We start from the raw sequence: 288,358 nt of genomic DNA, 5'->3' as shown, positions 1-288,358 counted from the left end.
CACTGCCTGGTCATTGCCTCCTGGCACTGCCTGGTCATTGCTTCCTGGCACTGCCTGGTCATTCCCTCCTGGCACTGCCTGGTCATTGCTTCCTGGCACTGCCTGGTCATTCCCTCCTGGCACTGCCTGGTCATTGCCTCCTGGCACTGCCTGGTCATTCCCTCCTGGCACTGCCTGGTCATTGCCTCCTGGCACTGCCTGCATGGTCATTCCCTCCTGGCACTGCCTGGTCATTGCCTCCTGGCACTGCCTGGTCATTGCCTCCTGGCACTGCCTGGTCATTGCCTCCTGGCACTGCCTGGTCATTGCCTCCTGGCACTGCCTGCATGGTCATTCCCTCCTGGCACTGCCTGCATGGTCATTCCCTCCTGGCACTGCCTGGTCATTGCTTCCTGGCACTGCCTGGTCATTCCCTCCTGGCACTGCCTGGTCATTGCCTCCTGGCACTGCCAACTTTTTGGAGTGGCATAAATAAAAGCATGATGTGTTTTTGCCACAGATGTGAAGCAGCAGGTCATCTAAATTCAAATGCGTGTGTGACTGGCACAGTTAACTCCAGTTCTTCTGGAGGGCACCTTGGCATTATTTTTTGACACAGTCGAGAGATTTGTGACTAAAAAGGAATTCTGAACATTTGAAATCCTGATCCAATGCAGCAGTGTGAGCGGGGGGCATGTCACAATACAGCCCAGTGAAAAGGTCAAAGCAGAACGGGCCAAAGTCAGAAAAGTCCAAATATCATCACAACATGGGTGTTGATAATGTCACACTACTGGGTCACAAAGAGGGGCTTACAGTAACCGATTTTCTGTTCACAAATATGAGATTATATTATAGAGAGTATATGACTTATGGAACACTTTAGTGCCAGGATAATAAATGACTAAAAGAATAAAATAAATAAATAAACGTGGAAATAAAAAATTAAACACAATTGAGAAATAGAAAAAGATTGATCAATCCGCTTCAATTGCTTTATTTTATCCACATTTCTTTATTCGGTTTTAATATTGAAATACCGTTTTAAACCACTACCTTGTATTTAATCATCAAATTCAATAAGCAACAGAGCAAATAGGACATGGGCCATGGTGGAGCATGGATGGCGAACAGCGGGAACTCTGCTGTACACGCCAGAGAAAGTCTGCAGAAGATTATGCAGGCTAACAGGCTAACGTGTTTGGCAAGTTAGGGTATTGAATACAGACAATGCACAATGTTTCGTCAAACATTTGCTTTATGTGATTTCAGGTTTCAGGTTTTCATTTATCCCTGTTAAGGTGTTGTGGATGGCTAGAAGTGAGCGATGTATCTCTGCCATTAACCGACACATCTATTTGTTTTTCCAGCACCTCTTCTGTCAGAATGTGGGGTTGTGGTGGGCCGTCATGAGGCACGGAGAACAAGCACTCTCCCTCACAGCTCACAGTTGTCTGGCTCTGTGGGGCTGGCTCCAGGCCCCTTTGTCCAGCTGATTGATCTGGAACAAGGGCACAATCAATTATTTGTTGAATACAGGAATTGTTGTTCAGCCGTGTAATTATTGGAATGTAGCTGGTATCAGATTTTTACCATCATCCGGCTTAGATACAGGTTCTGTGCAGGCTGTGTCACAGCAGGCCATGTCTGAAACAGACCGGATAATGGCGGTCACTCCCTCTCCAGGCTGCGTCAGTTTGAGGCGGGGGTCCAGCCGGCCCCCTCCAGTCTGTGTGCTGCTGCACTTACGGGCCTTTTGGTGATGCATTTCTGCTCAGAACTGATCCAATACCTAATTTTATATTTTACATATTTGTGTAATAAATAATATCAACATTACATCTCACTACTATAATAAGATGAGGGATTCTGCTCTCGGCGGGCCGCACAGCTGAGCAAAGTGAGCTGCGCGAGCGAGGCAACAACCAAATCTAAAGGGAATGTCACTGTTTTACATATTATGTATAATAAATACATTATGTAAGTTATGATTAATTGGTCTATCTTGACTGCTGACCAAGATGTTTTCGTTCTGCAGGCTAAACATCGGGAAGAATGACCTGCTGACCTTCTACGACGGAGACGACCTGACAGCCAAGGTGCTGGGTCAGTATGGAGGCACGCGGCCTCGCTTCAAGCTCTACACCTCCACGGCCGACGTCACCATCCAGTTCCAGTCCGACCCCGCCACCAACATCTACGGCTACGGCAACGGCTTCGTGGTCCACTTCTTCGGTACGGCGGGGGAACCCAGTCACTCATATAGACGGTTTTAACTTGACAACAAAAACATTCTAAATTGAACCCCCGCTCACTTCCTGTTGCAGTGTTTGCTATGGACATAAAAGTAAAAAAAACATTCAAGTGCAGGACTGACCATTCCGTGAAAACCGTCTATACAGCTGAGCAGCGAAAACAAAAGTAACGATGTCGAGTGAATATTTCTGCAGTTTGCCGAATGCTGAGAAAAAGGAAGTGCTGTGGGGTTGCGCTCTGGTGAAAACCGTCTATACTCAAACCTGAATAATAGAGTCACTCAGTGGAGAGGACGTGTATAACGGGATATACAGATATGCGAAACGTGATGATATTCTACGCATCTGTGGATTTGCAGAAACATAGAATGCTGACATTTTATTGTGACGACCAGGCTGGGAGGAGGGATGCCGGAGACAAATGTGCTAAGATAGAACAAGAGAGGGAGAGTTTGGAACCTAAAAGAAAAAGGGACCCTCCCCAGTGTTGTTTTTTTTTTTTAACAGGACCTGTCCATCAGCGCTGCACCACAGCAGCCAGCTAGCGCCCTCTATCTGATAAGACCTAATGAATTCAGAGGGAAGCAAAGGCTACAGACTGCAGATGCATGAGAAAGAGGGGAGACAGAGAGAGGAGAGGAGAGGAGAGAAGCAGGCTTTTTCAGTCCGGTCTTTCCATGAATCTCATTGCAGAAAAACAAACAGCAGGCAGTGGAATGGGCAGGTGTTGGGGAATTTGCTCGTCTACGTGCGCCGGCCTGCAATTACTTTGCTGTGTTTGTCCAAATTAGCCCTGTAAGCAGAGGGCCTTGAACCTGCTGCGACACGCCTGGCAATGAGTACGGGGGCCAAGCCAAGAGGCCTGGCAGGTTGAAGCCTCCCCGCTGGATACTTGGTTTGAATTGCCGGTGCTAAAACAAGTCATGCTCCATGAAGGAGTCCCTGTGTTACAAGCTGTGTTAGCAACACCTATATGCAGGCACATGCTATACAGGCACATCGCATGTGCAAAAGCTGCTGAAAGAATATTACATATCTTATTATAATGATCATAATGTATCTCATTACACCAGGGTGAGGCTGGTGTGTGTGTGTGTGTGTGTGTGTGTGTGTGTGTGTGTGTGTGTGTGTGTGTGTGTGTGTGTGTATATAGTTTATCTTTTTGTTCTAAATGAATAATGATGTGTGAAAAATAATAAAAATGTCATTACAAAAAAAAAATATATATATATATATATATATATATATATATATATATATATATATATATATATATATATATATATATATATATATAGCATGCACCGATGTGAAAATTTTGGCCGATACCGATAACCGATATTGACATTGCTGTTATGGTCGATAACCGATATTTACCGATGTCGATATGATCTGTATAAAAACAGATTTCTATGATAATAACATTTTGTGCATACTGAAAAACACAAGTAAACACTGTGAATTTGAAAAAGTTATGCATTTCTTTATTTCCAAAACATTTGGAAAAGCCCATAATAGATAAATAGATTTATCACAATGTTTCCTCTCAATGGGAACATTTTGGCTGATACCAATAACCGATATTAACATTGCAACATCGGACCGATGCCGATATATATATATATGTGTGTGTGTGTGTGTGTGTGTGTGTTTTTATATATATATATATACGGTATATATATTTCTCTCACATTTTTCTTATGGATATCGTCTTCTAAATCCCCAAGTCCTGTCTTTCTTCTTTGCCACGTCTCCCCCGCCCATCTCCCCCATGTCCCCTCTCCCTCCACTCGTACAGAGGTGGCTCGGAACGATACCTGCCCAGAGCTGCCGGAGATCACCAACGGCTGGAAGAGCACATCCCACCCGGAGCTGGTCCACGGCACGGTGGTGACTTACCAGTGTTACCCCGGGTACCAGGTGGTGGGTGCTGAGCTGCTCATGTGCCAGTGGGACCTCACCTGGAGCGGAGACCTGCCCAGCTGTGAGAGGGGTGAGTGGAAGCATGCCGTCACACGCTGCCATGCTGCATGGTTTACTGCAGGTGGGAACGATGTTAGGAGAGCAAGCTTCCTTAGTATAGGTATTCACAGTATTTTCCAACTCTTCTGGCCGATTGCCGATGACGATATATGCGCGCATTCTTTTCCCAACCAAATTTCAGACAAAATCAAGTCTCTCCTGTAGTGGAGTTAACACAGATGCAGACACAAATACAATGCTTTTCAAAATGTGCACATTCAGTGGGCAAAATAAGAAAACTACTTCAACTTAGGTTATGTAAAACATGCCATATTTTACTTATGTTACATTTTCTTTCACACAAAACCAGTCTGCCCCTGGCTGCTTCTCACCATCAAAGTAATTCTGATTGTTATTCCCATATGATGTCAACCCAGTAACGGCAGTCTAGAGATACAAAGAAACAGGGTTTTTGCAAACTCAGGATAGCGAAATGTCACGCTACAAGGCTAGCAAGACAATGGCACACACACACACACACACACACACACACACACACACACGCAGCATGCCATGCCTCAGTGCCTGCCAGCGACCTTGGCTCCAACATGGCTGACTTCCACGCTGTCTTCCCGGCCTCGCTGGCCCTTCTCCTGCTGGGCCCAGGATTGGGTTTGGGACTGTCTGCTGGGAGAGACACATCGCCGCCCTCTGCAGGCTCATGTCACCTGGCTCAGGCACACAAGGCCGCACCATCTGATGTTTCCTTTACAAACAGAGTCCCCCTGAGACTGCTGACACTTTGTATTGACTTCAAAAGCGAGGCAGTAGGCAGAACTAAAGGCAATCTGCTCATTTTCCACAAACGTTATCTATATTTGATAGAGTGAACACATCTAGATACATCTAGTATATGGCCTTCTATAACCTGCTAATACCATGCACAGCATGCATTTAAGATAGAAATTCACCTATTTGTTTCTTCATATATTGCTACATATACATATACTGTATATATAGCTATTTGTTTATCATTCTCACTTATTTCATAGTGTATTGTACATTGTTTTTTCTCTTTATCTTAGCATTCTAACTCCTGTTATTTTGCACACCATTCAAATGATGGACTGCATTAAGGGACAGTACAAGATCAATAAGAAGTTTCTCAAACTGTGAATCATGCAAAGCTACTCAGTGGAGTCCCAGAATAAAGTCATAATAAAAGATAGACTTGGAAATTGGCTTAATAGGTCCCATTTAATGCTGGGTGAACTGGAAAGTGAGAGTCGGAGTATGAATAGCTCTGGTTGTCTCTCTGTGCAGTAAATAGCTCTGGTTGTCTCTCTGCAGTAAATAGCTCTGGTTGTCTCTCTGTGCAGTAAATAGCTCTGGTTGTCTCTCTGTCTGTGCAGTAAATAGCTCTGGTTGTCTCTCTGTCTGTGCAGTAAATAGCTCTGGTTGTCTCTGTCTGTGCAGTAAATAGCTCTGGTTGTCTCTCTGTGCAGTAAATAGCTCTGGTTGTCTCTCTGTCTGTGCAGTAAATAGCTCTGGTTGTCTCTCTGTGCAGTAAATAGCTCTGGTTGTCTCTCTGTCTGTGCAGTAAATAGCTCTGGTTGTCTCTCTGTCTGTGCAGTAAATAGCTCTGGTTGTCTCTCTGTCCGTGCAGTAAATAGCTCTGGTTGTCTCTCTGTGCAGTAAATAGCTCTGGTTGTCTCTCTGTCTGTGCAGTAAATAGCTCTGGTTGTCTCTCTGTCTGTGCAGTAAATAGCTCTGGTTGTCTCTGTCTGTGCAGTAAATAGCTCTGGTTGTCTCTCTGTCCGTGCAGTAAATAGCTCTGGTTGTCTCTGTCTGTGCAGTAAATAGCTCTGGTTGTCTCTCTGGTTGTCTCTCTGTCCATGCAGTAAATAGCTCTGGTTGTCTCTCTGTCCGTGCAGTAAATAGCTCTGGTTGTCTCTCTGTCCGTGCAGTAAATAGCTCTGGTTGTCTCTCTGTCCGTGCAGTAAATAGCTCTGGTTGTCTCTCTGTCCGTGCAGTAAATAGCTCTGGTTGTCTCTCTGTCCGTGCAGTAAATAGCTCTGGTTGTCTCTCTGTCCGTTCAGTAAATAGCTCTGGTTGTCTCTGTCCGTGCAGTAAATAGCTCTGGTTGTCTCTCTGTCCGTGCAGTAAATGGCTCTGGTTGTCTCTCTGTCCGTGCAGTAAATAGCTCTGGTTGTCTCTCTGTCCGTTCAGTAAATAGCTCTGGTTGTCTCTCTGTCCGTGCAGTAAATAGCTCTGGTTGTCTCTCTGTCCGTGCAGTAAATAGCTCTGGTTGTCTCTCTGTCCGTGCAGTAAATAGCTCTGGTTGTCTCTCTGTCCGTGCAGTGGTGTCCTGTGCCGACCCGGGGAAGGTGGAGCACAGCCGACGGGTGCTAACAGGCCCGCGTCTCACCGTGGGCTCCACCATCCAGTACGTCTGCAACAAGGGCTTCACTCTGTCCGGAAACAGCCTGCTCACCTGCTACAACCACGGCTCCAACGGGCCCAAGTGGAACCAGAAGCTGCCCAGATGCCTGCGTAGGTACCAGGGCTTGGAGGCCCATACTGAGAGACATGTTGTTGGAATAGAGTACCACAGGGATGAGTCCAGCACTTCACACTTTTCTGGGGGATTATCTCGCTGAACACAAATTTAGCTGTTTAATAAACTTTTGTTCATCCACAGACAGACCTTATTTCATGCATTTAACTGAAATTCCCATACAAAAATCCCATTGCCTTTTACACCTACGAACCAGGAAGTGCAGGGAGGCTTCTGGGTAAGCCTACAAAAATGCGTAATCTCTGTGAAGATACAGTATGCTGATAGCTGATGTTCAGTGTCTTTAACTTTGTCTATTCTTATGCTTATGTCTCCACAATAATTTTCTTATCATCAGGGTGAACCTGTATATCTGATACAGCATTTTGAAACAAATATGGCGATAACAAGATTGCTAATTATAAATTATAGCCATGCATTTGTGTGGAATCATCACGCTGAACTACGGTAGCCTGCACGAATCCTTTGGGCCATGTCCAGAAAGTGAAGAGTCTTTGGAAAGCCACTTTTCTCTTTCTGACAGAGTAATTTAAAGGCTCTTCTATTCACGGCCGTCACCTCATGCATAACAACGAGCCAAGCTGTCTTCTCCAAAGTCATTCTCTTTGTCCAGCGAAATTAATTGTTAGTGGACGTCAACGTCCGACCACACGGAGGCAGCGCGTGGGACATTCATGCAAAATAAAGAGTGCCTTCAAGGTTGTTGTAAGAGGAAATTGTATTGGACCCAGTCTGAGATACTTTTAGAGGTTCGACTATAATGGGTTCTTGAAGGCTAATAGCAATATTGATGCTTTTTGAATGAAGTATTTTAGGCAGATATTCAATATTCTTTTTTAATTCGAACATTTTCATGCCAAAAGAAATGACAGGTGTTCACTGTTTCCGCCAGAATTGTATTCTTGTCAGGGTGGAAAAGACCATCATGGGGCTAATTAAATGACTGTAATAAACATTACGCCTGTGACAAATCAATTTGCAAAAAGAACACAACATTACACAGTTTAATGAATAGCCTAAATCAATGGGCTACATGCACAAGTCCACTACTTCCTGAAATTAGTACAGCTTCTTTATTTCCTGTCACCACTATTGGATGAACTGATTAATGTCAGGTGTGCTGCAGTCACAACAATGATCAGGCACACCTGATTAATCAGTTCATCCAATAGTGTAGGACAGGAAATAAAGAAGCAGTACTAATTTCAGGAAGTAAAAAAGTTGTGCATGTAGCCTATTGTGGAAAGAAAATAAATATTTAAGAAAATAACAATGTAGCAAAGTAGCAACTTTAAAAACCCATATCAGCTGAAGCCTAATCTGTAATGCATGACACTTTCTAACTCTGTGTACCCCCCCGCCTGCCCACAGCCGAGGCCCTGGCACCCTGCAATCACCCAGGAACCCCCACCTATGGGATCCCCAGCTCAGACAAGCTCCTCTTCCAAGCTGGGGAGACCCTCCACTACTCCTGCCTGGCTGGCCATAAGCTGCTGGGTGAGCCTGTTCTCCACTGTGTCCCTGGACACCCGTCCCAGTGGAGTGGCCTGCCACCTGTCTGCAGAGGTGAGGAACTGCAGGCTGACACATAATACAGAGTACATGATTATTAACTTTATCAACACAGTGTACCCATGGGTGCTTAAAAACTCTGAAAAGGGCAGTTAAAATAATGTAAATCCAAGGCCTTAAAAGTAGGAGAATGTCTTAAATCCTGGACGCAATACACACACCACACCTATAATATTCCTACAGTATCCCTATAATATTCCTTTATTATTCCTGTAGTATTCCTATACATTTTTGATATGGGCTGTGAACTGTGTCTGTGGTGCACATTAGTGAGGAGTGTTGCCTTTGTGCCGCTAGGGGGCAGAATTGACACTGAACGGGACTGACACAAGGGTGGAACTGGAGGGGGACAACATGTTTACTATTGCTCCACAGTTTTCCATCAGCTGTGTTCAGTCAGAAATAGAAAAACATAACGAGATGAGATGCAAGCTAAAGGAAAAAGACCAAGCCCATTTGAGAAAAGCCGGTAGAATGTGCGTTAGGCAGCACTCCTCTCCTCTCCTCTCCTCTCCTCTCCTCTCCTCTCCTCTCCTCTCCTCTCCTCTCCTCTCCTCTCCTCTCCTCTGCTCTCCTCTCCTCTCCTCTCATCTCCTCTCATCTCCTCTCCTCTCCTCTCTCCTCTCCCCTCCTCTCCTCTCCTCTCCTCTCCTCTCCCCTCCTCTCCTCTCCCCTCCTCTCCTCTCCTCTCCCCTCCTCTCCTCTCCTCTCTTCTCCTCTCCCCTCCCCTCCTCTCCTCTCCTCTCCCCTCTCTCCTCTCTCCTCTCCTCTCCCCTCCTCTCCTCTCCTCTCCTCTCCCATCTCCTCTCTCCTCTCCTCTCCTCTCCATATTCTTCTGACCCACAGTCACACTCACTCATTTCTCTGAAACACTTCCTTGACCTGCATTGTATCAACAGATGTTTCTGACCAGTAGCTAGCTGTTGTTACAGTATTCATGTTTGGATATTTTATTTAGCGAATGCAAGGTCCTTGAGCCAAGCAGTTGCCTCCTGATCTGCTGTATGGAGAGTGACTAGTCCTGGTCACTAATGTTTGGATATTCAATTGAAATACAGAAGCATAGGGCTGCACAATTCATCTTTCTAAAAGTCATTGAAGGATGAGACGAGACCTATTAGTATTTCCAGTGTTTCGGAATTCAGTCATTTTAAACCTCAACGCCAGCCCCATGGCCTTTCTACTGTTTAAATGCATTAAATAGTGGTATTAAAATGGATTTTACATGACACAACGCCTCGAGCCTGAGCAACGAATTGCAGTGTGTTTAAGGTGAGTCCAGCTGTTCGCTACAGCAGTGGAGAAAATAGATAGATACATATAGATATAGATCTAGATACATATGTTGTGTGTGAGAAGCGCCACCATGCTCTCTGTTGGCCAGGCAACAGGGTGGGGATTTGGTCATTTCATCGCAATTTCTTTTAGGGCACAAAGGCCATTGACATCGTGAAGAGCGATTTTTCTGAAATCCGTGTTAAAATGAGCCAATTACACCTCCTTTGCATCATAAAGGCTACATTAAACTGAGACCACTGACTCTTTTACAGCAACTGACAGCAGCAGGCTGGTAGGGGCACAGCTGCCAAGGTGGCCCTAGGGATCTCAGAGCATCACGGCCAGTGGGAGGGGGGCCTCCATAGCCATCTGTGAAATTCCCACCCTGGCAGGCTTAATTTAATTGTGTGCCTATTCCTATTGTAGTATATCTCTAACCTTCCTACGTCACTCTGAGTGATCGGAGCATTCCTGTGCGTAAAGGCGCACGGCCTGACCAAAAAAGCCACACATTTATTTCAGCAAAAGATTTCAGCCTTGGGACGACGTTTGAAAATGTGACATCATAGAAAGCAAAGGATTTCATTGGTCAAGTGTATATATCTTCGCAGACGGAATGCAGCAAAAGTGGTCAAAGTGGTTGCAATTTTGTTTTTCTTGCCGCACAAAGGTTCCGCCTTGGTGTGCAAGCTTCCATTATAAACCAAGTGCGTATAGCTGCAGCCGTGCGAATAACCCGGATTTGGCAGCTGGTGTGACACGGTTTGAAGGAGTCCCGCGGGTGCTGTAAGGACACAGAAGCACACTGAGGGTGCAACACCATGCGATGGATGCTGTAAACACACAGCAGGGTTTGAAAGTGGATGGTGCAGCTGAGAGGGAAGCCAGTGAGGAAGATGCTGCTGTGTTTAATGTGCTGTGATTGCCGTGTGTGCAGTGATTCTCTCTGAGGTTTCACAGCCCAAATGCTCTGCATCCCTAAAGTAATGAACTGATATTTCACTCCATTTGCTGGAGAGAGCCTGAAGTCATCAGGACTAGAACAGCACTCAGTTACACTGTTGCTTTCTAGGGATGGCAAGATTCACAGATTTGCCTCGGTGCACCGACATAAACGCTCAAGACGCCATTGCGGCAGTTAAAAAAGTGCAACTGGATACAATTTGGGATGAACTCGTCGTCGTGCGTCGTTTCTAACATCTTCGCATCACAAAAAAAGGATTTATATTAGCAGCAGAGGCCTTTAAAGGAACGCCATAAATGAGATGCTTACTGAATTGCAGTAGGCTACCAGAGAAACAAATGTAAAGTAAAAATGGCACTTTTGTTTAGTTAATTTATTATTTGCTTTTTAAGAAATAAAATCAAACTGTCTCTACCATATTGAATTGTATAGCATCATTCTTTTGCATGGCGTTGAATGGTATCACAAATAGGGGTGAATCATATTGTATGGCATGGGTAGTTGCTACATGATGTATCTTGGATGTTTGGTTGGCGATGCATTGAGATCACATCGGCCTCAGTGAGGAGCACATCCCTATAGAGAACCAAATTGAACGTCACTTCCTGCTTCAGTATACATACCAAAGATTTTCATCTGCCATTTATTTTCCCATAGACATTTTGTAAAATGCTTATAAAAATAGTTTTACTTGTTCAAATGGTTCAGCTACAGTATATTTAGAAACAGGAGGAGAGACAACAGAACATTTCACTCGGACCAAAACGTTAAAGAAATTGCGGATTTAAAGAAAATATTTTTTCATGGTCTCTCCGGATTCTAAATATAGCTGAATCACTTGGTTTGACCAAGTAAAACTATTTTTATAAGCATTTTACGAAATGTCTATGGAAAATAAAATGGCAGGTGAAATCCCTTGGTACGCATGCTGAAGCAGTTCACTTTGGCTCGCTATTGCTTTCACATTTTGGTTGAGAAAGTGTCATTCAGCTAGTGAAGGGAATGCAGTTTCTTGTAATTTCATCAGGTGAAAAAAGTCAGACGGACAGAATTGATGGCGATTGAAGTTGGTGCTATGGTTTTTTTTTCACTGAGCTGTAGTGTGCATTATGTCTAACATGTTAACTCTACTGTATCCTTCCCAGCCCACACAATGGACTATGATGAGCGCAGATTAGATGGTAAGTGTCTTTTTCTACTCCCTCGGCCTGCATAATGATAGAAGATTTTAAAGGGGTGATTACTGCTAACAGCCATAAAAGCTTGTGGAGTGCACTTAGCTGAATTCAGCTTCTTTTTAAATGACACTAGGCTACTGTGATATTCCCTCGGCTGCTGTTGGAAGAAAAACCCCAAATGTATCAAGTTTCCAGTGTTTCAGAAGAACAGCCTTGTTTTAGCTGGGGAACCATGCACTTTTTTAAATTAACCAAAGGGGTTTGGAATGAGTTTAATGCAGTCAAGGGTTATAAGACACGCTCAGCACAGAGGAACGGAAAGTAAAGGAGAAATCCCCAAGGTTGGCAAGATGTTCTACCTCGTTTCACCTGTGAATACCTCTGAACATCTACCTCGTTTCACCTGTGAAGATCTCTGAATGTCCCCTTTACTTCCTTTCTCCATCAGTGGCCAGTGCAGACTCCAGGATGGAGGGGGCCCATGTAGCGTTTGCTGTCTTCATCCCTGTCACCCTCCTCCTCATCCTCATCTTTGGGATCTTCCTCTACTTCTCAAAGTAGGTTCATATGTGACCAGAGGAGGAAGAAGGGCACACAAACTGACAACATTTTCATATAAATGAATGTCTTGTCACTGACTGTCACTGACTAAAACCATGCTTCATAGCATTGCTATGTCACTGACTTAAACCATGCTTCATAGCATTGCTATGTCACTGACTAAAACCATGCCTCATAGCATTGCTATGTCACTGACTTAAACCATGCTGCATAGCATTGTTATGTCACTGACTAAAACCATGCTTCATAACATTGCTATGTCACTGACTTAAACCATGCTTCATAGCATTGCTATGTCACTGACTTAAACCATGCTTCTTAGCATTGCTATGTCACTGACTTAAACCATGCTTCATAGCATTGCTATGTCACTGACTTAAACCACGCCTCATAGCATTTCTATGTCACTGACCTAAACCATGCTTCATAGCATTGCTATGTCACTGACTTAAACCATGCTTCATAGCATTGCTATGTCACTGACTTAAACCATGCTTCATAGCATTGCTATACTACAATTTCCTTGAGTTTTTCATGAAAGTCTGTTTGTGTGTTTGGGTCAGGGTCCAGAGAAAGCCTCTACGGCTCCCCCTGTCCTCCACTCTACCGTATGACCACATCGCTGCAGAGTCCACCTTCAACAACTCTGCTTATGACACAACGGTAACTAAGTCAGCATGTGCAAGACTGTGTGTGTGTGTGTGTGTGTGTGTGTGTGTGTGTGTGTGTGTGTGTGTGTGTGTGCGTGCGTGCGTGCGTGCGTGCGTGCGTGCGTGCGTGCGTGCGTGCGTGCACGCACACACACACAGAGAGAGAGGGACAATTCTCCAAATAGCATAGAGACAGTCGGCGTGTGTGGGAACGCCCACAAAATGTTATACGGCTGGCGCGCGAGTGGGGTAAAACCGTCTATATATCTCAATGGGCTGACTCACCAAAGGAAGGTGCTGTGGCTCTAACTACAGTTTTGGGGCAGAACACAAGACGTCTGCTCAGATGTGCGTTTACTTGCGGTCGTTGAATCCCTGATCGTGTCTGCCTGGGCTGGGCTATCAGTCTGACTTCACACATTCTTACAATTTTAACAGTTATTACACCAAATTAAATAGTTCCAGCATAGACAAAGTTACAACTTAAAGGAGAACTTTAAAGAGAAAAACCACGCTGATTTCTTTTGCACATGATCTCACATATCCGAGAGAACAGTTTTGCAGGCATTCATTCGGTTTGACAGTTATTGAGAGTTGATTTGAGTTAGGTTGTAGACCAGTGATGTCATTTTTGCATGAATGGCCCAATAAATGTTTTTTTTCTCTCTCAAGATAAAACTGCACATTTTAGAGTGGCCTTTAATTGTGAGCAGCCCAATGCACACCTGTGCAATAATCATGCTGTTTAATCAGGTGGATGGATTATGTTGGCAAAGAAGACGTGCTCACTAACACGGATTTAAACAAATGTGTGAACGGAATTTGAGAGAAATAAGCCTTTTGTGCGGATAAAAAAAAGTCTTAGATTGTTTATTTCAACTCGTGAAAAAATGGGAGCAGAAAGAAAAGTGTGCGTTTATATTTTTGTTCAGTATAAAAAGGTGGGTCATGTGAGTTTAGGTGTCCTCCACTACCTCCCCTTTTGTGAGTCTGCTTGCTCTATAGCTATCTGAATGTGTTGCCACATCATTTTCAGTTGATTTTTTCTGTCTTTCTTTGTTTCCTTCTTGTTCTTCTCCTCTCTCCATGCTGCCACTCCTGAAGAACAATGAGGTGAGATAGCTTCAGTCCGACACCGAGTCTTTCTGCATGCATTAGAGTCACAGCTCATGATGGCATGACATTGTCCACATATACCAAGCCCTGCTGCTAGTGCATGTCAGTGCAGCTTGCAGTACTGACAGCCACCACCAACAGGCAGTGATGGATGATGTTTCTAATCTTGCCTAGGAGCTCAAAGTGGGGTGTGGGGGCTCCCAGGAGACTGTGAAGAAGAGCATAACTGAGCTGTCATTTATTACACTAGAGAAGTAGAGAAAGTATAAGGATGATTATTGCTAGTAATCCTAGGTTTCACTCTCACTGCTGTGACAGTTCAAAATACCCAATCAACAGCAATTCATCCAGGGCCCTATGGTTTCCACATTGCAGAAAATGCAGATGAATCACATGATTTTGCAAAAGGAAGAAGAAAAAATAATCAACTGTAAAACATGGAATATTGCAGAATTTTCCATAATTTGGCTGAACTTGATTAAAAAAAAGCAAAAGTATGCCTGATTATTGTAGGAACCTAAATTATATCATAATTGTAAAATAGGCCTAGCCTAGATAAATAATTCTGTTTTCGATTGAGGTGTTTTGAGAGGGGTGGGGGGGGGGGCAGTATTGTTGCGTGGGACCCTTACGTCACCTTACAACTGGGTTGTCACTTTGTGAAACATGTCGAAGAGGCTGTGTGAGATGGCCAAGTCATAAAAGAAAATCGACCTTGACCCCTAAATTAAAATTTAAATTGAAAAAATTGAATTTGGGGAAAAATAAAACATAATTTGGAAAAAAAATGTAATGGATTTCATAGGGCTCTATTAATGTCTTCCCATGTGGGTTCCTTGGACAAAGTCAAACCTAATGTGGGTCTATATTTTATGATCCGGTGACCTTGATTCAGAAGTGTTTTCTAATATTCTCCTCTTTGCAGGAGACAAGAGAATACGAGGTTTCAATTTGAAGGCACGGCTGTGTGTGTTTCAGCATGGACAGATAGGAAGCCTGTTGGCCTTTTGAGCGTCCGTCGCACTCCTGACATCTGCACCCTGTTCCCTGTACACCCAACACGAGCCTCCCTCCATCCCCCAGAGAGGACGACACCCTGTTCTCTGTACACCGACACGAGCCTCCCTCCATTCCCCAGAGAGGACGACAGGGAACAGGGTGTCGCCCTGTTCCCTGTACACCCAACACGAGCATCCCTCCATTCCCCAGAGAGGACGACACCCTGTTCTCTGTACACCCGACACGAGCCTCCCTCCATTCCCCAGAGAGGACGACACCCTGTTCTCTGTACACCCAACACGAGCCTCCCTCCATCCCCCAGAGAGGACGACACCCTGTTCTCTGTACACCCAACACGAGCCTCCCTCCATTCCCCAGAGAGGACGACACCCTGTTCTCTGTACACCCAACACGAGCCACCCTCCATCCCCCAGAGAGGACGACACCCTGTTCTCTGTACACCCAACACGAGCCTCCCTTCATCCCCCAGAGAGGACGACACCCTGTTCCCTGTACACCCAACACGAGCCTCCCTCCATCCCCCAGAGAGGACGACACCCTGTTCTCTGTACACCCAACACGAGCCTCCCTTCATCCCCCAGAGAGGACGACACCCTGTTCCCTGTACACCCAACACGAGCCTCCCTCCGTTCCCCAGAGAGGACGACACCCTGTTCCCTGTACACCCGACACGAGCCTCCCTCCATTACCCAGAGAGGACGACACCCTGGGCCCCTGGATTATTTTTATAGCCCTTCAGCAGTGGTCCGGCAGCGGTTTGTACAGTTTTTAAATCCTGCGCTCGCATCCTGCAGACTTTCAGTGCAACATCTCGGAAAGCAGGAGGAAATCAATGCGGAGCTTGTGCCAATAAGTGCATATAACCCAGATGTTACGTTGTGTTATGTACGTTATGCATTATATGTCTCCTGCCACCACTTAAAGAACAATGTTTATGTATTTATGGATTTATGGGATGTATATTAAGAGTAGGGTCTTAGAATTAAACCACACAAAAACATAAAACTCCAGCATTTGCTTTTCAGATCTCTCAAATTGAATGGGAGTGCACCCAAAAATATTTATTTCTTCAACCCAGTCTCACAAAAGAAATGGTGACATAGTAACGTTCGTCCAAAGACATGAATTGTAGTTTCACAAAAAATGTTCAAATTGTGAGAAGGTAACGCTTGCTTGGTCTCTAGAGGCGACCGCTAGAGGTTGACCTCCTGTGGTTGTTTAGCGTAACAACAGTCTGACTGAAGTAGGTCGCTGACGCTTAAGGGCGAAGGGGTGGGGTTGGTGCTTGGCGGGTGTGTAGCATCCTCGTCCTTCGACCTTCTCGTCGGGAGAGAGCTGGTTCGTGACCTGACGTGTCGCGGCTCTGTAACCAGAAAGTAGTGGTGGACTCCTTTTGTGAAACTAGAACATTTTGCGCTTTGGTGGATCATATTTCGCACTATTTGTGAGATTGTGTTGAATTGTTTTGTTGTTTGAATTGATGTAACCCCCCCTAATCAGAATGTGCCTTAACTAGAAGGCCCTTAAGAAGCAACGTTTATATACAAAGTATATCAATTTACATACCAGTATATATATCAACTTCCCCTATTTCCCCAACACAGTGGCCAACTACCCCACGGGGATCATTCAAGTTTCATCTTATCTTATATTTAAGAAACAGGAATTTCACATGTAACGTGCAGAATGATATGCAAGACAAACGCATTTTCATTGCTGCTCAAAGTTTCTTTAACGTCCGTTATATCTGTTCCATCACAAATACAGTTCAGACACTTCAGAGTGACAGAGTCTGTATCCTTTCTTTGAAAGAAAAGGACAATACAAACCAAGACGAGCTGTACGTTGTTCACATCGCCATTGCCTGTTTGGAGATTGCGTCTGAATTTAGACCGCTGTGTCGTTTCACATTCATCGTCATCTGAACTGAGAATATGTATTCGTGCAAGCTGGTGTGATGACAATGAGGAGTAACCTATTTTTGATTCATTGTACATAGTGTACTGAATAAGCTACTTCACACACATCTTCAATAAAAGTTATTGTTCAGAAAAAGAAACAATACTTAGACCTCTTCTGTCATCATTTGCCTAAGTACTTGAGTAATCAGAGTATTCATTTTGTGGATGCTTGATGAATGAATGAGTAGCTCCTGAAACACCATCCACACAATCTTGAAACCCTGACGCAAAATTCCCCGATTTGAGGTCTCAAGGCAGGGTAACCCAGCCCACCTAGTCAGTGTAGAGAAAACCACATGTTTGTAGTTCACATTTGTAGTTCTTGCCGTTATTTCCCCTTTAGCTCCATAACTGAAGAAAGCATCTGTTACTCAGTGAAGTGATGACAGGTGTGGCGTGGGGACAAAATGATGACAGATGTGACAGCTGTGGCGTCGGGAAAACATCAGTTGCGGTTGGGCAACGCAACCAGACAACCCAGCAATGCAACCACCAGACAACCCAGCAAATATGGTGCAAACAAGGCTCAGAGGACAGCTCATCAGACCAATGTGGAGGTGGGAAGTGGAGGGTATCCTACAAGTTTCAATTTCAAACTTCCTTTTTCCTAGACTTGATTTCCTGATTTGAAGTCTTTGGTGTTGAGCTTGATTTACACAAATTGTCACCTTATCCTATCCTATCCTTGTAACCACAAGTTCCATTTGAAGGCAGCATAACACATTAAGATTCAACTTTTTTAAGATTAAAACGGACGGACAAACCCCCGTCTTTATTTGTCACAAACACCGTTGACGTCGTGCATGCCACCCAGTACACACACGCACATGCTTTAGAGGCACCGTGAAATGTCTCCTCCGTGTTTGACCCATCCTGGCTCGTCCTCCTCCATGGTTCAGGCCAGGAGCGGGGGGGGCAGCTGCAGCGAAGCGCCCGGGGACCAACTTCTTCCAATTATTTTATTGTGAGCAGCCCAAGGCACACCTGTGCAATAATGATGCTGTTTAATCAGCATCTGGATATGACACACCTGTCAGGTGTCTTGGCAAAGGAGAAGTGCTCCCTAACACGGATTTCAACACATTTGTGCACAACATCGGAGAGAAATAAGCCTTTTGTGTGCATAGAAAAAGTCTTAGATCTTTGATTTGTACTCGTGAAAAATGGGAGCAAAAACAAAAGTGTTGCGTTGATATTTTTGTTCAGTCAGTATATATTGGGACAGTACAACAATTTTCCATGATTTCCCAAACTTCCAAAAACCTAGAAATTACCACATTATTTCCTTTCCTGAGATCATTTTTTTTTATTGATTTAAAGAACACGAAACAAAACAACCACAAACATCTACAACCAATACATCCACACACACACACACACACACACACACACACACACACACACACACACACACACACAGACAGATTAACTCAGAAAATAACCCCCCTCCATGCAGGATCCCCCCACCCGCAAAAACAAACAAAGATATATTATTAGAACATTTTACAGCCTCCACCACTCAGCAAAGAAAAGACAGACGCAACCTAGCTATCATGGAGATGTGAGATGTCCATGCCTCCCCACGCATGGATATCATGGAGACGTCCATGCCCCCCACGCACGGCTTCAACAAATGCATTCCATGAAGGTTATATTTTCTGCTTTAGCGCCATGCATTCGGGCCACCGACATGTCCACGACAGCCAGGTCCACAGCTGAAGATGACAGCCAGGTCCACAGCTGAAGAAGCCCATTGTTCAAAAGGAAGAGTATGAGGAGCCATCCATCTTTAGGCTACTTTTTTTTTTACGGCAGTAAGGCTCAGCAACAGCCAGCACCTCTGCCTCAAGGATAAATTCAGCCCAGTAAAATCATTTGACAACAAAACAACAGGAGGCCAAGGAACAGTGACTCCCAATACTGTGGAAATTACCACATTCTATGTCAAGGATGGAAACCATGAGGGCCTTCACCTGGGGCCTTGTGTACAACTTGAAGGTTGCATACGCTACGTCCTGTCCCGCACTCAGCTTCGATCAAAATGGCAACAACAAGTGCCTGTAAATATGAATTGGCTTTTTTAGAAAACAAACAAAAATAGAGTTCTTTAAAGCACTCATATTTCTGAAAACTCATGGAAGGAGGATGAAATATCATTTTCGTTGTTGGAGTAACTTGAAATTTAAAATGTTAACGCCACATGGGCTTTGGCGTTTCTGCGGAAATAATTCTGGTTTTTCATACTTCAGAGCACAGTCAGTGAATTGAGTGACAATCGTGGTTTGGAAACATTTGGAGAGTTTTTACTACTGTGCCATGGTACCGCCATTTGGTGTTGCCAAGTGGAAGGAAACCAGAAGAAAACGTGTACAGTGTACGCACAGTCTAAAGCAGAGGGTTTCAAAGTGGCAGGCGGGCCTCCCCAGGGGGGCTCCAAGTAGTTTCAGGGGAGGCTCAGTGAATGGAAAAATATGGAAATGGAAAATATGACATTAGTTTTTCAAATGAGATCTCATAGAATAGCCTAAATGTGTGTGATTTGGTTAAAGAGATACAGTAGTTTGGGAGAATTTGACAGTTTTTCCCACTTTCCCAGACTCAGAAACGTATAAAGCCTTCAGACAAACCCTTTTATCTATATTTGGTGCAGTCTGAAGTATGTCAAACAGCAATATCAGGCTATCTTGGCTCAGTTGTTGAGTGACTATGGGATCAAATAACATCACCATGATCCCATAGGCATCCAGGAATTGAGTGAGAGGGGCTCCTTTTTCCAAGCTTTGTCTGCGGGGAGGCCCACAGTCTCAGACTTTGAAAAACCCTGGTCTAAAGTTTGCAGGACAGCACACACACATTCTCACATCAACTTTATTTTTACATGTCCCGGGCGCCATACACAGTGTTTATACATGAGGCCCGAGGGGATTCCTCTGATAGTTCCTCTCTGGTTAAAGGTATGCAAATCTGGGGGAAACTCCTCATGTGGTCTAGTTGGAAGGACAATCTGCAGACTCTCAGCCCTCCATGGCACATGGTGTCCCATCTATTATCCAGACCTATATAGGCCCTTTTCACAGCAACCGTTTTCAGCTGGTGAAACAGGTGTAACCAATAACATTAACGAGGGCCCTGGAAACTGGAGCACCTAAATGAAATGGGCCCATCGGTAATGGACCATCAGTAATATATAGGCCCCAAAGGGCCTATTATATAGAAGTGAGATGACGTTGGAGGTGGACGTAGGGACCCAGCAGCTAGACAGTCAACTCCTTTGTCTGCAGAAACCGAGATGCTATGAGGATATATAGACCATGGGGAAAGGCCCTTTTCACAGCAGCCACGTTGGCGTGTCAAAGCAGGGTAAAACAGGTGTAATTGGGGACAAGCTTGAGCCACACAATGACCTGAAGACTGCCTCCGTGCTGCTAACGAGTTGGAATTGACATCTGGTGATGAGCTCCAGCTGGAGGCAACTAGCTTCCTGATGTCCTCTTCTCCCTGGTGAATATAGACGGCACAGCTGTGCTGAATATAGACATGGTGGCACAGCTGTGCTGAATATAGACATGGTGGCACAGCTGTGCTGAATATAGGCATGGTGGCACAGCTGTGCCAGAGGGCCCTGGTTTGCAGCTGGTTTGCACCTGTCAATCTCCCACCACCACCATCAGCAGCAGTGGTACACAACCAGCCTCAGGGTACAGAAGGGCCCAGCAGAGGGGAGGAGGAGGGACTGAGACAACCAGGGATCAGGCCAGCACCATCACCTCGACCACCTTCCCAGATCAATATCACATCAGGAATGTCCCACGCTCTTCCTTCTACAGGCCCTGACTCGCTTTAAACACTGATTGATGGGACGCCGATAGAAACAGGAAGAAAATCTAATCATAGTAGCCTATGACTGTCTGTCACCTTTTAACTTCTTGTTTTTTTCCTGGGTTTCCTTGTAATACACTAAACTACCCTGTAATGGCAATTTGAATGTGAAACTGGCTGTGGTCAGGTTCTCAGTGATGGTGGTCAGTGGTCACACCACTTCATGATGTATAGCTAGTGTGATTTCACCTCAAAGATGTTTATCAGCCTAAAAATCTATACTGCAAAAAAAAAAAAAAAAAAGTTATACAAATAAAATTGTGTTGTTTTTTACAGTACAATTTTTGGCCTGTGGTAAAACAATGTGTTCATTTAGGCCAACTTCCCCAAGGCAATCATGTAAAAGCTTAAATTGAGTGGGAAAAACCAATTTGGCAAAACCACCAAACAATAACAGTGCACTGCTTCCCTCTGCTGGCAAGGGCTAAAACTTCAATCACCCATTATCAGGCATTGATATCAGGGACACAGCAGCAAACCTGGCATAAACAAACATGTGACTTTTAGTCAAGTTCTCTGGCTTTGCCTTCCTCATAATGTGTAGCCCATGCACTCACACTCATAGAAAATGGATTTTGTATTCTGATCAACATGAAGACTCAAGCTAGCAACTAGAAATGGATGATCTCCTGGAGATGGAACTGTGGGGGCTGTAAGCAACTGGAGAAAATATCTCGTCTGCAGGGAATACATTCTACTCATTGGAATTACTGTAGAAATAATAATATAAACTAATATAGAAGCAGCAGTAGCCTAGTACTAGTAGTGGCAGTCATGGGTCTACTAAAGCCTATTTTCTCACTTTCCCAGTAAATTACTGGATAACCTTTCAGGCACCGTTGGGCAGGGGTGGAAAGAGTACACAAAAAAATCTACTCAAGTAAAAGTACTGACGCTCTACTTGCTTGTCAGACCAAAGCATGTAAGGTCAGATCTGATGATCATCAGACCAAAGCATGTACGGTCAGATCTGATGATCATCAGACCAAAGTATGTAAGGTCAGATCTGATGATCAGAGCAGTGCCTCCCACCCACCCACAGCCTAGCCCCCCTCTCTCCATTGCGAGCGGGACTTAGCATAATGATGTCATCTGGCTATACTTCCTAGTCATGGTGCATTGGTGCCATTTCAATGCTGGAATAGATGGGGCAAAGGACAAAAAGCATTAGTCACCATACACAAATATCACCTTCATAATGATTGAAGATTTTATTTTTCACCATATGCAACAAGTAGCCTACAATGCCAATGCTTACTCTCTGCTCACTCCCACAGCAGAAAAGAATACAAGAAAGTTCAGACCAAGCAGTAACATTGCAGGGAAGGTCACATAATCCTCCCACAAACTACTTGGCAGATTTGGGCATCTCTCTCAGATCTGTCTCTTTCTGTGTGTGTGTGTGTGTGTGTGTGTGTGTGTGTGTGTGTCTCTCTCTCTCTCTCTCTCTCTATATATATATATATATATATATATATATATATATGTAAGTAGTTTGTGGGATTCTTAATAGAGAATGTGCTCTTCCCTGCAATGTTCCTGCTTGGCCTGAAAGGTCTTGAGGTGGTAAATTGGTAGTACAGATTGTCCTGGATATGGGTCCCTGCTGCTCCCAGTCACACATGACGCCATGCATGCAGGGCTCAAGCACTGATCTATGGGCTCCAGCAGTACTAGTACATGCTGCTTGCTACTAAGTATTAAGCTAATGTTACTAGCAGTTGGAGTAGTAGTAGTAGGCCGACTAGCTGCATTAGATTAGGAGCAGGTCTGCCAACTAGTAGGCCTAACGATTAACGTTAGTAGTAATACAAACAAAATCAGTCGCAGTGGTAGGCTACAAGTAAATAATAGCGGTGGTAGCATCAGCAGTAACAATAGTTGTTGTAGTAGTTAGCCCGCTATCGTGCAGCTTTATAATCATCATTAGGAAAATTCCCCCTGTAATGTTGGTAGCCGCACCAATGCGCATGCGCGTCCGGCGGTTCGCGGTTGCGCCAATTGGTAGAGGATGTTGCTAGCAGCCAGTGTTGATGCCCAGCATTTTTCACAACAATAACACCAACCAATTTTACATCTTCTTCATCAACGACCTGCGGACTATACCTTCCGGACGCTCTCTCGGCAGCCGTTGCATTGGACCGCGACACATCGAGTTGGCTTCCACAGTGTCGGGCTACATGTTGTGTTGACAATGGGAGTGAACGGGTTTGCAGATAGACAGGGCTGCTTTTTGCAGGAGCAGAAGCAGGAATCATGGCTGGCCAGCTAGGCCGCGGAGGGCTTTTGTAGCTAGCCGCAACAGTCCTTTGACGTAGAATATTGTAGGTTAGACTCGGCGCTAGTACGTGGCGAGTGGTGCTAAGAGGACGTTGTTTTAATCATAACGAGTATCGCTGTTTTGGGAGTATTTCGGGGGCAAAAACAGGGCAGGCTAACGTTAGTGAGCTCGCTAGCTTCGCAACCTTGACTGGTTGACGTCTCGTCTTCTTCTTCGTCGATAGCCAGGCTAGCGTTGGCTTAGCTAGCATCGGTTTTTCAGACATCTGCGGGCCAAACATAGTTGTAAATAGAAAGTGATCACTGGATCTACTTTCAGCACAGTCCTTTGTGTCGCCAATTCATTTGCAACGTCTAACGCTACTCCTGGATGAATGTGGGACAAAATGGAGACCCCGACGATTGTGTACGATCTGGATACCTCTGGGGGCTTAATGGAGGTGAGGCTGTGGAGCTGGAGGCCTTGACGTTAACGTTATAGGAGTGAAATAACTGATTACTACTAACCTTTTATTCTTTGACACCATATTCAGCTCTGCTATCTGCACTTCACTACAGCCTGTTGTCAGGCGCTATTCAGCTAGCGTTAGCTAACTGGTAGTTTGGGCTCCCAATGGAGGCCACAAGTTTACTCCCTAAACTCTGCATGAAATTGCACAGCGGACACAATAGCTCTGGGTTTTCCAACACCACGGTTAACCGATCAGAGACGGCAGTTGTGAGCAAATTTTGAATTGTTGAACAACTTTTTACAGCAAATACAAACATTGTTGGCGCCCCCTAAATCTGATGATGTGGAGAAGAAGACTCGGAAGATGGTTCGGGACGTGCGGAGGAGCGGCAGGGCCACCAACCACGACACCTGCGACAGCTGCCGGGAGGGGGGCGACCTGCTCTGCTGTGACCACTGTCCAGCTGCCTTCCACCTCCAGTGCTGGTGAGTTTTTCCCCATCTACTGCACTCAACACCGGGCAGAGAGGCTGATCAACAAGCCATGCATGCATTGCTGGAGATACACGGTTTCTTTTGGCAACAGTACAGAGAATGTTAATGCTAACTAAACTTACTTACGCTTTGTTTTCGTTCGGTCTTAATTTGCGCATACACCAGATACACCAAGCAGCAGTAGTTTCAATGAAATTGCAACTTTAATCACTGGCTCTTCAACACGCTTTAGAATGCGCAGTGGAGGGCGGTAGCGAGCAACGTGTAACAATTATTTTAAAAAGTTGTAATTTTATTGGAGGAAACTGCCACTCTGTGGATCATTTATATGCCGAATGTAGCACTAGACAACGAGGAGTTGAAATATATCTTCAGTCATGTTGTACGAGGTTTGATCGCTTTATGGAGAAACAATGTAGCATAAAATGTATTGGCTTTGAATGGAGTTTGGTTGCACGGGCTTTCGATGCAATAGAACGGAACGGGCTCGGCTTATGTAAAAACCGTTTCATGGCGGCTTCGAGCAACTTGATCAAAATTACTGTTATGTTACCTCGCTATTGATACAGTGAAATTTGACTGAAGTCGGGTGTGCGGATAGTTTTTTTTTGGCGTTTCATTTCTCTTTGATGTAACGTACATTGCAATCAGGCTACACAATTCAAGACCATCATTTGATCCATTAAAATCCATGTTGACGAAAGACAATCGGCTATAAGAATCGTGCATGTAGTAGTTGTTGCGGGCTGTTTCTAGTCTGTGAGAAAGAAACTGGCTAAAATGTGCTTGCAGTCGGTCCTCCCCTCCTGTCGCTGGTGCAGGCTGTGGAGCTGCCGCTGCTAAAAATGGAGTCGGGGCTGCCAGTGTTTACAATATGGCTACCTCCCTGTATTTTTTTTGTTCTATTCCAGCGCCATCTTACCAACCTTTAAAAACAACTCTTGTGGTAAAAAGGTGCATAAATGCAACAGACCAAACGTCGTATGCGTTTTTTAGTGGGAGATGCTGCACAGTGTATTGTTGTAGGTCTCGCAGGTTGCCACATTGTATCATTTGTACCGTGCGGCTCTTTGCAGCTCGCATCGTCCCAACACAACGCATCTGTCTGCACGATTCTTTTAACCCTTGACATTTTGGAAGAGTTGAGTTCAGACTGTGCCGTTTGGAACGGGTGCTTCTCCACTGTACCAAATAGAGGAATGTGTATCTCCATAAATGAGCATGTCTGGGATTCGCTTCATCTTCACCACAATTTGTTCATGATCACCGTCAGCGTTCTGAGATGAAACATACTGCATGGATCTATTATCCTCAGCTTATGACATGGCAACTTCTGCTTAATATTTGCATGTGATTGTGAGGCTGCTGGCTCTAAAATGTTGACACTTACAGTTGATACTTTACAAATCAACGATTAGATGGTTTTACTTGATTTGTATGTGGTTCTAGTACCAACTCGTTGTCTCATGCTTGCTTCACCAAGTGTGGATTTTTATCCCATTTCTCAGCTGAATTGCACCACCTCTTGATCTAAAACGTGTTTAACTTTGAATTACTGTGAAGTTCCCTACGTTCATTTGACTGTAAAATAGATCATTATTTTGGTCATTGAGGGATGTGACACAGATGACATGGATATTCAGATAGTTGATCAGGATGTATGTTGGAATCTCTTTACACACAGATGATATTGCGTGTGTCAAACATTGTAGCACATAATAGAAACAAATTGGAAATTTAATTAGACTTAATTCATTGTGTTTTGCATGCTTGCACTGTGCTGTGCTTCAGGCATTTTCCTTAATATAATGCAGTGATATAATTAGTCCACTAGATGGAGGCAGAATGACTTTAGTCTCACTAGCAAAATTGCAACATGTTGAAAGTTGTCCTGTGCTGAAATTTCTCTTCTAATTAGGAAATGATTTACCACTATTTTACCAGACAGAGCTTTTAACCCTGCATGGGATGCTTTCTAATTCACAATCTGGACACTGATGGCGGTCTTTCTCTTCTTCACACAGCAACCCGCCTCTAAGTGAAGAAATGCTGCCCCCGGGGGAGTGGATGTGCCATCGCTGTAATGTTCGAAAAAAGGTGAGCAATAGGTTTTCACTTCATCCCTCGTAGAAGTGTTAATGATAACGCATTTGCTAAACAAGTGGATACAAACTGATTGTGTGCTATACTTTATTGTGGATTCATAATGCCTGGCATACCTGCATTATCAGTCAATCAAATACATTGTAAAGTAACATCTTTTTACTTTATCTTTAAACATAGTCCAGGGGTGGCCAAACTATGGCCCGCGGGGCAACTGCGGCCCCTTGTCCGTTTTTAGGTGGCCTGCCGTGAATTTTAAAATATAAAATGTAATATGGTCTATAGAGAACCGCAGGAAGGAGTCTGGAAGTATACTTCGGGGTTCCTGAGGCAAAAAGTGTTAGAATGGGGATTTCACTTAAATGCATAAAATAAGGTCTGTGTGGTTAACCAAAGTTTATGGGAATAAGAATTTGTTCTTAATGACTTGCCTGGTTAAACAAAGGTTAAAAAAAAAAAAAAAAAAATCAGCATGATAATCTTCACTAACATGAATAACTTTTATGACTTTTGGAACGTCAATGCGTTTTCTTTAACGTGATTTTTAGAAAACGCTTCAAAAGGCATAAAACTTTGCGTTCCCATAAACCTTTGTTACCCACAGACTTTATTTTATGCATTTAAGTGAAATTCCCATTCTAAAACCCCATAGACTTTCCCACTGACGAACCAAAATGGCGGCGATTTCTGGATAAGCCTACACAAATATGTCATCCCTGCGGTACTCTATTAGAACATATAGTAGCATCCCGTTGTTAATAGAACCACCGAGGAGCATAAAACAAGCGCACCTCACCGTGACGTCATGTCAAACGCACGCGAGAGAGAGCTCCTGTTTCGGTCTTCGTTGAAACAAAAGATGTCTTGCAAAACCTGTCCTCCTTACAGCCGGAGAACTATGTAAGAGTTACGTTCTATATGAATATCTGTCTGGTTGGTTTTCATTCCGACACTGTCACCCTGACTGTTGGTGTGCGCTAAAAATGAAATGTCATGGTCAAAGTTTGTTGAATTTTTTCAAACAGCCCGGCAAGAAGGCGAGACACGATGACGGCGAAGCTGAAGCACAGGAACAGGTAGATTTAACGTTCAATAGCTTGTTGGATGTCAAAGCTTAAGACCAGCCGTCCACGTCTGTTGGCAACGGCTGCGTGCGCAGTAGTGTGTTAGTGGAGTCAACAGCCCCACGCTCTCCCCTCCCATTCTTTACATGCCTGGCTTCTTCATCCAAAGCCCGTTGAGTGTCTTCATAACATGTGTTGCTCTCCTGAATGTAGAACGAAGTGACAGAGCAGACTCAGGGAGGACAGAAAGAGACCAGAGAGTTACAGGTAATGGAAATATGAGTCAGTTCAAAAGTGTCAGACACACACTTTGGATCATATTCTTTCTCTCTGCAATTTTGTCTTGACAAACTATGAAATATTTGCATTATGTACACTGAGACATTTTACGTGTCAATCACCTCACCACTGACATTTCATAACATGCCGCGCTTAATATTGTTTAGCCCGTGTGATATTTCTCTGTATGTGGCCCACAACTAAAAAGTTTGGTCGCCCCTGCTGTAAATGAACATCTTTATCTACCATAGTCCTTAAAAAAAAATTCAATGGACACAATACCGAGCGGACTCTAATTCTCTGTCTGTCCCCCGTCCCTCAGAAGCGAGAGCAGAAGTCGGAGCAGACCAACGGCCTACCGGACAACAGGCCCACCTTGTCGAAGCGCGCGGCGTCCCCGTCCCCGGGCGGCGAGCTGGAGCTCAGCGGGGCCGGCCCCCTGCGCCTGGACGGCCTGCCGGCAGGCGCCGGGGCAGCCGGGCCCGGGCTGCGGGTGGCCCAGGTCCGCCTCCTGGAGCGCCGGAGCAGCAGCAGACCCAGCAGCCGGCCCGGGACGCCCACCTCCAACACCTCCTCCACGCCCACCCCCTCGGAGGAGCAGAACGACGGGGAGGACGAGGGCCCCGAGCCCGACGAGGACGTCCAGGGCTCCGAGCACGAGGGGCCCGCACCGTCCGGCCCCACGCCACGCCTTCTCAAGAGGCCCTTCCAGCTGCTAATAGCTGCTGCTATGGAGAGGAACCCCACACAGTTCCAGCTGCCCAATGAGCTGACGTGCACCACTGCACTGCCAGGTCAGTGCTATCGACCGCTAGTATTGACGACTATGGGTATTTCCGGCATCGCTACGATGCAGTTGGATAGCAGAAACCGTTTCGTCTCTTAAACCTCAATGGGTTTGGTGTCAGTCCCTTAGAATCGAAGAGCAAGGCCTTCTCTCTAGATTCAACATTTTGCAGAAGGAGAAATCCACCATAGAAGATCAGAGAGCATCTAACAATATAAGATATGCACCATAGAAGATTAGCGCTGTGAATCTTCAGTGGCCTCACGATTCGATTCGATTCCACGATGCATCTCGATACAGCGCAAAGTATCGCAGCTCCAATTATCAAATCCTCAATTTTCTGTATTATTACTGCACATGGCTACTTTTTCATCAATTAATAGAAGCAGTCAGATAAATATCAAGTCCATTTTTGACTTAGAAAGTGCTTTAAAATCCGAATGTCAACAGAAATCTAAACATAAGCGATTCACCGATTAATCTGTCAACGATTCGATTCACACGTCCGCATCGCGATGCATCGATTAAACGATTAATTTTGACACCCCTATAGAAAATCAGAGACCATCATCTCACAATATCAGATTATCCGGGGGTTGGATTTTTACTTAAACTTTTGTTCCGATCCTTCTTGCCTCTCCAGGCAGCAGCAAACGGAGGAGGAAAGAGGAGTTGCTGGGGAGGCCATACAGGAGGCCTCAGCACGAATTAGACCCCAATGGCCTGGTCCCTCTACCAGTCAAAGTGTGCTTCTCCTGCAACAGGTTGGTGTTGGTACTGCAGCGTTACACGCTCAGATGTGCACATGCATGGGAGACGCGGTGGATGGTTAGCTCGTGCTGCTTTGACATCTCTCCCTCAGATAACCGCCTGCTCTCCTTGTGTTTCCTCTGGTAGGAGCTGCAGGACGGCACCGCTGATCCAGTGTGACTATTGTCCCCTTCTGTTCCACATGGACTGTCTGGACCCTCCACTCACCGCCTTACCTGCTGGAAAATGGATGTGCCCAAACCATGTTGAACACTTAGCGGTAAGAGACATTAGCTCTGTTCGCAACCGTTCCATATTACAGCAATAGTACACTATATAATATAATGTATCCACCCACCATGTTCTACTTGTGTCCGAACTTTCAACAGTTAATTTGGTGCACTATAAAATACCCACAATGCACTACAAATTGTAGTGAACAGTGTACCCTACAATTCCTCCTGTATACCACAGTGCAATGTGACCATGTCTTAGAAGAAACCTAGCTTACCTAGCAGCCTTGGCAAAGCAACAAAAGACGTGTTAGACACCTCATTCGAGTTGCCTCCGTTTTGAGCCAAGAGCAGCAAAACTGCAGGAATCACGTTACATGTCAGCTGACTACTTCATCCACCAATACAGGAGGGGATGTGAAAGCTCGTGCTAGTCATTAGCTTAGCTCACAAGCTTGTTTAGCAAAGCAGAACTGCACCTTGCTGCCAGTAGCACACAGCACCAAAGTTGACAAAACCACACTTGCACATGATTCCAATTTCAACGATTTCTTTGTAATTTAATTTTCAAATGAACATGTGAAACTCAACACGACCCGAGCCCGTTTGACCCTGCTGTCATGATGCTCGGTCTGTTTACGTGATACTGGTGTGTCACGCGGTCCAATATCCATTTAGTTGAGGCAATGATATTTACGTAAGTAGTGTCCAAACTTTTGTTCGGGTGTTGCCCATATAGCGAACCATTCCGAATGCAGCAATTGTCTTGGCTGTCTGGGTCAGAAGTCAGAACTAAACCAACTTCTCTATAACCTCTATAGCCTGAATGCCTACTCTCCCCCAAAAAACAAAAGCAGCCCTAAGGGACTCTCCCTGTATAAATAAAGGTAAAATAAAAAAAATAAAAATAAAAAGATGAGATGCTAACCTACTGCGTCCTGTTGTCCAGCTGAACCAAAGGAGCCTGAGCCTGTCGGGTCGCTGTCAGCTCTTCGATCAGTTCCAGGACAGGATGTCCCAGCACGCCGTCAAGGTGGACTTCCTGCGCCGCGTCCATCGGCAACATACACCCAATCGCCGCACAACTCACCAGCACAACAAGAAGACTATCAAGGTAGAGGCCCAGAGTAAACGTGCAGAGGTTTCTCTAGGCAGTCATTTCTATCATCTCTTCAGTGTTTCCCACAGGTGGATGGTGAGAGTCAGATGCTCTGTGTGTTAAATGTTTCTTTATTCTTCAATTCAGTCTCAAGGTGAACTTTTTGGTGTGTGTGTGTGTGTCGTAAGTATGTTGTATTTTGGTTGTCTTTTTTACTGAGCGGTCTAAATGAGCAATAGCTAACTTAATAATGTTAGCTCTGCCATCTGCTGCATCATGTGTGCAATCACTTAATGCTGTAGGTCACTAAGATGCTTTCAGTGCTTGACCGCATCAAATCATTGTTTTCATAAATGCATGATTGCCTGGTCTTTCAGGAACATTGCAATATGTTAGACTCGTGCAAGTGTTTGAGGAAGCAGAGATGATATTTCTGCAAAACGTTGTTTGGACTCAGGTGCCAGATGCCATCAAGTCCCAGTACCAGAATCCTCCCCCCATGCTGGTTCCAGCAGGCGTTCGCCAGTCGGAGCTGGCCTGTAGCGGCATTCCCGACCACCAGCCGTCCAAGCACTTCACCACCGACGCCGAGCAGCAAGAGGTATGCGTACAAATACCCGTGTCATCGGAGCCAACAACACTGTCACCGTTTGTGTCACAATGTGTTCCCAAATCACTGTAATCAGCACCAACGTTCAGTAAAAATCACTGTAATCAGCACCAACGTTCAGTAAAAATCACTGTGATCAGCACCAACGTTCAGTAAAAATCACTGATCAGCACCAACGTTCAGTAAAAATCACTAATCAGTACCAATGTTCAGTAACAATCACTGTAATCAGCACCAACATTCAGTGAAAATCACTAATCAGCACCAACGTTCAGTAAAAATCACTGTAATCAGCACCAACGTTCAGTAAAAATTGTTGGTAAATTTGTGAGACAATAGTATTTTAAAGCATTGGTTAAACTCAGTTGTGCTACACTTCATGATCAGTTACAAACTTGATTCATTGTATAAGCGAACGACCAAGTTTGAAATAAACACACGGTTTCTAATTCTAAACAGCTGCAATAGCACTGAAAAAGGGCAGGGTGACATATTTCTGTGAAAAATGTATATTAATTATGTTTGCCTGTAAAAAAAAAACTATTGATTTGACAATCATATTGACAATTGATGTCCGTTTGGTGTTCCGTTGTGAAAACCTGTTGTTTTGCTGTGTTGAACAGTGGCTTCAAGATGTCCTCGCCCTTCAGTGCAGCATCATGCGCCACCTGTCCATCAAGAAGAAGGCCGCGTCGTCAACCTCACCATCGTTACCATCGTCAGTACAGAGGGACTCTGAGCAGAAAGCCCACATTACACCCTGCAGCGTAACATCGGAGGACATGAGATCTCGGGCCTCTTCAGTAAGGACTTCCTCGCCCGGCGCCTGTTCTAAACCCTGCAGTACGCCCGGCGAGGCCCGCGGGGCTGCCGCGGCAGAACCGGGGAGTTGTAGATGCGTCACGACGCCCTGTCAGAATTGTAGGAAACCCAACGGGCCTGTAGCAGCGGAGCGCCAGCCTCCCAAAGCCAACGGCCCCGTAGACTGTAACCGTGCCCCAGACGCTTGCAGGCAGGCGGAGCTGCAGCACAGACTGAAGCCCGGCACCGGCCCCGCGGACTCGGCCTCTGCCGCCGGGCTGGCCAACCACATAGGAGGAGGAGGAGGAGGAGGAGCGGTTAAAAGGGAGAGCGAGACCGCTATGGAGGTCTGCGTCCGGAAAGACTGTCCCCCCGCCCCCACGATATGCCTCCGCACGGGGCAGCAGAACCACAGGAGCCAGCCGGAGCTCCAGACAGTGTGTACGAGCAGTGATGAAAAACGCCCCTTCTCCATCGCCAGCGGTGCCCACTCAGCTGCCACACCTAAAGGCATGCAGGACCACTCAGCTGCCACAGCTAAAGGCCTGCAGGACCACTCAGCTGCCACAGCTAAAGGCCTGCAGGACCACGGCACCACCAAGCTGGGAGCAGCATCGCCAACTCCAGCAGGTAAGGACTCCTCTTAACCAATAAAGAAGCCAAAAAACATCAACAACAACGGTATAACCATGGGGCTTAGGGGGAAAAACATTCTGCTTCTTGTAGGTCAACGTTAACATAATTTTTAATATTTTTTTATAATTATTAATTTTTTAATGTTGATTATTTTTGTGCTGATATTCATATTATTATTGTATTGTTCAAGAGCTAGATAGATAGATAGATAGATACTTTATTGATCCTTTGCAGGAAATTCATGTGTCACGTAATGCAGCTACATTCAACATGTCAGGACAAAAACAGGTAAAACATGAGGACATCGAAACATGCAGCAAGGCACACAAAAGTACTATCAAGCACTAAGAAAAAGGTGCAGCAATAATAATGTCAATAACACTAAAGTGCAAATTCTTGCATAAAGTGACTTACAGTATCTAGATAAAGAACAGGCACCACTGGCCAACAAGATAAAAAATATAATATAAACAGCAACATCCACACACAAACACTCACAAGCACACGCACGCGCGCGCACACACACACACACACACACACACACACACACACACACACACACACACACACACACACACACACACACACACGCAAAAAACCTACAGTAAAAAAAAAAAATTATATATATATATATATATATATATATATATATATATATATATATATATATATATATATATATATATATATATATATATATACACCCCGGTACATTGCACAGTTATCTAAAGTGCAGGGAAGTGCATATATGCACAGCATATAAAGACATTATTTGATGTTATTATAGCGATGGCGATGTGATGGCTCCAGTCCAGTCACAGCCCAGTTATAACCTTTGACCCTATTGTTGCCCTTACCATGACACAGGGTTCTGGTACTTAAGGCCCATTGAGTAGGAACAGTGTAGGAAAATGAAAAAAATATTTCGGAGGCAACTTTTGCTCCCACTGTCTAAAAACTGGGGGCATTTACAAAATGTTGGGGGCGCTTTAAAAAATAGTAATTAGTACATAAAGTTGCTAAAGCGTATAGTGTAGACAACAGCGCTGTTTGTGTGAGTGTGTTCTTCACCGTCGTCTTCTGGCAACCAGCTTGCAGGTGCTGTGTGTTTACAAATGGAAATTGAATGAAAATCAAATTATCAAAATATTGGGCGCCATCTTTGCCCATGGATCATGGTTTTTAGGGGCATTCTGAGTTTTCTTGGTGTCATTTTTGCCCTTGCCCTTGGCTAAATTCCTACACTGAGTAAGAATGCACACACTACATTATTTTACAAATCCACATTCTGTTTGTTTGGACACAAATGTGTAATAGCAAATTTTGTCTAACCAAAAATGGCGAAGTGTTTTCTCACTAGCTATAATCCAAACGCATACAAAGAGACTCTGGCCTGTGTAGGCCTTGCTGTTTATTTAAATCAGTGATACTCAACTTGCGGCCCGCGACAGGGTGCAGAGTGGCCCCCCCCGGACCATTTTCTAATAATTTCACCTTAGTTTTCATTGTGAATTAGAATCTAATTCACAATGAAAACTAACGTGAAATAAAGTTTGACTGAGCTCCAGCTAAATTGTAAAATACCGCCGTCTGCTCGCTACCCAGGCACTTATGTATGTACTTAACCTAACTAACTTAACCTATCTAACTATCCGGTGTGCACAACATTGTCAGACTAAACTCCGGCTGACACCCCAAAAACCTACAATCCGCTACAGAAAAAATTATATTGTTTGTTTATTAACTGGCCCCTGACCTCCTATCATTTCACAAAAGTGGCCCCTGGGCAAAGCAAGTTGAGTATCCCCGGTTTAAATGCTAGTTTTGTCTTGGAAGATCTTGCTGCAGTCAGTCAGCACCGTGCTCTGACTCCGTCAAGTAAAGGCTCATGCAGCACAACCATGTTGCAACCATGACTTTACTCAAGCCTTGTGTCAACAGCAAAATGGCAAGATGGAAATTACTTAAATCCTGAAATAGAAAAGGAAGTGTGTGTGTGTGTGTGTGTGTGTAATAAGCAATAAACATAACAATATATCAATCTGTATGCTCATGATCCAACTGAAATGAAACGGGCTTTCAGGTGCACCCATCACAGGAAGTCAAGGTTATGTAAATTATTCTCAGAAATCAGCACATTGATCTGCAACTATTGTAACATTCAAGACAAGCATTGGTTTGTTTGATACTTATGAGACTTTTACTGGTGTTCTGATCAGCAATCCACATCCAAAATGTTAAGAGACATATATCTTTACAAAGTGAAGTCCTCCACACACAGCCGAGTGCTTCATTGCATGTTCAAAGACTTTGCAGTAATCCATAGCCTACAGCACCTCCTTTTGATCACTGGAAATATAACCAGCTGGCTGCAGAACAGATGTAAAGTTCAGGTTCCACAGCAATAATAGATATGGATGATGATGAATAGACTAGGGATGGGCATTTCTAGCAAAAACACTATTCGAAATTCGCTGGCCAAATTCGAATTTAATTCGAAATTCGAAAATTAAAAAAAAAATGTAAAAAAAAAAAAAAAAAAAAAATTTTTTTTTGTGAGTGAAATGTTGCATTGTCTCCCCTGATTCTAAGTCTACGACTTTATTAATTACGTAATATAAAAAGCTTCTGCTGTGGATTTTTAGCTCAAACAAGCATTGCACCACTGAAGTAAAGAACATGTTACATGACATTGACATTTTCGAAAATAAAAAACAGTTTTGACAATCATGAGTGGTTCATTAAATATTTAGTAGGCTCAGGTCTGAGTGCCAAAGGGGTGTCAAAGTCACCCCCTCTCCCTCTTCATGGGATTTCATCCGCCATTCATTTTTCCATAAACCTTGCTTAAAATGCTTATAAAAATTGTTTTACTTGCTCAAACCAAGTGATTTGACTATACTTAGAATCAGGGGAGACAATGCAACATTTCACTCAAAAACAATTTTTTTTTTTTTTTTTTTTTTTTTTTTCGAATTTCGAATTTCGAATTTCAATAATAAAAGTCGACCTTGATAATAACAGCGATTATTCGAAAATTCGAAATTCGATGCCCATCCCTAGAATAGACAGAATGGGGCTGGATACATTAGAGCTGAAATGGAATGTTTGGGAGCATTTCTATTGCACACACACACACACACACACACACACACACAGCCAATAGCTATAAGATAACAGTTCATCGTCAGAAGAAGTCTGCTGTCCTTCAGATCAATGCCACTCCCACTCACACCATGTTGTCCCTGCAGGCTTCTCCTCTCCAGACGTCAAGTCCAGTCCTGGAGCGACGCCCAGTGCTCTGTCCTCCATCGCTGACCTGTCCAGCCGCATGAAAGCTACCATGCAAGACGATGGGGGTAAGGCCGTTGACTGAGCAAAATCACAAAACGACTTCAACCTGGGTTATGTAAATTAACGTTGAGCATTGAGTGGGCATAATTAAGGTGTAATTTTATCATCATGTCATATTAGCAAAAATGTCCATTTCGGACCGATGTTTCATTTTCAATGTTTCATCGTGCGTCCATAATGAAATTTGTTTTCAAGTAGTTAAGGCAACTTAGCATTGTACCGTCTTATTGTGGCTGTGAGCATGATTTCATTTTCAAGTCAGGAGGACGCATTCTTTAACAGCCTTATTGAACCAAATTGGACGTGTCGTTCCCCTCTGACGGGTGTGTGTGTGTAGGAATCGATCTGGACAAGCTGGACGGAGAGATGATCAAGCTTCTGGCCTGGCAGAGGATCCAGCAGCTCTTCCCTACCAAAGCGCCCAGCATTCCTCCTCTGGCCTCCACCACCCTCAAACCTCCGTCGCTATCGCTACGCCCCGACAGTAAGAAACCAACTCTTGTTGGTTTAAACTTGCGTTTAAACTCTTTTTAAACGCCCTTGTCTCCGTCTACAGTTTGTTTCTACAGTAAATCAAATCATACTGTATGATGCTCCACACGTGCTTGGTGTGAACTGTGAACGCTGCCGACGCGTAGGCTAACCCGACTTTCTCCTGGCAGGTCAGAAGAAGGTGCAGGCCAGAGCCATCTTCTACCCTCTGACGGGAAAGGGCGAAGCCGTCAGCATGTGCTATAGGACGTTGTACATAGGATCTGGTAAGAAGTGCTTGCTATATATTATAACATCCAATCCAATACATTCACCCAAATTCATTTCGTGTACATTTGCATTTTAGCAATAGCCACATCTGATCCTGTGTGTTGGTGAAGACGTTCTTTAAACAGTAGGGTTCGATGTGGGTTTTTGAAGGCCAGCGCTGTTGTTTTTGGGTTGATGCTGCTGATAGCTTGTACAAATCTGACCACTATCATGTCAACTACTGTCACGTTTTCCCCCATAAAAATGTATTTTTGTCACATTGGAAAAGGCTGTGAAACAGTATTTAGTCCATGGTACACTATAACTGTCGCTGAAAACCAGAGTAATAATACCAGCATGTCCGTGCCTACAGAATATCACATTGGAATCGATTCAAGTTACGGGTGGCTTCCCATAGACGACCAGTTTAGCACAGATCATCTCTACAATGCATTATGTAACAAAGTGTCATGTCCACTGGATCAGTGTCTTGAAACCTCTCTGTGTCCAGGTGCTGACATGGACGTGTGCCTTACAAACTACGGTCATTGCAACTACGTATCGGGGAAGCATGCCTGTATTTTCTATGATGAGGTAGGTGTTTTTACACTGCTGTGTCATCGCTTCTTGTATGTTGTACTTTACTGTAGCCCCCATTCCCCCCTCCCCCCCACCGATAGTCGACCAACCGTTAGTTAACGAGCACAGTCTTCATTAGGGATGGGCGTCGAGACCCTGTATCTATCGATAACTTCTCAAAACCCGAAAATCAATCAAGTCTGAGTTTATCGATACTGCTATCGAGAGAGCGGCTCCTATAACACAACGTTATGTCTCGAAACAATCATGTCGTTGACCTCAAATCACTGGTGCACAAACGTATGGTATCTGGTAAAGTTTTTCAATTCAATTAAATTGCTGGCCAGCCGCCAACAAAGAAGAATTGAATTGGCTCACCAAGCAAATTTCATCCTGTTCATAAATCAAACAGTCAGAGGGGGGCGGGTGTTGAGGAAAAGTCAGTCAGCCTGGGAACGCAGAGGGGAGAGTGGAGTCCTTATTTTCTGTAACGTACACTTGACACTTTGTTTCTGCATAACCGGCATCGTTTCAAATATGCATCCTGCGTTGTTTGATGCTATGGACTTAAACGACAATTAAGCGACAATTAGTCGACAAATGGCTGGAGCTAACGACCACTACTGACTAGTGGTCGACGAAGGGATTTTCCTGGTCGACTAGTGACTAGTCGACCAGGAAAATCTTTGATCGGGGCTGGGGCAGCCCTACTCTACTGCATGTGATTATTTCGCCTCTGCCAAATTCACCTTTAGTGGATGCACTCATGGACATGGTGTAAATGAGTTTAGTGGATGGACATTAGATTAGATTAGCCTTTAAGTTAAGTTAAATTATCCTTTATTTATCCCCATGGGGAATGCATCCTCTGCATTTGACCCATCCTCTACTAGGAACCTTCCTAGAACTAGGAGCAGTGCTAGTATTGTCTCCCTTAGGAGAAATGTGTCTTGGGCATTTCAGAGAACAAACAGTAGGTGGCATCATAACAACATCGACTCATACACCCACAGTACAATCAGACTACATTTAACATTCAATACCACTATCCCTATACATCAAAAAACATAGACCAAGATTATGTGATATTGCACCAGCCCTTTACAAAAGAAACATTACCCATCCCCCCAAATAGGTTGAAATGAAAAGTTAACATTGCACGGCTGCCCCCTAGAGCAGTGGTTCTCAAATAGGGGTCCGTGGCACTTTGCCAGGGGGTCCGCGAAAAGTTTGCAAGTAAAAAAAAAATGCTACATGTTACTTATTCCTTCTCAAACTACTTCCTACATGGTGCTAGTCTATCAAAATATCTTGGCTGTCATTGATTGTGTTGCATAGTGGTTTTCTGTACTGTTGACAAATTGTGATATTGTAAGTCGCTTTGGACAAAACAAAAGTGTCTGCTAAATGACGTAATGTAAATGTAATGTAATAAAAAAAAGATATATATATATATATATATTTTGCAAAATCTTCATAGTTCAACGAAAATAGTTTATGCTTTAAATCTAAAATGGTTCATGGATTACATTCTAATAACAAACCTATCAAATTAAAAGTCAAGCACGTTACCGTGGAAACAATTAAGCTTAGCCCAAAATCACAAATCAGAATGAGGGGGTCCCCGGTATATTTTCTATCTTGTAAGGGGTCCTTGGCTGAAAAACATTTGAGAACCTCTGCCCTAGAGGATCTGGCCTGATAGACTGGAGTGTTGTGCACCATACAGATGCTCTGCAATGCATCATCTCTTACTGTTGAGTAGTTTGATTGACAGTGGGACAAAAGAAAATGTATAACTGTTCAGTTTACAGTTTGGTAACCTGTACCTTGTAAATGAGTTGTTTTAGTGGATGGACATGGTGTAAATGTGTTGTATGTTCCTGCTAGAATACCAAGCATTACGAGCTGCTCAACTACAGCGAGCACGGCACCACGGTGGACAACGTGCTCTACTCCTGTGACTTCTCTGAGAAGGCCTCACCGGCTCCACCCAGTGGCCTGGTGTCCAAAGTCCAAGGCATTATCCGTGAGTCCATTTGTCTTTTTCTGCCAAATTGTCTTCTCATTTTTCAGTGTCATCTCATCTGATCGTTCCAAATACACACATATTTTCACCACGGCTTGCCTTTAAAAAAAAGTCCCTTGAGCTTATTTTCCCACCTCTGCCTCTTCTTTAGGCAAGGGCTGACAACGCCCATTTGCAACTGTTAATCAGACATATTTCAAAATGGAACCTGGCCTCACCAGGCTGTCTCTCAAAGGAGAAGAGCCTGGTATCTTAGGTCACTTTCACATATAAGCTGTTTAGTCCGCTTTAACCTCGCCAGAGTTCGTTTCCTCGGATAGTGCGGTTCGTTTGGGGTGGTGTGAAAGCACAAATGAACTCTGTGGCGGAACAAACAAACCAACTCTGGTCCGCTTGAAAATGTGGGTCTCGGTTCGCTTCCAAGTGCACCCTGGCGTGGTTAATTTGTTGTGTGAAAGCAAAACGGACTAAACACAAGAGCGCCAGTGCATCTCATGCACTCATGCAGTGCATCATGAGTAGAAGACGGTAGAAGGGAGCAAAACAAACACTGCGGCGTGCACACGTGTACAGTACCTGCGCGCCGTGCCTAAAACCAGAAATCCCAATATCGCAGGTGGTGTTGCTCCATGGTTTGTGTTTTGCGGATTCACTTGTGTTGTTCAGTCAGCCCTCAGCCAGGCAAGAAGCCTGCTGGAGAGGAGAGATTTCCCTTCTCTATTCTGTCCAACAGATGAGTGACTGTTTGGACCACGTGACATTGTTCAGAAAGTTTGGTGCTTGTGACAAATTGCTGTGTGAAAGAGAACCGAACCAAATGAAAATCGCAACAATGTTGCAACTTCACCCCCGATTCGCACCGAGTCCACCAGCTTATATGTGAAAGTGACCTTAGTCTTCTGGTCTGAGATCCAGCAGATCCAGCACCAGCTGTGTTATCATTTGTTTTGGTTCATTTTATTTGTGTGGATTAGCTACATAGCAAGATAACTAGCATCACATTTATTTACTATGTCTGTCTCTGTTTTCAGAGGATTTTTGTTTTTGTTTTTTGGGACAAAGATCGCTTTTTTACCAATGACCGCTTTTTACCAATGACCAGATACCAAGCTTTTGGCCGCAGACTATTCTCAATTAGAAGTAGCTATATTATAAAACGGTCTGTGAGCGAGAGTGAAGTGAAAATGGTCGACAAACGCTGCTTTCTTTCATGTATGCTTCATAACGATGCTTTGTTCTATCTGCAGTCCGAGGTCTGCTCACGCAAGGGCAGCACATACTCCATCTTTGATATAGGCTTGGTGTGTCTGTGTCTTAACCCATTGATACCTGATGCAGCATTTGCGTGTATATCCCTCATTTGTGTGACGCGGTTCGCGGTCTTAAAGGGATACGCACACAAATGCTGCATCAGGTATCAACGGGGCGTAGTGATGGCTTCCATGTTTCTCTAACGCTGTCCTCACGTCGCCCTGGCAGGCCGCAGTAAGAAGCGGGTGCAGGAGCCAGACGCCCCCGGCCCCCTGGTGGTCGGGGTGATGAGCTGCCGACCTCAGGGCTCAGGCTCCGGGCTCTCCTGCAACTGCAAGGCCAGCAGCTCCAGCCTGATCGGGGGCAGCGGCGCGGGCTGGGAGGGCACGGCGCTGCTGCACCACGGCAGCTACATCAAACTGGGCTGCCTCCAGTTTGTCTTCAGCATCGCCGAGTTCGCCAGCAAGCAGCCCAAAGAGGAGGACGCCCCCCCCATCACCGCCACCGCCAGCTGCACCAGCACCACTACCGGTGCAGCGGCGGCGGCGGCGGCTACCCCCATCGTCATCACCACCACCACCACTACCACCGCAGCGTCGCCCAACACTGCCACAGTCAGCAGCCCTTCCAGCCAGGAGGAGGCCGAGAAAGAGACTCCCCCTACCCACCAAGTGCCCGTACTGCGCTCCAACTCGGTCCCATAGCCCCGCAGAGGAAGGCCCCTCCTTTTTTCTTTTGCACCTTCTTTCAAGTCACAATGAAGGGAAAGCTGCACAGCTGGTTGGTCAACAGGGAAAATAATGTTTATTTTTTCATTTGAATGGTTTGTACCTTTTTGCATGAACTTGAAGTATTATTGACAATCTTCTGTTTTTTGAACGACTGACTGTAACCTTTTGTTCACTTAAGACCATTGGGACTTTGAGCGAATATTATTTACCTGCGCTCAGTTTTCTTTTTTGCCAGTATAGTTATGTATGGTGTAACATTACTTTGTCAGTCAGCCCATTTAGCACAAACCTTTCATTTTGTAGTATTGAAGTCCATACAATATACTTTCTTTTGCTGCTTTTGCACCACAGGTAGCTATATATGTATGAAAACATACATGCTTATACACTATTATATGTATATATTATGTAAATATATACAATTCAGTGCCTCTCAAATTGGAGAAACATTGGATTTCATGTAGAATTACCATTTTTTGGTTTTTAACTGTACAGTTCATGGAATTTGTGATACCGAGTAGAGTAACAGAAGTTTTGTGATAAAGCTTGTTCTTAGTCTGTACTTTCCGCTGTAGTCCATCTGTAAATAGCGTATTGTTTTAGCACTCATTTTAACATCTTGTGCTGCTCTCTGTATATAAGCACTCTTTGTCTGTACCTGCTTGTCTGTTAAAACGTGTAAATACAGAAAGATTTTCTAAGAACAAAGTCAATACATTTGCGTCCTCTTGTTATTTTTGTGGTTTTGTGGGTCCTTTTCATCAAGTTGTCAGTCACATTATCTTACGTAATGTAATGGGCTCTAACTTCTATGCACTGATTTAGTCAAATCCTACACATCGATTAGCTAGATGTTGAAGTAGGGCTGCTCAGTAATTCAATATCATTATCAACAGAATCGGACCCTGCCGGTATGACAGTTATTGTGATGCACAATTCTGTTGTCTTTTTTTCTGGTTCCCCCCCCATTTTCTCCCTAATTGTACTTGGCCAATTCCCCATGCTGCCCCGGTCGCCACCCCAACTGCCAATCTGGGGAGAGCCGTAGACACACGCTTCCTCTGATACATGTGCAGGTGCCAGCCGCTTCTTTTCACATGATGGCGTAAGCTTCACCGCAGGACGTAGCACGTGGGAGGATCACGCTATTCCCACCAGTTCCCTTCCGCCCTGACCGACCAGGGCCATTTCTCAATAAGGGTTCTTGTGTTCTTGTGTCCCTGTGAAACGTCATCAGTCGCAGCCCCAAGTACTGTTTCAATGCAAATTCACATTTCGCCAAGAATGCTTAAAATTCCCGGATGTGTTCTTGACATGCCCACTTTACAGAGGATGCTGCTCTGGTTGGTGACTTGGGTCAACAGATGTGGAGGCGGATTTGGCCTCAAATCCAAGATGGCTGCCATTCCCCCTGGTCTAATGTAGGCCTAGAAATGTGCTTATAACACTTGTGCACTGCTTCAAAAAAGTCAGATGTGGCCTCAAATCCAAGCCGCCATTCCCCACTAGTCTAATGTTCAAGTGTGCTGATACCATGATAAAAGTAAAAAAAAAAATCTTAAAGTATTTCTTGGTGAGAGTGTAGGGTCCCCTTGGTGATCTAGAACAGATTTGAAAGGTATAAGAGTAATGGTCTTTGAACTAGACCTGGTTTTATGCGGTCAAATTGGTCAAATCTGACTTCCCTCCCAATCTTAAAATAAATCTCATGGTATTCCCTATGTGTGAAATTACACGTTTCTGTCAAAAAGTGCATGATTATTGTGCTTATCCGCTCTACTAACTATGGTGTGTGGGTGGTCAGTGTGGTCTGTCACGTGGTCCGTTGTAACAGTCACTTTGGTTGCAATTACATGTTGGTCCACTGTGTGGCGCTCCTTGTTATTGTATTGGCTTTACGGCAACAACTTACTTTACGTCTCACTTCTTCTCCAGTCTGCCTCCATGCAAGATGCAAGTCAGATTCTTCTCTCTCTGTGACAACTTGGTGTGTGTGCCTACACAGCAGTCAAGCGCCGGGATTGGCCAGGCGCTCTTGCTCATGTTGAGCTCTCTGTTACAGGGACACTATTCCTGTGGCTGTGAGAAGCAACAACACCAAGCGAGGCTGCAATGAGGATATTGAAAGACAAAATCCTACATCGCACCAAAGCATACAATGTATTTTAATGTTATTTGAATTTCTGACCACCCGCCTCAGTGCTTATTATGAGGCCAGAATAACAGATGCTGCCCTTGGCCATTGGGAGGGGCCGGGCTAACCCTTTACTTTTGGTTTTATTTATTGTGTATGATTCAACTTTTGATCTATGATTTTATATTGCATGTTTTTGTAGATTGTTGGGACTTCACTGGCCTCGAACAAACGGCTGGACGGGTGGGGGGGAGGGGGGGGGGGGCTAGGCTTATGCGCTGTGGCGTAGCCTATTGTATTTTAAATTTTATATTTTTTATATTTTTCATTTGCAGGCAAGTATGTAATATATCAGTGTTGTGTTGTGTATGCGAGGCTGTGTACCCTCGAGTTGCCGTGTAGAACAGGATATGTGGGGAGAATTACGTGAAGCTTGTTATAACATTACCCCCTGGGGTAATGCTTTAGAATACAGCCCGCAAATAAGCATGTAGTTATAGTATAACTACGGGGTACAAGGAGTGTAGTTATAGTAGGCTATATCTACGGGGTACAAGGAGTATAGTTATAGTATAACTACGGGGTACAAGGAGTGTAGTTATAGTATAACTGCACAGGAATTTCCACAAACTAACGCATGAGCGATTAATAATTGGATTGGATTAATAAACGTTTTGATATTTTGGAAATGCTGTCCAGTTGAGAAATAACTGAAGTTATTGCTGCATCTACGATAGCCTCCTATAAACTCCTTGTACCCCGTAGATATACTATAACTACACTCCTTGTACCCCGTAGTTACCCTGTAAGTACAGTGTGGTACCCCGTAGTTGTACTATAAGTACAGATCTTGTTACCCTCTAGTTAAAGTCTAAATTCACTCCTTGTACCCCGTAGTTATACTATAACTACACTCCTTGTACCCCGTAGTTATACTATAACTACACTCCTTGTACCCTGTAGTTATACTATAACTACACTCCTTGTACCCCATAGTTATACTATAACTACACTCCTTGTACCCCGTATGCTATAAGTACAGATCTTGTTACCCTCTAGTTAAAGTAGCTATAAATTCACTTGTACCCTGTAGTTATAGTATAACTACACTCCTTGTACCCCGTAGTTATACTATAAGTACAGATCTTGTTACCCTCTAGTTAAAGTCTAAATTCACTCCTTGTACCCCGTAGTTATAGGTACTATAAGTAGCTACAGCAGGGCCGCTGCTGGCCATTTGGGTGCCCTAAGCGTAATTGTTTTGTGGTGCCCCCCCCCCCCCCCCCCCCCCGCAAAACTTTCAATAACTGTCAAACGAAAGACTGCAAAATCATTAATTATGAACGATACTAGTGTATCTCACATTACATTACATGTGGCAAACAAACAATTGTTAGAATTACTGTACATGTCAGCAAACAAGCGATTGTTAAACTGTACGTGCAAGCAGGGGCGGACTGGGATCATAATTCAGGCCGGGCATTAGATACCAAGCAGGCCAGGCCGATATGGGCCGACGTGGGTGCCGGCGTCTGAAGGGCGGCGGCGAAAAATTTGGGCTGTTTGAAGCCGATTTGGGCCGTTTGAAGCCAGATTTGGGCTGTTTGAAGCCAGATTTGGGCCGTTTGAAGCCCGATTTGGGTCGTTTGAAGCCAGATTTGGGCCAGTTGAAGCCAGATTTGGGCCAGTTGAAGACAGATTTGGGCCGTTTGAAGCCCAATTTGGGTCGTTTGAAGAGTCCAATTTTACAATGAGATGCACCCACTTTAACCCTGAATAAAGTAATAAAACCACTAGTAAACCAGTAGGCGGCGCCTGGCCTGCTGTTCAGTGAGTGGCCTGACTGAGGGCACCAAATTTTTTTTTTTTTTTTTTTTTTGTGCCCTCAGTCACATGATGCCCTACTACGCAGTCTGCGTACTCTGCGTAATGGGGTGCGGCGGGCCTGCGCTACAGTGTGGAACCCCGTAGTTATACTATAAGTACAGTGTGGAACCCCGTAGTTATACTATAAGTAGGCCTACAGATCTTGTTACCCTCTAGTTAAAGGCTGACAGTAGGCTATCACTCCTTGTCTTTTTAAGAAATATCAGTGTCAAAATACCCTACCTGTTTATATACTCAACTAAGATTAAGCTCAGATACACATGAATATAAGACGAGACATGCCACCAGGGGGTTGCTATCAACTGCCTTTTAAGCTAGTGGCAGTGCTCCGTCAAGCGCATGACGTATGTGTCAAGCGTGCGTGATTTCTAACCCCACATAGGATAAGCAATAACCACGCCCTGTGGCGCCGGTGTTGATTGGCCAGGAGCAACACTGGAGGGCACGCAGCCCAGCGATTTCATGAACCAACTGAATAGCTCTTGAGAACGGACAGCGATTTCAAGAGCCACAACGACTGCTCACAGTACAGGTAGGCCTACAGGCAGCTTCCTGGTTATTGTTGGAAAGTAGGTCATGTTGGTACAATTGAAGTGAAGGAGACTTCATCCACATGCCATACTCTCTCGCTCTCGTCTGCTTTCTGTAGTGATGGGTTCACGTACGTCAGCTAGGAACCATCGTATACGTGTTGTTGCACGGGGGACCAATAAACAAGTTACACAGTAAACTGAATGGACGTCCTGTGTCGTGTCTCCAGTTAGCCTCCTAGGTTTATTATTGTACCAGTAAACAATACCACATGGTGTCAGAAGTTTAATAACTCGCGAAGTGGGTTCGGCGCCGCTTTTTGGAGAAGAAGAAAAGTGTCGGCTTGGTGGAAGTTGCGCGAGCCAGTAGCGGCGACAGTCAAAGTTAGCAGAGCTAGCTAGCCACGCTAGCTGATAGCCGCGGCAACATGAACCAGTTTCAAGTCACCCCACCGGAGAAATTCACGTTTAAAGCTGAAGATTGGACAAAGTGGATTAAACGTTTTGACAGATTTCGCATCGCGTCTGGTTTGGAAATACAGGCGGACGAAAATCAGGTCAATGCACTAATCTACACAATGGGAGAGGAAGCCGAGGACATTTTGGTTTCTTTACACCTCAGCGCTGAAGAAGCGAGTGAGTACGAGACTGTCAAAGGAAAGTTAAATACTCATTTCATAGCTCGCAGGAACGTGATATTTGAAAGAGCCAAGTTTAACCAGCGACAGCAGGAGACAGGCGAGACGGCCGACTGCTTCATCACTGCGCTGCATTGCCTAGCAGAGCATTGCGGCTACGGGGCTCTGCATGACGAAATGGTAAGGGACAGGCTTGTGGTGGGTCTGAGAGATAAACGTTTGTCAGAACAACTGCAAATGGACCCCGAACTGACACTTGAAAAAGCGGTCACCAGAGCTAAACAAAGCGAGCAGGTGAAAAAGCAACAAGAAATGCTAAAGTCTAACTTTAAAGGAGACATTTTAAACACGCAGCTTGACAGCGTGCGCTCACAGCAGCATGGCGGCGCAAGATCAAAGCAAGCTAAACCACAGCCATTCAGACACAGTAGTCAGACGTTCAAGAAAACACATGACAGACAGTGCATTAGATGTGGGGACACAAGAGGGCACAGCCTGGAACAATGTCCAGCGAGGGATGTGATGTGCAACCTGTGCAGAAAAAAAGGACATTATGCTAGAGTGTGTAAGACTAAAAAAATGCATGAAGTGAATGTTGCCACAGTCTCCGAGGACACTGAAGAATCCTATGAGGTTGCGTTCCTGGGCTCATTGACAACTGATGCGGGGGACAGTCCCTGGATGACAGAAATAAAAATGGACAACTACAAAACAGTGTTCAAAATTGACACAGGAGCAGATGTGTCAGCAGTCCCGGAAGCGCTGTACGCACAGGGCCAGTTCAGCAGACTGGAGAAGGCAACAAAGATCCTGAAGGGGCCTGGAAGAGGTCCTCTCAGTGTCAAAGGCAAGTTTACTGCCACTCTGAGCAAGAGAGACAAATCTACGAGAGAGGACATCTATGTCGTAGAGGGGCTGAGCACACCGCTGCTAAGCAGGCCAGCTGCCACAGCATTGCAGCTGATCGCCAGGCTAGATGATGTCAGCCTGGACTGCAAAGAAGCGATAAAACAGGAGTTTCCAAAGCTGTTCTCTGGACTAGGAAAAATGGAGGGTGAGTACACCATTGTACTGCAGCCGGAAGCTACCCCATTTTCCATAACAACGCCCAGGCGTATCTCCCTCCCGCTCCTACCAAGGATTAAAGAGGAGCTGAACCGCATGGAGCAGCAAGGTGTTATTTCAAAGGTGGAGGAGCTAGCCCACAGAGTGGTGTGCGCCCATGGTGGTGGTGCCCAAGCGCACAGGCAGGGGGGTGAGAATATGCACCGATCTCACCAAGCTGAATAAATCAGTAAAGAGAGAAACACATCCACTCCCCACAGTGGAAAACACACTAGGACAGCTCGCTGGAGCCAAAGTGTTTTCAAAGCTAGACGCCAATGCTGGATTCTGGCAGATACCACTCGCCAAGGAGTCTTCTCTGCTAACAACATTCATCACTCCGTTTGGGCGGTATTGCTACAACCGTCTGTGCTTCGGCATCTCATCCGCGCCAGAACATTTTCAGAAACGCATGCAGCAGACGCTGGAGGGCTTAGAAGGTGTTCTGTGTCAGATGGACGACGTGCTCATCTGGGGAGCCACTCAGATGGAGCATGACGAGAGGCTGCGGAGAGCACTGACACGCCTGCAGGAGGCAGGAGTGACCCTCAATGACAAGTGTGAGTTCTCAAAGAGCAGGATGAAATTCCTGGGGCAGATCATTGAGGCGTCGGGGGTCAGCCCAGACCCTGACAAGGTAATCGCTGTGAGAGCCATGAAAGAGCCTGATAACGTCAGTGAAGTGAGAAGCTTTCTGGGGATGACAAATCACCTCGGGAAATTCCTTCCTCACCTAGCCACAAAGACACGCCCACTCAGAGATCTACTGAAAAAGTCAAACGGGTGGACCTGGGCATCGGAACAACAGCGAGCCTTCGACAAAATTAAACGAGAACTGACTACACATCCAGGGTTGGCTCTATACGATCCAAATGTAGAGACGCTAGTGTCTGCCGATGCGTCCTCATATGGGTTGGGTGCTGTTCTCCTCCAGCGGCAAGAAAATGCAGAGTGGAGACCGGTGGCGTATGCGTCGAGGGCGCTCACCAACACCGAACAGTGATACGCCCAGATTGAGAAGGAGGCACTGGCCTCCACATGGGCCTGTGAGAGGTTCGCAGAGTTCCTCATCGGGAAAAGCTTCCGTATTGAGACAGACCACAAACCTCTAGTTCCACTGCTGGGCTCGAGGCACCTCGATGAACTCCCACCGCGCATCCAACGCCTACGCATGCGCCTAATGAGATTCAGCTATACAATATCTCATGTGCCCGGCAAGGACATTGCGACAGCGGATGTGCTGTCCAGAGCACCTGTGAACAGCACAGCAGAGGGGTTGTCAGAGGAGGAGATCAACCTGTATGCTGACTCTGTCATGGCAAGTCTGCCAGCGACCGAGAAGAGGCTCAGGGAAATACAAACACATCAGGACAATGACGACATACTGCGCCAGCTGAAGCAGTACTGTGCAGAAGGATGGCCAGACAAGTTTTCAATTGGAAGAGCGTTCCAGCCCTATCTGCCATTCTCAATGGATCTCACAGTTCATGATGGTTTGCTGCTCTTCGGCTGCAGACTCGTCATTCCAGCATCACTCAGAGCCGACATACTGAACAAGCTGCACGAGGGTCATCTCGGCATAACCAAGTGCAGGGAGAGAGCAAAACAATCAGTGTGGTGGCCTGGCCTCAACAAAGAGCTGACAAAAATGATAGAGAACTGTGACACATGTGCAAGAGAGAGAACAAACTTCAGAGAAACGATGCTACCCACTGAGTTTCCATCAAGGGCGTGGTCTACAGTAGGAGCAGATCTGTTTCAGATAGACAACAAACAGTATTTAGTCATCGTGGACTATTACTCCAGATACTTCGAAGTCGCCAAACTGACCTCGACATCATCAGAAGCTGTGATTGAGCACTTCAAGTCTATCTTTGCTCGTCACGGGATACCAGAAGTGGTCAGATCCGACAACGGGCCACAGTTTGCGTCTGAATCCTTCACAAAGTTTGCGCGTGATTGGGACTTTAGCCATGTGACTTCAAGTCCACACTTTCCGCAGAGCAACGGGGAGGCAGAGCGGGCTGTAAGGACAATCAAGAGTCTCCTCAAGACGTCCAGTGATCCTTATCTAGCCCTCATGGCCTACCGCTCTGCTCCTCTGGCTAATGGACACAGTCCCACTGAGCTACTCATGGGGAGAAAGATCCGCACCAGGGTTCCTGTCATCCCCTCCCAGCTCAAACCAGCATGCACAGACACAGAGAACCTGGAAAGGTCAGAGCAAAAGTACAGACAAAAACAACAGCGGAACTACAACCGTCGACACAGAGCACATGACCTGCCACGCCTGCAACCTGGCGATCATGTGTGGGTCAAAGACATGCATCAGAGAGGCACAGTCGTGTCTACCGCAGGGACACCAAGGTCCTATGTCGTCGAGACGCCCAGAGGCACCCTGCGGCGGAACCGTTTCCACCTTTCACCGACCTCTGTGGCGCCTGAGACATCCACTGGGACACCCACCAACGTCCCAGACCCTGAGACATCACGGGAGAACACCGTTCCTGCTGCAGTGAGTACACCTGTCACACCTGAAGTCCAGCACGACTCCAGCCAACAGACTCCAGTGTGTGAGAGACGCTATCCTGCACGAACCAGGGGTACACCAGGGTACCTTAAGGACTTTGTGAGATGAACACACACACTGAGTGATTGACATCGGGGCAGAATACTCCCCTCACTCAGATGAAGGGTTTGGGTAGTCCACCCCATCCCTTATCCACCTATAACACACTCTAAAAAAAAAAAAAAAAAAAAAAAGAGAGACTATGGTGGTGTTATATAAAATAAGAAAAAGAAATAAAAACAGAAAAAAGAGAAATGTTGTAAAAAAAAAAAAAAAGAAAAAAAAAAGAAAGATTGTGTTGATGTTCACTATGATGCAGTGTTTACAGAAGCTAAGTTGTGAAAATGTTTCATGCAATTGGTTTTACGGGTAAGCTAATAAGCAAGTGGAAGCCATACACTAAGCATTATTATGTTGTTGATAGCAATGTCATGGTTGGTTGATAACTAAAATAATATTTGAATGCCTGAACTGTTTAAGGTACAGCCATGCTAAAAAAAGAGTTCTCCTATAGTTGTTGATATGATAACTCATTGTTTACAAGAAGCAACATTATTTAGAAAGGGGGATGTAGTGATGGGTTCACGTACGTCAGCTAGGAACCATCGTATACGTGTTGTTGCACGGGGGACCAATAAACAAGTTACACAGTAAACTGAATGGACGTCCTGTGTCGTGTCTCCAGTTAGCCTCCTAGGTTTATTATTGTACCAGTAAACAATACCACACTTTCCAGGCGAGGCGGCAGTCAACTCAGAACCGGTTGTGCCTGTTCGCGTGATTTCTAACCTGTCCTTGGCTCCAGCTTTGTCAGTGAACCACATAGGCATCTCATAGGGCGAGATGTAGTCAGATGATGACTGTGTGGGCACACAGAGGACAGGAACATGACATTCTAGCATGATCATGTTCCAGGAATACAATTAGTGCTGTTATGGTTTTATGGGAGAACTGGGGACATTATTGATATATCAGTTTTAGCAGCCACTCTGGCTAAGTGCAATTTGCTTCAGCAACTTATTTGTTTACCTCCTGTGTCTTTGTGGTCTTCTCTGTGCCCTTTGTTGGGTTGAATAAGGCATCTGTGAAATCTGAGGTAGAATCAAATGCGTCACTGCATAATGCAGCAGTAATTCATAATTCAACATTGAATCAAATTGTGTGTGTGTGTGTGTGTGTGTGTGTGTGTGTGTGTGTGTGTGTGTGTGTGTGTGTGTGTGTGTGTGTGTGTGTGCAATACATTTGTGTCAAAATGAGCAGCGATAAACAATATTCTACCAAGCTCCACTGGTCTAAATTTAATTTGAGCCTGTCCGTGACTGTCACTCAAAACAAATTCAAGTGCAGCTTTTTTGTGTGAATACAAAGTGGAAAGCGGAGCACGAAGGCAGCAGGGATGTAGTCCTGGACTTCGATGTACACAAAGAGAGCAGGCAGCGTGAGTGGCATGTTGCTCTCACTGCGCAAGCAGATGTGCTGAAAGCTTGCAGGGCATGAAACCTTGTGAATGACAGTAAAGACACAGCAGCAGCAGCAGCTCCTCTGACTTAGAAACGTGACCTTTTTTCACACGGCCACTTTGAAAAAACTACCTGGAAGTTTGGCATATCAATAGTAAAAGTATCAGTGAGGATGTTGGACAGACCGTTATCAAAGTAGCTTACAATCTGGGGAACAGCAGGGACGTTTGTTTGCTAGCTTCCTAATTAAGACGAGACATGCCACCAGGGGGTTGCTATTGTAGCGTCCGAGGTGTCGGGCTGTATAGTTGTACTTCTGCGTATAGACAATATCATTAAAACCATAGACTGTACATAATATCTGGACCACCTTAGCTATATGATTTTGACACGGCAAAATGAAGCTCACTTCCTGATATTGTTTGATTTCGTTTGATTGGATGAATGGATTTTCCTGTTGCATTGTGGGAAATCTGTTCAAACCTGGAGCCGGGAAAACAGGAAAGGGCGTGAGCGTGGACGGGACTCGGGGGAGGGTTTCCTCCGCCACGGCATCCATCTTGTTCATGTTATTTTCCCTGCTAGCCGTTAGCTTGGCTAACAAATGTTGCTAACGTTAGTTGCTATTGCTAGCCTTGCTCCATTGCTCTCACATTGAATACAATAGCCCGAAGAAAAACCAGAGTATTATTTCCTCCAGACCTCGCGCGGCGTCACCAGCCTGCCGCTTGCATCTTCCACAAAATCGAGGTAATCTTATTTTCTAACGTAACGCTAATTGCATAGCATGACATTAACGCTAGCTACATGTCCATTTGTCATTACAGGAGGACGTTAGACTAGAGTAGCATAAGTTAACGTTATACAACGTTAAACAGTATTGCATGCTGCACAGATTCGGACGTAGACAGAAAACAAACGCAGTTCTGTTTACCTAGGTTACCTCTTTGAGATGAGGCAGATTCAAAGCATACTCATATGATCTACCAGCTATAGCGTTATATATCTAGCTAACGTTAGATAACTATCAATCAATGAGGGGGAACAAGGGGGTTCAACTCCTCTGGATAGTTTATCCACCTCTGCATTTACAGTAGCCTCCTTACATTGCATCAGCTGATGCAATGTAATGCAGTGTAATGTAATCAGCGTCTTGGTACAAGGCTACATTTACAGTATTTACCAATCGCACGTAGTGTTGGGTAAGCAAACGTTAACGTTATACAGTGATTAACAGTGTCTAATTCGTTTCTTCCAGGGGTAGCGCCGTCCAGTACCAGATGGGACACACAGATCGAAGCAATAATATTCTGTTCTCCTGAGATTAACGCTAAACTACACAACAGAGGATCATGATTTGTGAAGATCAAAACTATAATATTCTGTTCAAGTTGTAGCTAGTGCCAGTGACCGGAGAATATTGTTATATTTGCTTGTTTTAATGCTTTTGTCAATAAACATTGTCAACAAAGATAGCCTTGTTGTATATTATCATGTATAAGATTGTTGATGTCGAGTGATACGAACCGAAGATTGGACCAGAGGACATGACGACGGAGAAACCAGCAGTCTGCTTCAATCAATGAATGCTTAATATTTATTGAAATGAAATATGGTGATATCTGGTGGGCTGAAATTGCTCTCTCTAGCTAGGGTAACTGGCTTATATTGTCATATTATTGTAATGTCTGCTACACCATACAAATATATTTCGATATAATTCAAACAATTAGCTCACCATGGCCTGGACTGTATTACTGTGAAAAATTTACATTTGATTGTTTTAAGTGTTACACGTTATATTTTTAACTGAGCTTTGCGGAATTACCTCAACACAATTGTGTATCAGCTTTAAATGTCCAATATATACAGCGTTAAACAAACGACCAGCAGCATTCAAATGTGCAAAAACGTTATATTTATTGAAATGTGGTGATCATGTCACAAGTCACATTACATAACGATATAGCGTTAGGTGTTCTTTTGATCAACAGACCTAGCTAGCTAGCCGCAGATCAGCTCTGAAGCCCCAACTTCAGAGCTGCCCGTCCACTAAAACCCGATTTCGATATAGCGTTTTAGGTGTTCTTTTGATCAACATACCTCATAACGGGGATCTATACTATTACGTGTGTCTACTAACATCATTAAAATATCATAAGTGTAACGCTGTTTCTGTTATTTTACTTTTAATCTCTGGCTACGTTGCTAGCTAGCTAGCTAGCCTGCCTTGGCAACTGGTTGGGCTGGCTGGTGTCAATCAAAGAAAATCCCGCCCCCAAAGTTATAATTTTTATCGGCTCTTTTGAGTCTTTTACTCGAAATGGGACCATAATTTAGAAAACGGAGCCCAGGGGAGCATGAAAAAGACTTGAAATTGTTTATTCAGACCATAAGCTCATTCGGAAAATGTTTATTTAAGACACAGAACGAGAGAGGTCGGCGCATTTTTACATTGGAGCCAATGTACGTGTCGTCACTTCCGGACCTGACGTGCGCCCCCCTGCGGACTTTTCGAATTAATGGAATTTCACGACTGGCTTCATACATTCCCTAATTCTGTTGCCCACTGATTAAAACTCAATACTCAGGTTGGAGCGTCATGAACCGCCTCCGTTTATTTCAACGTGCTGCTTCAGACTGCCTGTGAGCGTCGCTCTGACGTCATACGTCTGCGCTCCTTCACTTCTAGACATCACAACAGATGGCAGATAAATCGAGAGCCTACACTATCAACTGCCTTTTAAAGGAACACTCCGCCCATTTTCAACCAGCTTTGTATCATTAGAACATCAGTAGTATATCAGAAAACTGTAAACGGTTTTGAAGTCTGTCATTTAATTTGACAGTTATTGAGTGTTAAAGTGTGGACAGGTGATGTCACTGGTCCACACTTTACTCAAATGAATAACTCATTAACTCAAATCAACTCTCAATAACTGTCAAACTATTCATCATTCATCTAGTTTGACAGTTATTGAGAGTTGATTTGAGTTAATGAGTTATTAATTTGAGTTAGTGTGGACCAGTGATGTCACTGGTCCACACTTTAACACTCAATAACTGTCAAATTAAATGACAGACTTCAAAACAGTTTACAGTTTTCTGATATACTACTGATGTTCTAATGATACAAAGCTGGTTGAAAATGGGCAGAGTGTTCCTTTAAGCTAGTGCTCCGTCAAGCGCATGACGTATGCGTCAAGTGTCAAGAAAAGTGACACTGGGAAGTACGACTGCTCCCCCAGCCGCGGCTCGAGCCCAGCCCCGCTTCGCACCCCAGCCCGACCGACCCAGCCCTTTCCACCAGCGGTGGAAATGCCCTTCGTCTAACGCCTACATTCCACTAGGTCCGTGTTCGGTCCGTCTGCGCTGCGGTACGGCATCGGAGCCGATACGTTTCCACTCTAATCATTGTGTCAACTCCCACCTACTCCGCTGCATTGCGTGTCTACTCCGTCCCAGCTCCGACGATCCGGAGCTCTCCGAAAAAGATACGCAAGGGTTCTATTTAGGCTCGTTTGAGATGAGCAAATTCTGCGCAGATTCGACCAGCGCCTTGCTTGCCCCGTTGCATGATGGTTAGAAAGTTGTCCGACTTGCTCCGTCCTGCCCGACTGCGTGAGTCACGTGACTCTCGCGAGAGCGAGGCGGGCGCAGATTTGGAGCGAGGCGCCGCAGTTGCTCCCCACCAACTGCGCCGACTGTGGATGACAGAGGATGACGAGAAACGCATCAAGCTGAGCGCCCATTGGTTCAACACAGGTGCATCACAAACCCACAGTGAAGTGTAGAAACTTCAATTTTATATCTATTCCAAGCTGTCACTCCATATTTTACATAAATACCACCTGGAATGCCTACATTAAAATATAAATAAGGAATCTGAAGGGCTGTGTTATTTGAGCAGTGAGTGTGGGTGGCGCTAATGCATGTTTTAATTTGTTTACAAACCGCTGTTAAACCAAACTGTGGAAGAAGAAAAGCAGCAGCGAGTGTGCCGTCGGGGGTGTTCGACTTGTTGACGCCTCGCCTGACTGTGCTCGCCTGCTCTCGTCTGCTTTCCAGGCGAGGCGGCAGTCATCTCAAACGAGCCTTTTTTCACGGATGTGACGGAGCAGAGCTGCAGCAGTGACGGAGCAGAGCCGTGACGCGCTCTGCACGCAGCCGGTTATGCCGGCTGTAGCTACTGCAGTCAAGCCACTTTTCTTGACAGCTTGACAGCTGTAAACAAGAGTGTAGACATTAACGCCTGGTGAAGTGAGGGGCAGCCGTAGGCTATTGCTGGGATGGAATGTCCTGGCAAGGGGGTTTGAAAGGCGTGGTATCACTTCCATGGACTATAAAGATCACTTCACAAACAGATGAGATGCTTTCACGACCTGGATCGCACCCGCGCCTGGAGACGGAGCAGCCAGACGAGGCAGATCTCCTCAGCGCAAACAGAGATGCCTGCTACATGGACTAACGTTCCTGGTAAGTGGTTATAATATTAAAGTATTTCTGATTCTGATTCTGATATATAAACCAGAACAGAGCACTGACAACGTTGGATGCGAAACAAAACACAGCCAGTGTTGCCAACTTAGTTCTTTTGGGGCTATATTTAGCTCCTTTTCAGAAGCGCCTTTATTTCCGAAATCGTCCTAGCCCCACATCTGGCTCCTTTTCCTGGCCATGGGGTGAACATTTTACATTGTTTGTGTTGATGTGAAAGCACGTTTTACCCCGATCCGCAGATCATCATGCATGCTGATGATGCCACCCTGCAGGTCCTCTCCCTTTGAGCCTGGGCTGGCTTACGGCCAATCACAGACGATGCTCTTTTTCAGTCTGTGTAGTGTGTTGTAGAAAAACGCTGAGAGAATGTCGTTTTAATTAAATATAGCCTATTATATTATTTAATATGGTAACGCTTTAGAATACAGCCCGCAAATAAGCATGTAGTTAGAGTATAAAAACGGGGTTTAGGGCTGTAGTTATAGTCTAACTACGGGGTTTAAGGAGTGAATTATAAGATCTGTACTTATAGTCTAACTACGGGGTTTAAGGAGTGTAGTTATAGTATAACAACTGGGTTTAAGGAGTGTAGTTATGGTATAACAACGGGGTTTAAGGAGTCTAGTTAGAGTATAACAACGGGGTTTAAGGAGTGAAAAAATACTTTAACTAGAGGGTAACAAGATCTGTACTTATAGTCTAACTACGGGGTCGCGGGCTGTATTATGAAGCAGGGGACAAATGTTTGTACTTATAGGCTAATTACGGGGTACCACACTATACTTACAGGGTAACTACGGGGTTTAAGGAGTGTAGTTAGAGTATAACAACAGGGTTTAAGGAGTCTAGTTAGAGTAGCCTATAACAACGGGGTTTAAGGAGTGTAGTTATAGTCTAACAACGGGGTTTAAGGAGTGTAGTTAGAGTATAACAACAGGGTTTAAGGAGTGTAGTTAGAGTATAACAACGGGGTTTAAGGAGTGTAGTTAGAGTATAACAACGGGGTTTAAGGAGTGTAGTTAGAGTATAACAACGGGGTTTAAGGAGTGTAGTTAGAGTATAACAACGGGGTTTAAGGAGTCTAGTTAGAGTATAACAACGGGGTTTAAGGAGTCTAGTTAGAGTATAACAATGGGGTTTAAGGAGTGTAGTTAGAGTATAACAACGGGGTTTAAGGAGTGAATTATAAGATCTGTACTTATAGTCTAACTACGGGGTTTAAGGAGTGTAGTTATAGTATAACAACTGGGTTTAAGGAGTGTAGTTATGGTATAACAACGGGGTTTAAGGAGTCTAGTTAGAGTATAACAACGGGGTTTAAGGAGTGAAAAAATACTTTAACTAGAGGGTAACAAGATCTGTACTTATAGTCTAACTACGGGGTCGCGGGCTGTATTATGAAGCAGGGGACAAATGTTTGTACTTATAGGCTAATTACGGGGTACCACACTATACTTACAGGGTAACTACGGGGTTTAAGGAGTGTAGTCAGAGTATAACAACGGGGTTTAAGGAGTCTAGTTAGAGTATAACAACGGGGTTTAAGGAGTGTAGTTATAGTCTAACAACGGGGTTTAAGGAGTCTAGTTAGAGTATAACAACGGGGTTTAAGGAGTCTAGTTAGAGTATAACAACGGGGTTTAAGGAGTCTAGTTAGAGTATAACAATGGGGTTTAAGGAGTCTAGTTAGAGTATAACAACGGGGTTTAAGGAGTGTAGTTAGAGTATAACAACGGGGTTTAAGGAGTGTAGTTAGAGTATAACAACGGGGTTTAAGGAGTGTAGTTAGAGTATAACAACGGGGTTTAAGGAGTGTAGTTAGAGTATAACAACGGGGTTTAAGGAGTGTAGTTAGAGTAAAACAACGGGGTTTAAGGAGTGTAGTTAGAGTATAACAACGGGGTTTAAGGAGTCTAGTTAGAGTATAACAACGGGGTTTAAGGAGTGTAGTTAGAGTATAACAACGGGGTTTAAGGAGTGTAGTTAGAGTATAACAACGGGGTTTAAGGAGTCTAGTTAGAGTATAACAACGGGGTTTAAGGAGTCTAGTTAGAGTATAACAACGGGGTTTAAGGAGTCTAGTTAGAGTATAACAACAGGGTTTAAGGAGTCTAGTTAGAGTATAACAACGGGGTTTAAGGAGTCTAGTTAGAGTATAACAATGGGGTTTAAGGAGTCTAGTTAGAGTATAACAACGGGGTTTAAGGAGTCTAGTTAGAGTATAACAACGGGGTTTAAGGAGTCTAGTTAGAGTATAACAACGGGGTTTAAGGAGTGTAGTTATAGTCTAACAACGGGGTTTAAGGAGTGTAGTTAGAGTATAACAACGGGGTTTAAGGAGTGTAGTTAGAGTATAACAACGGGGTTTAAGGAGTCTAGTTAGAGTATAACAACGGGGTTTAAGGAGTCTAGTTATAGTATAACAACGGGGTTTAAGGAGTCTAGTTAGAGTATAACAACAGGGTTTAAGGAGTCTAGTTAGAGTATAACAACGGGGTTTAAGGAGTCTAGTTAGAGTATAACAACGGGGTTTAAGGAGTCTAGTTAGAGTATAGACTCACACGTCTTCTCCCACTATCTTAGTGGGAGAAGACGTGTGAGTGAGACAGACAGTGATTTTCAAAGTGATATCAAAATATAAGCGGATATAGCCTAATCATTAAAAAAACAAGTGAATAATCACTACTACAACTTGTAAGTGTGAATGTTACCAGCATCAGCTAATGTTTTACAAAATGTTATTTTACAAATTATATTGTAGCGATCCGGGGTTTACGTGTAATGTCGTGTTTCCGTGTTAGCTAGGAACTGATGTGTGGGGGTTGTTCCTGGGGGGAACGGTGTGTAGGTAGCCATCCTGTCGCGAGACAGGAAGTCAGTCAAGCTAGGTGAAGAGCTAGAGTGGTCGTCTGTGGAGCTAGCAGCAAGGCTACTGCTGGAAGCTATGAGAATGAGCCTGTGAATAAAAGCCCTGTACCAACTACTGTCTCCTGGTTCCTGTGGACGAATACTCGATTCGTTACAATATTTTTATTCCTTGCTTATAGGTAGGACGGCCTGCATATATCGTTTGTTCTGACACTTTCGACACAGGGGTGTACAGTGTCCACAGTGTTTTACTTTGAAGGCAACCGGAAGTCTGGGCACAACCACACCCTGTGCCCGCCTACGCAGCACTCAAGCGGCGGGATTGGCCAGAACCAACTGAATTGCTCCTGATAGCAGACATTGAAATTAATTATGGTCACATACCTTCCTTAGTGTAATATATTAACGCTAATGAAAACGTAACACACAAGCTTTTAACACACAATCGATTTTTAAACATATTTATTTTAAAACATCATTGTAAAATTCAGGGCTTTAGCCAAAGCTTCAATAATAGAGCTCCACTGACAGTTTAACTTGCAAATGAAAAATATTAAATTAAAAATACAATAGGCTACAGCACATGCCTAGCTTGTTCTTTTTTTGGCACAGCTATTCATTCCCCCCAGTCCAGCCATTTGTTCCAGTCCAGTGAAGTCCCAACAAAATGCTATCTACAAAAAACATGCAATAATATAAAATCATAGATAAAAAGTTGAATCATACACAATCAATAAAACCAAAAGTAAAATATATAATTATAAATACTAAAAAAATGACAAGAAGAAAGTACACCAATCAAAATCACAATCACACATCACAACAAATAAAACCAAAACTGAAATATAATTAATACTCATATGAAAATGGCAAATTTATTGTAACAATGAAATAGTTAATAGAAATAGTTTGAGTGAGGTAGTGATGAATGCATTTAGGCTACTTGCATCTTGTGTAGGCCTACATAATATCAATATCAAAATAATAGACTACTATGGTATTTATTATATAGGCTACTATTCAAAGCAGACCTTCAAAACAGAACTACCTAAAATGATATAAACCATCTTAGGAGAAAAAATGACGTGTACTTTGATTGTTTAGTTTGGCTCATGTCCTATCCACTAACATGCCGGAGGCAGGACTTGTGACCTATACTAGGACTGGCCACCAGGGCGGCGATCTAGATATTCTGGCTTCACTTTTAGAGAGCTCTTATCCTGTCCATTTTTATACAGTCAGTGATGGGAATTACGGCTCTTTGAAGGGAGCCGGATCTTATGGCTCCGTTCCTTTCTGAGAGCCGTTCAAAATAGCGGCTCCTCATTCCTTTTTTTTTTAATGGGGCGCGCACTACTGTTTCTCTGAGAAATCACTAATAAAATGATATGGAATGATTTGGATCAGATTTGATTAGACCCACCACTATTTCATTTTGCATCAGTGGACTGCAGCAGCATTAAATTACTCATACTGTATTTCCAGACCTAATGTCAATAAACTGCATTGTAAACATTACACAAGGTGACACCATATCATCTGCTTATTTAGTCAGTGAATTTACTGACTAAGCTGAAAGTTGGCTGTCCTTGATGCAATTCATGCAACACTTCGCTACCCAGAAAGTCGGCAGATGCACTCCGGTTTTGATATTAAGCTGAGTCCGCCCACCCACGCCAGCTACAGCATGCGCCTAACGAGTGCACCCGACCTATCCTCCCTGCTCCATGCTCCCTGCTCAGCGGACTAGCAGAGGGAGGGAGGGAGGGAGGTCTAACCTGTGTGTGTGCTGGGGAGCGGCAGGCAGTGAAATTTGGGCACAACATTAAAACGAACTTATTACTTATTATTACCTCATTTACTTATTACACTCGATGTGAATCTAAAGTGAACTAAACAAGTCAGATCCACTATAAATGTTTTTCAGTAGATGCTGTGATGTAGCCACAAGAAAGGTGCAATATTAAAGTTTTTCAGGAGATGGCGATGTTGCTAGCTATAGGTTCTAAACAAGAAATATGGTTCAAATTATTACATTTTCCCTGGCCCGTCGATTCAGCCAATCACAGACCGATGTTCTCGTTTAATTAGCGCGCGCATGCTGTAACCTTGATTAGATGGTGTTCTTTTGTCAAGTTTGTTCTGTCCTGTGACGGACTGTTTGACCTCTTCAGGGTGTGTCCAGGCAGACTGTTTGACCTCTTCAGGGTGTGTCCAGGCAGACTGTTTGACCTCTTCAGGGTGTGTCCAGGCAGACTGTTTGACCTCTTCAGGGTGTGTCCAGGCAGACTGTTTGACCTCTTCAGGGTGTGTCCAGGCAGACTGTTTGACCTCTTCAGGGTGTGTCCAGGCAGACTGTTTGACCTCTTCAGGGTGTGTCCAGGCAGACTGTTTGACCTCTTCAGGGTGTGTCCAGACAGACTGTTTGACCTCTTCAGGGTGTGTCCAGGCAGACTGTTTGACCTCTTCAGGGTGTGTCCAGGCAGACTGTTGACCTCTTCAGGGTGTGTCCAGGCAGACACATTGTGCCCCCCCCCTACATGCCGACCTAGGGTCTACACCCCACCCCCTCCCCACCCCCGGGTCTACTCCCCCCTCCAACCCCCTCCCCGTTCCCCCAATCCGGCCGCTCTGCAGCAAGAGAACAGCTACTGAAGCTGAAGTTCAGAGGCTGGAGCAAACGGATGAGGCAACCTAAGTCTGTTACATCCATCTCATTACTTCTTAGATTCATTCTTCAAGGAAACAACTCCTTCCTTGGGGCAGGTTTTAGAAGGAAAAAAAAAGCTCTATTTCCAGTCCAGAGCTATAATTTCAGTGGCTGACTGTAATCACATGGCCACGACGATCCTGCCAAAGAAATGTTATAGTGGGAGTCAGAGTTTCTTGGAAGCGGCTATCGTGATTCTACTTTATATCCTGAAGCTGAGGTCTTGCATCATCTTGCGTGATGATGATGATGATACAAGTTTATTCCTGCATGACACTGGCAGGGCCGGTTTCAAACACATTCCACAACAACAAGCACAACAACAGTGCAGTTTGCTCTGAAGAGACATTTTGACCTTAAAGCCTAATTACATAATGACTGAGATGTAGTTTTCATAGCCTAATGTTGAAAACATGCTACAACAGGGGTGGCCACGGGCAAAACAACATTTAGCGTGGCGGTTTTCAACCTGTTTACACTGAAAGCGGGGGGGGGGGAAATTAGACCAGAAAACCCGTGTGCCATCAACAATTTAATTTCTACCTAAATAAATATATGACATAGTTTTATATTGATGTGCTCACCTATTACAATGGGTATTTCTGTATGTTTTCCAATTTTCTTTTCCTGTGCCAACAGGTTAAGACAGAGATAATTTCACCAACATTCAGTATTACAAATGTTAAAAACACACACACACACACACACACACACACACACACACACACACACACACACACACACAAAAATAAATATTTTTTTTTACTTGTTCACGTCAGCTGCGCAGAGTCACATTTTCGGGGAGATGCACGCCAGCTGCGCCGGCAGGCTCGCTAGCCGTGGCGCGGCCTTCGGCAGGTATGGCACGAGCTTTGACGCTGTAGCACGTTTTCCGTTTTAAGTAGCCATACAAGGCTGGATCCTTTTTCAAAAGAATGTTACACATGGCCATTTTGAAAGAGAATACAAACCATTGTGTAAAAAAACAAAGATTCAGAAACATTCCCTTTGTGGATGTAATTTAAGTAACAGACCTTTCATTCATTAACCGTCACTCAGAGTAATGAATCAGTTTGACGGCAACATTCCTAAATCACATTTTAGGGAAGAAACAAAGAGACAACAACAAGATGTGAACTCTGTCTTTACTACACTTAGTTGATCTAGGCTTTGTGGTTAGCTAGCTGTCAGCTGTCCGTGACGTCTGTCCCTGACAATGTGTCCGCCGCAAAACGTACAATACTGCCACCATTGCATCATCATGGCTGATGCTAAGCACGCTAATTTCACTGTTGACTTTGAGACTTTAAAGCTTTGAATAATTCTGTGTTTCAGCTGGATGTCATATCTACAATATGCTGCTGCTAACAAGGTCCGGTTCAAATGGATTATAGCTAGTGATGGTGTATGCAATAAAACCTAATCCCCTCTGTTAGTTGTCAACACCGTAAATCCCTCCTGAGCCAGTTATGTCAGTTGCATGTTGCGTGTGTGTGCGTGTGCGTGTGTGTGTGTGTGTGTGTGTGTGTATTTATGTACGCTCCTATCACCAGTAATGGGTGTGTGTGTGTGTGTGTGTGTGTGTATTTATGTACGCTCCTATCACCAGTAATGGGTGTGTGTGTGTGTGCTGTGTGGGTGTCTCCCTTCACAAGCCCAGCTTTTCTTTGAAACTTTATTGACGCACACACACGGAGAATGATGACAAACTTGACTTACAGTACTTCAAATGTTTACAGTAGTTTTCCTTTCTTGCTGCACTACAATGTTACAATGCTGTGAGACGGAGCTAAACACAAAAGATGCAATATTAATAGTTTTTCATGAGATACTCAGTATTTAATACTAATACTAATACTAATAATAGAAAAGGAGAAGAAATGTTAATTTAAAATTAAATATTCTTCTAAATATGGATAAAAGTCCAAAAAACATAAAATTTTCTTCGACGCTGCCGAGATTCCATTCCTTATAGCACCCCCTATTTAATAATAGTTCCAGCGCGGCTGCGAAAATGTGGTGGCGCATTGTGTCAAGTGTACTGGCTCGGGGAACGGTCCAGCCTCCGGTCCCTTAGGTTTCTGACAATGTGGGCCCCTGAACAATTTAGTTGAATAGCCCTGCTGTAAAACCCAGTGGCACTCATATTCTGGTTTGTTTCAAGAAAAACATTTTGGCTAGTTGAAATTAATTGGCTCGTAACTTTAAAATCTAGCAGCCATATTGGCTGGGGAGGACACGCCCCACCCCCCCACCCCGGCACGCCCCCCGGCCCCCCCAAGTTCAGATGCTTTCCGCTACCTGTGTGTGTGTGTGTGTGTGTGTGTATTTTGAAGGGTTTGGGGCTCTTATTTTAAAGGTTCTGGGCTCTTATTTGGAAGGTTTTGGGGTTTTATTTTGACGGTTCTGGGCATTCTCAGTCTGAACAGAATCTTAAAAATTGAGCACCTCTAGGACCGAAAACTCTGAGTTGAGAGATGTTTGTTAAATTTGGGTGTGTGTCGGTATCTTTGTCAGATTAAATGTCTTCTAATATATATGGTAAATATTAGGTTTCATCACATGTCCATGACTCCTCCCCCTCTGTCCTCTGCTCTCACAGGGAGATGATGGAGATGATCTGGATCGTGCTGCTGATGCTCTTCCTCACACCCTGTGGTCAGCTTCCACCTTCAATTCATTATCCACAAATATAAAGAGATTTACCACCATGTTCTCATTTCATTACCCTCACAGCCTTTTTGTCTTTCTTTCTGCCTGTAGAAATATAGCCTGAATTGTCTTTAGCAAGTACCTTCTTATTCACATCATGAGGACACTCTGGCTCATAAAACCCAGCAATACAGTGTTTTGCGGCACAAAATCTGTGGGTGTGGTGGTTTGAGGTGTATCATAAAGTTCCCGTGGTGGTGGATACACTTCAGAATAGCGCTGCAACTAACGATTACTGTATTTTCATTGTCATCTGTCGATTATTTTCTCGACTAATTAATTGGTCGTTTGTCACAAAATGCTGAAAACTATCGATCACCTTTTCCCCAAAGCCCAAGATGACATCCTCATCTTGGGCATCTTTTGTCCTGAGTCTGACCAACAGTCCACAACCCATAGATATTCAGTTTACTGTCATAGAAGACTAAAGAAACCAGAGAATATTCATATTTAAGAAGCTGGAACGAGATAATTTTAGTATTTGTTTCTTAAAAATGAGTCTAAATGAGTAATCGATTATAAAAATAGCTGCCGATTAATTTTCTGTCCATCAACTAATCGATTACTTGAATAATCATTGTAGTTCTAATCCAGAGGTTGATCTTTTATCTATATCTCTTTCAGTGGATATTTGTAGATTATTTTTCTGTGTAACTTTTCCTTGTGCTAAAAAACTTGATTACTGAGACTCAATTACATCAAGCCCCTATAAGTTATAAAGCCTATAGGCCACACATGGGCAAAATACGGCCGGCGGGTGCCCCCTGGGTGGCCTGCGATTGTTTGTATGTATGTATGTATTTTTTTGCAATTCCATCGCGGGCCACCCAGGGGGCGCCCGCGGGCCGTATTTTGCCCATGTGTGGCCTATAGGCTTTATAACCTATAGCCTTTAGCCTATAGGCTTGATAAAGCCTATATATATATATATATATATATATATATATATATATATATATATAACACTAAACCTATATATATGTATGTGTATATATACAGTGCACCTGAACGCAACATGCAAGATACCCACTGAATAAGTGTTTTTTTAACACCTCTTTTATTATACCTAGCGGGATACCCGCCCCGTGCAGTGTATGGAGTGTCTAGTTGCGTTCTCTGCATGTTCAACCCCTATGGACTGTGTCTGCAGCCAGGCTGGTCAGTGCGGTCAGACAGTTCCCCAGCTCCATAAATCTTGTAAAATTTCTCTGAAATAGCTCCCCAACAGATACGAAAATATGAGCATATATGTGTTTGATGTACATACAAAGAACTGCCGCAATCGGATTTGTGAAACATGAATTTTTTTTAAATTGCAATTTCCTTTTTCCTGGTTTCTCCTCTGGCAGCCAGACTGCGGGTGCTCTGGATATGTCCCATGGAGGCTGTGCATTTTCCTCTCTCTGATTTTTGCACGTCACGTCGCGCCTCCCCTGAAGTTGGCTCGCGTTCCCCAGGGGAGGCACGCCTCACACTGAAAACCGCTAAAGGCGGATGTCTGACTCTAGAGTCTGGATGTTATTTTGGATTTAAACCTGCAAGTATAAAAAAGAACTGGACAAAAGCCAATGCATTGTACTGAGACCACAGTATACGTGGTACCAACCCACCCCACATTTGAGTCAAGTCCCAAAGCTATATGCAGATGTTAACATGTGCAAAACTTTTAGACTACGGACGGCACCACTCACCCCCCAACACCACCAATCCTACCTAGTACCCACCCCTCGAAGATAGGTGCCTCCTTTTGGTGTCGTGCCCGAGCCACTGAGTGAAATATCCGCCCTCCGGTGCTCCAAAACTGGCGCTGCATGTATCTTCACTAACATATATTTTGGAGCTCACTGCTTGAAATCCTCTTTAGATTAAAAAGAAATCTAATTTAAATCAGCGTTTTTTTTATTTATTTAGTTCAGGCACCATTTAGGGCACTGGTACTGTTTTAGCACCACTATTGGAAAAATATGAAACGATACCCATCGCTTTTCATATGTGACTATCACTCCATGTCTGTGGAGTGGTGGGTGAATTCACATCATAGGCTTAGCTACGTCATAAAAAGTAAGGCCATCACCTTCACCACCACATCTCTATTATTTGTTGCTGTAACGACCTAATTTCCACTTCAGGATCAATTAAATTAAATTAATCTAATCTAATCAGTGCTACATCACTGCTATATAGTGCTGTGCAATGAAGACCCAACAGTCTGCAGGTCATTACAGGCAGATCCTACAGCCAGAGATTTCACTGTTTTTCTCATCTCGTCTTTAGGTGTTAAAAGTCTGTGATCAGGTGCTGTCGTGTTTGGCTGGAATGAAAACCTGTACCCGGACACATAATTGCCTGTCAGCTTCAGACAGATATGTAGATGCATGGAGACTATATGAAGACCACAAGCTAGGCAGAGTTTTGTCTTTAATTATGTTTGGAGGTAATTATCTGTGCACACTCTGTTCCTCACTTTGTTTCTCTCTCCTCTCTTCCACAGAATCATTATCATTAGAATCATTCATTGTGACTGTGAACCAGCCCTCCTATCAGGCAGAGGAGAATGGTAACGTGACGATGGAATGGATCTTCACTGCCAAACCGGACATCTCTCTCTCCTCACTTAGTGTCTTTTGTGCACTACGGTTAGACCATCCTAAGACTTTATATCGTTGGTGGTGGCACCGCAGTTTTGAGCACCAATACCATCTAGATGAGCAGTTTGCAGGACGAGTGCGATGTGACAAAGACTCTATCAGAGAAGGACACATCAGGATTCATCTGTCCAGACTCAGGACTAACGACTCAGGCACTTACTTTTGCAAAGTGTTCCTTGATGGTGATGATGGCAATAAGGAATGTTTGCTCAATGTCACTGGTAAGTTAACTCAGTACAACTCAGAAGTTTCCTCAGAAGGTTTTCCTTGGGGTAATCTTGGCAGCTACTTTAATTAAGAAAAGGCCATCCTCTACTGTCAAGTTTATTTGTATTTTTTATTTGTATTTAGCCTTTATTTAAACCGGTAAAATCACATTGAGACCGAGGTCTCATTCACAAGTGCGACCTGTTCAGACAGCAGCATACAACAGTTTACAAAACTACAATCAGCAGTCAATACAATCAATAGAATACAGTAACAAAAACATGAACATAAAACATAAAAGTGCCCAAGGTGGAGAGATTCAACCTTGTGAGGAAGAGCAAACCAACCAGTTTACTCAACAATCATTTAAAACTCACAAGAGGGATCAGGCTGGACAGCTTCAGACTCTGCTGTAGCACGTTCCACTAATTCACGAGCATGTCTCAGACTGAGAATGTGTCTAGCTAGATCTAACTAAACACAGTCAATAATAAACAGAATGGAACAACTTATATAAAACACGCATGGCAAGAAGAACAAGAAAACAGGAAAAACACAAGGTCGGCAAGAGCCAATTTCAACAAGGCAAAACCTATTCTCCAGCCTAACCTACATGTAACCTACCCTCACCCTTGCCCCTGACAATTTATTTAAAATAAAACAAGCTAGGGATGGTATCGTTAGGATTTTATCTATACTGATACTGCCTATCGCTGCTACTCTCCATAATTTGGTCCAAAAAATAAAGACATGGCATGAAAAGATGTGAAAAGATTCAACAGTTATTTTGTTATGACTTTTTTGCAGGGAGTAAGTAATTGGATTAGAAACAAGGAATTTGACTTAGTGCAAGTATGCAGCACAGTGGTGACATAAATAGTAGAAGTCAAAGCAATACAGAAAAACACTCAAATTGAGAGTAAAAAGTCCTTTAAAGTGACATGATGGGGGGTAAGATAATGTCCGTAGGATCATGTCCATGGCCCGTTACGCACATGGGAGAAGTTAGCCTTGAAGGCTTTCTGCCAGAAAGGGGTGACGTGGTTGTCGTGGAACAGAAGAATGGGCTACATGCACAACTCCACTACTTCCTGAAATTAGTACAGCTTCTTTATTTCCTGTCATCACTATTGGATGAACTGATTAATGTCAGGTGTGCTGCAGTCACAACAATGATCAGGCACACCTGATTAATCAGTTCATCCAATAGTGTAGGACAGGAAATAAAGAAGCTGTACTACTAATTTCAGGAAGTAAAAAAAGTTGTGCATGTAGCCTATTGCCATACAACTAGTCAAACATGTTTCATTGCATTTTTTTTTGTTTTAAGCATGCGTTTTGTTTTAAGGAACCTCCATGAATTTAGCATTTATTTTTTATTTATTTCGTTTTTCCATTTTAAAGTTTGAAACGGAAAAACTTGTTTTCCCCATTTAGTTTTTTCCATGTAAAACCATTGAAAATGGGTTACTTGAGTACCCTGACCTGGTCTATTAATTTCTTATTTTATTTTTACATTTTTAATAGTGAATGTTGGTGAAATTATCTCTGTCTTAACCTGTTGGCACAGAAAAAGATTTGAAAACATACTAGCATACATACATTCCTCCACCACCCCCCCCCCCCACACTTTCAGTCTAAACAGGTTGAAAACTGCCTACTACTACTTGTTTGGCTCCTTATATTTTTCTGTATGCGGCCCACAACCAAAAAAGTTTGGCCACCCCTGCCATAGACACTCAACAATTGAGCCATGATAACCAGATGTTGCTGTTTGACATACTTCAGACTACTACGAAAGGTCTGTCTGAAGGTATTTTTTTTTTTTTGACTCTGGCAAAGTGGCAAAACGGTAAAATTCCCCAACACTGCTGTCTCTCTGAACTATCTCTTTAACCAAATCACACACATTTAGGCTTATTCTATGAGATCTCATTTTGATAACTAATATACCGTAATTCTGCCAATAAGAGCCCGGGCGCTTATTATGCTAAAGCAATTTGGACCAGGCGGTAAAAGGAAGACCAGGCGGCAATTAGAGTCAGGCGGTTATTTCCATTTGGGCATAATTGAGCCAGGCGGTTATTATTTTTTTAACATAAATGCCTACCCTAACCCAAAAACGTAAAGTATCAAATTGCTTATTTAAACCAGTGAGATAGTACTTAGTACACACAAGAGGCTAGTTACAGGCAGTTTAAACCAGTGAGATAGTACTTAGTACACACAAGAGGCTAGGTACAGGCAGTTTAAACCAGTGAGATAGTACTTAGTACACACAAGAGGGTAGGTACAGGCAGTTTTGACAAAAACAACAATAACAACGGTAACCAAAAAAATATTCCATTTCCGGCCCGGGCGGCAATTAGAGTCAGGCGCTTATTATGCTAAATCAATTTGGACCAGGCGGTAAATGGAAGACCCGGCGGCAATTAGAGTGGAGGCGCTTATTGGAAGAAGTACGGTATATATATATATTTTTTTACTTCCATTCACTGAGCCTCCCCTGAAACTGCTTGAGCCGCCCTGGGGAGGCCCACCTCCAACTTTGAAAACCAGAGTTGTGTTGGCTCTGTAGGTTTATAATTACCCATCTTCTCTAGAATTGTAGTAAATTCTCTTGAAGTGGTGGTTCAGCATTGCTGAGTGGATATTATAACAAACTCTTGTATCTCCATGCAGCTGTAGAACATGCAGCAGAGGATCTACCAGAAGATCCAAATGATCTACCAGAAGATCCAGACCAGAGAGAACATGGACATGGACACTTTGGTTTAATCGGAGTTGGGGCAGTAGTAGTAGCACTGGTAGCTCTAGTAGCATTCCTTCGTCAAAGGCTGAAGGCCAATACGGTAGATTTGCGATTGAATGAAGGCAATCAACCTATCCAAATATGGCTGCCAGAACACAGCTACAACTCAACCTTGAAGAAATGACTTGGAACATAGAGTTGAGATGTTCATGAGGACCGAAAATTAGGTCAGGCAATCAGTGAAACTTGTTAGATGATGCACTTCATGAGATGGCCTGTAGAGGGCATCTTTGACTAGGAGTTGGTATCTTGCCTCTGGACTAAATGCCATTCAGTCTCTGATAAATGCCACAGGGCCCCAGATTTAACTACGTCACACTAGCTGACCAGTGCTTTATAGTTTCATTATATTGTAAATTGCCATTCTTGCATGTTACAGTGCTGCTGTGACACCAGTCCAATGAAACATAGAGGAATTATATATCTTGTTGCTGATTGGCCAATGGACTGCCTGCATCATTCACAAAGATGTAAATTGAATATATTTATCTAGAGCACTTAAGCACTTTACAATGCCACACCGATGGTGGCAGCCATGCAAGGCACCAACTGCTCGTCGGAATCGGGAGCAGTTAGGGGTTCAGTGTCTTGCTCTGGTGGGCATAGCTACCCATTGATTCGGCCCGCCCAAGGTAAAAATAATAATAATCATGTTTTCTTGCATTCCTCGTCTTCTGTGGGGCAGCGTTAGTTGGTCAAACTGTTCTGTCTTCCAACATGGTGTACTGTATGTTTACTGTATTCTATCATGTTCTGTGATTGTTGACTAGTGAGATCTAGCCTTGTTCTCTGCTCAAGAAGAACAAGCGTTTTCAGCCACTAGTAGCACTGGTGAGCAAAGTGATTTCTTGTATATAACAAAAACACTATTTGTATGTTTTCAAGCCTGTGCATGAGGACAAACAAGCACAGTATACGAGTACAGAGTCTAACACAGTATGCTTAGGATCAGTGCAGAAAAGTTCTGCGAACATTTCATTCCTATATTGAGAAAATCTATTACACAATGTGTGCCAAGTAGGCTACTGTATTACCTCCAAATGCAAAGAATGCAAGTTAAGAGTTCCCAAACCTTGGATGATTTATGGATCCAGAAATCATGATTGATTAAATCAATTTTTACATGTTCAGAAATCGTGATTGTAGGCTAGCCAAATCCATTTTTACATTTTCTGAAGCATGCCGTGATGAACGACTTGACTGTATTGATTTTATGTTTTACACGTTCATGTTTTCATTCCTTTTTGTAACATTTGATACACTAGAAAATAATTACATAAATAAAAAATACTGTCCTGTAGAAATGTATCTTAATTTTTGGAGAATGAGTTTGGTGGCTGTCCAGTTGGCATTGCAGTCTGGCTTCGTTCTGTTTATGCATGGTATAGGCTAAACCTTGCACTTTGGCATGTGTGTTGTTGTGATACAGTAGATTTAATTTATTCTTTGTCTCAACTAGGCCTATATAACTGTCTTTAGCCTAATAACTCTGCAATCTCTTCTGCAATCTCCTATTTACCCATTAGCGTCTTGTGCCTAACATTATTCTTGATAAACGTGAGATTAATTTTGATTTTGTCTGTTTAATTCTGTCAGTTTATATCTTCAGTGTTCTGCCCCTCAACTATTTTTTCTTTTTACCTTTCATTTTAGTTAAAATAAAGCTGTCAGACCTTCAAATGCAATTTTAATAAACTGTGTATACACTAAAATCAATGCAGCTAATGAAAAACAGTGCAACCCACTCTCCCACATGGCACGCTAATGGGAACTCTGCTAGTATAGGCTATTCACTTATAGAAAACTGTGGGCCAGGGATGAAAAAACTAAAGTTGAAACTAGGTCTCAATGCAAGGTTGAAATTACTCCAAGGTGTAAAAGCTAAAAGTCTGCTTTAAAAAAAAAGCTTATTTTCAACTTCCACAGATTTGATCATTTAGTATATAAGCATCGTCATCCGTTTGTTATTAGAATGTAAACAGTTTCCCATTTCAATGTTCACACCTCTGTATTGGCAGCAGTTCCAGCATGATGTCAAGGCAGTGAATGTGTTTTGTGTAGAATCATGGGACAAGCTGCCATGCTTTGTAAGGAACACACTAACAATATTACAAATGTGCTGAAGGGTAGGAAAGACTTTAGATTTTGTGCCCCTCATATGTGGGATGAACTGCAAAGCACTTTAAAGATCGATGATCACCGGAGCATTTTATGAATCTAACTGAAAAGCTCATTCATTTTAAAAGTAGGCTAAATGTTTTGACTGGTATTTTCACTGTTTTTATTTATTGTCCCAATTTGTTTTGATTTTTGCATTCTATCCATTTGTAGCGTATCGCTCATACGCCAAGGAACGGAGAGTTGTAGTTGGTACAGGGTCTTTATTCACAGGCTCCTTTAGCTCCTAGCAGCTAGCTTCACACCGCTAGCTCTACACATAACAACCGGTCTCGCTCACTCTATAGCTTGACTCCCCCCCGGCACAGCGGCCGCTGGTCCTATATACCCCGTTTCCCCTAGGAACACACCCACATACATTAGTTCCTAGCTACCGTTGAGACACTTATGTTGCACATCACATTACAGGTAATACCTGGATTACCCGAACACGTTACATACTCCTCACCCAACATTAGCTCGACGCCCACGTCGACACCCACAACCCACACATATCCCCCTGTACCAAAACACACCACCCCACAACATTTTGTATTCCCCCAATTTGTCTCTTATCTTTTTAGCACACTTCTTAATTTTCGTTCCACCACCACCATTTGCATTTCTTTTCATTTCTTCCCTCTTTTCCCATTCCTTTAAATTCAACCCACATTTCAATTCACATTCCCATCATCATTTAGTTACTTCCCATTAGCACCCTTTTCCCCAACATTTAAATTCCCTCTTTTCTCTTTGCACTCATCTTCAATTTAACTCAAACCCATCACATTGACATCATTCTTTTTCCCATTACCTTCATTTAAACCTTTTCTTCTTATTCACATTATCCCACTTCAACCACTATTTCCATCCCCCCTTTTAAAGCTTCTGTCCCATCTGAAGCACATTACAGTCGACACAACTAAGGCAGTAGTCCTCTACGTCTCCCTTCATCTGTACCCAGTAGAAAACCCGACAAAGGCGGCTGAGTGTTTCTTCAGCCCCTCGATGCCCCTGACCCCTGCGGCCCCTGTGCGCCCCCCGTAGCGCCAGTCCCCGCAGGCAGCTGGGCACCACCACGACGCTGCCACTCTTCCCGCGCCCATCTAACCCCAGAATCCCCGACTCTCTCACCCTCAAGTCCGGAAACAACTCCCACAGTTCCTTCGTGGTACTTGAATACATGCATATCTCCTCCAGGCGAGGCCGGTATCCGGCCGCCACCCACCTGCGCACCGGTCCAACGCTAGCGTCCTCCGCCTGTCTGCGTATCCACTCCTCCAGATCGACATCCTCCATCGTCACATTCTCATCCTCCCGGTCTTGCACTCGCTCGTCCTCCCATCCCGCTCCCCCAGGGGGCGGCGTGTTGAGGACAGCAGGGCGGACACCATCGGCGTCGATCTCCACCTCGACTTTCTGCAGTGCAGCCGTGGGGGTTGTGTAGCGGCATGGTTGGGCCGGCTCCTCCAGCGTTGACCCCTCTCGCTCCCCCGGGGACACGAGCGCCGCTCCCCCGACTGTAACAGCATTGCAGGTGATGTCGCTCACTTCCCTCTGGCTGTTCAAAACGATCCCCGCTCCAGAGCAGCTAGCCTGGGCCGGCTCAACAGTCACTCTCCTGCCCAGAACAATCGGCTCTGTACTGCCCCGTTGCTCCGCTGCTTGTTGCTCAGGCCGCTCCACTGCTTGTTGCTCGGGCTGCTCCCCCGGCTGTGTGTCTCTTCCAGCGTTCACACTCTTAGTGCAGTCTCTAGCTAAATGTTCAGGCGACTGGCAAGCCCAACAAAGCCTCACCTGTCTCTCCTCTCCCGCTGTCCTCCAATCCCCGACAGCCTCTTGACATTCTCTGGCTAAATGTCCGATCGCGCCGCATGCCCAGCAGGCTCCCTGCTGTCCAGGTCGTTGTCCCGCATACCCGGTCCGTCTCCCGGGCTCGCCTCGGCACCACCTCGCCACGTGGCCCGGTTCTCCACAGCTCCAACACAGTCTATTTTGTGGCTCCTCCGTCCGCTTCTCTCCGTGCTGCGCGACCTCTCGTAGCAGCTCCATAAGCCCCTCTGCCCAGGCTGGTATCGTCTCCAACAGCCGTCTGACTTCTTTCAACACACTGGCTTCCATGCCCGCCAGCATCGAGCCGATCTCTGTCGTCAGCCCCTCTTCTCTCCCGTTCGCCGACAGGCTTTCTTCTAGACGCGCCATCACACGTGGCGCTCGTAGCAGCTAGCTCTCCCAGCTAGCTCGCTACAGCTAGGTCGCTCGAGCCTTTGATCTCCAACTTTTCTCCGCCGTTCCTCCTCACTCTCTCCCCTCTCGACCGAAACAGAGGCGCTACCGCTTCACTTGCTGACACCAATGTAGCGTATCGCTCATACGCCAAGGAACGGAGAGTTGTAGTTGGTACAGGGTCTTTATTCACAGGCTCCTTTAGCTCCTAGCAGCTAGCTTCACACCGCTAGCTCTACACATAACAACCGGTCTCGCTCACTCTATAGCTTGACTCCCCCCCGGCACAGCGGCCGCTGGTCCTATATACCCCGTTTCCCCTAGGAACACACCCACATACATTAGTTCCTAGCTACCGTTGAGACACTTATGTTGCACATCACATTACAGGTAATACCTGGATTACCCGAACACGTTACACATTGTTACCTTGGCAACATTGCAAATTAGGGTCTTTCTCTCAATGTGTCATTTCTCAATGTGGCAGAACCATCATTAACTGGCTGATCCACTTAAACCCCCCATCATGGATCCAGACCATGACCTAGGAAGAAAAAAAGACCTTGACTTTTTCCAATGAAGCATATTATTTACGGGACAAATGTACTATTATTCTGAAGGACAGGGACCTCACGTCATAAAAATCTCAAACAAATGAGAAAACTGACAGACTGATTCAACCAGTTGCAGCCAGAGAGTGCTGCTGCCCCAACATGTAGCCACGCCCCCCGTGACGTAAACCAAGCGTTACTATTTCTATTCCATTTGGCCAAAATGCGTCGTCCTCACTGACACGGCATCAAAAAATGACTAGGCATCACTCTCTTTCATCAATTCGGTTCTGGTAGTGCGCGAATTATGCTAGACCTACTACAATGACTGTGTGTTTATAAGAACAGTTCCTTCTGTTTAGGGTCGCGCTGGTTTAGCTCAGTGGTTACTTCGATTGTTTGCTGTCTCTCTTCCTACCGGCCGTGGGATGGAGATCAACCACGGGCGCTGTCCAAAGTTTTGTCTCCCTCTGATCTGACCTGCCAACCTCCAAACTGCTCTCAGATCAGCAAAGCCACTTGAAAGTTGTAAAACAGGGATGAACGTCTGCAGTAACCTATAGGCCTATATTGGTGAAGTCGGTTTGCTTTTGAGCTCACTGCTACGTCCACACATATTTCACATTTCCAGGCTCATTAGATGTTGGAAGTAGGGGTGCGACATTACCCCCTATTGACAGCTTCCCGTTACTGCACCTAAGTAATAATACACTTTCATTTTCTTTCTCCAATATTTATATTCATTTCCGCTTAATTACACCAACTGACAACTCCCCAGAATTCCGTATACATGACTGAAGAACCAGAGAGCCAACATTCACACGCACACACGAGTAGCTACTTCAAGTGTAGCTGTGTCATATTAGAACCTTGTTTTGTGTCTTACCTTAGCAGGTAAAAATATTGAGACATGTAGGCTAACGTCAAGTCATATAAGTTGTGTTGTTATTGATACATGTAGGCTAACGTCAAGTCATATAAGTTGTGTTGACCATGAAAAGATTTACTTTCAATGAAGGTTGATCTATCAGTCACAGATACCCCCGATTTAGAACCACTGATAATCAGTGGTTCTAAAAAAAAAAAAGTGGGGTAGGGGGCTAACTGGATTCAGTTTGAGGGGGGAGGGGTCCTTTTCAACAATATCAAATCACTGTCAACACATGATTGTTGTTCATACTGTTTTGCATGTAAGGATTTGTACAATCAATAATACTATGTATCAATCATTGACCATCTAAAAATAAGGACAAAGTCAGTGTCACTTGTCAGGCCCGCCCCACTCTGCCTCTGATGCCTAAACCCAACCAATCATCACTTCTCATGCCTAAACCCAACCCAATCAGAGGCAGAGTAGGGCGGTTCTTAACCAGACAGCAAAGTAATTTACATTGATAAGAAAAACCAACATTATTCCATTGCATTGCAACATCAGCAGTCAGCACATAGCAAATTCGTCATTTTGGCCCAAAGTAGACACCTCTGATTGTTGCCCCATTGGCCAAGGAGGCGGTTTTTCAGGCCAAAATGGCAGCAGCGCTGTTGTAATTTTCTTTTTTATTATTTTCGACTCTTGCCTTCAATACTTAAATACACGTGTCCTGTCGACACAGCCCCCAGGGCGTGTCTTTCTCGATGATGTCACGATTTTAAAAGTCAAAAGCCCGCTAAACCAGGCTGTTTCTCGCCGGGTGCGGTGGCGCGTGCCTATAATCCAAGCTACCGGGAGGCTGAGGCTGGCGGATCGCTTGAGCTCAGGAGTTCTGACCTACAGTGCCATACTAGCTTGATCGGAGCCTGTTTATCTGTATTTTCTATCGCTTTTCCTCCATGTGAAACATTCCTAACAGTCTTTCTCTTGCTTGTTGGGGACCCACTGGAACCCAGTTACTCAAGATAATGCACAGACTTTGTTGTGAGCAGTCTCATGTAGGAACTATTTTCTTTTGCAGTCTCATGTAGGAATTAGCTAGCAGCTAGCGGGTGTAGTTCGGTCAAAAGAAAATAGTTCCGACATGAAACTGCTCATAACAAGGTCTGTGGATTATCTTGAGTAACCGGGTCATGATTTCTGGAAAGAGACATTGCTGTTGGGTTGATTCAATGTATTTCTTTGGCACTTTGAGCACCACAAGCCGAGTGCCATCCAGTTCCATTGTATTGGAGAGAAGGCAGAAACTCTGCGGCCGATATCTTCAAAACTCAGGCAAATAACACAAAACGATATAGATGGATAAATAGCACTGCAGGTGAGAGGGAATATATGTATTTTGGATTTTAGCGTGAGCTGTCCCTTTAAGGCTTTTTTAAACTTCAACAATGAGGTACACAATTTCAAATAAAGGAAACACTGAGTAATTTAAAACCACTTGCTGCTGAAGTAGCTTGACATTGATTCTACAAACATCTGGATTATTAATTCTACCAAAATAATTAAACCGGTTGTTCTTTGGATGATGGTGGTGGAAAACAATGAATCAGGTGTATCACAAGGGTTTAATCCAGGGGTGGGCAATTTTTTTTCCCTGAGGGCCATACTGATTTACATCAAGTAAGCGAAGGGCCACACATTGGAGATTATACCTGCCAACACTCCTGATTTTTGCGGGAGTCTCCCTAATTTTAACCCTCTCTCCCGTTTTCTTAATCTCCTGATATAATAGTCATACAAATCCAATGGCTGTAGCAGATGAGATTTATTAACATAATTCTGCCTTTTATTGAGTTGTTGGGGGTCGTTTTGTTTTTCTTTGAGGACCTTGGGGGCCGGATTGAGATGGTCCAGGGGCCAGATTTTGCCCATGTGTGCTCTAGACTCTAGTGTTTGCTCTAGTCTAGAGTCTAGACTTGTGTAAAAAGGTTCTTTTATTTTGAAAAACGGCCCCCGGACATGCTTAGTGTTGCTATGAAAACAGGTTGTGTGCCGTTCGGGAGGAAAAGATATTCAGAAAAGAGTCATTCACCCAGCTACTATTCTCATTCACGCCGGTGCAACTACACTGGCGCTTTGTTATGTCTTAAAATGTTATTATTTAGTAAAACACGGGCTGTACCTCTGCAGAATGTAGAGGCAAACAAAAAAAATCCATCCACCATGTCTGTTCAGTCACCATGACCCATGGTGCACTGCGCGTGATAGTTTAATACTGTAACGTGTTTGGGTAATCCAGGTATTACCTGTAATGTGATGTGCAATAGAAGTGTCTAGATCGCAGCTAGGAACTGATGTGTGTGGGTGTGTTCCTAGGGGGAAGGGGATATATGTGACCAGCGGCCGGGGCGGAAGCCAGTGAGTGCCATGTGGCGAGCAGACCGGTTGTTATGTGTAGAGCTAGCTGTGTGAAGCTAGCTGCTAGGAGATAACGAAGCCTGTGAATAAAGACCCTGTACCAACTATAACTCTCCGTTCCTTGGCGTACCACAGATACGCTACATTGGTGTCAGGCAGTAAAGCGGTAACGCCTCTGATTCGGCCGGGAGAGGAGAGAGTGAGGAGGAACGACGGAGAAAGTTGCCAAAGATGAAGAGGGAGAGGGAAGAGGCTGTAGCCTCGGAGTTCGCGAGGACGAATGCTGCGGTGGAGGGCTCGCTAGAGGACTACATGTGGATGGAGGAGGGCCGTGGGCAGAGGAAGAGCGAAGCCGAGCCGGGCCCCGCTGGCAGACAGGCGGGGAGTGACAAGGCTGAAGCACGGCCCGCGACAGCGAGGGATGGCGCCCGCAGAACCAGGAAGGACGTGCTCGTCCCGAAATACAACGGTAAAGGCGAGTGGGAGGCATACTGCAAGCAGTTTGAGGAGGCTGCAGAATGGAATGGCTGGACGAGAAGGGAGAGAGCCAGCCATCTCGTGATGTCCCTCGAGGGCGAGGCTACGGCGTGCGTGTCGGCAATAGCGGATACAAAGGACTTGGATGTGGTGATGGGGGCCCTGCGGAGACGCTTCGGACGATGTGAAGAGCAGGCCATCGTAGCCGCGGAACTGTGTAACAGACGCAGACGGCAGGGTGAGTCGCTGCGTGCACTGGCAACAGACATTGAGACTCTCAGCCGGCGCGCATACCGCCAGCTACCGACGGAGGCGCTGGATGGGTTAGCCCTAAGCTACTTTGTCCAGGCCATCGAGCCACGGGGTCTAAGCCAGAAGGTAACGCTGGGACATCCAACAACACTGGGAGCAGCGCTGGAGTTGGCGCTGGAGATAGAGACAGTAGAAGGCTGGGATAAGAGCAGCGGCATAATGGAGGCCGCCCCAGTGGTGAGAATGGCAGCGGAGAGCCAGCTACAAGAAGAGCCAGCGTGGAAGACGGCCTTGGCAGAGCAAGGCAACATGGTGAAAGAGCAAGGCAACATGGTGAAAGAGCTATCTGAGTCGGTGCGCCAGTTAACAGAACAACTGCTCCGAAGCGCGACCCTGCAGCCCACCCCACGAGACAATACCGGGGCCAGGGGGCCCGGGGCCATGCGCTGCTGGACCTGTGGACGGCCCGGGCATCGGGCCAGAGAGTGCCGCGGAGGAGCGTGGAACCAGGGAAACGGCGCGGGGCCCGTCTAAGAGGGGCGAGACGGGCCCCCTACGTCATATTCCCTATGGCCACGTCACCGTTGGAGGGGGCCCAGCGGTACAGACGGGGAGGTGGGGCGGCGCCTTCCCCCGAAGCAGACGACATCGCCGGCGCTGTCAACATGCAGAACGGGCCGCACACGATGAACGGCTGCCATGTTCAGGTCCGCCTGCAAGGGAAGCCCTGTGTCGCCCTGGTGGACACGGGGTGTACGGCAACGCTGGTGAACTACAACATGATGCCAGAGGGAGCGCTTCTGGAGCAGCCAGCGGACCAGCTGCTGAGGACAGTATCCGGTGAGTTGATGCCGATGAGGGGAAGGGGGTCCGTGATGATAACTGTGGGGGGACAGACAGTGAACTTTCCGGTATGGGTAGTAGAGATGGCGGGGCCCTGTATCTTGGGGGAGGACTACTTGACGCTAAACCAATGCACAGTAGACCTAGGGAAGAGCACACTGACGTTTGCAGGGGGGCCGGTAGTCCAGATGGGTCACCCTCCCACCGCTCCAGGGGAGCAACCAAACGTCAATAACATCACTGTATACCGCGTCACAGTTGAGCACGGGCCCCACGCGGAGCCGCAAAAGAGACTGTGTTGGACATGTGGAGAGCCGGGCCACGTGGCGAGGTGGTGCAGAAGCGGTCCCGGGAGACGGACCGGGTATGCGGGACAACGACATGGTCAGCAGGGAGCCTGCTGGGCATGCGGCGAGATTGGACACCTGGCTAGAGAGTGTCAAAAGGCTGTCGGGGACCGGAGGGCAGCGGGAGAAGAGAGACGTGCAGGCGGCGGACAGGTGAGACTCTGCTGGACTTGCCGTTCGCCTGGGCACTTAGCCAGAAACTGCACTGCGCCCCCCACGGTTGCTGTGCGGAAAGCCGAGGTGGAGAGCGAGGCCGGTTGTGTTCCCCCTGCTGTCCTGAACACACCGTCCCCTGGGGAAGGGGGGCGGGAGGACGACCGAGTGCAGGAGGTGGAGGAAGACGAGGAGGACTGTCCAGACGTGGATCTGGAGGACGACAGAGCGACCATCAAGGATGTCGACGTGAGTGAGTGGAAACGCAGGCAGGCGGAGGACGCGGAGATCGGTCCGGTGCTTGCGTGGGTGGCGGCCGGACGCCGGCCCCCTGTGAAGGAGACTCACATGTTTTCCGGTGCCACGAAAGGACTGTGGAACATGTTTTCCGACCTGCGGCTGGATGAAGACGGGCTGTTGGAGAGAACAGAGCACGGGGTAAAAGGGAGGCAGGCGGTTGTACCCGGTTACCTGCGAGAGTTGGCGCTTAAGGGGGCACACAAGGGCCCTGGTTCCAGTCATTTTGGGCCCGAAGAGACACTCACCCGCATCCGTGGACATTTCTACTGGGGCAAACAAAAGGAGGATGTGCGAAGATACTGCGATGCGTGTGAGGACTGTGGGGCACAGAGGGGGGACCGTGCTGACTTACACTGCAGAGGATTAACCCCACTGGGGGTTGAGCCGGACTAGCGTGCTTCAGGGGGGACAGAAGCTGTAAAAGGGGGGATGGAAATGGGGTTTAAATGAAAAATTAAGAAAAGTTAAGGAAAATGTGGGGGTTATTGTTGAATGGGCTATTGTGTTGAATTTAAATGAATGTGTGAAAAAGAAGGAAATAATGAAAACTAGACATTATGGGGGTACCTAATGGAAAACTAGACATTACGGAGTATAATGAAAAACTGGACATTATGACGGGGGTGCTGAAAAGAAAAGACTGGTTGTTGGGGAATTATAATTTGATGTGGTGATGGAAAAAATGTTGTGTTGGGTGTGTTTTGGTACAGGGGGATGTGTGTGGGTTGTGCATGTCGCGTGGAAGCGACATTAAAGTTGGGTGGGGGAAATGTAACGTGTTTGGGTAATCCAGGTATTACCTGTAATGTGATGTGCAATAGAAGTGTCTAGATCGCAGCTAGGAACTGATGTGTGTGGGTGTGTTCCTAGGGGGAAGGGGATATATGTGACCAGCGGCCGGGGCGGAAGCCAGTGAGTGCCATGTGGCGAGCAGACCGGTTGTTATGTGTAGAGCTAGCTGTGTGAAGCTAGCTGCTAGGAGATAACGAAGCCTGTGAATAAAGACCCTGTACCAACTATAACTCTCCGTTCCTTGGCGTACCACAGATACGCTACAATACTATGCCTATTTGAAAACAAATCTATATCATGATCATCTATCTATAGGTCCTAAAATGGTATATGCGTGTTTACCGAAGTTAAACGAACTAATAAAGACATAACAAAGCATCAGTTTAGTCGCACCGTCCATGACATAGTAGCTGGGTGAAATGACTCCTCCCGTCCGTCCCCTCAGCAAAGCATTAGTTACATTACAATTTATCAATTCATCAATTTTTGGATAGCCCAGCCCGCCGTGGTAGGGCTATTTTCGCTGTTGAAAAAGGCTTTATTAACCGGATCGTAATCTTATTGCTTAACAGCCGCTCACAATCTAGCTCTACAATAAACATTACTTTTGCATATTTATGTGTGGAATAGTAGGCGGCTACATCACTTGTGTTTGAACGAAATCAGAATCAGAAAAAACTTTGTCTTGATCCCCTAAGGTAATGCTACACTTTCTCACACTCAGGTATGGGAAAATATAAACATAGAGACATAAGACAATACAACTATCAAATAGAAGTTAGGTAGGCTAAATACAATAAAGTGTCAAAAATATGTGCTTTCCCCTACTCTCTTTATTAATCTATTAATCTATTAAATTATTTGATTATTCCTTCACCTAATGCGTGAATGCACTGTAATTGAGTCTGAGCTGGTTTGTCCTGGTCCTCAGTAAATCACTCAAGTTAATGATCGACTCAGAATCACCTGACCATCGGACCAGCGCACAGACACTGTGTGTGTGTCCCTATAATATTTATGTAATGTTCCTAAAAGAATATTATAGGGATGTTAGCCTACTTTATGTTACAGTATTTCTGAACTCCCATGATAACAAATGTTTTCATATTTTTTTGTACTATTCCTATAGGGACTTAGTGTGTTTGTGGTGCTCAGTAGCAAATTTAGGGACTTTATAATACTACTTGCTATTAACACAGACATGGTAGCTATGGTATCCCTATGTTCCTATGATATTCCTATGAATTTAGAAAGAAGTTGGAAACAGAGGTGAGGTGGAGGGCTATCGGGGTTATGTATCCCTAGAAATACTTTGTGGTAGAGTGTCACCCCCTTGTGGATGGAGATAAAGTAACAACTCTCTTCTCACTCCTTACCTGCCTCTCCCACAAAGTTTTGTATAATGTGATGCTGCTTGAAGGGATTCATTGAGGCCATTGCAAAAAAATAATACTATAGTCTAAGCTATGACAGGGTCACTATAAATTCACTACACATACTATGATTCTTTTTGTACAGCCCGTGCTTCCAAATCAGGGTTACAATGTTACACTTTCACTTAGCAGACGCTTTTATCCAAAATTACGTAGCCTACATCTGAGCTTTATACAACACAAGCAATGATCTTCCATCGACATAAAACATGTATATATCTCAATGGTTTAATCAGGTCCTGTTTTCCCCCCATGATCACAATATCACTTTACCTCAACAGTTGTCAGTGCAGTTAATGCTATGTATGCAGGCTTTATTTTATTTTGTCAGATGCCAGTATAGTTTCTGCCAATGGGTGTATAGGCTAAACCTTGAGACGTTGGCATGTGTGTTGTTGTGATAGCCTACAGTAGATTTAGTTTCTTCTTTGTCTCAACTAGGCCTATATAACTGTCTTTAGCCTAATAATGCCACAATCTCTTCTGCAATCTCCTATTTACATATTAGCGTCTTGTGCCTAACATTATTCTTGATAAACATGAGATTAATGTTGATTTTGTCTGATTAATTCTGTCAGTTTGTATCTTCAGTGTTCTGCCCCTCGACTATTTTTTCCTTTTAGTTCAAATAAAACTGTCAGACCTACAACAAATGCAATTTTACTCAACTGTGTATATACACTCAAATCAATGCAGCTAATGAAAAACAATGCATTCCATACTCTCCCACATGGCACGCTTGTAATGGGCACTCTGCTAGTATAATGTAGGCTATTCACTTATAGAAAACTGTGGGCCAGGGATGAAAAAACTCAAGTTCACATGCTTATTGAAACTAGGAAACTAGGTCTCAATGCAAGGTTGAAATTACTCCAAGGTGTAAAAGCTAAAAGTCTGCTTTAAAAAAAAGCTTATTTTCAACTTCCACACATTTGATCATTTAGTATATAAGCATCGTCATCCGTTTGTTATTAGAATGTAAACAGTTTCCCATTTCAATGTTCACACCTCTGTATTGGCAGCAGTTCCAGCATGATGTCAAGGCAGTGAATGTGTTTTGTGTAGAATCATGGGACAAGCTGCCATGCTTTGTAAGGAACACACCAATAATATTACAAATGTGCTGAAGGGTAGGAAAGACTGTTTAGATTTTGTGCCCCTCATATGTGGGATGAACTGCAAAGCACTTTAAAGATCGATGATCACCGGAGCATTTTAAGAATCTAACTGAAAAGCTCATTAATTTTAAAAGTATAGGCTAAATGTTTTGACTGGTATTTTCACTGTTTTTATTTATTGTCCCAATTTGTTTCGATTTTTGCATTCTATCCATTGTTACCTTGGCAACATTGCAAATTAGGGTCTTTCTCTCAATGTGTCATTTCTCAATGTGGCAGAACCATCATTAACTGGCTGATCCACTTAAACCCCCCATCATGGATCTAGACAATGACCTAGGAAGAAAAAAAGACCTTGACTTTTTCCAATGAAGCATATTATTTACGGGACAAATTTACTATTATTCTGAAGGACAGGGACCTCACGTCATAAAAATCTCAAACAAATGAGAAAACTGACAGACTGATTCAACCAGTTGCAGCCAGAGAGTGCTGCTGCCCCAACATGTAGCCACGCCCCCCGTGACGTAACACAAGCTTTTTACTACTTCTATTCCATTTGGCCAAAATACGTCGTCCTCACTGACACGGCATAAAAAATGACTAGGCATCACTCTCTTTCATCAATTCGGTTCTGGAGGACAGTTCCCTCTGTTTAGCATCGCGCTGGTTTAGCTCAGTGGTTACTTCGACACATTGTTTACCGTCTCTCTCCCTACCCGGGATCAAACCACGGGCGCTGTCCAACGTTTTGTCTCCCTCTGATCTGACCTGCCAACCTCCAAACTGCTCTCAGATCAGCAAAGCCACTTGAAAGTTGTAAAACAGGGATGAACGTCTGCAGTAACCTATAGGCCTATATTGGTGAAGTCGGTTTGCTTTTGAGCTCACTGCTACGTCCACACATTATTTCACATTCCCAGTAAGGGTGCGACATTGCCCCCTATTGACAGCTTCCCGTTACTGCACCTAAGTAATAATACACTTTCATTTTCTTTCTCCAATATTTATATTCATTTCCGCTTAATTACACCAACTCTGACAACTCCCCAGAATCCCGTTTACATGACTGAAGAACTTTGATTATCCAGAGAGCCAACATTCACTCACACACACACACACACACACACACACACACACACACACACACACACACACACACACACACACACACACACACACACACACACACACACACACACACACACACACACACACACACACACACAAGCTCTTCAAGTGTAGCTGTGTCATATTACAACCTTGTTTTGTGTCTTACCTTAGCAGGTAAACATATTGATACATGTAGGCTAACGTCAAGTCATATAGCCTAAGTTGTGTTGGCCATGAAAATATTTACTTTTGACAGACACACACTCCACTTCCTCATATTGCTCTCTCTCTCTCTCTCTCTCTCTCTCTCTCTCTCTCTCTCTCTCTCTCTCTCTCTCTCTCTCTCTCTCTCTCTCTCTCTCTCGGGTTCTCTCCTTCTATCTCTCTCTCGGGTTCTCTCCTTCTATCTCTCTCTACCTTTTTGTCTGCATTTGTGCAGACAGACATCTCACTCTGGCTCTCTATTCGTTTTACTCTACCTTTCTATGTATTTTTCTCTCTCCCTGTCTCTCTCTCTCTCTCTCTCTCTCTCTTTCTATTTCACTCTGCAGCTCATTCCCTTTCCTTCGTTCTTTTTCATCTCGCCTGGCTTTCACAACAACTGCCATGCTCAATGATTTCTCTACCTCTCTCTGTCTCTCTCTCTCTGTCATGTTCTCTCTCTCTCTGTCTCTCTCTCTCTGTCATGTTCTCTCTCTGTCTCTCTGTCATGTTCTCTCTCTGTCTCTCTCTCTCTCTCTGTGTCATGTTCTCTCTCTGTCTCAATTCAATTCAAAGGGGCTTTATTGGCATGAGAAACATACAGTAGCCTACGTATACATTGCCAAAGCAAGTGTAAAGCACATAAGTAATCAACAGCCTGAAAGGAACCACAATAGGCCGCCCTACAGCCTACAAACCAACGTTTCTACCACCCATCCTGTCCCTCATATCAACTGATAAACAAACCCAAGCCTGTGCATACACAGGCCAATAGGCCATAGGCTACATAGGCTATGTTTAGCAAGACAAAATGACAAGAGTCAATAGGACAATGCCAGAGTTCAGGTTTAGATAGGCTACCCAATTTGAAAACACTTTACAAAATGGGTAGGCTACATTAATTAAGGGTTCATTAATGCTTAGTTAATAAGCAATACTTAACTAATTAACAGGGTTAGTAAACATGAATTAATCCTTAATTAACTTAATTGAATGTGTCTAATGTGTACCACTTTTTAATAAGGGTGTAACTTTGCTAACCCTGTTAATTAATGCTTATTAATGACTAACTAAGCATTAATGAACCCTTAATTAATGTACCCGTATTGTAAAGTTTTACCCTTAATTTATTTCATCCACTTTGTTCACAATCTTTGTTCTCATGGCCAAAGTGATTCCTGAAGAAGCCTTGATGTGAAACATGTATTAAACCAAAAAGTCAATAGGTATGCGCTGGATTACTTAGATTCATTGAATGCAGTTGTTCCTATTCTAGCTGCACCCTGGATGAATAGTGGACAGGGTACCCATAGATTCTCACATAAATAAACCAACTTGAACTTGAGAATGATGTTTGGCCAGTGCCGAAGTTTTTAGGTGCTCCACAGCGCCGGATGTATCGGTTCGGTGCTCAGTGGTTGGGAGGGTGTACTGCAGTTTACAATTTTTAGCATCGGCTCGGCCATGTGAAAAAGGGCTCGGTCTTGGAACGTACGCACTATTTGGGAGTGCCAGGGCACCCGCACCATGGATAACAACATTGTGTTGGAGGTGGGTACAGTTTTATTGTGATTGATAACATGTATATCGCGTGGTGCCATTTAGCCAACGTTGCAGTGGATATAGCAAGACGCATCCGAGACTCAGAAGCGCATCCGAGACTCAGAAGGAAGAATGACTGATGAGTCTCGCGTTGAGGTTAGTCTAAACCAGGGATACTCAACTTGATTTGCCCGGGGGCCACTTTCGTGAAATGATAGGAGGCCAGGGGCCACTTAATAAACAAACAATATGCATTTTTCTGTAGCGGATTGTAGGTTTTTGGGGTGTCAGCTAGAGTTTACTCTGACAATGTTGTGCACACCGGATAGTTAGTTAGGTTAAGTTAGTTAGGTTAAGTACATAGTACACAAGGGCCTAGGTAGTGAGCAGACGGCGGTGTTTGACAATTCAGCTGGAGCTCAGTCAAACTTTATTTCACGTTAGTTTTCATTGTGAATTAGATTCTAATTTACAATGAAAACAAACGTGAAATTATTAGAAAATGGTCCGGGGGGCCACTCTGCACCCTGTCGCGGGCCGCATCTGGCCCCCGGGCCGCAAGTATCACTGGTCTAAACCCAACCCAATCAGAAGCAGAGTCAGGTGGGTCATGCCTGCGCTATAGTAGGAGTCAACGTTACACAATCACATTCCATCCATTCATTCCGACAGTGTGTATACAACCAGTGACTGTGTGTATATAAGGGCGGTTTCCTCCCTCCACCGTTGCACTGGTTTAGCTCAGTGGTTACTTCCTCATACAAAACGACTTTGAATGCTTCTCTCCCTATCTGGGATCAAACCACGGGCGCTGTCCAGTGTTTTGTCTCCCTCTGATCTGAAACTGCCAACCTCCAAACTGCTCTCAGATCAGCAAAGCCACGTAAAACTGACACATGATTTGAGTTTTGAATGGAGTTTGGAGCGACGTTGACTCTATACAACAGAAAACAGCTGAGTGGTGGCTGAAGTTAGATTGTTCTTCTCCATGCATCATATATCATGCATGCAGGATGCATTACGGAACAGGAAAGACTCTGCAGTAACCTATATATTATTATTATATTATATATTATATATTTGTAAAGTCAGTTTCCTTTTTTAGCTCACTGCTACACAAAATGTTCACATTTCCAGCCCCCATAGATGTAGGAAGTAGGAGTGTGGCAGTACCCCCTATTGACAGCTTCCCCTTACTGCACCTATAGGTCAAAACAAAAAGGGGAATGTAAGCGTTCATTTCTTTATTTAAATATTCATATTTATTTCCGTTTACATCATTGCAGACAAATACTTTCGTTTTCTTCTCACTCTTTATCAGGGTCGGTTGCGCTACATTGAATAATCTGCCTGATTCTGTGTGCGTCCGCCTGTAGGCCTTCATTCTGAGGATCGACCATCAGAGCAGCTTGGTAATCTTGAAGACCTGGGGAAAAGGTGCAATTTTATCTTCATGTTATGCTGTTAAAAACAAAATTCAAATGTGAATAAAGAGAATAGATGTAGAATAGAGTAGAGAGAGTAGTAGTAGATGCTCTGTGGTGAATTCCAAACCTTCTGTGTAGAGCTGCAGCTCACAGAGAGCTGAGCCTCTGCGGACATGGGCTCTCGCTCTGGAAGATGCGTTGGCAGCAACTGGTGGGGTCAGCAAATGGAGCGCCTGCAGAGAAACGTGGGTAGTTGTTAGTTATAGAGAGCCAAAGTGAACGTCACTTCCTGCTTCAGCACTGTGCCACAGATTTTCATCGGCCATTTATTTTCCCATAGACATTTCGTAAAATGCTGATAGAAAATCAAAGCTGACATCCTTTACGTTGCATTACCACCTCCCATACCCCCGCCGGCTTCCCACCCGCAGACACGGCCAATTGTGCCTGTAGGAACGTCTGGCGAAGCCGAAAGTACCGCTGCCAGGAATTGAACCCCGGGGCGCCCCGCGGTGGTAGGTGAGTGCTTTTACCTCTACATTTTTATTATTATTATTTTATTTCCTTGTTTGATTGCTTGATTGCTTTTATCATGCATCTGTAAAGCACCTTGTGAAGTCCTTGGATTTTAAAGTGTGCTATATAAATTTAATTTATTATTATTATTATTATTATTACACTATCCTTGATTTTCAAGTGTGTGTGTGTGTGTGTGTGTGTGTGTGTGTGTGTGTGTGTGTGTGTGTGTGTGTGTGTGTGTGTGTGTGTGTGCTGTTTTATGAATGCTCTAGGTCTCTATTGTGATGTAAAGTTTAATAAGGCTGTGATTATCCTAGAGATCACAATAGGTCATTTTATACAGTGAGGTCAAGTTTTGGAAAAAATGGTCTCACTATGGAATGGCTACTGTGGGGACTAACATCATCACACATGAATACAAGTGGGTTCGTTGAATCCACAAGAGTCTCAGCTTTCCAGTCATACCCGATTCATGCAATTCCAAGACTGTTTAGGGACCCCAGCAGGCATTTAGGCAATATGACACGAGAGGGAGTGCTGTATGTTGTACTGTAATATTATTGTCACGGCTGTGATAAAGATAATCACAGCCATAACGTACAAAACTTATTTTTGGTTCAGAAATGTCACGTGATATTCTACGCATGTGTGGGTTGCAGAGACGTACAATGCAGACATTTTATTTTGGCGAGCAGCTGAGAATGACACAATGTTCTCCAACATGCCAAGAAGTACTGGCCGACTCAGATCCACGATCCATGCAGACAAGACCGACCTGAGAGGAATCCTCGATGGCTTTGTGGAGGTTCCTTAGTTTCAGATGACAGGCGGCCCTGTTGGAGTAGAGGGCTGGGATCTTTCTGTTGAGCTTGATGGCCAGGTCGTAGGCGTTCACTGCAGCCAGGTAGTTGCCGGTGGCAAAACATTTGCTGGAGGAGATGGAGCACAGTCAGTGATCAATACAACAGCAATCAATGGAGATCGTCCACATTTTGAGGAGACGTCACGTCATCACTTACTCCCCCTTCTCCTTCAACCAGTCTGGGTTCCTCTCCTCCTCCTTCAGGTCCTTCAGTTCTTCAAGGTCTGCATTCGCTGCACGCCTCGCTTCTGCTTGCTTTTTGAGCCACTGTGTTTGGACAAAGAGATAAACTTGGTGCTGCTGTCACTGTAGAAGCATGGGAATTCCACCTTTTAATGATACTGTTTTTAATAACAGACATATGTTGTTCTCTGGGAGTCTTCTAATCTAGACCCATTGGAAATTCCATCATCCAAATCACCTTCAGATGTGGTCAGAGACATTAAGACCACATCATCAACAACAGTGTCAATGCAAAATACATCCAATTCATTTTGGATGTGCGCAGCGTCTCAGGCAGCCTAACTAAATAATGAAGCCACAATAATGAAAATGTCACGTTTCCGTTAATAATGATAAATATTGTCTCTTTGCCTTGTGTAAGGCTTGTGAATCAACTCCATTGGTGTCTTGGGTAGGGATGGGACGATACGATTCGATAAGTAATATGAGGTTCACAATTTGATACAACCACGATACGATGCAATAAATAAAAGTTCAATGACAAGAGATTCTGACTGCAGAATCCTATAATAAGAATGTGAAGTGTGTGTGTGTGTGTGTGTGTGTGTGTGTGTGTGTGTGTGTGTGTGTGTGTCTGTGTGTGTGTGTGTGTGTGTGTGTGTGTGTGTGTGTGTGTGTGTGTGTGTGTGTGTGTGTGTGTGTGTGTGAGCAGAATTGTGTTTAGCCACAGCTATGTCATCTTACGTGTGATTGGCCTGAATCTTTCAGGAAGTGTAAAGAGCACCCCTGCGCAGTGTAGGACATTTGAAAAATATTTGGGGGGCAACTTTTGCCGCACTGTCTATAAAGAAATGGGGGAATTTACCAATTTTTGAGGGCACGTAACAAAGTAATTAGTGTATAAAGTTGCTGAAGTGTAATGTGAATAACAGCACTGTTTGTCTGTGTTGTTCTTCTATATTCTCTATATATATTTCCTCCTAGAGATGTTGAATCTACCATGAGATAGAGAGCAGAAACCCCCTCACCTCTTCCTCCTCTGGCACTCGTGACTCCCTAAGCGCCGTGGGAAACACTCGCGGGGTAAAAGTGATCTGAATGTTCCCAGCGGACCTGGGAGCAGGCAGATCCACCTGCTTCTTCTCGCGACTTGCTCCATCGCTGCCTCTTGGATCGACACATCCATCGACATGCATCTTTTTCACGCCCTTCGGTCTCTCTTGGTCGGTTCTCTGACGTTGGAGCTTCAGCTGGGCTTCTTCCTCTGCTTGTTGTGTCTGCTTTAGTTTCCACGCTTCCAGTTCGGCTGTCGATTTTTCACGTTCCTCATCCTTGATTTTCTGGATAGCGTCTCTTTGCTCCTGCTCAAGCTGGTGACAAAAATGACAGGACAATAAAGAACGCTTGCCAGATTTGAGAACAGGTTGCCAATAGACCAAATCAGCGGGATGTTTACATTTACTTCCGGGTACCCCTGAGGTCCACACATTATAATGGCGGTGGACGGCACAAACTGACGTGTTGAAGACAAAAACAGACAAAGAAGACAAAAATGGTTCGTCCGTGTTGTGTTGTTGTTTAATATTATTCATAACAACACTTTCACTAACGTTAGTGGAGACCAGACTAGCTAATTTACCTGTTGGACCAGACCAGAGTAGACTTGAAGCTAAATTAAATTAACGTGGCGTCAGTAGCTCTTTCTCGCCGAGAAGAGCCTGGTGACGCGAGGTTAGTAGCTCTGTCTGTAACGTTAACAAGTCTGCAAAAAAACAGCGAGTTTGACAGACAAACAAACGTTATTAGCTAGCTAACACTACATAAAACAAACACAGAAGAAAGGCTAGATACGTCGGACAAGCATGTTTACCAACCGTTTAACCATTTAAATTGAAAGTAGTCGGCCGAAAACAGCGAGAGGGTTTGACAGCATTTATTTGACAACACGCACATTTAAACCTGCCGCCTTCCCCAAGTGGTACCCGGAAGTAAATTTGTTTACATGGTGACGTCACGGTGATTTGGTCTATAGTGGGCTAGCTGCTATAGCTCCATTTGTGAAGCCAATGCGGAAGTAACTGCGGCTACACGGAAGTGAATGGGAAAATGGCTGTACTTCTCACTTGATTTATGACCTCAGTAAACACTTTCCTAATGAGTTTATGGTCTCAATCTCTAGTTTCAAGTCTTCTTCAAAACAACATGATGTTCATTTTCTAAATTATGGTCCCATTTTGAGTAGAATAGACGATAAAGCAGACTATGTTTTGGGCCATGATTGACAGGTCGTCTGTCCAGTGATCACGCAGCTCGGCAATCACGGACCAATAGCAGGCCGCGCTGCAGCTCTTCTCGTCCAAATTCACGTCACTTCTGGCAACAAATAACCAAGCGACAATGAAAATGCCAACCTTGAGGATTCAAAATGCGAGTCCAAAAACCAATGTGTGGCGTCATGGTAGCTACGTCCATATATCTATACGGTCTATGGTTGCAAATGATATCTTTGGGCGCTGGACTGAAGCGCTGTATGGTCAGTGAAGAGCCCACCTTCATCATCTTCTCCAGTGCATATTTTTTCTCTTCTTGCCTTTTGGCTGCCCTGGCTTTGGACTCCACAGCAGTCTGTTCCTGGTACTTCAAGAGGGCCCTCTCTCTGATCTCCTTCTGTTTTGCTTTATCATCTGAAACACATCCACACAAGGCAGAGGTGAGGCAGTGGCCATACCTCATCATCCTCCACATTGAGCCTGTAGGTTTTATTATTATGGAGCATAAAGATCAAGCAAAAGATACAAGAAAACGGGGAGCATTCTGGACCAAAGTTCCCTCTAAGATGAGTGTGTGGATATAAGTAGGTCTTATACATTTTGGTGGCAAATGAGATGCAAGGCCTTATTGTTGAGTGAAATTATGCTTCTTATAGCCTAAAGTACTAAAAAGTCCCTCAAAAAATATCAATGTGCACTTGTTTACTATACTGTTAATTATCATGAGATGCTGCCACAGTCTGTTGGTCCTCTTCGGCAGAGTGATGAGTGCAACTCCGTTTCCAATCTTGGCGGAGCTTTTGTCATCATCTATGGGTTCAGAGAGGAATGCTTCAAACAGAAACGGTGGGAAATGGACCTGTGCAGAGACCAAAATAGCTAGCGTTAACAGACAAGCATCCCTCATACACCTGCAGTTATTTCATATGGAGAGGGGCTGAACCGTCAGTCAGATCAGAGCCCTGACCCACCTAGCCACCTACACCTAGCCACTCCCCCTACCCATCCCTCGAATCCCGACTCTTTACGACCTTCCTATCCGTATCCACCTTATTTCGAGATGCCATGATGCCTTATGGGTGCTTCTTCCGGTGTAATCCTCCCCTTTATTGATATAAGTTCTAAATGTAAATAAATAAACACATACATGAATGAATAAATAAATCAATAAATAAACTACTAACCTAGTGTAACGGCGTTGTGTTGGTGGTAATTGCAGCAACCTATGTTAAGGAATTGCCCATGGATGGATTCGAACTGCCGACCTTCAGCTTGAGGGGCGGACACGCTAACCACTTCACCAAGAGAGCTAGCTCCCTTGGCGGAGATGAATAACGTGTCTTTTTATACTGGGGGAGTGAGTTTAACCAACCTACTAGTACTCGCTACCACTCGGGACTCACGAGGACTCGCATTCATTCGGTTACACTAGCATATAGTGTATCAGGGGAGCACAGTGCATGCTCACCAGTGTTGGGAGTAACTCATTACAAAAGTAACATATTACATGTAATATATTACTTTTAGCAGTAATATAACTTATTACTTATGGGATTTCAGTAATATTATACCAGTTACTTTGTCAAGTAACTCAAGTTACAAATTGAGTTGCATTTGATTAAATCAAAGCACATATTTAAAAAAGATACAATCATTTCCTAATCAAACTGTGTTTTTATGCAAACAACCACTATAGATGACAATAACAAAGGAAAATAATAACATTTAGAATTTTGGATTGTTTACACTGACTTCAAGGCGGTTGAAATTATTTTTCAGGATGGTTCCAGGGTGGCGATGTCATTCTGCTGCTGCTGTTGTTTTGGTAAAAGTAATGCAAAAGTAGTGTAATAAGTAACGAGTTACTCTACACAGAAAGTAATATTGTAAAGTAACTTATTACTTTCAAATGAAAGTAACTAGTAATATGTAGTATATTACATTTTGAAAGTAACTTGCCCAACACTGATGCTCACCCACGTTTAAGTCACTTAGTAAGTGTTTACATTCTTTAGTGTGCAAGGAGTTTTAGGCTATGCCCTCAAACGGTTAACTTTACCTTTAGATAGTCATCTGTAGAGAGTATATCCACTGTCGCAGCCTTCGCTCCTTTCAAAGGCACATTTATATAAATGGTGGTTTCTGTCTGTGTCCATGTGTAGTCTGTCACCATCAAAGGCATTTCACACTGCTCACTCTAGCCTGGTTAGAACTAACGCTATAGTAGTTAGTGCTAACAGTTAGCAGCAGCGCCTTTCCCAAACAAGGGACAAAAACACAGATGATGTTTAAAGAGTATTGTCTCAGAAAGCCAGACTTTGGCAGCAAAAAGGCGACTCCTGAAACTCCGGGAAGGGTTTGTGTTTTGTTGCCAGTGGCGTCTCGTTGCCATGGACACCAGACACCAGAGACCTCGTGTTGCCTTCAAGTGCTTTCAGTAGGCTAATATGTTCAGCTCAGCTCATAATGCCGCTTTCAAGTGCTGTTGTGAAATTCACAACATTATTATATATATATATATATATATATATATATATATATATATATATATATATATATATATATATATATATATATATATATATATATATATATATATATATATATATATATATTATTAATAATTATATATTATTATATATAACTATATAAAATCTATAATTCTGCTTTGCAATGTGATCTGTACTTCCACCTTTGTCAAGTCCACCTTGTCAGTCATAGCTGTCAAATACCAGGACCACACATTTAATTTCTTGTTTTCTCTTTAGAAGAGACACGATCCTCTTCAGAATGCATTCTGCTAGGTCACTGAAATGTGAAAGGCTCAAAGCTTTGGAAGGTGCTGAGTACAATATCCCTTTCAATGTCTGCCATATTTGGTTGTTTCTTTTGCATAACACAAGATTCACTGTTTCCCCCACAAGAAATTGATTCACTACAATTAGAACGGGCCCCAAAGTCTGGCCCCAATGCAAAATTCGGACGCGGTGACGTGAGTGATGTCTTATCCTTCTCTTTGAGGGTCCTTGGTTCCCTCACCTCAAAGTTAATGGGGTAATTGTGTTTGGGGATTTTGGTTAGATGCCTGAAATAAGTTGAAAATTAGCCACCTGCCTAACACTGGCACATTTACAGCAATTTGCATTGTCCCTCAAAAAGATAGAATATCATCTTAGATTTTGGATATCATAATATGGTGAAGTGTTGTGTTTTCCTGCTTTTAAAGGCTGCATTACAGTAAAGTTATGTCATGTTCTGAACTTACCAGACTGTTCTAGCCCTTTAGTCACTTAGTCATTACTGATGATTATGTCACACATGCGTGTTAAACGGTGCAGACAATCTGTCGAAAATGTCTCTCACCTCACAGGGGAAGTTAGACCACTGTTGACTAACTTTAGGTGACAGCTCAAACTGCCACGCTGTTGTTGTTTGACATTAAAATGTTGAAGACCGTTCAAATGTTTTTTTTTCATCTGAGCCTTTTTGTCCCACTGTTCAGCACAAAGTGACGCCCTTGCCTGTAATAAAAAGACAAAATATGTCTCGGTCCAACTAAACGTTTTGTGAGCTTGTTCAACAAAGAGGAAGGAAGCAGCGATGGTTAAGACTCATAGAAGGAGAAGTTGCACAAAACTCACAATGTCAAGAAATGAAGAGTCATTTATTTTTCACCACAGCTCTCTGTCTCTGTCTCTCTCTTCCTGTATACAGACGTTTTCAGCTCTCTCTGTAGGAAGTGGAACAGTTAGTCAGAAGCAGAGAGACGGAGTGGCTGCCTGAGCTGGATGTGAGGATGGGGCGCACCTCGTTCTCTGTGCTCGGGTTATTCTGTGAGTACAACACTGACTTTCTGTGTTTTAATGCTACAGAATAATGACAATGTACTTAAATGAACAGAGCACCAGTGGTTTGTCTAATGTCTTTGTCACAGAGAGTTTGAATAGAGCAGAGTCTTGTGGGTGTAATATAAATAATTTCAACATATTGATGAATCTTAAGCTGTTTTGCATTTGTTGATTGTCATGTTGACAGTTTGATAGTGTCTGATGAGGTATCACTCTTTATTTTAGTGCTGAGTACACTCCTCTACCAGGGACACGCTCAAGGTGATGACAGACCTTTCTCTATTCTCTTAATCTCTTCACTATTGACTCAAGATGAATCTCCACCTATTATTCTTTATTGCTTCCTCTTCCTATCTTAAATGTTCCATACATGTTATTTCACTGTATGTTTCTGCACAACTTATGCCTATGTTTTGTCACATTGTATATTGTCCAAAACTATTTCCAGTATTTCGTTTTTCTTCTAATTGTGCTATATGTTTGTTTAGGGAGAAAAGGGACTGTGCTGACCATGGAGCCCAAACAGTCCCATGTATCTCCTGGAGAGTCTGTTACATTCATATGTGACATAACGGGCGGACAGGGGGGGGCTGACTGGTGGTACATTATCTACAAGGATGGCAAATATGAGACATTTGACAAATCTAACCGCTTCACATTCTCATCTGTACAAACAAGCGACAGTGGTGAATACAAGTGTTCGGGTTATGCTGGCACAGACAGGACAGAAGACAGTAATACTCTCACTCTGACTGTATCAGGTAAGACAACAAACTTATTATCACTACCATCTTGTTTACATCACCTATATAGCACTTATTTATCATTCATTAATGATGTTCTTCAACCCATGGAGTTATGGGTTGGGTATTAGTTTTCTCTATTCTCTTTATTCATTCACAAGATGAATCTCCACCTTTCACACTTCATCAGCTACTCTTTCTATACATTTTTTTCCATACATATATATCTGTACAATTTGACTGTCAAAATGTATATTTCTTTTAGTTTTTCTTCTAATTGTGCTGTATGTGTTTGTGTGTGGAGAACAGATGCTGTGCTGACCCTTGAGCCCAACCGGTCCCATGTATTTACTGGAGAGTCTGTTACCTTCATATGTGACATAAAGGACGGGACTGACTGGTTGTACAATATCCTCAAGGATGGTGAAGAAATTGAGGGATTTAGAAAGTCTAACCGCTTCCCATTCTCATCTCTAGAAACAAGCCACAGTGGTGAATACCAGTGTAGTGGTTATGATAATCATAACCACTACGCTACAAAATACAGTAATACAGTCACTCTGACTGTATCAGGTAAGTCAACAAACTTATTATCACTACCATCTATATCATCTATATAGGTGTTTACATCACCTATATAGACGGTTTTCACAGAATTGTCAGTCCTGCTCTGCTTCCCTTTTTCCCCCTTTTCCTGTCCATAGCAAACACTGCAACAGGAAGTGAGCTGGGGTTCAATTTAGAATGTTTTTGTTGTCAAGATAAAACCATCTATAGCACTTATTTAGCATTCATTAATGATGTTGTTCAACCCATGGAGTTATATGATAATAATAATAAGTTAATAACCCTGTTTGATACTGTGCTTGTATGATGTATAAATGTAATTATGATTTTAATATTTACAGTGCTCTGTGAAACTATAGGCCTGGGATGGCTTGTGTCCATGAAATGAGAAAATGTAAACTTGTAGAGCTCTAGTAAACCAAATGCATTGTTGTAAAGGGACCCCCCTCTGGCTGTCCAACTCTCCCTCTGGTGCCAGCTTGGCTCTCTGTTGTAAAGGGACCCCCCTCTGGCTGTCCAACTCTCCCTCTGGTGCCAGCTTGGCTCTCTGTCGCAGAAATTAGGGGGGCAATTCTGGCATTTAGCTACTCAGAGTAGCCCGAGATACAGAGTTTTAGTAGCTCTTTAAAAATTAAAACACCATTAAATCTACCCGAATAAAGTCACTAGGGTAATTCAAATCACTTAATATTCCTGCTTTCAAAGTTAGTCAAACGTGTCGTATCCTGCACTGTTGTGGAATAAACGAACGTCCAGTGAGTTGCTGGACCTAAGAGAAGCTGCCTCTTCTCTTATTCCTGCATGCCTGATATGATAAAGAGCTTTTAAGAGTTTCATCAAAACTCTCGTTTGTTTTTCTTTCTTTTTTGGTGTGTGATTTCACTGTGAAATAAATCAGTGTTCATGGTGACATCACAGGTGTACTGTCTTAATAATATACCTCTCTCTGGTTAGTGGATACAGTGTCCAGGCCTGCAAGCTTGTCATTTCCTGTGTGGTTGACCATTGGACTGGTTACTGTCATGTTACTGGTCATACTCCTGCTGCTGCTGTGGCTCTGCAGGAAGTCCAGGGGTGAGACAGAGTTCTTAATTTACACTCTGATTATTTAATATCACTGAGCAACTCTCCCTTATGTCAGGACATAGCAGACAAACTATTTGTGAAGCAAGATTATATAACAACAAATGTGTTTATTTCTACAGATCCATGTTGTGGCAGGTAAGTACAGCACCATTTGTATCATCACAATAGTGTTAACATCAATGTTATTAACTACATTTACTACATTTATTAGGCCCATCCAGTCTCAGAGCACCAACCAGGGCTCCACTCCAGACCAGAAAGATGATCAAGAGAATGCATACGCCGCTCTTCAACATGGTCAGCCTTCAAACCAATCATGACTGCTCTTCACAACTAAAACTACACTAACATTTCTATCAATCACTTTCTTTCTTTTTTGGACTTCTTTTTCTTCCCTTTTCTCAAGTGCATTCATAATAGTACATTCACATGTTCAGAGATACATCACAGATATAAGTGTCATAAGGGGAAGTCCGTGGATTTTTGTGTCCTCCCATTCGCAGATGACAGGGACAAATAGTGACATTCCAGAAAAACAAATAGTATGCATTATAACGGACAGGGGGGAAAAATAAAAAATAATAACAGGAGATCTTCACTATATTCTTAGATCACATCAGTTGAAAAAATATAACAGAATTGTGGACAGTTTATTCAAGAATACATCTGCCTTTAATTGTAACCTTGTGGTTATGTCTTCCTTAACCTTCTCCTTCCATTGTGTTGTCGTGGGGGGCTGCAGCCTCAGCCAGGGAGATCGTGATCATTTTCTCAGCAGTTAGCAGAAGGACTCTCAGATCAGTCAATCAATCAGCCAAACGGTCAAAGAGTTTGATTTAGAATCAATCAGCTGTTTTATTTCATCTAATGTGGTGAACCTGTAACCATTTCACTATCTATCTACCCTCGTGTCAGCAGCAACATTTCAAATCAATCTCACCCCAGCTGTATACTCACTACACTCAGCCTCTTTTTATCCTCCTGGTAGGTAAAGCATAATTGAGATAATTGGGGGGGTAATCATAAATGATAAACTTTCATGGTTGAGTGGAGTAGCCATATTGTTGGTCTTCCTTCTAAACTAAAAAGAGAGCGAGTGTGTGGATGTGCATAAAAAGGTTCCATGTTGACGTTTATTCATAACACTGTTTACATAGGTCAGTTTAGAGTAAAGAGATGGGGAAAGGCTATAAATATTATGATATGAAGAAAAGGTAGAGCATGCACATCTACAATAAGGCAGGTGCTGGACAAATAAAGCAAATAACTAGAAAAATAAGTAGAGTCCGCACACTGAAATTTTCAGGCTCCTGGTCAGTTTATTCAAATAAATATTAAATTAATAAACTGACCAGGAGCCTGAAAATTTCAGTGTGCGGACTTTACTTATTTTTCTATAAATATTATCATCCCTCGGTTCCATATTCATAACCAGTTCTCCCAGATCCTACCAACTGTAACCAACATACACACTTATGCCCAAGGGCAAACCTTTGCTAGTTTCTAGAACTCAAAATCTATCTTTTTTAATTTTAATTACCACTGGGTCAGTACATCAAAGGACGTGTTTCAGCTACCCAGTGGTAATTAAAAGACAAAAAGAAAGATTTTGAGTGCTAGAAACCTGCAAAGGTTTGCCCTTGCACTAAGACTTGGGCGTATGGCCCCGTTCTTTATGCAAATTTCACACTGCTGAACCAAACCAAACCAAACCAAACCAAACCAAGCCAGGACTTCCCACTGTTGTTCTAGTATGAAAAGACTATTAAATACTATTTCTTACACCTGGGTCTTGACTAATCAAGATGTGATACTAACATCTACAACAACCCAAGGCTCTAGTAATATGAAGCAAAATGGTAGCTATAGCTTTGCTTATCTATCTCAAAATGATATCCCACTGAACATACTCTGTTTGAAGAAGACTGATAATGAAATCAGGTTTAAGTTGGTATCATGGAATAAAAGTGATTAATTTGACATTGCCTTTATTGGGTTATTTATTTTTACTGACCTTTAGGTGATAATGATGTCTATGAAAGTATCCACGGCTCTGAAGGCTCTCAGAATGGTACAGTATTTACTTCATGATTAACATTGAGCAGGTGCAAATGTTACAATCACAGACATTAACACGAGTAACGGATTGATTGTATTTGTATTGTTATTTTATTTTTTATATACATTAATGTGATCCTCCCCAACAGGCCAGTATGATGATCCAGTGTATGATGACTGTAAGCCAGCAGAGAGCTCGGACTATGCAAATGTCAACCTCAGGTAAAACAGTTATATAAGATCCTCCCTAAGTTTAAACCTGTTTCGCTCCTTTACACAAACTTTTTCCACAAACGGCATCACAGCATCATTGCTAATTACACCAGATGTAATCCTGGTTCAGGATGCCGTTCAAATCACCTCCGTCACTTTGTCTGTTTGCTTTGGGTCGTTAATGCCCAGATCATTCTAATAACGAGACAATTAAAACAATCACTTAACAGTTTTTGTTTGGCTGTTATGTATCCAAATTGTGTCATGCCCATTCAAAAAAAAGGAACATGCCCTCTCCAATATCTGTGAAATAAAAAAAATTCTTTGTTGCTTTTCTTTTCTACTGTCCAGCCACGGTGTTTCAGGTTGTGTGGAGATAATACTTTGGCAATTAAAGCCTCACTTCCTCAGTTTCTCAAACAAATGAGATGACGCCACCAGAGATAGCTGTGTGAAAACCTTAATCTATTGGCAATATCTGTGTAAATGGTTATGTTCTCTATATATATTTATATATTTTTATATATATTTAATTTTTAATTTTCTGAACAATGCACAGACGAACACGCTCAGACACACGAAAAGAAAAGAGTCTACTGGGCGAGGGTGTATGATGTTGGATAGACCCGAAACACCTTACGACCCCAGTTAACATCACTGATGACGCGTCCCAGCGCATGCTGTAGCATTGTATTTTGAATCATTCATTATCAACATTTACAACGTGATTACCAGCCGCATAAGGTGCTTAAGTGCTTATGAGAGACATTGTGCCCGGAATCCCACACAAGGGATCCATAAGAAAACCAGCCAGGGAAGTCACCCGTCACCCCTAACCTCGTCGAGGTAGGCTAGAAACGGGTCCCAAATGGTTAAAAACACTCCAAGTGAATTGGTCCTCAGGAACCGAAGTCGCTCCATCCATATAGTAACAGAGGTCATGTCCGTCAACCACAGTTGGAAAGAAGGTGAAGAGGGGGACTTCCATTCCTTCTCTATTGATCTTCTTTGTGGACTTGTTTCTGAAACTGCCTCTTCCAAAAATCTGGGTGCAACATATATATAACACCTGATAGTTGCTGTGCTTACTGTAGCTCTGGTGTCAATGTGGTTACAACACTGTCTAAATTCTGTTGTCACAGCAACAGCTCTCATGTACGTATAAAGACAAACTGGGAAATGTAGTGGTTTTTACTCATGCTGACAAGCAGTGACTGAGCTTGTTTCTTCTCTGTCTCTAGTTACCAGACAATTATTAAGTTATGTAAATATCAGCTTCAACTCTTAAACCACAGTTTACCACGTTTGCTCAACAGATGAGTGCTCCTGTAGTAGAAGATCTTGTGACCTGTGCCCAGGTTTACACTCACCTGTGGTTGTAACAATATTGCTCTGAGACACAGTTTAACTTGACTTCAATGTCCTCCACAAATATGTTCTCTTCTCTCCTGGTTACCAGGGAGCTAGTTGTGATCATTCATGTTTTCTCCCAAGTTATGATCATTCATGTTTTCTCCCATATTTTATGGTTATGTGTAAAATTTTTGAGGAAGAAAAAGATATTCAGACAGTATTAATGTATGTGTGTGTGTGTGTGTGTGTGTGTGTGTGTGTGTGTGTGTGTGTGTGTGTGTGTGTGTGTGAACATTTTGTCTTGTTTTTTTGGAGTGCTGCATTCTACAGATAATTAAATGAGTTACAGCCAAATGTAAATTTATGTCAGACGGCAGCCGTACATTTACAATGATTTTGTTCCAGGTCCACGAAAGAGAAGTGCATCAGCCAGGCAGCCAAACAAGAGAGCCATGGATTACAAGAAAACATAACAAGTTGAACACATTCTTACTTACCTGACACACTGTATCATACAGATGTGTGACTGCATACCTGTACACATCTCTGCTATTCAAACATGGCACAGGCATTCTCTATAAAGCTGCTTGACCCTGTCATAGCTTAGACTATAGTATTATTTTTTTGCAATGGCCTCAATGAATCCCTTCAAGCAGCATCACATTATACAAAACTTTGTGGGAGAGGCAGGTAAGGAGTGAGAAGAGAGTTGTTACTTCATCTCCATCCACAAGGGGGTGACACTCTACCACAAAGTATTTCTAGGGATACATAACCCCGATAGCCCTCCACCTCACCTCTGTTTCCAACTTCCGACATAAAACATGTATATATCTCAATGGTTTAAACAGGTCCTGTTTTTCCCCCATGATCACAATATCACTTTACCTCAACAGTTGTCAGTGCAGTTAATGCTTTGTATGCAGGCTTTATTTTATTTTGTCAGATGCCAGTATAGTTTCTGCCAATGGGAGTATAGGCTAAACCTTGAGACGTTGGCATGTGTGTTGTTGTGATAGCCTACAGTAGATTTAGTTTCTTCTTTGTCTCAACTAGGCCTATATAACTGTCTTTAGCCTAATAATGCCACAATCTCTTCTGCAATCTCCTATTTACCCATTAGCGTCTTGTGCCTAACATTATTCTTGATAAACGTGAGATTAATTTTGATTTTGTCTGTTTAATTCTGTCAGTTTGTATCTTCAGTGTTCTGCCCCTTGACTATTTTTTCCTTTTAGTTAAAATAAAGCTGTCAGACCTTCAGACAACAAATGCAATTTTACTCAACTGTGTATATACACTCAAATCAATGGAGCTAATGAAAAACAATGCATTCCATACTCTCCCACATGGCACGCTTGTAATGGGCACTCTGCTAGTATAATGTAGGCTATTCACTTATAGAAAACTGTGGGCCAGGGATGAAGAAACTAAAGTTCACATGCTTATTGAAACTATGAAACTAGGTCTCAATGCAAGGTTGAAATTACTCCAAGGTGTAAAAGCTAAAAGTCTGCTTTAAAAAAAGCTTATTTTCAACTTCCACATATTTGATCATTTAGTAGCCTATATAAGCATCATCATTCGTTTGTTATTATTAGAATGTAAACAGTTTCCCATTTCAATGTTCACACCTCTGTATTGGCAGCAGTTCCAGCATGATGTCAAGGCAGTGAATGTGTTTTGTGTAGAATCATGGGACAATCTGCCATGCTTTGTAAGGAACACACCAAGAATAATACAAATGTGCTGAAGGTTAGGAAAGACTGTTTAGATTTTGTGCCCCTCATATGTGGGATGAACGGCAAAGCACTTTAAAGATCGATGATCACCGGAGCATTTTAAGAATCTAACTGAAAAGCTCATTAATTTTAAAAGTAGGCTAAATATTTTGACTGGTATTTTCACTGTTTTTATTTATTGTACCAATTTGTTTTGATTTTTGCATTCTATCCATTGTTACCTTGGCAACATTGCAAATTAGGGTCTTTCTCTCAATGTGTCATTTCTCAATGTGGCAGAACCATCATTAACTGGCTGATCCACTTAAACCCCCCATCATGGATCCAGACCATGACCTAGGAAGAAAAAAAGACCTTGACTTTTTCCAATGAAGCATATTATTTACTGGACAAATGTACTATTATTCTGAAAGACAAGGACCTCACGTCATAAGAGTCTCAAACACATGAGAAAACTGACAGACTGATTCTTCAAGTGTAGCTGTGTCATATTACAACCTTGTTTTGTGTCTTACCTTAGCAGGTAAAAATATTGAGACATGTAGGCTAACGTCAAGTCATATAAGTTGTGTTGGCCATGAAAATATTTACTTTTGACAGACACACACTCCACTTCCTCATATTGCTCTCTCTCTCTCTCTCTCTCTCTCTCTCTCTCTCTCTCTCTCTCTCTCTCAGGTTCTCTCCTTCTATCTCTCTCTACCTTTTTGTCTGCATTTGTGCAGACAGACATCTCACTCTGGCTCTCTATTCGTTTTACTCTACCTTTCTATGTATTTTTCTCTCGCCCTGTCACTCTCTCTCTCTCTCTCTTTCTATTTCACTCTGCAGCTCATTCCCTTTCCTTCGTTCTTTTTCATCTCGCCTGGCTTTCACAACAACTGCCATGCTCAATGATTTCTCTACCTCTCTCTGTCTCTCTCTCTCTCTCTGTCATGTTCTCTCTCTGTCTCAATTCAATTCAAAGGGGCTTTATTGGCATGAGAGGGGGCACCTCGGCATTTCCGAAATGTCGGCACTCCGAAATACCGGCATTCCGACAAAATTGTCGGAATGGAGATCTGTCTCACCATTGCGAAAGAACCCTAACCCGGGGGACCGGCTGGAGCTAACCTCTCCCAGCCCCCACGTCTAAACCTAACCTCTCCCACCCCCCATGCCTAAACCTAACCTCCTGCAGACCCTAACCCTAAACCTAACCTCTCCCACCCCCACATCTAACCTCCTGCAGACCCTAACCCTAAACCTAACCTCCCCCAGAACCTAACCTCTCCCACCCCTGTAGGCTAAATAACTCAAGATGCTATGTCGGAAAGGCGGACCTAATATCTTTCGCAATGGCGAAACCTTTTTTGGAGATAAAAAGGGCCGCCTCTCCGAAAGCATAGAAGTCAATGATCGGAATGCCGACACTTCGGAATGGCGAGATGACCCCGGCATGAGAAACATACAGTAGCCTACGTATACATTGCCAAAGCAAGTGTAAAGCACAGATGTAATCAACAGCCTGAAAGGAACCACAATAGGCCTACAGCCTACAAAACAACGTTTCTACCACCCATCCTGTCCCTCATATCAACTGATAAACAAACCCAAGCCTGTGCATACACAGGCCAATAGGCCATAGGCTATGTTTAGGAAGACAAAATGACAAGAGTCAATAGGACAACGCCAGAGTTCAGGTTTAGATAGGCTACCCAATTTGAAAACACTTTACAAAAAGGGTAGGCTACATTAATTAAGGGTTCATTAATGCTTAGTTAATAAGCAATACTTAACTAATTAACAGGGTTAGTAAACATGAATTAATCCTTAATTAACTTAATTGAATGTGTCTAATGTGTACCACTTTTTAATAAGGGTGTACTAAGCTTTGCTAACCCTGTTAATTAATGCTTATTAATGACTAACTAAGCATTAATGAACCCTTAATTAATGTACCCGTATTGTAAAGTTTTACCCTTAATTTATTTCATCCACTTTGTTCACAATCTTTGTTCTCATGGCCAAAGTGATTCCTGAAGAAGCCATGATGTGAAACATGTATTAAACCAAAAAGTCGATCTCCTGGTGTGCGCTGGATTACTTTGATTCATTGAATGCAGTTGCTCCTATTCTAGCTGCACCCTGGATGAATAGTGGACAGGGTACCCATAGATTCTCACATAAATAAACCAACTTGAACTTGAGAATGATGTTTGGCCAGAATAGTGTTCGGCCAGTGCCGAAGTTTTTAGGTGCTCCACAGCGCCGGATGTATCGGTTCGGTGCTCAGTGGTTGGGAGGGTGTACTGCAGTTTACAATTTTTAGCATTGGCTCGGCCATGTGAAAAAGGGCTCGGTCTTGGAACGTACGCACTATTTGGGAGTGCCAGGGCACCCGCACTATGGATAACAACATTGTCTCGGAGGTGGGTACAGTTTTATTGTGATTGATAACATGTATATCTCGTGGAGCCATTTAGCCGACGTTGCAGTGGATATAGGGGCCGCGCATCCGAGACTCGGAAGGAAGAATGACTGATGAGTCTCGCGTTGAGGTTAGTCTAAACCAGGGATACTCACCTTGATTTGCCCGGGGGCCACTTTCGTGAAATGATAGGAGGCCAGGGGCCAGTTAATAAACAAACAATATACATTCTTCTGTAGTGGATTGTAGGTTTTTGGGGTGTCAGCTAGAGTTTACTCTGACAATGTTGTGCACACCGGATACTTAGGTTAAGTTAGTTAGGTTAAGTACATAGTACACAAGGGCCTGGGTAGTGAGCAGACGGCGGTGTTTGACAATTCAGCTGGAGCTCAGTCAAACTTTATTTCACGTTAGTTTTCATTGTGAATTAGATTCTAATTTACAATGAAAACGAACGTGAAATTATTAGAAAATGGTCCGGGGGGCCACTCTGCACCCTGTCGCGGGCCGCATCTGGCCCCTGGGCCGCAAGCTGAGTATCACTGGTCTAAACCCAACCCAATCAGAAGCAGAGTCAGGTGGGTCATGCCTGCGCTATAGTAGGAGTCAACGTTACACAATCACATTCCATCCATTCATTCCGACAGTGTGTATACAACCAGTGACTGTGTGTATATAAGGGCGGTTTCCTCCCTCCACCATTGCACTGGTTTAGCTCAGTGGTTACTTCCTCATACAAAACGACTTTGAATGCTTCTCTCCCTACCTGGGATCAAACCACGGGCGCTGTCCAGTGTTTTGTCTCCCTCTGATCTGAAACTGCCAACCTCCAAACTGCTCTCAGATCAGTAAAGCCACGTAAAACTGACACATGATTTCAGTTTTGAATGGAGTTTGGAGCGACGTTGACTCTATACAACAGAAAACAGCTGAGTGGTGGCTGAAGTTAGATTGTTCTTCTCCATGCATCATATATCATGCATGCAGGATGCATTATGGAACAGGAAAGACTCTGCATTAACCTATATATTATTATTATATTATATATTATATATTTGTAAAGTCAGTTTCCTTTTTTAGCTCACTGCTACACAAAATGTTCACATTTCCAGCCCCCATAGATGTTGGAAGTAGGAGTGCGGCAGTACCCCCTATTGACAGCTTCCCCTTACTGCACCTATAGGTCAAAACAAAAAGGGGAATGTAAGCGTTCATTTCTTTATTTCAATATTTATATTTATTTCCGTTTACATCATTGCAGACAAATACTTTCGTTTTTTTCTCACTCTTTATCAGGGTCGGTTGCGCTACATTGAATAATCTGCCTGATTCTATGTGCGTCCGCCTGTAGGCCTTCATTCTGAGGATCGACCATCAGAGCAGCTTGGTAATCTTGAAGACCTGGGGAAAAGGTGCAATTTTATCTTCATGTTATGCTGTTAAAAACAAAATTCAAATGAGAATAAAGAGAATAGACGTAGAATAGAGTAGAGAGAGTAGTAGTAGATGCTCTGTGGTGAATAACAAACCTTCTGTGTAGAGCTGCAGCTCACAGAGAGCAGAGCCTCTGCGGACATGGGCTCTCGCTCTGGAAGATGCGTTGGCAGCAACTGGTGGGGTCAACAAATGGAGCGCCTGCAGAGAAACGTGGGTAGTTGTTAGTTATAAGCTGTGTTTCCATTACAGTTTTTCGCAAAATAATTGCGATATTTCTACAACTTCGACAATGTACAATTGCGACTTGACGGCGTTTCCATTGAAGTTGACACACCTGACACACCTGAACGCAATTCCCCGTTAATACCAGCAGCTGCCCCAGTGATTACGCATGGGGATCTACCCCATATCCCGTCCCCTGCATGCTCAAATCCAACCCAATGGTCAATGCAAATCACCACATGAAGTTACAACGCATATAAACAAGCCTGATGATCAATTGAAAAGAAAATGAGTGGCATGTTGCTGGCTGCGGTGAATGCAGTGAGCGCGACAGGCAGAGGAAAAAAGGTAGCGTAATAAAACTGGTCCGATTTAGAGATGGAGGACGGGGGAAAATGCTGATATGGTGCAATAATCAGAATGTCGTGTATTATAATTATAACATCGCACCTGAAACGTGTGTAATGTATTACTCAGTCTATTTTGCGATATTTGGGAGGTTTTTCGAAATTCACGTGTTTCCATTACCCAATTTCTATTGCGATATTTAGATTTTGCGCATTTCTGAGGGTAATGGAAACACGACTATAGAGAGCCAACGTGAACGTCACTTCCTGCTTCAGCACTGTGCCAGAGATTTTCATCCGCCATTTATTTTCCCATAGACATTTTGTAAAATGCTGATAGAAAATCAAAGTTGACATCCTTTACGTTGCATTACCACCTCCCACACCCCCGCCGGCTTCCCACCCGCAGACACGGCCAATTGTGCCTGTAGGAACGTCTGGCGAAGCCGAAAGTACCGCTGCCAGGAATTGAAGCCCGGGGCGCCCCGCGGTGGTAGGTGAGTGCTTTTACCTCTACATTTTTATTATTATTATTTTATTTCCTTGTTTGATTGCTTGATTGCTTTTATCATGCATCTGTAAAGCACCTTGTGAAGTCCTTGGATTTTAAAGTGTGCTATATAAATTGAATTTATTATTATTATTATTATTACACTATCCTTGATTTTCAAGTGTGTGTGTGTGTGTGTGTGTGTGTGTGTGTGTGTGTGTGTGTGTGTGTGTGTGTGTGTGTGTGTGTGTGTGTGTGTGTGTGCGTGTGCGTGTTTGACAGCAGTATTATCCACTTACTCTGTGTAAGGAACGGGAGTTCCTTGCTACAATTTTATGGCCTGTGCTACATAACTATCAACCTCAGTAGCAGCAGTGCTATGTGCAAAAAAAGTTAACTACTAAGTTAATTACACTTTATATGCTTTTATAGGTTAAACTGGTGATGCTGTTTTATGAATGCTCTAGGTCTCTATTGTGATGTAAAGTTTCATAAGGCTGTGATTATCCTAGAGATCACAATAGGTCATTTTATACAGTGAGGTCAAGTTTAGGAAAAAATGGTCTCACTATGGAATGGCTACTATGGGGACTAACATCATCACACATGAATACAAGTGGGTTCGTTGGATCCACAAGAGTTTCAGCTTCCAGTCATACCCGATTCATGCAATTCCAAGACTGTTTAGGGACCCCAGCAGGCATTTAGGCAATATGACATGAGAGGGAGTGCTGTATGTCAGGGGCACTCAATTAAAATTCAAAGAGGTCCAGTTAGAGAAAATTTCCTCAAGCAAAGGTCCGGAACATTGTAACGTAGCTTACGCTATGATTGAGTGCCATTGAACTCAATGATTGAAGTAGCCTAATGGTACAATGTCTGTATGTAGTCAACAACTGACTGTTAAATCAAAATAAACATCAACAATGCTTATTTACAGTTTTCATATTTAACTGGATTAATTATACATAACTAGCCTACTATAATAAATACATTCTCTTTTCTCATTTCAAGTAAAATAATGCATTTAAAAATGACATACAACAGAGTGCTTTGGAAAAATGTGCATCTTAAAATGAAGTGCTTAAATTTAAGAGAAATAAGTTTCCCTTTTTCTTCACTCCATTTCACATTTAACACTCTCAGCCAACAAACAACCTTTTCTCTTGAGAGAAGTGAGCTCCCTATATATCTATCTATCTATCTATCTATCTATCTATCTATCTATCTATCTATCTATCTATCTATCTATCTATCTATCTATCTATCTATCTATCTATCTGTCTGTCTGTCTGTCTGTCTGTCTGTCGATCAACCTCTGTCGATCAACCTCGCATGCTGTTGCGTTGGGCAGTGAGTGTGCCCTGGTGTGTGTATGTGTGTTTGCTCATGTGTGGCGCTTCCATAGACCGGTCAGGATCGCACCGCACTTCACACGAGACATACTGGTTTTAACCTGCCCGTAAGAACAATGAATGGACATGTGAGTGGTTTCTTTTGAGCACACCATGTGAAATTACTATCTCAGTATCTCTCGCCTTGCGTCGCCTCCCCTCCGTCCGTGTGTCTCGCAGCACCACTCGAAGCAACAGAGAGAAACGATTCGCTTATTTGATTGGCCGAGTGGCATCACGTGTGATGATTTACAGCGCGTGCATTGGTCTGTGAGCTTCCTGGCAGATAAACCAGTAGTACCGTAAATACTATAAAAGCATGTGCCGGTTAAAATAGAAACGCTCCGTGAAAATGTAAGTTATCAATGATTTGTAGGTTATAGGGCTCGGTCCGGATAGGACGGTGTCTCGGTCCGGATGCGGACCGGAGTCCGGACTTTGAGGATCGCCGCTGTATGTTGTACTGTAATATTATTGTCACGGCTGTGATAAAGATAATCACAGCCATAACGTACAAAACTTATTTTTGGTTCAGAAATGTCACGTGATATTCTACACATATGTGGGTTGCAGAGACGTACAATGCAGACATTTTATTTTGGCGAGCAGCTGAGAATGACACAATGTTCTGCACCATGCCAAGAAGTACTGCCCGACTCAGATCCATGATCCATGCAGACAAGACCGACCTGAGAGGAATCCTCGATGGCTTTGTGGAGGTTCCTTAGTTTCAGATGACAGGCGGCCCTGTTGGAGTAGAGGGCTGGGATCTTTCTGTTGAGCTTGATGGCCAGGTCGTAGGCGTTCACTGCAGCCAGGTAGTTGCCGGTGGCAAAACATTTGCTGGAGGAGATGGAGCACAGTCAGTGATCAATACAACAGCAATCAATGGAGATCGTCCACATTTTGAGGAGACGTCACATCATCACTTACTCCCCCTTCTCCTTCAACCAGTCTGGGTTCCTCTCCTCCTCCTTCAGGTCCTTCAGTTCTTCAAGGTCTGCATTCGCTGCACGCCTCGCTTCTGCTTGCTTTTTGAGCCACTGTGTTTGGACAAAGAGATAAACTTGGTGCTGCTGTAGAAGCATGGAAATTCCACCTTTTAATGATACTGTTTTTAATAACAGACATACTGTATGTTGTTCTCTGGGAGTGTTCTAGACCCATTGGAAATCCCATCATCCGAATCACCTTCAGATGTGATCAGAGACATTAAGACCACATCATCAACAACAGTGTCAATGCAAATACATCCAATTAATTTGGGATGTGCGCCACAATAATGAAAATGTCACGTTTCCATAACATTAATAATGATAAATATTGTCTCTTTGCCTTGTGTAAGGCTTGTGAATCAACTCCATTTGTGTCTTGGGTAGGGATGGGACGATACGATTCGATAAGTAATATGAGGTTCACAATTTGATACAACCACGATACGATGCAATAAATAAAAGTTCAATGACAACAGATTCTGACTGCAGAATCCTATAATAAGAATGTGAAGTGTGTGTGTGTGTGTGTGTGTGTGTGTCTGTGTGTGTGTGTGTGTGTGTGTGTGTGTGTGTGTGTGTGTGTGTGTGTGTCTGTGTGTGTGAGCAGAATCGTGTTCAGCCACAGCTATGTCATCTTACGTGTGATTGGCCTGAATCTTTCAGGAAGTGTAAAGAGCACCCTGCGCAGTGTAGGACATTTGAAAAATATTTTGGGGGCAACTTTTGCCGCACTGTCTATAAAGAAATGGGGGAATTTACAAATCTTTGAGGGCACGTAACAAAGTAATTGTGTATAAAGTTGCTGAAGTGTAATGTGAACAACAGCACTGTTTGTGTGAGTGTTGTTCTTCTATATTCTCAATATATATTTCCTCCTAGAGATGTTGAATCTACCATGAGATAGAGAGCAGAAAAAAACCCTCACCTCTTCCTCCTCTGGCACTCGTGACTCCCTAAGCGCCGTGGGAAACACTCGCGGGGTAAAAGTGATCTGAATGTTCCCAGCGGACCTGGGAGCAGGCAGATCCACCTGCTTCTTCTCGCGACTTGCTCCATCGCTGCCTCTTGGATCGACACATATCTTTTTCACGCCCTTCGGTCTCTCTTGGTCCGTTCTCTGACGTTGGAGCTTCAGCTGGGCTTCTTCCTCTGCTTGTTGTGTCTGCTTTAGTTTCCACGCTTCCAGTTCGGCTGTCGATTTTTCACGTTCCTCGTCCTTGATTTTCTGGATAGCGTCTCTTTGCTCCTGCTCAAGCTGGTGACAAAAATGACAGGACAATAAAGAACACTTGCCAGATTTGAGAACAAGTTGCCAATAGTGGGCTAGCTGCTATAGCTCCATTTGTGAAGCCAATGCGGAAGTAACTGCGGCTACACGGAAGTGAATGGGAAAATGGCCGTACTTCTCACTTGATTTATGACCTCAGTAAACACTTTCCTAACCAATCAATCAATCAAAGTTTATTTAAAGTGTAAAATCACACCGAGGTGTCTCAGAACACTTTACAATGAAAGAATAATAAAAACAGCAGAGTTAATGCATCGGAATAAAACCTAAATTAAAACTTAAAAAGGGAAGTGGAAACAAACAACAAGAACAAGCAGTAAACAAAGCAAAACATGTAAGGAATAAATAGCAAATAGCAAATAGAGAAAAACGATAACAGCACAAATAGCAATATAAATATAAGTAACACATAACTAACAACAGCACAAATAGCAGATAAAACACAGAATCAAGGACAATCAAAACAAAGTGAAAAAAGATGAGTTTTCAAGCGGGATTTAAAGACTTCGATGGAACCGGCTTCCTTGACCAAAAAAGGAAGTCGGTTCCATAAAAAAGGGGCACGGGCAGAGAAGGCCCTGCCACCTGCTGATTTTTTGGCAACTCTGGGGACAATAAGGTTACCACTGTCACGCGAGCGGAGGGTTCGCGTGGGAACATAAGGGGCGAGCAGCTCCGCCAAATACAGGGGTGCGAGCCCGTGTAAGGACTTGTAGGTTAGCAGAAGAACTTTGAAATCAGCTCTTACATGGATAGGAAGCCAATGGAGGGAGAGTAAGACAGGAGTAATATGATCAAATTTTCTAGATCTAGACAGAATCCTGGCGGCAGCATTTTGTACAAGCTGTAGTTTCTTAGTGCCACAAAGTGGTAGGCCAGAGAACAAGACATTACAGTAATCAAGTCTAGCTGAAACGAAAGCATGTATCAAGGTTTCAGCGTCAGTTGTACTAAGCATGGAACGGACCTTTGAAATATTGCGTAAATGAAAAAAAGCTATCTTAACAATTTCTTTAATGTGAACATCAAACGAGAGAGTAGGATCGAAAGTCACACCAAGGTTTTTTACGGTCAGGTTTGGGGTGATTACACAGCCATCAATGTTAAGGCTAAGATCCGTGAGGAGAGGTAGATGGGTTTTAGGCCCAATGACTATAAATTCAGTTTTATTGGCATTAAGTTGCAGAAAGTTTTGAGACATCCATTCAGTAACAGCAGTGAGGCATGACTCAAGATTTGAAATGTGGGAGTGATCATCTGGTTTAATTGGGATATAAATTTGCGTATCATCGGCGTAGCAATGGTAGCTGATGCCAAACCTACGGAAGATATCGCCAAGAGGCAGTAGGTAGACAGCGAAGAGCAAAGGACCGAGTACTGATCCCTGCGGAACTCCATATTTCACTAGGGAAAATATGGACATAATGTTTTTATAGGAGACACACTGGGTTCTGTTGGATAGATAAGATTGTAACCAGCTGAGCGCAGTACCTCGGATACCAACGTGGTTTTCTAAGCGGTGCAGAAGAATGCCATGATCAACTGTGTCGAAGGCTGCGCTTAGATCCAATAAGACTAGGAGAGAGGAGGAGTTAGAGTCTAGGGCAAGAAGGAGATCGTTAGTAACCCTTGCGAGTGCAGTTTCGGTGCTGTGGTGTGATCTAAAGCCGGATTGAAAGGGATCGAGAAGACAGTTATGGGAGAAATAGTCGGTTAATTGACTAGAGACGGGTCGCTCAAGAACCTTGGAAAGAAAGGGGAGGTTGGAAATCGGTCTAAAGTTGTTGAGAACCTCGGGGTCAAGAGTTGGTTTTTTGAGTAGTGGTTTAATTACTGCGGTTTTAAAGGAGGCAGGCACAACACCGGTGGATAATGAAGAGTTGATAGTAAGAACGGGGGGGCCTAGTATTGAAAAAAGTTCCTTAATGAGCTTAGCCGGGAGAGGGTCGAATAGACAGGAAGTAGGTTTGGAAGAAAGTACTAATTTGGAGAGTGCATCTAATGAAATAGTTTCGAAGTGCGAGAGTACGGGGGTGACAGCTAGGGCAGCAGAGACAGGGGGTAGAGGGTTCGGGCCCATAGCAAATAAATGGTTACTGATATTGTCTCTAATACGGTTGATTTTGGAATGAAAGAAGTCAAGAAAAACGTTGGCGGTAAATGGGGAGTCAGTAGTAGCGGTAGGATTACGAGTCAGACTTGCTAAGGTGTCAAATAAAATTTTTGGGTTGTCTTTATTGGAGCTAATGAGGTTAGAAAAGTAGGAGGCTCTAGCAGCCGATAGCATGCGTTTATACTTTATTAGGCTATCGCTCCAGGCAAGACGATAGACTTCAAGCTTTGTTGAGCGCCATTTACGTTCAAGCTTTCTGGAAGCTTGCTTTTGGGCTCTAGTGTCGTCAGTAAACCAAGGCGTGGGTTTTTTAGGGCGACGGGTCTTAGTGCAAAGAGGTGCAACAGAATCAATTGAGGCGAGTAGGATTGAGTTGAAGTTGTTTGTGAAATTATTAAGAGAGTCAGTTTGCGCTGAGAGAGAGGCAAGCGTTATCGGTAGTAAATCAGCAAGTTTCGTGGTCGTGGAACCATCGATACGGCGAGCGGTATAGATATCTGGTGGGTTTGACTGCCGACGAGGCTGATCAATTTTGAATTTAATTAGATAGTGGTCAGACAGTGCAGGGGGGTAGGGTAAAACTGAAAGATCAGACACGATAAAACCACGAGCGAGGACGAGATCAAGCGTGTTGCCATTAGAGTGCGTTTGATCATTGACCAGCTGAGCGAAACCTAGGGTGTCAACAAGGGACAGAAAGGCTTTGCTGAGCGGGTCAGTTTTGCAATTGATGCGAATGTTGAAGTCACCGAAAATTATGATATTGTCGGCGCGGGTAATTAGATCAGAAAGAAAGTTGGAAAATTCATCAAGAAAGGATGAATAGGGCCCAGGCGGGCAATAGAGCATAATTAAATAAGAGGGCCCGGGGCCACCCAGATCAGGAGGCCGCAAAACAAGTATCTCGCAAGATGAGAGCTGAAGTTTATAATCCGGAGAGAGACCCAGAATCGAATTTGATATAAGGCCAACCCCCCCGCCTTTCTTTGACGTTCTAGCGATGTGAAAGTTGGTAAAGTTGGGAGGAAGCCTCAACAAGAGGGGAGACATCACTCGGCTTAAGCCAGGTTTCGCAGAGACCAAGTGCGTCGATATTGTGTTCTAAGATAATGTCATTAACAAGCAGGGCTTTACTGGCAATCGATCTAATATTGATGAACCCAAAATGAATATGCTTACGGTTGGTAGCTATATTACTGCCAGGAGAGGCAGGAGGCAGTGGACACAAAAGAGAGGTGTTTACAGCACGAAAATACCTAATTCGTGATGGCCACTGTGAGCAGCGGCTCAACACAACAGGGATGGGAGAAGGGGAAATCCTAGCGGGAGAACTCCCAGCACATGAGCTAATGTGGGAGAGGGAGCTCCCTGCACCAAAACCAGTGTGTACAGAAAATAAATGGGGTGAAAAAAAAGACTGTGGTGGTCAGGAAGAACTAAAAGCAAAATGCTGGATGTAATTTTTGGTCAGTAGCATAGCTCCTTTCTTGTTTAAATGCAATCCATCATTATTAAACAGAGTGTGGTTAGACCAAAAATAATCAAAATTAGAAATAAAATCAAAAAAACCAGTGGCGTTACAGAAGTTCTTTAGCCAAGTGTGGAGAGAGAGAAGACGACTGAAGCGTTCAGAGCTTTTAGAGAGAGTGGGCAATGGGCCGGACAAAATACACCGCTTCCCCAGGCTCTCAATGGAGCTGCAGAGGAGCTCAAACTGCGCATGTAACTGAGTTTATGGTCTCAATCTCTAGTTTCAAGTCTTCTTCAAAACAACATGATGTTCATTTTCTAAATTATGGTCCCATTTTGAGTAGAATAGACGATAAAGCAGACTATGTTTTGGGCCGTGATTGACAGGTCGTCTGTCCAGTGATCGTGCAGCTCGGCAATCACGGACCAATAGCAGGCCGCGTTGCAGCTCTTCTCGTCCAAATTCACGTCACTTCTGGCAACAAATAACCAAGCAACAATGAAAATGCCAACCTTGAGGATTCAAAATGCGAGTCCAAAAACCAAACCATGGTAGCTACGTCCATATATCTATACGGTCTATGGTTGTAAATTATATCTTTGGGCGCTGGACTGAAGCGCTGTATGGTCAGTGAAGAGCCCACCTTCATCATCTTCTCCAGTGCATATTTTTTCTCTTCTTGCCTTTTGGCTGCCCTGGCTTTGGACTCCACAGCAGTCTGTTCCTGGTACTTCAAGAGGGCCCTCTCTCTGATCTCCTTTTGTTTTGCTTTATCATCTGAAACACATTCACACAAGGCAGAGGTGAGGCAGTGGCCATACCTCATCATCCTCCACATTGAACCTGTAGGTTTTATTATTATGGAGCATCAAGATCAAGCAGAAGATACAAGAAAACAGGGAGCATTCTGGACCAAAGTTCCCTCTAAGATGAGTGTGTGGATATATAAGTAGGTCTTATACGTTTTGGTGACAAATTAGATGCAAGGCCTTATTGTTGAGTGAAATTATGCTTCTTATAGCCTAAAGTACTAAAAAGTCCCTCAAAAAATATCAATGTGCACTTGTTTACTTGCTTACTGTTAATTATCATGAGATGCTGCCACAGTCTGTTGGTCCTCTTCGGCAGAGTGATAAGTGCAACTCCATTTCCAATCTTGGCGGAGCTTTTGTCATCATCTATGGGTTCAGAGAGGAATGCTTCAAACAGAAACGGTGGGAAATGGACCTGTGCAGAGACCAAAATAGCTAGCGTTAACAGACAAGCATCCCTCATACACCTGCAGTTATTTCATATGGAGAGGGGCTGAACCGTCAGTCAGATCAGAGCCCTGACCCACCTAGCCACCTACACCTAGCCACTCCCCCTACCCATCCCTCGAATCCCGACCCTTTACGACCTTCCTATCCGTATCCACCTTATTTCGAGATGCCATGATGCCTTATGGGTGCTTCTTCCGGTGTAATCCTCCCCTTTATTGATATAAGTTCTAAATGTAAATAAATAAACACATACATGAATGAATAAATAAATCAATAAATAAACTACTAGCCTAGTGTAACGGCGTTGTGTTGGTGGTAATTGCAGCAACCTATGTTAAGGAATTGCCCATGGATGGATTCGAACTGCCGACCTTCAGCTTGAGGGGCGGACACGCTAACCACTTCACCAAGAGAGCTAGCTCCCTTGGCGGAGATGAATAACGTGTCTTTTTATACTGGGGGAGTGAGTTTAACCAACCTACTAGTACTCGCTACCACTCGGGACTCACGAGGACTCGCATTCATTCGGTTACACTAGCATATAGTGTATCAGGGGAGCACAGTGCATGCTCACCAGTGTTGGGGGTAACTCATTACAAAAGTAACATATTACATGTAATATATTACTTTTAGCAGTAACTCAGTAAACTTATTACTTATGGGATTTCAGTAATATTATACCAGTTACTTTGTCAAGTAACTCAAGTTACAAATTGAGTTGCATTTGATTAAATCAAAGCACATATTTAAAAAAGATACAATCATTTCCTAATCAAACTGTGTTTTTATGCAAACAACCACTATAGATGACAATAACAAAGGGCTTCAGGGCTTGAACCCCTAATAATAACATTTAGAATTTTGGATTGTTTACACTGACTTCAAGGCGGTTGAAATTATTTTTCAGGATGGTTCCAGGGCGGCGATGTCATTCTGCTGCTGCTGTTGTTTTGGTAAAAGTAATGCAAAAGTAGTGTAATAAGTAACGAGTTACTCTACACAGAAAGTAATATTGTAAAGTAACTTATTACTTTCAAATGAAAGTAACTAGTAATATGTAGTATATTACATTTTGAAAGTAACTTGCCCAACACTGATGCTCACCCACCCACGTTTAAGTCACTTAGTAGGTGTTTACATTATTTAGTGTGCAAGGAGTTTTAGGCTATGCCCTCAAACGGTTAACTTTACCTTTAGATAGTCATCTGTAGAGAGTATATCCACTGTCGCAGCCTTCGCTCCTTTCAAAGGCACATTTATATAAATGGTGGTTTCTGTCTGTGTCCATGTGTAGTCTGTCACCATCAAAGGCATTTCACACTGCTCACTCTAGCCTGGTTAGAACTAACGCTAGTAGTTAGTGCTAACAGTTAGCAGCAGCGCCTTTCCCAAACAAGGAACAAAAACACAGATGATGTTTAAAGAGTATTGTCTCAGAAAGCCAGACTTTTGCAGCAAAAAGGCGACTCCTGAAACTCCGGGAAGGGTTTGTGTTTTTGTTGCCAGTGGCGTCTCGTTGCCATGGACACCAGACACCAGAGACCTCGTGCTGCCTTCAAGTGCTTTCAGAAATATGTTCAGCTCAGCTCATAATGCCACTTTCAAGTGCTGTTGTGAAATTCACAACAGCTCTTCAGTTTTGGTGGCTACATCACCACCACACCATGTGAGTAACCCAACAAAGTAGTTTGTCTAAAATTAAAAGCCTCTAAAACATAGAGATACTGGTGTAAATAGAATTATACGTTTTATATAGTTCATTATATATATATATATATATATATATATATATATATATATATATATATATATATATATATATATATATATAAAACTATATAAAATGTATAATTCTGCTTTGCAATGTGATCTGTACTTCCACCTTTGTCAAGTCCACCTTGTCAGTCATAGCTGTCAAATACCAGGACCACACATTTCATTTCTTGTTTTCTCTTTAGAAGAGACAAGATCCTCTTCAGAATGCGTTCTGCTAGGTCACTGAAATGTGAAAGGCTCAAAGCTTTGGAAGGCAGTGAGTACAATATCCCTTTCAATGTCTGCCATATTTGGTTGTTGTTTGTTTCTTCACTGTTTCTCCTTTTTTTCTTTGCTCACTACAATTAGAACGGGCCCCAAAGTCTGGCCCCAATGCAAAATTCGGACGTGGTGATGTGAGTGATGTCTTATCCTTCTCTTTTAAGGTCCTTGGTTCCCTCACCTCATAGTTAATGGGGTAATTGTGTTTGGGGATTTTTGTTAGATGCCTGAAATAAGTTGAAAATTAGCCACCTGCCTAACACTGGCACATTTACAGCAATTTGCATTGTCCCTCAAAAAGATACAATATCATCTTAGATTTTGGATATCATAATATGGTGAAGTGTTGTGTTTTCCTGCTTTTAAAGGCTGCATTACAGTAAGTTATGTCATGTTCTGAACTTACCAGACTGTTCTAGCCCTTTAGTCACTTAGTCATTACTGATGATTATGTCACACATGTGCACACGTGTTAAACGGGGCAGACAATCTGTCGAAAATGTCTCTCACCTCACAGGGGAAGTTAGACCACTGTTGACTAACTTTAGGTGACAGCTCAAACTGCCATGCTGTTGTTGTTTGACATTAAAATGTTGAAGACCGTTCAAATGTTTTTTTTCATCTGAGCATTTTTGTCCCACTGTTCAGCACAAAGTGACGCCTGCAATAAAAAGACAAAATGTGTCTCGGTCCAACTAAACGTTTTGTGAGCTTGTTCAACAAAGAGGAAGGAAGCAGCGATGGTTAAGACTCATAGGAGAAGTTAGGCAAACTCACACCGCCAAGAAATGAAGTGTCATTTATTTTTCACCACAGCTCTCTGTCTATCTCTGTCTTCCTGTAAACATACGTTTTCACCTCTCTCTGTAGGAAGTGGAACAGTTAGTGAGAAGCAGAGAGACGGAGTGGCTGCCTGAGCTGGATGTGAGGATGGGGCGAACCTCGTTCTCTGTGCTCAGGTTATTCTGTGAGTACAACACTGACTTTCTGTGTTTTAATGCTACAGAATAATGACCCATGTGCTTAAAAGAACAGAGCACCAGTGGTTTGTCTTTTAGAATTTCTTTGTCACTGAGAGTTTGAATAGACCCTTCTCACGGGGGCCATTTTGGGTCGAAAAGCCAGGGTAAACACAGGTGCAAGCAAAACACTAATGAGGCTTTCCCACTTCCATGATTGGAATTTGGAAAGCCTCATTAGTGTTTTGCTTGCACCTGTGTTTACCCTGGCTTTTCGACCCAAAATGGCCCCCGTGAGAAGGGTCTATAGAGCAGAGTATTGTGGGTGTATTACACCCACAATACTCTGCTCTATAGATTTATTTTTTATTTTTTATTATTATTTATATTACACCCGGTGTAATATAAATAATTTCAACATATTGATGAAACTTAAGCTGTTTTGCATTTGTTGATTGTCATGTTGACAGTTTGATAGTGTCTGATGAGGTATCACTCTTTATTTTAGTGCTGAGTACACTCCTCTACCAGGGACACGCTCAAGGTGATGACAGACTTTTCTCTATTCTCTCATACATGTATTCATTCACTCAAAGATGAACCTCCACCTTTCACTTTTCATCATTTACTTTCTATAAATTTTTCCATACATATCATTTCACTGTCTCTGCACAATTTGCTGTCAACATGTATATTTCTCAAAACAAAGCTATTTCCAGCATTTAGTTTTTCTTCTAATTGTGCTGTATGTGTTTGTTTAGGGAGAACAGATGCTGTGCTGACCCTTGAGCCCAACCGGTCCCATGTATTTACTGGAGAGTCTGTTACCTTCATATGTGACATAAAGGAGGGACAGTGGACTGATTGGTTTATCGTAAAGGATGGTAACGAAGTTGGCCACAAGTCTAACCGCTTCACATTCTTATCTCTAGAAACAAGCCACAGTGGTGAATACCAGTGTTATGGTTACGATGCTCATCGCACATACTATACACAACACAGTAATAAAGTCACTCTGACTGTATCAGGTAAGTCAACAAACTTATTATCTGGTTTACCATCACCTATAGCACTTATTTATCTTTCCTTAATGATGTTGTTCAACCCATGGGGTTATTTGATAATAAGTTAATAACCATATTTGCCACTGTCTGTGCTGGTATGATGTAGAAATGTAATTATCATTTTAATCTTGACAATGGAAGCTTTTTTTTTAAAGTTCAGAGCTCTTAAATGTTGACCAGAGTTGCTAGCTGTATTAATTATACCACTCTTCAACTGGACGCTGCTATATCGCTGAAACCACAGTAGTTCTCCCGGTTTTCAATATATATATATCTTATATCAGGCATGTCCAAAGTCAGGCCCAGGGGCCAGATGCGGCCCCCTTAAGTGGCCCTCGGCCTCTCTCTCAAAATATACTATTATGTGGCCCTCCACACAGTGTTGGTTAATCAAGCAAGTTCAAGTTCACATTTTTTCTGTTCACCTAACGATGACAGCACTATCATACAGTGTGTAGACAAGCACCAAGTACGAACAACAGAGGCAGAACTAGTGTTTTCAGATGGTAAATAAAATCCTTAGAGTACAATTGTATTGTACATGTATGTGATTTTCCTTTTTATTTTTATAACCCATATGATGTGAGAAGCAGCTGGCCGGCCCCCCTGGTAATTTTACATGATCTAATCTGGCCCCCATTCAAAAAAGTTTGGACACCCCTGTCTTATTATGTAGTATTTCTCAACACAAAAACACTTTTCAAAAGGAGCTAATGCACATATACCTTCAGTTTCTTGTGGAGGTGCGTCAGAGCAGAAGTCCATATAGACCAGAAAAAAAGAGCATTCTGTCACACTGTCCTTTACTTGCAATCAACTTTATTATTTAACAGCTTTTCGGTCCGTAGACCTTCATCAGGTTGACCTGATTTTACTTCATCAAGTTACAAGTCGGGAACGCTACGGGACCGCCAATCCCACCGTACTCGGCTTTGACCTATAAACCTCAGACTGTCATTATGTCATAGAGGCTGGAGGTCACCGCATATAACATTAATTATTCACGTAAAAAAAAGATGCTATGTATTTTTGTTCAGAAATGTACAGTTACATTTCTGTGGATTCTAAAAACGTACAATTATTTTAAAGCTGCATTCAGCGATGTTTTTGTGTTAAAATAAGTGTTAAATGGCTCTATATTCTGACAGCAATCACTGAAATAGAGTGTTTGGTCAGTAACTTGAAACCCCCAACCCCCCGCTGTCCTCTATCTCTCTCCTGTAGTCAGGGGCGCCGTATAGGGGGGGAAAGGTAGGACGATTCTAAGGGCCCTTGAAGCTGACAGGGGCCCTGTCAGCTTCAAGGGCCCTAAAAGCTTGGACACTAGGCAATTTTTTGCAGTATTAAATTATACTATTACTATACAACCCCGTTGTTATACTCTAACTAGACTCCTTAAACCCCGTTGTTATACTCTAACTACACTCCTTAAACCCCGTTGTTATACTCTAACTAGACTCCTTAAACCCTGTTGTTATACTCTAACTACACTCCTTAAACCCTGTTGTTATACTCTAACTACACTCCTTAAACCCTGTTGTTATACTCTAACTACACTCCTTAAACCCCGTTGTTATACTCTAACTACACTCCTTAAACCCTGTTGTTATACTCTAACTACACTCCTTAAACCCCGTTGTTATACTCTAACTACACTCCTTAAACCCCGTTGTTATACTCTAACTAGACTCCTTAAACCCCGTTGTTATACTCTAACTACACTCCTTAAACCCCGTTGTTATACTCTAACTACACTCCTTAAACCCCGTTGTTATACTCTAACTACACTCCTTAAACCCCGTTGTTATACTCTAACTAGACTCCTTAAACCCCGTTGTTATATATAACAACGGGGTTTAAGGAGTCTAGTTAGAGTATACTCTAACTAGACTCCTTAAACCCCGTTGTTATACTCTAACTACACTCCTTAAACCCGTAGTTACCCTGTAAATACAGTGTGGTACCCCGTAATTAGCCTATAAGTACAAACATTTGTCCCCTGCTTCATAATACAGCCCGCGACCCCGTAGTTAGACTATAAGTACAGATCTTGTTACCCTCTAGTTAAAGTATTTTTTCACTCCTTAAACCCCGTTGTTATACTCTAACTACACTCCTTAAACCCCGTTGTTATACTATAACTACACTCCTTAAACCCCGTAGTTAGACTATAAGTACAGATCTTATAATTCACTCCTTAAACCCCGTAGTTAGACTATAACTACAGCCCTAAACCCCGTTGTTATACTCTAACTACATGCTTATTTGCGGGCTGTATTCTAAAGCGTTACCCAACAGTGCCTCACGCAGTTTTATAGGAAGGCAGGTGAGTAGTCTGGGCACCTTCCACCCCACTTTTTGTCATGGGGGCGTAAACCCCGGACCCAGAATTAACACCGGATGGCAATGCGCCTAACAACGTCTTTGTTGCCGTTAGCTTGACGCGGTGATGTTACCTAAACTAGAGTCTGATCAAAACAAAGCTAGCGTTACATAAAACAAAACGTTTATGCAATATGGCATCTCCGCCACCACCGCCTGACACACCGGTCAAAACGGTGAAAGAGGATTCTGATACTTGGGTCAAATTGTCAAGTTAACGTGAAAGTTGACGAGCTAGAAACGCTGCCATCCGGTCTAGGGCGGGCTCTAGGCGGGAACCAGTAGGGTGACAAGGCTCGTTTGAGATGAGCAAATTCTGCGCAGATTCGACCAGCGCCTTGCTTGCCCCATTGCATGATGGTTAGAAAGTTGTCCGACTTGCTCCGTCCTGCCCGACTGCGTGAGTCACGTGACTCTTGCGAGAGCGAGGCGGGCACAGATTTGGAGCGAGGCACCGCAGTTGCTCCCCACCAACTGCGCCCGACTGCGGATGACAGAGGATGACGAGAAACGCATCAAGCTGAGCGCCCATTGGTTCAACACAGGTGCATCACAAACCCACAGTGAAGTGTAGAAACTTCACTTTTATATCTATTCCAAGCTGTCACTCCATATTTTACATAAATACCACCTGGAATGCCTACATTATAATTAAAATAAGGAATCTGAAGATCTGTGTTATTTGAGCAGTGAGTGTGGGTGGCGCTAATGCATGTTTTAATTTGTTTACAAACCGCTGTTAAACCAAACTGTAGAAGAAGAAAAGCAGCAGCGAGTGTGCCGTCGGGGGTGTTCGACTTGTTGACGCCTCGCCTGACTGTGCTCGCCTGCTCTCGCCTGCTTTCCAGGCGAGGCGGCAGTCATCTCAAACGAGCCTAAAATCAATTGTGGGCGGGAGCCAGGCTCTTTCTCGCCGAGAAGAGCCTGGTGACGCGAGGTTACAGGTGAGTGAGCTGGACTGGTGCAGCTGTCTGCCTGTCTCTGTGTGAGGCGAGGCAGATAGCCTACGCTACGTGAATCACTCTGTTAACCTAGAGAACTGTCTAGTCTGTCTGGCGCCATCTGAACATTTATTCAACTTTTATAACTACTGGAAATTACCCTGTTAGACCTTAGTGAAATATGCTTACTTCACAGAGTGTTTACATTTCCCTCCTGTCCTGTCTAGCGAACATTTAATCAATGCAAACAATTGTTTGCAAGCCGTTCATATAAATCAGTTGTCCCTCCCTGCCTGGCTCTTGCCTAACACAACAGATGCAGAATCAGACACAGCCCCTCCCCCACCGGCACCTTCCAATGAACCAGTCCTCCTAACTGATGAAGGAGGTGAGACACACACAGCAGCATTGTTGAATGACATGGTAGTTGGCACAATTGCAGTGGGTCTGTGGGGATTTATTTGTAATACTAATAATAATAATAATAGTAATAAAAAAATAAGAAGGATCAACACAATTTATTTGTCCACATAATGACCATTATATGGAAGGAAAAGCAGCCCACAAATGACAGCCAATGAGAAAAGGAGAACATAATGATATTAAGACTGAATAATGATATCACAACAGTCTCATGCTAAACACTCCTGTTGGACTCCACATGTGTATCAATATTATTTCTAGTCATTAGTTGATAGTATTTCTTTGTTCCCTCTGGTGTATTCAGAGCAGAGAGAGAGTATGATGATTCAACAGGGATGGTGGTGAGATGAAGGTGGGTGAGAAAAGGAGCAAATATTGATGGTTAAGACTGAATAATGACAACACTACAGTGTTATCCTAATATAATTTAAAATGCGATATTATCCTCTAAATCAGCTTCAAACACCCCAAATTTTTCGCCGGCGCCCTTCGGACGCTGGCATCAGTGGGGCCCATGCTATGTCCTGTCATGGGGCCCAAAATCCCTGGCGGCGCCCCTGCCTGTAGTCCTGAATGCAGGGCGGATGTATCTCCAATACCAATTAAACACCAATTAAAAAAAAAAAATGACTTTGGCATACACATTATTTGTACGCCATTGGGGTGAGACTGGGTTGCTTATACCATAGACTCCTACTGTATGTTCAAAACTAAAATAGGAGCCAATATAGCATTTAGCTGCTCAGAGTAGCCTAAAGTACAGATTTTTGGTAGCTGGTAAAAAAAAACGAGAGAGAGAAAAGAAACACCATTAAATCTACACAAATAAAGTCACTTTCCATGTCAGTCAAATGTGGACATGACAAAGAGCTTTTCAGAATTGAATCAAAACCATGTTTTTTGTTATTTCACTTTGAAATACATCAGCGATCATACTGGTGACATCACAGTTCATTCTACCTCTCTAGATGCAGTGCCTAGGCCTACTGGCTTGTCACTATATGTGTGGCTGATCACTGGACTGGTTACTGTCATGCTACTGGTCATACTCCTGCTGCTGATGCTGTGGCGCCGCAGGAAGTCCAGGGGTGAGACTTTTTCCTGCATATATTAGAGGGATTACACAGTGACTATTCAAACTCGCTCTGCCTTATGTCAGGACACTGAATAGCAGAGGAAAAATTGGTAAAATGAGACTATATAACAACACATGTGTTTTCACAGATCCATGTGGTGGCAGGTAAGTACAGCATCATTTCTCTCAACTTAACCATCACAGTGTTAAATTCCATGTTATTTACTGCATTTATTACATTTATTATTAGGCCCATCCAGTCTCAGAGCACCAACCAGGGCTCCTCTACAGACCAAGATCAAGGGAACGGACAGACTCCTCTCCATGGTCAGCCTTCAAACCAACCATGATTGCTTTTCAAAACTAATCATAACATCTAAGACTAAATTACTTTCTAGTCAATTCAGAGCTGTTTCAAAGAACAATCTTTGTTCTATTGTGAAATCAAACAGTCAACCAGTTTGGTTGATGGTCAGAGAATTTAATTATAACCTGCTGTTCTATGGCACAAGATTGTATGCAGATTATACCTACACATAATCAAACACTGTTTCACACAAGCCAGTGCTTTCAAATGTTGGCTCAGCAGAACAATAATAATGCCATTTCTTACACCTGGGTCCTGACTATAACCAAAACCTGATAGTATCTACAGTACAAAACAATCTAGGTTTGCACACATCTGTCTCTAAAATGACATCCCACTGAACAAATCCCATTTGACCAAGACATAATGTTAAAACTAACAAGGTTACAACTTGGTATCATGGAATGAAAATTATTAATTTGACCATGTCTTTGATTTTTTACTGACCTGTAGGTGAGGCTAATGACTATGAATCTGTCAAAGGCTCTGAAGACCCTGAGAATGGTTTACTTATGATTAACATGGAGCAGGTGGAAATGCTAAAATCACTGACATAACTGAAGTACTTAATTCCAGCAGAAACATCTATATTGCAGGCAGAGCTGCAGGTGAATCCAATGACGTCACCTATTCTTCGATTGAATTCAAAAATGTTCAAAAGCATGGTGAGTACATAAATTATAAACATGGAATGAATATAGAATAGCCAGCAATGGTGAAATATAAAAAGAACGTAGTGTTTTTAAAAATGCATTTATCTGATCATCGTCAACAGTGAGGCATGCTGATTCAGCGGAGAGCTCTATCTATTCTGATGTGAAGATACGATCAACCGCAGGTAAAATCAGAACTCATAATCCTCCCTAACTTTCAGCCTGCTAGAGTTTTACACAAACTCTTCATTGAAACTGTATATCCGAGCTGGGCATTATGCGGCCCGGAGGCCAGAACTGGCCCTCGTGATGGTTCTGCCTGGCCCGGAAGGTCTAAGACAGGGGTGTCAAACTCAAATTCATCCCGGGCCACATCAGCATTATGGTTGTCCTCAAAGGGCCGGTTGTAAATCTAACGCAATATAAATGTATCTAACCTACCTATGTTATCATATTTCATATTGCCTCTGATTCGATTATTATTGTTCTTTAGTAATAACTTAATTAATAACTTAAATTAATAACTTCACTAGCTTTGAAAGTAGAATTATAGGGAAAACAATGGCAAACACAACTAGTAGCCTAAAATTGTATTTAATTTAACAATAGCTATTTTTAGCCGTATTGCGGAGAATTGTATTGTGCAAATTGTATTCTTTGCTAGCTCTCGCGGGGCACATAAAATGAGGTGCCGGGCCAGATTTGGCCCCCGGGCCTTGAGTTTGACACATGTGGTCTAAGACAAACCAGACCATTTTACTTAATGAAGCTATAAAAATCTATTCAGATGACCTAAACTGGCTGTTTTGAGTGAATTTCAATATAATAAATGCTGAAGAATAAGTGCACAGTATGTTTTCTATAATTTAATCTAGTGATCAAATTTGAGGTTACGGCATGACAATAGTTTTTTGTTGCCTCCGGCAACAATCTGGGTTTCTCATGTTGCCCTCCTGGAAAAATAAATGGACAGCCCTGCTTTATATCATTACTAATTACACCAGATGTAATCCTGGGTCAGGATGCTGTTCAAATCACCTCAGCCACTTTGGCTGTTTGCTTTGGGTTGTCAATGCCCAGATCATTCTAATAACGAGACAATTCAAATACTTACAAGGTGTCAGATACAGTTCAGCCAATCGCTAGGCTAGAGTATAAAGAGTTTTTGTTTGTTATATGTTTGTATCCATATTATATCCATGACTGTCATGTCCATTCCAATCAAGGGATTATGTGCCCTCTCCAGTATTTTCATACCCTGCCATCTGCCATGCAATAAAATTATGTTTTTGTTGCTTTTCTTGTATTATAGCCATAGTGTTTCAGATCTTTCTCAGTTTCTAACACAAACAAGCTTAGAGATAGCTGTGTTTCAAAATGCAATCTATCACCAACAATAGGTGTGTAAATGCTTATGTTCTCGACTGCACTGTGAACTTCTGTAACTGCCCTCTCAAAGATTATGATTATATGGGTGCACTAACCAGGAGGCATATGACACCTCCTGGTTACTGCGTGTAAACACATGAGCAAATTCTGCTCACAAGCAACTGATCTCATGTATGTGACTTGTTTTCACTTGGCTATGATACATTTTACTGTCAGAAGCCTTTCTATCACCTGAGAGTAAAATGAATGGGAACCTAAATTTCAAATACATCTATCCATCCATTTCCTAACATGTTTCCAGCTATGCTTCCAAAAGGCCACATGAAGTCCTAAAACCAGTTGAACTTTAAGATCAAATCCAGTTGATCATGTCTGTTTTACAAATTATCCCTGAAATGTGTATTCTGTTCTAGAAGACCCAAATGCGACCTATATGCCCAGGTGAATAAAGGTAAAGCCAAGGATAACAAAGGTAAGTCAAGCCTATATAAACCAGTAGTGTTTGCATGCAACATGTTGCTCTTGAACACAGTTTCACATGCTTCTGTATGTCCTCCCTCTCCACACATAATTATGACTCTGCCATGTTTGTGAAATGGTAGTTGTGTTTGATCCATTTCAATGCCAACTCTTGTGGTAACCATGGGGAGCTAATTCGTGATGCATGTTGTCGTCTGTGTTTTATTATAGATTATTTTTGGAGAAAACTATGCAGACATTATGAATTGTTATATCTATGCACATGCATTTAAAATTTAGATTGAACTGTTTTGTGGTCCACAGGAAATTGAAGATGCTGTTTATTCTGAAGTCACGCGGGAGCAACACATGGTAATATGTTTATCATACTTATAGAGCTAATACTGCCATGCATTTTTTCAGTTTTCTTTCTTTTTGCTGCATTCTACAGCTTGTTAGATGGGTTGAATGTAAAATGTCAGACAGCACTCATACAGTACATCTTCAATAACAGGAGGCTGTTGCTCTGTGGCTGAGTTTTAAAGTTGTTTGCTGTGTTTTTGTTCCAGATCTGTAAAGAGAAATGTGTCATGCAACCAAAGAGAGAGAGAGAGCGAGAGACACATAAGACAAGAAAAAAGGAAGAGGAAAATACATTATTACCTGACACACTGTATCATTTTTACAACCACACAGGTTTTAACTGCAAATTAATGCAAAATCAAGCACATGCCTTTTAAACTGTATCACCTTTCTGAACATCTGCTCCACCCTTTTATAGTCTGTATGGGCCATACAGACGATAGCGGGCTCTATTCTCCCACAGGCCATCGGCGCTATTACGGGCCTTAACCGCAAAAAAACGTGCCTTGCGCCTGTTTCGGCAAGATAGCAATAGGCTTTAGGCTGCCAAATGCGCTTTAGGCCGAATGGGCGTGGCGCAGTCCCAAAGTGGGCGTGTCGGCGCTAAATACCAGCCTAGTCATATCTTGGGAGCTGGCCTACATTTAGCGCTTTGCGCTTTTCAAAAGCAGGCCTATTCTTTGCCTTCACTGCTTCTTCTCTGTCACCCTTCTCTCTCTCTCTCTCTGAGTTCCCAGCATGCATTGTGTTTCTTCATTTCGCTACTAAATAGCCACCAAATGAGCCAAAATAGATATAAAAGGTAGTTCTAAATTAATGTGTAATGGTAACACAGCCTGCCATTGTCAACATTTCAATATTGGACCAAATAAAACCTCGAAATGAAAACACCACCCTATGTGAAACATATATGTCCTCCTGGGCATATATATACCCCTTGTCGAGTTAACGTGATTTAGAGAAGTAACAGCGGAACGCGCTTCTAATGGCATCTGCTATACTGTGATGTCCGTCCAATAACTTGGCCCTATTTCACATTTAGTTTTACAATAAAAACACATTTATGCAATGACTTGACATAATGTAGGGTATATTTATGTGCATCATCCTTCCTGCAGCAGGCGAGAGAAAATGATATCTTTCTGGACAAACTTTCACCAATCTAATAGGCTATATTTTTCTAGCTGATGCATAGAACATTATTTTCACTTTGATCTTGCTATAGTGTAGCGTATTTACATGCTTGCAGTATTGAAACTGCAGTTAGATTGGTTTGAGAAGCATAATAATATGGAATAATAGCCTATAATGCAGACAGACAGGCTGGATGAAGGGAGGGGGGGGGGGGGGCAGAGCGTTTGGCTTTCGTCTGGTTTTGCGGGATCACTGGAATTGGAGCTAAAAAGGCAAGCGTGCGATTCGTTTATTGCACTTATCCAATGAGCATGACGGTGCATAATTTTACGCCTAAAAGGCGTGGTTGTAATGCTTTGGGCTGCATCTAGCGCCAGCACGACGATATCAAGTGCGCCTTTCCACGCCCACTGCTTTGATCTGCGCCTGCCGCTCGGCCTAGAAACTGCACCGATGCAACGATAGGGGCCAGCCGTGTCCAGGTCATTTTGACTGGGGTGGCCCAGGTGGGGCACAGACTCAAGCAAGGGTGGCACTGAGTGCGGCATTTAGGGAGGATGTAGACAGGTTTTCCCTCGTCAAAATTGTGCCTAAATTTGGAGCATTACTTAGCCCCTTGCCAACCAGCTAGCATGACATGGTTGGTAGCAATGGATGCCTTAGGTCCTCTAGTTTCATATATCAGATATCAGGATACTTCACTGTATCTTTAAAAATGAGCCCTCTGCAGCCTCTGAAAGACAGTAATGTCCGCCACAGATGCCAGCACCCTCAGAATTTTGGGGTGGCCAATTAGATTTCAAGGGTGGCCAGTGCCGCCCTTGGCTACTCCCTAGAAACGCCCCTGTGTATGGGGCACGCTATGTACGCACCTGCTATTCAAATATGACACATTCCATCTATGTTGTACAGACTATTTTGATAGCAGATCATTAATATCTGACAATATAGACAAGTGATGTTGTTGACTTAAGTTTGTTGTTCCCACCACAAACTGCAGGGCCACTGAGATGTTTGTCCTAATAATAATAATAATAATAATAATAATAATAATAATAATAATAATAATAATGTTTATTTTTATTGCACTTTTCAAAACAAATGTTACAAAGTGCTTCACACAGGTAAATCAAAAGGGTATACCGTAAAACATAATGAAGGTAAAACAAAACAAAAACCATTCCATCAAATACATTCAGATAAACTGTCAAGTAAAGCAATTTGCATAAGATGAAGTACAAAAAAATAAAAATAAAAATAATAATAGTAATAATATTAAACAAGTAAAATAGAATAAAACTCAACCAGCATAGTAGAGAGTTTAAAGGCCGTTTGATAAAGATGTGTTTAGGAGTGTTTGAAGGATGATGCAAAGACCCAGGTCAGCTTAGAGCAGAGCCTGACTGAAGAACAGCCAAAAGGCCCCTGCTCGAGGATAGAGAGGAGGTCCAAAATGTAGCTTGAGGCCTAATGGATTAGCAGACTTGCTTACTGTGGTGTAGTAGCCATTTATGTCGCTGTGGTACCCACACCACAGGTTGAGAACCACTGCTTAAGCGATTTTGTGATACTAAGCATCTCGCGCGCTTGATTGTTAGACTCACCCGCTGCGCGGCCTCGCCCACTCTGCAGCTATACAATTTTAGCACAAACGATGAAGCAGCTTTGAGTGAGTATTTAAAATGTTGGCTTTGATGTAATTCATCTGTATCTTTTTTATTTAAAATAACCCAGCTGCATCAAATATGCTGAAAGTAGAAAATTGCATAGTCACAATTTCAGTGCAAATTTCCTGATATTCATATAATTGACATGGTTAACAATAGCTATTCAGTATTTAGTATTAGTGCATAATGCAAAGAAAGACTAGACTGAAGCATGATGTGTGTGTGTGTGTGGGGGGGCTAAAATGTCAATTGGAACAGACTGCACCTTTAATAGAAAAGTATTTCAATGAATGAAAGTATCAATAATATAAAACTATTGTGGGGAGAAAAATAACCAGGCAAATTGCATTACATTGTTGTTGTTTTTATATCCCTGGTTGTATTGCTAAAGATCATGAACATTTTATATTTCGTAATGGTTGTCAGGCAGACTAGAGAGAGGGTGTGATCAATGAAAAAGATACAAGAAGTGATTGGATGTTTTCTTAATAGCATGATTTGGCTTCATTCATCATGATGTTGATGAGCTTCTCCCTCCCCTACCCTCTGCAACACCCCCCCCCCCCCCGCAACCCCCCCCCCTACTTTACTTGTTTTTTATGTCTGTTAAATCCTTACACAGAACAACAAATGTTCATGTATTGTAAAATATCCAAGTGTGCCTTTATTACTCTTCAAAATTGTAATAATGTTATAATCCTTAATTTGAGTATAAATGGTGATACCCATATGTTTCATGTTTGTTCAATTCAAGATTCAAGATTCAAGATTTTTATTGTCACTCCATGGTACAAGTATCACGTGTGAAATTCTTGTGCTGTGGACTCCGTTTACAACATAGTACAAATATAACAGGGCATATGAGTGCAAAAACAACAAGAGACACAACAAGCAATAAGGCAGTATAGTGATAAGACAAGTCAGAGACAGTGGCCTATTCACTGCACATAGGTGCACATGTCATGTGCATACTTTAGACGTGCTTAAACATTTTAAATTCGGCGTATTTGACATACAGGTGCAAATAGCATATTCCTTATTAAACATACAATTAAACTCAGCGTTTTAAATTCGGCGTATTTGACATACAGGTGCAAATAGCATATTCCTTATTAAACATACAATTAAACATTAGACATACGTAATGGTAGCAGCTACAGTACGGTACAGTACGGCTACTACACTATTTGTGTATGGTAAGGAGTCTCGTGGCCTGCGGGAAGAAACTGTTCCTCAAGCGATTTGTGCGTGTTTCGGAACCCTGTATCTTCTCCCTGAGGGTAACAGGGAGAACAGGCTGTTGTGGGGATGGTTTGTGTCTTTGATTTGTCCCTTTTATGTTAGATGTTCATGAGGACCGCAATGGAAATAAGCCTGAGGCTTTATTGTGTTTTTATCCTCGGTGACCGTCTGTCCCTGTATCTGTACCCTGTGTATGTTGACATTCACCAAATAAAGTCAATCAATCAATCAGCACTGGGACCACCATGCACACTCATGAGAATCAGACCTTTTTTTCAGTCTTCACCAGTGTTGGGCAAGTTACTTTCAAAATGTAATATACTAGATATATTACTATTTACTTTCATTTGAAAGTAATAAGTTACTTTACAATATTACTTTCTGTGTAGAGTAACTCATTACTTATTACACTACTTTTGCATTACTTTTACCAAAACAACAGCAGCAGCAGAATGACATCGCCGAAAAATAATTCCAACCGCCTTGAAGTCAGTGTAAACAATCAAATTCTAAATGTTATTGTTTTCCTTTGTTATTGTCATCTGTAGTGGTTATTTGCATAAAAACACAGTTTGATTAGGAAATGATTGTATCTTTTTTAAATATGTGCTTTGATTTAATCAAATGTGAGTTACTGTTAAAAGTAATATATTACATGTAATATGTTACTTTTGTAATGAGTTACTCCCAACACTGGTCTTGCCTGGTCATGCCAACACTGGTCATGCCTGTGTTATCCAGTCTCTCTGAATCGGACCGCCATGGCGTAGGGTTTGGGGGTCTGGGTCACCCCATAGATCGGTGTGTAGTCAGGTTGTCCTGCATCCTCTGGCCAGGTGAACTGGAACCTCCTCAGCAGAGACACCAGGATCAGGAAGAGCTCCATACGAGCGAGGCCTTCTCCAAGACACATACGGGGACCAGCAGAGAAAGGCATGAAGGCCTCTGGCTTGACAAATGCTCCCAGGTCATCGAGGAAGTTTTCAGGGTTGAATTCGTGTGGGAATTTCCACTGTCCCTCCTCATGCAGCACTGAGGACAGGTTTGGAATGACAATGGTTCCCCTGGGTATGGAGTATCCCATGAGCTCTGTGTCCTTAGTGGTGCAGTGGAAGATACTGAGAGGAACGGTGTCAGCTACCCTCTGGACCTCATGGATCACAGCCTGCATGTAGGGCAACTGGTGTCTGTCTTCAAAAGTGGCTTGAGCCTTGCCATCTAAAACTGTGTCTATTTCCTGCTGGCAATGCTCCTGTATCTGTGGATGGGTCGACAGGTAGAGGAAGGCAGTGAGCAGGGTGTTGGAGGTGGTGTCAGTCCCAGCAAAGTGAAGATCCAGAAGATATGAATAAAGTTGATCTTCTGAAAATGATGAGCCGTCATCTTCTCTCTTTTCCAGTTCATCCAGGTAGCAGTCTATGAAATGTCGTGGTTTACCAGGAACCCTGGTCTTTTTGTTCTCAGCCACCAGCTCCATGTTTTTTTCCTGGGCAATCTTAAAAAGCTTGAAGGCTTTCTGGAAGGGTAATGGCAGCTTGCGCACCATTGGAATAGAGTTATAAATCATCCCCCAGTACGAGCACAATATCTTGGAGGTGTCTTTGAAAATGCCAATAAACAGCTTGAGGAACTCATGTTCATAGTCATGCTGGGTATCAAACAGGACTTGGCAGATGATGTTAGAAGCTACCTTATGGAACAATATTTGAGGAGTCATGGTTTTACCAACACTCTCCTCCAGGACCTTAATCAGGCGTTGTATCTCTCTCAGAATCCTCTCCTCCATGGACTTCTTCCCCAGACCAAAGTTTCTCAGGGTCATCAGACCAAAGCGTCGTTGCTCCCTCCAACAAGGCCCATAATCTGCTGGAATGATTCCTGGAGCATGAGCTTTCCGTTGTAGTGAATGATTGACCATGAGGTCTTGTGCTCTTCCAGAGAAGTCTGCGGCCTTGGTGACCAGAGCTTCTTTTATGGCTTGCAGCCCATTGAGGATGACCACTGGTCTGGGGCCGAAGAACAGACTGTAGACGTTACCATATTGTTTGGCCAGCCTCTCCAGATCGGCAATGGGACTCTCCAGACTGAGCTGCAGCAAGTTTCCTAGGACGGGGATGGGTCGCGGTCCTGGAGGGAAGTTTTTAGTCCTGCGGTTCTGAAAGAGGAACAGGAGAAGAAATACAGCCACCCAGACTACAACCAGAGATCCAAACATGATTGAATGGTGACTGATTTAGTTGTGTGTTGCTCCCACACTCCCATGCATATATATACTCTGCCTCTCTGACACATTAATCACACATAACCTTTGGATTGTCCTGGTCATCCATTCTTGGATGGAAAGTATGGAAACCTCTCAGTACAAACAGAAGAACAAACTGACGCAGGAGGCTGTCAATCATCAACAAGCTTGATCCTAGAGGCCGAGCCAACACCTACAAAACCCAGGTCATGAGCATCATGGAGTACTCCTGCCTTGCCTGGATGAATGCCTCACAAACAACTCTCAGGCAGCTGGATAATATCCAGAAAAAGGCAATTAAAATCATAGGTGTGGATGAGCACTCTGCCCATAAGGATTTTGCCATCACCAAGTTGAGCCATCGCAGAACAGTTGCTGCAACAACTGTTATTTTCAAAATGCACACTACCAAGTGCCCAGCAGACCTGAAAGCGCTGCTACCCCCTGCTCATGTCCCAGGTCGAACCACCCGGAGGCTCCCACCCAACCATGCCCTGTCACTGCCCAGGGCAAACACCAAATGCCTGGACAGGAGCTTTCTCCACTCTGCCATAGCAACATGGAACAGCCTTCCCCCCACGGTTGTTGGAGACATTACATCAAGCAGTGTTGATGCCTTCAAGAAGAGACTGAACAAGCACCTCCTCAGCACGAGACCCTAAAACTCAAGGACTTCTATTTATCATACTTAATCAGTCTGACATATATGTATGAGTAGCTGCAGATCAATGCTAGGCTCTCTGAATGTTGTTCATGAAGCCTGTATCTGTAATAGCATAATAAAAAAAAAAAAAAAAAAAAAATATATATATATATATATATATATTGACCATGTGATCACTTTTATTATACCAAAGGGATCAGAAAGGCAAAAGATGTATACCGCTGGTGAGTCCAACTTTCTCTGGACAGAACCCTGCTCACTGCTGACCAGCAGACAGTTTGTATTGAACTCTTTAGTTTTGATTCATCACTTCCTGTGCCACCAGAATATCATTTTGTAAATAGAGAGAATCTGCTGCATCTGCATTAGATGGGATGGCTCACTCTTTGCTCTCGCAGCCTCTTGCAGGGTGGATTTTACATACAAGTCTTTCCCAGTGCAGCTTTAAGTCACTATACTTACCTGTGTGAAAGCCCAGGGATGTCCACAATTGCTTTTTCATATGTAATGAACTGATGTTAACTAGAACAGGGCTTTTCAAAGTCTGAGACTGTGGGCCTCCCCTCAGACAAAGCTGTCTGCGGGGAGTGTCTGTCTGACAACATTTATTAGTTTCCGACTCTGGGAAGGTGGAAAAACAGTAAAATTCCCCCAAACTACTGCTCTGAACTATCTTTAACCAAATCACACACATTCAGACTATTCTATGTGATCTCGTTTGGATAACAAATGTAATAACTAATGTAATATTTTTTCACTTCCATTCACTGAGCCTCCCCTGAAACTGTTTGGAGCCCCCCTGGGGAGGTCTGCCTCCCACTTTGAAAACCTCTGAACCAGAACAGAACAGGGAGTTTTCCTCTGTCCTTTTAAAACTGTATAAAGTATTTTATTTATGCTGGAGTTCATATTGTATCTTTTAAAGCTTTGTCTTTTACGTTTATGCAACAATAAACATTGAATTTCTTCAGCAAGCTGTCAGCAGTGTTTTGATATCGATATGGTCATTTTCTCCTTCCAGCCATGTTGTTCTACAATCCTCCTGTATTGATCAGTCAGGTATAATGGTCACCTTGAGGGACAGCAGTCATGTATTCTAGAGGTTGGAGAATTGGGCTTGTGACCACAACACAACCATATGGGAGCCAGAGAAAGGCCCAAAAAAAAAACCCAGTGTAGCCGTCCCCACACAACCTAAGAAGTGCATCATCAGAGGAAACAGATGATGGAGACGTGTTAGGTAAATATGTACAGCGTCACCAAGAGTCCTGGTGGAGGCACAGCGCCCCCTGCTGGCTGACACAGTGTGCAGTGTGCTGCAGCTGCAGGAGCCAAGACATATCTGCCCAGGTCAAAGCACCATCAACAGGCCCAACAGGACTGTGGAGGCAGAAGAGTTAGAAAAGGCAGATATACCATTACTGTAAGCCTATTTTGTAATTCACTTGTTCTCAAACTGGAGATTTCACAGGTACACATAAGCGTATCAGGTATCAATATTCTGTGTATGGTAAATGTTGAAAAGTGGGAAATTATTTGCCGGGAAATGTCAACTTGATCTCACCGAATCTGACACAAATACCACGGTATTACACTTTCCAGGTCATCTACAGGAAGGGCATGAGCCGGCTTTACTTCCTGAGAAGGCTCAGGTCCTTCAACGTCTGCAACAAAATGCTCCACATGTTTTATCAGTCTGTTGTTGCGAGGGTCATACTCTTTGCTGTGGTGTGTTGCTGGGGCAGTGACATGCAAAGCAAAGGCGGCTTTAGCTCGGGAGGTAGAGCAGGTCGGCCAATGACTCAAGGGTTGGCGGTTCAAATCCCGCTCCCTCCCAGCTGTTGTCGTTGTGTCCTTGGGCAAGACACTTAACCCTCATTGCCTCGTATGAATGGGTATGAATGTCTATGAATGTTGGTGGTGGTCGGAGGGGCCGTAGGCGCGAAATGGCTGCCACGCTTCCGTCAGTCTTCCCCAGGGCAGCTGTGGCTACATCACCCGTAGCTTACCACCACTGGTACAAATGGTGTGAATGAATAATGATTTCTGTGAAGCGCTTTGGGTGTCTAGAAAAGCGCTATATAAATCCAATCATTATTTATTATTTAGGAGGAGGTGGAGGAAAGTCACAGACTCAAGGCCACACTGGAGGAGGAGGTGGAGGAAAGTCACGGACTCAAGGCTGGTCACACTGGAGGAGGAGGTGGAGGAAAGTCACAGACTCAAGGCTGGTCACACTGGAGGAGGAGGTGGAGGAAAGTCAGACTCAAGGCTGGTCACACTGGAGGAGGAGGTGTTATGACCCAGTCTAGGGATTCTAGGTCACAGCATAAACTAGACACAGACAACCATCAAAAGTAAGTGTGATTTATTGGTCACACAATAACCAACAAGGGTAATGGACTCACTACACTCAAATAACATTGTCATGCTAAGCTAAAGACTAGGCCGAAGCCATAGTAGTAATGAGTAGCAGCCAAAGCTAAGGCTGGAAGAAAGCAGCAACAGATCATTGAGCCCAGCAGCAAAATACACACCTTAACATAACACATGATTTAACAGAACTAAGAACCCAAATAACTAAACAGAGTTTGCTAAAAACAAACAAGAGGGGAATGGTAGCACAGCTCAGCTACTGCCTGCCTCTGATTTGCCATCTTCAGACTGGAGCATATGAAGGAGCCTGTGGCAAGCAACAGCCACAGCAGTTCTCAATCTCCAATCTTCTCCCCAAGCCAACCAATCCAGACAGGAGATGACTCTGTAGGAGTCACACAAAAAACTACAAAGACCAAGACAAGAGTTCACAAACTGAACAAAATGGCGATGATTGATTTAGATTTAGTAACACTACTACAACACAATAAAAAGAAACGGCGCCAACCGTAACAGAGGTGGAGGAGAGATTGCTGGAAAAACTGTTGTCAAAATGGACAACACATCCCGCCCCCCTCCATGGCATGATAGCTCAGCTTCAGCAACAGACTGACCCAACCTCGGTGTCTCAGGGAGAGGCATAGCCTCCTGGGGTAATTTTTTTTAAATCTGTTGGTGTTGTAACGCTCATCTGTGTCTCGACTGCTATGACATTTTAATTTCCCTCCGGGGATCAATCAATTTTTCTATTGTATTCTATTACTACTGTATTCAAAAGGTGCATGTGCATTTAGGCTGCAAAAGTCCAATTTAACGTGCATTTTAATAATTAATAATCATTTTATTTTATATAGCATATGACTTCAGGGCCGCGGGAAGTACGGGTGCTGCAGGTGCTGCAGCACCCCCTAGTGGCGAGATTTTTTTTCTCCAGTGCACTATGTTCCTTTCTTGTTTGGGAATGTTTCGGGAAATTATTGCATTATTGATATACTGAAAATGTAGCCTATTTAAATTGAATTATCAACAATAACAATCAAGGAAGTTCCATGCTTGTAGGCTAGAGAAGAAGGAGAAGCGCGCATGTGCGCACATGTTGTGTTGAACCAACCAACAACCAATACGAATTGTTTAATCTGGCAATAAAGAAACGTGAACTTGACATGCTATTTTAATAGCCTACTCAAAAATGCACATCCCACTATACAGCAAAGAGAGGAGTCAATGTTTCTGATATAATCATTGCCATTCAGATCAGAATAATTAGTCCAGTCATTATGTTTGCTGATAATATTTCTATCATGTTAACTGGTGTATTCAGAGCAAATAGGGAGATAGAGAGCATTATCATCATGCTATATATCTCCCTCTTTGCTCTGAATGAGTGAGAAAAGGAGAAAATACTGAATAATTACATCACAACAGTATAATCCTAATGTTAATTTAAAATTAGAGATTCCTCTAAATATGGCAAAAAAAAAAAAAAAAAAAAAAAAAGTCAATTGTTTTTCGGCGGGGCCATTGCGGGCCCCACCGAGAGTCCCTTCCTCCCAGCACCCCCTCCTTAAAGTGAATTCCAGCAGCCCTATATGGCTTCCCTGGACGCTTTCCCATGAGCTCGTTCAAAAGAGGAAGGAAGCAGGTGGTCAAAACTCATACTGGCATGAAGTGTCATTTCTTTTTCACCACAGCTCTCTGTCTGTCTCTCACTTTCTGCACACTGATGTTTTCAGTTGACTCTGTATGAAGTTAGTCAGAAGCAGAGAGACAGAGTGGAGCGGAGCCAGATGTGAGGATGGGGCGCACCTCGTTCTCTGTGCTCAGGTTATTCTGTGAGTACAACACTGACTTGTTGTGTTTTAATGCTACAGAATAATGACAATGTGCTTAAATGAACAGAGCACCAGTGGTTTGTCTAATGTCTTTGTCACAGAGAGTTTGAATAGAGTGGGTGTAATGAATATAAATCATGTCAATATATTGATGAAAGTCAAGCTGTTTTGCCTTTATTTTTGTGATCTAATGTTTTTTTCTTTTTAGAAATTATACAGCATTTAAAATAAAATACACAAGACAAAGACAGAAACCTTGACAAATGAGATTACAATACAAAACAATACAATACCTACAATGCCTTTGTTGATTGTCATGTTGACAGTTTGATAGTGTCTGATGAGGTATCACTCTTTATTTTAGTGCTGAGTACACTCCTCTACCAGGGACACGCTCAAGGTGATGACAGACCTTTCTCTATTCTCTTCATCTCTTCACTATTGACTCAAGATGAATCTCCACCTATTATTCTTTATTGCTTCCTCTTCCTATCTTAAATGTTCCATACATGTTATTTCACTGTATGTTTCTGCACAACTTATGCCTACGTTTTGTCACATTGTATATTGTCCAAAACTATTTCCAGTATTTAGTTTTTCTTCTAATTGTGCTATATGCGTTTGTTTAGGGAAAAAAGGGACTGTGCTGACCATGGAGCCCAAACAGTCCCATGTATCTCCTGGAGAGTCTGTCACATTCATATGTGACATAACGGGCGGACAGGGGGGGGCTGACTGGTGGTACATTATCTACAAGGATGGCAAATATGAGACATTTGAAAAATCTAACCGCTTCACATTCTCATCTGTAAAAACAAGCGACAGTGGTGAATACAAGTGTTCGGCTTATGCTGGCACAGACAGGACAGAAGACAGTAATACACTCACTCTGACTGTATCAGGTAAGACAACAAACTTATTATCACTACCATCTTGTTTACATCACCTATATAGCACTTATTTATCATTCATTAATGATGTTCTTCAACCCATGGAGTTATATGATAATAATAAGTTAATAACCCTGTTTGCCACTGTGCTGGTATGATGTATAAATGTAATTATCATTTTAATCTTTACAGTGTAAGCTTTTCTTTTTGCTACAGAGCTCTTAAATGTTGACCAGAGTTACTAGCTGTATTAATTATACCACTTTTCAACTGACAAGCTGGACGCTGCTATATCACTGAAACCACAGTATTTCTTCCGTTTCTCAAAAGATAAATCCTCTTTAACATTTCTCAACACAAAACCATTTCAACAATACGATTGATGATTCATTAACAGTTAATGCTATGGCCATCAGTTTGAATTATGGTAGCTATTTAACATTCAATTCTGAGAAATAAAGTTTTTTCATCAGTCTTCGGGTGAAGGCTACATTAGCACTCGTAAAAAAAAAAGGGGGAAATAGTCACCAAAATGAGTCTCTCTCACACACAAACTCATAGGTGCAACATGACACGTCAATGGTTAACACACTGTCTAAATCACGTCACTGGTTTAACACCACTGTCTAAATCTGCTCACAGCAACTGGTCTCATGTACGTGTAAAGACAAACTGAGAATAGTTGTTTTCACTCATGCTGACAAGCAGTGACTGAGCTTGTTTCTTCTCTGTCTCTAGTTACCAGTCTGGTAATAATAATAAATTATGTAAATATCAGTTTGAACTATTACAGTTTATCACGTCTGCTAAGGTGTCAGATGAGTGTTGGCACTTCCCTCCTGTACTAGAAGATCATGTGAGTCACATTTCAATCAGGAGAGACTAGAGACCAAAGGATGAATAAAGTGATATTTATTACAATAAAGTGAATAATTTACGACAGAAAGATGAGAATAAAGTATTATTAGTCTTTGGCGGTTAGACACCGCAGGGAGATCTTGAGAGAGCTGCACCAGCCCAGATCAGCATCCAGATATATCCCCAAAAGAGCTCAGATCAGCATCCAGATATATCCCCAAAAGATAGGCGCAAGCCCAGAAAACACAGCACTATGAATTTCCCAAATGAAAATTAACTTACCAGTAAGAGACGAACAGGCAGTAATATCTTACCAGGAAGGCATGATCACTGAGGGATTAAACATAATTAAGCATGGCAGAACATATATCATTGATTAGAGGCAGCAGAATTTCATGAATGAAAACAAGAGCACCCTGAAATTAGCATTTAGGAGCATAACCAGCAATGCTAGTCTGTTAGAACTTGGAGCATGATTGTTAGGAGCATGATTAAAATCAGCCATGACCCAAGACAGTAACGACTTGCTTGATGCTCATAGCCAGTAGTGCTTAAGTCAGCAAAGCCCTGCACTAGTATGGCCAGCACGGGCTTAAAGGGCTGCATAGGATAAAGTCAGCAATGACTTACATAATTGAGGTCAGCAATGACCAAGGTCAGCTATGACCAACATGCATGAACATGTCAGCCTTGACATGGGGTCAGCACTGACCAGCATGATAGAGTTTAAGGTCAGCTATGACCAACATGCATGAACATGTCAGCCTTGACATGGGGTCAGCACTGACCAGCATGATAGAGTTTAAGGTCAGCTATGACCAACATGCATTAACATGTCAGCCTTGACATGGGGTCCGCACTGACCAGCATGATAGAGTTTAAAGGAGGACTTACCTCCAAAACACTTTTTTTCAGCTTTAATATACTGTATATGACTTTGGGGGTGATGTGTGAAGAATTCTGGTCAAAATTTCCACATTTGACACCAAACTGTTACCATTTGACCATTTGTATCATTTTTCAGCAGCATATCTGGCATAAGCGCCCTCTAAGGGTAGAACACTGCTTTTTTTTTCTCAAATGAATGGGAAATTAGGAACACACTGACGTCACAGTGTTCCCAAAGACTATGGGATTTCAAGATAGTTACTCCCCTACCCCCCCTGTACCCTTTCGGCTCCTCACAACTCCAAGCCTATTCCTATTGAAGTTTGCTCTTAAAATACTGAACCAAACGTTGTCAAAGTTGGCACATGTCTTAATTATAGTTAGTTTCCCGCTGAATGTGTCACTACTTTATTAATATATTACCTGGATAAGCTCGAATGATGATGTTTATATTATCAGTCCGAGTTGGAAGCACTGGCCCCTATCGTTGCATCGGCGCTGTTTCTAGGCCGAGCGCCTGGCGCAGCGCAAATCAGTGGGCGTGGACCAGCGCACTTGATATCTTGGTCTTGGCGCTAGACGCAGCCTCAACCATTACAACCACGCCTTTTAAGCGTAAAATTATGCACCGTCAGTTCATTGGATAAGTGCAATAAACAAATCGCATGCTTGCCTTTTAAGCTCCATTCCAGTGGTCCAACAAAACCAGACGAAAGCCAAGCGCTCTGCCCCCCCCCCCTCCCTTCATCCAGTCTGTCTGTCTCCATATTATAGGATATTATTCCATATTATTATGCTTCTCAAACCAATCTACCTGCAGTTTAAATACTGCAAGCATGTAAATACGCTACACTATAGCAAGATCAAAGTGAAAAGAATGTTCTAAATGCATCAGCTAGAAAAATATAGCCTATCCCTATATGATGAGATTCATTTTATATTGGTGAAAGTTTGTCCAGAAAGATATCGTTTTCTCTCCCCTGCTGCAGGTAGAATGATGCACATAAATATACCCTACATTATGTAAAGTCATTGCATAAATGTGTTTTTATTGTAAAACTAAATGTGAAGTAGGGCCAAGTTATTGGAGCGGACATCACAGTATAGCACATGACAGAAGCGCGTTCCGCTGTCACTTATCTAAATCATGTTAAATCCACAAAGGGTATATATAGGCTCAAGAGGACATATATGTTTCACATAGGGTGGTGTTTCATTTCGATGTTTTATTTGGTCCAATATTGAAATGTTCTACAATTGCAGGTTGTCTTACCATTACACATTATTTTAGATCTACCTTTTATATCTATTTCGGCTCATTTGGTTGCTATTTAGTAGCGAAATGGAGGACCCAATTGCATGCTGGGACATTCACAGGCAGTAAACTTACAACTGCTATTTCCTATGGGAAGCTGGGTGCTGCTATGTGTTGTGTCTGTCTGAGCGAGGGAGTCAGAGAGAGAGAGAGAAGGGTAACAGAGAAGAGGCAGAAGAGCACTGGCGCACTGAATAGGCCTGGTTTCAGAGAGAGACAGAGAAGGGTGACAGGGGAGAGGCAGAAGAGCACTCCTTGACACTGGCGCACTGAATAGGCCTGCTTTTCAAAGGCGCAAAGCGCTAAATGTACGCCAGGTCGGAAGATATCAGTAGGCCGGTATTTAGCGCCGACACGCCCACTTTGGCCCATTCTGGGACTGCGCCACGCCCATTCGGCCTAAAGCGCATTTGGCAGCGTAAAGCCATATTGATATCGTCCCAAAACAGGCGCAAGGCACGTTTTTTTGCGTTTAAGGCCCGTTTTAGTGCCGAAGGCCTGTGGGAGAATAGAGGCCACTGTCTCCAGCCCAGGCAGGTGGGAGAGAGTAGTACTGTAAACCTCATGCACTAGCCCCAAGCTCCGGGGGCGCGCGCAGCAGCAGCTGGGCTCTCTCGGCCAGAGGAGCAGAGAGAGCACAGTCTGACATTTCCGCAAACAAATCTCATGGCAGTTTAGCGCATATGTAAAATATAACGCTATACTACGACGTGACAACGTGACAAAGCTTCTCTAAACATATCGGCTAATATAATATCGTCACTGTGTACAAGCAACGCCAACTTTTCAGGAAATGAAGTCAGCAGAGCAGAGCGACTGGCTCTGTCTGTGTGTGTGTGCTCCTCGGGGGGATTTGCATGGGAACAGTCTGTGAGGAGGAGAAGAGCTCTGCCCTGCCTGCGCCCTGAGAGGAAAAATCAGAGGTGTTGTAACTTTTAACAAGAATCACGAAAAGCCCCAAAACGCAAATTAAAAAACGGATTTCATTGCGCGGTTTATCTCTAGTTAGACGAGGGAATTACGTGGAGAAATCTCGCATTGTGTTACCCCAGAGCGAGAGGTTTGTCCTATTGTGCGGTGTGCTGCGATAACGAGCCCACGGCACTGCTCTCGTAACGTAGTTAGACACGCTGCCATAGAGATACATGCAGAAAAATAATTAAATTTCTATTTCGCCACTGAATTACCAAATTGATATAACTTTCAACCATTTTGAGCAAAGCTGTTTCCAAACAGGCCACCAGCGTTGGCTAGTTGTTGATATTTATAAAGATATTGCCCCTCTCAAATAAATTATTTTTGAGGCGGTAGGCAAACTGTAATGGCGTCGATTTCCGAAAAAAAATCTTGACTTGAACACAGCCAAAGAGTTTAGTATAGACAAGAGTATATGTAATTTCTTGGTTTTTTCCATAGGTATTTTCAAATCACTGTTCTGATACATATCTAGGGGGTAAGTCCTCCTTTAAGGTCAGCTATGACCAACATGCATGAACATGTCAGCCTTGACATGGGGTCAGCACTGACCAGCATGATAGAGTTTAAGGTCAGCTATGACCAACATGCATGAACATGTCAGCCTTGACATGGGGTCAGCACTGACCAGCATGATAGAGTTTAAGGTCAGCTATGACCAACATGCATGAACATGTCAGCCTTGACATGGGGTCAGCACTGACCAGCATGATAGAGTTTAAGGTCAGCTATGACCAACATGCATGAACATGTCAGCCTTGACATGGGGTCCGCACTGACCAGCATGATAGAGTTTAAGGTCAGCTATGACCAACATGCATGAACATGTCAGCCTTGACATGGGGTCAGCACTGACCAGCATGATAGAGTTTAAGGTCAGCTATGACCAACATGCATGAACATGTCAGCCTTGACATGGGGTCAGCACTGACCAGCATGATAGAGTTTAAGGTCAGCTATGACCAACATGCATGAACATGTCAGCCTTGACATGGGGTCAGCACTGACCAGCATGATAGAGTTTAAGGTCAGCAAGACCTGCAGAGTTAGCACAACAATTATCACAGCCCAATAAATATCCCCAAAATATGTTAAATTGTTGTGTGTGTGTTTTTTTTGTTTTTTTTCCCCTTCCATTATCAGAATCTATATTTATTATTAATAAATAATGACATAGCGGAAGAAGCTGAACACTTGACTAATTATAATAGACCACCACCACCAGTCATATGCAATGCTTACCTAAGCTTTTAAGGCTTTAGAGATCTTTGAGCATTGATGATAGCCAGGGCGCACGTAGGAGGCATATGCAGAAGATGACCAACGGCCCATCTGTTGAAGGGATGCTGTTGAAATGCCCTGTAAGGCCGCAGACGTTGCTGCACCAATCCAAAACGAATGCCCTGAGTATTGCTTTGGGGGTATGTTACATTCTCTTAAAAGTGACACCATGACATGACAATTGTATGATAGAACTGAAAGCAAATGAAATTAATAGACCTGCAACCAAGCTGTTGAATCTGAAGACAAAATGAGTACAATGTTATATCCGCGAAAGCACTGCTGATGAATCTGAGAACAAACGGGATGAGTACCAAGTTGAAGTGCCAAATCATAACATGAAGTTGTACATAAACAAAACCCAACATGAATGTGCCAAATCCCAACTGCTTAGCTGTGGATAAACAAGATGAGTTAAATGCTGAGTGAGCTGAAACATGCTGATGAAGCTGCTGATAAACATAACCGATACCAGCCACAAATTTAGTCAGCAGTTACGTGGCGTTATGAGTTTAACCAAAGATGGAAAAATTAGGCTGAAGCTGTAATAGACAAAACAATGCTCAACAACCAAGCTGAAGACTGCCGGAATGAATGTGCTGCTTCACAACTTTAACGCGGCTGCTGAAAGCTTAGGACAAACGTAATTATTAGAATGCTGGATGAAAATGCAAAATTGTGAGTGCCGTGACTGACTAGCTTAACATAGCATATCTTATATTGTACAATGCTGAAATGAACAAGAGCACAATGATCAAGAGCAAAGCAATAAGTTGCATGTAAAATTCACTTGACATGATGCAAGGGGGATTTGAGAATCACTCATGTATGTTGACAACTATAGAATTATTATAGCCTGCTTAGAAGTTGCAGCATCAACACGAATTAGCCAGCAATGACTAATAGCCTGCAATGATCTGAGAAATTATTATGATTGCAGCCAGCAATGGCCAACTGGTCAGCAATGACCTAAACAGATATTCATTTAGCCTGCAATAGTCAATCAGAAATGACGGGGCAGCAAAGTTCCTTTTATAAAATGTGATTGAATTTCATTGAATTCCAGAAAACTATCTTCATAATGCAAATAGCTTTAGGCCAGTGAACTTGCAAAAAATCCAAGACTACGAAAAACTTGCAGCTGAAAATGATGCAACTGCTGCTTATTCATTTGCTTTTAACACATTCACTGCCAGCCGTTTTTTTTTTACTGTAGGTAGCTTCTGCCAGAGGTTTTTTTTGAGGATTCTGGCTCATCTTTCAAGAGCCGAGGATTCTTTTCTGCTAAGATTTTGTGAACACAAAATATCTCAAAAGAACTAATAGAATGTGTGCTTTCTCTGTCTAAAAGAGTTAGTTTGTAGAGTTAGTAGTTATGTAGATATTAGCCGTTGAGTACAGCATGGTTTCAGCGTCTGAGACTGAAAGCTGAGATAATCGCAGTTTTGTGAAATTCAATCAAACAGGCAGAACAGTCACTTTAACCATTTATTTTTGGCATCAGTGAGACATCAGACATCTAAACAATATAGTTCTGAACCCCCTCTCCTTCAAACTCCTCCCTCCGTGGGCGTGTCTCTGGTGGCTTTCAGCAGCGTTTGTCACAAGCGAGTTTTCTGCTGCTGCTGCTGCTGCTGCTGCGAGTTTGAGCAGCCTCCCTCCCTGGCGGCCCCCTCGTCGGCGAGTCTGGATGGGGCTGCTCATTTCTTGGGTTTTCGGTTGAGAGCTTTGATGAAGCTTTGTGCGATTCTAGGCTTTATGCTGCGTGTTTCAAAGTGTGTTTTGCACCCAGTCTATTTTTGGAACCCCCCACCGTTGTGCGCCCGTGTGCACCAGCGCAAAAGCGTTTTCGCCTACAGTATGAGAATGAGGCTCGTTCGTTTTCGGTTGTGAGCTCAGCTGGAATGAAGCTGCTTGCGATTCCTTTCTGCTGGTGTTTCAAAGGTGTTTCAAAGTGTGTTGCACCCATAATCTATTATGCAAATTTGCAATCCCCCACCGCCAGCTCCCAAGCGCGAAAGCGAAAGCGTTTTCGCCAATCCATTTTCATGAGAATGGCTTCCTCACACTGCTTTTTGCTTGGCTTCCTCTAGTCTGGAGAGCACTGTCGCCACTTAGTGGGTCGGTGGAATGGGTTGTACACGTTAGTGGATCCAATATTTATATAAGAGATGTAAAAGGGTTAGATCAACGTCCCACCGTCAAATTTTTTTTTTTTTTTTTTTGACGTATCAACACGTCATTGGCAGTCAACCGTTGGATTTTTTTTGACGTATCAACACGTCATTGGCAGTGAACGTGTTAAATACCGTATATACTGAAAGCCAGGCAAGTGTGTTTTTGGATTGCAGGTTGAAGAGAGCGTTCACCCAGATTACTGATTCGGCCTGCTTGCTGAAAAGGAAAGAACACAATTTAAGTAAAGAATAAACCATACAAAAAATTTGATGTGGCATATGAGGATTACATGCATGAATGCCAGCTGCTGAAGCTGGTTTATGAATGAATTGAGTGAAAAGAGCCTCTACAATGATGCACATCATCATGAAGCCATTAGCATGTGAGCTTCCCAATGTGAATTAACACCAGCTGCTGAAGCTGGCTGCAGACAAGAATATGAAGGCAAGAGACGACACTCTTTATGCTTTAAACAACTGCCCTGGTGCCATTTTGGCTTGAACCAATGGGGCAACACTAGGATGATCATAGCGACATGGCATCCACTCAGAGGTGGTCTTCTATGAACCAAAATGGCAGATTGCTGATCTTGCAATTGAATGACACTTCTTACAGATTTCTGGCAAGACGGCATTCTGCCTCGCTTGAAACAAGGAAAGAGGCAGAGCAGCTTCTCCTCTTTGACTGTTCAGACCCGAATCCGTCCGGAGCATGTTATAAATATAGTCACGTTATAGACAACTAACCAACGCTGGTGGCCCTTATGGAAACAATGATGCTCGAAAGCTCGAAATGGTTAAAAGTTATACAATTTGGTCATTCAGTGGCATTTTACCGCCATGAAAAGTAATGTTAGCTGCTAGCATTAGCCACAATAGCCGACTACCCATACTGCATTACATTATCCAAACACCCGAACGGCTCACGTTGCTTTTAATGCATAAAACAAAGCCGATATACAATGATTCACATTGAAGAACACCACATGTAAAACCACCGTAACGTAACGATGTACCAAAAATCCATTCAATTGAGGCCCCACAAAAAGCAGGTTTGAACCCATAGAGGGCACCTTGTGAAAATGATAAAGATTGTAGAATATCTAGCAGTTTGGTGTCAGATGTGAAATTCTGGCCAGAATTCTAAACAAAACCACCCCAAAACCATATATATATAAAGTTTTGGGGTTAGTTAGAAACATTAATGACATGATAAACTGCTGAGGCAAGATAACGCACAAATTTAGAATGCAAATTTAGAATGCAAAATGAAAATTGCAAATGTGACTCACGGAGAATGTAGCCTATGAGCTGCTTGCTGCAAGGAAATACATTTAAGTTAGAATTTGACCATACAAACTATTACATTTATGATGCTATGAGAATTACAGGACTCATGTCTTGCGTAGGTTTAATAATGTGATTGAATGAGATACTGAATAAACCCAATCAACGTGTGAGCTTCCATGCTGCATGTGACTTCCATGCTGCATGAATGAAGCCTGCTGCTGAGGCATGTGCCTTGTGAATACTGAATACTACCAGACCAGAAAAAACGCTTGAAACGGAGCATGAACTACATCTCCCAGCATGTTTGGTGCTGGTATGGAACACTCCGGGTGATAACATCACGTTGCGCCTTCAACGTTACCGGGAAATGCCAGCTGCACTGTTATGATATGTAGCATGAACAGCATTGTTCAGAATTAACCACCTAGTCATCACATTAATGACAGATAAACAGCAAAATCTGAAACGTAATGCCCGTGTTACGGTGCAATGCAAAGGAACAATGATCCACATCATACTGCATTTAACATGTGCCTTGTGAATGCTGAAGTAAAGCAATGAACTACATTTCCCAGCATGCTTGGTGCTGCTCAGTCTCTGGGTAATCACGTCACCCGGAAATGCAAGCTGCGGTGTTTTGATAAGAAATTCGTGTTAAAAGTTGGAATACCTTGCTTCTGCGTGAGGGAACTTTGCATCTGGCAATCCTGGATTAGACAAAGCAAGGAGTTTGAAGGACTGCTACTGCCGACTGGATTTTCAGTGACCAGGAGGAATCTCCCTGCTTTAGTGCTGAGTGAAATGCAGCAACCACGTCGGGGACAAGAGAGGCATATCATTGAATCATGCATTGCCCAAGAATTAAAGTGGCTACAAACAGGGCCGTAACCAGGGTTCCGAAATAGGGGAGGTCCAGCAAGGGGAGGCGGATTTTTCCCCCCCCTTTTTTAGCCATATTTAGAGTAATATATCATTTTAAATCAACATTAGGATTATACTGTTGTCATGTCATTATTCAGTATATTCTCTTTCATGTCACCACCTGCTCAGCTCTCCTGTCAACATAATTGTAACTAACAAACACAAACTGTTTTAGCCAAATTCATATCAAAATGACACCTACAAACACAGGTACACAACCCAAGCCGTACACAACACACAAAGTCATCATCGATAATAAAAAAAACATACAGAGGGACATTTATTTATTCCTGATAGGAACGATTGAAAAATAAAATAAAATATATTATGTTGTTTTTAACTTTACACCACCTCTTTTTGTTACTTATTGGGTCATGAAACTGAAACCATGCATATAGCCACCTGCATACCTGACTTCGGGAGCTTGGCAATTGGCATCATGCATGATTAGCCAGTAGCATCCCACACAGGTAACATTACTTAAGAGACAGACTAGACACTTACTTTCTTGGTTGTTGCTAAAAAATCTGTCAGTGTCACTCACTGTCTGTCGTTCACTCGCTCACTGTCTCGCAGCTCGCTCAGCTTCAATTATCTCGCCAGGCAGACAGACAGTCATCACTCACCACCATGCTGCTGCGCTCTCGGAATCAAGTTACCGCGGACGCGGCGTCAGATGACTTCCTGCCCGACCTGCCTTTCGTTTCAAAATAAAAGCGATCCCGTGTTTTTCATGCTTTTCCATGCAGATTGTTTTATAAAAAAAAAAAAAAAAAAAAAAAAATCTCTGAAATATTAGGGGAGGTCCGGACCTCCCCGTGCTCATAGCTAGTTACGGCCATGGCTACAAACATTAAAGCAGCTACGAGCAACTTTTTCGATTGTTATCAAACAGTATAAATTTAATATCAATGCATCACATCTTACCTCTAATAGTCGACGAGACCAAAGCCGTGTGTATCTGAGATTGCTCCCTTAGGTGATTATTAAGTCTATAGTCTGTCTAAACTCGCGCCAACAGGGGGCTCTCTAGAGCGACCGGACCGGGTAACCCGGAAGTGAAACGCGGAAGTGAAACCAGGAAGTGAAACGCAGCTGCCTTTTTACGCCGTTTGCGATGCCTAGCAACATAACATAAACAATGTGAACGCCACGCATACTCGCGGGAACATCTCTCGTTATATTCTAACAGGTTTTTTGAAAGTTATTTTGTGGTTATGACCGAAGTGGCTGCTGCAAACCGTTTCATTTCAATTCCTGATCTGCCCTGGCTACAGACACACTAACACTGGCCGATTCACTCGGGGTTCAAGCGAGACTACTCTGCGTTGGTATCGTCGACTATTAGAGGTAAGATGTGATGCATTGATATTAAATTTATACTGTTTAATAACAATCGAAAAAGTTGCTCGTAGCTGCTTTAACAACAGCGCGACCAGCAACGCTTGATTACGTCATTTGCAGACTGCAACGATTTAGCAGGTAAGCCTGCCTTGCAGCATGATAACATTTAGCAAAGCTGAACGGAACGGAGCAGCACACATTGCCTTGATATGAAGCAGCGGTGTGAAGCAACATATAGTAGTAGTATTCACTACAGGATCGAACAGATCCTCAGAATCGCTCATGGTGAGTTGAACCAATGCAAAATACACCGACAGCAAAATATATGTAGCGAGCAATTGCCATACAACCTGATGCGAGCCTGACAGCAGCGGTGATTGAGAGGCTGAATGAGACAGAAACAAGCATATTTAAGGAACCCGTCTCCAAGCAATTGGCTTACGACTGGGTTGAGGAGCAATGTGATAGGCTTACACTGGAGGTGTGTGGGGTGAGAGGTGATGAGAGCAGTGATGTGACACTGCAATTGGTTAACAGAGACTGGGCGGCAACCAGCTGATTGATCATTGAAACCCGGAAATTGACAGCTTATTATGATCTTGTGAGTAGATTGAAGAGTGGAGATATAAAGTGAATTAAGGAAGTGTAAAAGATTGTGTAGCGATGTGGGGTTGTCAGTAAACATGTGATTGTCTGAGTGTTGGGTTGGTTCGCTGGGGGTGTTGTAGAGGGTGTCCCACCACACTTGAACGCGGCTGGGAATAGTGTAACGCACCTGAAGGAGACATGGAGTCAGGTGGGGTGGGTAGCTCGCTGGGGATTGGTTGAGCGGGACGCGGCCATTTTGTCGGCGGGGGAAATGTGTGTGTGGTGAGTCTAGTTATGCGAGGGAACTAGAGCGGGTGTCTGGATAGAGCTAGCTGAGAAGCTAACTGCTAGGAGCTGCCTGAGCCTGTTAATAAAGAAGCCTGTACCAACTCTTCGCCTGGTTCCTGACATTATTACATTGGTGTCAGCAAGTGAAGCGGTAGCGCCTCTGATTCGGTCGAGAGGGGAGAGAGTGAGGAGGAACGCCGGAGGAAAAGTTGGAATCGACGGCTGACGGCTCGAGCGACCTAGCGGTAGCAGGTTAGCTGTGTCTGCTAACTGTTACAAAGACCACGTGCGATGGTGCGCGACGGAGAATGGCCGTTGCTGAACGGGGAGAAGGAGCTTGTGCTGGCTCCCCTTATACTGACGTTCGGCTCGATGCTGGCGGGCATGGAAGCCCGGGTGTTGAAGGAGATCAGACGGCTGTTGGAGGCGACGCCGGCCTGGGCAGAGGGGCTTATGGAGCTGCTACGGGAGGTCGCGCAGCACGGAGAGAAGCGGACGGAGGAGCCGCAAAGAGAGTGTTGGACCTGTGGAGAACCGGGCCACGTGGCGAGGTGGTGCCGAGGCGGTCCCGGAAGACGGACCGGGTATGCGGGACAACGACATGGACAGCAGGGAGCCTGCTGGGCATGCGGCGCGATCGGACATTTAGCCAGAGAATATCAAGAAGCTGTCGGGGACTGGAGAACAGCGGGAGAGGAGAGACGTGCAGGCGGCGGACAGGTGAGACTTTGTTGGACGTGCCGGTCGCCTGAACATTTAGCCAGAGACTGCACTAAGAGTGTGAACGCTGGAAGAGACACACAGCCGGGGGAGCAGCCGGAGCAACAGGCAGAGGAGCAGCGGAGTAGCGGAGCAGTGGAGCAGCCTGAGCAACAAGCGGCGGAGCAGCGGAGCAGTGCAGAGCCGGGCATTCAGGTCAGGAGAGTGTGGACTGCTCGTCCAGATGGACGGGTGTTGCTAACGCCGGAGGAGCCTAGTCGCTCTGCACCCCCCACGGTGGAGAGAGACATCTGCAGCGCTGTTACAGTCGGGAGAGTAACGCTCGTGTCTCCGGGTGAGCGAGAGGGGTTACCGCCGGAGGAGCCGGCCCAGCCTAGCTGCTACACACCCCCCACGGTTGCTGAGCAGAAAGCGGAGGTGGAGATCGCTGCCGGTGGGGTTCTTCCTGCTGCCCTGAACACGCCGCCCCCTGGGGAAGGAGGACGGGAGGACGAGCGCGTGCAAGAGGCGGAGGAAGGGGAGTACTGTTCAGATGTGGACCTGGAGGATGTCGACATGGACATCACGGATGTCGACGTGGATGAGTGGAGACGCAGGCAGGTGGAGGACGCGGACATCAGTCAGATGCTCGCGTGTGTGGCGATCGGACACCGGCCCCCTGTGGAGGAGACGCACATGTTTTCCGGTACAACGAAAGGACTGTGGAACATGTTCACCGACCTGCGTCTGGGTAAAGAGGGGCTGTTGGAGAGGACAGGGCACGGGATAACGGGGGTCCAGAAGGTTGTACCCAGCCACCTGCGGGTATTAGTGTTACGGTGGGCTCACAGGGGACTGAGAGCGGGTCATCAGGGGGTTCAGGAGACGCTCCGCAGAGTTCGGAAACATTTCTATTGGAACCAACACAAGGAGGATGTGCGGGGCTATTGCCGTGCATGTGGTGTCTGTAGAGCACAAGGGAGGGACTAGAGTGCTTCAGATGGGACAGAAGCTTTGAAAGGGGGGATAGAAATGTGTGTAGAATTTAAAGGAATGGGAATGTTAAATTGAAAATGTCAATGATGTAGATGATGGTGTGTGGAAAAGAAAAGAAAAGACTGTTGTGGGGAATTAGAATTTAATGTGGGGATGGGAAAAAAAAGATATTGGGGGAAAAATGTTGATGTTGTGTTGCATGTTTACTGTGCCACTTGGGACAAGTGTTTGTGTAAAAGGGGGGGCTGTGTAGCGATGTGGGGTTGTCAGTAAACATGTGATTGTCTGAGTGTTGGGTTGGTTCGCTGGGGGTGTTGTAGAGGGTGTCCCACCGCACTTGAACGCGGCTGGGAATAGTGTAACGCACCTGAAGGAGACATGGAGTCAGGTGGGGTGGCTAGCTCGCTGGGGATTGGTTGAGCGGGACGCGGCCATTTTGTCGGTGGGGGAAATGTGTGTGTGGTGAGTCTAGTTATGCGAGGGAACTAGAGCGGGTGTCTGGATAGAGCTAGCTGAGAAGCTAACTGCTAGGAGCTGCCTGAGCCTGTTAATAAAGAAGCCTGTACCAACTCTTCGCCTGGTTCCTGACATTATTACAATATTATAGTCTTCCTGGCTTGAATTTACGTTGAGAACTACATGAACCTGGTTTACCAGGTTTACACTCACCTGTGGTTGTAGTAATATTGCTCTCAGACACAGTTTAACTTGACTTCAATGTCCTCCACAAATATGTTCTCTTCTCTCCTGGTAACCAGGGAGCTAGTTGTGATCATTCATGTTTTCTCCTGTGTTTTATTGTTATATACAATAAACAAATAAATCAGACAGTATACGTATGTATACAACTGTAGGTATGTTTGGACAAAGTATATAGACATATCCTATACTCCTACTGTATGCCTAACAATAAGGTAGGAGCTAATTCTTAGCATTTAGCTACTCAGAGTAGCCTAACATACAGAGTTTTAGTAGCTAGTAAAAAAGATAGAAAATAAACATAGTTAAATCTACACAAATAAAGTCACTTTCAATGTTAGTCAAAATGTGGACATGACAAAGCTTTTAAGAGTTTAATCAAAATGATTGTTGTTGTGATTTCACTGTCAAATAAGTCTGTGTTCATATAGTGAATCACATGTGTACTGTTTTAATAATACCTCTCTATTTGCAGTGTCCAGGCCTGCTGGCTCTTTATTTCCTGTGTGGTTGATCATTGTCCTGGTTCTTGACTAACTAACATGCGATACTAACATCTACAAAACAACCCAAGGCTCTAATATGAAGCAAAATGGTAGCTATAGCTTTGCTAATCTACCTCAAAATGATATCCCACTGAACATACTCTGTTTGAAGAAGACTGATAATGAAATCCGGTTTAAGTTGGTATCATGGAATAAAAGTGATTAATTTGACCTTGCCTTTATTGGGTTATTTATTTTTACTGACCTTTAGGTGATAATGATGATGTCAATGCTTCAATTGAACTCAGAAATATTTTGTTGTGATTTCACTGTCAAATAAGTCTGTGTTCATATAGTGAATCACATGTGTACTGTTTTAATAATACCTCTCTATTTGCAGAGTCCAAGCCTGCTGGCTCTTTATTTCCTGTGTGGTTGACCATTGGCCTGGTTGCTGGCCTGTTACTGATCATACTCCTCCTGGTGAAGCTGAAGCCTTGGCGGCGCTGCATGAAGCCGAGTGGTGAGACTTTTTCCTGCACAGATAGAGTGATTACACTCTGATTATTTAACATCACTGAGCAACTCTCTATTATGTCAGGACACTGAATAGCAGAACAATTTGTAAAGCAAGACTCTATAACAACAAATGGTTTTTTTCTACAGGACCATCTTGTGGCAGGTAAGTACAGCGCCATTTCTCTCATCACAACAGTGGTAACTTCCATGTTATTAAGTACATTTACTATACCTGTTAAGGCCAGGGGTGGGCAATTATTTTTCATGGGGGGCCACATGAGAAACCCAGATTGTTGCTGGGGGCCGAACAAATAATTGTCATGCCGTAACACAGGTACTTTGATGAATGATGATAGAGAGGACCAAAATGTTTTTTCTTGAAATAAACCAGAATATGAGTGGGTTAATTTAAGCATAAGTATCAGTAAGTGGCCCGAGATTCTCAAAGCCTGTGTTGAGGGTCACATGAACAAAAATGCACTCTTGAAGCTAAATAAATCCAAAACCAACAAGTTAATTATTTACATGTTTACTTCAATGTAGAACAGTCATTTCTTACACATGAGATTACTTTTAGCCTTTTAGTCATAAAGATTATTGAAAGATATTCCATATTCCAGACTGAAATGTTATAACAGAAGTGGAGTATTGGCCAGAATTACATGAACATTTAGACACTTATTCAGCGGGTATCTTGCATGTTGCGTTCAGGTGCGCTGTACTTTTGTTGTTGTTGTTTTTTTTTTGCAATTCCAGCGCGGGCGACACAGACCCCGGAGCTCAGACCTCAGACCTCAAAGCTCAGACCTGGGCACCTGGGCATGTAGTTGTGACCCACGGGCCACATGCGGCCCGCGGGTCGCCGGTTGCCCAGGTCTGTGTTAGGCCCATCCAGTCTCAGAGCACCAACCAGGCCTCCACTCCAGACCAGAGAGACGCTCTTCAACATGGTCAGCCTTCAAACCAATCATGACTGCTCTTCACAACTAAAACTACACTAACATTTCTATAAATCACTTTCTTTCTTTTTTGAACTTCTTTTTATTCCCTTTTCTCAAGTGCAATCATATAGTACATTCACATGTTCAGAGATAGATCACAGATATGTGTCATAAGGAGAAGTCCGTGGATTTCTGTGTCCTCCCATTCTTAGATGACAGGGACAAATAGTGCCATTCCTCTATGAACACAGAAAAACAAAATATGCATTATAACAGACAGGAATAAATATATAAATGAAAATAATCATCCACAGGAGTTGTTCACTATTCTTAGATTTTGAGTGCTAGAAACTAGAAAAGTTGTGCCCTTGCACTAAGACTTGGGCGTAAGATATATGGCCCCGTTCTTTATGCACGTTTTCACACTGCTGAATCAAACCAAGCCAGGACTTTCCACTGTTGTTCTAGTATGAAAAGACTATTAGATGCCATTTCTTACACCTGGGTCTTGACTAACTAACATGTGATACTAACATCTACAAAACAACCCAAGGCTCTAATATGAAGCAAAATGGTAGCTATAGCTTTGCTTATCTATCTCAAAATGATATCCCACTGAACATAGTCCGTTTGAAGAAGACTGATGATGAAATCAGGTTTAAAGTCCCGGGTAACCAGAAATATCTTTTTATTATTTCACATTTTGAGTTCATCACATCACAGGAACCTATGTTAATAAGCCACCAGCCAAATTTGAACGATGATGAACATCGCAAAGTATAGAAATTTAGGTTTGACAGTCATGACAAAAGTCATTAGAATCAATTAGATTTTAGACTCTTAGGGCCCTATCGTTGCAATCGGCGTAGAAACTGCGTTTAAGGCCTAGCGCTAGGCCGCCTAGCACAGTTAGTGGGTGTGGACCAGCGCACTCGCTATCTTGGTATCAGCGCTACATGCAGCCTCAACCATTATAACCACGCCTTTTAAGCGTAAAATTATGCATAGTCCGCTCATTGGAGAATTGCAGTTAAGAGTCACACGCTTGCCTTTTAAGCTCCAATTCCTGGACAAATCCGGTAAAACCAGACAAAGCCAAGCGCTCTGCCCCCCCGCCCTCCCTTCATCCAATCTGTCTGTCTCCATATATAGGCTATTATTCCATATTATTATGCTTCTCAAACCAATCTAACTGCAGTTTAAATACTGCAAGCATGTAAATACCCTACACTATAGCAAGATCAAAGTGAAAAGAATGTTCTAAATGCATCAGCTAGAAAAATATAGCCTATTAGATTGGTGAAAGTTTGTCCAGAAAGATATCATTTTCTCTCGCCTGCTGCAGGAAGGATGATGCACATAAATATACCCTACATTATGTAAAGTCATTGCATAAATGTGTTTTTATTGTAAAACTAAATGTGAAGTAGGGCCAAGTTATTGGAGCGGACATCACAGTATAGCAGATGACAGTAGAAGCGCGTTCCGCTGTCACTTATCTAAATCACGTTAAATCGACAAGAGATATATATAGGCCCAGGAGGACATATATGTTTCACATAGGGTGGTGTTTTCATTTCGATGTTTTATTTGGTCCAATATTGAAATGTTCCACAATTGCAGGTTGTGTTACCATTACACATTATTTAGATCCTCCCTTAATATAGGTTTTCGGCTCATTTGGTTGCTATTTAGTAGCGAAATGGAGTACCACAATGCATGCTGGGATGCCAGGCAGTGAACTTACAACTTATTTTTCCTATGAGAAGTGTGTTGTGTCTGTCTGAGTGAGGGAGTCAGAGAGAGAGAGTCGTATTGTGCCTGTCAGACTGAGGAGAGCGGGAGAGAGTGACACAGAGAAGGGTGACAGAGGGGAGCCAGAGGGGAGCGCTCCACGCAACCAGCGCACTGAATAGGCCTGGTTTTCAAAAGCGCAAAGCGCTAAATTTACGCCAGGTGGGAAGATATCATTACGCCGATATTTAATGCCGAAACGCCCATTCGCGCCCATTCAGGGAGTGCGCCACGCCCATTCGGCCTAAAGCGCATTTACCAGCCTAAAGCCATGTTGATATCTTCCCGAGGCAGGCGCAAGGCACGTTTTTTAGCGCCGAAGTCCCGTTTTAGCGCCGAAGGCCTGTGGGAGAATAGCGGCCTTAGTCTTTTCTCCCGCTGACTGTGTGGGCGTGTCCCCTGTGTGTGCGTGCAGGACTGCAGGTCTCCTCCGAGAGAGAGAGAGAGAGAGAGAGAGAGAGAGAGAGGGGGAGGGAAACGGAGAGAGAGAGAGAAGGAGAGAGAGAGAAGGAAAGAGAGATGGAGTGTGTGTGTGTGTGTGTGTGTGTGTGTGTGTGTGTGTGTGTGTGTGTGTGTGTGTGTGTGTGTGTGTGTGTGTGAGGCAGATGCATTCGGTGAGTTTGAACCCAGCAGAGGAAATGATAAATAAAAGCGCTTTGAATCATTATGCTATTTATCAATTAGCGATAATGAGCTGTCATTAACTGAAACGAGAATGGATTTCAGTTTAAAAAGTTGAAGTTCAGTTCAAGCTAGAAACGGCCCAGTTCATAATGCTACCCCGTTCAAGACAACCCCGACCACCGGAGAAAATGGGTTCCGACCTGTAAAAAGTGAATTGAATGGTTGTCTAGGCCGGAATTACAGCACCGAAATTCCGAAATTCAGGTGCGAAATGGGTTCCGACCTGTAAAAAGTTAATTGAACGGTTGCCCAGGCCGGAATTACAGCTCAGAAATTCGATTACACTCTGATTATTTAACATCACTGAGCAATTCTCCATTATGTCAGGACACTGAATAGCAGAACAATTTGTAAAGCAAGACTCTCTAACAACAAATGTTTTTTTTCTACAGAACCATCTTGTGGCAGGTAAGTACAGCACCATTTCTCTCATCACGACAGTGGTAACTTCCATGTTATTAAGTACATTTACTATACCTGTTAAGGCCAGGGGTGGGCAATTATTTTTCATGGGGGGCCACATGAGAAACCCAGATTGTTGCTGGGGGCCGAACAAATAATTGTCATGCCGTAACCCAGGAACTTTGATGAATGATGATAGAGAGGACCAAAATGTTTTTTCTTGAAATAAACCAGAATATGAGTGGGTCAATTTAAGCATAAGTATCAGTAAGTGGCCCGGGATTCTCAAAGCCTGTGTTGAGGGTCACATGAACAAAAATGCACTCTTGAAGCTAAATAAATCCAAAACCAACAAGTTAATTATTTACATGTTTACTTCAATGTAGAACAGTCATTTCTTACACATGAGATTACTTTTAGCCTTTTAGTCATAAAGATTATTGAAAGATCTTCCATATTCCAGACTGAAATGTTATAACAGAAGTGGAGTATTGGCCAGAATTACATGAACATTTAGACACTTATTCAGCGGGTATCTTGCATGTTGTGTTCAGGTGCACTGTACTTTTGTTGTTTTTTTGTTGTTTTTTGCAATTCCAGCGCGGGCGACACAGACCCCATAGCTCAGACCTGGGCACCTGGGCATGTAGTTGTGACCCACGGGCCACATGTGGCCCGCAGGTCGCCGGTTGCCCAGGTCTGTGTTAGGCCCATCCAGTCTCAGAGCACCAACCAGGCCTCCACTCCAGTCCAGAGAGACGCTCTTCAACATGGTCAGCCTTCAAACCAATCATGACTGCTCTTCACAACTAAAACTACACTAACATTTCTATAAATCACTTTCTTTCTTTTTTGAACTTCTTTTTATTCCCTTTTCTCAAGTGCAATCATATAGTACATGTTCAAAAATACATCACAGATATGTGTCATAGGGGAAGTCCGTGGATTTTTGTGTCCTCCCATTCTTAGATGACAGGGACAAATAGTGCCATTCCTCTATGAGCACAGAAAAACAAAATATGCATTATAACAGACAGGAATAAATATATAAATGAAAATAATCATCCACAGGAGTTGTTCACTATTCTTAGATTTTGAGTGCTAGAAACTAGAAAAGTTGTGCCCTTGCACTAAGACTTGCACTAAGATATATGGCCCGTTCTTTATGCACGTTTTCACACTGCTGAATCAAACCAAGCCAGGACTTTCCACTGTTGTTCTAGTATGAAAAGATTATTAGATGCCATTTCTTACACCTGGGTCTTGACTAACTAACATGTGATACTAACATCTACAAAACAACCCAAGGCTCTAATATGAAGCAAAATGGTAGCTATAGCTTTGCTTATCTATCTCAAAATTATATCCCACTGAACATAGTCCGTTTGAAGAAGACTGATGATGAAATCAGGTTTAAAGTCCCGGGAAACCAGAAATATTTTTTTATTATTTCACATTTTGAGTTCATCACATCACAGGAACCTATGTTAATAAGCCACCAGCCAAATTTGAATGATGATGAACATCGCAAAGTATAGAAATTTAGGTTTGACAGTCATGACAAAAGTCATGAGAATCAATTAGATTTTAGACTCTTAGGGCCCTATCGTTGCAATCGGCGTAGAAACTGCGTTTAAGACCTAGCGCTAGGCCGCCTAGCGCAGTTAGTGGGTGTGGACCAGCGCACTCGCTATCTTGGTATCAGCGCTACACGCAGCCTCAACCATTATAACCACGCCTTTTAAGCGTAAAATTATGCATAGTCCGCTCATTGGAGAATTGCAGTTAAGAGTCACACGCTTGCCTTTTAAGCTCCAATTCCTGGACAAATCCGGTAAAACCAGACAAAGCCAAGCGCTCTGCCCCCCCGCCCTTCCTTCATCCAGTCTGTCTGTCTCCATATATAGGCTATTATTCCATATCATTATGCTTCTCAAACCAATCTAACTGCAGTTTAAATACTGCAAGCATGTAAATACCCTACACTATAGCAAGATCAAAGTGAAAATAATGTTCTAAATGCATCAGCTAGAAAAATATAGCCTATTAGATTGGTGAAAGTTTGTCCAGAAAGATATCATTTTCTCTCGCCTGCTGCAGGAAAGATGATGCACATAAATATACCCTACATTATGTAAAGTCATTGCATAAATGTGTTTTTATTGTAAAACTAAATGTGAAGTAGGGCCAAGTTATTGGAGCGGACATCACAGTATAGCAGATGACAGTAGAAGCGCGTTCCGCTGTCACTTATCTAAATCACGTTAAATCGACAAGAGATATATATATAGGCCCAGGAGGACATATATGTTTCACATAGGGTGGTGTTTTCATTTCGATGTTTTATTTGGTCCAATATTGAAATGTTCTACAATTGCAGGTTGTGTTACCATTACACATTATTTAGATCCTCCCTTAATATAGGTTTTCGGCTCATTTGGTTGCTATTTAGTAGCGAAATGGAGTACCACAATGCATGCTGGGATGCCAGGCAGTGAACTTACAACTTATTTTTCCTATGAGAAGTGTGTTGTGTCTGTCTGAGTGAGGGAGTCAGAGAGAGAGAGTCGTATTGTGCCTGTCAGACTGAGGAGAGCGGGAGAGAGTGACACAGAGAAGGGTGACAGAGGGGAGCCAGAGGGGAGCGCTCCACGCAACCAGCGCACTGAATAGGCCTGGTTTTCAAAAGCGCAAAGCGCTAAATTTACGCCAGGTGGGAAGATATCATTACGCCGATATTTAACGCCGAAACGCCCATTCTCGCCCATTCAGGGAGTGCGCCACGCCCATTCGGCCTAAAGCGCATTTACCAGCCTAAAGCCATGTTGATATCTTCCCGAGGCAGGCGCAAGGCACGTTTTTTAGCGCCAAAGGCCCGTTTTAGCGCCGAAGGCCTGTGGGAGAATAGGGGCCTTAGTCTTTTCTCCCGCTGACTGTGTGGGCGTGTCCCCTGTGTGTGCGTGCAGGACTGCAGGTCTCCTCCTCCGAGAGAGAGAGAGAGAGAGAGAGAGAGAGAGGGAGGGAAACGGAGAGAGAGAGAGAAGGAGAGAGAGAGAAGGAAAGAGAGATGGAGTGTGTGTGTGTGTGTGTGTGTGTGTGTGTGTGTGTGTGTGTGTGTGTGTGTGTGTGTGTGTGTGTGTGTGTGAGGCAGATGCATTCGGTGAGTTTGAACCCAGCAGAGGAAATGATAAATAAAAGCGCTTTGAATCATTATGCTATTTATCAATTAGCGATAATGAGCTGTCATTAACTGAAACGAGAATGGATTTCAGTTTAAAAAGTTGAAGTTCAGTTCAAGCTAGAAACGGCCCAGTTCATAATGCTACCCCGTTCAAGACAACCCCGACCACCGGAGAAAATGGGTTCCGACCTGTAAAAAGTGAATTGAATGGTTGTCTAGGCCGGAATTACAGCACCGAAATTCCGAAATTCAGGTGCGAAATGGGTTCCGACCTGTAAAAAGTTAATTGAACGGTTGCCCAGGCCGGAATTACAGCTCAGAAATTCGATTACACTCTGATTATTTAACATCACTGAGCAATTCTCCATTATGTCAGGACACTGAATAGCAGAACAAGTTGTAAAGCAAGACTCTCTAACAACAAATGTTTTTTTTCTACAGAACCATCTTGTGGCAGGTAAGTACAGCACCATTTCTCTCATCACGACAGTGGTAACTTCCATGTTATTAAGTACATTTACTATACCTGTTAAGGCCAGGGGTGGGCAATTATTTTTCATGGGGGGCCACATGAGAAACCCAGATTGTTGCTGGGGGCCGAACAAATAATTGTCATGCCGTAACCCAGGAACTTTGATGAATGATGATAGAGAGGACCAAAATGTTTTTTCTTGAAATAAACCAGAATATGAGTGGGTCAATTTAAGCATAAGTATCAGTAAGTGGCCCGGGATTCTCAAAGCCTGTGTTGAGGGTCACATGAACAAAAATGCACTCTTGAAGCTAAATAAATCCAAAACCAACAAGTTAATTATTTACATGTTTACTTCAATGTAGAACAGTCATTTCTTACACATGAGATTACTTTTAGCCTTTTAGTCATAAAGATTATTGAAAGATCTTCCATATTCCAGACTGAAATGTTATAACAGAAGTGGAGTATTGGCCAGAATTACATGAACATTTAGACACTTATTCAGCGGGTATCTTGCATGTTGTGTTCAGGTGCACTGTACTTTTGTTGTTTTTTTGTTGTTTTTTGCAATTCCAGCGCGGGCGACACAGACCCCATAGCTCAGACCTGGGCACCTGGGCATGTAGTTGTGACCCACGGGCCACATGTGGCCCGCAGGTCGCCGGTTGCCCAGGTCTGTGTTAGGCCCATCCAGTCTCAGAGCACCAACCAGGCCTCCACTCCAGTCCAGAGAGACGCTCTTCAACATGGTCAGCCTTCAAACCAATCATGACTGCTCTTCACAACTAAAACTACACTAACATTTCTATAAATCACTTTCTTTCTTTTTTGAACTTCTTTTTATTCCCTTTTCTCAAGTGCAATCATATAGTACATGTTCAAAAATACATCACAGATATGTGTCATAGGGGAAGTCCGTGGATTTTTGTGTCCTCCCATTCTTAGATGACAGGGACAAATAGTGCCATTCCTCTATGAGCACAGAAAAACAAAATATGCATTATAACAGACAGGAATAAATATATAAATGAAAATAATCATCCACAGGAGTTGTTCACTATTCTTAGATTTTGAGTGCTAGAAACTAGAAAAGTTGTGCCCTTGCACTAAGACTTGCACTAAGATATATGGCCCCGTTCTTTATGCACGTTTTCACACTGCTGAATCAAACCAAGCCAGGACTTTCCACTGTTGTTCTAGTATGAAAAGATTATTAGATGCCATTTCTTACACCTGGGTCTTGACTAACTAACATGTGATACTAACATCTACAAAACAACCCAAGGCTCTAATATGAAGCAAAATGGTAGCTATAGCTTTGCTTATCTATCTCAAAATGATATCCCACTGAACATAGTCCGTTTGAAGAAGACTGATGATGAAATCAGGTTTAAAGTCCCGGGAAACCAGAAATATTTTTTTATTATTTCACATTTTGAGTTCATCACATCACAGGAACCTATGTTAATAAGCCACCAGCCAAATTTGAACGATGATGAACATCGCAAAGTATATAAATTTAGGTTCGACAGTCATGACAAAAGTCATGAGAATCAATTAGATTTTAGACTCTTAGGGCCCTATCGTTGCAATCGGCGTAGAAACTGCGTTTAAGACCTAGCGCTAGGCCGCCTAGCGCAGTTAGTGGGTGTGGACCAGCGCACTCGCTATCTTGGTATCAGCGCTACACGCAGCCTCAACCATTATAACATTAGGGTTGTCCTACAACCCAGGTTTTACGAGTGAGAACGAGAGCTCTCACTAGTGCCTTAAACGCTGCAACGCAGCCCTATGGAAGACTGTTATTTTGCTCCAAAATTACTTTTCATTAAAACCTGACCACCCACCCGTAGGTGGCGTGGTACCCCCTGGGACTGACACGGATCCACGTGACTACGTCACGTCCTGCCAGCCCAGGGATAATCACTTTAATTTCTTCCAGCCCGCTGAGATCCGACGCACCCCGTGACGCATCGACACAGCAAGGCTGGGTAGTGAGAGCTCTCGTTCTCACTCGTAAAACCTGGGTTGTAGGACAACCCTAATGTTTTACTTCGTTTCGAACTCAAGCTCTCACTAGTGCCTCCATTCAACCGACCTTGCTGCCGGGAGCACCCCACAGGGCGACCCGAAAGGCACCGGTGAACCACGGCCATATGGCAACGTTTATGCCTAACCGTCTGACATATTAGAGTGGCAACAATACTACTTTCTTGCCACCGACAGCACCGCGTGCGCGAACTGCGAACCGGACACGTCGAGACTGTAGTACCTGACAAAAATGTGATGAGGACCATGAGGCCGCAGCACACATGTCCTCCACCGACACACCACGCAACAACGCAGAGGATGTCGCAACACCTCGCGTAGAATGCGCCCTGATACCCTCTGGGGGAACCTTGCCCACGGCAGAGTATGCCAACGCGATCGCCTCCACTATCCAGTGTGATAAGCGATCCTTGGAAAGGGGTCCGCCCTGGGCCCTTTGCCCAAAGCAAACCAACAGCTGATCTGTAATGCGTAAAGAACGCGTCCTGGCCACATAGACCGAGAGCGCCCTTACGGGGCACAGCATGAGCAAACGTCTCTCCTCACCCGTCTCTAACTGAACGGCGGGGGACAGAATGCTGATAAGTCTATGACCATAGACCTAAAGCTGACATTAATAATCTTAGGTTGGTAAGCCGGGTTAGGTCGCAACGTAACCCTGCGCCCATCATTCCCAAAACCACACAGGCCTGCTGCACCGAAAGGGCAATCAGGTCACCAACTCTCTTTCCTGACGACAAGGCCAGCAGCAGCGCGGTCTTTAAAGACAGAATCCTTAAATCGGCGGAGTCCGAGGGCTCAAACGGATGACCCGTTAGCCCGTCCAGCACCGTAACCAGGTCCGATTTGGGGAAAAAACGCACCGCAACGGCGGGTGCAGTTTATGCGCCCCCTTCATGAAGCGCAAGACCAAAGGGTACGCCCCCACGGGGCTCCCTTCAATTCCCTTATGGCAAGCAGAATCGCGGCTACGTACACCTTAAACGACTGCGGGGGTTTTGTTCAGCTGGGCGATCGCTGCCCTATTGTCCGAGCGAATCAGCACATGGTGCCCATGTGTGAGCCGCTGGAAGTGTTACCTCCGCAGGCCGGGGGGACTGCGGAGGCAACGTTCTCTTTCGAGTCTGGCCGCACGCGGACTTGTCCGGCGGTGCGGTCCCCAAGAGAGCTCCCAACCAACAATGGGCCCACGGCGCCATTGATGGTGGGCTTGTCCTGAGGCAGAGCCCGGCGAATCGCCTTCAGCTCTAGCACGTTTATGTGGCGAAGCTCCTGAGCCTCCCACCGGCCGTTCGCCGAAAAATGCCCGCAAATCGCACCCCCTCCCCAGAGGGAGGCGTCTGTGTGAATCACCATCCTGAGCGGGACAGGGCCCCACCGAGTACCTCTCGAGAGGTAACGGGGGTCCGCCCATATAGCCAGCGCCCGCCAGGCCTGACCTGTCAGAGGAACCCTGCGATGACGGTCCCCGGCCGAGTCCAGGCGAAGCCTGAGAACCATATTTGGACCACGAGAGCATGTGTAGCCTCCCTAGCGGGAGCACATGCAGTGCTGGGGCCATCAGGCCCAACATCACTGTGCGCTGATGCACTGACACCGAGGGCACAGACCTAACGTCCTTGGCTTGCTGTCCGAACCGTGCGAGCCTGTCGCTCTGGCGAAAGGCTCGCAGGAAGTATAGCTCGAGCCCCAGGAAGGTCGCCGCCTGCGCTGGGACGAGGCAACTCTTCTGCCAGTTCACCAAAAACCCTAAGGTTTGCCGGTGATCGGTCACCACCTTGGTATGTTCCGCGGCACGGACCATCGAGTCGGCCGCTAAGAGAACGTCGTCGAGATATAGGAAGACGCGAATCCCCCTCGCGCGGAGGGGAGCCACGGCTGCCTCCACGCACACCACTTGAGACGCCGAAGGTCCAATTTTTGGACGCATGGAGCCGTCCATGGCGTCCTCCTCCACGGCCAGATTGGGGGTCCCGTCGAACGTGGGTGGGCAAACTGCAGCGCGTATCCCCTCTGGAGGGTGCGCCGTAATGGGGACGGGGAACATAGATGCTCCCAGGCATCGAGCCTGTTGGACAAGATGGTCTCTTGTGGCCACAGGAGCGGAACCCGTTTTTTTCTACCACTTCGGATCATACTCTCTTCCTCAATGTCCCCATAGGAGACAGTGAACGGTCATCAAAAGCAGAGAGCATATGAACTGAATCAAGTCTCTCTGCCCGCTTCGCGCTCAGAAAAGAGTATCACCATCTCGACATCGTGGATAGCGAGACTGAACATTTTAGAAACATATTTCTCAAGTTAGAAACTATAGAAATGATCCCTGAAAGTATAGTCATGAGCATATTGCTGGGCACCGGGACCTTTCGATCCGGTGCCCTGATGGGGGGGCGGGACGTGAGAGGCTACGCCCCCCCGCCGCATGGACAGTTCCGTAGAAGCTGTGCATGCTGGGGGAGAACTTCTTACGCAAGCTCCGCCTACTGACGCGCTGTTGTATCGAAGTAACCCCCCCCCCCCCTGCCGTGCGCCTTTCGCAGGCTGGGGGGACTGCGGAGGTAACGTTCTTCCTCGAGAGGCACGTGGACTTGTCCGACGGTGCGGCCCCCAGGCGAGCTCCCGACCAGCAATGAGCCGTTGGTGCCATTGATGGTGGGCTGTCCTAGGAGCCTCTAGCCGAGGCCAGGCCGTAGCCATGGACCAAGGCGAGCCTTGATGCTGGGTATGAGACCCTGGGCGAGCTCCCGACCGAACTCGGGCCTTGGGCACCGAGGACGGTGGGTCTAAAGCTACAAGCCGCAGGCTGGAACTAAGCCCAGCCTTGGTGAGCCAACCGGTGGGCTTGACCTGGGCGCTGCCAACCGAGGCCAGGCCGTGGCCATGGACCAAGGTGCGCTGTGCCCCCAGCCAGGCTCCCTGCACTTGCAGGGGGCGCCCCAACACGGGAGTGCGACCCATGGAGAGCTCCCAACCACCCCGGGCCTTGGGCACCAAGGGCGGTGGGCTTGTCCTTAGAGCTACAAGCCAAAGGCTGGCACTGAGCCCAGACCTTGGCGAGCTGTAAGCCCTGCTGGACGCGTAGCACCAGCAAGGAGCAGTATGTCTATTGTAGCGGAGGTAGCTCGCGCCCAATGTACTTAGCACACAGATACTAACTGCACGGGTGCACGCCAGCTATCTGCAAAATACTATCGTTCTGTGCTAAACAGTACTAAATATTGCTATCTGTCACCTATGCAATGCAAGCTAGCTTTCACACTTCTTTGAGAGCGGACCTTGGTCAGCTCTCAAGAGCTTAGCTGCGGACAAGACCGAGGGTTCAAAGTGCCTGTGCAGCGTGCTCGTGCCCAAGGCAGAACACGCACTTAACGTGCCAATTCATACTCGGCCAAAGTAGTTTTACACACGGCCCATCCCCTCCCTGACCTTCCCTGCTCAGTAGCAAAAGGAAGCAGGAAGCTAACCACTAATAGCCACTAATATGCTCCCGCAGGGCGCACCCTATCAGCGGGAGTACTGCTTAAGCCAGCTAGCAGGCTAGCGAGAAGCACAGGCTAGACAGTAAGCAACCCGGAGGCTAGCGAACGTGCGCGTGCAATGGTAACGTAAGCGGCAATAGCCCATCCCGAAGGGGGGGGCACCAATACCCACAACCTGTTAACCCGAGAGAACAGACGTGGAAGCCACTAGCTAAGCTAGCATAAGCACTGAGAGACAAGCGTGCGCTAACACAAGCCTGCGTACAGGCCGGTGCAGCGCGTCTCTACCCTGAGTAACACGGGGAAGCAAGCGTGACCGCAAGCAAAGGCCAGCGGCCCGCGAAGCTACTCAATCTCAGAAGAAACTCCTCAAGGGAGTTGCAATCTAGTAGATGCTAATTGCACGAAGCAAGCAACACTTAGCAGACAAGCAAGCTGGCTAAAGGCCCAATTATACTCAACGTTAAAGACGGAGACGGACAGAGCCCTCTGTCCGTACTCTGCGTTCATTTCGTCCGTTTTCTGTCCGTCATCTGAAAGCTTACAGATACGCATGAAACGGAGGAAAATCACACACACACTCATGCATTTGACTCTCTACTGTGATGTATTACTTAACATGATACCAACGTGAAAGACGCATGGAAGCATGTGGACAGTGACGATTACACCGTTTGAAACGGACGCCCTTATTTACGGATGAAAATGGAGTATAATTGGGCCTTAAGATGGCGTAAGTACTGAGAGAAGCGGCCCACACAAGGTGCGGGGCGAGCTCACCTAGCTAGCGAATCGCCCAGCTAAAATCCCAGACGCCAGTAAGCTACACTACATTTATGTAGGTCACAGCAACGCCTGTGCGGCGTGCTCCTGCCTTGCATGCACACATCAAATTAATTGTGCTGGTCGTAACCGGCCAGCGTAGCCTCACAGCTAATACAGCACCTAGCTGTTCCCCCCTCTCTCTGCTAACAGGAATAATGGGGTTAATGCTTAAGGCGCGCCCTACACAGAGGTAGCTGGTGCGAAGTACTTAGCACACAGACACTAACTGCACGTGTGCACGTTAGCTATCTGCCACAAAACCGGGTGCGTTACCCTGTCTGGGGACGCAGCCAGATAGCTAGAGTGTTACAAGGTAGTCCAAGCTAGCTGCACTGAGCAAACTAGCTAACTATCTAACGCGCGTGCTCTAAAGCCGGCGCCTAAAGTACCTAGCACACGAAAGCTACCCGCACGGGTGCCAAGGTAGCTATCTGCAACAACTGGGCTACTTAGCCTCTTTGTTCCTGTGCTACGTGGTACAAGCTATTTGCACGTATGCAAAGCTTAACAGTTTGAGCGCGGACCTAAATCGGCCCTCAAACGAAAACGCTGCCCCAGCCAGGGGAGCGAAGCAAAGCTACACAGCGGCAGCAATAACCACTATACGGCGATAGCAGTAGAGCTACACGGCGGTAGCAATAAACAGTTAACTAAGGAAGATACTCTTAGCTTTGATGACTTGTTCCGACGCCGCAGGGTGAAGGGTACAGGGTCGGGTCTCCGAAGCCTGCTTTATCCCGTCCACGCGACCCTCTTGAGGTGGGCAAATGAGCCTCCTAGATAACCGTGGAGCTTTCAGAAAACACGTCTTATCAGCGGCTGGAAGAAAGCGTGAGTGATTATCCCTGGGCTGGCAGGACGTGACGTAGTCACATGGATCCGTGTCAGTCCCAGGGGGTACCACGCCACCTACGGGTGGGTGGTCAGGTTTTAATTAAAAGTAATTTTGGAGCAAAATAACAGTCTTCCATAGGGCTGCGTTGCAGCGTTTAAGGCACTAGTGAGAGCTTGAGTTCGAAACGAAGTAAAACCACGCCTTTTAAGCGTAAAATTATGCATAGTCCGCTCATTGGAGAATTGCAGTTAAGAGTCACACGCTTGCCTTTTAAGCTCCAATTCCTGGACAAATCCGGTAAAACCAGACAAAGCCAAGCGCTCTGCCCCCCCGCCCTTCCTTCATCCAGTCTGTCTGTCTCCATATATAGGCTATTATTCCATATCATTATGCTTCTCAAACCCATCTAACTGCAGTTTAAATACTGCAAGCATGTAAATACCCTACACTATAGCAAGATCAAAGTGAAAAGAATGTTCTAAATGCATCAGCTAGAAAAATATAGCCTATTAGATTGGTGAAAGTTTGTCCAGAAAGATATCATTTTCTCTCGCCTGCTGCAGGAAAGATGATGCACATAAATATACCCTACATTATGTAAAGTCATTGCATAAATGTGTTTTTATTGTAAAACTAAATGTGAAGTAGGGCCAAGTTATTGGAGCGGACATCACAGTATAGCAGATGACAGTAGAAGCGCGTTCCGCTGTCACTTATCTAAATCACGTTAAATCGACAAGAGATATATATATAGGCCCAGGAGGACATATATGTTTCACATAGGGTGGTGTTTTCATTTCGATGTTTTATTTGGTCCAATATTGAAATGTTCTACAATTGCAGGTTGTGTTACCATTACACATTATTTAGATCCTCCCTTAATAGGTTTTCGGCTCATTTGGTTGCTATTTAGTAGCGAAATGGAGTACCACAATGCATGCTGGGACGCCAGGCAGTGAACTTACAACTTATTTTTTCTATGAGAAGTGTGTTGTGTCTGTCTGAGCGAGGGAGTCAGAGAGAGAGAGTCGTATTGTGCCTGTCAGACTGAGGAGAGAGGGAGAGAGTGACACAGAGAAGGGTGACAGAGGGGAGCCAGAGGGGAGCGCTCCACGCAACCAGCACACTGAATAGGCCTGGTTTTCAAAAGCGCAAAGCGCTAAATTTACGCCAGGTGGGAAGATATCATTACGCCGATATTTAACGCCGAAACGCCCATTCTCGCCCATTCAGGGAGTGCGCCACGCCCATTCGGCCTAAAGCGCATTTACCAGCCTAAAGCCATGTTGATATCTTCCCGAGGCAGGCGCAAGGCACGTTTTTTAGCGCCAAAGGCCCGTTTTAGCGCCGAAGGCCTGTGGGAGAATAGGGGCCTTAGTCTTTTCTCCCGCTGACTGTGTGGGCGTGTCCCCTGTGTGTGCGTGCAGGACTGCAGGTCTCCTCCGAGAGAGAGAGAGAGAGAGAGAGAGAGCGAGAGAGAGAGAGGGAGGGAAACGGAGAGAAAGAGAAGGAGAGAGAGAGAAGGAAAGAGAGATGGAGTGTGTGTGTGTGTGTGTGTGTGAGGCAGATGCATTTGGTGAGTTTGAACCCAGCAGAGGAAATGATAAATAAAAGCGCTTTGAATCATTATGCTATTTATCAATTAGCGATAATGAGCTGTCATTAACTGAAACGAGAATGGATTTCAGTTTAAAAAGTTGAAGTTCAGTTCAAGCTAGAAACGGCCCAGTTCATAATGCTACCCCGTTCAAGACAACCCCGACCACCGGAAAAAATGGGTTCCGACCTGTAAAAAGTGAATTGAATGGTTGTCTAGGCCGGAATTACAGCACCGAAATTCCGAAATTCAGGTGGGAAATGGGTTCCGACCTGTAAAAAGTTAATTGAACGGTTGCCCAGGCCGGAATTACAGCTCAGAAATTCGATTACACTCTGATTATTTAACATCACTGAGCAATTCTCCATTATGTCAGGACACTGAATAGCAGAACAATTTGTAAAGCAAGACTCTATAACAACACATGTTTTTTTTCTACAGAACCATCTTGTGGCAGGTAAGTACAGCACCATTTCTCTCATCACGACAGTGGTAACTTCCATGTTATTAAGTACATTTACCGTAAATTTCGGACTATAAGCCGCGGCTTTTCCCACGTTTTTTGGCCCTGCGGCTTATATAACGGTGCGGCTTATCTATGGATTTTTTCGGGAAAAAAAAAAAAAAAAAAACGGAATTCTCTCTTCTTTAGCACTCTTTCTAACTATAAATCCACTTCTGTTTTAATTTCCTCTCTTGCCCTCTTTTCACCACACCGCGGACACTGTGTGCACTGTAAAAAAAAACACAGGTGGTGTTGTGTTATGTTGTTTTGTTGAAATGTTAATAAATGGGAGCTTCCTCAAACAGCCATCTCTTTCCCGACAATCCCCTCTGTGCATGAACCCTTACATATGGTAATTAAACATTAAAACACAATAAAAAAAAAAAACATTAAAACACCTGCGGCTTATAGTCCGGTGCGGCTTATATATGTAACAAACAGGCAATTTTGCTGCTGCGGCTTATACTCCGGTGCGGCTTATAGTGCGGAAATTACGGTACTATACCTGTTAAGGCCAGGGGTGGGCAATTATTTTTCATGGGGGGCCACATGAGAAACCCAGATTGTTGCTGGGGGCCGAACAAATAATTGTCATGCCGTAACCCAGGAACTTTGATGAATGATGATAGAGAGGACCAAAATGTTTTTTCTTGAAATAAACCAGAATATGAGTGGGTCAATTTAAGCATAAGTATCAGTAAGTGGCCCGGGATTCTCAAAGCCTGTGTTGAGGGTCACATGAACAAAAATGCACTCTTGAAGCTAAATAAACCCAAAACCAACAAGTTAATTATTTACATGTTTACTTCAATGTAGAACAGTCATTTCTTACACATGAGATTACTTTTAGCCTTTTAGTCATAAAGATTATTGAAAGATATTCCATATTCCAGACTGAAATGTTATAACAGAAGTGGAGTATTGGCCAGAATTACATGAACATTTAGACACTTATTCAGCGGGTATCTTGCATGTTGTGTTCAGGTGCACTGTACTTTTGTTTTTTTTTTGTTTTTTTTTTGCAATTCCAGCGCGGGCGACACAGACCCCATAGCTCAGACCTGGGCACCTGGGCATGTAGTTGTGACCCACGGGCCACATGTGGCCCACGGGTCGCCGGTTGCCCAGGTCTGTGTTAGGCCCATCCAGTCTCAGAGCACCAACCAGGCCTCCACTCCAGTCCAGAGAGACGCTCTTCAACATGGTCAGCCTTCAAACCAATCATGACTGCTCTTCACAACTAAAACTACACTAACATTTCTATAAATCACTTTCTTTCTTTTTTGAACTTCTTTTTATTCCCTTTTCTCAAGTGCAATCATATAGTACATGTTCAAAAATACATCACAGATGTGTGTCATAGGGGAAGTCCGTGGATTTTTGTGTCCTCCCATTCTTAGATGACAGGGACAAATAGTGCCATTCCTCTATGAGCACAGAAAAACAAAATATGCATTATAACAGACAGGAATAAATATATAAATGAAAATAATCATCCACAGGAGTTGTTCACTATTCTTAGATTTTGAGTGCTAGAAACTAGAAAAGTTGTGCCCTTGCACTAAGACTTGCACTAAGATATATGGCCCGTTCTTTATGCACGTTTTCACACTGCTGAATCAAACCAAGCCAGGACTTTCCACTGTTGTTCTAGTATGAAAAGACTATTGAACACCATTTCTTACACCTGGGTCTTGACTAACTAACATGTGATACTAACATCTACAAAACAACCCAAGGCTCTAATATGAAGCAAAATGGTAGCTATAGCTTTGCTGATCTATTTCAAAATGATATCCCACTGAACATAGTCCGTTTGAAGAAGACTGATGATGAAATCAGGTTTAAAGTCCCTGGAAACCAGAAATATTTTTTTATTATTTCACATTTTGAGTTCATCACATCACAGCAACCTATGTTAATATGCCACCAGCCAAATTTGAACGATGATGAACATCGCAAAGTATATAAATTTAGGTTTGACAGTCATGACAAAAGTCATGAGAATCAATTAGATTTTAGACTGTCTTTTCTCCCGCTGACTGTGTGGGCATGTCCCCTGTGTGTGCGTGCAGGTCTCCTCCTCCGAGAGAGAGAGAGCGAGAGAGAGAGGGAGGGAAACGGAGAGAGAGAGAGAAGGAGAGAGATAGAGAAGGAAAGAGAGATGGAGTGTGTGTGTGTGTGTGTGTGTGTGTGTGTGTGTGTGTGTGTGTGTGTGTGTTTGTGTGTGTGTCTGTGTGTGTGTGTGTGTGTGTGTGTGTGTGTGTGTGTGTGCGTGAGGCAGATGCATTCGGTGAGTTTGAACCCAGCAGAGGAAATGATAAATAAAAGCGCTTTGAATCATTATGCTATTTATCAATTAGCGATAATGAGCTGTCATTAACTTAAACGAGAATGGATTTCAGTTTAAAAAGTTGAAGTTCAGTTCAAGCTAGAAACGGCCCAGTTCATAACGCTACCCCGTTCAAGACAACCCCGACCACCGGAAAAAATGGGTTCCGACCTGTAAAAAGTGAATTGAACGGTTGTCCAGGCCGGAATTACAGCTCGGAAATTCGGGTATCTCATCCATCCAAAATGTTGCATTACCGCCTCCACTTCCAATAATTCTATAAAAACATTTTTTTTCTTCTTACATTCATGAATGAATACGGTTGTTGATTGAGTAACTGTGTTATAATGTTGATAATTATCTATGTAAATTTAGTCTAGTTATGAAGAACTCTGGAACAGAGTATATTGAGAATAGGGGTAGGACTAGACAAGCATCTGCTTCCTCCTACTCCTTTTCGGACATGACCATTTGATTAGTTATTTGTTTTTTTTTGTATGTTTTTAATTCTTATTTTATTATATGTGTACATGTAGCCTATATTTCCTTTTTTAAGGTTCGAAATACATTTTCATTCATTCATTCATTCAACAACCCTCCTTGGTCTTTCCCAGTGTTTGACTAACTAATAGACAGATAATAATTAAGTAATAATTCAGTACTCATAAACTACTGACTATGATGCACCACTTTACAATAGGGTTCACAAAAAGATTAACTAATGTACAGGTAATAATTAAGTAATGAGTAACTAACAATTAACTATATACTCACAAACTGACCATTGACTAACCATTAACTAATGAGTAATTACTCTACTAAGGAACTAACAACTAATCATGAACTAATGATTAACTACTATACTCACAATGTGACCTTAACTAATGATTAACTAATATATTCACGCACTGACATTTATTAATCATTAATGAACGATTAACTACTCTACTCATGGAACTGACGACTAATCAGTAACTAATGATTAACTACTATATTCACGAGCTGACATTTAGTAATCATTAAGTATTGATTAACTACTCTACTCAGGAACTTAGATAGGCTACTAATCATTAACTAATGACTACCTACCGATGGTAACACTCAGCGCCGCGGGAAGTAGGGGTGCTGCAGGTGCTGCAGCACCCCCTAGATTTTTTCCAACATTTTTTTTTTTTTTTTTACAAATGTAATTAAAAATATTTTGGAGTGCACTATGTTCCTTTCTTGTTTAAGAATGTTTCGGGAAATGAAAATGTAGCCTATTTAAATAGAATTATCAACAATAACAATCAAGGAAGTTACATGCTTGTAGGCTAGAGAAGAAGAAGCGCGCATGCACGCACATGTTGTGTTGAACCAACCAACAACCAATACGAATTGTTTAATCTGGCAATAAAGAAATGTGAACTTGACATGCTATTTTAATAGCCTACTCAAAAATGCACCTCCCACTATACAGCAAAGAGAGGAGTCAATGTTTATTGATATATGCCATTCAGATCAGAATAATTAGTCTAGTCATTAAGTTTGCTGATAATATTTCTATCATGTTAAGTCTGTGTCATGTTAACTGGTGTATTCAGAGCAAATAGGGAGATATAGAGCATTATCATCATGCTATATATCTCCCTCTTTGCTCTAAATGAGTGAGAAAAGGAGAAAATACTGAATAATTACATCACAACAGTATCCTAATGTTAATTTAAAATGAGATATTCCTCTAAATATGGCAAAAAAATAAAAAAAATAAAACGTCCAATTTTTTCCGAGTCCCTTCCTCCCAGCACCCCCTGCTTAAAATGACTTCCAGCGGCCCTGGTAACACTTTACAATAACGTACACAAATACTGTAGTAGTTACTAGTAAACTAATCATTAACTAATAGTTAGTTAATAAGTAGCTAAGGAATAATTTGTCATTAGTCAATCACTATTTAATCATAGTTAATGAGTAGGTAGTCATTAGTTAATGATTAATATCTAAGTTCCTGAGTAGAGTAGCTAATCATTACTTAATGATTACTAAATGTCAGCTTGTGAATATAGTAGTTAATCATTAGTTACTGATTAGTCGGTCAGTCCCATGAGTAGAGTAGTTAATCGTTCGTTAATGTTTAATAAATGTCAGTTCGTGAATATATTAGTTAATCATTAGTTAATCATTAGTTAAGGTCACATTGTGAGTATAGTAGTTAATCATTAGTTCATGATTAGTTGTTAGTTCCTTAGTAGAGTAATTACTCATTAGTTAATGGTTAGTCAATGGTCAGTTTGTGAGTATATAGTTAATTGTTAGTTACTCATTACTTAATTATTACCTGTCCATTAGTTACTTTTTCTTTTACCTTTATTTATACAGGGGGAGTCTCACTGAGAGCAATGCTCTCTTTTTCAGGAGTGCCCTGTTCACATTCACACACACATTCACACCTGGAAGCTGACCAGTACAACCACAGTCTGATCTGCTTAGGTCTGATCTGATACTTAGGTATGTTTCAGCCAAATACTACTTATGTCTAAGTAGTTGTGTTCTAAAGCACAGAATATACCTTCAAAACTATAAGTACTTCGACAGGAATAAAACTATAATACTTGGTTTGACGGAAGTAGAGGAGAGGGCAAAGCCTGTAGGCATTAGTTTCTAATGACATTGCAGAGTAGGGAGATCATTCCTGTGTCTCTTGCAGAGTGAGGCCTACTTAGAAATAATACTCTCCCTCCCCATCTCTCATCAACTTAGGCTGTTGAAAGTTGACAGGTGGGATAAGGATGCCTAGAGAGCGGGGTCATAAAGCCAATGTAAGGCTTAATATTGCTCGGGGCTGGACCGAGCATGCATGGCCAGCCAGGACCCGCTCCTGCATGAATTTAACCTGCCAATTGGAGTGAGGGAGTATAGGGCTTTAGCATATCTCATTAACATTCTGCCACTTTCATTGGGCGACCTCAGCAGGTAGTCAAAAGAGAAGTGGCTTGGAATGACCAAGTGGAGGCGCAGTCTCATCATCCCGTTCCTGGGCAAACTCGCTAAGCTGACTGAGTGTTGCTCTTGGAATGGCCTCCGTGTAGGGGAGGCATTGGGGAAGAGAAAAAACAGGGCGCCTCAGTGCTGACACACACCACAGATGTGTCTCAGTGCCACCGTGCATCCGGCCTGCCACCGGATTTGCCTTAGCACCTGTACACGCCACTGAAGTGTGTTCAGAGTCTGGCGTACTTGCAGCTACGAGCTTACATGTGGACTGCCGGTGCATAGAGGAAAATAAGGAAAAATGTGTGTGTGCAGGCAGAGCAGAGTAGAGGAGGAGCAGGAGGACTGTGCCCCTGCCTCTTCTGAATATGCGCCCAGTGCTCCATGCCATTGAGGTTATAGTCAGTGCATGTGAGAATTGTTGCTGGGACTAATATAGAGAGTGTGTCTTGACCAGCTACTTTAAAGCGCCTTTAGATAACTTTGTTATGATTTGGCGCTATATAAATGTGACATGAGTAATGGATTGATTGCTTATTGCATGCCATGCTACCTTAAGGATGATGGGAATTATTTCCCTGACTCCTGGGTGATAAGCCACCCTCTGGCTTGCTTGTCCCAGTAGAAGGCCCTAGTGTGGGGACCAGGGTTCAGCTAGTACCACTTGTCACCACTCCGGATAGTGAGATGGGTTTGGCGACGCTGTCGACACAGTTCATCAGCGGCTCGGCACCTATGACGCACCACTCTAGTCAGTGTGTGTGTAAAGAGGCTAAACATGCATTCCCAGAGATGATGACGCTCTCATAACACAGCCCCCCTGCTGCCTCCCATGACAATGCGCTCCTGGGAGAAGGGGTAAATGTAGAGCAAGGGATTGGCTGCAGAGATTGCACTCTCCTGGCGAAGAAGGCCATCAGGGAGGTGCAACAGAGCGATTGTCAGCCTTGCCTTGATACCTGTTATGCACCACTCTAGAGAGAGTGATATGGGTTCAGTGTCAGTCTGAGGTACCTGCAGCTTACACGCTTTGCACAGAGGCAGTCCGGTTCACCAGGCCCAGATGCCGGATATCCTTCTCCCCTCAGGGACATGGAGGTAGAACCATCGGCATGTCAGCGGGTTCTCCCACCCATGGTTTTGCTTGAGGTTGGTCCAGTATGTCCGCCTCTTCAAAAGGTGCCTCTTCCGTAACGCCTGGAAGACAAGCTGCCTTTGGGCCTTGCTTGTTCCAGTCTGGTTGAGGACCAGGGTGACCGTGAGACCGTGACCGTGCCTTAGGGCTGAGGTCTTCCATGGTGCATTGTGCCCTTGGCTCTTTTGAACATGCAGCACAGTGCTCCTGGCCCTTCACAACATAGGGACTGTTGCTGCGTATTGCCTGCTCCCCGCTTTAGGTCTGGTCCGAAGCTCAAACCAGTCAGTCTGTCAGACTGGCCCTTCCACCCTCTCCAGGATGGTGAAGCAGGGCTGAAGTGGGCAGTCACTTGTGGCCGTTGGGCCCTGACAGTGCAGTTCCACTGGACACGTGCCCGCAGGGCAACAGACTCAGTCCATTACAGCTGCCTTGCAGCTGCCAAGCTGCCTTTGTAAACCAGTCTCCAAGGCAGGGCTCTCTCATTGGTTTGTGGATACAATCCATACATACGGGGATGTCAGAATGGGAACTTCCTTAATTCTTGGAGGACAAGCCGCCTTCAGGCTTGCTTGTCCTGGTTCATTGGTGGCCATGGTGACCTGGAGAGGGTGCCTCCGCCCCTTGGGGGACGATGGGTTCCACAGCTGCACATTGTGCCCCTGGCTCTTATGACCATGTGCTCACTACCCAGTGCTCCATGCATCGGCAGAGGAGGACTGTTGGTGCGTATTGCCTGTGCTCCACCCTAAAGTCTGGTCCAGGGGCCACACCGTTTGGTTATTGAGCTGCGCCCTTTCACCCTCCACAGGATGGTGAGGCAGCGCTGTGTGGGTCGTGTTGCCCATCAGAGCCCTGACAGTGCTCCATTGGACATATGCCCGCAGGGCAACAGGCTCCCTCCATTGGTTACAGACCAAGCTGTCTTGAGCAACCCGTCGCCAAGACTGGGCTCTCTCATACAATCCGACAAGCTCATGGCGGGGAGCATGAATTTTTCCCTGACTCAAGAGACAAAGAGGGAAAAAGAGGGAAGGCAAGCCGCCCTCAGGCTTTGCTTGTCCCAGTTTAATTTGGAGGATGGTGCCTCTGCCTATTGGGGTCGATGGCATCCACAGCGCACTGGTGCCCACATTTTTTTGGAGGCACGCTCAGGGGGTGTGTTGCCTCCCAAGCTTGGATTTGCCCGCAGAGGGATCTGCAGGTATATGGGCTGCGCTAGCTCTCAGTGGGAGCAATGCCATTGTATCGACAAGGGCAACACCATTGTATTGACCAAAGAAGGAAAAAGAGGAGTCGTGAGCTCCATACCCTTTAGTGCATAGGACTGTTGCCGCTTACTGCTGGGTGATGCTGGGGTGGTGCTGTGCCTGTCCCCTACATTTGCACCCTAAAGCTTGCTGTATGCTCGCCATGCCGCGAAGGGCGCGGGGGAGGAGCGAGGGGCGCAAGTGTCAAATGACGTCAATGTGTTGGGTGTGACCCCCGTAGGCCGCCCACCGCATACCTGAAGATCTTTCTAGCAGCGCGACCTCCACACGGCTTCCCTCCAAACATGTTTGCTTTCGAGCCACTGAGCCCTGAACACTGAGCTGTGTTTTCACCACATTTCTTGACCCATGTGGTAGGCTACACTTTGATTTGCAACTGTTCCTTTTTAGTAATTTCAACAAGTAAATGTGTTGTGCATGGCCGTAACTAGCTATGAGGACGGGGAGGTCCGGACCTCCCCTAATATTTCAGCCTGCAAATTTTTTTTTTTTTTTTTTTTTTTTGCAGGCCAGGCCAGGCCAGGCCACTCACTGAACAGCAGGCCAGGCGCCGCCTACTGGTTTACTAGTGGTTTTATTACTTTATTCAGGTTTAAAGTGGGTGCATCTCATTGTAATCATGCATGATGCCAATTGCCAAGCTCCCGAAGTCAGGTATGCAGGTGGCTATATGCATGGTTTCAGTTTCATGACCCAATAAGTAACAAAAAGAGGTGGTGTAAAGTTAAAAACAACATAATATATTTTATTTTATTTTTCAATCGTTCCTATCAGGAATAAATAAATGTCCCTCTGTATGTTTTTTTTATTATCGATGATGACTTTGTGTGTTGTGTACGGCTTGGGTTGTGTACCTGTGTTTGTAGGTGTCATTTTGATATGAATTTGGCTAAAACAGTTTGTGTTTGTTAGTTACAATTATGTTGACAGGAGAGCTGAGCAGGTGGTGACATGAAAGAGAATATACTGAATAATGACATCACAACAGTATAATCCTAATGTTGATTTAAAATGATATATTACTCTAAATATGGCTAAAAAAGGGGGGGGGGGGAACTCAAATTTTTTTGACGGGCGCCGCCGAATCCGCCTCCCCTTGCTGGACCTCCCCTATTTCGGAACCCTGGTTACGGCCCTGGTGTTGTGTTGAGAGCATGGTTGAGAGAGAGATTAAAAGCAGCACAGAGCTGAGAGCTGAAATGGCTATTCAGTAAAAACAAGTTTGGTGATTCATTCATGTGCTGATATACGGTCGTTTGAGAGTGGAAGCGCACTCAGTACTGCACATAATAGCGTTTCATTGCGACTTTTCATCGGCTGTTCTCACTATTACCATTGTACAATGTAACATGCTGATCACTTGGCTGCCGTTCTGACTTTAAAAAGCATCTGCCCCAGTGCAAGGTCCGCACGTGACTCGCGGAGCTCCGCCTCGCAGAGCCTCGCTCGAGCATAATGAGACCTTAAGGCCTGATCTAAGTCCTGTGTCAGTCAGTCTATGGAACTGCAGCCTTTCACCCTCCTCAAAGTTTCCTTAGTGATGAATTACTAAGTCACTAATGCCTCTGGGGTCATGACTCTTATGAGAACATACCAGGGTCCAGAGGGAGGTCTTCTGTGAAGCAAGCCTTGTTACCTGGCTTTCCACCAAATTACAGATGACCTTAGCATTGGCGAGGTCCGCTAAGCCCTGGTGGCACCTTGTGCCTGGGCTAGGGCTGTGTGCATATGGAAGATTTTGTCAGTGTCTTACAGAGGAATCTCATCATGAATGGAATTCATGAGGGAGAGAAGTCGACTGACAGGAAACGGATGGTTACGATGTAACCCAGGTTTCCTGAGGGAGACTTCTCTCCCCGCTCCGAAACAGGCTTCCAATCAGATTAAGCAAGAGCACCGCACCTGAGAGTAGATTATATAGCAGAGTCCGGCCAATCAGCGTGCAGGTGCAATTGCACCCAGGTGGTGCTAGTTAGTGTCTTAAAGAGTAATCCACGACAGCTGCGCTGGATCAGATAATCTCATCATGAATGGAATTCATGAGGGAGAGAAGTCTCCCTCAAGAAACCTGGGTTACATCGTAAGCATCCGTTATTCTACAAGTAGTGAAGAGAGACAAGCAACCTTTGTGAAGCTCTTTGTGAGTCACTTCTGGTGATATCGACATGAGGGATTGAACTCAGGCCCTGCAGTTGGAGGATGTACTGTACATCCTGACCATTAGCCAACTGGCCAGCAAAATATTGCACAATTTAGACACTTTGTACCAGTCAAATTGATTTCTTAACCATCACAATACTTTCTAGAGTATGATGAATTGGTTGAGGGGGAAAAAGAACATTTGTTATGTATTTGGTGTAGTCTGAAGTATGTCAACAACAGCAATATCAGGCTATCTTGGCTCAATAGGCTACATGCACAACTCCACTACTTCCTGAAATTAGTACAGCTTCTTTATTTCCTGTCATCACTATTGGATGAACTGATTAATGTCAGGTGTGCTGCAGTCACAACAGTGATCAGGCACACCTGATTAATCACTTCATCCAATAGTGTAGGACAGGAAATAAAGAAGCTGTAGTAATTTCAGGAAGTAAAGAAGTTGCGCATGTAGCCTATTGTTGAGTGGCAATGGGATCAAATAACATAATCATGATGGGGGAGCGGGCTTTGTTCAAGCATCAGCGTCTGAGCAGAGGCCCACAGTCCCCGACTTTGAAAACCCCTGATATAGAGTAATAGTTGTTATGATGAATACTACCTGTATATGTCTGTATATGAAGAACATGTCTGTATATGAAGTGTCATTCAAAAATGAGACATCCACATTTTGAAAATCTGACACCTACTCTTTAATGATTGCTGGCATCAAAGTAAAATCAGTAAATCAGTTTCTAGGTCACTTCCTGTTACATAACTGTTACATGCGTCATCTTAAGCCCTTTGCTTAGAAAATCTAGTCAAGTAAATCTTGTTTATTTATAGCCATTCATTCATCATCACATGCATGTCTCAAAGGCCTTTGCAGAGAATCGAACTGATCGACAATCTACCATTGAACAGAATGAATGAATGAATCCTTTATTGCCCCTCAGGGAATTTGTTATGCACAGGGAGAGCCCAAAAAGAACACAGGCACACATACAGCACAACATATAAATGAGACAAAGATCGAGGAACATCGAGGAAAGACAAATAAAACCGAGCCTGGTATTGTGGTGTCTCCCTGTACCTATTTTCTGATCTTTGGAGGGAAGTAACATGTGATTAGACTGTTGCTATGAGGGAAACAGAAGTATGTCTACAGTCTAAGAAATATCCATTCATCATGTAACTTTCATTTTCATTGAATGTCTTGCAGCCCCAGGACCCTCACATGGAGCGGCTGGTGGAGGAGCCACACGTGGAGGGGCCACAGGTGAAGTAATATGAAGTGATTATAGGAAGTGAAAATCTGTTGTGTCACTATTTCTGTTATATGAATGTTTCACAAGTCTTCTTAAGACTTAGAAAATTTGAGTGAATTAGGCTATCTGTGGTTTTCCAAGTATTGACTGATGAATTTCAGACAGCAGTTGGATATATAAAATGGATATCGTTTTAAAATGAAACCCTTCATACTGGTATTGTAATTCTTCAAAATAGCTAGACACAAGCAGATTACCTTGATAGGGACAGGAAGGTGGTAGAGAGTTGGGATTCGAGGGGTGGGTAGGTGGAGTGACTACTAGGGGGATATGTCTGTGTAAGTTCATTTCTCAGACATCCAGGTAATAGAAGTTTTAAAAAATAATTTATTTTGAAAAATGGTGGATTTGTGGTGGTTTGAGTTACTTCCTTCTGCATTTAGAACTGATGATGGTGTTTGGATGAACACCGAAATGTCTTGTTTTAAATAGTTTTTTTTAGTTCAGTGTTTTTAAAATTAAATTAAATTATTTTTAATACTAGGGGGATATGGGTGATGGGAGGGGGCGGACAAGGATAGGAGGGGGGGGCTAGGAGAATGGGGCCATAGCTAGGGATAAGGTGCAGAGATTCGGGATTCAAGGGGTGGATTGGCTAGGGGGATATGGGTGGTGGTGGTGGTGGTGGTGGGGGGGGGGGGTCAAGGAAGTGGGTTGGGGCGAGTTAAAAGTGGATTTAGGGGGAGTGGCTAGGAGGGGCGTGGTTCCATAAAGCTGAATGGTCAAGATTTGCGCTTTCTCACTCCCTTTCTCCACAGGGAAGCCAACCCAGCACTTTGTGGATCGACACAAGTGTGAGCTGATCCAGAGAGTGACCACGATCACAACAATCTTGGATAAGCTGCTGACCAAAAGAGTTCTCTCTGATGAAGTCTACAGTGTTATCACCGCTAAACTTACCAAACATGAGCAGATGAGGGCACTCTATGCGGGTCCCCTGCTTGCCAGTGGAAAGAAAGGCAAAGATATCTTCTATGATCTCCTTATAGAACAGGAGCCGTTTCTTATGGAAGACCTTGAGACAAATGAGTAGCAATTGTCAGTAGCAAAGTCTGGGCCAAATATTTTTTATACATTCATGGAACCATTTTACATGATCAGGAGAATATTCATGTTAGGCCTACTATATCTTTATCTGTGTTTCAATTTATAAAAATTGTTGTTAGGCCCATGGGTTTATTTCATTCATTGTTAATATAAAAACAGTTAAAGCTGTCATAATGTAGATAAATTAGTTAAAGTGTATAGAGTATGTCATCGCCACCATCATATATGAGGCTCATTGAATTACTTTGGAATAAATATGGAGATTTTCTATCAGGTTTGAAAGAGGAAGCAGTCCATGTTCATCACAGAATCAGAGCAGAAATTAATTAAGAATCCCACCTGCACATGAGCTTTTTTCTTCAGGGACTAACACATGTGAAATAGATTATGATGTGCTGCCATCTGTGTTGGATCTGATTCTGATTTATCAAATGTCCCTAAAATCTTTCAAAATGTGCTGATGTGCTGAAGTTTTTTCTTGTTCTTTCTTTCATAGTCTTACTGTGACAATTTACTTTTGGAGGGTCTGTACCTGTACCTCTCATTTGAAATGTTTTGTCATCCACAATAAACTGTCTCTTTCCATCTTCTTCTGTGGTTGAATAAATGATTACACTGTCCTAAAAACAATACATGAAGCAATTCTACTAATTCAATACAGTTTGCCAATCATGTTCTCATGCTTCCAAATCCATGCAGACAGGCTGTGAATAGTCTTGTATGGTGACATATACCTTGAGCACATAGGATGACCAAATTTAATGCCTGTGAAATCACACAAAAACAAAAAGCCTTTAAGTGAATCAGAGTCCAAGTGTTAAAGTAATTTTTCATGTAGTTTAAAAGTTTAATAAAAGTTACATTAATATTCAGAGGGATTAACATATGAACAGGTGTCTCTCTCTCTTTCTCTCTCTCTCTCTCTCTCTCTCCCTCTCTCTCATATCTTTGTTTCTATCACTATGAGAACCAGTTTGATTTTTAAATCTTGACCGGTCCTCAGGAGAATGAAGTAGATGGTCCTCATGAGGTTAGAAGCAAGAAGTCCATCATGAAATTATTTCAGCGCTATTCAACATTTCTCTGCAGCCATGGTGACAAGCAAATTGGGCCTACGTTCTAGTTCTAGGCCTATACATGCACCTGATTCTGGGGCCGGTGAGTGGATTTATGGCGTGTGGTGGATTATGGGAAGTTGAGTCCAGGATACCAAGTATATCTTGGGATTTTTTACATAAACATCTAAACTTGCGCAATGTGGAAAAAGTATCAAATTGTAATCCTGCCAATACACATTTTTACTCTTATTTTTATTTTTGGTCTCTCTCTCTCTCTCTCATTCCTCACTCAATTCAATTGGTTTGAGGCTATATCAAACAGGATGTCGCCAAAGCAAAAAGCTACATAGACATCACAACAATAAACAGTAAACAATCAAATTAAATTAACAATCAAATTAAATAAAAGGAAAAAGTCATTATTAGCTAGGCATCGGCTATACCTTTTGATCGTTTACCGTCGCTTTTAACTGCTGACAGCTACTATGCAAACCCAATGAGTCCTCTATACGTTTTTAGCTCTTATTGCAACTGCTGCGCCTGTTGCTTAATGCACTTTTTATACTCTTTTTTTAAGTTTTGTTGTGATGCTTTTAAATGTCCATTTTATTCTCTTCTTTTCTTTTATTTTCCTGTCAACCATTTTATGTGAAGCACTTTGAATTGCCTCTGTGTATGAAATGTGCTATACAAATAAACTTGACTTGACTTGATAGGCTATACGGGGGATCAGCTTTTCTACTGTCTAGCCATGGTGTTTCGGGTTGCGTGGAGATAATACTTACTGGCAATTAACCCTCACTTCCTCAGTTTCTCACACAAATGAGATGACGCTACCAGAGATGGCTGTGTGAAAACCTCAATCTATTGGCAATATCTGTGTAAATGGTTATGTTCTCTCTCTCTCTCTCTATATATATATATATATATATATATATATATATATATATATATATATATATATATATATATATATATATATATATGTATATATATATATATATATATATATATTTTTATATATATTTTATTTAAAATTTTCTGAACAATGCACAGACAAACACGCTCAGACACACGAAAAGAAAAGAAAACATACATAATTACCATTATCAACATTCATTCATTATCAACATTTACAACGTCGGGCCGGCCCGCCCTATATGCGAACTAAGCAGCTGCCTAGAGCCCCTGGAGTTGCCAGGGGCCCCCTCAAAAAAATAAATAAATAAATAAATAAATAAATAAATAAATAAATAAATAAATAAATAAATAAATAAATAATAATAAACATAGGCTATAATATTATAGGCTGTGTGGGGTAGTTAAAACATAGGTTGACGTTTATTTATGTTTAAACGTACTTCTAGCACGGATGCCCCAAAACCCCCGCCCCTGGGAGGGGGCCCCTAATCTATATCCTGCTTAGGGCCCCCAGATGGATAGGGCCGGCCCTGACAACGTGATTACCAGCCGCATGAGAGACATTGTGCCCGGAATCCCACACAAGGGATCCATAAGAAAACCAGCCAGGGAAGTCACCCGTCACCCCTAACCTCATCGAGGTAGGCTAGAAACGGCTCCCAAATGGTTAAAAACACTCCAAGTGAATTGGTCCTCAGGAACCGAAGTCGCTCCATCCATATAGAGTAGAGGTCATGTCCGTCAACCACAGTTGGAAAAAAGGTGAAGAGGGGGACTTCCATTCCTTCTCTATTGATCTTCTTTGTGGACTTGTTTCTGCAACTGCCTCCTCCAAAACTCTGGGTGCAACATATATATAACACCTGATAGTTGCTGTGCTTACTGTAGCTCTGGTGTCAATGTGGTTACAACACTGTCTAAATTCTGTTGTCACAGCAACAGCTTTCATGTACGTGTAAAGACAAACTGGGAAATGTAGTGGTTTTTACTCATGCTGACAAGCAGTGACTGAGCTTGTTTCTTCTCTGTCTCTAGTTACCAGACAATTATTAAGTTATGTAAATATCAGCTTTAACTCTTAAACCACAGTTTACCATGTTTGCTCAACAGATGAGTGCTCCTGTAGTAGAAGATCTTGTGACCTGTGCCCAGGTTTACACACACCTGTGGTTGTAGTAATATTGCTCTGACACAGTTTAACTTGACTTCAATGTCCTCCACAAATATGTTCTCTTCTCTCCTGGTTACCAGGGAGATAGTTGTGATCATCCATGTTTTCTCCCATGTTTTATGGTTATGTGTAAAATTTTTGAGGAAGAAAAACATATTCAGACAGTATGTGTGTGTGTGTGTGTGTGTGTGTGTGTGTGTGTGTGTGTGTGTGTGTGTGTGTGTGTGTGTGTGTGTGTGTGTATGTATATATATATATATATATACCGTAAATTCCGGACTATAAGCCGCGGCTTTTTTCCCGTTTTTTGGCCTTTTTTGCCCCCTGCGGCTTATATAACGGTGCGGCTTATCTATGGATTTTTCCAGCAAACGGCCACTCGGGAACCTCCAAAATCTATGGATGTTGGTATGAGGCAGAACGAGAGCAAGACAGACATTATGAGAGCGAGACCCTGATTGGATGATGTTGCAAAAAATGTGCCTCGCGACCTGATTGGAGCACTGTGCCACTACTCTCTCTCAGCCACTACGGTAAAACACCCTCCCTCCTCCCTCGCTCCGGGGGGAAAAAGGCAGCGATTGAGCCTGAAAGACAGTCTGAATGAAATTGAATGTAACATTCCCAATTCTATGTATTACATTCTAAAAAACTAACAGCAACATTTTGGAAGGCTAAGCCACACAACTAGCTCGTTGTAATCTAACATCATGCTTCAAAAGATGGAGAACTGGCTGTGTTACGACGATGGCGGCGATTGAGCCTGAAAGCCATGTCTGAGACAGTAGCGAGACAGGAACAACAACAGCAGCAGCAGCAAAGGATCATGCACAAACCCGAGACGAAAGGGACTGTCCGTCAGGGCGCGGACGACTGTGTCAGCAACTCCCTCCCGACTACCAGGAGAAAATTACAAACTTCGGCGAATTCACACAAAGAAAGATCAAGGAATATTCCATCGGACCGGAGCAGATCATAAATATGGATGAAGTGCCTTTGACGTTCGACCTGCCTCTCACTAGGACTGTTAACAAGAAAGGTGAATCGTCCATCACGTTGAGAACCACAGGTCACGAGAGAACGAATTTCACTTTTTTTCTTGGCTGCACAGCATCTGGAGTAAAGCTCCCGCCGATGGTGATTTTTAAGCATCTCACAATGTGTGATTTTGTCTGGGGATTAGTGACCTGACTTTTGTTTTGTTGAAATGTTAATAAATGGGAGCTTCCCCAAACAGCCATCTCTTTCCCGACAATCCCCTCTGTGCACGAAGCCTTACATATGGTAATTAAACATCAAAACACCCGCGGCTTATAGACCGGTGCGGCTTATATAAGAAAAAAATTGTCAACTTTGAAGGTGCGGCTTATAGACCGGTGCGCCTTATAGTCCGGAATTTACGGTAATGAGAGGCCAGTTGGTAGGATTTAACAAACTTTATTTAGCAATCGGCATGCATGGCAAATACTTTGGCGCATGACTCCATTGGCCAGTGGCGCTGCTCTTGTGTGTGTGTGTGTGTGTGTGTGTGTGTATATATATATATATATATATATATATATATATATATATATATATATATATTTATATATATATATATATATATATAATATTTATGTCTTATTATTAAATTAATCTTTACTCTGCATTCACAGAACTAACAATTCCTGTGCGAACTGAAGGGACTGGTTATTCTGAAGCCAAACTGGGAACCGCCCATGGTAAAATGATAGAACTCATGGTGCCATACATTTTGTCTTGTTTTTTGGAGTGCTGCATTCTACAGATAATTAAATGAGTTACTTACAGCCAAATGTAAATTCATGTCAGACGGCAGACGTACATTTACAATGATTTTGTTCCAGGTCCACGAAAGAGAAGTGCGTCAGCCAGGCAGGCAAACAAGAGAGACATCGATTACAAGAAAACATAACAAGTTGAACACATTCTTACTTACCTGACACACTGTATCATACAGATGTGTGACTGCATACCTGTACACATCTCTGCTATTCAAACATGCCACATTGTCTATATAGCTGCTTATTCCCATTCCGGTTCAGGGCTCCAGCTTTACTGCACTGGGTGGAAGGCAGGGAAACATGCACATTATTTTGTACAGAATCTATCCCACTGAGCAATTTTACGTCTAAAAGACGTTTATAAAACATCTATTCTAGATTAAGGCTATTGAAGGTTTAGTAGATGTCTAGGCAACCTGGATTTGAACCTGGTTCACCAGCATGGCAACCCAACACCTTAACCACTGCACTATCTGTTCCCTGAAATAGAACGGCACCTCATTGAGGGCAGGCTTAGTTGTAACTGTTACCCGCCGCTCCTGCACACCACAGCACAGGTTAAACGATGAGACACAAATATACATCAGGCCTATGTAACGTTATGGCATGAACCTGTTTTTATTGGAAAAATTGGCGTCAAGTAAAGTCTTTCGTCGATCACAACAATTTCACAACGAAATAAACTGTCCAAATATTCAACAACAACAAAACAAAGACATGCATTTGCTGTTAAGTGCTTCAGAATTTGGAATGGACAAATAATATAAGAATGGGTTAAAAAATGATTTGAGCTCTCAACCATTTGGTTATCCTTGTGGAGATTTTAGTGGCAAAGTATTTGTCTCTGTGATTGATTGGTATCAGGCTCTCTTGATTGGTCGAGGCACGGGTCCATCCGTGCTTGCTGGGTTGCAGTGACAGAATCATTATGACAAAAATTAAACAGTTATAACCTACTGTAAACACGCGGGGGTGTGAAGCACTTTAAACATTTACAGGTTTTAAGCATTTTATAGGCTATTAAAAGATGGTCTAAAACTCGGCTAAACGTAGACCCAAAATCCTGGTCTAATTATGGTCTATATCAGAGCTAAAACCACTGCTCAGTGGGGAATCCATGTACGACCAAAAATAAAAAGTTATAGTGTAAACACAAGGGTATACAGTGCTTTTCTTACACATTTACAGGTGTTTATGCATTTTTAAATGTCTTTTGAAGTTGTTAAAACATCGTCTAAAACTCGGCTAAACGTAGTCCCAAAACCCTGGTCTAACCGTGGACTATATCAGAACGAAACCATAGAGGCGAGGTTGAAATGAGGTCTAAAGACGTCTATTGCTCAGTGGGTATTTGATCATATAATTTATACAGACAGGCAGTTCAATCAGGAGAGGCCAGTTGGTAGGATTAGACAAACTTTATTTAGCAATCGGCGTGCATGGCAAATGCTTTGGCGCTTGACTCCATTGGCCAGTGGCGCTGCTCTTGAGGCAGAGGAGGGCGCCTGCATGGGCTAGGAGATCCCCCTTGACTCCATTGGCCAGTGGCGCTGCTCTTGAGGCAGAGGAGGGCGCCTGCATGGGCTAGGAGATCCCCCCCCCGTGGGGGATCGGGAGTCAAGACTCGTTGGTGGTGGACTGGGGAGGTGGGTGGGGCAAAACAACGCTTCGGAGGCCGGCTTCAAGGGAGATGGACTGCCGTGGGCTGCTGCTGCTATGATCGGCCAGAGAGAGAGAGGTGACGTAGAACCCTTGCTATATATATGAGGATTAACTGACGTCATAGCAGACGTCATACTAGGATTTTTGACCACGTTGAGATCGGATTACGCGTGAGTGGCCTTCTGCTTGAACTATGGTCTGGAGACCTCACTTCAATCAGGAGAGGCCAGTTGGTAGGATTAGACAAACTTTATTTAGCAATCGGCGTGCATGGCAAATGCTTTGGCGCTTGACTCCATTGGCCAGTGGCGCTGCTCTTGAGGCAGAGGAGGGCGCCTGCATGGGCTAGGAGATCCCCCAAAAGGAAGATCTGATTACCGGAGGTTAATTGAGATCTGCAGGCGCCAGTAGTTGATTGCACTATTCCGGCCTTCGACCTTTTTAGCGACTTACAGCTATTTGCGGCTGGCGCTCCCAACTCGGTCGGGCACCTCGCGATAGCGCTTCCCAGCTTGGCCTACCTGGCCGCCTTGGCGCTTCGCGATCGTACTTTCCGGCCTTCGACCTTTTTAGCGACTTACAGCTATTTGCGGCTGGCGCTCCCAACTTGGTCGGGCCTTCGATCTTGCTTTTCCTGCCTTCGACCTTTTTAGCGACTTACAGCTATTTGCGGCTGGCGCTCCCAACTCGGTCGGGCACCTTGCGATAGCGCTTCCCAGCTTAGCCTACCTGGCCGCCTTGGCGCTTCACGATTGTACTTTTCCTGCCTTCGACCTTTTTAGCGACTTACAGCTATTTGCGGCTGGCGCTCCCAACTCGGTCGGGCACCTCGCGATAGCGCTTCCCAGCTTAGCCTACCTGGCCGCCTTGGCGCTTCACGATTGTACTTTTCCTGCCTTCGACCTTTTTAGCGACTTACAGCTATTTGCGGCTGGCGCTCCCAACTCGGTCGGGCACCTCGCGATAGCGCTTCCCAGCTTAGCCTACCTGGCCGCCTTGGCGCTTCGCGATTGTACTTTTCCGGCCTTCGACCTTTTTAGCGACTTACAGCTATTTGCGGCCGGCGCTCCCAACTCGGTCGGGCCTTCGATCTTGGTACATTAGAATTTAGCTTGGCGCTTCCCGGCTTGGCCTACTTGGCTGCCTTGGCGCGACTACCCTGACTTTCTGCTCTCTCTTTCTCTTTCCCCCCCCAAAAATGAGCCGGGGAGTTTACTGCGCCTTGCTGGCGCCGTGCTTTCGGGGAGCCACCACCAACGAGACATTTTCTTCATCGGCACGGAAGTCCGGGACATTGTTTGTTGCCATGCTCACCGATTTAAGGGAGGAGGGTTCTTTGGGCCGCCAGTATGGCCGCCTGCTCCGGGCGGATGTAGCTGGAGAATGCCGATGACGACCAGCGGCCCATTTGCTGGAGGGAGGCGGAGGACACTCCTTGCTCGGCGGCCGAGGTGGCCGCTCCGATCCTGAAGGAGTGGCTGGAGTAGTTCTTTGTCGGGAGGTTGCATTGCTGGAGCGTTTGCTTGAGGTGCAGGGTGAACCAGGATCTTGTCATGTGGTGACAAGGTGCGATGAGGAACAGGGGGGCCGAGGGGCCGGTCCGAGGCCTGAGCCTGACGTAGTGAGCCATGGACGAGAAGGGGCAGAAGGGGGAATTGTTCCGGGCGATGACGATGTGCCGATGAGGGCCAGCGGCCCGTTTGCTGGAGGGAGGCGGAGGGCACTCCTTGCTCGGCGGCCGAGGTGGTCGCTCCGATCCTGAAGGAGTGGCTGGAGTAGTCCTTCGTCGGGGGTTGCATTGCTGGGGCGTCTGCTTGAGGTGCAGGGTGAACCGGGATCTTGTCGTGTGGTGACAGGGTGCGATGAGGAGCAGGGGAGCCGAGGGGCCGGTCCGAGGCCTGAGCTTGACGTAGTGAGCCATGAACGAGAAAGGGCAGAAGGGGGCTAGTGCCTTCCTGTATGCTATTGTGTGCTGGGGCAGCGGGGCTCTCTGGCTGCGGTGTCAGAGAAGAGAACGTTGTCCAGGCTACGCTCCATCGTGAACGATGACTCGCGCCCACTCCACGGCGTGCTAGTCGAACGCAGGAGTACGTTCAGTGAGAGACTGATTCCACCTAGATGCAGTACGGAGAGGCACAGGAAATCATTCCTGCCTGTGGCCATTAGTCTATTTAATGCCTCTCTTACAGAGCACCTCGGAGACGCTCAGTCTCCCTGAGACTGAGCCAGCCGATAGGTTAACTGTGCCTGGCTGAGCCACGTGTGGCGTATAGGGCAAGCCGACTTAATATAGTCCAGGGTGCAATAATGATAATTGACACGGAATGTATACTTACCTGACGTGTTTTGTATTTTGCTACTTAGACATTCCACTTATTTTTGCTTCTAGCGCATTTACTAGTTATTCTATGCTATGTTGTGTTTTTTTTTTTTTCTTTTTTCTTTTTTTTCTTTTTTTTTCCTTTTTTTTCTGCTTATTGCTTAATATTGCATTTGCGTTGCATTTACTACTGTTTATTTTATTTTAAGCTATGTGTGTACTGTGAGCGAGCTACTGTAACCTGTCCCGATTTCCCCTCGGGGATCATTAAGTCATTCTGATTCTGCTTCTGAAGAAATGCCAGAGGCATTTTACTTTGAAATTCGTTAAGAACAGGAGGTGGTGTATTAAGACCGGGTAGCTTAACACGGAAAGACGTCAGCATTCCCTGGGCCGTCTGGCTTCGGTCCGAAGTTATGCAGTAACACTCATTCTAGCTGATGCTCAGACAAGCTCCGTGGGCCAGGGGTGTTAGAATGGCCCCTTGCGTGGTTATTATTATTATTGTTGTAATTATTATTATTATAATTATTATTATTATTGTGACTCCCGCTGGCCATTTGCCAGAAGCGATTTCCGCTTAGGCGTCGGAGATAGGCAGGCTGAGATGCCCGCTGGGTAGAGTAGTCAGATCACAGGCCAAATAACTTGTCAGTCAGCTTCGCTTTATTTAGTCAAAGCCCGAGGGTTGATCTGACACCTATATTCCTTTGTGGTGTTGGATACACTGTAATCAGGGATCTTGCTTTATCTGTGTCATTTATTGTATTTATTGTTTTGTATTGTTTTTTTTTGGATGTGTACAGAGTACAGCTTGTTTGCAGTATTCATGCCTTAAATTGCCCTTTGCGGGACTGGACTGGTAGATTGCCCGTTTAAATGCTGAAGTACTGATACTTTCCTCATGGGTCCTTTCGCGTCCACGGGTGACTGGTCCTCCGGGGTATGCTCGGTGTGCTGTGGTCGTCAACCCCGTCCTTGGTAGAGCAGGTAGCTCTTGAGAGAGGCGGGCAGGGGCAGTCCGTGGATTCCGCTCAAGCGGTCCCTTCCTAGAGCCGCCCGCACGGAGCGCCTGCACAGGTCCATCAGAGGGAGGGGATCCGGATCGAGTCCGTTTATGTACCGGATTCGTATTTCGCAGTGTCCCCACACGGCGCTCACTGCGGGGTACACCTTCCTGCCCTTAAGTCCTCCGAACGCCACCCCTAGGTCATGTCCGTCCACTATGAAACCTAACGTCCCCTCGTCCATGTCCAGACGACTAACAGAGCGAGTCTGGTATTATGAAGGTGTCGTCGGGCTCCAGGAAGGGGGGTGATAGTGGAGTTGTTTTTTAAGATTGTTGTTCAAATAAACCCCCTCAGATCGGCTAAAGTTAAGAAATTATCATTGTCATCATCACAGAAGCTTCCTAATTTAATTTATCAGTCACCATCAGTCACATGGGGTCACTGGGGACCCAGAGGTAGAAAATAAACAAACTCAGCTGCGTGTAACAGCAAAGATAATTGAGAATGAGAAGGCAAGAGTATATAGTGCCTTTTTGAAAACAGCGCTGCGGCCATTTTGGCCTGAAATACGGCTCCTTGCTGGGGCAGAAGCTTAGTCTCCAAAATGGCGGATTGGCTGTGTGCTGTCGCATCTTTACGATAAAAGGTCTCTGGTTACCGTGAACCTCCGTTTCACAAACACCACGACAAGGAGAGAGACAGCTACTTTTCACACTCTGTTTTGGATTAAGAGGATGTCCTGAAGTGTGACGGTGGATTAAAGACTTGATGAAAAACGTCATGTGATCTGGTGGATTATAGTCTTCGTGACAGAAAGAACAGGACACCCGATGGGTTAACGTTACATGGATGCGAGTTTTACTGCCGAGTGCGACTTTCTGCTTGACTGCATGTAACGTTAAACTTTTATCGTCCATGAATTCCTGGGAGTGCTTATTCTTTTCGTGAATGGATTATTTTACGTCGCTGGATTTGGAAGGGAAAGCAAATTGCACTACATTTCAGCTGTTGCCGCCGGAATGAACCGTTCGCCCCATGGACCTTTCGGTCTGCCCAGAGTGCCCGAGATGCCACGGCGCTCCGGCTTCAGCGCTTCTCCAAGCCGGTTCCCGTCAATCACCGTGAATCTGCCCGGCGGCCTGGAGGTCAGTGCGACCAGGAAGTACGTGGCGTCTCGCGGCGGCCCCGCGGCCTGCATTTCCCCAGCGGCTCCCGGCTCTCGGGGCGGCTGCCTCTACTGGTCTTCGCCCGCGGCCTCTCGCACGTCCGCGCCGATCGGCCTCTCCCTCCGGCACGCTCGCACGCGTTCTTGGGCGTCCGCGGCGCGGCGCTTCGTCTTCTGCTCTCCTACCGGGGCCGTCGCAGTGGCGCGCGGGGGGCTATGCTGGCAGCCTGTGGTCCGGTCGCTTCGCCAACGTCTTCGTCAGACACCTCGGAAGGCAAGTACGCTCCGTGGCCGGTCCGGGACAGGGGACCGATGACTGAACTCGACATGCCAGGAATGGGAATATCCACGGGTAGAGAAGGCTTGTGGGTGCTGATTCGGTCTGCGGATCTGGTGCAAAACAACGCTTCGGAGGCCGGCTTCAAGGGAGATGGACTGCCGTGGGCTGCTGCTGCTATGATCGGCCAGAGAGAGAGAGGTGACGTAGAACCCTTGCTATATATATGAGGATTAACTGACGTCATAGCAGACGTCATACTAGGATTTTTGACCACGTTGAGATCGGATTACGCGTGAGTGGCCTTCTGCTTGAACTATGGTCTGGAGACCTCACTTGAATGAAGTTTGTCTTCCCAACACAAACTGCAGAACCACTGAGGCATTTGGTCATGCTAACATTGCCTACAATAGCCTATACTACTGTATATACAGTATATTGGTACAAATATTTTGTCACATTATTATTTTTTAAAGCTACACTAGTGGGCTGAGCTGCTCACTGCTGATCAGTAGAGATAGTTACTATTTAACTCTTTAGTTTTGATTTGTCACTTCCTGCGGGTGAGAAGTGTCAGACCTGCCACCAGAGTATCATTTTGTAAATAGAGAGAATCTGCTGCATCTGCATCAGATGGGATGGGTCACTCTTTGCTCTTCCAGCCTCTTGCAGGGTGGATTTTACATACAAGTCTTTCCAGTGCAGCTTGAAGTCACTATACTTACCTGTGTGAAAGCCCATGAAAGCCACAATTACTTATTCATATGTAATGAACTGATGTTAACTAGAACATTTATGATTTACCCAGTTTCCCCTGTATAGATAGATAGGTAGGCTACTTCATTTATCCTGGAGTTATTGTATGTAACAATAAACATTGGATTTCCTCAGCACGCTGGTGTTTTTCGTTTAATCTGTTAAATCTGTATAATCTTCCATAGCCCATTATTGTTTATTGATCAGTCAAGGCTATAATCCTCCCCTTGAGGGGGCAGCTGTGGCCTACAGTTTGAAGAAGCACACGCTTGTGACCACAACACAACCATCACACCAGAAAACAGCCAAAAGCCTCTGAAAGCAGCTGCTCCCTGACCAGGGACAATATGAGAGCCAGAGAAAGGCCAAAACAAGAGTTGGCTATGCTTCAACTATGCACATTACCGATTTATAAAAAATCTGATTGTGTAAGTATTTTATGAAAGCACCAATAGTCATCCCTATTCCCTACAATATTGTCGCAATAATGATATTGAGCTATAGGCATTTGGTCAAAAATATTGTGATATTTGATTTTGTCCATATCGCCCCGTAGATGTGATATTGCCAATGTCCGATTGACATGGTGTTGCAGCTGTGGATGTGATGCATATGTATGACTGTCAATGTTGTGCATTTTATGCTGCTGCATATTTTACGTATTATCGGCTCTGTAGTAGCCCTACTACCCTATATGCCCTTTTGATGTAGCGTTATAAAAATAAAATCATGTAGCCTAATCATGTACTCTATAGCGATTCCACATTACATTGCCTAAAATCACATATGAAAGGAGGTATTATAATCTCCCATCTGAAATAAATGAAGCCTGTTGATTGTCTTCTGCATCCACTGCACAGGCAGAGGTCGGAGTTTCATGTCACACATGTGCACATTAAACGGTACAGGTGTTAATTTAGACCACCATGTTGACTAGGTGACAAACCAAACTCCCACGATGTTGTTTGACATTAATATGTTGAAGACAAAAATGTTTTTTTTTTTTCATTTGAGCCCTTGGCCCCTATCGTTGCATCGGCCTAGTTTCTACGCCGAGCGCCTGGCGCAGTGGGCGTGGACCAGCGCACTTGGTATCTTGGTCTTGGCGCTACACGCAGCCTAAAGCATTACAACCACGCCTTTTAAGCGTAAAATTATGCACCGTCATGCTCATTGGATAAGTGCAATAAACGAATCGCACGCTTGCCTTTTAAGCTCCAATTCCAGTAGTCCAGCAAAACCAGACAAAAGCCAAGCACTCTGCCCCCCCCCCCCCCCCCCCTCCCTTCATCCAGTCTGTCTGTCTCCATATATAGGCTATTATTCCATATTATTATGCTTCTCAAACCAATCTAACTGCAGTTTAAATACTGCAAGCATGTAAATACGCTACACTATAGCAAGATCAAAGTGAAAAGAATGTTCTAAATGCATCAGCTAGAAAAATATAGCCTATCCCTATATGATGAGATTAATTTTATATTGGTGAAAGTTTGTCCAGAAAGATATCGTTTTCTCTCCCCTGCTGCAGGTAGAATGATGCACATAAATATACCCTACATTATGTAAAGTCATTGCATAAATGTGTTTTTATTGTAAAACTGAATGTGAAGTAGGGCCAAGTTATTGGAGCGGACATCACAGTATAGCACATGACAGTACCACAAAGGATATATATAGGCCCAGGAGGACATATATGTTTCACATAGGGTGGTGTATTCATTTCGACGTTTCATTTGGTCCAATATTGAAATGTTCGACAATTGCAGGTTGTGTTACCATTACACATTAATTTAGATCGACCTTTTATATCTATTTCGGCTCATTTGGTTGCTATTTAGTAGCGAAATGGAGAAGCACAATGCATGCTGGGACATGCCAGGCAACTTACAACTTATTTTTCCTATGGGAAGTGTGTTGTGTCTGTCTAAGCGAGGGAGTCAGAGAGAGAGAGAGAAGGGTGACAGAGAAGAGGCAGAAGAGCACTGGCGCACTGAATAGGCCTGGTTTCAGAGAGAGACAGAGAAGGGTGACAGGGGAGAGGCAGAAGAGCGCTCCTTGCAACTGGCGCACTGAATAGGCCTGGTTTTCAAAAGCGCAAAGCGCTAAATTTACGCCAGGTGGGAAGATATCATTACGCTGAGATTTAAGGCCGACATGCCCATTCTGGCCCATTCTGGGACTGCGCCACGGCCATTCGGCCTAAAGCGCATTTGGCAGCGTAAAGCCATATTGATATCTTGCCGAGGCAGGCGCAAGGCACGTTTTTTTGCGTTTAAGGCCCGTTTAAGCGCCGAAGGCCTTATGTCCCTGGTGGTTGGTGTTGCAGCTGTGGCTGTGATGCAGTATTTTCATATTGTCGACTCTGTAGTATACTGTATATGCATTTTGATACAGCGTTATGCAATTTCCCCCCTCACGTAGCCTAATTATCAGCTCTATACCGAAACCCACATTACATTGCCTAAAATCATAGTGACCTGCTCTGACAAAATCAAGTCACATGTAGCACAGGATGTGTAGAAACATGATTTTATGAGAAAATATTGATTTTGGGCGGTTTGGGGGTTTCATCAGATTTGAGTAAAATAAAGCCTTGGCTTTCATTCTGTGTAAAGATTATTGTGAAATTTGAATGCTGAATATAGTTTTCAAGCTCATGGTTAGGGTGACAAACAGAACTAGGCCTATACTGCAGCTTACTTTGAAAACATAGTTTGGAAACAGTCAAGACATAAAGGGATGTATCTCACTCAATCTTTGGAGTACAAAGATCATTTTGTGATATCACCACAAAGCTTACATTCTCCTCTTTCCAACAATGTATACAACTCAAAATGTGTTTCGGGGTTTTGTCAGAGCAGCAGGTCACGTGTTATAGTCTCCCATCTGAAATAAAGTCTGTTGATTGTCTTCTGCTTGGGCTGCACAGGCAGAGGTGTGAGTTTCATGTCACACACTGCACACTGCACACATGTTAAAGGGTGCAGGCGCCAATCTATCGAAAATGTCTCTCACCTCACTGGTGAAATTAGATCAGTGTTGAATCATTCTAGATGACAGCTCAAACTCCCACCATGTTGTTTCACCTAAATATGTTTTAGATCCGTTAAAATGTTCTTTTTTTCATCTGAGGCCTTATGTCACCACCACTTCTCAACACAAGGTGACGCCCTTGCCTGCAATACAAATACAAATATGTCTGTCAAACGTTTTGTGAGCTTGTTCAATAAAGAGGAAGCAACAATTCATAGAAGTTGAACTCATACTGGCATAAAGTGTCATATCTTTGTCCGTCTCTTCCTGCACAGACGTCTTCAGCTCTCTCTGTAGGAAGTGGAACAGTTAGTCAGAAGCAGAGAGACAGAGTGGCTGAGCTGGATGTGAGGATGGGGAGAACCTCGTTCTCTGTGCTCGTGTTATTCTGTGAGTACAACACTGACTTTCTGTGTTTTAATGCTACAGAATAATGACAATGTGCTTAAATGAACAGAGCACCAGTGGTTTGTCTAATGTCTTTATCACAGAGAGTTTGAATAGAGTGGGTGTAATGAATATAAATCATGTCAATATATTGATGAAAGTCAAGCGGTTTTGCCTTTATTTTTGTGATCGAATGTTTTTTTTTTAGAAATCATACAGCATTTAAAATAAAATACACAAGACAAAGACAGAAACCTTGACAAATGAGATTACAATACAAAACAATACCTACAATGCCTTTGTTGATTGTCATGTTGACAGTTTGATAGTGTCTGATGAGGTATCACTCTTTATTTTAGTGCTGAGTACACTCCTCTACCAGGGACACGCTCAAGGTGATGACAGACCTTTCTCTATTCTCTTCATCTCTTCACTATTGACTCAAGATGAATCTCCACCTATTATTCTTTATTGCTTCATCTTCCATCTCTAAAATGTTCCATACATGTTATTTCACTGTATGTTTCTGCACAACTTATGCCTACGTTTTGTCACATTGTATATTGTCCAAAACTATTTCCAGTATTTAGTTTTTCCTCTAATTGTGCTGTATGTGTTTGTGTGTGGAGAGCAGATGCTGTGCTGACCCTTGAGGCCAACCGGTCCCATGTATTTCCTGGAGAGTCTGTTACCTTCATATGTGACATAAAGAAAGGACAGGGGACTGACTGGTGCTACATTATCTACAAGGATGGTGGCGAACTTGACAGATCTTCTAACAAATATAACCGCTTCACGTTCTCATCTCTAGAAACAGGCCACAGTGGTGAATACCAGTGTATGGTTTATGATCGCACAGCCAATACACACGAGTTCAGTAATAAAGTCACTCTGACTGTATCAGGTAAGACAACAAACTTATTATCACTACCATCTTGTTTACATCACCTATATAGCACTTATTTATCATTCATTAATGATGTTCTTCAACCCATATAGAAGACAGTAATAACGTCACTCTGACTGTATCAGGTAAGACAACAAACTTATGATCACTTGTTTACATCACCTATATAGACGGTTTTCACAGAATTGTCAGTCCTGCTCTGCTTCCCTTTTTCCCCCTTTTCCTGTCCATAGCAAACACTGCAACAGGAAGTGAGCTGGGGTTCAATTTAGAATGTTTTTGTTGTCAAGATAAAACCGTCTATAGCACTTATTTAGCATTCATTAATGATGTTGTTCAACCCATGGAGTTATATGATAATAACAAGTTAATAACCCTGTTTGATACTGTGCTTGTATGATGTATAAATGTAATTATCATTTTAATCTTTACAGTGTAAGCTTTTCTTTTTGGTACAGAGCTCTTAAATGTTGACCAGAGTTACTAGCTGTATTAATTATACCACTTTTCAGCTGACAAGCTGGACGCTGCTATATCACTGAAACCACAGTTTAGTTCTTCCGTTTCTCAAAAGATAAATCCTCTTTAACATTTCTCAACACAAAACCAACTCAACAATACGAATAACGGTTAATGTTATGGCCATCAGTTTGAATTAAGGCAGCTATTTAACATTCAGAGAAATAAAGTTTTTTGTAGCAGTTTTTGGGTTTTTAGCATTCTTTGTCAAAAAAAGGGAGGGGGAATAGTCACCATGAGTCTCTCTCATACACACACACACACACACACACACACACACACACACACACACACACACACACACACACACACACACACACACAATCACACACACACACACACACACACACACACACACACACACACACACACACACACACACACACACACACACACACACACACACACACACACAGTGCTCTGTGAAACTATAGGCCTGGGATGGCTTGTATCCATGAAATGAGAAAATGTAAACTTGTAGAGCTCTAGTAAACCAAATGCATTGTTGTAAACTGGGACCCCCCTCTGGCTGTCCAACTCTCCCTCTCGTGCCAGCTTGGCTCTCTGTCCCAGAAATTAGGGGGGCAATTCTGGCATTTAGCTACTCAGAGTAGCCCGAGATACAGATTTTTAGTAGCTCTTTAAAAATTAAAACACCGTTAAATCTACCCGAATAAAGTCACTAGGGTAATTCAAATCACTTAATATTCCTGCTTTCAAAGTTAGTCAAACGTGTCGTATCCTGCACTGTTGTGGAATAAACGAACGTCCAGTGAGTTGCTGGACCTAAGAGAAGCTGCCTCCTCTCTTATTCCTGCATGCCTGATATGATAAAGAGCTTTTAAGAGTTTCATCAAAACTCTCGTTTGTTTTTCTTTCTTTTTTGGTGTGTGATTTCACTGTGAAATAAATCAGTGTTCATGGTGACATCACAGGTGTACTGTCTTAATAATATACCTCTCTCTGGTTAGTGGATACAGTGTCCAGGCCTGCAAGCTCGTCATTTCCTGTGTGGTTGACGAATGGACTAGTTACTGTCATGTTACTGGTCATACTCCTGCTGCTGCTGTGGCTCTGCAGGAAGTCCAGGGGTGAGACGTTTTCCTGCAGATAGAGTTCTTAATTTCCACTCTGATTATTTAATATCAGTGAGCAACTCTCCCTTATGTCAGGACATAGCAGACAAACTATTTGTGAAGCAAGATTATATAACAACAAATGTGTTTATTTCTACAGATCCATGTTGTGGCAGGTAAGTACAGCACCATTTGTATCATTACAATAGTGTTAACATCAATATTATTAACTACATTTACTACATGTATTAGGCCCATCCAGTCTCAGAGCACCAACCAGGGCTCCACTCCAGACCAGAAAGATGATCAAGAGAATGCATACGCTGCTCTTCAACATGGTCAGCCTTCAAACCAATCATGACTGCTCTTCACAACTAAAACTACACTAACATTTCTATCAATCACTTTCTTTCTTTTTTGAACTTCTTTTTATTCTCTTTTCTCAAGTGCATTCATAATAGTACATTCACATGTTCAGAGATACATCACAGATATAAGTGTCATAAGGGGAAGTCTGTGGATTTTTGTGTCCTCCCATTCGCAGATGACAGGGACAAATAGTGACATTCCAGAAAAACAAATAAGTATGCATTATAACGGACAGGGGGGAAAAATAAAAAATAATAACAGGAGATCTTCACTATATTCTTAGATCACATCAGTTGAAAAAATATAACAGAATTGTGGACAGTTTATTCAAGAATACATCTGCCTTTAATTGTAACCTTGTGGTTATGTCTTCCTTAACCTTCTCCTTCCATTGTGTTGTCGTGGGGGGCTGCAGCCTCAGCCAGGGAGATCGTGATCATTTTCTCAGCAGTTAGCAGAAGGACTCTCAGATCAGTCAATCAATCAGCCAAACGGTCAAATAATTTGATTTAGAATCAATCAGCTGTTTTATTTCATCTAATGTGGTCCTGTAACCATTTCACTATCTATCTACCCTCGTGTCAGCAGCAACATTTCAAATCAATCTCACCCCAGCTGTGCATACTCACTACACTCAGCCTCTTTTTATCCTCCTGGTAGGTAAAGCATATTGAGATAATTGGGCGGGTAATCATAAATTATAAACTTTCATGGTTGAGTAGCCATATTGTCTTCCTTCTAAACTAAAAAGAGAGCGAGTGTGTGGCTGTGCAGCAAAAATAGCAAAGGTTCCATGTTGACGTTTATTCATAACACGGTTTAAATGGGTCAGTTTAGAGTAAAGAGATGGGGAAAGGCTATAAATATTATCATATGAAGAAAAGGTAGAGCATGCACATCTACAATAAGGCAGGTGCTGGACAAATAAAGCAAATAACTAGAAAAATAAGTAGAGTCCGCACACTGAAATTTTCAGGCTCCTGGTCAGTTTATTAATTTAATATTTATTTTAGTTTCAGTTTATTAAAATAAATATTAAATTAATAAACTGACCAGGAGCCTGAAAATTTCAGTGTGCGGACTCTACTTATTTTTCTATCAATATTATCATCCCTCGGTTCCATATTCATAACCAGTTCTCCCAGATCCTACCAACTGTAACCAACATACACACTTATGCCCAAGGGCAAACCTTTGCTAGTTTCTAGAACTCAAAATCTATCTTTTTTACTTTTAATTACCACTGGGTCAGTACATCAAAGGACGTGTTTCAGCGACCCAGTGGTAGTTAAAAAACAAAAAGAAAGATTGTGAGTGCTAGAAAGTAGAAAAGTTGTGCCCTTGCACTAAGACTTGGGCGTATGGCCCTGTTCTTTATGCAAATTTCACACTGCTGAACCAAACCAAACCAAACCAAGCCAGGACTTCCCACTGTTGTTCTAGTATGAAAATACTATTAAATGCCATTTCTTACACCTGGGTCTTGACTAATCAAGATGTGATACTAACATCTACAACAACCCAAGGCTCTAATATGAAGCAAAATGGTATAGCTATAGCTTTGCTTATCTATCTCAAAATGATATCCCACTGAACTCCGTTTGAAGAAGACTGATGATGAAATCAGGTTTAAGTTGGTATCATGGAATAAAAGTGATTAATTTGACCTTGCCTTTATTGGGTTATTTATTTTTGCTGACCTTTAGGTGATGATGATGTCTATGAAAGTATCCACGGCTCTGAAGGCTCTCAGAATGGTACAGTATTTACTTCATGATTAACATTGAGCAGGTGCAAATGTTACAATCACAGACATTAACATGAGTAACGGATTGATTGTATTTGTATTGTTATTATTTTATTTTTTATATACATTAATGTGATCCTCCCCAACAGGCCAGTATGATGATCCAGTGTATGATGACTGTGAGCCAGCAGAGAGCTCGGACTATGCAAATGTCAACCTCAGGTAAAACAGTTATATAAGATCCTCCCTAAGTTTAAACCTGTTTCACTCCTTTACACAAACTTTTTCCACAAACGGCATCACAGCATCATTACTAATTACACCAGATGTAATCCTGGTTCAGGATGCCGTTCAAATCATCTCCGTCACTTTGTCTGTTTGCTTTGGGTCGTTAATGCCCAGATCATTCTAATAACGAGACAATTAAAACAATCACTTAACAGTTTTTGTTTGTCTGTTATGTATCCAAATTGTGTCATGCCCATTCAAAAAAGGAACATGCCCTCTCCAATATCTCCAGACCATCTCTTAGATGTGAAATAAAAAGTATTCTTTGTTGCTTTTCTTTTCTACTGTCCAGCCACGGTGTTTCAGGTTGTGTGGAGATAATACTTTGGCAATTAACCCTCACTTCCTCAGTTTCTCAAACAAATGAGATGACGCCACCAGAGATAGCTGTGTGAAAACCTTAATCTATTGGCAATATCTGTGTAAATGGTTATGTTCTCTATATATATATATATTTTTTTTATATATATTTAATTTTTAATTTTCTGAACAATGCACAGACGAACACGCTCAGACACACGAAAAGAAAAGAAAACATACATATTACCATTATCAACATTCATTATTGCAGCGGATTGGGCATGATCAACCCTTCTGCGGGCAACGCTGCAGACAGAGTAGGAAGGCTGATCCGTGAGCGGCTGCTTCCGGGACCGGGGTCGGGGTCTTAATTGGCCTCGGCTGGGTCTACTGGGCGAGGGTGTATGATGTTGGATAGACCCGAAACACCTTACGACCCCAGTTAACATCACTGATGATGCGTCCCAGCGCATGCTGTAGCATTGTATTTTGAATCGTATGAGTCTGGCTCCCCTGGCCAGTGACACTTAGGAATAGTCTAGGTGACAACCAAGTATAGTTTGGTGACAAGCTGGAGAGACAGTTGGCGGTCGGAGAGACGGCACCCGGTACGGGATGGGTTTAGCACCCCAGCCTGGCTCTCTTGTGAGGGAGAAATCCACAAACGCTACGGATTAGCCTCCTGAAAAGCTGTGTAAAGATCGGCGCGGCCTGGGGTCCTTCAGGCTAGAGCGAGGTGCTCGGCACAGCCGAATGACGTGCAGCGCACAGGCCTCCTTGAGGCATCCTCTTTGTCTATGGTGCAGCATAGTAGGATTGCCTTTTGGGAGGGTCTGGTGAGACGAAGGAGGAGCGCGGCCTGGATTAACCCACAGGGCCTTAGCCCTCCATGCACTGAAGGGTCTTTCAATGCTGCGGTGTAGCACTAGCTCTATTGCAGTGGATTGGGCATGAACAACCCTTCCGCGGGCAACGCTGCAGACAGAGTAGGAAGGCTGATCCATGAGCGGCTGCTTCCGGGACACGGGTCGGGGTCTTAATCGGCCTCGGCTGGGTCTACTGGGCGAGGGTGTATGATGTTGGATAGACCCAAAACACCTTACGACCCCAGTTAACATCACTGATGACGCGTCCCAGCGCATGCTGTAGCATTGTATTTTGAATCATTCATTATCAACATTTACAACGTGATTACCAGCCGCATAAGGTGCTTAAGTGCTTATGAGAGACATTGTGCCCGGAATCCCACACAAGGGATCCATAAGAAAACCAGCAAGGGAAGTCACCCGTCACCCCTAACCTCGTCGAGGTAGGCTAGAAACGGGTCCCAAATGGTTAAAAATACTCCAAGTGAATTGGTCCTCAGGAACCGAAGTCGCTCCATCCATATACAGTAGAGGTCATGTCCGTCTACCACAGTTGGAAAGAAGGTGAAGAAGGGGACTTCCATTCCTTCTCTATTGATCTTCTTTGTGGACTTGTTTCTGCAACTGCCTCCTCCAAAACTCTGGGTGCAACATATATATAACACCTGATAGTTGCTGTGCTTACTGTAGCTCTGGTGTTAATGTGGTTACAACACTGTCTAAATTCTGTTGTCACAGCAACAGCTTTCATGTACGTGTAAAGACAAACTGGGAAATGTAGTGGTTTTTACTCATGCTGACAAGCAGTGACTGAGCTTGTTTCTTCTCTGTCTCTAGTTACCAGACAATTATTAAGTGATGTAAATATCAGCTTTAACTCTTAAACCACAGTTTACCACGTTTGCTCAACAGATGAGTGCTCCTGTAGTAGAAGATCATGTGACCTGTGCCCAGGTTTACACCCACCTGTGGTTGTAGTAATATTGCTCTGACACAGTTTAACTTGACTTCAATGTCCTCCACAAATATGTTCTCTTCTCTCCTGGTTACCAGGGAGATAGTTGTGATCATCCATGTTTTCTCCCAAGTTGTGATCATTCATGTTTTCTCCCATGTTTTATGGTTATGTGTAAACTTTTTGAGGAAGAAAAAAATATTCAGACAGTATTAATGTGTGTGTGTGTGTGTGTGTGTGTGTGTGTGTGTGTGTGTGTGTGTGTGTGTGTGTGTGTGTGTGTGTGTGTGTGTGTGTGTGTGTGTGTGTGTGTGTGTGTGTGTGAACATTTTGTCTTGTTTTTTTGGAGTGCTGCATTCTACAGATAATTAAATGAGTTACAGCCAAATGTAAATTTATGTCAGACGGCAGATGTACATTTACAATGATTTTGTTCCAGGTCCACGAAAGAGAAGTGCATCAGCCAGGCAGCCAAACAAGAGAGCCATGGATTACAAGAAAACATAACAAGTTGAACACATTCTTACTTACCTGACACACTGTATCATACAGATGTGTGACTGCATACCTGTACACATCTCTGCTATTCAAACATGGCACATTCTCTATATACCTGCTTATTCGCATTCAGGTTCACGGCTCCAGCTTTACTGCATTGGGTGGAAGGCAGGGAAACATGCACATTATTTTGTACAGAATCTATCCCACTGAGCAATTTCACGTCTAAAAGACGTTTATAAAACATCTATTCAACGTCTATTCTAGATTAAGGCTATTGAAGGTTTAAAACTGAAAGTTTAGTAGATGTCTAGACAACCTGGATTTGAACATGGTTCACCAGCATGGCAACCCAACACCTTAACCACTGCACTATCTGTTCCCTGAAATAGAATGGCACCTCATTGAGGGCAGGCTTAGTTGTAACTTTTACCCGCCGCTCCTGCGCACCACAGCACAGGTTAAACGATGAGACACGAATATACATCAGGCCTATGTAACGTTATGGCATGAACCTGTTTTTATTGGAAAAATTGGCGTCAAGTAGTCTTTCGTCGATCACAACAATTTCACAACCAAATAAACTGTCCAAATATTCAACAACAACAAAACAAAGACATGCATTTGCTGTTAAGTGCTTCAGAATTTGGAATGGACAAATAATATAAGAATGGGTTAAAAAAATTATTTGAGCTCTCAACCATTTGGTTATCCTTGTGGAGATTTTAGTGGCAAAGTATTTGTCTCTGTGATTGATTGGTATCGGGGTCTCTTGATTGGTCGAGGCACGGGTCCATCCGTGCTTGCTGGGTTGCAGTGACAGAATCATTATGACAAAAATTTAACAGTTATAACCTACTGTAAACACGTAGGGGTGTGAAGCGCTTTAAACATTTACAGGTTTTATGCATTTTATAGGCTATTAAAAGATGGTCTAAAACTCGGCTAAACGTAGACCCAAAATCCTGGTCCAATTGTGGTCTATATCAGAGCTAAAACCACTGCTCAGTGGCGAATCCGTGTACGACCAAAAATAAAAAAGTTATAGTGTAAACACAAGGGTATACAGTGCTTTTCTTACACATTTACAGGTGTTTATGCATTTTTAAATGTCTTTTGAAGTTGTTAAAACATGTAACTCGGCTAAACGTAGACTAAAACCCTGGTCTAACCATGGACTATATCAGAGCGAAACCATAGGCGAGGTTGAAATTAGGTCTAAAGACGTCTATTGCTGAGTGGGTATTTGATCATAGATCATTTATACAGACAGGCAGTTGAATGAGGTTTGTCTTCCCAACACAAACTGCAGGACCACTGAGGCATTTGGTCATGCTAACATTGCATATCTACAATAGTCTATACTACTTTGTCACTTCTTTTTTTTTAAAGCTGCACTAGAGGGCTGGGCTGCTCACTGCTGATCAGCACAGAGAGTTACTATTTAGGCAAGGCAAGGCAAGGCAAATGTATTTGTATAGCACAATTCATACATGGATGCATTTCAAAGTGCTTTACATGACATAATTTAACTCTTTAGTTTTTATTCATGACTTCCTGTGGGTGAGAAGTGTCAGATCTGCCACCAGAATATCATTTTCTAAATAGAGATGATCTGCTGCGTCTCCATTAGATGGGATGGGTCACTCTTTGCTCTTGCAGCCTCTTGCAGGGTGGATTTTACATACAAGTCTTTCCCAATGCAGCTTGAAGTCACTATGCTTACCTGTGTGAAAGCCCAGGGATGTCCACAATTACTTCATATGTAATGAACTGATGTTAACTAGAACATTTATGATTTACCCCGTTTCCCCTGTATAGATAGATAGGTAGGCTACTTCATTTATCCTGGAGTTATTGTATGTAACAATAAACGTTGGATTTCCTCAGCATGCTGGTGTTTTTTTTAATATTGATATGATCATTCTTCCAGCCATGTTTAATCTGTTAAATCTGTATAATCTTCCATAGCCCATTATTGTTTATTGATCAGTCAAGGCTATAATCGTCCCCTTGAGGGGGCAGCTGTGGCCTACAGTTTGAAGATGTGTGCTTGTTGTGACCATCACACCAGAAAACAGCCAAAAGCCTCTGAAAGCAGCTGCTCCCTGACCAGGGACAATATGAGAGCCAGAGAAAGGCCAAAACAAGAGTTGGCTATGCTTCAACTATGCACATTACCGATTTATAAAAAATCTGATTGTGTAAATATTTTGTGAAAGCACCAATAGTCATCCCTATTCCCTACAATATTGTCACAATAATGATATTGAGCTATAGGCATTTGGTCAAAAATATTGTGATATTTGATTTTGTCCATATCGCCCCGTAGATGTGATATTGCCAATGTTCGATTGACATGGTGTTGCAGCTGTGGATGTGATGCATATGTATGACTGTCAATGTTGTGCATTTTATGCTGAATATTTTCGTATTATCGGCTCTGTAGTAGCCCTACTACTCTATATGCTCTTTTGATGTAGCGTTATAAAAAAATCATGTAGCCTAATCATGTACTCTATACCGATTCCCCATTACATTGCCTAAAATAACATATGAAAGAAGGTATTATAATCTCCCATCTGAAATAAATGAAGCCTGTTGATTGTCTTCTGCATCCACTGCACAGGCAGAGGTCGGAGTTTCATGTCACACATGTGCACATTAAACGGTACAGGTGTTAATTTAGACCACCATGTTGACTCATTCTAGGTGACAAACCAAACTCCCACGATGTTGTTTGAGATTAATCTGTTGAAGACCAAAATGTGTTTTTTTTCATCTAAGCCCTTATGTCCCTGGTGGTTGGTGTTGCAGCTGTGGATGTGATGCAGTATTTTCATATTGTCGACTCTGTAGTATAGACGGTTTTAACTTGACAACAAAAACATTCTAAATTGAACCCCCGCTCACTTCCTGTTGCAGTGTTTGCTATGGACATAAAAGAAAAAAAAAACATTCAAGTGCAGGACTGACCATTCCGTGAAAACCGTCTTTACAGCTGAGCAGCGAAAACAAAAGTAACGATGTCGAGTGAATATTTCTGCAGTTTGCCGAATGCTGAGAAAAAGGAAGTGCTGTGGGGTTGCGCTCTGGTGAAAACCGTCTATACTGTATATGCATTTTGATGCAGCGTTATGCAATTTCCCCCCTCAAGTAGCCTAATTATCAGCTCTATACCGAAACCCACATTAAATTGCCAAAAATCATAGTGACCTGCTCTGACAAAATCAGTCACATGTAGCACAGGCCAGTTTGTGAAGGAAACATGATTTTATGAGAAAATATTGATTTTGGGCTGTTTGCGGGTTTCATCAGATTTTAGTAAAATAAAGCCTTGGCTTTCATTTTGTGTAAAGATTATTGTGAAATTTGAATGCTGAATATAGTTTTCAAGCTCATGGTTAGGGTGACAAACAGAACTAGGCCTATTAGTCCATGGGCCAGAGCTCAAAATTTCACTTGTCGATACCACTCAAGGTGGCAAAACTTGCTTATGATTTTTGATAAGATACATGTCTGTAGATGATATTTTGGTATGATAGCCATTCCTGAGTGGTAGCTGTGACACAGTTACCAGCTCGTGAAATGTTAACCACCCCTAAAGTCAATTGCTTTTTAGACGCTGGTGCATAATATTATCCTGGTTTAGGCTAATGGTCAGGACATTTTTCAATCTTTTGTACTATTGTTTTTGGTCCTATTTTAAAGGGGACCTTAGCTTTCATTTATATGTAAGGCCAGTTGTGATTTTTTTTCGGACAAATATAGAGGTGACGAGCTCTTCAAATCATCAATGACATACATGTTTCCACAATTTTCGCCTAAATTGTGTCATTTCTTTTAGCCCTGCGGCATCAAGGAACATCAGAAACACAAAACACAAAAACTGGAATGCTCACAGCACTCGGAGGGGTGTGATTGGGATGGCTTCCCTGATCTGAACCTGAGTGTTCTGTTATTGGACTTCTGTGCTTTAGACATGGATTGGCCATAACAAACAAGCATAAGGATGCTCATAGGTCTATGGTACCAGAGTATCTTATTTATTGATTGATTGATTGATTGATTGATTGATTGATTGATTGATTGATTGATTGATTGATTGATTGATTGATTGACTTTATGGATATAGCAGACAAAATCCAAGGGATGGACATCTAAAAGTGTGAACACTTATTTCCAACATGGTCCCTGGTCATACACATAACATCAAATAAACCAAATAGAACAATCAACAAAAACACACAAGTTAAATAACCATTACAACGGAAGGCTCGCCTTGCACATTACTCTAGTTTACTCAGCAATAATTTTTTTCAGGTTTTTAAAACCATTTAGAGAATATGCAGATTTAATTCCGTTAGGGATCTTGTTCCACTCCTCTCCACCGGTATAGAGGAATGTACTTCAATCAAGAGAGGCCAGTTGGTAGGATTTGACAAACTTTATTTAGCAATCGGCGTGCATGGCAAATACTTTGGCGCATGACTCCATTGGCCAGTGGCGCTGCTCTTGAGGCAAGAGGAGGGCGCCTGCATAGGCTAGGAGACCCCCCCCCCCCGTGGGGGATCAGGAGTCAGGACTCGTTGGTGGCGGACTGGGGAGGTGGGTGGGGCAAAACAACGCTTCGGAGGACGGCTCAAGGGAGATGGACTGCTGAGAGCTAGCTGCTGCTATGATCGGCCAGAGAGAGAGAGGTGACGAAGAACCCTTGCTATATATATGAGGATTATCTGACGTCATATTTGACGTCATAGCAGGCGTCATGCTAGGGCTTTGAATGACCACGTTATGCTAGAACTTGACTGACGTCAGGGGATGATCGGATTATGCATGAGTGGCCTTCTGCTTGAAATATGGTCTGGAGACCTCACTTCAATCAAGAGAGGCCAGTTGGTAGGATTTGACAAACTTTATTTAGCAATCGGCGTGCATGGCAAATACTTTGGCGCATGACTCCATTGGCCAGTGGCGCTGCTCTTGAGGCAAGAGGAGGGCGCCTGCATAGGCTAGGAGATCCCCCAAAAGGAAGATCTGATTACCGGAGGTTAATTGAGATCTGCAGGCGCCGGTAGTTGATTGTACTTTTCTGGCCTTCGACCTTTTTAGCGACTTACAGCTATTTGCGGCTGGCGCTCCCAACTCGGTCGGGCCTTCGATCTTGGTACGTACTTTTCCTGCCTTCGACCTTTTTAGCGACTTACAAGCTATTTGCGGCTGGCGCTCCCAACTCGTTCGGGCTTCGATCTTTCCTGCCTTCGACCTTTTTAGCGACTTACAAGCTATTTGCGGCTGGCGCTCCCAACTCGGTCGGGCTTCGATCTTGGTACGTACTTTTCCTGCCTTCGACCTTTTTAGCGACTTACAAGCTATTTGCGGCTGGCGCTCCCAACTCGGTCGGGCCTTCGATCTTGGTACGTACTTTTCCTGCCTTCGACCTTTTTAGCGACTTACAAGCTATTTGCGGCTGGCGCTCCCAACTCGGTCAGGCACTTCGCGATAGCGCTTCCCAGCTTGGCTCACCTGGCCGCCTTGGCGCTTCGCGATTGTACTTTTCCGGCCTTCGACCTTTTTAGCGACTTACAAGCTATTTGCGGCTGGCGCTCCCAACTCGGTCGGGCCTTTGATCTTGGTACATTAATGTTTGACTTGGCGCTTCCCGGCTTGGCCTACTTAGCTGCCTTGGCGCAACTATCCTGACTTTCTCCGACTCTCTCTTTCTCTACCCCCCCCAAAAATGAGCCGGGGAATTTACTGCGCCTTACTGGGCGCCATGCTTACGGGGAGCCACCACCAACGAGACATTTTTAAAGTCCGGGACACTGTTCGTTGCCATGCTCACCGATTAAGGGAGGAGGGTTCTTTGGGCCGCCAGTATGGCCGCCTGCTCCGGGCGGATGTAGATGGAGAATGCCGATGAGGACCAGCGGCCCATTTGCTGGAGGGAGGCGGAGGACACTCCTTGCTCGGCGGCCGAGGTGGCCGCTCCGATCCTGAAGGAGTGGCTGGAGTAGTTCTTCGTCGGGAGGTTGCATTGCTGGAGCGTCTGCTTGAGGTGCAGGGTGAACCAGGATCTTGTCATGTGGTGACAAGGTGCGATGAGGAACAGGGGAGCCGAGGGGCCGGTCGACGTAGCGCGCCATGGACGAGAAGGGGCAGAAGAGGGAATTATTCCGGGCGATGACTATGGAGCATGCCCCGCCTGCTTTGGCGTGTTTGAGGGCGATGCTGTAGTGGTCGGGGTAAAACTTTAGGTCGGCCAGGGTCACGTCCCGTGCGGGGTCGAACGTTGTGGGGGAAGTGAACTCGCTGACTCTGAGGAATCCGTAAAAGGCTAGGGAGAATACGCATTCTAGGAGGGCATTTATCAGTGGTGAGGGGCTGGCCTCTCTCGAGCGGGTCAGCAGCTGCCGCAGCACGGGGAGGGTGATGGGACGCCTGGCGTCTGGGGCGGACGGGAAAGCCTTAGCAATCCCTTTTAGCAGGGCCTTGATGATGGCGAAAGAGAACAGGCTGGGGAACGCGGGGTCATATCGCCTTGCGTGGAACTGGATCCCCGCCACTAGGCTGCGGATGTAACGGGGGCGCAGGCGTCGGGTGGTTGCGCAAAAAGTAATGAACGCGCATACCGTGGGGAGCAGGACCGGGTAAGTGGGAAGGTCCACTGAGACGCAGAATGAGGCGAATGACCGCCAGGCCGAATCGTAGGCTTTGACCGTGGAACTGGCCAGGCCATTCCTGATGAAGAGTTGGGCAGTGTGGAGTAGATTGGTGAGACGGGGATTGTGGTGATAAGGGGGCAGGATGGGGGGGGGGCTGGCTTACGAGAGGGTGAGGGCGGAGAATGGAGGGACCGGCGTTGGAGATGGGTCGGCCTCGGGGCAGAGTCTGCGGAACGCCTGAAAATTGAAACGGGAGAGATGATCAGCAAGGATATTAGAGTGACCGGGGAGGTGCTGGGCTACTATAATGAAATTATGGGCGACTGAGAGCCAGGTCAGGCGCCGCACGAAAGGCATGATATCCAGGGACGCCGAACGCCCCTTATTGACTATGGCAACCACCGCTGCATTGTCGCATTTTACGGCTATCCGTTTCCTTGCCCAGAAACGCCCCCACAGGTGACATGCGACCACTATTGGGTAGATTTCGTACAGCGCGGACTGGTCCAGCCCGGCGAACTGCCGCGGCCATGGGCCGGTGAACCACCGGTCTCCGAAAGGCCCTCCGAAGCCCACGGACGGGGCCGCGTCTGTAAAAAATTTCAGGTCGTCAGCCGACGAAACGACGTCCTCGTAGAAGAAGGAAACCCCGTTCCAGTCCGATAACAGGTGAGACCAGAACCGGAGGTCGGACCGGCAGCCCCCGTCGAGGGTGACCGGGTCGAGGAGCCCGGGGACTGAGGACGCCAAGTCGAGCAGCCTAGAAATGAATGAGCGGCCCTGGGGAATTATGCGCATGGCGAAATGTAAGTGGCCGAGGAGGGACAGGAGCTCCCGTTTGGTGACGTGGGTGGCGGACGTATGAGCCTGGGCGATTTCGCGGATTCGGGTCAGCTTCTCGAGGGGGAGAGAGGCTTGCATGAGCTCGGAGTCGAGGTTGATGCCCAGGAATTCGAGTGATGACGCGGGGCCGGCGGTTTTCTCCTCTGCTAGGGGCACGCCTAGCTTTTGAAACACCCCCTTCAGTTTAATTAGGGAGACCGAGGGGACCGACGGGGGTTCCACCAGCAGAAAATCGTCCAGCATGTGGAGCACGGCGGGGATACGCTCGTTATTAAGCAGGATCCAGCATAGCGCTTCTGATAGGGAGTTAAAGATGGCGGGGCTGCTCCTGCAGCCGAACGTGAGCCTGACCGCGAAGTAGAACCTCGACTCCCATTTGATTCCGAACAGCGGCCATTGGGAGGGATGGATGGGCATGACTTTGAAAGCGTCCGAGATGTCGGCCTTAGAGAGCTGGGCGCCTCTCCCCGCAAACTTAATAAGGAGGATGGCGTGGTCTACTGTGGCGTAGTGGAGGGAGAAGGGTTCGGGGGGAATTAGACTATTTATGCTGGGGGTGGGGCCGTGCCGGGGTGACGATAGGTCGATTATCATTCTTTTCTTGCCGGAATATTTGCGGGTGGCGATGCCTATTGGGCTTGTCCGGAACGCCGGGAAGGGGGGGGATAATTCTTTGGCGAGACTACTTCGGGTTCCTTGAGGGCGGATTGCAAGTTTTTTGATATGTGGGGGGCCAGGGGGGGGAGACTACGCCTATCCTGAACCCCTGGGAGAGGCCGGACAATAAGTAGTCGACGAAAGGGCGGTTGGGGTGATGGGACAGCTCCTGTGTTAGAGCTGGGACGTCGATGGGGGTGGAGGGGTGGAGTTTTAGTATCCCCGGAAGCCCGGTCTCTCCCTCTTGGGAGGCAGCTTTGGGGGGGGGGGGGGGGGCGGTTCCTTCGCGGGCAGGCGGAGCGGGGGTGGGCGTCCCCGCAGAAGCTACATGAGTGTAGGAAGGAACAGTTAATGACCGTGCACACGTTGTCAGGATCAGAGTTAGACGTGTGGATCTATTCGCGGGTAGTTGATGACCACGGGAAACTTGGTAGGTCTGGAGAAGCTGGGGTGTTGTGGAACTTGGTAGCTTGATAGCTGGGGCTGCACTGTTCGAGGTTTTGGGAACGGTTGCAGAGAGATTGCAGAAGTTGCTGGTTGCAGGAGTTGCAGATTGCAGACGTTGCAGAGATTGGTATGATCCTAGTTTAGATTATGAATCACTGGCGAGGACCTGCAGGAACAAGCCCTTATAGATGTGAATATGACATCACCTGTGTTATGACATCACCAGCGAAAGGCATGAAAGACACTTATGAACCATGACATCATCAGCGAAAGGCATGAAAGACACTTATGAACCATGACATCATCAGTGATTGATGACATCATAGTAGGAATGACGACGTCGAAGTAGGAATGATGACGTCATCCTAACAGTACCCTCCCCTCAACGGACGTCACCTGGCGTCCAATGAGGCCATCAAGGATGGCATCTGGGAGACAAAAAATCCGTAGGTTCTGGTGGAGGTGCTCTTCCGCAGGTGGTTAGACGCAGGTGGTTAGGCCCCAAAGGGGGTGTAAGAGAGTGAGGTGCTCTTCAGCAGGTGGTTAGATGCAGGTGGTCAGACCCCAAAGGGGGTGCAGGACAGTGGAGGTGCTCCTCCCTAATACAGGATATCGAAGCCATAGATGGACCGATACGTAGATAGAACTTCCACCGGGTCCGGTGGATCCTCTGGGGCCGGCCATCCCCCGGGGCACGATCCAAACACGGGAGGCTGGAGACCATCCAAAGGGTCAAATGCCGCCGTCACCGAAGGCAGAGCCACAGGGGGATCTGACTCAGCGAGGCCTGCCCTCCCGACCTGTAGCTTGGGGGGGTCACCCACCGTCTCCTCCTTTAAACGCCTCTTATTTCTTCTTGCTCTTGACCGAGGGCTGACGACACTACGGGAACCTCCCAGCATGAAGCTGGAACCTACGTGTTGGTCAAGGACAGGAATTGGCTGCTGCTGGGGTATGGGTTCAGACTCGGCGAGGGGGAGGTCCACAGGTTGTGCCTCAGGCACAGGTTCAGACTCGGCGAGGGGCAGGTCCACAGGTTGTGCCTCAGGTTGTGCCTCAGGGCCAGCAGACTCGGAGGCCCCCTGCGGGGGGACGGAGCCGATCTGCAGGCAGCGATTGAACTTCCCAATGAGACGGTCGACAGTCCTCTCCAACTCGTTAACCCTCTTGGAGACACACTGCCACTCCTGGGTCCTGCAGGGAGCGCTACCCAACCGTACAGATCTTTCGGCTGGACACGTAGAGTCTTGATCCACTGAGAGTACCACGGGCCGGCGAGCGGTGGGACCACTTACTGGACGCCGGGAGCAGGAGGAGAGGTAATGCCCGGCTCGGCCACAGTACAGGCAGCTCCGGGTGTCCAAACGGCGCTGCCTCTCCTCTGGTGTGATGCGAACCCTGCCGGTCAGATCACGGTACAGATGGCTGCTGGGACTCAAATGTGGCTGCCCCTGCTCTGGGATGACGCGAACTCCCCCCCAGAATATGCCCTTAGCAGCTGGAGGCGGCCGAGAGGCAGAGCTAGAGGCAGGAGGAGCGGAAGTCTGCAGAATGACACCCTCAGGAGGGTTTAGTCCGTCGAGACGATCTAGCCGTTTTACCAGGAGGGCGTACCGATCCTCGGCCTTGGAAGCCAGGGCCAGGTGGGCCTTGTTTGCTTCTTCCTGTCTGTCGAGTAGTTCCTGAAACTGGAGCATTTGCTGCCGTTGTGTCTCCGTGAGTATTAATTTTAGTATTTGAGTGGAGACATCAGGATGGGAGGAGATATCCAGCTGCCCGCCAGGTGGGTCAGCTGAAGCGACCGGCCGGGTAACTGGCCTCTCGGGGGCTTCCTCCTTGATTGGGGTACCCGCTAAGTCCATCCCAGAGTGGTTCACGCTCTGAAACTCATACATATCTAGCCGTTTTGCCAGGAGGGCAAAACGGCTCTCCTCCTGAGAAGCCTTGTCAAGCAGGCGTGACAACATGGGAATCACGGCCCGTAAGGTCTCCTCGGTGACAAGACCTGGTGGGTCACCTGAAGCGGCCGGCGGGAAAACTGGCGTCTCAGGGTCTTCCTCCTTGATTGGGGGGAGAAATTTGCCCGCTAAATCCATTTCTGAGTGATTCATACTGTCAGGATCGGAGTTAGACGTGTGGATCTATTCGCGGGTAGTTGATGACCACGGGAAACTTGGTAGGTCTGGAGAAGCTGGGGTGTTGTGGAACTTGGTAGCTTGATAGCTGGGGCTGCACTGTTCGAGGTTTTGGGAACGGTTGCAGAGAGATTGCAGAAGTTGCTGGTTGCAGGAGTTGCAGATTGCAGACGTTGCAGAGATTGGTATGATCCTAGTTTAGATTATGAATCACTGGCGAGGACCTGCAGGAACAGGCCCTTATAGATGTGAATATGACATCACCTGTGTTATGACATCACCAGCGAAAGGCATGAAAGACACTTATGAACCATGACATCATCAGCGAAAGGCATGAAAGACACTTATGAACCATGACATCATCAGTGATTGATGACATCATAGTAGGAATGACGACGTCGAAGTAGGAATGATGACGTCATCCTAACACACGTTCTCATTGAAATATTTGCAGGCCGAGTTGAAGCCATAGTTACGCACCTGATTGCCCGCCTGGGAGGACCCGCTGGTGCCGGGCGCCCGGGAGGGGGCGGCGCCGGACTGAAAGACCGCCTTTGGGCAGAATTGTGCGGAGTGCCCCGGTTCGCCGCACGAGTAGCAGGTGTTCGCCGGCCGCCCGCTAACCAGCGACCTAAAGATCTGCATGTCCATAATGGACCAGTTAAGCCGCGTATTAGCCTGGGTGATCATCAGGGCGGCTTTAGCGGAGAATGCTTTATGATACTGGTAGAATAATTTACCGTGGTTGGAGTAGAGGTCCACTATTAGCGCTATATATATATCTAGCTCGTAGCGGCGCTCTGGGTACACCTCACAGATCACGTCGCGGTAGACGCCGAACGTGTTCAGGAAGTCACATAGGGAAAGGTCTTTGGGCAGGCGGGGGTCGGACGACTTTAAATAGACAGGGCCATCTGGGTCACCCGCGACCTTCCTTTTGCACTCGGGGGATGGCAGGAGTATGCTAACTAAATTAATGTCTCTGCCCTTCAAAATCTGGGACCTCAACCTGGGAGACACATTGGCACAGGGAGAAACAAAAGGCATACCAAATGGGATGGCGGGCGTGGCGGACGCCAGGGTGTTCATCTGGGCGGGTTGGGCGGTGGTGAGGAGCACGTCGGCTTGCTCCGTGGGCGGGGGCAGGATCGGCTGCTGCGCCGGCTGGGCTGCGGCGAACGCGGGGGGAAAGGGGGGGGGGTTTCCAGGGCCCTCAGACGAGCGTCTACTGATCTGCTCGCATCCATCGACTTAATGCTTGCATCTAGCAGGGACAGCAGAATGGCTCTTGACGACCCCTGTCGGCTCGGCGGAGCTACGAATGGGGCCGTTTCCGCTTCCGGGGCGGCGGCCTGGAGGTCAGTGCGACCAGGAAGGACATGGCGTCTCGTGGTGGCCCCGCGGCCTGTATTTCCCCGGCGTCTCCCCGCTGTCGGAGCGGCTGCCTCTGCTGATCTTCGTCCGCGGCCTCTCGCACGTCCACGCCGAGCGGCCTCCCCCTCCGGCACGCTCGCACGCGTTCTTGGGCGTCCGGGCTCACGCGGCACTTCGTCATCTGCTCTCCTTCCACGGGCCGTCGCAGTGGCGCGCCCCGTGCCACGGGAACGCGCGCCGGGCCTTTTCATCGTGGCTGCGTTGGCGGCCTGTGGTCCGGCCGCTTCGCCAACGTCTTCATCAGACGTCTCGGAAAGCAAGTACGCGCCGTGGCCGATCTGGAACAGGGTCTCGTTGGCTAAGCTGTCGTCGCTGTCCATGGACTGCTCTGGCTCGGAGCTCGACATGCCAGAAATGGAGTGGGAAGCGTTGAGGAATCTGCGGGGAATATCTGCGGGGGATTTCCACGGGTAGAGAAGGCTTGAGGGTGCTGATTCGGTCTCCAGATATGGTGCAAAACAACGCTTCGGGGGACGGCTCAAGGGAGATGGACTGCTGAGAGCTAGCTGCTGCTATGATCGGCCAGAGAGAGAGAGGTGACGAAGAACCCTTGCTATATATATGAGGATTATCTGACGTCATATTTGACGTCATAGCAGGCATCATGCTAGGGCTTTGAATGACCACGTTATGCTAGAACTTGACTGATGTCAGGGGATGATCGGATTATGCATGAGTGGCCTTCTGCTTGAAATATGGTCTGGAGACCTCACTTCTCCCAATATCTTATGCCCAGGAGGATTATGACATGATGGCATGGCATGGTCACATAAAGAGCCCCCCCTTACAGCGCACATACCGGTATACAGTATCCAGAATAACTAAGACACATTCACCTGACTCTCAACAGGATTTACAGCACAGCCACCTGAACACTCAAAAGCCAACAGCACAACAACGAGAAATAAATTCACCTGGATCTCAATACAGGGTCCAAAATTTACTTTTTTGTCCACCAGTTAAATGGCCAGTGAATGTTCAAATTTTACCAGCCACTCAATAGATGACTATTGTGGTTTTTTGGATGGTGAGTGAAGCAAATCTACCAGCCACTTGCATATATATTACCAGCATTTGGCTGGTGGATGGTGCTAATTTTTTACGCTGTCTTAATATCACAGGATTTACAGCACAGGTACACTCAATTAAAGCAAAAAGCACAATTACCCTCTAATTGTCCATAAACGTTATTGAACATTTTGTCAAGGGATCATTTTGGTTCTGCCCTTCGCTAACGGGATTCTGGTGACTCGCCCAGCTGGTTGCTCGTGGACCCCTTGCGTGGGATCCTTTAGACAATCTCTTATGAGCACATAAGCACCTTAAGCGGTTTGTAGCACCACATGGTAATACTGAATGTTGATGTTTCTGTTGTTGTTTTTTGTTTTATCTGTCCGAGCCTGTTCGTGTGTTTTGTTTGTGTACTGTTAAGAAATATATATATATATATAACATAAATAGCGGATGTGATAGATAAAATTATTATATTCCCTCAAAAAAATATATATATATATATCATTTTGTCCTGGGCAAGAGATGTGGTGGGTTTCATTTCAGAGCTCCGGTTTGTTGGATTTAACATAAAATGTCTGTTGTTGACCTAATTGAGGTGTAATTACACCTGCATGCAACATGTTTATGTTTATAATTTATTTCACTCTGATGAAATTGTTGAATTAAACAGCTATTTTACCAATGCTGGCATTGCATGTGGTTACTATGGCTGAACAAACTAACTAACATGCAATTCACACCATACGCGACTTTGACCACGGCACGGCATGGTTGTTGGTGCAACCCTTCTGAAACTGCTGATATCACAACAGTCTCAAGAATTTACCGTACACAGAATGGTGCAAAAACAACAACTTTGGTCAGCAGAAAAGTATCTCAGAATGCAACACGTCAAACCTTAAGGCGGATGTCACTTTGGTAGCCGGTTAACACCGAGCTGAAAGCTGATACCTACCCAGTATTAGCTCTGGCACCAACCCTTCTGAAACTGCTGATCTCACAACAGTCTCAAGAATTTACACAGAATTGTGCAAAAACAACAACTTTGGTCAGCAGAAAAGTATCTCAGAATGCAATACATCAAACCTTAACCCATTGATACCTGATGCAGCATTTGCGTGTATATCCCTCATTTGTGTGCGTATCCCTTTAAGACTGCGAACCGCATTAACGAGGTTCGCGGTCTTAAAGGGATACACACACAAATGCTGCATTACATTACATTACATTACGTCATTTGGCAGACGCTTTTATCCAAAGCGACTTACAATAACACATTTTTGTCAGCAATAGAGCAATCCACTATGTAACACAGTCTATGATAACTCCAACTTCTGAAGGAACAGTGGTACAAGTTAAGGTTAGTTTAGATTTATTTTATTTTTTTAAGAGAGAGAAAGAAGTTAGATCAAGAAGGGCCCAGATGGAGCCTGAAAAGATGTGTCTTTAGTCTTTTCCGAAAGATCGGCAGTGATTCGGCCGTCCGTCGCTGCATCAGGTATCAATGGGTTAAAGGAACACTCTGCCCATTTTCAACTAGCTTTGTATCATTAGAACATCAGTAGTATATCAGAAAACTGTAAACTGTTTTGAAGTCTGTCATTTAATTTGACAGTTATTGAGTGTTAAAGTGTGGACCAGTGACATCACTAACTCAAACTCAACAAAACTCAAATAACTCATTAACTCAAATCAACTCTCAATAACCGTCAAACTAGATGAATGATGAATAGTTTGACAGTTATTGAGAGTTGATTTGAGTTAATGAGTTATTCATTTGAGTTAGTGTGTACCAGTGAGGTCACTGGTCCACACTTTAACACTCAATAACTGTCAAATTAAATGACAGACTTCAAAACCGTTTACAGTTTTCTGATATACTACTGATGTTCTAATGATACAAAGCTGGTTGAAAATGGGTGGAGTGTTCCTTTAAGGTGGATGTCACCTTGGTGACACTGAGCCGGTTAACACTGAGCTGAAAGCTATACCTACCAGGGTGGGAATTACACAGAGGCCATGGCCTCCATTGCTCCTTCTGGCCGTGATGCCCTGAGATCCCTAAGGCCACATTGGCAGTACCCTGCTACCAGCCTGCAAGTGTCAGTTGCTTTAAAAACGTCAGTGGTCTCTGTAAGGAAGTTTATGTGCTTGCCTTGTGTGAAGTGTGAAGTTGCTGGATCTTAGGTAAGGGCTCACGGGCAGTGATCGATTAGAACCACAGAGATGTCTTTCAGGCTAATTTATTTGGAATATCAGGCAGAAGCAGTATACAGAGTGGCATACAGATTTGCAGAAAGGGAACAGGACATATCAATACAGAACAACACCTTTATAACCCCCCCACATTCGAGGTATGACATCGTTGGGGATGTCACAACGTCCGGGAAGGTATGACATCATCGATGACCTCACAAAGTCACGTCTGCCATCACAGTCAGCCTAGACCGTCTGACATCGCTGATGACCTCACAGGGGAAACTCTGACGTCACCGATGACCTCACGAGGTGAACTCTGACATCATCATCGATGATGTCAAGGCGGTGACATCATCATTTCGTCGTTGGCGCCTTGGTTCGTGGGCGTCAATTGCCCCAAGAACAGGCCTGATGGTGGGCCATTATGGAGCATTTTCTACAGTCTCAGTTTAATGTGCAAAGGATGTGTAATTGGCTCATTTTAACAAAAAAAAATTACTCCATCCTACGCCTATGTCTAAAGAAATCTCATTTGCAATAGAACTGTTCCAGATATCTCCATACAACTACTGGTCAGTGTTCAATAGCACCCTAGACAATTCAGTAATGGTATATTTTTCAGGGATTTCAGTTTTTCTGATAAATGAGAGAAAAGTGATGGAGTCCTATGTTCCTATCACCACAAAGTACAATTTCCGCCTAAACTAAAGCTATAATAATAGGACTATAATTCACTATCTTTTTAGGTCAATCATTTTCTGACTATTTGGTGATGTAGGGCAGCCACCTGGTTCATACCTCAGCAAATCTGATGAGGAAAAGAGTGAGCATTCTCAAGTTATTGGCTTTTTTGTCACCTTTCCCCTATTCGGACTGGCCTAATTTGGCTCTTTTTCAGGGATTGGGGTAGTTCTAAAGAACAGCCAAAAAAAATGTTTTTCCCCAAAATTGTTTTTTTTACAAGAATCAATTTAATTAATGGGAGACCCTAAAGATAAGAAAAATCATTGTTGTCATTTGTTCTACCTCGGGTAGGGGTATCTCAAAATCTGAGGGCCCTTTCTGCTAGCTAGACTATACTGTATATACCATCTGATAGTTGCTGAGCTCTGGTATCATTACAACACTGTCTAAATTCTGCTGTCACAGCAACAGCTTTCATGTACGTGTAAAGACAAACTGGGAAATGTAGTGGTTTTCACTCATGCTGACAAGCAGTGACTGAGCTTGTTTCTTCTCTGTCTCTAGTTACCAGACAATTATTAAGTGATGTAAATATCAGCTTTAACTCTTAAACCACAATTTATCACGTCTGCTTAACAGATGAGTGCTCCTCTAGTAGAAGATCATGTGACCTGTGCCCAGGTTTACACCCACCTGTGGTTGTAGCAATATTGCTCTTAGACACCGTTTACCTTGACTTCAATGTCCTCCACAAATACATGTTCTCCCCTGCTAACCAGGGAGCTAGTTGTATCATTCATGTTCTTCCCCATGTTTTATGGTTATGTATACAATTTTTGAGGAAGAAAAAACTATTCAGACAGTATGTGTGTGTGTGTGTGTGTGTGTGTGTGTGTGTGTGTGTGTGTGTATGTATATATATATATATATATATATATATATATATATATATGTAACGGCCCTTGGTTTGAACAAACAGGAGGCGGGGAGTCTCGACAGGTGATCCACAATTTATTTTCTCTTGGTCACATGGTAAACACCGTGAAAACTATAAAAGGGTCAGACATATACAAGGGATCAATAAAGGTCAAACATATACAAAATATCAATATAAGGTTCCACATCAAATTGAATGATAGCTGTTAAAATGCAAAGTTTATTTGACAATTAACCATTAAAAAATACCTTTCCCCAAGTTAATGTGTAAATGGATAAAATGCAAACATTCAATGGAAAACAGACCTTTAAAATGCAACTTTAATAAATGATCTACTATTAAAACAAACTAATTATCCACCATGTAAAGTGCAAAATGTAAAGTGCCAAAACATTGAAGTTGGTCAGGCTACACCATTTAATTCACATATCAGAGATCAAAGGGGGGTAAAGTACGTCCACAACACACAACAGCAAATCAACCAGATCTGACGAAAATACATTCAAATACGATAACACCAACAATTGAGCATACCTCAATCCGCCCACCAAGGGTGTTAAACGAAGGTTTGTAGACTTGTCATGGACATTGCTCAGTGGCACACTGACAAACCAATTAAAAGGTAAATGTCACCATCAAACTTGAAACAAACAACATAACTGTAATCACAACTTCAAATTAGCAATACTCTACATACCTCCAAGGATTTACATTTTGTTTCCTTCAACTTCCTTCTAGTATGTTTCAGTCTCCCAGAACTCTTACATGTGCTCTCTTTCATCACCATGCTAATAAGGCCACCCAAAACAGGTGGTGATGTAGGCCTAGAAAACAGGGTTTCCCAGTCACCTGACATGACATAAAGGGCAATACTATAGACCCCCTTGTCGGCCATTTTGTGGAGGTTTACAGGTAAATATGCAGTTTAAGTTCAATCCATGGTAAAAAATAAAACTATTAAGTAACAAAATAACTCCTTATAATGTGAAAGTACAAATTACGAAAAAGAACCAAAATCAAACCACAATAGGAGTTTAGCGGGCAGTTACACTCCCCCCAAATCCCAATATGAACAACCTCAGCTAATTAGTCATATGGGATTTCCAGACATACTGACCGCTTTAAGGTTTAATCAATCTGAGGGGACAGTGGGCTGTGTTGTAGCGTGTTGCATAGCTACTGTCAGAAACCTCAATCCTGTCTTATCTCTTGATCTCAACGACAACACTCTCCTTGGCAGTCCACTAGGTGAGGGATGGAGAAGGCCTTTCTCTCTGCCACTCTATTCACCTTTCTGAAGTCAGAAGACCTCCACAGATTGTCAGTCACTTTATTGACTCCAATCCACCAGATCCAGTCCAACACTTCCTGCGTTACCAGTTTCTTACGTGGAGGAAACCTATACAAGTCCAGTTCTCCTGGATCTGCAATGGCTTGATTGTAATACAGCCCAGCTCTAACAATTTCATGAGAGTAACCAACCTCATGCATTAACAGCTTTCTATAGGGATGTAACCAGTGCAGGTTCACTTTCTCTAACCCTGCAAAGGCCTTATTGGGCAGTCTACTGCTTTCTGTCTCAGGAGGAGAGTGTACAACTTGCGGCTCTTTTCTTTCCTCAGGAAACGCACTCACCTCACAAACCACCTTCTCAGACTTTGCAACTAAAGCTTGATCACCTGGGTCGAAAACATGTTGCACTGCTTTCTGCTCCTTCGCTAGAGTTAGCTCCACAATGTCCCCTGAAGTTTCAGACAGCTGCTGCTCTACATTACCTCTTTCTTCAAAACTGTCAGAGTGACTCTCTGTCTCTAGCTGGAGCTCTTTAGTCTGTTGATCTAATACTTCAGGTGGACCACGCTCCTTGCATCTAGCTACAAACTCAACCGAACTGAAATGTACAGCCTCCGTCACCATAGGTAAGGTTTGAAAATAGAAGACTGACGAGACCCTTCCTGGTTCGCCTACAGCTTCCAGCTTCACAACCTGGACTGGACTGCAGCCTGACTCTTGATTAACAACAGACTCTGGTGGTACCACTACTTCACCTACCACACTCAGCGTTGTTGACTGAGTGGTGACAGCCTCAGCCTGACTGCCAGAGAACTCTCCTGCTTCGTTGTCAATAGTCTCTCTTCGCTTAATCACACAAGCCATTGTCTCCTCAGTCAGGGCTGTACATGCTTCCATTTTCCCAATGATATCTGGAGTGGTGATCTGCTTGCATAAAATAGACTCGTACCGAAGGTGTACTATGTCACGTCTAGTGCAAATTTCTTCCTCAATTTTACGGAGATCATTTGGAGAACAGTAAGCTCTCAACTTTGTCCTGCTCTCTCTTGCTACCTGTTTCCAGGAGTCATACACCTTATAGAATGCTACTTTATGGGGTTTGGCGTTCTGATCCTGCTCTCGACCCTTCTCTGTTAATGTTCTTGCGTTTGGCTTGTCCATTTTTGTCTCAAGGGGTTTGCTTGTTCCTTCTGCGTGGACTGACATCTTGTTATGGTTGTCTGGTTTGACAATTCGACTACAGCTCGAGTATAATGTGTAGTATGTCTGGAATTAAACGACCCTCTGAGTAGTGACCTTAAACTTAATACTTGAACCTTAATACGATAACGATAGCCTACTACTCGAACCAGACACTAACAAAACACATTTAAACAAAAAGTATCTTTGCACAAACCAGGCTTGATATAGATGTCATAAACATAAGTCCTGCAGAAGTTTGAAGTCAACCGTATCACCCTTTAGACCCTTTACTTTACATGTTCCAGGATTTGCCATTTATAATATTACCACATAATCATTATATTCAAGACCTTGTAGCCAGGAATCGCTTTAAACCTTTGCCCATTTGGCGAATGCCTTTAACCTTAAAATGATTGAACATTAAAAGAAACATTTACACCACAACCTGAAGTAAAATGTATAAAGTGCCTTTAAAGTGCTGCAGCCAAACCAATTGATTTATGGTACATGTCCAAGGGTATGTCAGTACATGTCCAAGAGTATGTCTTTCATGGCAGCTGTGATGCAGGCCGATAACGTTATACAGTTCTTGCCTGACAGTTGAACGTAGGTTAAGGTCACTGATGATGGTGAAGAATGAGGATGACAGGCCGGGTAGACGCCTGACGTGTTGAGTTCTCTCCCAGGTTGAGTTTTCACTGTAACGGCCCTTGGTTTGAACAAACAGGAGGCGGGGAGTCTCGACAGGTGATCCACAATTTATTTTCTCTTGGTCACATGGTAAACACCGTGAAAACTATAAAAGGGTCAGACATATACAAGGGATCAATAAAGGTCAAACATATACAAAATATCAATATAAGGTTCCACATCAAATTGAATGATAGCTGTTAAAATGCAAAGTTTATTTGACAATTAACCATTAAAAAATACCTTTCCCCAAGTTAATGTGTAAATGGATAAAATGCAAACATTCAATGGAAAACAGACCTTTAAAATGCAACTTTAATAAATGATCTACTATTAAAACAAACTAATTATCCACCATGTAAAGTGCAAAATGTAAAGTGCCAAAACATTGAAGTTGGTCAGGCTACACCATTTAATTCACATATCAGAGATCAAAGGGGGGTAAAGTACGTCCACAACACACAACAGCAAATCAACCAGATCTGACGAAAATACATTCAAATACGATAACACCAACAATTGAGCATACCTCAATCCGCCCACCAAGGGTGTTAAACGAAGGTTTGTAGACTTGTCATGGACATTGCTCAGTGGCACACTGACAAACCAATTAAAAGGTAAATGTCACCATCAAACTTGAAACAAACAACATAACTGTAATCACAACTTCAAATTAGCAATACTCTACATACCTCCAAGGATTTACATTTTGTTTCCTTCAACTTCCTTCTAGTATGTTTCAGTCTCCCAGAACTCTTACATGTGCTCTCTTTCATCACCATGCTAATAAGGCCACCCAAAACAGGTGGTGATGTAGGCCTAGAAAACAGGGTTTCCCAGTCACCTGACATGACATAAAGGGCAATACTATAGACCCCCTTGTCGGCCATTTTGTGGAGGTTTACAGGTAAATATGCAGTTTAAGTTCAATCCATGGTAAAAATAAAACTATTAAGTAACAAAATAACTCCTTATAATGTGAAAGTACAAATTACGAAAAAGAACCAAAATCAAACCACAATAGGAGTTTAGCGGGCAGTTACAATATATATATATATATATATATATATATACACACACACACATATATATATATAATTAATATTTACTCTGCATTCACAGAACTAACAATTCCTGGGCGAACTGAAGGGACTGGTTATTCTGAAGCCAAACTGGGAACCGCCCATGGTAAAATGATAGAACTCATGCTGCCATACATTTTGTCTTGTTTTTTTGGAGTGCTGCATTCTACAGATAATTAAATGAGTTACAGCCAAATGTAAATTTATGTCAGACGGCAGACGTACATTTACAATGATTTTGTTCCAGGTCCACGAAAGAGAAGTGGCCAGGCAGCCAAACAAGAAAGACATGGATTACAAGAAAACAACAAGTTGAACACATTCTTACTTACCTGACACACTGTATCATCATTTTACCCGCCGCTCCTGCACACCACAGCACAGGTTAAACGATGAGACACGAATATACATCAGGCCTATGTAACGTTATGGCATGAACCTGTTTTTATTGGAAAAATTGGCGTCAAGCAAAGTCTTTCATCGATCACAACAATTTCACAACAAAATAAACTGTCCAAATATTCATCAACAACTAAACAAAGACATGCATTTGCTGTTAAGTGCTTCAGAATTTGGAATGGACAAATAATATAAGAATGGGTTAAAAAAACGATTTGAGCTCTCAACCATTTGGTTATCCTTGTGGAGATTTTAGTGGCAAAGTATTTGCCTCTGTGATTGATTGGTATCGGGCTCTCTTGATTGGTCGAGGCACGGGTCCATCCGTGCTTGCTGGGTTGCAGTGACAGAATCATTATGACAAAAATTAAACAGTTATAAGTTACCTACTGTAAACACGCAGAGGTGTGAAGCGCTTTAAACATTTACAGGTTTTATGCATTTTATAGGCTATTAAAAGATGGTCTAAAACACGGCTAAACGTAGACCCAAAATCCTGGTCTAATTGTGGTCTATATCAGAGCTAAAACCACTGCTCAGTGGGGAATCCATGTACGACCAAAAATAAAAAGTTATAGTGTAAACACAAAGGTATACAGTGCTTTTCTTAAACATTTACAGGTGTTTATGCATTTTTAAATGTCTATTGAAGTTGTTAAAACATCGTCTAAAACTCGGCTAAACGTAGACTAAAACCCTGGTCTAACCGTGGTCTATATCAGAGCGAAACCATAGAGGGGAGGTTGAAATTACGTCTAAAGACGTCTATTGCTGAGTGGGTATTTGATCATAGATCATTTATACAGACAGGCAGTTGAATGAAGTTTGTCTTCCCAACACAAACTGCAGGACCACTGAGGCATTTGGTCATGCTAACATTGCATATCTACAATAGTCTATACTACTTTGTCACTTTTTTTTTTTTAAAGCTGCACTAGAGGGCTGGGCTGCTCACTGCTGATCAGCAGAGAGAGTTACTATTTAGGCAAGGCAAGGCAAGGCAAATGTATTTGTATAGCACAATTCATACATGGATGCAATTCAAAGTGTTTTACATGACATAATTTAACTCTTTAGTTTTTATTCACGGCTTCCTATGGGTGAGAAGTGTCAGATCTGCCACCAGAATATCATTTTCTAAATAGAGAGAATCTGCTGCGTCTCCATTAGATGGGATGGAACACTCTTTGCTCTTGCAGCCTCTTGCAGGGTGGATTTTACATACAAGACTTTCCCAGTGCCGCTTGAAGTCACTAGTCACCTGGACAGTGTGCATACCGAGGCAATCTGGTTAGACATTCTATTGCCCAAAACGAAACCACTTCTTGTGGGGATTTTGTACAGGCCCCCGACCCAATCGGTGTTTTACGATCTCTTGGAGGAGACGTGCACCAGCGCCGTTGACCACGGGAAACGGGAAGTCATTTTGATCGGTGACTGGAACACGGATGTCCTGAGTAAGGACTCCTCCATTTATAAAGCTTTTATTGATTTTTGTAGGACCTTCAGTTTTCATCAGTTGATTTCAACTTGTACCAGAGTAACCACTTCATCTCAGACTCTTATTGATCTCATTGTAGTTTCGGACAGGCACAACATTTCCAGCAGTGGTGTAATTGATTGTGCGATAAGTGATCATGCAATCATTTACTGCACACGCAAAATTCAAAGACCGGTAATAAATTGCCACCACACGGTCAAAATCAGATCGCTGAGGAATTACTCAGCCGAGTCCTTTCAGCACGAGCTGGGAAAAGTGAACCTGTCCCGTGTCCTCCTGTCTAAGTCTGTAGATGAAGCTTGGTGCCTTTTTAAATTCATGTTTTTGAGTGTGATAAATAAGTTGGCCCCTGTTAAATCGGTTCGTTTTAAAGCCAGAACAGAGCCCTGGTTCAATACAGACATTATTGAAGCCATTAAAGCCAGAAATAAGAGTCTGTATATTCACCGGAAAAATAAGGATGAAGTATCTCTGGGCATCTTTAAACAACTGAGGAACAAAGTTTTTAGACTGATCAGAAAGGCCAAATCGGAGCATTTCACCGATGCTTGTATAGAGAACAGAGATAACCCACAAAAACTCTGGAAGTCCCTGAAGCAGTTGGGGTACAACAACAAGCTTAAAACGAAATCTTTTAACTTGAACCTTATGCACAAGGGCACCGTCACCTCGGATAAGTTCAAGGTTGCGGGCATTTTTAATGATTATTTTACGACTATTGCAGACACTCTGGTAAGTAAGCTTCCATCCCTCTCTGGGCGGTATGGCCAGGACCATGTGGACAGCTACTACAGAGGTCTGGGAGCGCAGGCTGACGGTTTTCAGCTCAGGGCTGTGTCAGAGGAGGACGTGCTGTTGAAACTCAGGGCTCTCAAACCATCAAAAGCCACAGGTATCGACAACATTCCAAGCAGGTTCATACGAGACGCTGCAGTCATCATCTCCCCTGTTATCACACACATTATTAATCTGTCTATCATATCTGGTCAGTTCCCCCAGGAGTTCAAACACGCCAGAGTTATCCCTCTGCACAAAAAAGGAAGCAAATTGGAACATGGTAATTATCGCCCCGTCTCGATTCTCTCCTCCATTTCCAAGATAATGGAAAGAGTAATCTTTGAACAAATCAATAATTATCTCACTTCTCACAAACTCCTGTTTGATTTCCAGTCCGGTTTTAGAAAATCATATTCAACCGACACCTGTTTGCTTTACCTAACGGATCACATCCGAAAGGAAGTGGATAACGGTAAGTTCTGTGGCATGGTCATGTTGGACCTGCAAAAAGCATTCGACACTGTAAACCATAACATCTTACTCAGTAAACTCAGGGCTCTGGGTTTCAACAGCACGTCCTTAAACTGGGTTCGGTCCTACTTGACAGGTAGGCAGCAGGTGGTGGACATAAATGGGACTCTGTCCCGCCCTTGCCCCATTAGCTGTGGGGTACCCCAGGGGAGCATTTTGGGTCCACTGTTATTCCTGGTTTACATAAATGACATGAAATCTGCCTGTGACTGCCCTCTGTTCCTGTTCGCCGACGACTCCGCCCTCCTGTTCTCCGACACGGACAAGGGGGTGGTCGAGCAAAAACTTAGCAAGGAGCTGTCAAATGTTGGGGTTTGGCTCTCGGACAACCGACTGTCTCTCCATTTAGGGAAAACGGAGTCAATTTTATTTGCTTCCAAATTTAAGCTAAAAAAATCCCCGGGTTTTTCTATCAAGGTGGGTGACGTGTCTGTACCCTCAAAGGAAGAGATTACCTACTTAGGGTGTATCCTGGACAACAAGCTCTCAGGCGAGAAGATGGCTCATAAAGTCATTTCCAAAGTAATTCAAAAGACAAAATTTTTAGCCCGCATCTCCAAAATCATAAACAGTGCCACGTTGTTGATTCTGGCAAATGCACTAATTCAATGCCATTTCGATTACGCCTGCTCCTCCTGGTTTACGGCCACCACAGCCAAACTAAAAACTAGACTTCAGACGGCCCAGAACAAGCTGGTGAGGGTTGTCCAGGGCCTTCACCCCAGAACCTCTCTGCTCCGCTCTCATTTCCTCAGCCTTAGGTGGCTGAGAGTGGAGGAGAGGGTCTCTCAGATCAAGCTATGTATGGTCCACAGGATCATGAACCTGGAAGCCCCTGCGTACCTCTCCGGTTATTTCCGGAGGGTTAGCGAGGTGCACGGCTATTCCACCAGGGGTAGTTACACAAACGTTGTACTTTTTAAATTTAAAAGTTTAACAGGTAAATGTACTTTTTTATACTCAGCAGCGATCCTGTGGAACAGCCTCCCCGAAAATATTAAAACTCTTGGGTCCAAACTCACGTTTAAGTCCACCTTAAAACAGTGGCTACAGAACGGCCCCTAAGGTTGGCCCTTTTTGCAGAAAAGGGGTCGTAATGTTTTTATTCCAGAATTGTAATTTCTTTTAGTTTCTCTTGTTTGTATTATATATTATATAATATATAATATTATATATTATATATTATATATTATATTTATACTAGATATTCCTGCATATACAGGTAATTTCTTTTAAGATCTCTTGTATATATTTTTGGTATGTACAGATTTGTGTATATAGGTGGTTTTAGTACACATGTTATTTATTTTTGCCTTAGAAGTCGTTAAATTATTTCCATGTGTTAAGTGCTTGTTATGTCCTGTAGTGTTGAATGTCCCTCGCGCACACACGCGCTCATACACGCACACACTCATTCATTCCATTTTGCCTCACTCTAAGGACCACAATGGAAATAAGCCCTCGGGCTTTGTTGTGTTTTATTCCTTTTGTCTCTAATGATATGGTTGTACCCTGTATTTCTCATGTTCGTTGATTCAATAAAGTATTCAATCAATCAATCAATCAAACTATGCTTACCTGTGTGAAAGCCCAGGGATGTCCACAATTACTTCATATGTAATGAACTGATGTTAACTAGAACATTTATGATTTACCCCGTTTCCCCTGTATAGATAGATAGGTAGGCTACTTCATTTATCCTGGAGTTATTGTATGTAACAATAAACGTTGGATTTCCTCAGCACGCTGGTGTTTTTTTTTATATTGATATGATCATTGTTCCAGCCATGTTTAATCTGTTAAATCTGTATAATCTTCCATAGCCCATTATTGTTTATTGATCAGTCAAGGCTATAATCGTCCCCTTGAGGGGGCAGCTGTGGCCTACAGTTTGAAAATGTGTGCTTGTGACCACAACCATCACCAGAAAACAGCCAAAAGCCTCTGAAAGCAGCTGCTCCCTGACCAGGGACAATATGAGAGCCAGAGAAAGGCCAAAACAAGAGTTGGCTATGCTTCAACTATGCACATTACTGATTTATAAAAATCTGATTGTGTAAGTATTTTGTGAAAGCACCAATAGTCATCCCTATTCCCTACAATATTGTCGCAATAATGATATTGAGCTATAGGCATTTGGTCAAAAATATTGTGATATTTGATTTTGTCCATATCGCCCCGTAGATGTGATATTGCCAATGTTCGATTGACATGGTGTTGCAGCTGTGGATGTGATGCATATGTATGACTGTCAATGTTGTGCATTTTATGCTGAGTATTTTAGTATTATCGGCTCTGTAGTAGCCCTACTACCCTATATGCCCTTTTGATGTAGCGTTATAAAAATATCATGTAGCCTAATCATGTACTCTATACCGATTCCACATTACATTGCCTAAAATCACATAATAAGGAGGTATTATAATCTCCCATCTGAAATAAATGAAGCCTGTTGATTGTCTTCTGCATCCGCTGCACAGGCAGAGGTGGGAGTTTCATGTCACACATGTGCACATTAAACGGTACAGGTGTTAATTTAGACCACCATGTTGACTAGGTGACAAACCAAACTCCCACGATGTTGTTTGACATTAATATGTTGAAGACCAAAATGTGTTTTTTTTCATCTGAGCCCTTATGTCCCTGGTGGTTGGTGTTGCAGCTGAAGACGGTTTTAACTTGACAACAAAAACATTCTAAATTGAACCCCCGCTCACTTCCTGTTGCAGTGTTTGCTATGGACATAAAAGAAAAAAAAACATTCAAGTGCAGGACTGACCATTCCGTGAAAACCGTCTATACAGCTGAGCAGCAAAAACAAAAGTAACGATGTCGAGTGAATATTTCTGCAGTTTGCCGAATGCTGAGAAAAAGGAAGTGCTGTGGGGTTGCGCTCTGGTGAAAACCGTCTATACTGTATATGCATTTTGATGCAGCGTTATGCAATTTCCCCCCTCATGTAGCCTAATTATCAGCTCTATACCGAAACCCACATTACATTGCCTAAAATCATAGTGACCTGCTCTGACAAAATCAAGTCACATGTAGCACAGGCCCGTTTGTGTAGAAACATGATTTTATGAGAAAATATTGATTTTGGGCTGTTTGGGGGTTTCATCAGATTTGAGTAAAATAAAGCCTTGGCTTTCATTCTGTGTAAAGATTATTGTGAAATTTGAATCCTGAATATAGTTTTCAAGCTCATGGTTAGGGTGACAAACAGAACTAGGCCTATACTGTTGCTTACTTTGAAAACATAGTTTGGAAACAGTCAAGACAAAAAGGGATGTATCTCACTCAATCTTTGGAGTACAAAGATAATTTTGTGATATCACCACAAAGCTTACATTCTCCTCTTTCCAACAATGTATCAAACTCAAAATGTGTTTCGGGGTTTTGTCAGAGCAGCAGGTCACGTGTTAAGGCTGTATTATGCTCACCCTGCCGTGAAGGGCGCGGGGGTGGAGCGAGGGCCGGGCGCGTCAAATGACGTAAATTTGTTGGGCGTGGTTTTTCGCTACCTCCGTCGGGCACTCGCCATGTGCCTGATTTTTTTTCTCACAGCGCGAGCAACGCACGGCTTCTCTCCAAACATGGCCGCTTTCAAGCCACTGAGCCCTGAACACTGAGCTGTGTTTTCGCCACATTTCTTGACCCATGTGGTAGGCTATAAATTTTGATTAGCAACTGTTCGTTTTTAGTCATTTCACCAAGTAAATGTGTTGTGTTGAGAGCATTATTGAGAGAGATTAAAAGCAGCACAGAGTAGCCAATCAGGGCTGAGAAGTAAAACGGCTTTCAGTAAAAACAAGTTTGGTGATTCCTTCATGTGCTGATGTGCGGTCGTTTGAGAGTGAAAGCGCACTCAGTACTGCACATAATAGCGTTTCATTGCGACTTTTCACGGGCTGTTCTCACTATTACTATTGTACAATACATGCTGATCACTTTCTGAGTATAATGGCATCAGCCCCAGCGCGGGGTCCTGCACGGTGACTCGCGGGGTCCCACCCCCACGGAGCTTGCTCGAGTATAAGAGCACCTTTATAGTCTCCCATCTGAAATAAAGTCTGTTGATTGTCTTCTGCTTGGGCTGCACAGGCAGAGGTGTGAGTTTCATGTCACACACTGCACACATGTTAAAGGATGCAGGCGCCAATTTATCAAAAATGTGTTGAATCATTCTAGATGACAGCTCAAACTCCCAACATGTTGTTTGACCTGAATATTTTTTAGACTGTTAAAATGTTGTTTTTCATCTGAGGCCTTATGTCACCACCACTTTTGAACACAAGGTGACGCCCTTGCCTGCAATACAAATACAAATATGTCTGTCAAACGTTTTGTGAGCTTGTTCAATAAAGAGGAAGCAACAACTCATAGAAGTTGAACTCATACTGGCATAAAGTGTCATATCTTTGTCCGTCTCTTCCTGCACAGACGTCTTCAGCTCTCTCTGTAGGAAGTGGAACAGTTAGTCAGAAGCAGAGAGACAGAGTGGCTGAGCTTGATGTGAGGATGGGGCGCACCTCGTTCTCTGTGCTCGTGTTATTCTGTGAGTACAACACTGACTTTCTGCGTTTTAATGCTACAGAATAATGACAATGTGCTTAAATGAACAGAGCACCAGTGGTTTGTCTAATGTCTTTGTCACAGAGAGTTTGAATAGAGTGGGTGTAATGAATATAAATCATATCAATATATTGATGAAAGTCAAGCTGTTTTGCCTTTATTTTTGTGATCTAATGTTTTTTTCTTTTTAGAAATCATACAGCATTTAAAATAAAATACACAAGACAAAGACAGAAACCTTGACAAATGAGATTACAATACAAAACAATACAATACCTACAATGCCTTTGTTGATTGTCATGTTGACAGTTTGATAGTGTCTGATGAGGTATCACTCTTTATTTTAGTGCTGAGTACACTCCTCTACCAGGGACACGCTCAATACGGTGATGACAGACCTTTCTCTATTCTCTTTATCTCTTCACTATTGACTCAAGATGAATCTCCACCTATTATTCTTTATTGCTTCATCTTCCATCTCTAAAATGTTCCATACATGTTATTTCACTGTATGTTTCTGCACAACTTATGCCTACGTTTTGTCACATTGTATATTGTCCAAAACTATTTCCAGTATTTACTTTTTCTTCTAATTGTGCTATATGTCAGAGAGTTTAGGGAGAACATGGGCTGTGCTGACCATGGAGCCCCAACGGTCCCGTGTATTTCCTGGAGAGTCTGTTACATTCATATGTGACCTATTGGGCAGCGAGTGGGGGGCGTACTGGTGGTACACAATCTACAAGGATGACATATCGGTATATGAGAGATATGTCAAATCTAACCGCTTCACATTCTCATCTGTAACAACAAGCCAGAGTGGTCGATACTTTTGTTCGGGTTTTGATGGCACATACAGATCAGAATACAGTAATACAATCACTCTGACTGTATCAGGTAAGACAACAAACTTATTATCACTACCATCTTGTTTACATCACCTATATAGCACTTATTTATCATTCATTAATGATGTTCTTCAACCCATGGAGTTATATGATAATAATAAGTTAATAACCCTGTTTGCCACTGCGCTGGTATGATGTATAAATGTAATTATCATTTTAATATTTACAGTGTAAGCTTTTCTTTTTGGTACAGAGCTCTTAAATGTTGACCAGAGTTACTAGCTGTATTAATTATACCACTTTTCAACCGACAAGCTGGACGCTGCTATATCACTGAAACCACAGTATTTCTTCCGTTTCTCAAAAGATAAATCCTCTTTAACATTTCTCAACACAAAACCAACTCAACAATACGATTGATGATTCATTAGCAGTTAATGCTATGGCCATCAGTTTGAATTATGGTAGCTATTTAACATTCAATTCTGAGAAATAGTTTTTTCATCAGTCTTCGGGTGAAGGCTACATTAGCACTCTTTGTAAAAAAAAAAAGGGAAAATAGTCACCAAACTGACACATCAATGGTTAACACGGTGGGCACTATCTTCCCACTGGCCTTAGGCGCTAAACCGGTGTTAAACGCAAAAAAACGCGCTTTGCACCTGACTCGGGAAGATAGCATCATGTTTTTAGGCCCCAAAATACGCTTTACGCCGAAGAGGCGTGGCGCAGTGCCAGAATAGGCCAGAATGGGCGTTTCGGCATTAAATACCGGCCTAACGCTATCTCCCCCCTGGCGTTAATTTAGCACTTAGCGCTTTTCAAAACCAGGCCTTATTCAGTGCGCCGGTGATATTACTGTGCGTAATTGCGCGCAGCTCTCCTCTGCCATCTCACTCTCTCTCCCCCTCTCTCTCTCTCTCTCACTCCCTCTCTCTCGTGCGTCAGACAGGCACAATGACCGATGAAAAAAAAGTTGTTATACTGTAGTTTTGAGCCCCTGTCATTCAGAGGCTGTTGCATCATCCTACCTGTGCAGCGGGGGAGAAGAAAAGGTAGCGAGAGAAAACGATATCATTCCGCCCAAACTTTCACCAATCTAATCTCATCATGACATCCAGGCTATATTTTTCTAGCGGATGCGTTTAGAACATTCTTTTCACTTTGATCTTGCTATAGTGTAGCATATTTACATGCTTGCTGTATTTAAACTGCAGTGAGATTGGTTTTAGAAGCATAATAATATGGAATAATATATATGGGGATGAAAGCGGGAGGGGGGAGCTCAGAGCGCTTTGGTCGGGCTTTTCTGATCGGATTGGATCGCTCCGTGGAATGGAACATGAAAGGTACATTGTGATTCGTTTACTGCACTTCTTCAATGAGCGCGTTGTGAATAATTCTATGCTTAAAAGGCGTGGTTATAATGCTTAAGGCCGCGTGTACCGCCGACACGAAAATAATGAGTGCGCCGGTCCACGCCCACTAATATAGGCTGCGCCTGGCGCTAAGCGCTAATTTAAGGCCAGTGGGACGATAGAGCCCACTGTCTAAATCACGTCAATGGCTAACACACTGTCTAAATCTGCTCACAGCAACTGGTCTCATGTACGTGTAAAGACAAACTCAGAAATGTAATTGTTTTTTCATCAGTCTTCGGGTGAAGGCTACATTAGCACTCGTAAAAAAAAATGGGGAAATAGTCACCAAAATGAGTCTCTCTCTCTCTCTCACACACACACACACACACACACACACACACACACACACACACACACGCACAGTCACACACACACACACACACACACACACACACACACACACACACACACACATAGATGCAACATGACAACATGACACGTCAATGGTTAACACTACTGTCTAAATCTGCTTACAGCAACTGGTCTCATGTACGTGTAAAGACAAACTGAGAATAGTTGTTTTCACTCATGCTGACAAGCAGTGACTGAGCTTGTTTCTTCTCTGTCTCTAGTTACCAGTCTGGTAATAATAATAATAAATTATGTAAATATCAGTTTGAACTATTACACAGTTTATCACGTCTGCTGAGATGTCAGATGAGTGTTGGCACTTCCCTCCTGTACTAGAGGATCATGTGAGTCACATGAACCTGGTTTACCAGGTTTACACTCACCTGTGGTTGTAGCAATATTGCTCTCAGACACAGTTTAACTTGACTTCAATGTCCTCCACAAATATGTTCTCTTCTCTCCTGGTAACCAGGGAGCTAGTTGTGATCATTCATGTTTTCTCCTGTGTTTTATTGTTATATACCATAAATAAATAAATAAGACAGTATACGTATGTATACAACTGTAGGTATGTTTGGACAAAGTATATAGACATATCCTATACTCCTACTGTATGCCTAACAATAACGTAGGAGCTAATTCTTAGCATTTAGCTACTCAGAGTAGCCTAAAATACAGAGTTTTAGTAGCTAGTAAACAAGATAGAAAATAAACATCGTTAAATCTACACAAATAAAGTCACTTTCAATGTTAGTCAAAATGTGGACATGACAAAGCTTTTAAGAGTTTAATCAAACTTATTTTTGTTGTGATTTCACTGTCAAATAAGTCTGTGTTCATATAGTGAATCACATGTGTACTGTTTTAATACAGACTGGTTGAGAGACGAAGAGAATGAATACGACAATGAATACGACGATCTTCAACATGGTCAGCCTTCAAACCAATCATGAGTGCTCTTCACAACTAAAACTACACTAACATTTCTATAAATCACTTTCAATCATGAGAGGCCAGTTGGTAGGCTCACTTCTTTCTTTTTTTAACTTCTTTTTATTCCCTTTTCTCAAGTGCAATCATATAGTACATTCACATGTTCAGAGATACATCACAGGTACAAGTGTCTTAAGAAGCAGTCGGTGGATTTTTGTGTCGTCCCATTCTTAGATGACAGGGACAAATAGTGCCATTCCTCTATGAGCACAGAAAAACAAAATATGCATTATAACAGACAGGAATAAATATATAAATGAAAATAATAATCCACAGGAGTTGTTCACTATTCTTAGATTTTGAGTGCTAGAAACTAGAAAGGTTGTGCTCTTGCACTAAGACTTGGGCGTAAGATATATGGCCCCGTTCTTTAGGCAAGTTTTCACACTGCTGAATCAAACCAAGCCAGGACTTTCCACTGTTGTTCTAGTATGAAAAGACTATTAAATGCCATTTCTTACACCTGGGTCTTGACTAACTAACATGTGATACTAACATCTACAAAACAACCCAAGGCTCTAATATGAAGCAAAATGGTAGCTATAGCTTTGCTTATCTAGCTCAAAATGATATCCCACTGAACATACTCCGTGATTAATTTGACCTTGCCTTTATTGGGTTATTTATTTTTGCTGACCTTTAGGTGATGCTGATTATGCTGATTATGTCTATCAAATTATCAGCGGCTCTGAAGGCTCTCAGAATGGTACACAGAATGGTACAGTATTTACTTCATGATTAACATTGAGCAGGTGCAAATGTTACAATCATCACAGACATGAACACGAGTAACGGATTGATTTAAATTCCAGTGAAAATCTCTATTTCAGGCAGAGCTGCAGGCAACGTCACCTTTTCTTCAATTTAACTCGGAAATGTTTTGTTGTGATTTCACTGTAAAATAAGTCTGTGTTCATATAGTGAATCACATGTGTACTGTTTTAATAATACCTCTCTATTTACAGTGTCCAGGCTTGCTGGCTCTTTCCTATTAAGATAAGATAGAGAGAGATAAGATATATGGCCCTGTTCTTTATGCACGTTTTCACACTGCTGAATCAAACCAAGCCAGGACTTTCCACTGTTGTTCTAGTATGAAAAGACTATTAAATGCCATCGTCACCTTTTCTTCAATTGAACTCAGAAATGTTTTGTTGTGATTTCACTGTCAAATAAGTCTGTGTTCATATAGTGAATCACATGTGTACTGTTTTAATAATACCTCTCTATTTGCAGTGTCCAGGCCTGCTGCTGGCTCTTTTGTGTGGTTGATCATTGGCCTGGTTGCTGGCCTGTTACTGATCATACTCCTGAAGCTGTGGTGCTGCATGAAGTCGAGGGGTGAGACTTTTTCCTGCACAGATAGAGTGATTACACTCTGATTATTTAACATCACTGAGCAATTCTCCATTATGTCAGGACACTGGATAACAGAACAATTTGTAAAGCAAGACTCTATAACAACAAATGTTTTTTTTTCTACAGGACCATCTTGTGGCAGGTAAGTACAGCACCATTTTTCTCATCACAACAGTGGTAACTTCCATGTTATGTACATTTACTATATCTGTTAGGCCAGGGGTGGACAATTCTTTTTCATGGGGGCCACATGAGAAACCCAGATTGTTGCTGGGGGCCGAGCAAATATTGTCATGCCGTAACCCAGGAACTTTGATGAATGATGATCAGTGTTGGGGTAACTAACTAGTTACTGTAACTTAACTACTTTTTTCAGTAACTATCTAACTAATTACTTTTTCAAATTCAGTAACTCAGTTACAGTTACTAAAATAGTAACTGGGCTAGTTACTAGTTACTTTAGGACATGAAAATAACGGACAACTTCAGAGGATTACCCAGTTTCTGATCCTCAGACCTAGTCCGGGGAGAGAGCTGCAGCCAGAGCCCCAGGGGCTAATGACCTTGATAGGCTATAAGCCTCTCCAATAAGCGAAGGTTCAATGCCACACTGTGGCACAGCAACACTAACATAATGTGTGCATTAATAACAATCGAAGCTGACTTTTAAAAGTAACGCAAAAGTTACCTTCCCTAGTAACTAATTACTTTGAAGTAACTGGTAACTTTAAAGTAATTAAATTACCTTTTGAGAGAAGTAACTAGTAACTGTAACTAATTACCAATTTTCAGTAACTTTCCCAACACTGATGATGATAGAGAGGACCAAAATGTTTTTCTTGAAATAAACCAGAATATGAGTGGGTCAATTTAAGCATAAGTATCAGTGAGTGGCCCGGGATTCTCAAAGCCTGTGTTGAGGGTCACACAAACAAAAATACACTATTGAAGCTAAATAAATCCAAAACCAACAAGTTAATTATTTACATTTTTACTTCAATGTATAACAGTCATTCCTTACACATGAGATTACTTTTAGCCTTTTACTCATACAGATTATTGAAAGATATTCCATATTCCAGACTGAAATGTTATAGCAGAAGTGGAGTATTGGCCAGAATTACATTAACATTTAGACACTTATTCAGCGGGTATCTTGCATGTTGCGTTCAGGTGCACTGTACTTTTTTTTTTTTTTTCAATTCCAGCGCGGGCCACACCATCCTCAGAGCTCAGACCTCAGACTTCAGAGCTCAGACCTTGGCAACTGGGCATGTAGTTGTGACCCACGGGCCACATGCGGCACGCGGGTCGCCAGTTGCCCAGGTCTGTGTTAGGCCCATCCAGTCTCAGAGCACCAACCAGGCCTCCACTCCAGACCAGAGAGACGCTCTTCAACATGGTCAGCCTTCAAACCAATCATGAGTGCTCTTCACAACTAAAACTACACTAACATTTCTATCAATCACTTTCTTTCTTTTTTGAACTTCTTTTTATTCCCTTTTCTCAAGTGCAATCATATAGTACATTCACATGTTCAGAGATACATCACAGGTACAAGTGTCTTAAGAAGCAGTCGGTGGATTTTTGTGTCCTCCCATTCTTAGATGACAGGGACAAATAGTGACATTCCTCTATGAACACAGAAAAACAAAATATGCATTATAACAGACAGGAATAAATATATAAATGAAAATAATAATCCACAGGAGTTGTTCACTATTCTTAGATTTTGAGTGCTAGAAACTAGAAAAGTTGTGCCCTTGCACTAAGACTTGGGCGTAAGATATATGGCCCCGTTCTTTATGCACGTTTTCACACTGCTGAATCAAACCAAGCCAGGACTTTCCACTGTTGTTCTAGTATGAAAAGACTATTAAATGCCATTTCTTACACCTGGGTCTTGACTAACATGTGATACTAACATCTACAAAACAACCCAAGGCTCTAGTAATATGAAGCAAAATGGTAGCTATAGCTTTGCTTATCTATCAAAAAATGATATCCCACTGAACATACTCCATTTGAAGAAGACTAATGATGAAATCAGGTTTAAGTTGAAGCTGTGGCGCTGCATGAAGTCGAGGGGTGAGACTTTTTCCTCCACAGATAGAGTGATTACACTCTGATTATTTGATATCACTAAGCAACTCTCCATTATGTCAGGACACTGAATAACAGAACAATTTGTAAAGCAAGACTCTATAACAACAAATGTTTTTTTTTCTACAGGACCATCTTGTGGCAGGTAAGTACAGCACCATTTCTCTCATCACAACAGTGGTAACTTCCATGTTATTAAGTACATTTACTATATCTGTTAGGCCAGGGGTGGGCAATTATTTTTCATGGGGGCCACATGAGAAACCCAGATTGTTGCTGGGGGCCGAGCAAATATTGTCATGCCGTAACCCAGGAACTTTGATGAATGATGATAGAGAGGACCAAAATGTTTTTCTTGAAATAAACCAGAATATGAGTGGGTTAATTTAAGCATAAGTATCAGTAAGTGGCCCGGGATTCTCAAAGCCTGTGTTGAGGGTCACACAAACAAAAATGCACTCTTGAAGCTAAATAAATCCAAAACCAACAAGTTAATTATTTACATGTTTACTTCAATGTAGAACAGTCATTTCTTACACATGAGATTACTTTTAGCCTTTTAGTCATAAAGATTATTGAAAGATATTCCATATTCCAGACTGAAATGTTATGACAGAATTGGCCAGAATTACATGAACATTTAGACACTTATTCAGCGGGTATCTTGCATGTTGTGTCCAGGTGCACTGTACTTTTTTTTTTGTTTTTTGTTTTTTGCAATTCCAGCGCGGGCGACACAGACCCCAGAGCTCAGACCTGGGCACCTGGGCATGTAGTTGTGACCCACAGGCCACATGCGGCCCGCGGGTCGCCGGTTGCCCAGGTCTGTGTTGGGCCCATCCAGTCTCAGAGCACCAACCAGGCCTCCACTCCAGACCAGAGAGCTCTTCAACATGGTCAGCCTTCAAACCAATCATGACTGCTCTTCACAACTAAAACTACACTAACATTTATATAAATCACTTTCTTTCTTTTTTGAACTTTTTGAACTTATTCCCTTTTCTCAAGTGCAATCATATAGTACATTCACATGTTCAGAGATACATCACAGATATGTGTCATAAGGGGAAGTCCGTGGATTTTTGTCTCGTCCCATTCTTAGATGACAGGGACAAATAATGACATTCCTCTATGAACACAGAAAAACAAAATATGCATTATAACAGACAGGAATAAATATATAAATGAAAATAATAATCCACAGGAGTTGTTCACTATTCTTAGATTTTGAGTGCTAGAAACTAGAAAAGTTGTGCCCTTGCACTAAGACTTGGGCGTAAGATATATGGCCCCGTTCTTTATGTACGTTTTCACACTGCTGAATCAAACCAAGCCAGGACTTTCCACTGTTGTTCTAGTATGAAAAGACTATGAAATGCCATTTCTTACACCTGGGTCTTGACTAACTAACATGTGATACTAACATCTACAAAACAACCCAAGGCTCTAGTAATATTAAGCAAAATGGTAGCTATAGCTTTGCTTATCTATCTCAAAATGATATCCCACTGAACATACTCCGTTTGAAGAAGATGATGAAATCAGGTTTAAGTTGAAGCTGTGGCGCTGCATGAAGTCGAGGGGTGAGACTTTTTCCTGCACAGATAGAGTGATTACACTCTGATTATTTGATATCACTGAGCAACTCTCGATTATGTCAGGACACTGAATAACAGAACAATTGTAAAGCAAGACTCTATAACAACACATGTTTTTTTTTCTACAGGACCATCTTGTGGCAGGTAAGTACAGCACCATTTCTCTCATCACAACAGTGGTAACTTCCATGGTATTAAGTACATTTACTATATCTGTTAGGCCAGGGGTGGGCAATTCTTTTTCATGGGGGCCACATGAGAAACCCAGATTGTTGCTGGGGGCCGAGCAAATATTGTCATGCCGTAACCCAGGGACTTTGATGAATGATGATAGGACCAAAATGTTTTTCTTGAAATAAACCAGAATATGAGTGGGTTAATTTAAGCATAAGTATCAGTAAGTGGCCCGGGATTCTCAAAGCCTGTGGTGAGGGTCACACAAATAAAAATGCACTCTTGAAGCTAAATAAATCCAAAACCAACAAGTTAATTATTTACATGTTTACTTCAATGTAGAACAGTCATTTCTTACACATGAGATTACTTTTAGCCTTTTAGTCATAAAGATTATTGAAAGATATTCCATATTCCAGACTGAAATGTTATAACAGAAGTGGAGTATTGGCCAGAATTACATGAACATTTAGACACTTATTCAGCGGGTATCTTGCATGTTGTGTTCAGGTGCACTGTACTTTTTTTTTTTTTTTTTTTTTTTGCAATTCCAGCGCGGGCGACACAGACCCCAGAGCTCAGACCTGGGCGCCTGGGCATGTAGTTGTGACCCACGGGCCACATGCGGCCCGCGGGTCGCCGGTTGCCCAGGTCTGTGTTAGGCCCATCCAGTCTCAGAGCACCAACCAGGCCTCCACTCCAGACCAGAGAGCTCTTCAACATGGTCAGCCTTCAAACCAATCATGAGTGCTCTTCACAACTAAAACTACACTAACATTTCTATAAATCACTTTCTTTCTTTTTTGAACTTCTTTTTATTCCCTTTTCTCAAGTGCAATCATATAGTACATTCACATGTTCAGAGATACATCACAGATATGTGTCTTAAGAAGCAGTCGGTGGATTTTTGTGTCGTCCCATTCTTAGATGACAGGGACAAATAATGACATTCCTCTATGAACACAGAAAAACAAAATATGCATTATAACAGACAGGAATAAATATATAAATGAAAATAATAATCCACAGGAGTTGTTCACTATTCTTAGATTTTGAGTGCTAGAAACTAGAAAAGTTGTGCCCTTGCACTAAGACTTGGGCATAAGATATATGGCCCCGTTCTTTAGGCAAGTTTTCACACTGCTGAATCAAACCAAGCCAGGACTTTCCACTGTTGTTCTAGTATGAAAAGACTATTAAATGCCATTTCTTACACCTGGGTCTTGACTAACTAACATGTGATACTAACATCTACAAAACAACCCAAGGCTCTAATATGAAGTAAAATGGTAGCTATAGCTTTGCCTATCTATCTCAAAATGATATCCCACTGAACATACTCCGTTTGAAGAAGACTGATGATGAAATCAGGTTTAAGTTGAAGCTGTGGCGCTGCATGAAGTCGAGGGGTGAGACTTTTTCCTGCACAGATAGAGTGATTACACTCTGATTATTTGATATCACTGAGCAACTCTCGATTATGTCAGGACACTGGATAACAGAACAATTTGTAAAGCAAGACTCTATAACAACACTTTTTTTTTTCTACAGGACCATCTTGTGGCAGGTAAGTACAGCACCATTTCTCTCATCACAACAGTGGTAACTTCCATGTTATTAAGTACATTTACTATATCTGTTAATGCCAGGGGTGGGCAATTCTTTTTCATGGGGGCCACATGAGAAACCCAGATTGTTGCTGGGGGCCGAGCAAATATTGTCATGCCGTAACCCAGGAACTTTGATGAATGATGGTAGTGAGGACCAAAATGTTTTTCTTGAAATAAACCAGAATATGAGTGGGTTAATTTAAGCATAAGTATCAATAAGTGGCCCGGGATTCTCAAAGCCTGTGTTGAGGGTCACACAAACAAAAATGCACTCTTGAAACTAAATCCATCCAAAACCAACGAGTTAATTATTTACATTTTTACTTCAATGTAGAACAGTCATTTCTTACACATGACATTACTTTTAGTCTTTTAGTCATAAAGATTTTTTTTTTTTTTTTTTTTTTTTCTCTTTTTTTTAGAACAATAACAAAACGTTAGGGTTGTACTACAACCCGGGTTTTACGAGTGAGAAGGAGAGCTCTCACTCTAGTGCCTTATCTGCTGCGTACGCAGCCCCACTGGAAGACTTTTATTTTTTCTCCAAAAATGACTTTTTACATTAAAACCGACCACCCACCAGCAGGTGGCGTGGTGCCCCCCTGGGGGTGATGCGGCCACCCACCTCACCCACATGACTACGTCAGTAGTCATGTCCGCACAGCCCCGGGTACGCCACTCATTCTTCCAGCCCGCTGAGAATCTACGCAACCAACGACGCATCGACGCAGCAAGGCTGGGTAATGAGAGCTCTCCTTCTCACTCGTAAAACCCGGGTTGTAGTACAACCCTAAAGTTTTACTTCGTTTCGAACTCGAGCTCTCACTCTAGTGCCAAATTCAACCGCCCTTGCAACGTTCATGCCTGACTGTATGACATTTTAGAGCGGCAATGATACTACTTCCTTGCCACTGACAGTACCGCGTGCGCGAACGGCGAACCGGACACGTCGAGGCTGTAGTACCTAACAAACGTGTGATGAGAGGACCATGAGGCCGCAGCGCACATGTCCTCCACCGAAACACCACGCAACAATGCGGAGGATGTCGCAACACCTCGCATAGAATGCACCTTGATACCCTCCGGGGGTATCTTACCCACGGCAGAGTATGCCAAAGCGATCGCCTCCACTATCCAGTGTGATAAGCGATCCTTGGAAAGGGGCCCACCCTGGAACTTCTGCCCAAAGCAGACCAACAACTGGTTTGTAGTGCGTAATGAACGCGTCCTGGCCACATAGGCCGAGAGCGCCCTTACGGGGCACAGCATGTGCAAGCGCCTCTCCTCACCCGAACTGAACGGCGGGGGACAGAATGCTGACAAGTCTATGACCATAGACCTAAAGCTGGCATTAATATTCTTAGGTTGGTAAGCCGGGTTAGGTCGCAACGTAACCCTGTGCCCATCATTCCCAAAAACCATACAGGCCTGCTGCACCCAGAGGGCAACCAGGTCACCAACTCTCTTTCCTGATGACAAGGCCAGCAGCAGCGCGGTCAAACGGATGACCCGTTAGCGCGTCCAGCACCATAACCAGGTCCCATTTGGGAAAGACGCACCGCGACGGCGGGCGCAGTCTACGCGCTCCCTTCATGAAGCGCGAGACCAAAAGGCACTCCCCCACGGGGCTCCCTTCAATTCCCATGTGGCAAGCAGAAATCGCGGCTACGTACACCTTAAGCGACTGCGGGGACTGACCCGCATCAAGCAGGCTCTGAAGGAAACAGAGAACAGGTCGCACACTGCAGTTCACTGGATCCACGCCCTTACTTGTGCACCAACGCGAAAAGACCCGCCACTTGTACGTGTACTGAGAGCGGGTCAAAGCCGCCCTAGCACTCTGAATAGTGCATACCACATTATCGGGCAAGCCCTGGGCTAGCAACTGGTCCCGCTCAGGAGCCAGATTGTTAGCTTCCACCTGCCTGGGGAGGGGTGGAACCCCTCCCCCTCCGCCTGGGATAGGAGATCCGCCCGTACCGGCAACGCCCAGGGTGGACCTTGCGCCAGGGAGACCAGGTCCGCAATAAAACTACACTAACATTTCTATTAGGGCTGTCAGCGTTAACGCGTTAATTGCGCGTTAACTCGAATTCCTTTTAACGCCAATATTTTTTTTAACGCGCGATTAACGCATGCACTTTCTTTGAAGTTTGAGCCTTGGTCCGACCCGTAGTTTGGGAAATCAGGAAGCAGTAACGTTGATAGCAAGCAGAAACAAAGCTCCGTGAGCAGAAAAGGAGGAAGAAAATGGGTATATTGGCAAGTTCAGCTTCAAATTGAGAAAGATTTCCTGCATTTTGGGTGAGAGAGAGAGAGAGAGGAAGCGCGTCAGCTCTCCCCGTCTGTCTCGTCTTTCACCATGGCAGAGAGAGTGAGAGACAGACGGACAGGCAGTGAGAGAGGGACCGACGGAGAACGGGAACGAGAGATACCGAGAGAGAAAGAGAGGGGGGAGAGAGCATGCACGCAGCTTCTCCTGTCTGTGGCTGGAGAGATGTAGAGGATAGCACCAATTAACTTCACAGTACAGCCTGAGAGATGTGTATTCCCAGTAACTAGTAGCAATAATAACAATATTACCAATGGCCAAATACTTACCCATACTAATGATAATAGCTACCCATAGTAATACAACAGTGCATCTTTGCACAAAGCTCTCAGGTTTAAGGTAGCCTACCTCGGTTTAAGGTAGATTTAGAACAGATTTAAAAAATCCGATTAATTTGCGATTAATCGTGATTAACTATGGAAATCATACGATTAATCGCGATTAAATATTTTAATCGATTGACAGCTCTAATTTCTATCAATCACTTTCTTTCTTTTTTTAACTTCTTTTTATTCCCTTTTCTCAAGTGCAGTCATACTTTGCATTTACATCCGGAGATGCTTCTTCTTCATTCACCTTAGGTGAATGGAGCCTTGGCCAGGAGGACTTGATGTCGTCAGACGGTGTCCAGCGGTCATTGGGTGTTTCGACCCTGAACCCCGACACCTTCCCGCTGGTGGGTCAGCAGTGGTGGCCAAATCACTGCCCATCTCCTCCTCCTGGCTTCCAGCTCAGCTCCTCTCTCCTGCTCCATAGCCAGCAAGAGGCTCTCTCTGCTGCCTCCCCCATCCTGCGAGCTGCTGTCTTTCCCTCCTTCCCCGTTATTCCCAAGGCTGTGAGCATTCTCCATACCGACTGGGCAGGGAATCCTCTGCAGCCGACTTCGACCGGGAACAGCCATGCTTGCCATCCTTTCCCCCTGCAGTCATTCAAAAGGTATGTTATTGTTGTGAGTGTATTGACTTTCTGCTCAGCTGTTCCTGCTAGTGTGGCCTCTAGCACTTTGTCGAGGTCTTCGTCTAGTTGGTTCCATTCTTTGGTGTCACTCATCTTGGGCCATTTGATTCGTTCCCTCGCAGGATGGGTTTGGCTCTCTGGAGAGGTATCAGGTGGATTCCGCCTGAGGACTTGAGGTGACACAGGTACTGAGAGATCTCCAGTGCTGTGGGGCACTTCCTGCCTGGAGTTCTCCTGCGTCTCACCAGGTGCTACTGCTGTGCGCTGCACCTGTGTCCCCCCTTTCCCACATGTGGTCCTGGCTTGGTGTATTTTAAGCCCTCTTGTGTTCTTGCAGATCTTTCCGCAGTGACACTTTACCTCCGATATTTCTCCAGTTAATGTTGTTTGGGTGAGCCTTCTCTGTGTCCATGATTCGTTCCTAGCCGTTACCGTTGTGTCTGTCAGGTTGAGTCTCACATCCTCCCCCCCTCTCGGGAGACTCTGGGGGTATTGCTCATTATTATCTTTCGTAGCTTGGGTTGGTGCCCTCTTGCGAGTGCTGTGCATGGGGTTGCTGGCCTCATACACCCACGCCAGTCTTTCCTGGAGGTCATCTGTCTTTCCAGAGTCACCGAACTTCCTCGGTTGCCATCCAGGCTTTCCTGGAAGTCACTGGTTGCCCAGAGATCTAACTTTGCATTTACATCCGGAGATGCTTCTTCTTCATTCACCTTAGGTGAATGGAGCCTTGGCCAGGAGGACTTGATGTCGTCAGACGGTGTCCAGCGGTCTTTGGGTGTTTCGACCCTGAACCGCGACACCCTCCCGCTGGTGGGTCGGCAGTGGTGGCCAAATCACTGCCCATCTCCTCCTCCTGGCTTCCAGCTCAGCTCCTCTCTCCTGCTCCATAGCCAGCAAGAGGCTCTCTCTGCTGCCTCCCCCATCCTGCGAGCTGCTGTCTTTCTCTCCTTCCCCGTTATTCCCAAGGCTGTGAGCATTCTCCATACCGACTGGGCAGGGAATCCTCTGCAGCCGACTTCGACCGGGAACAGCCATGCTTGCCATCCTTTCCCCCTGCAGTCATTCAAAAGTATATAGTACATTCACATGTTCAGAGATACATCACAGGTACAAGTGTCTTAAGAAGCAGTCGGTGGATTTTTGTGTCGTCCCATTCTTAGATGACAGGGCAGGGACAAATAGTGTTCAAACAAACTGGCAATAAGCCAGCAGCGAGCACACTCACCGGTGTTTTTAAAGTTTCGGTGCACGGCACAGGAGAATATATATATATATATATATATTGTGGGGAGCCTGGCCTAGCGAGAGCTAAGTTCAAGCAACAATTAGCAATAAGTAGAGCCACAGTCCAGTTTAAGTTCCAAAAAGACTCGTATATTTATTAACAGGGGAGTGGGGGTGGGGACATAAGGCAACATAGGTTCTTCCCGTCCGGGGTACTGGCTTCACTCGGCCTGAAGAGAGAGAGAGCAGAACAGAGAGAGGGTTGGTTATAGGGGGGTTAGGCCAGGCACTGGCTGTGGGCCTTCAGCACATAGCTCTTTAAACAATCTTCAGCCTCTAGCTCTTTAAACAATCTTCAGCGTGTAGCTCTTTAAACAATCTTCAGCCTGTAGCTCGTTAAACAATCTTCAGCGTGTAGCTCTTTAAACAATCTTCAGCATGTAGCTCTTTAAGCAATCTTCAGCATGTAGCTCTTTAAACAATCTTCAATAATTAGTACATGAAACAATCTTCAGCATGTTGCTCTCTACTCACGACCCGGAGGGTTTAGCTCGCTGTTCATCCAGGGGGCAGGTGGAGAGCTCCTTCACCAGCACCGTCGTCCTGAGTCTCTCCTCTCCTTTCTGTTTGCCCTCGGCTTAAAAGCCCAATGGTTAATTGCTGATGCAGCTCACCCGTTCCTGTTCCAGCCTGTGAGCAGGTAATTAGGGAGGTACCTGTCCTCCATTACCTTCCCCAGTGGCCTGGTTCGGGGGAAGGGTCGCTGCTGTGGTCTATTTCCCTCTATCAGAGGCACTGGGGTGCCACATATCCCTCTCCCCAGCTCCACGCCACTGCAGGGAGCGCTGGTCCATAGGCAGTCCTCCCTCCTTGACAAGGCATCCGCATTCCCATGGAGTCTCCCGGCCCGATGCTCCACCTGAAAGTGGAAGTTCTGCAGCTCCAAAAACCAACGGGTTACACGAGCATTCTTCTCTTTGTTCACAGACATCCATTTTAACGGGGCATGATCTGTGACGAGGGTGAACTTTCTGCCCAATAAATAATACTTCAGTTTTTCCATTGCCCACCTGACTGCCAGACACTCTTTTTCCACCGTTGCGTAGTTCTTCTCATGGCTTAAAAGCTTACGGCTAATGTAGGTGAGGGGGTGTTCCGCTCCATCCTGGATCTGGGACAATACGGCACCAACACCCACCTCCGAGGCATCGGTCTGTAAGAGAAATGGTTTTGAAAAATCTGGGGTTGTCAAAATCGGTTCCCCACAGAGAGTCTGTCGAAGGGACAGGAAGGCGGCCTCTGCCTCTGCTGTCCACTTTACCTGGTTTGACAGGTTCTTCCGGGTCAGTTCATGAAGAGGGACTGCCATCGTGGCAAAGTTGGGAATGAACTGTCGATAATACCCCACCAAGCCCAAAAAGGTTTTCACTTGCCTTTTGGTTTGGGGTTGGGGCCAGGTAGTGATGGCCTCCACCTTCCTTGCCTGAGGTTTGACATTCCCTCGACCGACTGTGTATCCCAGGTAGTCGGCTTCTTCCAAGGCCAACCGACATTTGGCAGCATTGGCCTTCAGGCCCGCCTCGCCGAGGGCCCTCAGTACCCCATCCAGCCGAGTCAAGTGGTCCTTCCAGTTACTGCTGTGGATCACCACATCATCCAAGTAGGCCGCAGCATAGGCTTGATGAGGCCGCAGGACCTTGTCCATCAACCTTTGGAAGGTGGCCGGAGCTCCGTGGACTCCGAATGGCATGACGGTGTACTGGAACAGGCCCTCCGGAGTAGAGAAGGCCGTTTTCTCCTTAGCCCGTGGGGTCAAGGGCACCTGCCAGTACCCTTTGGTCAGGTCTAGCGTGCTGATGAACCGGGCTGGTCCCAACCTCTCGAGCAGCTCATCGACTCTGGGCATGGGGTAAGCATCAAACAGTGAAATCTCATTGAGTTTACGAAAATCATTGCAGAACCTGAGGGAGGTATCTGGCTTGGGGACAAGCACAATGGGGCTGCTCCAAGCACTGTTCGATTCCTCTATCACCCCCAGCTCTAACATCTTTCTCACCTCCACCTTGACGGCTTCCCGCCGAGCCTCGGGAATACGGTAGGGCCGTAGCCTCACCTTCTTGCCTGGCTCTGTCACGATGTCATGGGCGATAACTGATGTCCGCCCGGGTAGGTCCGAAAACACCTCTCGGTTTCGGTGCAGCAACTCCGTTAGCTCTTGATTCTGGCGGGAGGAGAGATTCTCTCCCCTTTTTATTTCTGGTTCAGCTGGGACCTCCACCTGGACAGAAAGGGCATGCATTGGAGGCCCCGGGGGTTCAAACCACTGTTTCAACAGGTTGATATGGTAGTTCTGCTGGGTTTTTCTTCTGCCTGGCTGTCGGACCTTATAGTTGACGAGGCCGATGCGCTCCATCACCTCATAGGGTCCGTGCCACTTAGCCAAGAATTTACACTCGTTGGTGGGTATCAAAACCATCACCTTGTCTCCTGGTTGGAACTCTCTGACCTGGGCGCCTCGGTTGTACACCCTGGCCTGGGCCCCCTGGGCCTTCTGCATGTGTTCCCGAACCAGGGGCCATACCTGAGACATCCGTTGCTGCATCTGTTCCACATGTTCGATGACAGAGTGGTGGGGGGACGGTTGCTGCTCCCAGGTCTCCTTTGCCAGATCCAGCAGCCCTCGTGGCCTCCGACCATACAGCAGCTCGAAGGGTGAGAACCCTGTCGAGCTCTGAGGAACCTCTCGGACGGCAAAAAGGACATATGGTAATAATTGGTCCCAATTTTTCCCATCCACCTCAATGACCTTGCGCAACATCTGCTTTAGGGTACGGTTAAATCTTTCTACAAGGCCGTCCGTCTGAGGGTGGTAGACGGAGGTCCTCAGCTGTTTTACTTTCAGCAACTTGCACATCTCTTTCATTAAACCCGACATGAAACAGGACCCTTGGTCCGTCAAAATTTCATTGGCAATCCCTACCCGGCTGAAGAGCATGAGCAGTTCACGGGCAATCGCCTTCCCAGTGGCGGCCCGCAGAGGAATTGCCTCTGGGTAGCGGGTGGCATAGTCCAGGATCACCAGGAGGTATCGGTGTCCTCGGCTGGACTTCGGCAGGGGTCCGACGATGTCCATGGCGATCCTGCTGAAAGGGGTTTCGATTATTGGCAGAGGGATCAACGGGTTACGATACGTCACCTTCGGCCCGGTCTTCTGACACTCTGCGCAGTGTCGGCAGTAGTCCTGAACTGCTCGCTTTACCCCGGGCCAGAAGAAACGGCTCACGATGCGGTCGTAAGTCTTCTCCGCCCCCAGGTGTGCCCCCAGGACATGGGAGTGGGCGAGGTACAGCACCTTGGACACATAGGGTTTAGGGACCAACAGCTGTTCGCATATTTCTTCCCGTACTTTGACAACACGATACAATAGTCCGGCTCTTATCATGAAGTGTGGATGGGTGACTTCACTCACCGTGTCTTGTGGGACTCCCTCCACTTCCACGACATCTCTCCATGCTTGAGCCAGGTTGGGGTCTAGCAGCTGGGCCGTTCCATATCGCCCTGGACTCCCCTGGGTGGGCAACTCGGCCTGGGGGAACTCCGAGAAGACTTCCTCCGACCCAGTTACGCTCCCCTCTAGCCTTGGTACCGCTGGGGCCTCGTCTGCCGTAGCCGTGGTTTCAGCCCCCAGGGGTTCGTCATGCTCATCGGAAGAGGTCTCTGGGGGAGCTGGGCTGGTTTCGCCCCTGACCGCTGCCCAGACCGGTTGAGGAGCCCCACTTCTCCGGCGACTTCTCCTACGCCCAGCCGAACTCTTTGCCCCACGCGCTGGGCCTTCCTCCCAGTACTGGCGGAACACCGGGCAGTCTCTCCCCACCAGGACTGGCACCGGGAGTTTTTCGACCACTCCCACGGTTATATTACACGGGCCCCGGGGGGTATGTAGGGTGATGTCAGCAGTCGGATAGTTCCTAACATCCCCATGAATACAAGAGACCGCAATGGACTCACCCGTTGGAGTTCCTGCAAACTCAGGCCGAACCAGGGAGATCATGCTTCCGGAGTCAAGTAGCGCCTCAGTGTCCCTCCCAGCCACTTTCACTGGAAACATGGGTGGCTGGATATCTTCATGGGCCCAGCAGGTGGTGAGGTAGTGACAGGCATGGGTGGGGCCCCCTGAGGTTCCCTCCGTTGGCATACTCTCCTCTCGGCCGGGGCAGCTCCAGGAGAGGTGGCCCTCCTTTCCGCAGGAAAAGCACCGCCGAGTATCACGGTCACTCCCTGGTCTTCGCCGCTCAGGTTGAAGCCGGGCCAGCCTGGGTTGTGTCAGTTCTCGTGGAGCTTCCCTCTCGTGCTCGGTTGGCCCCATGGCCCCTCGTGGGGAATCCCGTCGGGTAGACCGCATCATCTCACCCGTGACCTGATGATTCTCCAGTAGGGCTACCAAGACCTCCAGGCTCCCCGGGCCTTGTTGTGCCACATACCTCTTAGCATCTTGGGGGAGGGCTCGCACACACCGGTCGAGTACTAGCCGCTCCATGAGGGTGGGGCCGTCTCCCTCTACTAGCCAACTCCGGGCTAGGCGTTTCAGGCTGGCTACTTGAGCCCGTGCTGGCAGGCTTGCATCATACGACCACTGGTGAAACCGCTGGGCCCTTGCTGGAAGACTGTAGCCATACTGGGCCAGGATCGCCATTTTGAGGAGTTTATAGTCTGCGGCCTCTGTCCCAGATAAGTCCCGGCAGGCCTTCTGCGCTTCCCCCGTCAGGAACGGGGCCAGGATTCCTCCCCAGTCTGGAAAGGGCCATTTCTCTCGCTGGGCCGTCCTCTCAAACACTTCCAAATAGGCCTCGACATCATCATCTCCCGTTAATTTGGTGAGCAACCCCCTGGGGTTTACTGTCGATGGCGTAGCTTGAGTGGCTTTACAGAGCTCAGTTAGGGCTTCCTGAAGCGCCGCCTGCCCCTGCAGGAGGGCATTAACAGCTCCATCCATTTTTTTTTCTTTTTTTTTTTTTTTCTTATTTCTAATTGTTTGTTTGAACTTCAATGGCGCTGGCTCAGGTTGCCTGCATTCTCCACCATATGTGGGGAGCCTGGCCTAGCGAGAGCTAAGTTCAAGCAACAATTAGCAATAAGTAGAGCCACAGTCCAGTTTAAGTTCCAAAAAGACTCGTATATTTATTAAAGTGGGGGTGGGGACATAAGGCAACATAGGTTCTTCCCGTCCGGGGTACTGGCTTCACTCGGCCTGAAGAGAGAGAGAGCAGAACAGAGAGAGGGTTGGTTATAGGGGGGTTAGGCCAGGCACTGGCTGTGGGCCTTCAGCACATAGCTCTTTAAACAATCTTCAGCCTCTAGCTCTTTAAACAATCTTCAGCGTGTAGCTCTTTAAACAATCTTCAGCCTGTAGCTCGTTAAACAATCTTCAGCGTGTAGCTCTTTAAACAATCTTCAGCATGTAGCTCTTTAAGCAATCTTCAGCATGTAGCTCTTTAAACAATCTTCAATAATTAGTACATGAAACAATCTTCAGCATGTTGCTCTCTACTCACGACCCGGAGGGTTTAGCTCGCTGTTCATCCAGGGGGCAGGTGGAGAGCTCCTTCACCAGCACCGTCGTCCTGAGTCTCTCCTCTCCTTTCTGTTTGCCCTCGGCTTAAAAGCCCAATGGTTAATTGCTGATGCAGCTCACCCGTTCCTGTTCCAGCCTGTGAGCAGGTAATTAGGGAGGTACCTGTCCTCCATTACCTTCCCCAGTGGCCTGGTTCGGGGGAAGGGTCGCTGCTGTGGTCTATTTCCCTCTATCAGAGGCACTGGGGTGCCACAATATATGTAGACTATTGAAAGATATTCCATATTCCAGACTGAAATGTTATAACAGAAGTGGAGTATTGGCCAGAATTACATGAACATTTGGACACTTATTCAGCGGGTATCTTGCATGTTGTGTTCAGGTGCACTGTACATTTTTTTTTTAATTTGTTGTTGCAATTCCAGCACGGACCGCACAGGGGGCACTCGTGAGCCACATGTGGCCCGCGGGCCGCCAGTTGCCCAGGTCTGTGTTAGGCCCATCCAGTCTCAGAGCACCAACCAGGCCTCCACTCCAGACCAGAGAGACGATGAAGAGAATGAAGATGACGCTCTTCAACATGGTCAGCCTTCAAACCAATCATGAGTGCTCTTCACAACTAAAACTACACTAACATTTCTATAAATCACTTTCTTTCTTTTTTTAACTTCTTTTTATTCCCTTTTCTCAAGTGCAATCATATAGTACATCCACATGTTGTGTGTCTTAAGAAGCAGTCGGTGGATTTTTGTGTCCTCCCATTCTTAGATGACAGGGACAAATAGTGACATTCCTCTATGAACACAGAAAAACAAAATATGCATTATAACAGACAGGAATAAATATATAAATGAAAATAATAATCCACAGGAGTTGTTCACTATTCTTAGATTTTGAGTGCTAGAAACTAGAAAAGTTGTGCCCTTGCACTAAGACTTGGGCGTAAGATATATGGCCCCGTTCTTTAGGCAAGTTTTCACACTGCTGAATCAAACCAAGCCAGGACTTTCCACTGTTGTTCTAGTATGAAAAGACTATTAAATGCCATTTCTTACACCTGGGTCTTGACTAACTAACATGTGATACTAACATCTACAAAACAACCCAAGGCTCTAATATGAAGCAAAATGGTAGCTATAGCTTTGCTTATCTATCTCAAAATGATATCCCACTGAACATACTCCGTTTGAAGAAGACTGATGATGAAATCAGGTTTAAGTTGAAGCTGTGGCGCTGCATGAAGTCGAGGGGTGAGACTTTTTCCTGCACAGATAGAGTGATTACATTCTGATTATTTGATATCACTGAGCAACTCTCGATTATGTCAGGACACTGAATAACAGAACAATTGTAAAGCAAGACTCTATAACAACAAATGCTTTTTTTCTACAGGACCATCTTGTGGCAGGTAAGTACAGCACCTTTTCTCTCATCACAACAGTGGTAACTTCCATGTTATTAAGTACATTTACTATATCTGTTAGGCCAGGGGTGGGCAATTCTTTTTCATGGGGGCCACATGAGAAACCCAGATTGTTGCTGGGAGCCGAGCAAATATTGTCATGCCGTAACCCAGGGACTTTGATGAATGATGATAGAGAGGAGCAAAATGTTTTTCTTGAAATAAACCAGAATATGAGTGGGTCAATTTAAGCATAAGTATCAGTAAGTGGCCCGGGATTCTCAAAGCCTGTGTTGAGGGTCAGACAAACAAAAATGCACTATTGAAGCTAAATAAATCCAAAACCAACAAGTTAATTATTTACATTTCTACTTCAATGTATAACAGTCATTCCTTACACATGAGATTACTTTTAGCCTTTTACTCATACAGATTATTGAAAGATATTCCATATTCCAGACTGAAATGTTATAGCAGAAGTGGAGTATTGGCCAGAATTACATGAACATTTGGACACTTATTCAGCGGGTATCTTGCATGTTGCGTTCAGGTGCACTGTACATTTTTTATTTATTTTTTGTTGCAATTCTAGCACGGGCGGCACAGGGGGCACTCGTGAGCCGCATGTGGCCCGCGGGCCGCCAGTTGCCCAGGTCTGTGTTAGGCCCATCCAGTCTCAGAGCACCAACCAGGCCTCCACTCCAGACCAGAGAGACGATGAAGAGAATGAATACGACGCTCTTCAACATGGTCAGCCTTCAAACCAATCATGACTGCTCTTCACAACTAAAACTACACTAACATTTCTATCAATCACTTTCTTTCTTTTTTGAACTTCTTTTTATTCCCTTTTCTCAAGTGCAATCATATAGTACATTAACATGTTCAGAGATACTCACAGGTACAAGTGTCTTAAGAAGCAGTCGGTGGATTTGTGTGTCGTCCCATTCTTAGATGACAGGGACGAATAGTGACATTCCTCTATGAACACAGAAAAACAAAATATGCATTATAACAGACAGGAATAAATATATAAATGAAAATAATAATCCACAGGAGTTGTTCACTATTCTTAGATTTTGAGTGCTAGAAACTAGAAAAGTTGTGCCCTTGCACTAAGACTTGGGCGTAAGATATATGGCCCCGTTCTTTAGGCACGTTTTTACACTGCTGAATCAAACCAAGCCAGGACTTTCCACTGTTGTTCTAGTATGAAAAGACTATTAAATGCCATTTCTTACACCTGGGACTTGACTAACTAACATGTGATACTAACATCTACAAAACAACCCAAGGCTCTAATATGAAGTAAAATGGTAGCTATAGCTTTGCTTATCTATCTCAAAATGATATCCCACTGAACATACTCCGTTTGAAGAAGACTGATGATGAAATCAGGTTTAAGTTGAAGCTGTGGCGCTGCATGAAGTCGAGGGGTGAGACTTTTTCCTGCACAGATAGAGTGATTACACTCTGATTATTTGATATCACTAAGCAGCTCTCGATTATGTCAGGACACTGAATAACAGAACAATTGTAAAGCAAAACTCTATAACAACAAATGTTTTTTTTTCTACAGGACCATCTTGTGGCAGGTAAGTACAGCACCATTTCTCTCATCACAACAGTGGTAACTTCCATGTTATTAAGTACATTTACTATATCTGTTAGGCCAGGGGTGGGCAATTCTTTTTCATGGGGGGCCACATGAGAAACCCAGATTGTTGCTGGGGGCCGAGCAAATATTGTCATGCCGTAACCCAGGAACTTTGATGAATGATGATAGAGAGGACCAAAATGTTTTTCTTGAAATAAACCAGAATATGAGTGGGTTAATTTAAGCATAAGTATCAGTAAGTGGCCCGGGATTCTCAAAGCCTGTGTTGAGGGTCACACGAACAAAAATGCACTCTTGAAGCTAAATAAATCCCAAAACAACAAGTTAATTATTTACATTTTTACTTCAATGTATAACAGTAATTTCTTACACATGAGATTACTTTTAGCCTTTTAGTCATAAAGATTATTGAAAGATATTGCATATTCCAGACTGAAATGTTATAACAGAAGTGGAGTATTGGCCAGAATTACATGAACATTTGGACACTTATTCAGCGGGGATCTTGCATGTTGCGTTCAGGTGCACTGTACATTTTTTTTTTTTTTTTTTTTTTGCAATTCCAGCACGGGCCGCACAGGGAGTGCTCGTGGGCCACATGTGGCCTGCGGGCGGCCAGTTGCCCAGGTCTGTGTTAGGCCCATCCAGTCTCAGAGCACCAACCAGGCCTCCACTCCAGACCAGAGAGACGATGAAGAGAATGAATACGATCCTCTTCAACATGGTCAGCTTTCAAACCAATCATGACTGCTCTTCACAACTAAAACTACACTAACATTTCTATAAATCACTTTCTTTCTTTTTTAACTTCTTTTTATTCCCTTTTCTCAAGTGCAATCATATAGTACATTCACATGTTCAGAGATACATCACAGGTACAAGTGTCTTAAGAAGCAGTCGGTGGATTTTTGTGTCGTCCCATTCTTAGATGACAGGGACAAATAGTGACATTCCTCTATGAACACAGAAAAACAAAATATGCATTATAACAGACAGGAATAAATATATAAATGAAAATAATAATCCACAGGAGTTGTTCACTATTCTTAGATTTTGAGTGCTAGAAACTAGAAAAGTTGTGCCCTTGCACTAAGACTTGGGCGTAAGATATATGGCCCCGTTCTTTATGCACGTTTTCACACTGCTGAATCAAACCAAGCCAGGACTTTCCACTGTTGTTCTAGTATAAAAAGACTATTAAATGCCATTTCTTACACCTGGGTCTTGACTAACTAACATGTGATACTAACATCTACAAAACAACCCAAGGCTCTAATATGAAGCAAAATGGTAGCTATAGCTTTGCTTATCTATCTCAAAATGATATCCCACTGAACATACTCCGTTTGAAGAAGACTGATGATGAAATCAGGTTTAAGTTGAAGCTGTGGCGCTGCATGAAGTCGAGGGGTGAGACTTTTTCCTGCACAGATAGAGTGATTACACTCTGATTATTTGATATCACTGAGCAACTCTCCATTATGTCAGGACACTGGATAACAGAACAATTTGTAAAGCAAAACTCTATAACAACAAATGTTTTTTTTTCTACAGGACCATCTTGTGGCAGGTAAGTACAGCACCATTTCTCTCATCACAACAGTGGTAACTTCCATGTTTTTAAGTACATTTACTATATCTGTTAGGCCAGGGGTGGGCAATTCTTTTTCATGGGGGGCCACATGAGAAACCCAGATTGTTGCTGGGGGCCGAGCAAATATTGTCATGCCGTAACCCAGGAACTTTGATGAATGATGATAGAGAGGACCAAAATGTTTTTCTTGAAATAAACCAGAATATGAATGGGTTAATTTAAGCATAAGTATCAGTAAGTGGCCCGGGATTCTCAAAGCCTGTGTTGAGGGTCACACGAACAAAAATGCACTCTTGAAGCTAAATAAATCCCAAAACAACAAGTTAATTATTTACATTTTTACTTCAATGTATAACAGTAATTTCTTACACATGAGATTACTTTTAGCCTTTTAGTCATAAAGATTATTGAAAGATATTGCATATTCCAGACTGAAATGTTATAACAGAAGTGGAGTATTGGCCAGAATTACATGAACATTTGGACACTTATTCAGCGGGGATCTTGCATGTTGCGTTCAGGTGCACTGTACATTTTTTTTTTTTTTTTTTTTTGCAATTCCAGCACGGGCCGCACAGGGAGCGCTCGTGGGGCACATGTGGCCTGCGGGCGGCCAGTTGCCCAGGTCTGTGTTAGGCCCATCCAGTCTCAGAGCACCAACCAGGCCTCCACTCCAGACCAGAGAGACGATGAAGAGAATGAATACGACGCTCTTCAACATGGTCAGCCTTCAAACCAATCATGACTGCTCTTCACAACTAAAACTACACTAACATTTCTATAAATCACTTTCTTTTTTGAACTTCTTTTTATTCCCTTTTCTCAAGTGCAATCATATAGTACATTCACATGTTCAGAGATACATCACAGGTACAAGTGTCTTAAGAAGCAGTCGGTGGATTTTTGTGTCCTCCCATTCTTAGATGACAGGGACAAATAATGACATTCCTCTATGAACACAGTTCAATCAGGAGACTTGATGAATAACAATGATTTTATTATAATGATGATGAATGATCTTTACAGAACATTATGATGAGAAAGTTAGTTAGTCTTTGGAGCTTGACACCACAGGGAGATATCGAGATCGAGCTGGGTCAGCTCGAACAGCACAGCCATATATACCCCCATGTGGAGTCAGGATGCTGGTGCTGGTGAAACCTCTTGATGACTGATGGATCAAGGAACTTGGCGGAGACGGGGAGGTGGTGGGTGTGCGTCAACCAGCAGGGTTTAGAGAGACTGAATGAGACACAGAAAAGTATATTTATGCACACAGCAACCATGTGATAGGCTGCCTAAAGGGGAGTGCCACGATGTGATAGGCTAGAAGTGCAGGTGAGCAAAGGTGTATGAGGTGATGTGTTGCTATGCTATTGGCTTATGGGAAACTGGGAGGCAACCACTGATTATTCAATTATCACCAGGAAGCTGACAGGTTAACAGGTGAGCAAGCAGGAGAAGTGCAGTGACTGTGGAACCGGTGAGGATCAAGATCGTCCTGTCTGAACCTTTGTTAAAACTCCACAAAAACAAAATATGCATTATAACAGACAGGAATAAATATATAAATGAAAATAATAATCCACAGGAGTTGTTCACTATTCTTAGATTTTGAGTGCTAGAAACTAGAAAAGTTGTGCCCTTGCACTAAGACTTGGGCGTAAGATATATGGCCCCGTTCTTTATGCAAGTTTTCACACTGCTGAATCAAACCAAGCCAGGACTTTCCACTGTTGTTCTAGTATGAAAAGACCATGAAATGCCATTTCTTACACCTGGTTCTTGACTAACTAACATGTGATACTAACATCTACAAAACAACCCAAGGCTCTAATATAAAGTAAAATGGTAGCTATTAGGGGTGTCACAATATATCGTCCCACGAAATTTCGCGATAGTAAAACGTCACGATATGTATCGTTGAGATGAAATCTCATATCGTGATTTTTTTTTTTTTTTTTTTTTTTTTTCAAAAGTAGACAAAGAAACGTCTTTGTTTGTTGAAGTTCAATGTGTGGAAAGTAGTTCAGTTGAACAAGTCTCTGAAGAGACACATGAGAAGTTATACAGGAGAGAAACCATTCAATTGAGTTTCTGGCAAAACTGTTTACTTGACAGGAAAAACTGAAGATGCATAAAAAATAGACTAAGAAAAGTCTTGTTGTTTGAGTTTGAAGAAAAACTGAAGATGCATAATGAGAATTTATACTGCTGAGAAACCTTTTAGTTCAAAGTAAATCTAAGTGACGGTGTAACTCATTCTATTTCAAGATAAGCCTTATCTCCAATCTCATGTTTTTTCTAGTTGTTATTGTAATAACAATTTCCCACAACAGCATGTTTTGTATTTGTGCATTTTAAATAAAATACTACTTTTCCAGTCATATATTGTCATTATTCAAGTTTAAAAAAATATTGTTAAAATCGTATCGTATCGTATCGTTATCGTGAACCCAGTATCGTGATACGTATCGTATCGTGAACTGAGTGTATCGTGACACCCCTAGTAGCTATAGCTTTGCTTATCTATCTCAAAATGATATCCCACTGAACATACTCCGTTTGAAGAAGACTGATGATGAAATCAGGTTTAAAGTCCCTGGAAACCAGAAATAATTTTTTATTATTTAGCATTTTGAGTTAATCACATCACAGGAACCTATGTTAATAAGCCACCAGCCAAATGTGAACGATGATGAACGTTGCAAAGTATATACATTTACGTTTGACAGTCATGACAAAAGTCATGAGAATCAATTCGATTTTAGACTCTTTTCTCCCGCTGACTGTGTGGGCGTGTCCCCTGTGTGTGCGTGCAGGACTGCAGGTCTCCTCCTCCTCCGAGAGAGAGAGAGAGAGAGGGAGGGAAACGGAGAGAGAGAGAGAAGGAGAGAGAGAGAAGGAAAGAGAGATGGAGTGTGTGTGTGTGTGTGTGTGTGTTCGCTCGTTGCTCGGCGCATACAGAGGAAGAGAGACTCTGCCGCTGTGAGTGCACAGCGCTACTGTGTGTGTGTGTGTGTGCACGCGCGTGCGTGCGTGCGTGCGTGTGTGATTCGATTAAATCTTATGACGTGATAAGATCATTCATTTTAGCACCGCGTGCACCACTCTCATCAATGAGGAAGTGGAAATCCAGACCGTAGAAAAGTGGCGATTTTGGGGGTTTGGGTTGAAACTATTGTCTCCTACTTTCTGAGGCACACAATTACTCACATACAACCCTAAATTTAATTCAATCATGAGAGGCCAGTTGGTAGGATTAGACAAACTTTATTTAGCAATCGGCATGCATGGCAAATACTTTGGCGCTTGACTCCATTGGCCAGTGGCGCTGCTCTTGAGGCAAGAGGAGGGCACCTGCATAGGCTAGGAGACCCCCCCCCCGTGGGGGATCAGGAGTCAAGACTCGTTGGTGGCGGACTGGGGAGGTGGGTGGGGCAAAACAACGCTTCGGAGGACGGCTTCGAGGGAGATGGACTGCCGTGAAGCTGCTGCTGCTATGATCGGCCGGAGAGAGAGAGGTGACGTAGAACCCTTGCTATATATATGAGGATTAACTGACGTCATATTTGACGTCATAGCAGACGTCATACTAGGACTTTGACTGACCACGTTATGCTAGGACTTGACTGTCGTCAGGGGATGATCGGATTATGCATGAGTGGCCTTCAGCTTGAAATATGGTCTGGAGACCTCACTTCAATCATGAGAGGCCAGTTGGTAGGATTAGACAAACTTTATTTAGCAATCGGCATGCATGGCAAATACTTTGGCGCTTGACTCCATTGGCCAGTGGCGCTGCTCTTGAGGCAAGAGGAGGGCACCTGCATAGGCTAGGAGATCCCCCAAAAGGAAGATCTGATTAACGGAGGTTAATTGAGATCTGCAGGCGCCAGTAGTTGATTGTACTTTTCTGGCCTTCGACCTTTTAGCGACTTACAGCTATTTGCGGCTGGCGCTCCCAACTCGGTCGGGCACCTCGCGATAGCGCTTCCCAGCTTGGCCTACCTGGCCGCCTTGGCGCTTCGCGATTGTACTTTTCCGCCCTTCGACCTTTTTAGCGACTTACAGCTATTTGCGGCTGGCGCTCCCAACTCGGTCGGGCCTTCGATCTTGGTACATTGATGTTTAGCTTGGCGCTTCCCGGCTTGGCCTACTTGGCTGCCTTGGCGCGACTACCCTGACTTTCTCCGGCTCTCTCTTTCTCTATCCTTCCCCCCCAAAAATTGTACTTTTCCGGCCTTCGACCTTTTTAGCGACTTGCAGCTATTTGCGGCTGGCGCTCCCAACTCGGTTGGGCACCTCGCGATAGCGCTTCCCAGCTTGGCCTACCTGGCCGCCTTGGCGCTTCGCGATTGTACTTTTCCGGCCTTCGACCTTTTTAGCGACTTACAGCTATTTGCGGCTGGCGCTCCCAACTCGGTCGGGCCTTCGATCTTGGTACATTGATGTTTAGCTTGGCGCTTCCCGGCTTGGCCTACTTGGCTGCCTTGGCGCGACTACCCTGACTTTCTCCGGCTCTCTCTTTCTCTATCCCTCCCCCCCAAAAATTTTACTTTTCCGGCCTTCGACCTTTTTAGCGACTTGCAGCTATTTGCGGCTGGCGCTCCCAACTCGGTCGGGCACCTCGCGATAGCGCTTCCCAGCTTGGCCTACCTGGCCGCCTTGGCGCCTCGCGATTGTACTTTTTCGGCCTTCGACCTTTTTAGCGACTTACAGCTATTTGCGGCTGGCGCTCCCAACTCGGTCGGGCTTACCTGACTTAAGGCGCTTCCCGGCTTGGCTCTTTCTGGCCGCCATGGCGCCTTACCTGACTTAAGGCGCTTCCCGGCTTGGCTCTTTCTGGCCGCCATGGCGCCTTACCTGACTTAAGGCGCTTCCCGGCTTGGCTCTTTCTGGCCGCCATGGCGCCTTACCTGACTTAAGGCGCTTCCCGGCTTGGCCTTCCTGGCCGCCATGGCGCCTTACCTGACTTAAGGCGCTTCCCGGCTTGGCCTTCCTGGCCGCCATGGTGCCTTACCTGACTTAAGGTGCTTCCTGGCTTGGCCTTCCTGGCCGCCATGGCGCCTTACCTGACTTAAGGTGCTTCCCGGCTTGGCCTTCCTGGCCGCCATGGCGCCTTACCTGACTTAAGGTGCTTCCCAGCTTGGCCTACTTGGCCGCCTTGGCGCCTCACCATTTTAACTTGGCCTTCTTGGCCCCCTGACTTGGCCTTCTGACTGACCCTGACTTTCTCTGGCTCTCTCTCTTTCCCATTATCGTATGTGTACGATAATTTCGACCTCTGTACGATGTACGATCAATGATCCCCTCTCACACAAGCTACCTGCACCATTTAGTCTATAGCCACGAAATTAACACTTCTAGCTGGAGCGACGCCAACTGTACGTGATCCAGCAACTGCAGAGGTGCATTCGGTAAGTCTAGGCATTTTGAGATGTCCTCTTTAGCGTAGTACAGTTAAGTTAACGATAACTCGCAACCTAGCGTGCTGGTCCACAGACGCTAATCTGATTGGCCGCTGGGAGCCTGGGGCGGGCTCTCCCTCAGCGGCCAATGGGAACTGTTAGTTCTGAATATATTATAGAAACAGGCCGTTCTTGGGAAGCGACCAGATGAGGAAGTGAGAACTCCGTCACAACAAACGGGTTTGCTATATTTTCGACAGATTAATCCAGAATCATGTTTTATGGACCAGAGACACACGTTTTTAAGAGGTTACAGCTGCACGAATTGGGACCTTTAAATAGATGAATACGTCTGAATTTTACTGGACTGGTAGATTGCCCGTTTAAATACTGAAGTAATGATACTTCCCTCATGGGTCCTTTCGCGTCCGCGGGTGGCTGGTCCTCCGGGGTATGCTCGGTGTGCTGTGGTCGTCAACCCCGTCCTTGGTAGAGCCTGGGGACGCGATGATCGCGGTGCGGAAGCCTGCATGCTTGGACGCCTGGACATGCTGCTTGCTGAACGAAAATGTTGGTCACTGATTGTCAGTCTGAAAGTCTGTTGTTGACTTGGGGCGGACTCCTGGCTGGAGGGAAATGGCCGCTTTGCTTGAGCCGATTTGCTCCGTGAATGGAGATAGCAAGGAAAGATTGACGACGTGCAAGACAGCGTAGAACATGGCGTCTCACGGCGGCCCCTCGCAGTGGAGCGCCCCGCGTTGGCAGCCTGCGGCCCGGGCCGTCTCGGAAGGCCAAAGCGCTCCGTGCCGACCCGGAACGGGGTATCGTTGTTTGAGCTGTCGTCGCTGCCCATGGACTGTTCTGGCTCGGGATCCGGCATACCAGGAGTGGGGAGCGTTGAGCAAAACAACGCTTCGGAGGACGGCTTCGAGGGAGATGGACTGCCGTGAAGCTGCTGCTGCTATGATCGGCCGGAGAGAGAGAGGTGACGTAGAACCCTTGCTATATATATGAGGATTAACTGACGTCATATTTGACGTCATAGCAGACGTCATACTAGGACTTTGACTGACCACGTTATGCTAGGACTTGACTGTCGTCAGGGGATGATCGGATTATGCATGAGTGGCCTTCAGCTTGAAATATGGTCTGGAGACCTCACTAGTTAGAAGGTTTTTGTGGATTTTGGTTTCCAGGGACTTTTAGTTGAAGCTATGGCGCTGCATGAAGTCGAGGGGTGAGACTTTTTCCTGCACAGATAGAGTGATTACGCTCTGATTATTTTATATCACTAAGCAGCTCTCGATTATGTCAGGACACTTAATAGCAGAACAATTTGTAAAGCAAGACTATAACAACAAATGTTTTTTTTTTCTACAGGACCATCTTGTGGCAGGTAAGTACAGCACCATTTCTCTCATCACAACAGTGGTAACTTCCATGTTATTAAGTATTTTACTATATCTGTTAGGCCAGGGGTGGGCAATACTTTTTCATGGGGGGCCACATGAGAAACCCAGATTGTTGCTGGGGGCCGAGCAAATATTGTCATGCCGTAACCCAGGAACTTTGATGAATGATGATAGAGAGGACCAACATGTTTTTCTTGAAATAAACCAGAATATGAGTGGGTCAATTTAAGCATAAGTATCAGTAAGTGGCCCGGGATTCTCAAAGCCTGTGTTGAGGGTCACACGAACAACAATGCACTCTTGAAGTTAAATAAATCCAAAACCAACAAGTTAATTATTTACATTTCTACTTCAATGTAGAACAGTCATTTCTTACACATGAGATTACTTTTAGCCTTTTAGTCATAAAGATTATTGAAAGATATTGCATATTCCAGACTGAAATGTTATAACAGAAGTGGAGTATTGGCCAGAATTACATGAACATTTGGACACTTATTCAGCGGGGATCTTGCATGTTGCGTTCAGGTGCACTGTACATTTATTTATTTATTTTTTGTTGCAATTCCAGCACGGGCCGCACAGGGAGCGCTCGTGGGCCGCATGTGGCCCGCGGGCCGCCAGTTGCCCAGGTCTGTGTTAGGCCCATCCAGTCTCAGAGCACCAACCAGGCCTCCACTCCAGACCAGAGAGACGATGAAGAGAATGAATACGACGCTCTTCAACATGGTCAGCCTTCAAACCAATCATGACTGCTCTTCACAACTAAAACTACACTAACATTTCTATCAATCACTTTCTTTCTTTTTTGAACTTCTTTTTATTCCCTTTTCTCAAGTGCAATCATATAGTACATTCACATGTTCAGAGATACATCACAGGTACAAGTGTCTTAAGAAGCAGTCGGTGGATTTTTGTGTCGTCCCATTCTTAGATGACAGGGACAAATAGTGACATTCCTCTATGAACACAGAAAAACAAAATATGCATTATAACAGACAGGAATAAATATATAAATGAAAATAATAATCCACAGGAGTTGTTCACTATTCTTAGATTTTGAGTGCTAGAAACTAGAAAAGTTGTGCCCTTGCACTAAGACTTGGGCGTAAGATATATGGCCCCGTTCTTTATGCACGTTTTCACACTGCTGAATCAAACCAAGCCAGGACTTTCCACTGTTGTTCTAGTATGAAAAGACTATTAAATGCCATTTCTTACACCTGGGACTTGACTAACTAGCATGTGATACTAACATCTACAAAACAACCCAAGGCTCTAATATGAAGTAAAATGGTAGCTATAGCTTTGCTTATCTATCTCAAAATGATATCCCACTGAACATACTCCGTTTGAAGAAGACTGATGATGAAATCAGGTTTAAAGTCCCTGGAAACCAGAAATATTTTTTTATTATTTAGCATTTTGAGTTAATCACATCACATGAACGTATGTTAATAAGCCACCAGCCAAATGTGAACGATGATGAACGTTGCAAAGTACCGTAAATTCCGGACTATAAGCCGCGGCTTTTTTCCCGTTTTTTGGCCCCTGCGGCTTATATAACGGTGCGTCTTATCTATGGATTTTTTCAGAAAAAAAAAAAAAAATACAAATAAAATCTCTCTTTTTTAGCACTCTTTCTAACTATAAATCCACTTCTGTTTTAATTTCCTCTCTTGCCCTCTTTTCACCACACCGCGGACACTGTGTGCACTGTAAAAATAAACAACGGTGGTGTTGTGTTATGTTGTTTTGTTGAAATGTTACGGTAATACGGTAAATGGGAGCTTCCTCAAACAGCCATCTCTTTCCCGACAATCCCCTCTGTGCGTGACCACTTACATATGGTAATTACGGTAAGCAAACGGCCACTCGGCCATCAACTCCCTCCCCCGACTACCAGGAGAAAATCACAAACTTCGGCGAATTCACACAAAGGAAGATCAAGGAATATTCACAACAAGACGAGCAGTAGAAGCAACACTCTCACTTACCATGGGGAAGGTACGCAGAAATTCACACGACGCAGCTTTCAAGTTGAAAGCAGTCAATCTCGCATTAAAAGAGGGAAACAGAGCAGCCGCGCGTAACCTGGGCATCGATGAGTCAATGGTGAGGCGTTGGACGGTGCAGCAGGAGGAACTGTCTCAGCACGGAATATTATAGGAGTGTGAAAACATCCACAATCACCAACGGGTTCCAAAACGCTGGACTGCTGCGGGATGAAGAGGATGACGCCGCCACAGCTGGCGCTGAGGGCCGTCAGAGGCTTCAGAGGCTGTTCGATGCCGACAGTGATGAAGAGGAGTTCGTTGGTTTTGAGTGACAATGAAGGAGAGAGGAGAGTGGTTGACGAAGCCACCCTGAACCTGTTCGTTTCCGACACTGAAGATGAGGACTTTGGTGGTTTCAGTACGCAGGAAGAAGAGGAAGACGAGGATTAGTGACTTGACTTCTCTGGTTACAGGTTTGCTGCACATATAGCCTATTGTTGTGTGATTTTGTCTGGGGATTAGTGACCTGACTTTTGTTTTGTTTTGTTGAAATGTTAATAAATGGGAGCTTCCCCAAACAGCCATCTCTTTCCCGACATTCCTCTCTGTGCACGAACCCTTTCATATGGTAATTAAACATCAAAACACCCGCGGCTTATAGACCGGTGCGGCTTATAGAAGAAAAAAATAGTCAATTTTGGTCCCGCGGCTTATAGACCGGTGCGTCTTATAGTCCGGAATTTACGGTATATAAATTCACGTTTGACAGTCATGACAAAAGTCATGAGAATCAATTAGATTTTAGACAGTCTTCTCTCCCGCTGACTGTGTGGGCATGTCCCCTGTGTGTGCGTGCAGGACTGCAGGTCTCCTCCTCTGAGAGAGAGAGAGAGAGAGAGAGAGCGAGAGAGAGAGGGAGGGAAACGGAGAGAGAGAGAGAGAAGGAGAGAGAGAGATGAAAGAGAGATGGAGTGTGTGTGTGTGTGTGTGTGTGTGTGTGTGTGTGTGTTCGCTCGTTGCTCGACGCATACTGACAGAGAGGAAGAGAGACTCTGCCGCTGCGAGTGCACAGCGCTACTGTGTGTGTGTGTGTGTGTGTGTGTCTGTGTGCGCGCGTGCATGTGTGTGATTCGATTAAATCTTATGACGTGATAAGATCATTAATTTTAGCACCGCGTGCACCGCTCTCATCAATGAGGAAATGGAAATCAAAACCTTGTAGAAAAGTGCCGATTTTTGGGGTTTGGGTTGAAACTATTGTCTCCTACTTTCTGAGGCGCATAATTACTCACATAAGACCCTAAATTTAATAGTTAGAAGGTTTTTGTGGATTTTGGTTTCCAGGGACTTTAAGTTGAAGCTGTGGTGCTGCATGAAGTCGAGGGGTGAGACTTTTTCCTGCACAGATAGAGTGATTACACTCTGATTATTTAATATCACTAAGCAGCTCTCGATTATGTCAGGACACTTAATAGCAGAACAATTTGTAAAGCAAGACTCTATAACAACAAAATGTGTTTTTTTCTACAGGACCATCTTGTGGCAGGTAAGTACAGCACCATTTCTCTCATCACAACAGTGGTAACTTCCATGTTATTAAGTACATTTACTATATCTGTTAGGCCAGGGGTGGGCAATTATTTTTCATGGGGGGCCACATGAGAAACCCAGATTGTTGCTGGGGGCCGAGCAAATAATTTGTCATGCCGTAACCCAGGAACTTTGATGAATGATGACAGAGAGGACCAAAATGTTTTTCTTGAAATAAACCAGAATATGAGTGGGTTAATTTAAGCATAAGTATCAGTAAGTGGCCCGGGATTCTCAAAGCCTGTGTTGAGGGTCACACGAACAACAATGCACCCTTGAAGTTAAATAAATCCAAAACCAACAAGTTAATTATTTACATTTTTACTTCAATGTAGAACAGTCATTTCTTACACATGAGATTACTTTTAGCCTTTTCGTCATAAAGATTATTGAAAGATATTGCATATTCCAGACTGAAATGTTATAACAGAAGTGGAGTATTGGCCAGAATTACATGAACATTTGGACACTTATTCAGCGGGTATCTTGCATGTTGCGTTCAGGTGCACTGTACATTTTTTATTTATTTTTTGTTGCAATTCCAGCACGGGCCACACAGGGAGCGCTCGTGGGCCGCATGTGGCCCGCGGGCCGCCAGTTGCCCAGGTCTGTGTTAGGCCCATCCAGTCTCAGAGCACCAACCAGGCCTCCACTCCAGACCAGAGAGACGGTGAAGAGAATGAATACGACGCTCTTCAACATGGTCAGCCTTCAAACCAATCATGACTGCTCTTCACAACTAAAACTACACTAACATTTCTATCAATCACTTTCTTTCTTTTTTGAACTTCTTTTTATTCCCTTTTCTCAAGTGCAATCATATAGTACATTCACATGTTCAGAGATACATCACAGGTACAAGTGTCTTAAGAAGCAGTCGGTGGATTTTTGTGTCGTCCCATTCTTAGATGACAGGGACAAATAGTGACATTCCTCTATGAACACAGAAAAACAAAATATGCATTATAACAGACAGGAATAAATATATACTGTAAATGAAAATAATAATCCACAGGAGTTGTTCACTATTCTTAGATTTTGAGTGCTAGAAACTAGAAAAGTTGTGCCCTTGCACTAAGACTTGGGCCTAAGATATATGGCCAAGTTCTTTATGCACGTTTTCACACTGCTGAATCAAACCAAGCCAGGACTTTCCACTGTTGTTCTAGTATGAAAAGACTATTAAATGCCATTTCTTACACCTGGGACTTGACTAACTAGCATGTGATACTAACATCTACAAAACAACCCAAGGCTCTAATATGAAGTAAAATGGTAGCTATAGCTTTGCTTATCTATCTCAAAATGATATCCCACTGAACATACTCCGTTTGAAGAAGACTGATGATGAAATCAGGTTTAAAGTCCCTGGAAACCAGAAATAATTTTTTATTATTTAGCATTTTGAGTTAATCACATCACAGGAACCTATGTTAATAAGCCACCAGCCAAATGTGAACGATGATGAACGTTGCAAAGTATATAAATTTCCGTTTGACAGTCATGACAAAAGTCATGAGAATCAATTAGATTTTAGACTGTCTTTTCTCCCGCTGACTGTGTGGGCGTGTCCCCTGTGTGTGCGTGCAGGACTGCAGGTCTCCTCCTCTGAGAGAGAGAGAGAGAGAGAGAGAGCGAGAGAGAGAGGGAGGAAAACGGAGAGAGAGAGAGAGAAGGAGAGAGAGAGAAGGAAAGAGAGATGGAGTGTGTGTGTGTGTGTGTGTGTGTGTGTGTGTGTGTGTGTGTGTGTTCGCTCGTTGCTCGACGCATACTGACGGAGAGGAAGTGAGACTCTGCCGCTGCGAGTGCACAGCGCTACTGTGTGTGTGTGTGTGTGTGTGTGTGTGTGTGTGTGTGTGTGTGTGTGTGTGCGCGCGCGTGCGTGCGTGCGTGTGTGTGATTTGAATAAATCTTATGACGTGATAAGATCATTCATTTTAGCACCGCGTGCACCACTCTCATCAATGAGGAAGTGGAAATCCAGACCTTGTAGAAAAGTGGCGATTTTGGGGGTTTGGGTTGAAACTATTGTCTCCTACTTTCTGAGGCGCATAATTACTCACATAAGACCCTAAATTTAATAGTTAGAAGGTTTTTGTGGATTTTGGTTTCCAGGGACTTTAAGTTGAAGCTGTGGTGCTGCATGAAGTCGAGGGGTGAGACTTTTTCCTGCACAGATAGAGTGATTACACTCTGATTATTTAATATCACTAAGCAGCTCTCGATTATGTCAGGACACTTAATAGCAGAACAATTTGTAAAGCAAGACTCTATAACAACAAATGTTTTTTTTTCTACAGAACCATCTTGTGGCAGGTAAGTACAGCACCATTTCTATCATCACAACAGTGGTAACTTCCATGTTATTAAGTACATTTACTATATCTGTTAGGCCAGGGGTGGGCAATTATTTTTCATGGGGGGCCACATGAGAAACCCAGATTGTTGCTGGGGGCCGAGCAAATATTGTCATGCCGTAACCCAGGAACTTTGATGAATGATGATAGAGAGGACCAAAATGTTTTTCTTGAAATAAACCAGAATATGAGTGGGTCAATTTAAGCATAAGTAACAGTAAGTGGCCCGGGATTCTCAAAGCCTGTGTTGAGGGTCACACGAACAACAATGCACCCTTGAAGCTAATTAAATCCAAAACCAACAAGTTAATTATTTACATTTTTACTTCAATGTAGAACAGTCATTTCTTACAGATGAGATTACTTTTAGCCTTTTCGTCATAAAGATTATTGAAAGATATTGCATATTCCAGACTGAAATGTTATAACAGAAGTGGAGATTGGCCAGAATTACATGAACATTTGGACACTTATTCAGCGGGTATCTTGCATGTTGCGTTCAGGTGCACTGTACATTTTTATATTAATTTTTTGTTGCAATTCCAGCACGGGCCGCACAGGGAGCGCTCGTGGGCCGCATGTGGCCCGCGGGCCGCCAGTTGCCCAGGTCTGTGTTAGGCCCATCCAGTCTCAGAGCACCAACCAGGCCTCCACTCCAGACCAGAGAGACGATGAAGAGAATGAATACGACGCTCTTCAACATGGTCAGCCTTCAAACCAATCATGACTGCTCTTCACAACTAAAACTACACTAACATTTCTATCAATCACTTTCTTTCTTTTTTGAACTTCTTTTTATTCCCTTTTCTCAAGTGCAATCATATAGTACATTCACATGTTCAGAGATACATTTCAATCATGAGAGGCCAGTCGGTAAGATTTAACAAACTTTATTTAGCAATCGGCATGCATGGCAAATACTTTGGCGCATGACTCCATTAGCCAGTGGCGCTGCTCTTGAGGCAAGAGGAGGGCATCTGCTTAGGCTAGGAGATCCCCCCCCCGTGGGGGATCAGGAGTCACGACTCGTTGGTGGCGGACTGGGGAGGTGGGTGGGGCAAAACAACGCTCCGGAGGAGGGCTCAAGGGAGATGGACTGCTGTGAAGCTGCTGCTGTTATGATCGGCCAGAGAGAGAGAGGTGACGTAGAACCCTTGCTATATATATGAGAATTAACTGACGTCATATCTGACGTCATTACGGACGTCATACTAAGACTTTGACTGACCACGTCATACTAGAACTTGATTGACGTCAGGGGTGATCGGATTAGATTATGCACGAATGGCCTTCTGCTTGAACTATGGTCTAGAGACCTCACTTCAATCATGAGAGGCCAGTCGGTAAGATTTAACAAACTTTATTTAGCAATCGGCATGCATGGCAAATACTTTGGCGCATGACTCCATTAGCCAGTGGCGCTGCTCTTGAGGCAAGAGGAGGGCATCTGCTTAGGCTAGGAGATCCCCCAAAAGGAAGATCTGATTACCGGAGGTTAATTGAGATCTGCGGGCACCGGTAGTTGGTTGTACTTTTCTGGCCTTCGACCTTTTTTAACGACTTATGGCTACTTGCGGCTGGCGCTTCCCAACTCGGTCGGGCCTTCGATCTTGACCCCCCTACTTGCGTTGCGGCTGGCGCTTCCCAGCTCGGTCGGGCCTTGCGCGCCGCACGACTTGGCCTTCTGACTGACCCTGACTCTCTCTCTCGACTCTCTCTCTCCCCCAAGCTGTGAAGCTGCTGCTGTTATGATCGGCCAGAGAGAGAGAGGTGATGTAGAACCCTTGCTATATATATGAGAATTAACTGACGTCATATCTGACGTCATTACGGACGTCATACTAAGACTTTGACTGACCACGTCATACTAGAACTTGATTGACGTCAGGGGTGATCGGATTAGATTATGCACGAATGGCCTTCTGCTTGAACTATGGTCTAGAGACCTCACCACAGGTACAAGTGTCTTAAGAAGCAGTCGGTGGATTTTTGTGTCGTCCCATTCTTAGATGACAGGGACAAATAGTGACATTCCTCTATGAACACAGAAAAACAAAATATGCATTATAACAGACATGAATAAATATATAAATGAAAATAATAATCCACAGGAGTTGTTCACTATTCTTAGATTTTGAGTGCTAGCAACTAGAAAAGTTGTGCCCTTGCACTAAGACTTGGGCGTAAGATATATGGCCCCGTTCTTTAGGCAAGTTTTCACACTGCTGAATCAAACCAAGCCAGGACTTTCCACTGTTGTTCTAATATGAAAAGACTATGAAATGCCATTTCTTACACCTGAGTCTTGACTAACTAACATGTGATACTAACATCTACAAAACAACCCAAGGCTCTAATATGAAGTAAAATGGTAGCTATAGCTTTGCTTATCTATCTCAAAATGATATCCCACTGAACATACTCCGTTTGAAGAAGACTGATGATGAAATCAGGTTTAAAGTCCCTGGAAACCAGAAATATTTTTTTATTATTTAGCATTTTGAGTTAATCACATCACAGGAACCTATGTTAATAAGCCACCAGCCAAATGTGAATGATGATGAACGTTGCAAAGTATATAAATTTAGGTTTGACAGTCATGACAAAAGTCATGAGAATAAATTAGATTTTAGACTGTCTTTTCTCCCGCTGACTGTGTGGGCGTGTCCCGTGTGTGTGCGTGCAGGACTGCAGGTCTCCTCCTCCGAGAGAGAGAGAGAGAGAGAGAGAGAGAGGGAGGGAAACAGAGAGAGAGAGAAGGAAAGAGAGATGGAGTGTGTGTGTGTGTGTGTGTGTGTGTGTGTGTGTGTGTGTGTTCGCTCGTTGCTTGGCGCATACTGACAGAGAGGAAGAGAGACTCTGCCGCTGCGAGTGCACAGCGCTACTGTGTGTGTGTGTGTGTGTGTGTGTGTCTGTGTGCGCGCGTGCGTGCGTGCATGTGTGTGATTCGATTAAATCTTATGACGTGATAAGATCATTCATTTTAGCACCGCCTGCACCACTCTCATCAATGAGGAAGTGGAAATCCAGACCTTGTAGAAAAGTGGGGATTTTGGGGGTTTGGGTTGAAACTATTGTCTCCTACTTTCTGAGGCGCATAATTACTCACATAAGACCCTAAATTTAATAGTTAGAAGGTTTTTGTGGATTTTGGTTTCCAGGGACTTTAAGTTGAAGCTGTGGTGCTGCATGAAGTCGAGGGGTGAGGCTTTTTCCTGCACAGATAGAGTGATTACACTCTGATTATTTAATATCACTAAGCAGCTCTCGATTATGTCAGGACACTTAATAGCAGAACAATTTGTAAAGCAAGACTCTATAACAACAAAATGTGTTTTTTTCTACAGGACCATCTTGTGGCAGGTAAGTACAGCACCATTTCTCTCATCACAACAGTGGTAACTTCCATGTTATTAAGTACATTTACTATATCTGTTAGGCCAGGGGTGGGCAATTATTTTTCATGGGGGGCCACATGAGAAACCCAGATTGTTGCTGGGGGCCGAGCAAATAATTTGTCATGCCGTAACCCAGGAACTTTGATGAATGATGACAGAGAGGACCAAAATGTTTTTCTTGAAATAAACCAGAATATGAGTGGGTTAATTTAAGCATAAGTATCAGTAAGTGGCCCGGGATTCTCAAAGCCTGTGTTGAGGGTCACACAAACAACAATGCACCCTTGAAGTTAAATAAATCCAAAACCAACAAGTTAATTATTTACATTTTTACTTCAATGTAGAACAGTCATTTCTTACACATGAGATTACTTTTAGCCTTTTCGTCATAAAGATTATTGAAAGATATTGCATATTCCAGACTGAAATGTTATAACAGAAGTGGAGTATTGACCAGAATTACATGAACATTTGGACACTTATTCAGCGGGTATCTTGCATGTTGCGTTCAGGTCCACTGTACATTTTTTATTTATTTTTTGTTGCAATTCCAGCACGGGCCACACAGGGAGCGCTCGTGGGCCGCATGTGGCCCGCGGGCCGCCAGTTGCCCAGGTCTGTGTTAGGCCCATCCAGTCTCAGAGCACCAACCAGGCCTCCACTCCAGACCAGAGAGACGGTGAAGAGAATGAATACGACGCTCTTCAACATGGTCAGCCTTCAAACCAATCATGACTGCTCTTCACAACTAAAACTACACTAACATTTCTATCAATCACTTTCTTTCTTTTTTGAACTTCTTTTTATTCCCTTTTCTCAAGTGCAATCATATAGTACATTCACATGTTCAGAGATACATCACAGGTACAAGTGTCTTAAGAAGCAGTCGGTGGATTTTTGTGTCGTCCCATTCTTAGATGACAGGGACAAATAGTGACATTCCTCTATGAACACAGAAAAACAAAATATGCATTATAACAGACAGGAATAAATATATACTGTAAATGAAAATAATAATCCACAGGAGTTGTTCACTATTCTTAGATTTTGAGTGCTAGAAACTAGAAAAGTTGTGCCCTTGCACTAAGACTTGGGCGTAAGATATATGTTCTTTATGCACGTTTTCACACTGCTGAATCAAACCAAGCCAGGACTTTCCACTGTTGTTCTAGTATGAAAAGACTATTAAATGCCATTTCTTACACCTGGGACTTGACTAACTAGCATGTGATACTAACATCTACAAAACAACCCAAGGCTCTAATATGAAGTAAAATGGTAGCTATAGCTTTGCTTATCTATCTCAAAATGATATCCCACTGAACATACTCCGTTTGAAGAAGACTGATGATGAAATCAGGTTTAAAGTCCCTGGAAACCAGAAATAATTTTTTATTATTTAGCATTTTGAGTTAATCACATCACAGGAACCTATGTTAATAAGCCACCAGCCAAATGTGAACGATGATGAACGTTGCAAAGTATATAAATTTCCGTTTGACAGTCATGACAAAAGTCATGAGAATCAATTAGATTTTAGACTGTCTTTTCTCCCGCTGACTGTGTGGGCGTGTCCCCTGTGTGTGCGTGCAGGACTGCAGGTCTCCTCCTCTGAGAGAGAGAGAGAGAGAGAGAGAGAGAGAGAGAGAGAGAGAGAGAGAGAGCGAGAGAGAGAGGGAGGGAAACGGAGAGAGAGAGAGAGAAGGAGAGAGAGAGAAGGAAAGAGAGATGGAGTGTGTGTGTGTGTGTGTGTGTGTGTGTGTGTGTGTTCGCTCGTTGCTCGACGCATACTGACGGAGAGGAAGAGAGACTCTGCCGCTGCGAGTGCACAGCGCTACTGTGTGTGTCTGTGTGTGTGTGTGTGTGTGCGTGCGCGTGCGTGCGTGCGTGTGTGTGATTTGAATAAATCTTATGACGTGATAAGATCATTCATTTTAGCACCACGTGCACCACTCTCATCAATGAGGAAGTGGAAATCCAGACCTTGTAGGAAAGTGGCGATTTTGGGGGTTTGGGTTGAAACTATTGTCTCCTACTTTCTGAGGCACACAATTACTCACATAAGACCCTAAATTTAATAGTTAGAAGGTTTTTGTGGATTTTGGTTTCCAGGGACTTTTAGTTGAAGCTATGGCGCTGCATGAAGTCGAGGGGTGAGACTTTTTCCTGCACAGATAGAGTGATTACGCTCTGATTATTTAATATCACTAAGCAACTCTCCATTATGTCAGGACACTTAATAGCAGAACAATTTGTAAAGCAAGACTCTATAACAACAAATGTTTTTTTTCTACAGGACCATCTTGTGACACGTAAGTACAGCACCATTTCTCTCATCACAACAGTGGTAACTTCCATGTTATTAACTATTTTACTATATCTGTTAGGCCAGGGGTGGGCAATACTTTTTCATGGGGGGCCACATGAGAAACCCAGATTGTTGCTGGGGGCCGAGCAAATATTGTCATGCCGTAACCCAGGAACTTTGATGAATGATGATAGAGAGGACCAAAATGTTTTTTCTTGAAATAAACCAGAATATGAGTGGGTCAATTTAAGCATAAGTATCAGTAAGTGGCCCGGGATTCTCAAAGCCTGTGTTGAGGGTCACACGAACAACAATGCACTCTTGAAGTTAAATAAATCCAAAACCAACAAGTTAATTATTTACATTTTTACTTCAATGTAGAACAGTCATTTCTTACACATGAGATTACTTTTAGCCTTTTAGTCATAAAGATTATTGAAAGATATTGCATATTCCAGACTGAAATGTTATAACAGAAGTGGAGTATTGGCCAGAATTACATGAACATTTGGACACTTATTCAGCGGGTATCTTGCATGTTGCGTTCAGGTGCACTGTACATTTTTTTTTTTTTTTTTTTTTGCAATTCCAGCACGGGCCGCACAGGGAGCGCTCGTGGGCCGCATGTGGCCCGCGGGCCGCCAGTTGCCCAGGTCTGTGTTAGGCCCATCCAGTCTCAGAGCACCAACCAGGCCTCCACTCCAGACCAGAGAGACGATGAAGAGAATGAATATGACGCTCTTCAACATGGTCAGCCTTCAAACCAATCATGACTGCTCTTCACAACTAAAACTACACTAACATTTCTATCAATCACTTTCTTTCTTTTTTGAACTTCTTTTTATTCCCTTTTCTCAAGTGCAATCATATAGTACATCCACATGTTGTGTGTCTTAAGAAGCAGTCGTGGATTTTTGTGTCGTCCCATTCTTAGATGACAGGGACAAATAGTGACATTCCTCTATGAACACAGAAAAACAAAATATGCATTATAACAGACAGGAATAAATATATAAATGAAAATAATAATCCACAGGAGTTGTTCACTATTCTTAGATTTTGAGTGCTAGAAACTAGAAAAGTTGTGCCCTTGCACTAAGACTTGGGCGTAAGATATATGGCCCCGTTCTTTATGCACGTTTTCACACTGCTGAATCAAACCAAGCCAGGACTTTCCACTGTTGTTCTAGTATGAAAAGACTATTAAATGCCATTTCTTACACCTGGGTCTTGACTAAATAACATGTGATACTAACATCTACAAAACAACCCAAGGCTCTAATATGAAGTAAAATGGTAGCTATAGCTTTGCTTATCTATCTCAAAATGATATCCCACTGAACATACTCCGTTTGAAGAAGACTGATGATGAAATCAGGTTTAAAGTCCCTGGAAACCAGAAATATTTTTTTATTATTTAGCATTTTGAGTTAATCACATCACAGGAACCTATGTTAATAAGCCACCAGCCAAATGTGAATGATGATGAACGTTGCAAAGTATATAAATTTAGGTTTGACAGTCATGACAAAAGTCATGAGAATCAATTAGATTTTAGACTGTCTTTTCTCCCGCTGACTGTGTGGGCGTGTCCCGTGTGTGTGCGTGCAGGACTGCAGGTCTCCTCCTCCGAGAGAGAGAGAGAGAGAGAGAAAGAGAGAGAGAGGGAGGGAAACGGAGGGAGAGAGAGAGGAGAGAGAGAGAAGGAAAGAGAGATGGAGTGTGTGTGTGTGTGTGTGTGTGTGTGTGTGTTCGCTCGTTGCTTGGCGCATACTGACAGAGAGGAAGAGAGACTCTGCCGCTGCGAGTGCACAGCGCTACTGTGTGTGTGTGTGTGTGTGTGTGTGTGTGTGTCTGTGTGCGCGCGTGCGTGCGTGCATGTGTGTGATTCGATTAAATCTTATGACGTGATAAGATCATTCATTTTAGCACCGCCTGCACCACTCTCATCAATGAGGAAGTGGAAATCCAGACCTTGTAGAAAAGTGGGGATTTTGGGGGTTTGGGTTGAAACTATTGTCTCCTACTTTCTGAGGCGCATAATTACTCACATAAGACCCTACATTTAATAGTTAGAAGGTTTTTGTGGATTTTGGTTTCCAGGGACTTTAAGTTGAAGCTGTGGTGCTGCATGAAGTCGAGGGGTGAGGCTTTTTCCTGCACAGATAGAGTGATTACACTCTGATTATTTAATATCACTAAGCAGCTCTCGATTATGTCAGGACACTTAATAGCAGAACAATTTGTAAAGCAAGACTCTATAACAACAAAATGTGTTTTTTTCTACAGGACCATCTTGTGGCAGGTAAGTACAGCACCATTTCTCTCATCACAACAGTGGTAACTTCCATGTTATTAAGTACATTTACTATATCTGTTAGGCCAGGGGTGGGCAATTATTTTTCATGGGGGGCCACATGAGAAACCCAGATTGTTGCTGGGGGACGAGCAAATAATTTGTCATGCCGTAACCCAGGAACTTTGATGAATGATGACAGAGAGGACCAAAATGTTTTTCTTGAAATAAACCAGAATATGAGTGGGTTAATTTAAGCAAGTATCAGTAAGTGGCCCGGGATTCTCAAAGCCTGTGTTGAGGGTCACACGAACAACAATGCACCCTTGAAGTTAAATAAATCCAAAACCAACAAGTTAATTATTTACATTTTTACTTCAATGTAGAACAGTCAGTTCTTACACATGAGATTACTTTTAGCCTTTTCGTCATAAAGATTATTGAAAGATATTGCATATTCCAGACTGAAATGTTATAACAGAAGTGGAGTATTGACCAGAATTACATGAACATTTGGACACTTATTCAGCGGGTATCTTGCATGTTGCGTTCAGGTGCACTGTACATTTTTTATTTATTTTTTGTTGCAATTCCAGCACGGGCCACACAGGGAGCGCTCGTGGGCCGCATGTGGCCCGCGGGCCGCCAGTTGCCCAAATCTGTGTTAGGCCCATCCAGTCTCAGAGCACCAACCAGGCCTCCACTCCAGACCAGAGAGACGGTGAAGAGAATGAATACGACGCTCTTCAACATGGTCAGCCTTCAAACCAATCATGACTGCTCTTCACAACTAAAACTACACTAACATTTCTATCAATCACTTTCTTTCTTTTTTGAACTTCTTTTTATTCCCTTTTCTCAAGTGCAATCATATAGTACATTCACATGTTCAGAGATACATCACAGGTACAAGTGTCTTAAGAAGCAGTCGGTGGATTTTTGTGTCGTCCCATTCTTAGATGACAGGGACAAATAGTGACATTCCTCTATGAACACAGAAAAACAAAATATGCATTATAACAGACAGGAATAAATATATACTGTAAATGAAAATAATAATCCACAGGAGTTGTTCACTATTCTTAGATTTTGAGTGCTAGAAACTAGAAAAGTTGTGCCCTTGCACTAAGACTTGGGCGTAAGATATATGGCCAAGTTCTTTATGCACGTTTTCACACTGCTGAATCAAACCAAGCCAGGACTTTCCACTGTTGTTCTAGTATGAAAAGACTATTAAATGCCATTTCTTACACCTGGGACTTGACTAACTAGCATGTGATACTAACATCTACAAAACAACCCAAGGCTCTAATATGAAGTAAAATGGTAGCTATAGCTTTGCTTATCTATCTCAAAATGATATCCCACTGAACATACTCCGTTTGAAGAAGACTGATGATGAAATCAGGTTTAAAGTCCCTGGAAACCAGAAATAATTTTTTATTATTTAGCATTTTGAGTTAATCACATCACAGGAACCTATGTTAATAAGCCACCAGCCAAATGTGAACGATGATGAACGTTGCAAAGTATATAAATTTCCGTTTGACAGTCATGACAAAAGTCATGAGAATCAATTAGATTTTAGACTGTCTTTTCTCCCGCTGACTGTGTGGGCGTGTCCCCTGTGTGTGCGTGCAGGACTGCAGGTCTCGAGAGAGAGAGAGAGAGAGAGAGAGAGAGAGAGAGAGAGAGAGAGAGAGAGAGAGAGAGAGAGAGAGAGAGAGAGAGAGAGAGAGAGAGAGAGAGAGCGAGAGAGAGAGGGAGGGAAACGGAGAGAGAGAGAGAGAAGGAGAGAGAGAGAAGGAAAGAGAGATGGAGTGTGTGTGTGTGTGTGTGTGTGTGTGTGTGTGTCTGTGTGTGTGTGTGTGTGTGTGTGTGTGTGTGTTCGCTCGTTGCTCGACGCATACTGACGGAGAGGAAGAGAGACTCTGCCGCTGCGAGTGCACAGCGCTACTGTGTGTGTGTGTGTGTGTGTGTGTGTGTGTGCGTGCGCGTGCGTGCGTGCGTGTGTGTGATTTGAATAAATCTTATGACGTGATAAGATCATTCATTTTAGCACCACGTGCACCGCTCTCTTCAATGAGGAAGTGGAAATCCAGACCTTGTAGGAAAGTGGCGATTTTGGGGGTTTGGGTTGAAACTATTGTCTCCTACTTTCTGAGGCACACAATTACTCACATAAGACCCTAAATTTAATAGTTAGAAGGTTTTTGTGGATTTTGGTTTCCAGGGACTTTTAGTTGAAGCTATGGCGCTGCATGAAGTCGAGGGGTGAGACTTTTTCCTGCACAGATAGAGTGATTACGCTCTGATTATTTAATATCACTAAGCAACTCTCCATTATGTCAGGACACTTAATAGCAGAACAATTTGTAAAGCAAGACTCTATAACAACAAATGTTTTTTTTTTCTACAGGACCATCTTGTGACACGTAAGTACAGCACCATTTCTCTCATCACAACAGTGGTAACTTCCATGTTATTAACTATTTTACTATATCTGTTAGGCCAGGGTGGGCAATACTTTTTCATGGGGGGCCACATGAGAAACCCAGATTGTTGCTGGGGGCCGAGCAAATATTGTCATGCCGTAACCCAGGAACTTTGATGAATGATGATAGAGAGGACCAAAATGTTTTTTCTTGAAATAAACCAGAATATGAGTGGGTCAATTTAAGCATAAGTATCAGTAAGTGGCCCGGGATTCTCAAAGCCTGTGTTGAGGGTCACACGAACAACAATGCACTCTTGAAGTTAAATAAATCCAAAACCAACAAGTTAATTATTTACATTTTTACTTCAATGTAGAACAGTCATTTCTTACACATGAGATTACTTTTAGCCTTTTAGTCATAAAGATTATTGAAAGATATTGCATATTCCAGACTGAAATGTTATAACAGAAGTGGAGTATTGGCCAGAATTACATGAACATTTGGACACTTATTCAGCGGGTATCTTGCATGTTGCGTTCAGGTGCACTGTACATTTTTTTTTTTTTTTTTTTTTTGCAATTCCAGCACGGGCCGCACAGGGAGCGCTCGTGGGCCGCATGTGGCCCGCGCGCCGCCAGTTGCCCAGGTCTGTGTTAGGCCCATCCAGTCTCAGAGCACCAACCAGGCCTCCACTCCAGACCAGAGAGACGATGAAGAGAATGAATATGACGCTCTTCAACATGGTCAGCCTTCAAACCAATCATGACTGCTCTTCACAACTAAAACTACACTAACATTTCTATCAATCACTTTCTTTCTTTTTTGAACTTCTTTTTATTCCCTTTTCTCAAGTGCAATCATATAGTACATCCACATGTTGTGTGTCTTAAGAAGCAGTCGTGGATTTTTGTGTCGTCCCATTCTTAGATGACAGGGACAAATAGTGACATTCCTCTATGAACACAGAAAAACAAAATATGCATTATAACAGACAGGAATAAATATATAAATGAAAATAATAATCCACAGGAGTTGTTCACTATTCTTAGATTTTGAGTGCTAGAAACTAGAAAAGTTGTGCCCTTGCACTAAGACTTGGGCGTAAGATATATGGCCCCGTTCTTTATGCACGTTTTCACACTGCTGAATCAAACCAAGCCAGGACTTTCCACTGTTGTTCTAGTATGAAAAGACTATTAAATGCCATTTCTTACACCTGGGTCTTGACTAAATAACATGTGATACTAACATCTACAAAACAACCCAAGGCTCTAATATGAAGTAAAATGGTAGCTATAGCTTTGCTTATCTATCTCAAAATGATATCCCACTGAACATACTCCGTTTGAAGAAGACTGATGATGAAATCAGGTTTAAAGTCCCTGGAAACCAGAAATATTTTTTTATTATTTAGCATTTTGAGTTAATCACATCACAGGAACCTATGTTAATAAGCCACCAGCCAAATGTGAATGATGATGAACGTTGCAAAGTATATAAATTTAGGTTTGACAGTCATGACAAAAGTCATGAGAATCAATTAGATTTTAGACTGTCTTTTCTCCCGCTGACTGTGTGGGCGTGTCCAGTGTGTGTGCGTGCAGGACTGCAGGTCTCCTCCTCCGAGAGAGAGAGAGAGAGAGAGAGAGAGAGAGAGAGAGAGGGAGGGAAACGGAGGGAGAGAGAGAGGAGAGAGAGAGAAGGAAAGAGAGATGGAGTGTGTGTGTGTGTGTGTGTGTGTGTGTGTGTGTGTTCGCTCGTTGCTTGGCGCATACTGACAGAGAGGAAGAGAGACTCTGCCGCTGCGAGTGCACAGCGCTACTGTGTGTGTGTGTGTGTGTGTGTGTGTGTGTCTGTGTGCGCGCGTGCGTGCGTGCATGTGTGTGATTCGATTAAATCTTATGACGTGATAAGATCATTCATTTTAGCACCGCCTGCACCACTCTCATCAATGAGGAAGTGGAAATCCAGACCTTGTAGAAAAGTGGGGATTTTGGGGGTTTGGGTTGAAACTATTGTCTCCTACTTTCTGAGGCGCATAATTACTCACATAAGACCCTAAATTTAATAGTTAGAAGGTTTTTGTGGATTTTGGTTTCCAGGGACTTTAAGTTGAAGCTGTGGTGCTGCATGAAGTCGAGGGGTGAGACTTTTTCCTGCACAGATAGAGTGATTACACTCTGATTATTTAATATCACTAAGCAGCTCTCGATTATGTCAGGACACTTAATAGCAGAACAATTTGTAAAGCAAGACTCTATAACAACAAAATGTGTTTTTTTCTACAGGA

The 288,358-nt window shown here is 43.9% G+C and overlaps 8 protein-coding genes and 1 pseudogene across 10 annotated transcripts in view; 6 read left to right on the top strand and 3 right to left on the bottom strand.

Moving 5' to 3' along the window:
* LOC310776639 (seizure protein 6-like) overlaps positions 1–20,908 on the top strand; it is a gene marked incomplete at both ends in the record, with an annotated part of 113,611 nt that extends 92,703 nt beyond the window's left edge. Inside the window, 9 exons of the mRNA XM_083636812.1 lie at positions 2,018–2,214; positions 4,033–4,227; positions 6,558–6,749; positions 8,146–8,340; positions 11,734–11,769; positions 12,215–12,323; positions 12,891–12,990; positions 15,232–15,868; positions 20,682–20,908. Coding sequence (XP_083492938.1) covers positions 2,018–2,214; positions 4,033–4,227; positions 6,558–6,749; positions 8,146–8,340; positions 11,734–11,769; positions 12,215–12,323; positions 12,891–12,990; positions 15,232–15,868; positions 20,682–20,908 — 1,888 coding nt within the window. The remainder of the gene's footprint in view (positions 1–2,017; positions 2,215–4,032; positions 4,228–6,557; positions 6,750–8,145; positions 8,341–11,733; positions 11,770–12,214; positions 12,324–12,890; positions 12,991–15,231; positions 15,869–20,681) is intronic.
* Positions 20,909–22,983: 2,075 nt separating this feature from the next.
* On the top strand, positions 22,984–41,330 carry phf12b (PHD finger protein 12b). Its single transcript, XM_083636946.1, has 17 exons — positions 22,984–23,673; positions 23,989–24,170; positions 26,204–26,276; positions 27,308–27,358; positions 27,560–27,613; positions 27,948–28,419; positions 29,056–29,176; positions 29,310–29,442; positions 30,345–30,509; positions 30,952–31,095; positions 31,728–32,535; positions 35,793–35,900; positions 36,233–36,379; positions 36,558–36,653; positions 37,148–37,230; positions 39,106–39,244; positions 40,724–41,330. The coding sequence occupies exons 1-17, from the start codon at positions 23,608–23,610 to the stop codon at positions 41,197–41,199; spliced, it is 3,318 nt and encodes a 1,105-aa protein (XP_083493072.1). The 5' UTR covers positions 22,984–23,607; the 3' UTR covers positions 41,200–41,330.
* A 14,528-nt stretch (positions 41,331–55,858) lies between these two features.
* LOC310777343 (uncharacterized protein) lies at positions 55,859–71,294 on the top strand. 2 transcript variants are annotated; one of them, XM_083637680.1, is made up of 5 exons: positions 55,859–56,024; positions 62,962–62,998; positions 64,229–64,284; positions 66,830–67,207; positions 69,876–71,294. In XM_083637680.1, the coding sequence occupies exons 1-5, from the start codon at positions 55,913–55,915 to the stop codon at positions 70,127–70,129; spliced, it is 837 nt and encodes a 278-aa protein (XP_083493806.1). In that variant the 5' UTR covers positions 55,859–55,912; the 3' UTR covers positions 70,130–71,294. The 2 variants fall into 2 exon arrangements, 1 of the variants encoding a protein (XP_083493806.1); XR_014552741.1 differs by lacking the exon at positions 62,962–62,998.
* Positions 71,295–88,106: 16,812 nt separating this feature from the next.
* LOC310776638 (dynein axonemal assembly factor 4-like) lies at positions 88,107–94,242 on the bottom strand (the record flags this gene model as incomplete). Its single annotated transcript, XM_083636811.1, has 8 exons — positions 88,107–88,225; positions 88,354–88,459; positions 89,521–89,674; positions 89,765–89,874; positions 90,819–91,160; positions 92,341–92,474; positions 92,772–92,919; positions 94,120–94,242. The coding sequence occupies 8 exons, from the start codon at positions 94,240–94,242 to the stop codon at positions 88,107–88,109; spliced, it is 1,236 nt and encodes a 411-aa protein (XP_083492937.1).
* Positions 94,243–95,820: 1,578 nt separating this feature from the next.
* Positions 95,821–186,153, top strand: LOC310776207 (uncharacterized protein). Its single transcript, XM_083636393.1, has 15 exons — positions 95,821–95,893; positions 96,134–96,169; positions 96,397–96,669; positions 141,007–141,270; positions 156,463–156,585; positions 156,729–156,744; positions 157,338–157,531; positions 160,393–160,408; positions 161,003–161,175; positions 164,025–164,040; positions 164,635–164,807; positions 173,285–173,300; positions 174,380–174,552; positions 184,418–184,474; positions 185,282–186,153. Exons 1-15 carry the CDS (start codon positions 95,857–95,859, stop codon positions 185,554–185,556), a joined length of 1,842 nt encoding a protein of 613 aa, XP_083492519.1. The 5' UTR covers positions 95,821–95,856; the 3' UTR covers positions 185,557–186,153.
* LOC310776209 (uncharacterized protein) lies at positions 97,987–102,524 on the top strand. Its single transcript, XM_083636395.1, has 6 exons — positions 97,987–98,292; positions 98,424–98,439; positions 98,516–98,601; positions 100,325–100,375; positions 100,512–100,584; positions 102,334–102,524. Exons 1-6 carry the CDS (start codon positions 98,241–98,243, stop codon positions 102,407–102,409), a joined length of 354 nt encoding a protein of 117 aa, XP_083492521.1. The 5' UTR covers positions 97,987–98,240; the 3' UTR covers positions 102,410–102,524.
* On the bottom strand, positions 107,363–118,413 carry LOC310777391 (dynein axonemal assembly factor 4-like; the record flags this gene model as incomplete). The annotated part of the gene is made up of 8 exons (XM_083637719.1): positions 107,363–107,481; positions 107,610–107,715; positions 110,660–110,813; positions 110,904–111,013; positions 111,891–112,220; positions 116,481–116,614; positions 116,917–117,064; positions 118,291–118,413. 8 exons carry the CDS (start codon positions 118,411–118,413, stop codon positions 107,363–107,365), a joined length of 1,224 nt encoding a protein of 407 aa, XP_083493845.1.
* On the top strand, positions 120,019–129,942 carry LOC310776208 (uncharacterized protein). The gene is made up of 12 exons (XM_083636394.1): positions 120,019–120,103; positions 120,604–120,639; positions 120,857–121,123; positions 124,799–124,870; positions 125,874–125,993; positions 126,130–126,145; positions 126,231–126,307; positions 126,944–127,012; positions 127,123–127,185; positions 128,803–128,861; positions 129,173–129,220; positions 129,418–129,942. Exons 1-10 carry the CDS (start codon positions 120,067–120,069, stop codon positions 128,832–128,834), a joined length of 789 nt encoding a protein of 262 aa, XP_083492520.1. The 5' UTR covers positions 120,019–120,066; the 3' UTR covers positions 128,835–128,861; positions 129,173–129,220; positions 129,418–129,942.
* Positions 133,988–135,469, bottom strand: LOC310777390 (cytochrome P450 2F2 pseudogene; annotated as a pseudogene). The gene has a single exon. The product of its transcript is annotated as a cytochrome P450 2F2 pseudogene (transcript).
* Positions 186,154–288,358: the final 102,205 nt, after the last annotated feature.

This window comes from Poromitra crassiceps, assembly GCF_964638095.1.
Source record: "Poromitra crassiceps genome assembly, chromosome: 5".
Lineage (NCBI taxonomy): Eukaryota > Metazoa > Chordata > Actinopteri > Beryciformes > Melamphaidae > Poromitra > Poromitra crassiceps.
This window is presented reverse-complemented; position numbering and strand designations above follow the sequence as displayed.

Bases quoted from the DNA above. Each gene is read 5' to 3' on its own strand.
- LOC310776207 (XM_083636393.1), top strand. From the start codon at position 95,857: ATGGGGCGCACCTCGTTCTCTGTGCTCGGGTTATTCT. The intron at 96,670-141,006 runs GTAAGACAACAA...TAGGGAAAAAAG, and splicing joins TCTCACTCTGACTGTATCAG to GGACTGTGCTGACCATGGAG. The intron at 141,271-156,462 runs GTAAGACAACAA...CTCTATTTGCAG, and splicing joins ACTCACTCTGACTGTATCAG to AGTCCAAGCCTGCTGGCTCT.
- LOC310776208 (XM_083636394.1), top strand. From the start codon at position 120,067: ATGGGGCGAACCTCGTTCTCTGTGCTCAGGTTATTCT. The intron at 120,640-120,856 runs GTGATGACAGAC...GTGTTTGTTTAG, and splicing joins CTACCAGGGACACGCTCAAG to GGAGAACAGATGCTGTGCTG. The intron at 127,013-127,122 runs GTGAGTACATAA...CATCGTCAACAG, and splicing joins CAAAAATGTTCAAAAGCATG to TGAGGCATGCTGATTCAGCG.
- LOC310777343 (XM_083637680.1), top strand. From the start codon at position 55,913: ATGAGATGCTTTCACGACCTGGATCGCACCCGCGCCTGGAGACGGAGC. The intron at 56,025-62,961 runs GTAAGTGGTTAT...TCTGTGTTTCAG, and splicing joins TACATGGACTAACGTTCCTG to CTGGATGTCATATCTACAAT. The intron at 64,285-66,829 runs GTCAGCTTCCAC...TCTCTTCCACAG, and splicing joins GCTCTTCCTCACACCCTGTG to AATCATTATCATTAGAATCA.
- LOC310776209 (XM_083636395.1), top strand. From the start codon at position 98,241: ATGTTACTGGTCATACTCCTGCTGCTGCTGTGGCTCTGCAGGAAGTCC. The intron at 98,602-100,324 runs GTCAGCCTTCAA...ACTGACCTTTAG, and splicing joins ATACGCCGCTCTTCAACATG to GTGATAATGATGTCTATGAA. The intron at 100,376-100,511 runs GTACAGTATTTA...CCTCCCCAACAG, and splicing joins CTCTGAAGGCTCTCAGAATG to GCCAGTATGATGATCCAGTG.
- phf12b (XM_083636946.1), top strand. From the start codon at position 23,608: ATGTGGGACAAAATGGAGACCCCGACGATTGTGTACGATCTGGATACC. The intron at 28,420-29,055 runs GTCAGTGCTATC...TTGCCTCTCCAG, and splicing joins GTGCACCACTGCACTGCCAG to GCAGCAGCAAACGGAGGAGG. The intron at 32,536-35,792 runs GTAAGGACTCCT...TTGTCCCTGCAG, and splicing joins AGCATCGCCAACTCCAGCAG to GCTTCTCCTCTCCAGACGTC.